The sequence below is a fragment of the Manis javanica genome, chromosome 2 (genome assembly GCF_040802235.1).
Source record: "Manis javanica isolate MJ-LG chromosome 2, MJ_LKY, whole genome shotgun sequence".
Classification (NCBI taxonomy): domain Eukaryota; kingdom Metazoa; phylum Chordata; class Mammalia; order Pholidota; family Manidae; genus Manis; species Manis javanica.
This window is the reverse complement of record NC_133157.1, coordinates 107,923,184-108,196,140: the sequence shown is the minus strand read 5'-3', so window position 1 is coordinate 108,196,140 and position 272,957 is coordinate 107,923,184. Positions and strand designations below refer to the sequence as shown.

Below are 272,957 nucleotides of genomic sequence, written 5' to 3'. Positions count from 1 at the left end.
ACATGATGACTGAATCTTGGTGTTGGAAGGGTCCAACAATGTTTGAAGAAAATGTGTCAAGAAATAAGAGGTTATGCAAGACCTAGCCCGAGTCTCTGGGAGGCCATAAAATCAAGAGATCCTTTACTGAAAGCACCAATGGGATCCACGTTTTTACAGGATCCATTTACCAATCGTAAAACCCACAATGTGAACATCAAAATGCTCCTTGACATTTCAAAAAACATTGCTAGCTAGCAAGAAGACCAGGTTGGCTAAGGCCTCAGAGAACACAGGTGATCAAAGGACGGCCATAAGGATACACTATGGCAGAGAACCACATACAAGCAGGTGTGTAATTCTAGTGGTAAACAGCTGCAAACAAACCCAATTGTGAAGCCCTCTAGAGTGAAGGGGGCAGGCTTCAGTACAAGGAAACAGAATCACAACCAGCCAGGGCCTTGAGCTGGCTGCAGTGATGTGCTACAGCCATATCAGGGCCCTTCTTCAGCCACACCATGTCACTGTGAAATAAAGAGTGCTGGGGAGAGTGGGTAAGGCTAGTGCGGGTACCTATCCTTTTGCTTGTGGGAGAAACCCTCCCTACTATGAGGGGAGCTCTTCTAGGGAGTTGAGTAGATCCTTTCTGTTTTGCTTCTATCTAAATGGGGAAATTTTCTACCCATGAGCTAAAGCAGCATATCTGCAAATGCTCATTAAATAATGCATATATAGAACATTCCTGATGATGTATGTATAAGCCATGGAACCTTTTAGAAAACATAGAATGCCTGATAATGACTTTCTGAAATTATCTAAGTATTTTCTCACATTTATTAATTGGAAGGAATAGGGCATATTAGTTACGTCACAGTTTAATATATACAAATTTTTACACTAATAAAATATAATACATATTAATTTATAGTCTATGGCTTTATGCTTTATAATTTTAATTTCCTCACAGGTATTTTAAGAGCCCAATAATATACTGTGAATTTTTAAATTTAACATGAAGACAACTGGCAGGGTATTCTATGATAAAATCAGTAAATGATAGTTTTTCTGACAACTATTTTAAAAAATGAAATGACTACAGATTCAAACAGGAAATTCACTTCATTTTCAAATTTCAGGAACCTGAGGCAGGAATTTTTGTCAATCTTTCATTGATTACTTACACTGGTATGTATTTTGCTTTGTATTTCAATAAAGTAAAAATGCCATAAGAATATCTTACAAAAATGCACCTACTGTCTTGCCAATGGGTTTCAGCCCCGGGCAAGTTCACTATGGATTCAATGTGACCAAAGAAATGACAGTGGAACGTTCTTGGGGGTGAAAGGATTACACCCAACTTTATTTCCATGGTGGCAGGTCAATCATGAGAACCCTGTCCACTCAGGGTGAGTCTACACGCAGCAAGCTGGTCTCTGCCTCAGTGCTGTCACCACCCAGCCTCTGCTCTGCCCTCCTGCAGCCGTGTTACTGTGTCACCCAGAGCACTGGGCAGAGCTCTTTATATAGAGTCAATAATGATGTATTGCCCACACGTGTGTAGTAAGCTAGCCAACCAGAGCCAGGTGAGAATCCTGGCCACAGGAACTTCACTTTATTCACACCTCCTTACCAGCCCTTGAGCCATTTCTGTATGATGTTCCTCCCAATATTCTGAAGCATGTGGTTGGACAGTTCAGTAAGGTAAGAAATGTTCTTACAGCTTAGCTTGGAAGTGGGAGAAGAAAATTAAAATGAGTTGTTATTAACTTGTTTTTTTCTGTTGGGTCAGTATTTTGCAAGATAGGGGCAGGATTTTACCTATTTAACTCACTGTGTTGAGAGGGAAGGTAACATAGGTTAATAAAATTCACACATAAATAATTCACACTTCCTTCTCCCTCACTCCCTTTGTACTGTCTTTTTAGTGTTCTTGAGGAGTAAATAGCATGTCAGTATGTAAAATCCTCCTAATACAGACAATTTATATTGATAAGTAACTTTTGGTAATTTTTCTGGTGTGTTTTAGTCTCACTCATCTGGGAACACTGCAACAATCTTATAAAAAAAAATGGTCCCTTAGTCACATTTAAATATTTTTTGCAAAATCCATGCACTTCACTGGGGATGCTTTCAGACAGTTGTTTGGAGTTTATTGACTTATTCTATGAAGAGTTTTAAAAAATGAAGCTGCCATATTTTTTAGAAGACTGCAGATTATAAATTGTAAGGTAGAAACGTCAATTTGCTAGAAGTGGGCACAGCCCACAGGACTGACTACTGATAGCAAAGAATCAGAGCATGACAGCATTCCCATCCCTGATGGCCAGGAAGGTGACCCTAAGCTATCAAGAACCGCTTAACCTGTGCTCAGATTTGATTTAAGAAAATAGTGTCTTTGGGAGTAGAATTCCATAGTGGCTATGAGCACAAGCTCTGGAGTAGGGCTGCCTAGATTTCCCATTTACCAGCTGTAATATCTTAAGCAAAGTCTTTACTTCTCTAAATCTTAGTATGATTTCTCATAAAGTAGGGATAATAAAAGTACCTATTTTATAGGGTTATTTAAAGATTAAATGAGATGTTATGTGCTACAAAATTTTAGCTTAATCCCAGGCATATACTAAAGCACACAAATAAAACACAACACACATACAAAAAAACCCAAAAAGTTGTTTTTAAGAAATAAAACATGGAAATGGTTAATGCTGATTTTTAAAAATTAACAAAAATGAATGGGGGCCAATTTAATTTTAATAGTTATAATGCTATATAAAGGAGGTGGTACTACTGTTTGTATTCTGTATTTCTACTAATAATGAACAAAACTAATATTGTTACTGCTTTTAGAGTAGGTCCTACAGCTAAAAATGTCTAGTTTTAGGTACTCATGTGAAAGGTAACAATATCCACTAATAGCCTTCAGTTCTCTGAAGTCTTTCCATGATCTCCAACAGGCTGGTGGACCCTCAAGCACCATAATCAGTGGGCAGTAGGTGTTACATTGCTGAAGTCACCTCAGGATACAATTCTGTGTATCAGGCCTATGTTCTGACTTCCTCTTTCTAAAAAATATTCAACCTCTTTTCTTTTTTCTAACTGCTAAGTAAGAAACTGATGAGCTAATTTGATCAGCAAGGAGGGGGAGTAGGGAGCTAAATGCATCATCTGTAGACAGAGTCATCAGCTCTTGAAAATAAGTAATTGACATTATTTCTTGCAATTTCGTTTCATAGTCTAATCTTTTAGGCTCGTGAGTGAGATATTCTAGTTTTATTGGATTTGCTCTGAAAATGAACACTAACCCAAACTGGGTTCAAAATAAGTCACTAAAGTAAATCAGTGGGATTTGTGGAAATTAGTAAAGATAAAATAAAGGCAGTACCACATTTCACATACTCTTATAAATGTGCCTTTGGGAATATTTGCTTCAATATTCTTTGTTTCCTTAAAGGGTACAAGAGCACTATAAACAAATGGGGAAGCAAGGCATTACCCTAGTATAATATAACTGGGGACAGAGATAGGAGGTAACGAAAACACTCCAGGCCAAACAAAATACTTAAACCCAATGTACCTGTAGGCTATTCCATTTTTTAGAAATATATACTAGGGTTTTATTGTCCACTTGATGTGTATTATCATTCTATTAGGAAGGTCTTTTTGTAGTTTTAAGTATTTGTTAAATGCCTACATGTAATCAGCATTATGTTAAGCATCGGGGGAGAGACGAAAAAGAGTAAGATAAAGTTCTTCAAGGTACTTTATAATCTACCTGGAGAGACCAGATGAAACACTTCAATGTGCTGGACTTCATGAAAAACCTTTTTTTTTCCTAAGAAGGAATAAGTGAATACAGTCAGAGGTATGCAGAGAGGGCTTCAATAGAGGAAGTACAAGTGAAAAGAGCTGTTCTTTGAAGAAAGAGCAATAATGGAAGGGGAAAGAAAGAGGGAATAGTAGCAATGGCCAAGGAGGAGAGTGGGAGTTCCCCATACTGCGAACTCACCCACTCTCCAGGGTCTTCCTTGGGGGGTCAGTCATCTTGTATAATTAATTTCTTCATCTCCATTGACTCTTTCCTCTCAACACACAAACATCCACTATCAAATTCAGTGACCTTTTTTAGTTCTCACTGATAGCTTCTAAAAATCTTCTCTTGATTTGTTGATTCTTTACTTTCCTCATTTTTCTTCTGTCCCTTTAACATCTCCTCAATTCCCTTTTTCTGCCTGTTCTGCTGTTATGTTCACTCATTTGTAAATATGTAGTGATATCTGTTCAGCACCAGGCACTAGAGAAATAAATGAATGAATGTATAGTTTCTGCCTTCAATAACTTTTGTGTGTTACAGAAATATAAACTGATAATTAAAATGTGGCAAGTACACCAGTAGGGGTTTAACAGAGTGCTATGAGAAGAAAAGTACCTGACTCCTCCTGGGATAAGACAGTAGGGGTGTCCCAGAGAACGTTTCTTAAAAGAGATGATACCTCAGCTGAGTCTTAAAAGGTGAGCAAGAGTTGGCAAGCAAATAGTGGTGCATGGACAGTAGACAGGCATTCTGGGAAGTAGAAACAGCACAGGCAAGAGAAAGAAATGGTCTGGCATGCACCCTTTGAGGTTATTGAAACAAAACCTTAGGATAGAGATTTGTAGGGAAGGAAGCTGGAGAAGTGGTTAGGACTTGAGTTACAAAAGGCCCTCTTTGCCTTGTTAAGGAGCTTGTCTTTAATTTTGTAGGTAGTGGAGAGATTTACTCTAGTAAAAGAGGGACACCACTTTGCTTTTATGTATATGAATGGATCTCCATTACCTTTGCTCATGTTCACTACTACTTTTATTGCATCTCCACAACATAAAAAGGTAATGTATTTCTAAAAAGACTGCCTTTTACTTCCAATCATTAGCAAATTTAGGCTCATTATGCTACAGGTATATTGGACCTCTTTCACATTTCCTCAGATATATTATTGCTTTTCAGTAGAAATACTCCAGCTTGGAAAAGAAAAGCTGACATTTTTCTGTGCTTTACTTTTCAAGGTTCTGCCACAGGATAGCAAAGCTCCGCAACTTTTTGTCACAAGTGGCGGACTTAAAAAGATTCAAGAGATAAAAGCTGAACCTGTATCTGTCCTTCAGGAATACATTAATAGTATTAACAACTGTTACCCAGAGGAAATAGTAAGGTGGGGAAAATGACTTTAAGAAGTTCAAAACTATAATGTAGTTTCTCTGTTTTCAAATCTAATTTTATATCCACTGTGTCAAAATGTGGACTTTGAAATACTATTTAAGATCAATGTATGTCTTTACTCTCTTCATCTCTTTTGTCCCTCAAATTAAATGTTCTGAGTGACACACACATTTCCAAATCAAACTAGAATGTCATTTGAGACATTTTTATACTAATTTAAACATGCTTACTAAAGAGTACCCAAATACAGAGGACAATTAAATGAACAATCTTTAATGTGAACCTGATTTAGAAAGGGCCTATAGATCCTGATTTTCATAGTTCTCAGCATTTTTTTTCTGCCTTAAGCCTCAAATTTATATTAATTGGAGTATTACAAAAAAGACATGCTGAGTGGCAAAAGAAAGTTATTATCTACATTCAAAAAAAGTTAAGTAATATTTATGATATGCAAGTGCCTCATAGCAAGGTAGCAGAAGCTGTTTTCAAGATTAATTTTTAAAAATGAGATTGATTTACAGAGTATTAAACCTAAGCATCAGTCCTAAAGGAGGACTATACCACCAAACCCAAAATAAAAAGCAGTTACCAAGAAAAGAAAGAATGATTTAAACGACTGAATCTTGAAAACTGCCCACACAACATACAGAATTAAAGGTCCTATTCATCTTTTCTAATCTTATTTCTTATTTTCTCTAATTAACATTAGGGAATAAAAATTCCAATGTTTAAAACTTATAATTATATAAACTATTCTTCCTATTTATTACCAGTGATTTTTAACACATATGGTAACATTGATTTTAAAAGCACAAAAATAATTTTAAGATTAAAATTTGTTTTCTATTCACATATTCTGCAGTAAATTCTTTACAGATAAAAAGTTTATACACTTTTGGGAGATTTATGAGTAGTTCTTGGCCAAAGGTGTTCCAATAAGTTATATTTGAGAATAGTAATATATATGATACATCACAGTATTATATCATGTGTATCTAATATATATAATACACAAATAAAATACCAAAATTATGTAACATAAAATATATGTGAAACCACTCGATCAAGGAAGTATGAAAATCTTTTATCAAGAAAATAAATTTTTATATATGGAACAATTGTCCCATCAGGAAGAATGCTATTTTATGTAAGTTTAAAATAACTTTCAATGCAATTTTCTAACTAACTTATAGAAAAATGAAAAAAAAAAGCAAACTGAAGGGTCCCCCAAATGGAATGACTTATTAGAATTAACCAATGGTAAGGCACTTTCTTCAACAGAAGTCTTCTTTTGACTCCGTTCTAAGATTACAGAGTACCAGGGGAAACAAAAAACTGTCACATTATAATTTAATCTGGAGCCTTATCAAAATATCATTGTAAAGTTTTAACTTCTTACATTCTATGATCTGAGATTTCATTTTAAAATTGGCTTATTGTCATGAAGAATTTTGGTTAGCTGGCTTCTTCAATTTCTGATAGTTTTCAAAGCATTAGTTCTACAGGACGTACAGGTGTTTTATAGAAATCTTTATAACATTGTCTATGAAAACAGACAAACATGGTTTTATTTTTGTATCATATAGTTCTCAAGAATTACTTTAGAAATAATTATTCCTTGTAAGACAGATTATCAATGGGTATATTCTTTTAACTGTTATTAGACTAAACATTTATAAATCATTTATAAAAGTTCTTCAATGTGAATTATACTCTCAGAAATTTTTTTTAGTGGTGACCAGATCTGATTAAAATGTACACTGAGAATAATCTGTAGGATAATCAGAATGCAGAAGTTGATCAGTAATGATAGACTGTGTATTCTAATTCATGAAAAAATCTATCAGCTATGATCACTAAAGCAACATCAGTCACTTAACACAATAAACACAAAGTCTCTGTAATAAAATACTATCACTGGACCCAGGCATCTTGCTTTGAAAATACCCATGTATACTTAAATGTTTTGCTATTCATTTAGCACAGTTTTGTGAGTTGGTGTTCTCTTCCTTGATAGTCTCTGCACAAATCATTACTGGAGCATAATTATTCAGGGTGTAATTGAGTTTTCACTCCTAGAATTATTTCAGATAAATATCTTATATTGAATCTTTTGTGCCTACTGTGCTGAATCTTTTCACAACTGTCTAATAGAAAATTTTCTTTTTCAGGTACTATTCCCCTGAATATTCAGATACACTTCTGCAGAGAGTGGATAGCTATCAACCACTTACTAAGAAAAGATGCTTTTTATGAATGATAGTTAAAGCTCTTTTTAAATATATGAACTAAGAACATTCCAGATTTATTCAATGTGAAATAACTTTGGATAATATTTCTAAATGTATTTAATACTTTAAATATTAGTGGCTTGAATATATGAAGAAGTAATTCATGGTCATTTGCATAGGATTTCCTCTAAAGGTAGATTTTAAAAAGACAAGGAAGAGTTTTAAGGCACCACTTGTTATTGTTTTATTAAAACTGCACACACACACACAAACACATACACACCTTCAACTAGAGACAAAAGATGGTGTTCAAAAACCGTTATTTGGGCCAATTCTCAAAGACATAGGTGAGGAAAACTGGCCTTGCAAATTCCACAGTAGGGTACAGAAGGGAAACAGCTGAAAGAGAAAACTGATGACAGAAGTACAATGCACTGAAAGAGACTCTGATGCTGGTTCTGTAACTACATTAATGAAACACATGGAACTATGGATAACCTTTCAAGTTTTCCTAAGAAATTAGGAAGCTCTCATGTTCATTACAGGTTTTTGAAGCTCTTTCTCCTCCTACCTAACCTGTTTCTTACCTCTCATGGGGCAGAAGAGGGTAGAAATCCCTAAGCACTGTACTACTGCAGACATGTTTCCATTTTCACTGAAAGGTTTCATTGTCTAGCTCTGCCTATGAATAAAGGAGAAAACAGGAAGGTAAAATGGTCCTCAGTGTTCCCTTGTCCTAGCTTTAAGGAATAATTTATTATATCAGGCTCAGACTTCACATGCATTTTCATTAAGGGAACTGAAAAAGGGTGAGAGGGAGTTTCAATAAAATTTTAAATAACATCATTACAATTGTCCTTTTCATTTTTCCTGTCTAGTGTGTTTCTGATCTTGAGGAATATGTGATTACACTTAGCAGTGTTGTTAGTTGGCATGCGTGTGTCTTTTGATCTAAAGGGATATTCCTTACAGTGATCTCCCCTGGAGGCCTGGAGAGGAGGCAAATAACCAGAGTCCCTAGGCCACCAGTATTTCCAAGCTGGCTGGCTTTCAGGTTTCCTTCTTGGACTCTTTTTTTTTCCCCCTCAAAAGGAAATTACACTTTTTGGGGGGGGGGGTGTTTTCTGGATTTATCACTGTTATCATTTCCTAACAGTGCATAGCTTTGCTGCATGTTTTCAAACTTCATCATTCCCAAGATTTTCCCATTTCTTTTGGCCTTATATAAGCCTAGGATTACTTGCAATTTGACTTTTTAATACTTTCTTGGGCCTATTTTTTTTGTCTCCTTGTAGTAATTTCTTTGATTTATTGCAAAAGAAAATGTAATGTTTATTTTAAATTTTGTAGCTTTTCTTTCCTTCCTGCCTGCCCAACTTCACCTTTAAGCAATCTGAAAAAACAAAAGGTAACTTTCATCTTTCTTCATTAATACCATTTTTTATAGATGACCATGTTGGCAATGACAAACTACTGAGATAAAACCTTGTCACATGTTATGAGAATGGTGAATTTTCTGTTACTTATTTCTTGTCACTGTATGTTGTACTTGAAGTTTTACACTTCATACATCATTTCATATTTATCAAATAGTATTAAACTAAGAAAGAAAGATGTAGTGTTTAGAGGGGTGCTACAATTTGATCATGGGCAATCTGAGAAATCCATGCTATGAAATGTTTCTTGACATGAAACATTTAAAACTAAGTGAAGCCTTTTATTTTTGAAAAGTCTGAGACTTAAAATTTTTTTTTCTATTTATGCTAGATCAAAAATAGTATCTCTCATTGATGGCATTCTTTGATATCTGCACCCCTGGTTTGAATTTTGTCAATTCTAATTCTCTTGAGCAGACCAACCCCTGTCTCACTGTCCCCCCACCCAGCCCCTACAGTTTAAATTCAGCTATCATTAGGATATCTCATTTAGCTTATATGAACAACTATTTTTGGGACTTCAGTTACTGGTTGACCCCTATTATTCATTCAGTTCACCTACTGTGGAAATAGGTGCATATCAGTAGTGCCTGAAAAGACATGTTGAAAATATCTGTTAATAAGGGTAATAATACTTACTTAACTTACTTATAAGATGCTCATGAACTGGCAGCAGGTGGAATGAGAGCAGCAAGGCTCTCTGTGGCCCCATCTCTTCAAGTACCAAGGCCTGAGTTCTCTGAAATATTGTTTCATGCAGAAAAGCATGGATTCTAGACCCAGTCATAATGTCACTACTACTATACCCTAATCCAGTGGCCTTTGGCAAGTTACTAATGGTACCCTATTCATAGGCTCCCAAGGATTACATAAGGATGACTGAGTCTAGGGCCTGGCACATAGTAAGTATGCCCACCACTAGTTTATATGCTATCTTTGTGTAAGTAGAAAAAGATGCACAGTCCTCAAGACACTACTTCCATCTGGCAGAAATTGTTGTGGTATTTGTTTTTGTTAGAGCGAGACACTTTACTGCCATCTGCTGGAACATTCTCTTACTAAATACGCAAATCCATGACTTCTGATGTGAACCTGCCCCCTTAGATGTGCAAGGGCCCTTGTGTAGTACACAACTTGCACAGCTGTGCACATAAGTGCCAGGTAGAACATATATGATACTTTCTTCATTTTTGTAAGTGGGGTTAGGAAGACAATCCCAGATAAACAATGCTATTGTACAAAGTAATCCATTTTAAAAAATCAAGGAGTCAAAAGTTAATCTCTATAAAAAAGAATCAGAATTTTGTTACAAAGCCTGGAAACATTTGGGCTTACTGCTTGCCTTACTTCCTACATCCCCAACAGAAGTATGTTTATTGTAGAACATACAATAAAACCTGCAATTTAAGTTAGCAGAGATACTAATTAAGCCATTACTCTTGCATTTATTAACACTGAGACCAAATTAGGGGACATACATTACATATGTAAAAGCAAAGCAAGTTTTAGAATAATCCATATAGCATTTTAATCTTGATTTTAAAAATTGGGTCAAGAATATTAAATAATTGCAAGATGGCATTCTCTAGAAAGCGATTCTTTTGGGGCTCCATTCACCTTTCTTCATCCTGGACCCTGGGCTGGGATATGATGGTGACCCTTTCTTTTAGCCAAATAGTCCTTGTTGAAGGGATCATTATTTTACCTTTTTATAAATAAAGGGAAAAATACCACTCATTTTCGTACCTAGCAGTACAATCATGAAGAAGATTGACTACAGTTGGTTAGAGGAGAGTGTATTGACAATGGAAAGCCTCCCTCAGGATACAGGATTTATCACATTGGCAAGCACTTCTGGTGCTACGATGGCTCTTGGAAGCTTGGAAAAAGCAACAGTTGACCCTAAGTGAAGTAGAAATGCCACAACTACTATGGAAGAAAACGAAACTTGGAAGAAGAGGCAGCCTGGAAGAAATCAGACAGCTTTGAAGGGTAGGCATGCTGGAGTGCATACCCTACACAGGGATGGAAAAACACTAGCTGACTCTAAGAGAAGGCTGAAGATCACACCACTTACCAGAGTGATGAGGAATGCATTGTTAAGAAGGTAAGAATGTCTGAATATCTTGGTGGTAGCATCTTCTCTATGCCAAGGTTGATTGGAGAAGAAGTTGTTATATAACTGGGTTCCTGAACAGGGATGACAGGATCCTGAAATAATGGAGGCCAGGTGACAGGACTTAACAGTCAGAAGCAAGGTGGTGCAACTATTGCAATGAGTTGCAAAATTGTTGTGGCATCCAGGGAACCAATCCATAGAGAGCTATGAAGATAGTTAATAGAACTCAGAATAGTTATAGAATAGTTAATACTTAATGTTCTCAAAGGCAAGATAGATGGGCAGTCAATAAGGGTATAAATTTTATAAAACAAAAAATAAAGAATGCATGTTTAGGAGGCAAAGAGCAGCTTAGTGATTGCCACTTGCGTTGTTTCCAGACATAGGTCAACTCTGAGATATGGAATGCCCTGACTGAAGAAGCTGGTGGTCTATGACAATGGAGCCCGGAACACCTCCATAAGTGTATTCGGTAGTTATTTCCCATGTACTTCAGAATATTGAATACTGTTCCAACACTTTTACGGGGTGACAGCTCTGCAGCAGGTCTAGGCAGCAGTGGCAAGCAGCCCTGCCATAACACTCAGCAGACCCTGTGGTATCAGAGGGATCTGAGATGGGAAAGGATGCCATGTACAGTTAATAGTAATCCCAAAAGATGACAGCATAGACTCCCAGGATTCTGGAGCAAGGAGGTCATACCATCTGTAGTAAAGAACTATACACCATTTGAAAAGAAGGTCTTTCAGACTAATGGGCCTTGACTGAGATGGAACATCTGACCATCAGACATCAAGTAACTGCAATCAGAGATCATCAAGGTTAGGTTCTTTCAGATCTGCATATCATGATTTGGGTGGGCCGCAACAGCAATCCATCATCAAAGAAAAGTGGCAGATACAGTATTGGGCATAAGCAGGAGGGTCAGAGGACAGAAGTTGCACCAGTTGGTGGCCCAGGTTTTCATTATTGTGCTGGTGTTCCCAACTATCTCAGCTTGCAACTATGGCTGCATGGGGGTGTCCCAATAGCTGGCAGAAGAGGAAAATGGCCAACCTTCATTCACAGATGGGTTGGCTCAGCATAAGAGTGCAAGCCAAAAAGAGATGCTGCTGTACTGCAACCCAAGTTAGGAAGACCCTGAAAGAGAGTGGTGAAGGGAAATCTTCCCTGGGGGCAAAGTTCCTGGTGATGCACCTAGTCATCTGCTTTGTGTAGAGGGAAGAGTAGTAGCTCAAGGTAAGAATATACACAGGCTCAGGGACAGCAGTTTTGGGGAGGCAGTTTAGTCAGAGTTCGGAAGAAGAAATACTGGAATATCATGGATAAGGTGTGGATACAAAGTGTGAAGAATTCTGTGTCCTATATTAATGCACACCAAAGCATCCACTACCAGAAAGGCACTAGACAGTGTTCATGACTCAGCCATGGACATCAGCCAGCCTCTCTCACTGGCTACTGTAGTGCTGACACAATGGGCACATGAATGAAGTAGCCATGGTGATGAGGATGATAGCTATGAATTGGCCCAGCAACATGGACTTCAACTTACCAAAGTGGATCCAGCTACTACTTCTGCCAAATGTCCAAACTGTCCATTACAGAAACCAATGCTGACTCCCCAATATAGCACCATTACACAAGGAGACCAACCAACCATCTGGAGGTTAAGTTGACTACACTGGAACTCTTCTCCTCTGGAAGAGGCAGAAAATTGTATTGATTATAGGGTTGTTACATATTCTGAGTTTTCCTTTGGTATCCACAGGGCTTCAGCTGCCACTGCAATCTGAGGACTTAAGAATGCTTGATCCACTGACACAAGATCCCATACAAACCTCCTTAGACCAAAGAGTCCTCTGCTCCTAACCCATACTGCACCACTGGCATAATAAAATGGTGGAATGATCTCTTAAAGACATAGCTGAGGCTCCAGCTTGGAGATGATATGCCTCAAGGTTGAGATGTTACCCTAAATCAATAACTATTATATGGTGCTGTAAGGTAGGATACATGGGTCCAGGAACCACAGGAGAAATAGGTAATGCCCTGTTGTCATTGCCAGTGGTACACTTTGAGAGTTTGTGCTTCCTCTCCCCAAAACTTTAGATTCCGTGGATGAAGATGTCTTCTTCCCAGAAGAGTAATACTTCATCAGAGGATACAGAGTCCCATTGTGTTTACACTACAGCTGCCAGTCACTTCAGTCTCCTTATGCCAAGAGTCCAGTAGGAAAGGAGTCATCTTGCTGTCAGATATCATTGACACTGATTATCAGAAGGTAGGGAGGGCTCTGTTACACAGTGCAGGGAGGGAAGAATGATTGGCACCTGGATGATCCAATGGGGTTCTTTTGATACTCCCATGTCCAGTTTTAACAGTAGACAAGAACAGAAGCAATGGTCTGGGATAGGCATGGTGACCAGGGCCAAGACTCTCAGTCAGTGATGAGAATCTGAGTCATCCTACCAGGTGATATGCCTAGACCAGCATGGGTGCTGGCTAAGGAGGAGGCAAATCTGGAATGGGTGACTAAGAAGGGAATAAAGAATCAATTACTTCAGACTTGAGATATGTTGTAGTTGTAGTTAATTCTCATTTTCCCACTGTCTTGCCAATGGGTTTCAGCCCCAGGCAAGTTTGCTATGGATTCAGCGACCAAAGAAATTGAGAGCAAAACGTTCTTTGGGGTGAAAGGGTTTATTGCTATGGGCAATAAACACTAGCGTCTCTGCCTCCGCCCAGAGCAATGGGCCGAGCTCTCTATATACTGCAATAATAGCTTATTGCCTAAGGGTGTGGAAGCGGCAGCCCAGCAACAGGCCAGTTACATCATCAGGTGGTTTAAGCTCAGTGAGGATCCTGGCCACAGGAACCCCAACTTCCCCACACCCACTAACCTTCTTGTAAGTTTTCCCAGCAATAAAAGCCAACCAGAATCCTGAAGTTGTTGGTTACTAGGTAGATGAACTTACTATATGAAGCAGTATCTTATGAGCAGCACAAGGGGTAAACTGTAACAGATACTCTAGTACTACACCCATATCTCCTCTTCAGGGCCAAGGGCCCATGCTCCCATCCTTCAGCTGCTGCTATTTTCTAGCCACATGTTTTACATCCTTACCACAGATAAGAACTGAATTAAATCCTCAATCCACAACCAGAATGAGCCTTAATAATTTGCTAAATCTTAAAATTAACACTTTAAGTTGAATAAAAAAAGATAAAGAACATTTAGGCAACTAGTAGTTCAAATTGGAAGAAAACCAAACCAGCACATCAAATTTTCTCATATCTAAACCCAAACCAAAGTTCCAGACACTTTGCACATACAACCCTGGTTAGCCTCTATGTGGTCTTAGCAGCCCTTGCTAATTAGAAGCTCCTGACTTTCCTCTGGTAGCTTAGCTGATAAATGCCTTCCAAAGTGTGCTCCCACCTATGGTTAGGGGCAATGGCTAGAATTTTTTAAAATTAACTAGTACTCAGTTACTTATTTGGTTCAAATAGGGAAGAAAATCATCAGTTATTTTTCAAAAAGTAATTCCACACCCACCCAAGAAGTGTGGAATTATACAAATAAATGGCACCTGGCTGTGGTTACTTTTGAGGCTTCATGAGCTCTCATCTAATACAGCCTAATGAACTCTGAACACAGGAAGTGAAATCTTAAACTCATCAACAATGAGATTGCCTCACAGCTGAGGCAAAATCCTTGGGCTTCTCATCCAAGAGTGGCAGGGGTAGGGTGGGGGAGTTAATAACCAATATTCATTTGAAAAATTATTCGTAGAAGCTGTGGGGAAGTTGGGGTTCCTATGGCCAGGATCCTCAATGAACTTAAACCACTTGATGATGAAACTGGCCTGTTGCTAGGCTACTGCTTCCACAACTATAGGCAATAAGCTATTATTGCACTACATAGCGAGCTTGGCCCAGTGCTCTTGACGGAGGCAGAGATGCTAGTGCTCACCCTACAGCCGGGAGAACAAGCTGGGTAATGAACCCTTTCACCCCAAAGAAACATTCTACTATCATTTCTTTGGTCACACTGAATCCATAGCGAACTTGCTGGGAGCTGAAACCCATTGGTGAGGCAGAAGCCCTCAGACTGTTCCTCACACTGTAGATCTAAGTCTGGGTTTTCGTGCCATGAGGGAAGAAAGCATTCATCTTTGCATGAAGCATATCACTTAGCAGAGTTTGCTGGGCATTTAACAGATGGATAAATAATTACTGAATGAATGAATTAGGGTGCAGAGTTCCTTGAGCCAATCTGGCTGTTACCACCTCCTGAGGGAACTTTGGTCAGAACACTTTGAAAGTAGCTGACCCAAGCAAGAATAGGCTCTTGTCAAGCTCTACTCTGTCAGGGCTGGTGCTACTTTGCTTACAGTGGGCTTTGGAAACTGGCTGTGCTGTCAGCCATAGCCACTCAAGGTAGCAGTGCCTGAAGTAGTTCTTAGACTTTTAAGATGATAGCAAAAATGACAAGTTTCAAAGGAACGAGCCCACATGGTAATAGGATTTTTCAGTTTATTAAACTGCTTGCACTTAAACATATTTTGTGTATGTGTGTGTGTGTGTGTGTGGTGTATCAGACTCTCCCAGGAACTTTGGATTTAACACAGAGAGACAGTGGTTGGGAATTGGTAGCTGAGTCGTTAATGGTAGTCCTTTGGAGGAACTAGTGGATTTCAGCCTCTGAGGTCCTGGGAACTGCCTTGAGTTCTCCCTAAGGAAGGTGTGGTCATTCCACTCTCCCTTGGATTCCATGAGAGATAGCCAAGTATCCTTCCAGTCAGTTCACATTTTTATTTTAGTCCTCTCCAGTTGGTTTCTGTTATTTGCAAACAGAAGAAAAGCATTTTAGAGGAAACCAGTGTTTCTCAGTTGGACACTGGAAGAATGGTACCACAGAAGGAAGTAGCAGATGTGGGAAGGAAAGTGAGTGGAATCGACATGAAGGCTCTAACGATCGCCCTCCTGCCAAGAGTCAGCTACAGGCAAGAGGCTGATGGCTGGACTGTTGACTGGAGCTCCAAGAGGGCTGTATGGGACCACACTGAGTAAGGCTGGATTTTAAATATTCATTTCAAAAGTTGAATGCTTTCTCTTCCTCTCTTCTCTTCCCCTAGGGTTCCTGCTCTAACCACTTGTTTGTAGTCTCTTTCCCACAGCTTTTCTTTGCCTTCCAAGGTGCTAACTGCCAACAAGTGGGTCGCACAGTCTTCTGTTTGATTCCAGGATATTTCTCTGAGTTACTAATCATTTCACTGAGACCCACGAAGAAACTCAAACAATGACTTAATCCTTGCCCTGTTCTCCATCTTCCTGAGTATCTCACTGTGAGAAGGTTGAGGGCGAATCCTGCCTTATGGTTCAAGCCATCTAACTTACATGAGTTTATTGGATGCCACTGGGAAGGAAAGGTTAAATCTGGAAAGGGAAGATAGTTTTGAATTTAAGAGAATTATAACAAATCTGTGTGGAAGGAGGGAAAGAGGAGGAATTAGGACCATTTATTTGTAGCATGACTTACTGATAGTTAAGCACAGTGGTTTGCTCTGTTTTGTGCCACTCGAGGGTTATTTAATTAAATTCATGACCTAGGATGCTAACCAGCCCCACATCTAAAATAATTGCTCCTCTGTTGGTGAGATGTAAAGCCGGGATTGATTTTCCCCTGGCCGATAGCTCTCTTTTCTGAGTCATGAATGTCATCTTCGCTCTCCTCCCCACGTAATTTAATCTCTGTATTTAATCCCTATTTAGTAGTACACTTCGCTAAACAGATGTCTGAGTAATTAAAATCCCACATGGGCACACTCGTCAGTGAGTTACATCTATTTAATAGTCAGCTTAGAAACTCTTCACCCTTGGTTTTCTCCCATCCTGGTTTCATATGTCACTGGCCTTTAGCAGGCTTTAAATACAGAGCTCAAACCTGCTGTGTTTGTTTTCTTGCATTCAGAGAGCCTCTCTTTTTATTTCTGACTGCATTTTCCTCACAAGTCCTGATCTCTTCTTTCTCTTTCAACTCACCTGGATTTTCTGCAGTTTTCCACCAGCATTCAAATTCTCATTGGCTGAATCATCCTATATTTCATTCATGCCAGCACCAGCAATTAAAAAAATAAACAAACAGAACAATGTTATTAGAACCATGGATTGAGTGCCTTTAATTTTTTGCCCTTGAAGCATAGCCAAATATTTCAGTATGATCCCTTTTTCTTTCTTTCTTTTTTTTTTTTTTAACTATTTGAGATCGAATACTGGAAACCTGTTTGGTTGCTACAGGTCACTGAAGGATTTTGATGGCCAGGAATTACAGAAGGAAAGAATGTGTGTTTGGAGTAGGAAACGGACATTAAGAAGGATTTAGACATGGAATTTACTCACTTTTGAGAGAGGATTTAGATGGAAATTTATTTATGCAATATTTATACTTAAAGAGACAATGTTCTTATGATAAAATCTTAGGATACTAATATAACATTACATAAAACTTGAGGTTAATACTGTAATTTACAGTAGGTAAGAGAATTTCCCTTGCTGTTGATACTGCATATAGACTTTAAGAACATTTTGAAATGAGTATACAATATACATATTTTTTCTGATGTCAACTCAGACTTGAATAAAATAAGACAAATAATCCTCTTGCTATATGCAAAAGGATTATTTATTTTCCTACTTTTAAATTGAGTTCCAGTGCATTTAACATGGATTATTGGATGAAAGTAAATTTCTCAAAACATGCATGTTTCTTGTAAAGTTCATTGGTATTCACAGTATTGTGGAATAAAAAAAGTGATAAAAAAGCAGGCAACAAGTTCAGAAGTTAACACTGTTTACATAAGCAAATTCTAAAAGTACTCATATAAACTTCATTATCATGATTGCATTTTAAAATGAGGTAGAAATGCTATTGTGCAAAGGGAGTTTCATTTTGGTGATTAAGACACAACTTGTTATCTAAACTAACAAAGACCAGATAAATAAACAGAAATTAACAACAGGATTCTCAGAGAGACAGACATGGAGTAGAAGCTAGTATTTCAGGAAGCCAGACAGGCTCAAGATGATGAGAATGCTGTGGATGTGATTTCTTTCACTGTTAGACCTGACCGCTTGTGAGCTAATTTCATTCTCACCATGCTCAAGATAACCTGCCCTTGCCTGTTCCCAGTTCCCTTCCTCTCCATGCAACTTGTGTGTAATCTACTTATTCTCTCCTTGTAAGGCTTGTTTTTCTCCAGTCATTCCTTATCACATGTCCATCCATGCTCTGCTGTCAGCTTCTTTCAAATCATTAAAAAAAAGATTACTAAATCTAATAAACCACTTCTGGTTTCCCACTGCCTTACTGTAACTGGGGAGAATATTTCCTGAACTTGCAAAGTTGTGAGGGTCAAATGAGCTCCTATGGATGAAAGGGCTTCTTACTTGGTTACATGTGGACAAGGAGCTTAGGCTCCAGCTCCAACTGCCTGGCTCAAAAATAAAGCTTCTACAACTTTGTGAACTTCAGCAAGCTACTTAATTTTTCTGTGTGTCTGTTTCCTAATGTGGAAAATGGATCATAAAGTACCTACACCCTGGGATTGTTTAGTGATGGTTACATGTGACAATTCATGCATATTATGAGGTCAGAACATACTGAGAACAGTCCTGTTTTAAGCCTGGGACCTGTGGGACTTGTCTTCCTTTAGGCACTGTGGAAAGCTAGGCTATATCCTGTAAGTGTGCCTGAGGCAGCTAAGGATGGGGCAGATTATAAGAATCCTGGCAGAGCACAGGTATTTGAAGATCACCAGGTACTTGCAACAATTCCTACTCTAAATTGGCTTTTCCTCTAAAGACTTTATTGTGAATGATTTGTTTGTATTGACATACCAGTTTGCTGTCTATTTGTCCAAGTCACAAAAATACATCCTTCCTAATCTGGAGAATGGGGATAGTAAGAGCTATCTACCCTGAGTTTTAGTGGGATAAATCAAGTGAGCCTCTTCCAGAGACAGGAAGCACAAAATTCCAGGGGTGCTTCTGAAAAAGGAACCAGAGAAAATAGCATTTGTAATTCAAAGACTGTCACTTTGTACACATGAAATGAGGTAGAAACAAACAAAATATACAAACAAAAAATCTAGCATTCTAAAAATGGGTGATTCTTCTAAGTGAACTCTGTTCTTCACAGTGGCTCTCTCTGTACCCCTAATCCAACAATGCTGCTGTTGCCCAAAAAGTGTTGAGATGTCTTCTTTGAAAAAGGCTTTTAAGAATCTTGGTGCAGGTACTAATTCTGCCACTTTATGGTATTTATGACAAGTATCTTTCTAATTCTTTACTTATTTGTTATTGTTTGTGATTTTTAACATACAGATGTTCTAAATGCTTACGCAGATACATCTCTGTATCTTCTATTGTCTTGTTTTCCCCACCCAAAAATCACTAAGTATTCACTTATATTTTCTTTTCTTTTACAGTTTTATTTTCAAATTTGTCTCCTAATCTATCTGGGCTGTATTTCAGTATATAGTAAAAAGTGAGCATCTAGTCCATTTTTTTCCTTCCAAATGGCCAGTTTTGCTAGTACTGGTTATTGAACACTTTGTGTCCTCCTCCTCATTGGTTATGCTTCATATATTGCTAAGTTGAATTTTCTTTCAGGGCTATCTTTTCTGAAGTAATAATCTCTTTGTCACTTTTTTATCAGGAGTTCAAAATCACTGTAATTACTGTGCCTTTATAACATGCATTAACATCTGATACATGAGTCTCCTGTTATTACTCTCTCTTTTCAGAAGTGTTCTGGCTCCTCTTTTGTTTTTCTCTCCAAGTGGATATCATTTTTTTCAACTTAAGAAAAAAATCCTATTAGAATTTTGAATTGTTTATGTTGACATATCAGTTTTGCAAATAAAGATATTGATACATTTACCTAGGAGCTAACAGATTTCTGCATCTATTCAAATCTTTTTGCTTTCATATTTTTTCTTTTTGTATAGATCCCTTCTGATATTATTTACAGGTGAATAGGATCTTCAAGGAAATACATATTTCCCAACAGATTTTTGCTAGATCACTGGAAAAGTTACTGATTTTTAAGTTATTTTATAAATAGCTTTTCAATCAAGTCTCTCAAGTTTTCTAGACAAAAGCATCATCTGCAAATAAAGGCAATTTTTTCTCTGCTTTTCAATATTTTACCTATTGTTTGTCTTACTACATAATTATTTCAGCATAATTTTAAAGAATAGCATTGATAGTAGGCATCTTTACACCTGATTTTAATGACAATGCCTCTCCTGTCATATCATTAGGTATGGAAATTTAAAAACACATACAAAAGTAGATTGAATAGAAAAATGAACTCTCAAATGCCTGTCACCTAGCCTCAACAATTATATTTTTGCATACACTTTTACTGAGATTATAAATTAATCCAGCCTTTTCAGTTGCTAATTTGGAAATAGCTATCCAGAAATGGATCTAGCAATTCCACTGCTAGGCATTAATCCTATAGGTACACCAGCACCAATAAGAAAGATATTCAAGGATGCTTACTTGACTGTATATAATTGCAGAAAACTAAAAAAGATAAAATGTTCCCCAAAAGGTGAGTGAAAAATTATACTGCATTTATATACTGCTGCTCAGCTGTTAAGAAAAATCTTGGTAGATCTATGTGCTGAGTTGTGAAGATGTCCAAGGTACTTTATACAATGAAAAAAACAAATGCAGAACAATACATATAGTATGATTCTATTTTGTTTTTTCTAAAGGGGATAGTTATATGCTTTTATATGCATGGAAAATTTCTGGAAGGATATATAAGAAACTGTTATTAGAGATTACTGTTGGGAGAAAGAATGAGGAATGGTAATGGGAGGTTGAGGAATTAACTTTACACTTTCTCCTCTTCCTTAGTTTGGTTGTCTTATCATTAGTATTAGTATTTTTATAAAACTTTATTATATGATGTTGGCTATTGGCTTAATATTTACTAAGAAGTTTTTTTAAATTAGTTGTTTTAATCAGGAATAGGAGTTAAATTTTTATCATTTATTAAAATGATCTTTTTTTTCTTATATGGCCTAAATGTATGATTTGTAATTATTGTCCTATTATTAAGATATCCTGCAATTTCTAGGATAAAATCTATCTGATCATGTTAAAACTTACTTCATTGAATTTCATTTGCTGGTGTTTCAGGAGGGAAATTATGGCATTGGATTTCTCATGATTTTATATTTTTTGAATGTTCTTTTTGTGTCATTTTTTATAGATTTTTATAGTAATATTTGCTTCATAAAATGAATTAAATTTTAATATCTTTATGCATTTAAAAGGGAAGTATATGTACTTCAAAATTTGTAAGACTTTGCCTATAAAAATCTCTTGGGGCTGTAACTTTTTTGATTTCTTCTCTGGTTTCAATCTACTTAATTTTTTTCTACTTCTTGATTTAATTTGGGTAATTGATGTTTTTCCAGAAAAAACACAGCTAACTACAGTGTTCCCATCTAATTCAAAAAACATTTTCCATATCTTTCTCCTTTATATTTATATTTTCTCTTTTTTATTAGATTTGCCACATATTTTTCTTCCTTTTTCCAAAGAATTACTGTTAAAATTTATCAATGATTGTTTTTTGTTTGTTTTCTAATTCATTGATTTCTGCTTCAATTTTTCCTTTATTTTCCTCCTTTCAGAGTTTTTTTTTTAGTTTACTCACTTTACTTATTTTTACTCTGTCTTGCCCAATTCTTCCCTGCTTAACAATGTTACTAAAGATGTATTGGCTTCGAATAACTTTTGAGTATTTCTAAAAATTAAATCTATTCTCAGAGAAAGAAGATTTACTCTCACTGATGATGTCATTTAAAAGAATGTGATTCAGTTTCTTGTGGCAAATTTCTAAAGAATTCTAAAAATGTTTGAATAATGGCGATATAACTGAAACAAACATATGACCTGTCCTTAAGGAGCCAACACTATGTGTATGTATAAAGCCTGTACATATGCTGAAACCTTATCTGCTCTCATATATTTGGAAAAAATTAAAAGCTATATGACTTAAAGAAAAGCGTTCACATTTGCTTAATGGGAAGTCTTTTGATACTGCATCTGTGACCCAAGATATTTAAACTTTTTTCTTTTTGCAAAAATGTATGTACATACATGTACAGCCTAGCTTCATATTTGCTTATGATTGAAATTAACCCGATAAAATGTGCATTTTTCAAATGTGAAGATTAAAAATTGCTCACATAAGATGACAAAGTTTTTTCCGCCCATATCAAATCACTATGCTAATGCAGGTGAAGGCAGAACATGTTTTTAAAAACAATTTTTTAATGCTCTGATTGGCTAGATTAGAAGTAATAAGAATGAGTAATAAACAGTACTGTGCTCATAGAAAGGTAGATTTGTAGGTGTGACTTTTGCCAACATAGGTAGAAGATCATCAGATTCATGGGTTTGTAGATTATGTAACAGTCTTTAAGTGGCCAGGAAAGGGAGGATTTTGTGGTCAAGAAAGTGGAAATGTCCTATTTACCATATGACCCTGGCCAGTCCCATCTCAAATTACTGTTGATCAAATTACAGATGGCTGGCAACCCTGGTGGGAGGGAAGAGAAAGGTCTGACAAAGCTGAAATAAACAGAAGGCTGTTATTATTAAAAATACAAATTTACTTGAGTCTCCCATATGTAAAATAATGCAAAGAGAAACTGTTTTGCCAAGCATTCTGGACTAGAAAAAGTTGTTTTAAAAGACTTTAACATATCCCTGATAATAAGATTTTAAGAGATAGAACAGGGCTTTATGAATGAACCAAAAAACCAAACCCCCTCCACTCCACAGACTTAACAACTTTATAATCACGATTGAAAGCATTTTCTTTATTTTGCATCCCTGTGCATCTCAAGTTTTTTAAGCTTCCAAATGTTTAAAACATATCAGTACTTATGCTCTAGGAATTTACTCAAGAGGAGATACTACTAGGAACCAATAAATGGAAAACCAAACTTTTATCTCTACCAACTTCAGACAGAGGCATGTATATATAAATCTATATATTTTGTACTAGTCTCAAATGGTTGCCTTTTAACATTGCATTTTAGGACTAATGGGACAGTAAATCAGAGCCAAAATAATCCAAATTTTGTTACTGTGGCTGTGAAATTCTCATTAAGGCACAGACCTAAAGCCCAAATGCTGCTAAAGGATTACTAGAAAGCAGAGCCTGAGGCCAAATTTAAGTACTAAGATTTTATTAGAAGGTATAATCCCAGGGCAGCAAGGGTGAGGGGAAATGTAAAGAAAAGCAAATGTAAGGTGGTGCATCACTGAGCTTAGGACAACTTCACAAGAAAGCAAGCTGCTCAGTCTCAAAGGACAGGTTGCAGACAGACCATGCAGCACCATCATGTTTAAAGACCACCTATGCAGAAAAAAGGGGAGGAGTTTATACGAGGGCTCTTTCTTGCTCTGTGCTCTCTTTGGTACAGATTTGTCTCATGGGGCTCTAACACCCCCACTTTTCTGGACATGCCACCTGATTCCTTCAGACAATTGCCAGGGAAGCGAGAACATGCTGAACTTCAGAGTTTTTCACCCCACTCTGGGACTGGTGAGAGGACTCAGAGCCTCCTGCCATCAAAGCCCTGGTGTGAGGGCGGCAGCGCTGAAGCCTGACCCTCCCTCAGGGGGAGGCTGTCCTAAAAGGAAGCCACTGCAACAGAGGCCAGGCCTCTGCCCTGAGCAAGAGGTTAAGATGGGGGTGGTGGGAGCAGAGCACATCTGAGAAGGTGCATCAGCTGGGTCTGGTATAGTGTACCCTTCCAGGACCCGAGCCATCCCTAGTGCCTGGGGTCCATTGACTCTTAGGGGAGGAGGAGAAGCCACTCAGGAGATGCCACACATTTAGGTATCAGATTTTCTACAATCTTTTTCCCACCAACCTGTCCCGATTCCTCCATGGCTTAACTCTCCTCTCCTTGAGGTGTAATTCGAATACAATAAAATTCACCCATTTGCAGACTACAGGGCGATGAATCTCGGCAACTGCACGTGTCCTGTAACCACCACCTGTACCTCTTTGCATCCAGCCTCCAGCCACCTTCGCCCCTCCCCAGGCAACTGCTTTCGGTTACCAGGTGGGCCTCTTCCAGAATTCACATAAATGGAATCAGACTATGATCTTTTGGGTTAACCTCTTTCCCCACAGCATGTGCTTTTAGGTCCATTCATGTTGCTGCATGAGTTAATACTGTGTTCCTTTTACTCCTCACTATTTTGGAGAACTTAGTATGTATACGGAATGCTGGGCATTGTTACCTGCTTTCTCTCACTTGGAATCCGCACAACCATCCCGCTTCACAGCAGAGGAGCCCGAGGCTCGGGCGCCGGGGGGTGGTGGTTGGGAAGGGGCCAGTGGGCGACTCCCGTCAGTCGGTCGGCCTGGCTGCTACGCACGCCAGTGTCCGGAACCCGACCGACCCCCGGCAACTGTTACCAAGCTTGAGGGGGCGGCCGGGGCCTGGCCACTCACAGACTGCGGCCAAACAGCCTGGGCTGTGGACACACCACCCCCTTCAGGCGCAGGACCTGCCGGGGCACGCTCGACGCCGGAGCCGCGGACCCGCGGCAGTCGGGGCCCAGTCGCCCGCCTCCGGGCCTGCAGGCTCTGGCCGGGCAGAAGCAGGGCCACGCCGACCCAGAGGAGCCGCGAGCTGCCCGCGCTGCTGGGGCGCTGAAGGCCTGTGGCAGCTACCGCCGCCGCCCCTCCTGCGGAGGCGTCACCGCGCGGCTGTGCGTGCCGGAATTTCACCACGCGTTTCCCTCCGCGCACAGACGGCGCTACTTCCCGCCGAGGCCGCGGGGCCCTAGGAGCCGCGCCGGGGGTGCGGGACCAGAGCCCCAGGTGCCCTGCGCTGCCTCTTCCGCGCGAGGGAGGCTGGTAGGCGCGCAGTCTGCACGTCGGCCCAGCCGCTTCCCGAGGAGCCGCCGCGGGTGGGAGTTGTTTTCTCCTCCTCCCCACCCCCCTCCTTGTTACTAATGACATTTGGAGGCTTCATGCTAAGGACGCGGTGGCAACAAAGATGTTGGCGTTTTGCGCCGTGGCGTGGAGCCCCTCCCGCCGCTATTGTCTGGCTGCCTGATGGGGAGCAGCAGCTCGATTTTTCTTGTTCCCAGAGTGGTTATTCGGGGACAGCAGAGGGACTTACAAGGAGGCTTTGTCTGCGCAAAAAAGAGCTGTTGCGACACGGCCTCTCCTGAATGGCCGCTGGGGACCGCACCGGGAACCACTGGCAAGTGTTTCCATATCAGTTGAGAAAGGAAAAAATCTGCGTTTGTCCCTCAATACATTTTCATTCAAATTTGAGGCTTAGTGTCTGCAGTAGTTGAGAACTACCAGTCGCTTGAACTTACTCCATTCTCCTTTATATTTTATTCTGCAGCTACTCTAAAATCTTATGTGTAATCAAGTTCTCTTTGGGTCCTTATAACATCTTTTCCTCTCTCAGAAATAACTGAATTAGAAAACGAGGTGGGCGATGCTCACAGAGACTTGATAGCCTGGGATATTTGGCTGCTGCATCCACCCTGGTCCCTGAGGTAAAACCTGAGGGTGAGGAGGGGGAAGGAGGAAAGGGCAGTTCGGGGTTGTTAGTTTGAGATCCCTTAAGTCTATGATTTTTAGGAATATCCAATGAAAGTGCCTGGTCAGAGAAAATGGGAGGCAACTGAACCTAAGAAAGGGGCTTTGATTCCGCTGAGAGGGCGTGTATGGTTTGATGACAGACTACTTGCAGTGGCAGAAAAAAGGAAAGTAGAATTTTTTTTATATAGCACCTGAAGTAAAGTTTGGGTTTAGAGCTTGTTACTGCTTATCTCCCATACTCCTTTATTTCTTTTCATAGCATATATTACCACCTGATAATGTTGCCTATTTTACATATTTTTTTTATTGGCCTCTTTTCCTTCTTAACACAAACCTGTAAGAATTGAGAGTGTTTGTTCACGGCTGTTTCATGGAGCCTAGCACAGGACCTGGCAAAGTATTTGGGGCTTTGTAAATATTTACTGAATCAGTGAATAAAAACCAAACAGGGCACATTATATAAATTAGGCTTTGCGAGAGAAGCCTAAAAGCCACATGACAGTAGGAATTTTACCTCTTCAAACCTGCTCTTTGCAATTGGAACAATAATTGGTAAGGAATAGCCAAGAGATAGTCACACCACCGTTCCGTTTTCTAAAGAAGAATAATGAAAGAAATAAGCTCTCACTTCTAGGATGCTTTCCATTTCATGCTAGGGACTGAGTATTCTCTGAGTTGATCTCACCAAACATCTATTAGGAAAATGGAAGACTTTCTTACTATTCCTATGTGACCCCCCAGACATACACTCACCTCCATCTGGGAGTTTAGGTAGCCTGTCTGATGAGCAAGATGTGGAGCTTTGGACTTTCAGAATACCTACAACATGGACATCCATGTTCCTGAAATATTTTTCTGTCCTGGAGTCTCTATGTCATGGACAGTACTTGGAGACACATCTGGGGAATGTGTTTCACATGAAAATTACCTGGCTAACTCCTTCTATTGCTTGAGTGCCTTTTCAAAAATGGTCCCACAGGATGCCGGTTCATGTCTTGAAGAAAGTGAAAATGGAGTGCTTACTTTGAGAATGAAAAAGATCAGAATAAGTAGCTCTCTTACGGAATTAGTCCTCTCTCAACCTCCATTTCTTTGGAGCTTTTTGTTAGGGAAGGGCCACACCTTAGCTGGAAGATTTATAACACCTGTCAGTATACCTGACAGGCTGGAAAGTTGGGAAGTTCTTCATAAAAAATAAGTTTACGATCTCATACATCAATGCCTCAATTATCTGATAATCCTAGCATCCTGGCATGCAAAACTGGAGTTATCCTAGGAGATCGTTCATTCATTCAACAAGTATATTTTTAGAGCATCTATTACATGTCAGGAATTGTTCTAGATCCTGTACATAGAACAGTGAAAAAATACAAAAATCCCTCCCCTGTTTTATATTTTTCCACTTCCAGACTCCTACCATCCTTTCACTACACCTGTTTTCTTTTTTCTTTCCTTATTTTTACCTTTCATTTGCCACCTACTTCACTACTTTTTTCAAAATTCATGTCTATTTCTTGCCCCTCAGTTCATCCAAACTGTGAACATACCAAATAAAAACATGATGAAATAAAATTTAAAAATCAAATCCTCTTAAAAACCTGACTTTTTATTTAAAAGAATCCATTTCTCAAATGTTCTTATATTATAATTAAAAAAATTTTTTAATGATTTTCCTGGTTTTCAGCTGGGTATTGTGTAAGTGAAGATAATTACTATCCAGTTAGCTTTCACCCTTCCATGAGGCTGTTTCCTTCACCCAGACTTTGCTTGACCATACCATTTTATAGTAGTATACAGTAAAACATAATGTGGAGAAAGTAATATTAAGCAAATCAAACAAAATTTAAAAATAGAGTTGTTGTTTTCCCAGATTTTTTTTTGAGTAATTGAATGTTAGCTTAGAGACTCAGAATATAAATGTACAATAAGCAAATCTCTCACCTCTCATAACAAAAAGCCATAAGGCACAAATAGTGTTAACCTTGTTTTCCTGGTGATGAGCAAATGTATCTTGCATATTTAACGCTGCAACAGCACCCTGACATATGGAAGGCATGCAAACATTGCAGAGGACCTGTCAGAGTATGGAAATGAAAAGTACTTTGGAATAACTTTTCCCTCTGTTTTTGCAGTTTATCTTCTTTCTGCCAGCCCATGAGATATTTCTATTTTACATGGAGAAAATCAGGTGCAGGAAGCTTTAAACTAACCCAGAATTACACAGCTCATTAGGTATGAAGTGAGGGCTCTTGGCTCCCAAATGCTGAATTCTTTTCTCTAGAACATGCTGTAACTCAAATGCCAGAACACTGGATCTGATTGGAAGAGGGGAAGAATTCGGGATTTTTTTTAACCCTGTAGAAATGAAATTTAACAAAACATGCTATCATTTTCAAATCCATGTAGGTAATAGGGCTATCATGTAGTTAGGAAAAATTAAGATGCAATTTATATCAGAGGCAAGAATATGAAAGAGAGTAAGACAGCATGGATGGACCTCGAAGGCATTATGCTAAGTGAAATAAGTCAGACAAAGACACATACTGTATGATCTCCCTTCAATGCAGAATCTAAAAAAAAACAAAAACAAAAAAACCCCACACAAGTTCATAGATACAGAGAATAGACTAGTTTGGTTGTTGCCAGAGTTTGGAAGGTGGTGGGGTGTAGGGAGTGGCTGATATGGGTGGAAGGGCCAAAAGATACAAACTCTCAGTTATAAAATAAATAAGTCATGAGAATGTAACATACAGGATATCACTATAGTAGTAATACTGTATTGCATATTTGAAAGTTGTTAAGACAATAAATCTTAAAAGTTCTCATCATAAAAAAAAATATATGTGGTAATGGATATTAACTAGACTTACTGTGATGATCATTTCACAGTGTATACAAATATCAAATCATTATGTTGTCCAACTGAAACTAATATGATTTATGTCATATATACTATATATATATCATTTATAGTATATATATATCATTTCAGCCCAACTGAAACTAATATGATGTATGTCATATATACTATATATATATATCATATATACTATGATGTAGTAAGAGACATAGAAAAGATTGAAGATAAAGCATTTATATAGTTAACTAACAGTCCTAGAGCCTGCAAGAAATTCTGATGGACCTTAAAGCAGGTCAGAAGCCTCATTGTTTTAGTTAACTACCGCTGTGTTATAAGCCATCCCCAAATTTAATGGCTTCAACAAAGACCATTTTATTTGCTCATGATTCTTTGGGTTAGGAGGTCAGGCAGGGCTCAGTGAGGGTGGCTCTCCTGTGCTCCATGCTGTCTTGACTGGGGTCCCTCAGCTGGTGCTGGAGGACCCAAAGTGCCCTTACCCACATGTCTGGGCCCTGGTGCTGTAATGGAATGAGCACCTTGACTCTCCTCCACATGGCCTCTTTTGCTCTCCACTGGTCTCACACAGTTCAGCAGTCTAGCTCATGCATTTTTACATGGTGGCTCTCTCCCAAGGGGTGAAAGGGAGTAAACTGCACTACTTCTACTGTATTCTGCTGATCAAAGCAAGTCAGAGGCAGGCATGGATTCAAGAGGTTGGGAAAGAGATTGCAGTCTTGATGGGAGAATGGTAAAGGCACATTGCAAAGGGAGGTGATTATGCTGAGTGAAAGAAGCCAGACACAAAAGAGTAAATTACGTATGATTCCATTTACATAAAATTCTAGAAAAGGCAAACTCATCAAGAGTGACAGAAAGCAGATCACTGGTTACTCGGGGCTGGAGCATGGGGATTGGCAACAACAGGGCATGAGACAACTTTCTTGGAATGACAGACATGTCCTGTACCTTGGTTGTGGTGGTGTGGACACAAGTGTATACATTTACCAAAATGTGTGCATTTTATTATAATCATTAGGTAAATTATACAAAAAAAAAGTAGGAAATAGGAGGTAGGAGGGACTGTCGTGACCATCTTCAGAAATGATCTACTGCACATAACAACTTAGACCCGAAAGAGTCTTTGAAAATCACCTGACCAAGTGTCTTCATTTTACAGAGAATGAAAGTGAGACCCAGAAAGAGGAACTTGCCAAAGGATACTGTTCTGGTTCGTGACAAAACCGGGATTGGAACCCAGGCTCCTGAGCACAGTCTTCCTGTCACTTCTCCAACTCCTCTAAGAAGATTAGAGAAAAGGCTGTCCTGGGCCTGTGTCCCACTGGGACTCACTTAGATGTGAGCATGCTGGGAATGAGGGCTGAGCCACGCAGCGGTCAATATCCCTTTGCCCACTAGAAGTTTCCAGGGGTTTCCGCTGGTCAGTATAAAAAGGAGGGAGACTTCTGTGCTCCATTCCTACTTCTGAGGGACTATGGACAAATTCCTGTAACTGCTTCATAAATTGGTCTCTGTAATAAAGGTGAATCAAGCAATGTTTATAAATAGAATTGAATACTGCAGGGGGGCTGGTAAAAGAAGAACAGCCATGCCACAAGCACCTGCAGCGGTACCTTTGGATTTCCTAAGAGTGTCTTCCTGGGAAAGAACAAGAAGAGTATGGAATTATTGATATTGGTATTATTAAGTTAATAAACCCATTAAGTGCTCCATAGAGTAGAACAGAATCGAAAAATAATAAATAACATGGTAACCCATAATAGTATGTGAACATCAGAACACATGTAGGGAATTTGAAAAAGTGAATACAGTCCATCCTCTATCTTCAGTATACTGTCTTTGCTCAGAAAAAAATGACTTTGAACCTTGTACAATGTCTCTCACATTTATCAGATGTATTCACCTCCTTTGGATGCCAAAGAACCTTAAAAAAAAAATATCTATGAGAGATGGCAGAATCCTGTGGGCTGAAATGATTGGTGACTGGTACAACAATGAATAACAGCAACCTGCTAATCTCAGCATTTACCCAGAGAACAAGGACTCGAACTGGATGGAATATGAACTTTTTGCTAACACAAAGTCATTTGGAAATTAGTTAACCAAACACTAAAAAAAAATGAATGATTTGGCAGAGGAAGGTTTTTCAAAAGAACATAATTTTAGATTTCTGAAGCTTGGGTTTTTCTAAATTTCCAGTTTTGAGTTGTTATTTCCCATTTTTCTAATACCTACATCTTAAATATTATTATACATTAAAAATTATGTAAGCATTTCATTAAATGAGGGGCCATGGGTTCGCATTTTGAAGTTGTGGTTTCTGCCTCAAAGCAGATGAGTGGGAGGAGCTTGTTCTTTCACAAATTTGAACGGCAGTTGTAGAAATGCAATTGAACTGGCCTAACACTAATGGCAGGTGGAAAGGGAGGCATTTATGGAAATAATTCAAGCCAAAGAAATCTGTTCTTGTTTGGATTAGCCCATCTGTGTAGTGCTTTGGTCCTGAATGGATTTCTTTAGTTTAATTTGGGTTAAACAAGGCAATACAATATAGGATGCAAGGGAATCAGCTGGAGGCTCTTGTAGAGTTTCAACTCAGCAGTCCTACAAAATTCAGCTTGATCTAAGTCAGACATTCTTAACTAAGACCTTTACAAAGGTTACAATTCCACCCCAAAACCGCCAAGTTTTGAAATATCTAGACTACCGAACATATAGTATGATTCATAACCTTTATAGCCTTTACTCAAGTACGTGTCCATTTGGTAAGCTTTCTTTCAAAAGCACCGGGAACCATGTGCAGATCACCAGTATTACCTCAGGAACTCAGGAACCCTGCCTGACAGCAAACTCTGAGGGCGGTGAAGCAAGACCCATCCCCATGTCTCCATGACCACACACATTGCTCTCCAGTCCTTTTTCCTACCCAGGCATCTTCTCATATTTGCAGAATGAGATTCTGCAGGGAGGGATGAGAGGAGTGTGTCAAGGGGCCCGAGAAAATGACAAGAATAAACTTCACTTGCCTGACCATCTTACCAAAGGCTGTCTCTGAAGATGTGTGTTAAATATCATGCCAATCATTCACATGCCAAAAGTCTCAGCCACAGGATAGACCTGCTGGGCACTGCCCAAAGCTTGGTCATGAGTGTTCAGATCCCCTGAGTATTCCTTCTCTGCTACTCTTGGAATCTTCTCCATATTCTGCTTCTGCAGCCCTTAGCAAGACAATCAACTCTAAAAGCCACAAACTTCTCTACAGACTGAGGAGGTTGGAAGTAATCAGCAAGTCTTCCTGGAGTAGACATCAAGGAGAGGGAGTTAAAGATATTTTTATCCAGTTCAGGAACACTGCCATCAATGTTCCTAGCTTAGGCAGATAAATCTTTGAGCTGTATTTACTTTCTTGTACAGTTTTCTGCCTTCATGTGCTCATCTTTTGGATTGAACATTGCCTTCCTTTCTTCTCTTCCCATGTACTCATCTTTCAAAACCTAGTTCAAAAGTCACCTCCCAAAGAAGCCTCCCTTGGGAAGCTAGTTTACCACCTCCCAGGGCTCCCTTCATAGCTATTTTACAATGTTTTTTTAAACACTGAACACGTTGATTATAATCCTACTTTGCATGCCTTTCCTTCACTCCTATCAAAACTCTTGAGGCATCTTTGTTTCCATAGTAACCAGCAGTCCCATAGTAGGTGTTCAGACACATAGTAGGTGTTTGCTCAAGTAAAACTTGAGTAAATAAAAGGAGAGGAAAGCCAAAGAAACATTTAAAAATTCGTAAGTACAGATCAAGCTTCCAACTACTAGTTAACAGAAAATAGAGTACAGAAGATGTTAAATGCCATGCTCGGATGCAATCAGCAAAATCCTGAGAGAGGAAATTCTTTAGGACAAACAACCCAGTTTCTTGACAAATAAATTGAAAGTTGGGGGGAAAAAAGAGAGTTGCAGGAGGACCAATAGTCTAAAAGAGACTTAGAAGACCTATCAGTTATTTGCAAAGCATGGACTTTATTTGGTTTTTGATTTTTAAAAAATATTAAATTATGACATGTATAAGACTATGGAAATTTGAACATGGATATCTGATGACTTTAAGGAACAATTGTTAATTCTTTTAGAAATATGATCATGGGGTTATGTTTACTTTGAAAAGAGAGCAGTCATTATATTTTAGAGATAAGTACTGAAATGTGTTTAGGTGACATTATATAGTGGCTAGAATATGATGCAAAATACTCTGGGAGGGAGGAAGTGGATGATATGTGAATGGGGCAGGGTTGGCCTTGGAGTCGGTGGTTTTTGAGGCTGTGATGGACATGGAAAAATCACCATATGCATGTTTTTATGTATGCTTGAAATCTTTATTGCATTGCTTAAAAACAAAAATTTCTAAAGATTTTGAATGTTGAATGTTCTTCATTTATGTTTTATGGCACAGTAACTATTTAATAACAAATTTATGCAATTACTCCTCACCTTAATGTGAAAAAACTTAAAATTTTTATGTATACATACATGTAATTGTATTATGTATTTGTGCTATAATATTTTCCAAAGGAACATCTGATTTTTTTTAAAAAAGTAGAGCCAATTAGAAAATAGAGTTTATTTAGAAATTCATTTTCTTAGCCAATTTTTAGGAACACATCTGTTTATTCAAAGTGATATATAGTTGGATCTATCAACTAGTAAGCTATGGTATTTTAATATTATTACCAGTTGCCGACAGTTCTTAGGTGGAAAGCAAATTTGGAAGAATGGCTTGTAAGCATAATCACTAACAACATCAGCAATAAGTATATTTTGAAGTTTGTTCACTTCCACAAAGTCCAAAGTTCTATAAGTTAAACAGAATTTCCAAGGGTGCTTATCGGTGTGGTTAAACAGGTCATGGTTATACCCACATGGGCAGACTTCTGAAAAAGAAACCAGACTTCATTAAATCAGTTTATGCAATACAGATTACTTAGAAAGGACATTTTATTATCTGTATCTTCAACTTAACATTGTTTCTGAGGTTTTGATGATAAATATCTTCTAAAACTTGAAGATCCTGTATCAAAACTTGTATTTCCTTTTGTCAGACTTGCCTAAAGACACCTGAAGATGAGGGGTCACCCTGCTCCCCACCCCCACTCCCGGAACTCTCACCCTGCAGTTTATGGACACTGAATCAGCCAGCCTCAGAAATTATGGTTGCCCTTGAATGTGCGATTTTAATGAACATAGCAATGTTATATGGAAAGGTTTAATTTAACATATTTTCAGTTTAGTTAAGAATATTTCAGTTTTAAATGTATCGAGATTTTTTTAAGGTGTGTATGTGAGTTTCCCATTATAATTGAAAAGTAGGGTTGGAGAATAAGAACCAACCTTTATTGAATGCCTACTGTACCAGCTCCCATGCTACATATTTTTCAGATGTTTCATTTACTCCTCCCAATATGCAGTCAAGAAGAATTTTACTATTTCCACTTTGCATATGGAAAAGCAAGGCTCAGAGAAGATAACAAACGTGTCCAAGGTCACACAGCTTGTAAGAAGGGGAGCAGGGAGTGAAGAGTTGGTTACCCTGGTTTATGCTCTTTCCCTTGTGCCCTGTTTGATTAGTTCCTCTTCAGGATTGAGAGCCCCTCAAGGGCAGTCATTCATTAGTCTTTGAGGCCCCTTATTGCTCTTTAATACAAGTGGATATTATAAATATTTGTCAGATAATCTCAGCAAATCATTCAAGTGTCAATACAGCGATGACCTCCTTAGACCAGGAGTTGAAAGTTCTTCGCCCACATTTTCCAGCTCACCTTTGGAACTGACTATGTATGATTATCCAAAAACTACTTAAGAAAAATGTTTGAGAACACATCTCAAGGATTAAAACTACATTTTTAAAAGATTGGGAAAAGGGACAATGCCAAAGATTAGGGTCAAGACTGAGCAAAATTGAGATTTAAATTAGGAAAATGACAAATCAACCATAAAGGGCTTCACCATGTAGTCTTGCTTCAGAACAAGTGGAGAAATTAACCACCCATGGAAGAAAATTCCTAGAACTCTGGGATCAGGTTAAAACATGTGATGGTTCTGGAAGAAAGAGTTTTTAATGATAAAAATACAAGAAGAACCCCACTCCCTGAACTCCCTTCCACAGCTCTCAGCTTCCCCTCATCGTGAAGGAGTGTGTCCATGTGGCCTCACCCATGGTGCCAGTGCCACCTCATCAGAGATGAGGCACTGACTCCAAATGCCATGTGATTTGACAAGTGTGGTGGTTTATTTTATGTGTCAGATTGGATTATGGGGTGTCCAGATGTTTTGGCTAAACATTATTCTGCTCTGTAAGGGTGTTTCCGGATGTGATTAGCATTTGTATCGGTAGACTGAGAAAAGCAGATGGACCTCTCCAGTATGAGGGGCCTCATCTAATCCATTAAAGGCTTGAATGAAACAAAAAGGTAGGGTAAGAGAATTCTTGTGTGCTTGACTGTCTTTGAGCTGGGACACTGGTCTTCTCCTGCCTTCAGTCTTAGACTTGGACTGCAACTACACCACTAGTTTTCCTGGGCCTCCAGTTTGCAGTCAGTACATCTTGGACTTTCTAGCTCCCTAATAGTGTGAGCCAACTAAGTATCTCCCTTTCTGTATATATCCTATTGGTTCTGTTTCTCTGGAGATCCTAGACTAATATAACAGGTGAGATGTTAAATAATAACTAATAACATTATCTACTATTTATTACGTGCCCAGTGTCTACCAGTGGGTATGAAATGTTTTATGCAAGTGATCTAACTTAATCCTCACAGAACCAAATGAAGAAACTAAGGCTCAGGAATTTATAATTTTGTAGCTAGAAGTTTCAAAACTGGGTCTGTCAAACTCTAAATCCCAGACATGTTCTCACAGGCATTATGTTACGTAAAGATGGCTAGTAGTGTCAGGAAGTAGATTTGTGTTTTAATAATCTCTTGTGGCAAAAGATTATAAACATTCAGAGTTTCTGAGGGGCTGGATCCTAGAAAGACATAGAGAAAATGAAAGCAACAGACAGGCCCAGGAATTGAGTCCTGGCCAAAGATCTCCAAGTTTCTTGGTCAGAAATTCAGTATTTAGCATGCGGAGTACAAAGCCAAGAAGTTAACTGACTTTAAGACGAAAGTCTGAATTTTCAATGAAAGGAAACTCACCTTCAGAGAAGTGCAAACTGAGTAGGCAAAACAATTGGAAATTTTCTCTGCTGTTTCTAGCCCCTGCTCCTCTACATCTAGACTGTAGCACCTCCCTGCCTTGGTTCCTCCTTGACCCAGTTTGTTGTGCCCAGCACGCTGCCAGGGTCACCCTTCCAAAGCATTGACGTTACTGTAGGCTCTTTAAGGCAGCTCCTAGGTTCCTAACAAGGCTCCAACATAGGAGCTGCTAAACAAATATTTCTGAATTGTTCCAGGTATCAGAGTGGGTGTTGTCAAGGGAGCACCCTGAATGAGAGGTAGTGCATCTTCATGATCTTCTCTTTTTCCCATTACCTAAGGAGCTTGGCCATGGATTGTGGGGAAACAGTAGCTACTGTCACACCATGCCAGTCCCTTCCCCATTTCTCCTGCAGATCTGGCCTGGAATGAGGACAGGCTTAGCTCTCCCCAGAATCATAATTTATAAGGTCCTTTATTTTTTTCTTAGAATGTTCATTGGGAGAAAGGCTACCATGAGAAAGGTATATATTATCAAAGGTTGGTGAGGATGTGGAGCAACTGGAATGATCACACTCTGCTGGTGGGACTATAATCTAGTGCAACTGCTTTGTAAAACTGAATATCTGCTAAAGTTAACACGTGTTTATATCCTACACCCTAAGGCCCAGCAACTTCACTCCTAGGCATATAGCCAACAGAAAGGTGTACAAGTATACTAGAATCCTCATAGTAGCACTATTCACATTATCCTCAAACTAGAAACAATGAAAATGTCTATCCGCAGTAGAATGGATAAGTAAGCTGCGGCCTATTTATACAAGGGGATACAACACACATGAAGAAACCACAACTACGTTACATGCAGCAGTCGGCATGAATTGCTCATGTTGGGCAAAAAAACCAGACACAAGAGATTCCATTTCTGTATGATTCCATTTCTATAAATGTGGGATGTTTACATGAAAATATGAAAGCATTTTCTAAAGATGAACTAGATAAACTTGGTGTTAGAAATCAGGACTGTGGTTCTGCGGGGATAAGACTGAGCATGATGGGGTCCTGGGGTGCTGGTAATGCTCTGCTTCTTGATACAGTTGCTCATGACATGGATTTACACACTTTTAAAAAACTCATCAAGTCATGTGCCTACAATTGGTCCACTTTTCTGTAGGTGTGTTATACATCAGTATAATTTACCAAAAAATGTGTAGTGACTTCTTTGAAACTACTGTATTGAAGTCTTTAAAGAACATCAATTAACTCTGATATCGTTTCTTTACTAGGAGAAGTGAACTAAATTCTGGAATCTTGTAACATTTATGACATACAAATATGATATTTTATGTGTTATTAGAAGTTATTAGTCTCAAAACTTTTCTGTAAAATAGTTTTCTATTTAGAAAGAAGACCATTTGCTAGCATTTTTATAAGAAGCATTGAGTTTCACATAGCCTGAAGTTGCTTTTACAATGTCTCCTTCATTAGAACAAAACAGATTGCCACTTTCCTAAGGAACAATAAATAGGTTAATTTATCAAGGCTAATACTGATCATTGCTAATCCACCAGTTTGCTGATAAAATAAGACATGGGAAATCGAAGAATTCCTGCCATCAGAGTGAAACTATAGTACAAAACTTCTCAAAACCATGAGTAAACTGATATTCAAAAGTGTTCCCTGACACTGTGGGCCTAGGGAAGCCAACACACATTTGGACATTCATACTGACATGAGGTGCATAACAGCTGCTCAAAGGTTCCGTGACTCTAATGTAATACAGGACCAGTAGTAATGCTTTCAATTCAGACCATTGCATGTTAAAATCAATATGCTAAGCATTAAGTGAAAAGTGGTTAAATGCTATAGTAATTTAAAAAATAGAGATAGCACTCAAATCCAACCCATTGAAATGCTCCTCCTTTCCCACTGAGTTGAATGATGAATCTGCTTCAGAGGCTGATTTATTTATTTGCTATCCCTGCACTTACATCCCCCTCCTTGGACATTCTGTTGAGTAGAAAAGTCAGCTTAAATCTCAAGGTCCCAAGACAACTTTTCAGAAGAAGTCCCCTTTTAGCTCCATGTTTCTGAAAGTACCCTCAGTGTGTTCCTTCTTCAATAGGGTCTTATAAAGTGGTAATAGTAGTAGTAGTAGGGGTGGTAATAACAAGGATGACAACCATAACAGTAAAATCTAACATTTACATAATGCTTTCTGTGTCCTAGAAATTGTATTAGTCCATTTGGGCTTCTGTAACAGATTGCCATAGACTGGGCAGCTTAAACAACAAACATTTATTTCTCACAGATCTACCATCTAGAAATCCAAGATCAAAGCGGTGGCAGCTCTGGTGTCTGGGTGGTCCCTTCCTGGTGTGCAGATGGCTGACCTCTCTTTGTGTCTTCATATGGTGGGTAGCAGGGAGAGGGAAGCAACTCTCTTGTGTCTCTTACCAGGACACTAATCCCACTCATGAGGGTTCCACCCTCATGACCTAATTATCTCCTTAAGACCCGCCTCCTAATACCATCACATTGGAGGTTTGGATTTCAACATATGAATTTTGGGGGGGACACAAACATTATTCAGTCCATAATAGAACTGCTGTAGGTGTTTCTACATATAAACTACTTAATTCTGCCAACAACACAGTGAGGCAGCTACTAAACTGATCCTCATCTTCCGTTTTACAGGGGAGAAAAGTGGTGCACAGAGAGGTGAAGGGATTTATCCAAGTTTATGCAGCTAATTGGGGAAGGAGCCAGGAATCTGGTTCTGTATAGTGGATCTCAAACTTGATTGCACTTTGCATTTACCTGGAGAGCTTCTTAAACTCTGGTGCCTGGGTCTCACGTGCAGTGGCCCCACCTTACCGCCAGCCCCAATTCCAGATTCTTATTTAATTGGTCAGGGTTTTTTTAATGCTTCTTGGGCGGTTCTAATGAGCTGCCAGGGTTGAAGCCTCCGGTCTGGGGCCTGCTACCTTAGTAAATGATGATGGCATCATACCATGAGATCTATGTTCCTATGACTTTCCCCATTGAGCATAAACTGGTTAAAGGAACATTCAGTGGAAGGTGAAGTTTTGTCTATGAAATATTGACAACCCTTGGGCATTTAGCTAGCCACGGGGTTTTAGGCAAGTGCCTCAGGACTTAGTGTTTTCATGTGCAAAGTAGAGGGTTTGAACTGAATGATTTCCTGGTTCCTTCCAGTGTGATGAACCTGTGAAATCAATATACTAAACCCTTGACTATCCATGAGAGGATGATCCACAGAAAATGCTTAATCTGAGGACTAGCTTCTTTCAGTCACCCTTATCAATTGGTGTATGCCCAAGGAATGCACATCAATTTTATTTTTTGGCATAAGCAGAACATAATGAGGAAGGAAAGAGTCATGTGTTTGCGTGTGTGTACATGTGAAAACCATTCAAAAGATAAATTCAATGATTTGGAGGGATATCTGCTGTTTTGGATTATCCACATCACTGCCCCCCTCCAATAGTGTTGATAATTGAAAGTTGCCTGTAGTCTGATTGCTGACAACGAAGGATCCATGTTGCCAAGGAAGCTGTGGCTGGATGCCAAGTAACGACATGATTAATTATCCTTTTCTTTGTGCTGCCCCTGCTCCCCATACTCCTCCCTCCCCAGAGTGGCATCCAATTAGAGGAGAAGGGACAAGAAGAGGACATCCCCCTGATGAACAGTCCCTATTTCCTAGAGTGAAAACACATCAGGGCAACTTTTCATCCCTCCTCAGGTCTTTGCTCACAGCCCTTGTTGACTTTACTGAAGACAGTAATTAAATCAAGGAGGCTCTGTCTAGTGACGCTAGCTTTCCGCATGGAAGGTTTAGGCAAAATGCTCTCTTTTTCAATCTGATGCATATGGAGGTTGTCTGAGGTTGCACTTCAGGCTCCAAAACATGAACAAACTACTGTGGCCAAGAGGCTAAAGCTTACCTCCGTGGCTTTATGCTGATTGGGCTTAAACAAGTAGTTATACTCCATATTTTAGTTTGAAAAGTCATACAGAATTCTGACAGCCTTTTCTAAACCAGTTTTAAATGATTGGCTTTCACAAGGGTATGGGCATTGGACTTGAGACTGCAGGGCAGATGCATGGCAGAGAGTGTGGGCTCTGGGCTGCACCTGCTAAAAAATGGCTGGCAATGGACAGGAGCCCATGTGGATTTCTCACAGTTCTGCCGTCTGATATCAGGGCTGATATCAGGGCTGAGGGCTACTTTGCACCGTGACAATTTGTGGACCCCAAAGACTTTCCCTGTCCACAACTCAGTCAGGGGCCTCAGCTTAGGGTCCACCAGTCCCTGAGAGGCCACATCCTGTTTTTTTCTGGGGGTGCCACTAGGGCCAGCTCTGCTCTGTTCTGCTGGGGCTTCCAGTGCTGGCCCTCCAGAGCTGGCCTCTGGGATGTGTCACCTTAGATCTGGGAACCTGGGGTTGCCCAGGAAGAGGGTGGGCAAGGTTCTCACCACCAGAACCTATCTTGCCCGCAGAGTTTGGCTTTCTGTGGAAGAGCCTGACCTCAGATGTCTGCTCCACCTGCAATCTGACTAGCTCAACTGGTGGTGCTGATTTCCCTGAGAAATCCGATTTTATGTAAATTTCAAACAAATCTTTTAAGAGTATGGTGCAATCCTGGAGGCAGCTGGAGGGAGAGAAATTCTCTTTCAGAATGTGAGCTTTGAAGTGGATTCCTGCAGCTATGTTGTTCTGAGCTTTTCATGAATACAGTTGTAAATTGATTTGGGAGTTTGTCATAAAGGGCTGGAAAACACAGCTTTCCTGTGTGGGGTGGCTCAGTGGAACCACTATTTCAAAACCATTGGTTTATATGTCAATTCTATTTCAATTTAAAGAAAAGTGGTGAAAAGTGGTAATAAATAAACATAAATAAACAAATAAAACCATTGGCACTCCCTACAGAGCCCTGTCCAATGAGTTCATTCTAGACACTTTCTGAGGTCAGTAAAAAGAAGATGAGCCAGTGTTTCTGTTAGTAAAAAAGGTGAGTTCTCAGATACTTGGACACTGGTTTAGGCATAGATTTGTTCTTAAATCACATAAATGGATTACTCTAGCATCCAGGCTATATGGATACTTGATTTCACTATCCATACATGTCTACAGATATAATTTATTAACTTGTTTTAATGTCTTCTTTCCAAAGAACAATTTAGTCTTTAAAAAACACATTTGTTTTTAAATAATAATAAAGCTTTAAAAAGAACTTCAGTCTCTTCTAAAATTATCTTGCTGGTCTGCACATTCCACAGATTTACTGGGGTTTAAATGTCAAATTGATATTCTCTTTATTTAGTGACTCAGTTACTTTATGACTTTACCTATTGCCCTAAAAATAGTTGAAAAATATGGAGACCTATTAAATTGTCCTAGTCATCACAGGAATGTAAACTGAAACTAGAAGATAAAGATTTTTCACCCATCAAATAATCATATTGGCAAGGAAATCAATACCGCCCCATATAGCTGGTATGACATCTAGGAACATATCCTGGTACAGAATTACTTTTAAATAGGAGGAAAGCTTTTTCAGCATTAGTCTAATTTATAATAATAAAAAAAGTTGAAAGCAAAGTATCTGATTTCAAAGGAATGGTTAAATGATTGCCCTTCCTGCAATTAAAAATGGCTCTAGAAAAATGGCTTTGAAAGAGAAAATGCCTCAAATATGTGCATTAGTTTCACACACACCAGAAAAACAAAAACAAAATAAATGACGATCATTAAAATAAAGGTTTCTCCTTGTGATTTAAGAAAAACTTTCAATGATATTTTGTTAAAATCCCTACATAAAACTCTATAAAAGTGACCTGAGGGTGAATAAAGCTTTAAATAATTATACCAAAAATAAAAAAATAAAGAAATAAATAAACGTGACCTGAGGTAGAAAATTTTCCAAAAAAAAGGAAAAAAAAAGACTCCAGTGAAGAGCATTGAATATGTTTAATGAAAAAGCAGGCTATTACATATGGATATGGACAATGACAACTATTTTATTCATTTATTTATTTATTCCATTTACTTATTTATTTTAATTAAGGTATTATTGATATACAATCTTATGAAGGTCTCACATGAGCAACATTATGGTTACTATATTCACCCACATTATAGAGTCCCCCCCACCCCATTGCAGTCACTATCCATTAGCATAGTAAGATGCTATAGAGTGACTATTTGTCTTCTATGTGCTATACTGCCTTCTCTGTGACTCCCTTAATCACCTTCTCCCTCCCTCCCTCCCTACTCACCCTCCCTTACCTCTTACCTTTGGTAAATGCTAGTCCCTTTTTTTGTTTTATTAAGGTATCATTGATATACACTTTTATGAAGGTTTTGCAAGAAAAACAATGAGGCTATTACATTCACCCTTATTATCAAGTCCCCCCCCAATACCCCATTGCAGTCACTGTCCATCAGTGTAGTAAAATGCCACAGAGTCCCTATTTGTCTTCTCTAAGCTACACTGTCTTCCCTGTGACCACACACGTGACCCCCCATGCACCAATCATGATACCCTACAATCCCCTTCTCCCTTCTTCCCCACCCGCCCTCCCCAACCCCTCCCCTGTGGTAACCACTAGTCCCTACTTGGAGTCTGTGAGACTGCTGCTATCTTGTTCCTTCACTTTTGCTTCATTGTGATACTCCACAAATGAGGGAAATCATGTGGTATTTGTCTTTCTCTGCTTGACTTATTTCACTGAGCATAGTACCCTCTTCATTGAGCATAACACCCTCTAGCTCCATCCATGTTGCAAATGGTAGGATTTGTTTCTTTCTTATTGCTGAATAGTATTCCATTGTGTATGTGTACCACATCGTCTTTATCCATTCATCTACTGATAGACACTTAGGTTGCTTCCATATCTTGGCTATTGTAAACAGTGCTGCAATAAACATAGGGGTGCACATGTCTTTTTGAATCTGAGAAGTTGCTTTCTTTGGGTAAATTCTTAGGGGTGTAATTCCCAGGTCAAATGGTATTTCTATTTTTAGTTTTTTGAGGAACCTCCATATTGCTTTCCACAATAGTTGAACTAGTTTACATTCCCACCAGCAGTGTAGGAAGGTTCCCCTTTCTCTGCATCCTCACCAGCATTTGTTGTTCTTAGTCTTTTCTATGTTGGCCATCCTAACTGGTGTGAGGTGATATCTCACTGTGGTTTTAATTTGCATTTCCCTGATAATTAGCTGTGTGGAGCATCTTTTCATGTGCCTGTTGACCATCTGAATTTCTTCTTTGGAGAAGTGTCTGTTCATATCCTCCACCTATTTTTTAATAGGGTTGTTTGCTTTTTGGGTGTTGAGGCATGTGAGTTCTTTATATATTTTGGATGTTAACCCCTTGTCAGATATGTCATTTACAAATATATTCCTCCATACTGTAGGATGCCTTTTTGTTCTGCTGATGGTGTCCTTTGCTGTACAGAAGCTTTTCAGCTTGATGTAGACCCATTTGTTCATTTTTAATTTTGTTTCTCTTGCCCGAGGAGAAGCATTCAGGAAAAAGTTGCTCATGTTTATATTCAAGAGATTTTTGCCTGTATTTTCTTCTAAGAGTTTTATGGTTTCATGAGTTACATTCAGATCTTTGATCCATTTCGAGTTTACTTTTGTGTATAGGGTTACACAATAATCTAGTTTCATTTTCTTGCATGTAGTTGTCCAGTTTTGCCAACAGCAGTTGTTGAAGAGGCTGTCATTTCCCCATTGTATATCCATAGTTCCTTTATCATATATTAATTGACCGTATATGCTTGGGTTTATATCTGGGCTCTCTAGTCTATTCCATTGATCTATGGGTCTGTTCTTGTGCCAGTACCAAATTGTCTTGATTACTATGGCTTTGTTCTAGAGCTTGAAGTTGGGGAGGATAATCCCCCCCACTTTATTCTTTCTTCTCAGGATTGCTTTGGTTACTTAAGGTCTTTTGTGGTTCCATATGAATTTTAGAACTATTTGTTGTAGTTTGTTGAAGAATGCTGTTGGTATTTTGACAGCTATTGCATTGAATCTGTAGATTGCTTTAGGCAGGATGGCCATTTTGACAATATTAATTCTTCCTGTCTATGACCAAGGGATGTGTTTCTATTTATTGGTATCTTCTTTAATTTCCCTCATGAGTGTCCTGTAGTTTTTAGATTATAGGTCTTTCACTTCCTTGGTTAGGTTTATTCCTAGGTATTTTATTCTTTTTCATGCAATTGTGAATGGAATTGTTTTCTGATTTCTCTTTCTGCTAGTTCATCATTAGTGTATAGGAATGCAACAGATTTCTGTGTATTAATTTTGTATCCTTCAACTTTACTGAATTCAGTTATTAGTTCTAGTAGTTTAGGGGTGGATTCTTTAAGTTCTTTTATGTACAATATCACATCATGTGCAAAAAGTGACAGTTTCACTTCTTCCTTACCAACCTGAATGCCTTTAATTTCTTTGTGTTGTCTAATTGCCTTGGCTAGGACCTCCAGTACTATGTTGAATAAAAGTGGGGAGAGTGGGCATCTTTGTCTTGTTCCCGATCTTAAAGGAAAAGCTTTCAGCTCTTCACTGTTAAGTATGATGTTGGCTGTGGGTTTGTCATATATGGCCTTTATTATGTTGAGGTACTTTCCCTCTATACCCATTTTGTTGAGAGTTTTTATCATGAATGGATGTTGAATTTTATCAAATGCTTTTTCAGCATCTATGGAGGTGATCAAGTGATTTTAGTCCTTCTTTTTGTTGATGTGATAGATGATGTTGATGGATTTTTTGAATATTGTACCATTGGTCTGGAATGAATCCTACTTGATCATGATTGATGTTTTTGATGTATTTTTGAATTCAGTTTGCTAATTTTTTTGCATAGTTTTGCATATATGTTCATCAGAGATATTGGTATGTAATTTTCTTTTTTTGTGGTATCTTTGCCTGGTTTTGGTATTAGAGTGATGCTGGCCTCATAGAATGAGTTTGGAAGTACTCCCTCCTCTTCTACTTTCTCAAAAACTTTAAGGAGGATGGGTATTAGGTCTTCTCTAAATGTTTGATTAAATTCAGCAGTGAAGCCATCTGGTATAGGGATTTTGTTCTTAGGTAGTTTTTTGATTACCAGTTCAATTTCATTGCTGGTAATTGGTCTGTTCAGATTTTGTTTCTTCCTGGGTTAGTCTTGGAAGGTTGTATTTTTCCAGAGAGTTGTTCATTTCTTCTAGGTTATCCAACTCGTTAGCATATAATTTTTCACAGTATTCTCTAACAATTCTTTGTATTTTGTGGTGTCCATAGTGATTTTTTCCTCTCATATTTGATGCTGATTATGTGTGTGCACTTTTTTTCTTGATAAGTCTGCATAGGGGTTTATCTGTTTTGTTTATTTTCTTGAAGATCCAGCTCCTGGTTTCATTGATTCTTTCTATGGTTTTATTCTTCTCAATTTTATTTATTTCTGCTTTGATCTTTATTATGTCCTTCCTTCTCCTGACTTTGGGCCTCGTTTGTTCTTCTTTTTCTAGTTTCACTAACTGTGAGTTTAGACTGTTCATTTGGGATTGTTCTTCTTTCTTGAGGTTAAGCCTGTATTGCAATATACTTTCCTCTTAGAATGGCCTTTGCTGCATCCCACAGATTTTGCAATGTTGGGTTGTTATTTTCATTTGTCTCCATATATTGCTTGATTTCTGTTTTTATTTGGTCATTGGCCCATTGACTATTTAGGAGCATGTTGTTAAGCCTCCAGGTGATTGTGGGATTTTTTTTCTTTCTATAGTTTATTTCTAGTTTCATACCTTTGTGGTATGAGATGCTGGTTGGTACAATTTCAATCCTTCTGAATTTACTGAAGCTCTTTTTGTGGCCTTGTATGTGATCTATTCTGGACAATGTTCCATGTGGCCTTGAGAAGAATATGTATCCTACTGCTTTTGGGTGTAGTGTTCTGTAGATGTCTGTTAGGTCCATCTGTTCTAACGTGTTGTTCAGTGCCTCTGTTCTCCTTGCTTATCTTCTGTCTTTCTGGTTGATCTGTCCTTTGGAGTGAGTAGTGTGCTGAAGCCCCCTAAATTGAATGTATTGCATTCTACTTCCCCCTTTAATTCTGTTAGTATTTGTTTCACATATGTAGGTGATACTGTGTTGGGTGCATAGATATTTATAATAGTTATATCCTCTTGTTGGACTGACCCCTTTATCATTATGTAATGTCCTTCTTTGGCTCTTGTTACTCTCTTTGTTTTGAAGTCTATTTTGTCTGATACAAGTACTGAAACTCTTGCTTTTTTCTCCTTATTACTTGTATGAAATATCTTTTTCCATCCCTTCACTTTTTGTCTGTGTCTGTCTTTGGGTTTGAAGTGAGTCTCTTGTAGGCAGCATATAGTTGGGTGTTTTTTTTTTTTTTTGGTATCATTAATCTACAATTACATGAGGAACATTATATTTACTAGACTCCCCCCTTCACCAAGTCCCCCCCACAAACCCCATTACAGTCACTGTCCATCAGCATAGTAAGATGCTGTAGAGTCACTACTTGTCTTCTCTGTGTTGCATAGCCCTCCCCATGCCTCCCCCAACATAATATATGCTAATCTTAATGACCCCTTTCTTTTTTCCCCCCCTTATCTCTCCCTTCCCACCCATCCTCTCCAGTCCCTTTCCCTTTGGTAACTGTTAGTCCATTCTTGGGTTCTTTGATTCTGCTGCTGTTTTGTTCCTTCAGTTTCTTCTTTGTTCTTTTACTCCACATATGAGTGAAATCATTTGGTACATGTCTTTCTCTGCCTGGCTTATTTCACTGAGCATAATACCCTCTAGCTCTATAGATGTTGTTGCGGGTCTTGTTTTTTTATCCATTCTGTAATTCTATGCTTTTTGATTGGTGCACTCAGTCCATTTACATTTAGGATGATTATCATTAGATATGTACTTATTTCCATTGCAGGCTTTAGATTCCTGGTTACCAAAGGTTCAAGGGTAGCTTCTTTACTGTCTAGTCTAACTTAACTTGCTTAGTACACTATTTCAAATACAATCTAAAGGTTCTTTTTTTCCTCCTGTCTTTTTCTTCCACCTCCACTCTTTATATATTATGTGTTATATTCTGTACTCTTTGTGTATGCCTTATCTGCCTTTGTGGGTAGTCAATTTAATTTTGCATTTGCTTAGTAATTAATTGATCTGCTTCCTTTATTGTGGTTTTATTTTCTCTGGTAACAGCTATTTAGCCTTAGGAGCACTTCCGTCTATAGCAGTACCTCCAAAATACACTGTAGAGATCATTTGTGGGAGTCAAATTTCCTCAACTTTTGCTTATCTGAAAATTAGTGGCAACTATTTTAAAAAAAAACAAAAACCTATGTATAAAATGTATGGGAGAAAACTGCCATCCTTGAATGACTGTTCAGCACCTTAAGACACAGCCCCAGAATTTAAGGCCATTCCTGGTTAGGACCAAGCTGCACTCCCCTCCCACACTGCTCTGCTCCCTCAGACCAGCATGCTCTCCAGTGCATCCTGCCTCCAGGCCTTTGCTTAAAAATGGTAAAAAGAGAAACCCAAGGAGAGAATGTAATCAAGAGTGCCCTTCAGAGCACAGGTGACAGACGTGTGTTTAAAGAAGTGAAGAACCATTTCAGTAGGGGAAAGCCACTTCACGGAGCAGGTGCCACATGCCAGACGTCAGGTGTGTACAGGGCTGGGTTTTCTTTCAAGAGCGCAGTGTGAACCATGCAGATTGTTCTCTTGCCTTGTCCCCACAGACTCCAGCCACATGCCAGCGTGAAGGGGACTGAGTCAGAATAACAGCAACAGTAACATCAACCACAGCAACATCAAGGAAAGAGGTGCTGGTTTCCTGGGCACCTGACCAAGGATAGGCCCAGGACTAGACTTTCCCATGGGTGGATTGGTTTTGTCCTGAGGCTATTCTGATTTCAGAGGTACTATTATGATCACCCCCACTTGACAGTGGAAAAAACTGAGGCTCAGTGATTTGCCCTGGGCCACAAAGCTAGAGAGAAGAGTATCTGAGACCCAAATCTCAAGTCTGTCTGACTTCAGAACCCTTGCTTATTATAATGAGAGTGAGTAAACAGGAAGGTTTAAAAAACGAGCTGCTTCACTAACAATTCCACGGACCACAGAGAGCAACAAAGGTAGTTTCAGTGGCCATGGAAATGGAAGCTTACTTAACCCAGAGCCTCAGTAGCCCTGTGTGGACTGAGGCAGGCCCTGCAGCACCCCGCTTCCTCCAACTCCTGGCTATAGGTGACAGCCTGATGGGAGTTGGGGCAGATGAGAAAACCACCACCGACATGAGAACCAAGAGAGACAGTTTCCACTCTGCCTGACCATTGTTTCCTCCCCAAATCCTGCAAGTGTTTGGGAGGCATCTGGGAACCTAAGGAGAAGCCTGGAGTTCCCGCTGAGTAAGTGACACTGTGTCCTGGGGAAATATGGGATCGTGACCATTGATTGGGCACTGTTTTTACTCCCAAACTGGTGAGCCTGGGGAAGCCTAGAGCTTACATTTCCAGTGTGTACATAGTCTGTTTGTATCTGTGGAGGTATTTTCTGACTTTGAGTTGAAGCTTCTTTTAACCAGTCTTCATATAGGATTTTGCAATGTGTTACAAGAATTTCAATGTTTTGTCTGTTTTTTATGATGGCAAATATTGGTTAAGAGATAGGGATCTTCCTCACAGAGCTTGGTAATCCCACAGGACCCTCTCTTGAACAAATCCTTAGGAATGGGGAAGAAGATCCACTACCAATTTTAAATCATTGGGCAGAGTAAGTTCATGGTGTGTTAGTTCCTTTGTGTAATACTGACACATCTTCAATTTAGTGGATTTGAGATCCATCTAGACCATTATTTGTCATTTGACTGCTTGGCCATCAAGTAGATTGCTTTACGATCTGATTTGGTTGTTATAGATCACCAAAGTAACCTGACAGAGACCACAAGACAAATAGTTCTTGACATCTTCTCATTGGGTTGCTGCTCTAGGACTTACAGTGGCTCCCCATTGCCCTTTGGGTTCATGCAAGCCTTTGGCCCGCACTCTTACTCATTTCCTTCATGCAGCTCCTTGCTGTGTGCCCAGCCTTTCATGCCTCAGCTCCAGTCTGCTCAGGGGCCTCCACCCGGTGGGGAGCTGATGAGGAGAAATAGGTTTCCCATTGCCAGCATGCTGTGGTAACTAAATGAAGACATGCTCAATCAATTTATAATTAACATACCATTCAATGGCCTGACAAGTATCATGCATTCTGAAAACCAAAGTCAGGATTTGGAATTACTGTTTTCAAGACTGAAAAGGAAAAAAAAAAGGCTTTAAATAAGGACTGTTTACATGTGTCAGCATTTCTACCTGAAATAATGAAAAGCAGAGAACAGAAGCAGCCTCACAAAAAACAGCCTGTTCAAAACCACTGAGATATATTAAAATACATACCAACACAGACATTCTATTGCTTTAAAGATGTTTTGAATCCCTGATGCCAAGCAGGATGCTGGGGGCTTCTTGCAGCCAGCACCAAGTGTTGGGAAACATAAAAAAAAAAAGAACTCTCCATGGTGTCTCAGCCAAAATAAACATTTCATTACTCCCATAATAAAGACAACTTCTTGACTGAGTAGATGAAATGTCAGGTATCTAACTTTCCAGGTTGTACTATGTAGGCAATTTTCAGAGACACTTAATAATAGTGTGCATGATAAAGTATTGAATTCGATTGGCTGGAGGGAGATTGGAGGAAAAAGACAGTGCAGTTAGTTAATGTAATAGGTGCTGTCAGAGAATTTGATGGATGACTAAACCCAGGGACTAGTGTGTAATGTGTGCTAGGTACTTACAAGCCTAGAAACATAAAATTAAACTATTGCTGAAAATGTGGGGAGACTGCCTTCAGGGGATATGCTAAAAAAAATGTATCAGTCTGGTTTGTGGAATTTTTGAAAAAGAGGAAAGGAAGGAAGGGAGGGAGGGAAGAAGTCACCGTATGGAATCATTTAAAGAAAGTCTTCTGAAGTCAGGGGCGTGGACCTAAGGATGCCCTGAGATCTCTGGCCATTTAATCATTTTCTTGTGATTCTAACAACACATAGTGGGCCTCTCTGGAAACAGAGTCCTATGTGCAAGAAGTTGGGATTGAGCTCTGTTTCTTGTCATTGATCAGTTATACATGCTGGAAAAGGGCATAAAAGGAAACAAATAGATGTTTGTTGATGGTCTGTCTCTTGGTTTGTAAACCAATGGTCCTCACCTGGACTATGCAGACTTCACATGAAATTCAGTTGATAGAATGAGACTCTGAATATAGGGGGATTCTTCCAGGAGTCTGCACCAGAGGGCCCTCATCCCCGAATCTTCTGGACTCAAAACTGTGTTGTAGTCTACACCTCCCAGTCCCTGATTGTAGATAGCAGGTGGAGGCTCTTTGAGAGGGTTGAGGGGGCTGGCAGTGTCTTCCGAATGGGTTTCTCTCTCCGATATTTGCATCATCTCCTGGAGAAAACTTACTGCCATTTTCATTCTACAATCATTTAATGTGGTGAAGAGTTGCTGTAGCAACACAGTTACTGCATCAAGTTGACATAAATTCATGCTTGCCTGATTTGAAAAGAAAAACTGGACATTCAATCTCCAACAGAGAATTTATATGTAGGAACAGATAATAGCTACAAACCCTGTCTTATTATTATTTTTTAAGGTTTTAATATGGGTTCGAACATATGCAAAAGTAGAGACAAGTCTCATGAAACTTCACGTGTCTTATCACCAGCTTCCACAGTTATCAGCACAGGGCCAATCTTGTTTCATTTCTACACTCCCTCCTTCTCCAGCCCCCACCGTATTTATAAGCAAATCTCAGCTATCATATCATTTCATCAACAAACACTTCAGTATGAATTTCTAAAAGATCAGGACTCTTTTAACAAGTGATTCTCACATGAATAATAAAAGAGTCAAGGAAGATTTCAGAATTCAAATTCTGCCTTTCTCCCAAACCGAATTAGTTCAATTGCATTTATGCCCTTTTACCAACATTTCTACTTCAGATACTATTTATAGTTTGACTTTAAAATATAATGACACTGTAGCAAGCAAAGTTTCAAGTACTTTACATGTATTATTTCATTTAATCCTCAGACTAACCCTGTGAGGTAGAAATATTATTATCTCATTTTACAGATGAGGAAAACGTACCACTGGGAGGTCAGTAACTTGGACAATGAGCATGTACATTGGTTTAGCTCCTAATCGGGGCTAATCTTAGACTGAAATGGCTGCATATTTACCTTAGAGGTGGCAGCTGATCAAGCAGTTCCTGCTTTGCATTCCTGTACCTATTCTTAAGACCTGACATAAATAAAACCTTATTGAACAGAAACAGATGGTTCTAAGAAGCATGCTAGGTGATGAAGACTTTTCCTTACGATGACCACCTATCTTTATTCTTACAAATGTATTTTCAACTGTTAAATATATTCTATTAAATCCTGAGCAATATTCTTCAGTGGAATCTTTTGGAACTTTTTATCCCTAAAAAGCAGTGCCCTGAGGTAGCCACCATGCTGGATGATGTTGCTCAACCACTTACTGCCTGGAGGATGCAGGGAAAGTAGCTGTACCTCAGCTCCTGGTAGGTACCCTTGCTCCTTCAAAACCTTGCCACACTGCACTGCAATTTATCTCCTTACTGGTCTGTTTTCTCAGAGGCTCCCTGAGGCCAGAAGCCAATCTGTCATATGTTGGTTTGGCTGTTTATTCTTTTTCCATAACTGAGCACTGAAATTGGCACATAGTAACTACACAGTAAATAAGCTTTTCCAGATATTACATTAAAATTCTCTTGAGTTCTCTTAATTTATCTTTGAAATCAAGCAAATAATGATGAATCTGGCAGTGCCTAACATTCATAATAGATAAAAGCAGCCACATAATCCAGAGAAAATACAAAATTTTAAATCAAGGGGAAAGACAGTCCTGTTTGATTTTCCACTATGTCTGCCCATATTGAACTATTCGATGTACAATTTTCCAATTCCTTTATAGACACAGTTTTTGGAGTTTATCTTGGAAACAATTAGCCATATATTTTCTGGAGCTTACAATTAATATTTTAATACTCAAGATTCTTAAGTTGAATTATTATTTCTAATAGTTATTTTAGGTTTGTAAAGAGAGACAAATATACACAGAAAAAGAACTGAAAAGGCACAATTAAAGTCAATATTAATAGAATGTTCAAGTATTTTCCAGTTATCCCAAAATAACTTCCTCACACTTAATAATACAATAAGAAGATCATCCAATTTTCTGAGACAAATACTTGCTCTATTGTTCCCACATGTACTTAGCAGATCAGATGTCATGTTGAGGTTTAGAAAATACAATTACTGTACACAAGTGGCTAATAACAATATTAAGCATTGTTATTTTGACTATTTTGTAGCATTGACTTGACACTTGTCCTTCTTATACAACCTTTTGCTTCCTTCTGTATTTTATTCCGAGTGACAGCAAATATTGAAAGTATCTCACATGATATATAGCGGGATTATATTGGAAATTATTTTAAAAATATATATAATGTGTAATCTATATTGTTCAAGTTGTTTCCTAAGAAATAGAAGTAGTCCTAGGCAAGCACTCCATAAAAAATCAGAACTCTGGTAATCTGCTCTGTCCTTTTTTGCTTAGTATAAAAATATAAGAAACAATTTAACATTTAACATATATATTACTTTTGACTTATTTTCTGCATTTTAAAGAAAGATTCTTTAAAGAGTATTTTTGATACTGGTTAGGTGTGTTGGTTCAGCTCATAATTAAGGGATCTGAAATTCCAGTTCAGCTAACTGACTTCTTTGCCACCATTGAGAAGTTGCTTAATTTGGTGTGGCTTGCTTTAACCTGTCAAAATGAGATAATACATGAGTGTTTCACATGGGGGTGTTTTAAAAGATGATGAAACATCACTATAATAAATGCTTAGGAAATACAGACACGTGTCTGTGCAATGACTCAGTGTCAACAAATATTTGATAAATATTTACTACCTAAAAAGCAGTCATGGATGTTATTCCAGGTTCTTGGACTCTTTACTTCCTAACCCCATATCCCTTGATTCACTCTGGGGTTCTTTTTAACTTGAGGAAAATAACTGCATAACTGAAAAATATATATAGTAAGTACACAAGAAAGGTTTGGAACTATTGAAGTCACAGTGACAGGCTTATAAGTGAATGGAGGAGAAGCCTGTCTGCTGCCCCCTCACAGGCCCTGAAGGGTGTATCAATGCCAAAGAGCGTGAGAAGAAAATGCAACCCTCCCCCCTGGCTCCCCTTTACCTGAGGTGCTCTCCTGAGCTGTCCCATGCTCGAAAGGCTCTGGCTCTCCATGCGCAGCAGCAGCATTCCCACAAAGCACAATCTCTCACTGCCCTTTGTCCCCAGATCTCCTCTTAAAAATGAAGAAACAGTTTTTAAAACTGCTAAGCTATCCCCAAAATTGCTCATCCCTCAATTTGTGTGGTTTCTCAAGGAGTGAGACTTCTAGACTTCTCCATTGAGAAGAAAATGTTCTAGAATAGAGAACAATCAGTGGCTTAAATTGTGCCCTAAAGATTAATGAACTAAATGATCAACAACTCATTAAGATAACATTAGGTTAATAGCTCTTTAACATCCTTTGGAACCGACAGACTTGTTAGAATTGAAAGGTTGTGGGAAAATTTTTAGTAATTGTGTTCCCATGGGAGAAACTATGCAAATTAATATGCAATATTTGTGACATTTCACGTATTTCAAAGTTTTAAATTTATTTCAAAGATGTAATGTTTTCTACACAAAAGTGGATTATATTAAGTGTGTGCAATTGTTGAAACTCAAAAACTATAACTTGAGGCCCCACACTTCACTGTATGTAACTTATAATTCAATTTAAACAAATCCTTAAACTCTGAAGGTCATCAAAAACAGAGTCTAAGAAAATGTCATTGTTTAAGGAGACATGTGGACTAGACTAAATGTAATGTGATATCCTAGATGGGATCTAAGAAAGAAAAAGGAAAATTAAGAATGAATTAAGTATGGAATTTAGTTAATTATAATGTATCACTATTGGTTCATTAGTTGTGAAAAACATACCACATTAATGTTAAGACGCTAACAACGGGAAACTAGGGGCTGGGTAGGAGTGTAAAACTCTACAAGCCTAAAACTTCTCTGCAAGCCTAAAACTATTCCAAAAATTACAAAGCTTATTTTAAAGAATAAAAAATGCAGGATGGGGGAGGGTGTGGATAATATGGCAATTACCCAAGACACTATTGGAAGGTAAAAAATATGAAAGTGAAAATATCAGTATTATATTAAATATTATTTTAAGAGAAGCCAATAGATATTACATGGTCTATTTCAAGCATGACGTGTAAATTAGCCATAGAGAACAAGTGTTTTTATCTACATTAGTATCAAATAGATTCCCCTTTTATCAGATTTACTTTCCCGTGATATAACTGAAGGTTGTCACCATTACTACATTGTTTTCTTAGCTGGGCTAACGTTAAAAAGGGTTGTATACAAGGTATGGCAATGGACTGAATAAACAGTATAGGTTTTATTTTCTACGTAGTATATTCCTCATGGTAAACTATGTAGTGCCATCGCTCTGTCCTGTTTAACTCCACCACCCATGAGTTAGACACATTCTTTGTAAGGATAAACAGGAACGTTCATTCCGTGCCTGTCAAAGCGTTTGAGTGTGTGTATATACAGAGATGTGTAAAGAACCTCGCTTACAAGTCAACTATGTCTCTTTGCTTAAGAAGCTCTTTATGCTCTAATCCATCATCATCATCATCAAATCCTGTTGATCCCCTTTTTATAAACAGGGAGTCTTCCTCATCAGGTGTTGGAGCACTTGGAGCGGCTCGCAAGGGTCGAGCACCAGTGTGAAGCAGTGGCTGGAGCCGCCACATCTGGGCCTGGGCGTCAGAACAGGGTACCCCCGGGCAGCTCCACGACGACAAATGCCTCTTTTTTCGGTTAATAGTTCTGGGACAGGGGCTGATGAAGGGGCCCGTAGCTCACGCAGACTGGGGTGATGATGAGGGAGGCCAGGAGTAGGAAGACGCTGGCTGTGGCCTCCGCCACAGCGAACAGTTCAGGCGCGGCGCAGCCTTCCCTGGCCGGGACTCGCGGGTGCGCGGGGCTCCGCGTTGCCATGGGAACCACGGCTGGCCCCCAGCGAAACCTGGAGTTTACGATGCAAGAAGCCACCCGCGCGGACGCCCCCCGCCCGGCCCCGAGCAGTGCTCGGAGGTTCCGCAACCAGACCACGGCGCGTGCACATCGCAAACGCCCGGGGCGCCGCCAGGGCCGAGAGTGCGTTCGCCCGCGGGGAGCCGGTGTGGAACCCGCCGCGCAGTCCCTGCTTCCCCGCTGCCTCGGCGCGGCCCTAGGGAGCCCCTCCGCGCGCGGAGGCTTCGCCGGAGCCGCAACGCGGTGCGAGCGGGGAACCGCGGACCAGAGAGAGGCCCGACGTGGGCGTCTCGGCAGAACCGCTGGGGAGGCCGCGTTTAGTCCCTCGGCTTTGCGCCCTGCAGCCTCTTAAAGGGGAAGGAGCGGGCATTAAAGACTACCCCGAGTCCTAATTATTGCCGCGTTTTCTCAACACGCCGTCTATCTCAGGAGCTAGAAACACTGCAGGAAGGCAATATTTGGACAATTAATAGACGTTACCAGGGCTTCCGAAACGCCCGCTGCGCCGGCGTCGCTGGGCCGCCTTCGGGACGGACAGCGGTTCCCGCAGGACACGTCCGCTCTACGGCCCGACTCTCACGGCTCACGTAATTTCAAGAATCGCAGAAGGCGGGCGATCCCCATTTTACCCACCGAACTTACTCCTGCCGCGTTACCGGCGAAGCCCGGCTCCGGAGACACCGGGCTCTGTGCTTGGGCCTGAAAAATCCGCCTCCAGGGAGTGAAGTCTTGCCGCTCCGGGCTGTAAATATTAATAAACTGAGCCGCTCGGGCATAATTATCTTCCTTTAATTGCAACTCAATCGAAAATTCAGCCTGCTGCTACTCACGAGCCCTCACTAACTCAGGATCGCTGGGTTCCGGTGTCTGAAGACTCCCTTGGCTCCGAGTCATTTTTTAATCCGCTGCCCAACATGGAAACCATATGCTGCACCTTCCCGCGTGTTAACAGTCGTCCTCGGTCGCCTGCCTCCTCCGCCGTCTTGTGTCCCCTCTGTCTCTCCCGGCACTAAAGAACCCCGCTTCTATTCCCCCCCACCACTCGACCTCATGCTACTCAAGCCGTGATCTGAGGGATCTGGCACCTAGGGGCGGCCACTGGAGCGGTGGGACTCACCCTGACTGTGCCCGAAGGCCAGGGCGAGGCGTGCAGGTCGCAGCAGGGCCTCAGTTGCGCTGCCACCCGGCGGCTCCACCGGCGCCATCCAGTCAGCAGGCCCGGCGTCCCTCCCTGCGTTGGGGACCCGGGCGGCCCTCTGCCCCGCCAGCCCGTTTCTTCCCCGAGGGCTCCTCGCTGGGCCCCTTGCTGCCACGCTTGGTAGGGAAGGACACCAGGCTGCTCGTGGGCTCAGCGCGCTCTCCCCGCGCCGGAGGCGGGGGAGGGGTCCGGGGCTGGTGTGGTGCCCCACGCTTTGTCGCGACGCGCCGCCAAAAGCTGAGAGCCAGGGTATCGGCGCGACGCCGAGACGCCCAGCCCGCGCCGGCAGCACCCACTGCCCAGGCCTTCCCGGCAGGCGGGCGCCGGGAGTCACTTGCGAAGGCTGGGGTGCCGGCTTCCGCCTCCTGGGCCGCGTACTTCGGCAGCGGCAGGCCCACACTCCCGCCGCGCCTCGGCTGGGGTTCCCTGGCTTAAGGGGCCTTAAGAAGGCCGTTCGGAACCCAGGCGCGCGGGCGGGAGCCCAGCGGCGCTCATCCTGGGAAAGCGGCGGAGGCCCGGAGCCCTTTCGGGAGGACACAACGAGAAGGCCCTGTTCTGCCTCAGAGAAGTCTGCAGACTTTGCTCAGGTTTCTAAGGCACCATCGCAGGCTAAGGCACCATCTTGCCCACTTATTTCTGTTGGAGTTTTGTGCTAACAACAGCTGCTCAAGACAGAAAGGTGCTGTCCACTCCCTAGGGATTATGATGATCATTTAGAAATATTAATATACATTTGCTTGATACATTCCCATTAAAACTGCATGGAGAGGAAAATTCAGAATGCAAAATAAGGATTTAGGTAAACGCCGACAGCAGTTAAGGTAGAACCCATAATATTTCAGGTGAAAAATGCGGACCCATCTGGAAGGCACGATTAAAATCTGCACTAGAATCTGAAGTATCAGTTATCAGTCTACGGTGGTCATTGAGTTTCATGACAAAGAGAAATCCATCTCAAAGGTCAGATGCTTGGATTGTTAGCTATGAGAATTGTGGGCAGTTTCTGCAGGTTACTTCAGAGGCTAGATCAGCTTTTTTGCTAACCAAAGTGTCCTCTAAAATTAGCATAGGCTCAAGGCTCTGGCTGCAAATGGTTAGCTAAAGCCCAGGGTTGGGGGGACCCATTTTGGTAGCCAGGGCAGGAGGTCAGTGCTCCCACTGTCAGCACTGTGGCATTGCTTCTTCCCCTCTTTGCTCCCACCATCCAGCACCCGTGTCACCTTGTCTGGGAAAGTAAGCTGTAGTCAGTGGCCTGGGAGGAGGTGATGATGAGGACATGACAGCAAGACAAAGGGACGTGGCCACAGTGGGCATTTGGACAGGCATGGGTTTTGTTTATTGTTATTCCTGTACGCAGCAGGTGTTGAGAAAGTGTTAAAAGACCCAGAGCTAAGTGAAGACATTGTGGGCTTCGACTTCTCTAAAGGGAAATTTAGCTTGAGCTGCCTGGTTTAGAATCAGGCCTAGAGCCTACATGGAGTAACGTGTCTTATACCACTTTTCTTTCTGCCGTGGTGGGTGAAGGCCAGCAGTGGTGGGAGGTGGGCAGATACAAAGGCCTCCTGTCCTGTCCCTTAGAGCACAGGAAGGCATCTGGAAATCAGCTAGTGGGAGTATTTCTCTGATTGTCTTGGAAACTCTTTCACCTCAACCAAGAAGAGTTTCACAGGGCTAAGATAGGCGTTTAGAAATTGTTCCTTGTTAATGACAGTCTTGGGATCTCTTTATTGCTCTCTATCTTATACACCACTGTCCCCCACTACCCAAACACATAATCTATCCTTTTGGTATTTTGTATTAAACTTTTTAGCTTAAGATCCAAATCATGCACCAACTTGTCTTTCTGACACCCCATGCACAACTTTAAGTCCTCCTGGCAGTTAAAGTCTGGAAGCTGTTTTTGAATTCTGCTAGTTCAGCCTTACCCGGCTCCTTCCCAGATGATGCAATACTAGACAGGGCCCAGAAAGCTGCTGGGTCTGTCACCAGCTGGCTGAGTCTGGCCTCAAGGAGCCAGACTGGACCAAACAAGAGCTCTGTTGAGTGATCTTCCCTCAACCCCTGGAGCTGTGACAGAAATCACGCATAATACCTTCCCTTTTTATAGGGCTTTAGAGCTGACAAAATTCTTCCTAGTTCCTTACAACAGCTTATTATTATCTGCATTTATAGATGAAGAAACTGAAGCCTGAGAGGTTAAGTGATTAGGTCAAGGCTGCACGGAGAGACTGGGGGTCTTAGGAATCTGTCCTTAGGCTATTGCTACCATTGCTACCACAAAGTCACTTTAAAGTCATCGGGAGACACTGTGAACTGGTGTTTTAGCCTGGAATTCACATTGCATCTCTGCTCTGTTTGGCAGGAGAACTCAACACATCTCTTAGTGGTAGAGAGACTCATGGGTGCCCAGCAAGAAGCTGGGTGCAATCCAGGCAGTCTGCCAAAGACACATGGGAGCCAGGCCTTTCCACAGCACAAGGCCTTCCAGCTGGAAGATGTTACCCAAGTAAGTGGAGGCCCCTCTTTGCAAATATCTAAGGAGGACAGGGGATTTCTCCCTTGTGGTGATGGGTCTGCTGTTTGTCCTCTTCCTTCCCTTCCCCCCTTCCCTGACTCACTGGACACAGACCCAGGCAGCTGGCCTTGATTAGCAGTGCAGGCCATGGACTGGGACAGGTTGTTTTTCTCAGAAGCTTCATGGTGTGACATTTATTAGCACTAGACATTCAACAATCTCAGGCCTGTAATGCCTCCTGAATTTTATGTAACTTAGACACCCAGACACACCCACCACTCATGGTGTTGAAAGCCAGCTCTAATCTGCAGTTCTTACCTGGTTAGGTCTTGAAAAAATGAGCCTTGGATCTTAAAGAATTGAATATAGTCTTTCTCTCTTTTGCATGGAATTGTGTATTGGCTCCTCAGAGTTGTTCATGTCCTTAACCTGATGGCATAGAAAATATTGGAATGACATAAGAAGGTGTATCAAAAGAGAAAAGATAGCATCTTTAATGGGTAGGGCTGGGGCTAACACGCATTTGAGGATTTAAAGATTGTTGTAAACAACTTATAAATGTATGAAAATTAGTGCTCAATCGCTAATCACCAAAGCAGTGAGTCTGATTGGTAAGAATAGCTGGCACTTATGAGCACTCGCTATCTGCCCGCACTGTGCTAAGCATTGGCAGGTATTGACTCATGTCATCCTCATGGTAACTCTATGGGGTTGTGACTATGGCTATACCCATTTAAGGTGAGAAAATGGAGGCATACAAATGTTCTGTAACAGTGGTGGTAAGTAACAGAGTCAAGATTTGACTAAATATGGATCACCTGTGAATTAGCATGAGTCATCAACAAACAGGTTAGATCAAATTTGTGCTTACTATTACCAAGTGGTTTAGTTTGGAAAGTAAGTCTTCACTAGCTCAGCAAGAACACATTTCCAGTTTTTTACCTCCTTTCCCCCTTCCTCCTCCCCTACCCCCACATTAGACCTGTGAATGATCCTAGAGGAAGATAGCAAGTGATTGCTGTTAGCTCCCCATGTAGCCTATGTCCCGCACAGCTCCAAATCCAGCTGAGCCAAAGTGTATGAAGAAATACCTGCGCCTAGTCATTCAACATTCAATGTGCCTTAGATCAACGACAATAGTGCCTTTGACACAAATGCATGTATGTAATTCCACAAGCATACTAACTCATGGCTTCTCAGTTTAGATGTTTCCTCTTCACACTTAGAGCTTTATCTCTAATTGTGTAATGAGAGACAGTACCTTTATTAAAAAGATCCTGGGCTAGGCTGGACTACCTCAGATATAACTGAGCACTCTCTGTGCCTTCCTAAGGAGGAGGGCGTAACCGTGTAGCCTTCACTACCCAGACACTTTCTTATAAGGGGAATTCCTTTATTACAGACTTGTACTACTTGGTCATACTTCAACTTGTGTCGTTAAATTGTTCTTATCCTGTTCCCCCAAATCTGAGTTTGGAAACTCTACTATCCACTGGCCTGCAGCCTGGCACCAAGTGGCTTTTCTGCTTCTTCTTCTGTCCTAACAATCCACTTTGTTTTTGTGTGACATTCAGACAAGAGACCGAATACAGGATGTCGAAGTAATTTCCCCAGCAAGGGGATGGATGGTGTTATAGGAATTTCAGACCTCTTTTTTCTCTTCCTTTTTTTTTCTGTCTTTGGCAAGACAGAATGTGGGATGGTCACATGCAGGGTTCTGCATATGAGTAGGAGAATCAAGGAAGGTTCACTGTGCACACACCTTTTGCTGTTGCATCCACTTCCATCAGCTCTTTTAGGGATGCTTCCAGCCTTCTGATCTCCTCCCCTTTTCTACAGGGATGCAATCAGAGTGAGGTGAATGAGGGCTTTGCCTCGGGCACAAAATTTAAGGGGGTGCCAAAACAATCAGTCATCAAGATAAATATTTTAGTGCAATATTTTAAAAAATCAAAACAACAACAAAAAGCTCCATGAACGAATAATCAAAGCTTTAAGTAAAAACAGTAATACTGCCATTCCTTTTGCCTCATTCAGTATGGCTCTTCATGGCACTGCTTTCTCATTTCTCTTTCTCTTAAATCAGAGGAAATGAGAGAGGAGGCAGGGATAAAGTGGACTAAAATCAACGTAATAAACTAGAGAAACTGAACGTGAACAAAATGAAACCAAAACTAAAAAAATCACTGAAAATATGAGAGTGGGAATGAGAGGGAGTGCCTAGATTAATATTTAAACAACTTTGTATCAATAGCAATTAAAGATCTTCATAGAGAACTATTTGATGCTCAAGTTTTCAGTAGTTAATTCAAAACCTTGCTATAGCTGAAAGCATTTTTATACATGTGTGTATTTCCCCTAGTACTCCAAGCATATATAGTAGCAATACTGTGTTTTTAGACTGCTTATTTATTTCTCAAAGTACTTGGTTTTTGCATATTATTTCATTTATTTGTCTCATCGTTAGAGTTAGGTAAGGCATGTTATCCTTTTGCAGAATTTGAGTTGCGATTGGGAGAAAAAAGGGCAAGTTGTTTTCTGAATGCCAGGAAGTGAACAAGGTGCTTTCCATGTGTTTCTTTATTTCCCAGATAGCCCTGGGTTGTAGATATGACCCTTTTTATATTAGCTCCTTATAGATAAAAAACTGGAGTACTAGAGGACTGGCTAATTAGCTAGTAGTAGTCTCATGGCATTTTATTTCCTACAAAAAATATTGTATCATTGTTCCCACGCTTTTGGTTGTTAGTAAAACGGAAGGCCAGTTGGACTAAGAAGTTATATTCTAGCTCCAAAATATATTTTATGCTTTTTTATCTGATCAAAGTAACTCCAAGATTTTCTCTTTGCTTCTTCTGAATAGTGTAAATGTACCTAAAGAAGAGGGTACATTTAGAAGCCACTCAACTTCTAACGTGTTAGTTTGATAGAAGTAGAGGGTCTCTTAAGAAGGAAATATTTTGAATAAAGTAGATGGAAATGTTTGGTCAGGAAAGTGCTTCAATTTTTTTTTCTTTGCTACAAAGTACATTTGGCTTATTAAATATGCTGACTAAATGCTAAAGTGTGGAATCATTCTGGTGTGGCCTGATTTTAGTACACTACTTAATTTTATATAGAGAAATGTTTATATTTATTAAATATAATAAATATTAAAATAGTGTTAAATCAACCATAAGCCCCCAACCCTTATACAACTGTTTTAATTTTTGGGTAATACAGTCACATGAATAGTTTCAATGAGAGTAAGCATATTATTTTTTATTTTACTTAATATATTATTGTACAAACATGTTTTCTAGAGACTTCATAGTAAGGAAATGGCTGTGCAAATCATTTTACTGATTTACCACAATATATTAACCCATGACTCTGAACTGAAAAATTGTTTCAATTTTATTTTTGGCCTTTAATTGGTAATGATACTGTAGTTTGCTAATTATTAAGCACTTACTCTATGCCAGGCACTATGATAGGCACTTAAAAAATATATATGATTTCACTTAAGAAGCTTTAGAAGGTAGGTTTTATTAATTTCATCTTACAGACTTGGCAACTGAGACTGGAGTTGTGGGGGCAGATGCAGAAGGGGTTGAGCTGGGCTGGGAGTGAGCTCAGCCTACCCTGCCCCTGTGGACTCTCAATCACTGAGAAAATCCAAGCTGCTCTGCCCTACCTTTAGCTCTTCACTGATCAATTTCCAGGGAAGAAAAAAATCTTTATGGCTCTTCCTATGCCCAGCTATATTGCTTTCAGACAGGTTTATAATCCTTCTAGCAATGAAAAAGAGAACTAGTCTCACCATGATAACATTTTATTTGCACTTAAAAAAAAATGTTTGCCTTTAAAAAAAACACTGGATGTTGTTATCACTGAAGGAGATGCCCCCTGGGCAGGTGCACCACTCAGCTGGGGATTGTTCTAATGTATATTTATTTCATGACAAATGAGGACAGATAAAATTTTTAGGCATTTGTTATTCTCTTTCTTCTTACATGTGAACTGTAGTTTATGTACTTTGCCCATTTATCTATTGTTGTCAATGTTTGTCTTATGAATTTGACTGTCTTTATATTTTATACATAATGATCTTTGTCTTTCATAGGTGATTCAAACACCGTCCTAGTCTGTGACTGACCTTGTAATGTTTTGTACATTTAAAAGGATAGTTTCATGACTTAAATGATCAGTTTCACAATTCTGACAGACTAGTGGTGATTTTATTATACAGTATTATTTATCAAAACTAAGTGAAGTTGATCATTCGAAGTTAATTAATGGTGAAGTTCCTCAACTCTAACAAGTCAAGCTCTAGTTTGGTGGAATAGGGAACATATTTCTGCTATTTTCTCTCATTGATGCCAGGGACACATACGTAGAATCATGTAACTAAGCTTATGTAGTCTTTATGTTTTGCTTTAAAAAACATACCTTACATTTATTTTAACAGAAACTGGCATCTAATAGGCATCTCTAATTGTTGTGTTCTTAGCTGTAAAAACATTTTAAAGTGAAGAATATAAACACTATTTCATTCAGGACAGCCTAAGAAAACTGAAAGAGTAGATTATGTTGTTAACTCAGATTTAATCTTCACTTCCCTCATCCTGTACTTTCCCAAAATGGAAAAGAAAAATTTCTGTCATCTTACTAGGTAGTCTGCCAGACAGCCTCTAGGGACTACACGTGACTATTCTCCCCTAATTATAAAGGTTTTCTGAGGTGGAAATACCATATACATCAGAGTTATTTTTTCCTGAAGTATAATCTCTGTATGCCATAAAGTTGTACACTTTAGGATATGCACGCCACTCACACATACGGACACACAGACACACAATGGGATCCTTTAAACTCATTCATGAAGGTTTTGTTTCTTTTAATCTGCCCATGGGTGGTTACCAAGGGCCAGGAACACATCCATTAGGCGGAGAGAAGTGGCGCGGTTAGGTGTTTCTCTCCTCAACGAAGTCTCCACTCCCTCTCTGCCTGCCACGTGCAATGCCTTGTGTTGTAAAGGGCCCACCCCTGGTTTCTTCCCAATTCTCCAGGGTCAGACAATCCTTCACTTTTTCCTTTTTTCATGGAGGAGAATATGTCTTTGGCCATCTTGAACATTTCTTTGCTGCAGCTATGCCAAGAACAAATCTAAGTATAAAAAGAAGTCAGGAAAAGGAAACACGTACAGACCAGCACCAGCTCTTTGTGAAGTGTGGGGCAGTCATGGCCCTGTTGCCTCAATGCCCACTGTTAGCATTTGCCCAGCCACTCTTCCTTTCCAGATGAGGTACTGGAAGCAGACCGTTCATTTCTCTCAGAGGCCATCAGCTTGTACCAAAGCTCTGCCCCCTGAATGGGTTATGTACTCTTAGAGCATCTGAGGGACTTGCTGAGGGGAAGTTCAAAAACAAGTGAGTTGGAACAGGTTTTATTTTACTTCCAATAGATGCTAAAAAGTTACTCAAAGCACGGTAGCTTCAGAAAACAGGATATCCTTGAACCATGAGGTTAATTTGACCCATGAGGTGTCCAGAATACCAGGGAATCAGTCCTGAGACAGGCTTACTGGCAATGTTAGTGTTCTCTCTCCTTCCTCCCCAACTACCCCTCATATTCTGATATGCTGCGCTCTATGATCTGTTTGTCCTTTGGCCTTCCTTCTGCAATGCTGACATCTTTACAGCTGACAACTTTACAGATACTTTCTGAACTGTGCCAACAAGCTGAATGTATGCTCAGGGCTTGAAATGTCTCTTTACAAATTTCAATATTCACATAGAAAAGCAGCTTACAAAACTCTTTTGAGAAAAAGGAATCAGAATCTGTGTCCTCTCCTGGGTGGTGCTTCATCCTTGTTAAGAAAGCCAATTTATTTTAAACAAATTTATTGTTTACATTTTAAAAATTCACCTGATATTCTCCCTACATGAAGGGAATCACTTACTGTAAAGACCCAGAAAATCCTCCTGGCAGAAGAAAAGGGAAATACCTCATAACTTTTCAAGTTTGAATTCAGCAGCCACTGTTTGTTACATCAAAATACCTGTTGTACTCTCTTAATTACATGTTAGCTTCCCACATTTATGGAATACCTCATCAGCCATTCTCGGCCATTTTTGTAGAAGACTAGAACTATTCACTTATCTTCTCTGAGGTCAAGAAGATAAGAGCATTTTCTGTCACAGGTTTTCTTCAAAACAATCAAGTTCAAGTGTCACTGGAATATAAAACGAATGCCACATTGATTTAATAGTAACTTTTAAATGATGTAGAAGGACCTGTGCTTAATTAATTCAGTCATTCACTCAGTAAACCCTTATTACATGCCTGTCACATGCCCCCACTGGAAGCACCAGTTCCTGTCACTCCTTGCTAAACCAGAGGACTCAAACCATGTCAACATGACTGCCATTTATATGGAACACAGGGAGCCCTGTGCTTAGGGCTCTGCACACATAATCTTATTTAACCTTCTGAACAGTCTGTCCAGATAGGTCTCATTACCCTCATTTTACACATTAAGAAGCTGGGCTGACCATGGCTTCTCTGTTTCTCAGGCTGGTAACAGTGGAGCAGGGGTTGGCCTCATGTGGCCTAACCCCAAGTTTGGGCCTGGAATTACTTTAGGTCCCTGACAAGTTATCCTGCAAAAGAATATTGAGAATGGAATGAAGTTAAGAGGGTTGACACTGAGGAAATCATGGCATGTGTGAACTAAAGTCATTTTATGGCTTTCCTGTCAGTTTGATTACGGCTGCTGATTTATTTTTAGATCATACTATTGTACCCCACTGCTGCCTATCATTTACAAATCCATCACTCCTTAATTTAAAACTGTGCTAAATGTATTTTTCTAGGCCTCTAGTCATCAGTCCTTACTGGTCTATAACACCTTGCAGCTCTGCAGGGCTTAGGTGGGCTTAGGTAAACCCAGCATACCTCCTGCAAGGAGCCCCCCCTGATCACTCAGGACATGCATCTTTCTCTTGTCTGGGGCTTCCAGCTGCCTCCACCTTTCACTGCACACTGCTCCTCAACTATTTTCCTCTTCACAGCCAGGGCAGGGCCTCTCTCATATGGTTCTTTTGAATCTTCTCTGGTGCTTTGCTTGTGGTATGTACCTAATAAATATTTGCTAAATGTAGGAACACCACTTACTATTTTTGAACAATCACAGAGGTGAAAAGGCCGGATGGTTTCACAATGTATTAAGTTCTCTGAGAATAGCAAAACCTTGGCAGGTGGAAACCGAAAATCACTGTCAGTTTGTTAATCCCCTAAAGAGGCCAGCTTGAAAAAAAATGAAGTCCACGGTTCATAAAGCCCAGACAAATGTTCCATATGGAAAGTAAATTAGCAAATCCACTGTCAAATTCCAAATGGTGAGAAAGCATGGAAAGTCACAGTTTAACTTTCTTAACAAACCAGTCTGTGAAGGCCAGGTGACAGGGTTTGTCAGAGAACCAAGTCACTTTGGGAACAGATCGTCCTCTGACGCACAGCGTTCATTCCTGGGCCCATCCCTAGGACTGGGGGAAGGGTGAAATCTCACAAAACCATTTGTCATTTGACTGTACGGAAGTTTCCCTCTGACTTTAAGGGTATTTTGAAGCTGCACAGATTCCCACCTATAAAAGGGCATGCTTGTGAGGGGGTCTTTTATGGGAAGTCAAATATATTTGAAGATCTACTCCAATTACATCATTTCATGTAATCGGGGGTTTTGCTCATGGTAGACATATTATGAGTCAGATAGGGCAGACCCAGCTCATTTCTTTGTCATAAAGACTTCCCAAATCTGGCCCTGGCTGCCAAGTGTTCCATTATTTGCTCAATGTAATGGGGAAGTAAAAATTGCCACACTAAAAATAGGAAAAAATATTCTGATAGGCTGATAGAACAATGATGAGATAAGGAAAACAGTATGCTTGTGGAATGAAATGCTGAGTGGAATAAATGAACTCGCTCACAAGCCATCTGTTAACAAAAACCATTTACTGAGCACCTACTGTTTGCCAGCTGCTGTGTTAGGTGGTGGAGAAGCAACATGAAGCTGGCACAGCTGCTGTTCCTCTACCTCGGTGGAGCAGGCCGTGCCCTGTGTCTCGCCAAGACCTGTGACAGAGTTAGGCATCCTGCGGTCCTCGGGGAGTTCCCTGAACTCAGTTCTGGAAGAACGACTTCATTGAGTCCTCGATTCAAGATGTCTCACACTGAAACATCACATGCAAATAGAATATTAATCCTTTTATTTTCGAGGAAATGGCACCTGGCGTCTCTGAGCAGCCTTGTTTCCTAAGCATAGCCCTACATTTTGTTTTTCTTGCATAAATGAAACCTCTGGTTACCATGGCTCACAAGTGAAATTTAAACAGGACAAAACTCCCAGCTTCAAAACAAAACCTTATGTTTTACCAATGGGTTTCAGCCCTGGGCAAGTTCACTATGGATTCAACATGACCAAAGAAATTGATGGCAAAATGTTCTTGGGGTGAAAGGGTTATACCCAAGTTTATTTCCAGGTGGCAGGTCAGTCACTAGAATCCCATTCACTCAGAGCGGTTCTGCATGCAGCAAGCCAGTCTCTGCCTCTGGGCCCCTCTGCCCACACAGCCGTCCCACACAGCCATCCGCTGGGGTCCTGTGGGCCCCTCTGTCCACACAGCCATCCTCTGGGCCTCTCTGCCTGCACAGCTGTCCTACACAGCTGTCCTCCAGGTCTCTGTCCTCGGCGCTGCCACCACTCCAGCCTCTGCTCTCCTTTAGCCTTGCAGCCCTGCCACCATGTCATGCCCAAAGCACTGGGTGGAGCTCTTTATATAGAGTCAGCAGCCATGTATTTTATCCACACCTTATTAATACAAAGGAAAGCAGGGTGTAATAAAAGGAATTAGAGGTATTAGAAGCAGGCAGATTGAGGCTCAAATCCTTGCCTTAGCTGTGTGACATAGATGACTTTCTCAGCTTGACACATGGTATGGATAAAATGAGAGTTCCTGTGGCCAGGATTCTCACCTGGCCCTGGTTGACTAGCTCACTGCACACCTGAGGGCAATACATGGCTGTTAAAAAGAGCTCCGCCCAGTGCTCTGGGCGTGACATGGTGGCAGGGCTGCAAGGTTGCAGGAGAGCAGAACAGAGGCTAGAGTGGTGGCAGTGCCGAGGACAGAGGCCCAGAGGCAGAGACTGGCTTGCTGCATGCAGACCCGCTCTGAGTGAACAGGATTTTAGTGACTGACCTGCCACTGTGAGAATAAAGTTGGGTATAACCCTTTCACCCCAGGAACGTTTTGCTGTCATTTTCTTTGGTCACACTGAATCCATAGCAAACTTGCCTGGGGCTGAAACCCATTGGCAAGACACATGGTAATTGGCAGCTAATACTATTGATGATTATAATATCAGTAATGGAGGCCCTTAATTCGGAAGAGCAACCACTCCTCAAAGGAAGAGAGAGACTCACACTGCTGTGATGGTGGATCTGGGAGCTCTCGGGAGGCAGCAACACTAGAGTGATCTGGAAGAATGGATTTCATGTAGGGATTAGATGATTGCATTCTCCTCTACCTCTGAGCCTGGGGTCATCCTGAAGTCACTAAGCCCACAGGGCTGGCAGCTGGGAAGAAAATCTGGATGCAAATGGAAAACGGAGATCAGCTGAACCCACAGGGGCAAACTGGAGCCTGCGTTTTCTCTTCTTAACCCCACCCTTGAATCACATGGAGGAGGAGCTGGCACCTTTTTTGTCTTGGTGCTGCATGCATGCCCCGTCCAGGCCTCAGAGAAGTTGAGGCAGGACAGCTGGTGGGAGCTGCTGGCCAGGTGCTGCTCCGCTCCCCAAGGTGAGGCAGCAGGTCATGAATGGGGCACTGTAGTGGCCCCTGGTGTCCTACACTGACCTTCGGAGGGTCATGGCTACTGCTTTGTTTCTGCTTCCCAAATCCAGAGCAAGGTCCTCCCATCCAATCCCTCCTGGAATCATGCTGGGAAGGGAGTTCTGGGGGACTGTGTCAGCTTAGCTAAGCTGACACAACAAACAGTCGCAGATGGGCAGGGTGCACTGTGGAACATTGCAGAGCAGGCTGTCCTCCTTTCTCTGGCTTCCTGTGTGTCCTCACCCTGCCTCTCCACACTTTCACCCTTCTCAGTAGAGTACTTACTATGTCCCAAGTACTATAGTGGGTTCATGGGAAAAACTGAGCTAAAGCAGATATGGTGCCTGCCTTCATGACTTTTATAGACTGATGGGTGGGAGACATTAATTAAATAGCCACACACGGATATATAAAATTTAAGCCACACCAGGAGCGGGAGTGGTACTCCTGAGCATGCATGAAAAGAGGATTTCACCTAATCTTATAAAAAAACACCTGACACTCGATGATTAAAGTATCACTTCTCTAAATCCTCCAGATTTATCTAGCAGTGCTGATGACACTGCTGGTTCTCTTGGACTCCTAAAGTCTGTCTCAGATGCCCGCTGTCACTGACACACAACCATCACAGTGGACCAGAATGAGGAGAGCTGCAAGGTGAATCAAGATCTGGAGAGATTTTTCTCATGGTGGTGTTATTGCCAGACAACTTAGCTCTTTAGGGATTTCTACTTATGTACTGACAGAAAGTCTGAGTCATAAAGGAGGGGGCTAGCAAGGAAAATCCAGGCAGCAACACCAAGATTCTTCCCCGAGGCTCCCATCAGACATCCTGTTGATTGGGTCACTTTTCGTCTGAAAGATCTGGTACAACGCAGATTACTGTGGAAATGTGACACCTCAGTTTCTAACTGGACAGTTTAAACATGCTCTAACTTTTTGTAAATGATGAACTGTTTTCCAAGGCAGCATACAAATCACGATGTAATGCATGCTGCACAAAGACAGGTCTATTTGTCTTGTTCCCCCTCTGTAGCACCTGGCATGTCCCTACCATGGGGTAAGTGCTCAGTAAGTGTCCTGGTCAGCTGCTTGAGCCAAATACTGTAGGCTGGGAGGCCTGTAAACAATGGAAATTCATTTCTCACCAGTTAGGAGGCTGGTAAGTCCAAGCTCAAGGCACCAGCTGGTCCAGGATCTGGTGAGGGCTCACTTCCTGGGTCATGGATGGCTGTCTGCTCTCTGTATCTTCACAAGGCAGAAGGGATGAGGGAGCTCTCTGGGGTCTCTTTTAAAAGGGCACTGACCCCATTCATGAGGGCTCCACCCTCATGACCGAATCACCTCCCCAAAGCCCCACCTCCTAATACTATCACATTGCGGGTTAGGTTTCAACATGAATTTTGGGGGGACACAAACATTCGGGCTATAGCAGTTAAGTATTAGTTGAATGAATAGATGAATCCAAATGACTGGCTGGGTGTCATGATCTACCTGGTGTGTTCAGGGTGCTCTACTGTATGTAGCAAGCATTTCCTCCACATCTGAGTCAGGACTGGCCTGAATCAAGGTGTTCCTTCAATGCCCTGACTGCTAACTTGGCTTTGCCCCCCAACTGCTCTGTAGTGATCTTTGGGTTCTCTATACATGGCTGGGGCAGCTGTCCAGCATTGACTCATGCCTCAATCACCACCTCTGTCTTTCATATGCCCCCAAATCCAACTTGTCTCTGGTTTTGTCCTGACACTCAGTTTGCACACCGCGTTCTGCTTCTTGGGTCTTGTTCTATCCCTGATCTTTCTCCCTCTGCCCATTCCCCACGTGACTGCAGTTGTCATACCTCCAGCATCTGAGGGCCAGCATGCCAGCTGAAGGCCCACAGGCTGAAACCACAGAAAGGCGAGTTCCATGATATTTATAGGGTGACCAACAGCATCATAGGTGCTGCCTGGGACGCCATCATAGACTTTCCAGGAGCGACCTTCTAGACCTACACCAACCAGGTAAAAAGCGAAGGGGCTAGGCCTACTTCTTGAAGTTCTTTTGAAATTAATTCTAACTTAATTTTTCTTGGTAACACTTGCTTAAAAAAAAAAAGAGAGACCTTTTCCGATTTCAAAAGTAAAACATGCTCACTGTAGATAATTTGGAAAACACAACATATAAAGACAGCACATTATCCATGACTTACTGTTAACACTTAGCTCCTGCTTCCATGCCACAAGGTAGGAGCCATGACTTGTGGTATATATGTCATATAAGCCACAGGGAGCACATCCTTCCTAATCAAGGGGACTATTCATCTTGTTTCCTTCAGACTGACCTGGAGCTGGGCACAATAATCTTGTTCCTAAGCCATCCTCCCTGTTGCCATCACACCCTCTTCCCAGAGCACAGATCTCATCTCACTCCCCTGCTCAGGCTGCTTTCCTTTGACTTGCTGTGCCTTCCAGTAAGTCTGTCCCCTTGGCACAACATATGAGCCTTCTTTCTTCTTTCTTGTAATTAGCTTTCTTGAGGTATTAATTTGCATACAATAAAATCCACTTATGCTACATGTAGAGCTTAATGAGTTTTGACAAGTGTGTTTATCTGTCAACTCACCATCACCACAATTAGGACATGCAGCAGTTTGCTCATGTCCCTTTGATATTCCTCCCCTCATGTCTCCAGTGCCTGGGAACTATTGACCTGCTTCATGTCACTGTAGTGTTTACCTTTTTTTTTTAGTCTAAATAACTTCTCTTTTTATTTGATAGACTCTCATAATAGTGTATATAGTGCTCTTTCTAATCAGTTCTGTATTTCCTTTTTTTAAATTTTGCTATCATTACTCGACAATTACATGAGGAACATTATGTTTACTAGACTCCCCTCATCACCAAGTTCCCCCCACACTCCCCATTGCAGTCATTGTCCATCAGCGTAGTAAGATGTTGTAGAATCACTACTTGTCTTCTCTGTGTTGTACAGCCCTCCCCGTGCCCCCCCTACATGATACATGCTAATCATAATGCCCCCTTTCTTTCCCCCCCACCCTTATCCCTCCCTTCCCACCCATCCTCCCCAGTCCCTTTAGCTTTGGTAACTGTTAGGCCATTCTTGGGTTCTGTGAATCTTCTGGTGTTTTGCTCCTTATCAGTTTTTCCTTTGCTCTTATATTCCATAGATGAGTGAATCGTTTGATACTTGTCTTTCTCCGCCTGGCTTATTTCACTGAGCATAATACCCTCTAGCTCCATCCATGCTGTTGCAAATGGTAGGATTTGTTTTCTTCTTATGGCTGAATAATATTCCATTGTGTATATGTACCACATCTTCTTTATTCATTCATCTACTGATGGACACTTAGGTTGCTTCCATTTCTTGGCTACTGTGAATAGTGCTGCGATAAATGAAGGGGTGCATTTGTCTTTTTCAAACTGGGCTGCTGTGTTCTTAGGGTAAATTCCCAGGAGTGGAATTCCTGGGTCAAATGGTATTTCTATTTTGAGTTTTTTGAGGAACCTCCATACTGCTTTCCACAATGGTTGAACTAGTTTACATTCCCACCAGCAATGTAGGAGGGTTCCTCTTTCTCCACATCCTCACCAACATTTGTTGTTTTGGATGGTGGCAATCCTTACTGGTGTGAGGTGATATCTCATTGTGGTTTTAATTTGCATTTCTCTAATGAATAGTGAGGTGGAGCATCTTTTCATGTGTCTGTTGACCATCTGAATTTCTTATTTGGAGAACTGTCTGTTCAGCTCCTCTGACCATTTTTTAATTGGATTATTTCCATTTTGTTTGTTGAAGTGCGTGAGCTCTTTATATATTTTGGATGTCAACCCTTTATCCGATCTGTCATTTATAAATATATTCTCCCATACTGTAGGATACCGTTTTTGTTCTATTGGTGATGTCCTTTGCTGTACAGAAACTTTTCAGTTTGATGTAGTCCCACTTGTTCATTTTTGCTTTTGTTTCCCTTGCCCAGGGAGATATGTTCATGAAGAAGTTGCTCATGTTTATGTCCAAGAGATTTTTGCCTTTGTTTTTTTCTAAATTTTATGGTTTCATGACTTACATTCAGGTCTTTGATCCATTTTGAATTTACTTTTGTGTATGGGGTTACAGAATAATCCAGTTTCATTCTCTTACATGTAGCTGTCCAGTTTTGCCAGCACCATCTGTTGAAGAGACTGTCATTTCCCCATTGTATGTCCATGGCTCCTTTATCATATATTAATTGACCATATATGTTTGGGTTAATACCTGGACTCTCTATTCTATTCCACTGGTCTGTGGGTCTGTTCTTGTGCCAGTACCAAATTGTCTGGATTACTGTGGCTTTGTAGTAGAGCTTAAAGTTGGGAAGCGAGATTCCCCCCTGTTTTATCCTTCCTTCTCAGGATTGCTTTGGCTATTCAGGGTCTTTTGTGGTTCCATATGAATTTTAAAACTATTTGTTCCAGTTCATTGAAGAATGCTATTGGTATTTTGATAGGCACTGCATTGACTCTGTAGATTGCTTTAGACAGGATGGCCATTTTAACAATATTAATTCTTCTTAGACAAGAGCATGGGATGAGTTTCCATTTGTTAGTGTCGTCTTTAATTTCTCTTAAGAGGGTCTTGTAGTTTTGAGGGCATAGGTCTTTCACCTCCTTGGTTAGGTTTATTCCTAGGTATTTTATTCTTTTTGATGCAGTTGTGAATGGAATTGTTTTCCTGATTTCTCTTTCTATTAGTTCATCAGTAGTGTATAGGAAAGCAACAGATTTCTGTGTATTAATTTTGTATCCTGCAACTTTGCTGAATTCAGATTTAGATCTAGTAGTTTTGGAGTGGAGTCTTTAGGGTTTTTTATGTATAATACCATGTTATCTGCAAATAGTGACAGTTTGACTTCTTCTTTATCAATCTGGATGCCTTGTATTTCTTTCTTTTGTCTGATTGCCGTGGCTAGGACCTCCAGTACTATGTTGAATAACAGTGGGGAGAGTGGGCATCCCTGTCTGGTTCCTGATCTTAGAGGAAAAGCTTTCAGCTTCTCACTGTTAAGTATGATGTTGCTGTGGGTTTGTCATACGTGGCCTTTATTATGTTGAGTTACTTGCCCTGTATACCCTTTTTGTTAAGAGTTTTTATCATGAATGGATGTTGAATTTTGTTGAATGCTTTTTCAGCATCTATGGAGATGATTATGTGGTTTTTGTCATTCTTTTTGTTAATGTGGTAGATGATGTTGATGGATTTTCGAATGTTGTACCATCCTTGCATCCCTGGAATAAATCCTACTTGATCATGATGGATGATCTTTTTAATGTATTTTTGAATTCAGTTTGCTTATATTTTGTTGAGTGTTTTTGCATCTATATTTATCAGGGATACTGGTCTATAATTTTCTTTTTTTGTGGTTTCTTAGCTTGGCTTTGGTATTAGAGTGATGCTAGCCTCATAGAATGAGTTTGGAAGTATTCCCTCCTTTTCTATTTTTTCGAAAAGTTTAAGGAGAATGGGTATTATGTCTTCTCTATATGTCCATGGTGAATCCATCTTGCCCAGGGGTTTTGTTTTTGGGTAGTATTTTGATTACCGATTCAATTTCTTTTCTGGTGATTGGTATGTTTAGATTTTCTGTTTCTTCCTTGGTCAGTCTTGGAAGGTTGTATTTTTCTAGGAAGTTGCCCATTTCTTCTAGGTTTTCCAGCTTGTTAGCATATAGATTTTCATAGTATTCTCTAATAATTCTTTGTATTTTTGTGGGTCCATCGTGATTTTTCCTTTCTCATTTCTGGTCCTCTTGATGTGTGTAGATTCTCTTTTTCTCTTAATAAGTCTGGCTAGGGGCTTATCTATTTTGTTTATTTTTCAAAGAACTAGTTCTTGGTTTCATTGATTTTTTTCTATTGTTTTATTCTTCTCAATTTTATTTATTTCTTCTCTGATCTTTATTATGTCCCTCCTTCTGCTGACTTTGGGCCTCATTTGTTCTTCTTTTTCCAGTTTCAATAATTGTGACTTTAGGCTATTCATTTGAGATTGTTCTTCCTTCTTTAAATAGGCCTGGATTGCTATATACTTTCCTCTTAGAACTGCCTTCGCTGCATCCCACAGAAGTTGGGGCTTTGTGCTGTTGTTGTCATTTGTCTCCATATATTGCTTGATCTCTGTTTTAATTTGGTCATTGATCCATTGATTATTTAGGAGCATGTTGTTAGGCCTCCATGTGTTTGTGAGCCTATTTGTTTTCTTTGTACAATATATTTCTAGTTTTATGGCTTTGTGGTCTGAGAAGTTGGTTGGAGGAATTTCAACCTTTTTGAATTTACTGAGGCTCTTTTTGTGGCCTCCAGATTAATCCCCTAAGCTGCCTGAGCAGGGTTGCTGTCAGGGTAGCCCAGAGCCCTACGGGAGTGGCAGTGCACTGGGTGTGCTCTCCTCCAAGTCCGTTTCCTCTGCCTTTGCTGGGCAGCTGCACATTGGCGTCTGCCTCTGGGTCTGGCCTGGGCGGCTGTGTGCCGGGAGGAGATTCTGGGCAGTTGCTGTGGGCATGGCTGCTCCCCAGCTGCTCCGCTGCTGTGGTGGGTCTGCACCAGAGGGGGAACGACTGGCAGGCTATTTATCGCTGTGAGGGGTTTCAGTGCTGCACTGCCTCCCAAGGATCTGGGACACCTGAAGTTCCCCGGGTTTCCCAGCTGCTGGGCTGAGTGTGCCGGGACGCTTCTGTCCAGCTGTGATACCCCTGTCCCTTTAAGACTTTCAAAAATCACTTGCTTTTCTTTTGTCCCAGGGGGGCTGGCTCCAGGGATCCACTTGCAGATTTTACTTTTCCATTTCTCTAATATCCAGCACACCATGCAATATGTGTCTGTGCTCCCAGTGCAGATTACTAGAGCTGGTTATTCAACAGTCCTGGGCTTCCACTCCCTCCCTGATCTGACTCCTTTCCTCCAGCCAGGGAGCTGGGGTGGGGGGCACTCAGGTCCTGCCGGGCCATGGCTTGTATCTTACCCCCTTTGTGAGGTGCTGAGTTCTCGCAGATGTAGATGTAGCCTGGCTGTTGTACTGTATCCTCTGGTTTCTCTTTTAGGAATAGCTGTATTTGTTGTATTTTCAAAAATATATATGGTTTTGGGAAATTTGCACTGCCCTACTCACACCGTCATCTTGGCTCCTCTCATGTTTGCCTTTTTAAAAGAATTTCATATAAAAAGAATCAAGGAAGATATGGTATTTTGTATCTGTCTTCTTTTCTTTTGTCATAATGCTCTTTGTATTTGTCCAGGATGTTGTGTGTGTTGGCTGTTTTTCTTGTTCATGGTTAACTAGTATTCCACTGCATGGGCATATCACAGTTAGTTCACCATTCAACAGGTGATGGGCTTTTGGCTAATTTTCAGTTTTTCACTATTCTGAATCACTCAGATGAAACACTGTATCCATGCCTTTGTGTGATCTTCCAGACGGGATGCACTTCTCTGTGCCCTTGCCCCAACACCAATTGATGAAAGGCATTGTGTAACAAGTCTAGTTTTATTCTACTATACTAGTCATTCATCAGATAAGAATGAACATTGGCACTGAAAGGAAAGGAGCGACACATAGCAGCAATTCACCAGAGAGTTCCGCTTTATTAGGGGAAGGTGCTGGGTTATATAGGAAGGGGCATGAATTGATTGAGGTGTCACTTCTACAGCGCTGGTGGCTGTTGGCTAGGTGCTGGGATTGGGAGGGGGGCAAGAGGTGATTGGGCTTCAGGTGGCGCCGGTGGGAACTGAGGACCCCGAAGAGAAGCCATAAGTTTGCCATCTTACTGGTGGGGACCCTTCATTCCCCCCTTTCTCCTCTATGGGTTTGTGGACGTTGCTTTCTCTCTGGCTGCTTCCTGCTGAACAGGGGCGGAGAAGCGAGTGAGGGCTTGAGGATTGGGAGGAAAGGGTTGATAGGACTCCCCGCAGTAAGGACGAGTAGATGTGGACTTCTTCACGTTTGGAAATCAATGAAGGTTCCCTGTAACCATAGGTTGAGGACCTGTTGATTCCAATGGTGCCAAGAGGATATGGGTGTCAGGAGCCAGGCGTCTGCAGCCATTGTTTCCAGGAACAGTTTCCAGTGGAGAGAGGGGTCTATCTCAGCATGTGGTGAGGAGGTCATCTGAGGGTGAGGGATCTTCTGTGGCCAGAAGCTGGTAGTTCCTGAGTAAAAGCTGGTTGAAAGCTTGATTAGAGATTTTTCCGACTTGGGATTTGATGAACTTTATTATACAGGGTAAGAAGAGACAGGCGAGAAGAATGATTATTATGGGGCCTGCAATGGGCCAGAGCTAGGTGAGGAGGGGGTTTGTTAGTATTGAAGAGAATGGGTTGGAATTGGAAGCAGAGTGGAGGCTGGAGGCAAGGTCGGTGAGTTTGGTAATGTTAGTTTCTACAATGCCGGAATAGCAGCACTCTTCCCAGAGGAAGACGCAGGTGCCGCCCTTCTCGGCTGTAAGGAGATCTAGGGCCCGCCGGTTTTGAAGGGTGACTTTAGCTAGCGAAGTGACCTGTCTTTGGAGAGAGGCTAGAGAATCGGCAGTGGATGTCAGGGCTCTCTCAAGTTTGGCATTGAGATCTCTAATTGCCCATAGAGAGTGACCCAAGGCTTCTCCCGAAAACCCTGCCCCAATGGCTGAGGTGATCAAAGAGCTACTGACCATGATGGGAAGGAAAGCAGCTCTTTTTGTGCACGAGGGCAAGGGAGGTTGGAGCTCAAGGAATTCTGCCATGCTGTAAAGTGTTAACTGTGGGATTAGGGTGACGAGAATGCAGGGTGTATCGGAGTTGAGAGGCAGTGAGTTGAAAAGACTGCCATTACACCAAAAGAAGTGTCCCGGTTGCGTAAAAGTCTTAGAGCCGGAGGTAGGGGTGTAGATAGAGAGGCAGTGAAGTGCACTGGAGGGGGGGTGGAGTTGGGCCTACACAGTGGTGGATGGTGAGATTATCTGCGTATTCTGGTTCCCATAGGGGTATGTCTGCCAGGGGGCAGAGGAGTTGTCTTTCTGCATGGAAGGAGTAGTTGGAAATATTAAGGGGCACGGCGGCCAGCAGTGGGCGCTGTAGTGATGCACACAAGAAACAATTGGCTGTGTTAATGGTGTGGTTGAGAAAGATGGTGGTGTCCTGAATGAGCTGTAATGAAGAGTAGGAGAAATGGGAAGAGGGGTGGGGATAAGAAGACGAAGAGGCGCCGTCAAGAGTTTGGATAATGACTTTTTCAGAATGTCTGATATCTGATGCAACTTGAGAGATCTGGGAATGAGAGGGAACATACTTTTGAGAGATATGAAGGGTACTGTGGGGGGTCGAGGACCCCCCCCTTAGTAAACTGAGGCTGTGACTCTGGCAGCTCATCAAGAGTCCCAGGGATCTGGGATTGATAAGGAGAATGAGCCATTGGGATATTTCATGAAACGGTTGGAGGAGTAATACTGTGGGTACTGGAAGTTACTCATGTAGTGAATTGCACAAGACCAGTAGGGACATCTCTTGTAGGTGTCTGGCTATTGCCTGCAATAGGCTTGTTTTTGGTCATAGAGGAAGCAGAGGTAGGGAGAATAAGGGTAGCTGCTAGTGAACACTTCGGTGGAGGGAGGAAAGTGGAGGTATAAAGGCTCAGAGCAGCTTTTCAGAGGGCAGTCTGGTGTGGCAATGAGGGCAGTAACTTTTGTTTGATGCTGTGTGTAAGTCTCTCCGACTTTGAATCGCCATACAAAGGAGGCTGGGGTGGTGGGGAAGACAATAAGAATGAGGAAAAAAGCGAGAGAGCAGTAAAGGAGGAAAAAGTCATGATTCGGGTATGGATGGCAAAGGGGGTGAATGGGATTTTGGAGGAAAGAGGACAGTAAGGTGAGGAGTCTGGAGGGAGGGAGAGTCTGTAAACTTTTGTAGGTTAAGAGATCTTTTAGGTGATGTGGGGACAGAATGGTAAGGGGCGCCCTGAATGTCAGCTTATGAGCTTCTTTCTGCAAGAGCTGTCTAGCGGCTAATGCTCATAGGCAGGGGGCCCATCCCTGAACTGTGGGGTCTAATTGCTTGGAGAGATAAGCTACTGGGGCAAAGGATGGGCCATAATATTGGCTTAGGACTCCTAGAGCTTGACTGGACCTCTCATGAATGTATAATGAGAAGGGCTTCGACAAATCAGGAAGATGGAGAGCTGGGACTTCCACAAGGGCTTGACAGAGCTTAATGAAGGCGTGTCGGGGGAGGAGGATAATGGTTTTTTAAGGGTCTCTTGCTGAGGTCGTATAGGGGTTTTGCCAACAGGGAGCAGGGAGAAGTTAGGGATCTATGCTCTAAAATATCTAGCTAGGCTTAGAAAGGAAAGGATTTCTGTCTTGGTTTTGGGAATGGGCAGGTCAGAGAGGAGCTATTTTCTGTCTAAGGTAATGGACTTTCTTTGTTGAGATAGAAGGAATCTGAGGTAAGTGACAGAAGGGGAAGAGATTTGAGCTTTGATGGGGGATACTCGGTAACTTCTAGAAGCTAGAAGGTTAAGTAGGGAGGCAGTGTCAAGTTGAGACTGTTCCCATGAGAGACTGCAGAGTAGAAGATTGTCTATGTATTATAAGGTTGACTTGGAGTGATCATGATGAAACTGTTTGAGGTCCTGAGCTAGGACCTGTCTAAAAATATGGGGACTATCTCGGAAGCTTTGTGGCAAAACTGTCCAAGTGAGTTGTTTAGAATGTCTTGTGTATGGGTCCGTCCAGGTGAAGATGAAAAAATCATGGGAGCAGGGGTCTAGAGGGATAGAAAAATGGGCCTTTGAGATCTAGGACTGAGAAGTGGTATGCTGAGGCAGGGATCTGCGATAAAAGGCTGTATGGATTTGGAACTAAGGGATGGATAGGAACAACGGCCATGTTGATGAGGTGAAGGTCTTGGACAAGGCGGAAAGATCCGTTGGTTTTTTTAACAGCTAATATGGGGGTATTAAATGGGGAGTGAGTGGGTCTGAGGTAATTTATGTTTAAGAGATCTTGAATGATGGGTTGGAGGCCTATGAGGGCTCAAGTGGTTAGGGGGTATTGGGCCTGACAGATATACTGAGAGGGGTCACGTAATTTGATAGAGGAAGGGGGACATAGGGCCACAGAGGGGCTTGTAATGTCCCAAACTTTGGGATTTACAGGGTGTATGAGGGCAGAACCGGAGCTTTCATTGGGTAGAGGGGGGTTGTCGGCTATGAGGGCCATCAGAAAGGGAGTACTGGGGGCTGTGGGAGTGGATATAGTTATGGAAACGTGGAGAAGGGAAAGGTTGTCTCGTCCTTGTAAAGGGATGGGACACTGGGGCATAACTAGGAAGGAGTGGGAGAAAGGTATGGGACTGTCTAGGATTGTGCATAAAAGGGGGGGGTTTAATGGGAAAATCTGTTTACCTCCTACCCCGACTATAGGAGTGATGGCTGGCGTGGTAGGGCCCCGGTATTCTCACAAGACTGAGAAGGTGGCTCCTGTATCTAGGAGGAAGGAGATGGGGTGACCGTCTACTGTTAAAGTAACCCTGGGCTCCTGTTTGGTGATGGAAATGGTCGGGCGAGAAGCCCCCGGGCCCCGTCAATCTTCTTCTGCAAGCCCCAATACGGCGGGCTTAGGATGGGGGTTGTTCGTCCAGCCTCCCCTTCAGGTGGTTGGGCAATCAGACCCCCAGTGGCCCTTTTTGTGGCATCTGGGGCATGGGGTGGTAGGAGATCTGGGGGAGGGGCACGCCCTTGACCAATGTCCCTCTTTTCCGCACTTGAAACAAGCTCCTGGGGGGGGCTTGTCTGTAGAGGAGCGCCCAGGTTGTGGTTTTATCAGCTGGGCCAACATCTGGAAATTGGCCTGATCAGCCTTTTGTTTACCGCGTTCTTTCTCCTCCTCCTTCCGGTTATGGAATACTTTAAAGGCTACTGTTAGGATCTCAGTCTGTGGGGTAGCGGGGCCCTGTTCTAACTTTTGAGTTTAGCTTTAATGTCGGGGTAGCTTTGAGCTAGGAAGTATGTCATAAGGACATGTCTTCCTTTAGGTGTTTCTGGGTCTAGGCTGGTATACTGTAATAGGGCTTGAGTGAGTCTGTCTAAGAACTCGGAGGGGGTTTCGTCTCTCTTTTGAATTATGTCTTGGAGCTTTTGAAAATTGACTACTTTACGAGCTGCCTTTTTCAGACCTGCTATTAAGCAGGAGGCAAAAATATTTCGAGAGCAGAGACTCATGGCGATGTTATAATCTCAATGTGGGTCTTGTTCGGGGACAGCAGTGGGGCTAGGGGGTTAGGTGGGGTCAGTCCTGTGGGTTTCGGTAGCATGCGTTTGGGCGAAGTCCCAAACTCGTCTACGCTCTTCAGGGAGGAGAGTATTGGCCAGGAGCATGAAAATGTCATGATGCGTGAGGCTGTAAGACTGGAGGGTCCATTGAACCTCCCTGATGTATGTCGTGGGATCAGTGGAAAAGGACAAGATATGTTTTTGTGGACAGATAACTTCCAAGGACTGCACCGGTTGTTCTCTAGCTTGTGCTTCTTATGCTACGTTCAGACATGGGGGAAGGTGCTTTCCCATTCTCTCTACAAACATGTGAGAAGACAAAGGCGGTCCCTAACAGGGGAGAAACAGGTGATGAGGGCAAAGATGGAGGAGGCCCCTGGCACCTAGTTAACGGGGGGCTGAAAGGCTCAGGCTTAATCTGCGGGGGACGAAGGCGGAGGAGGTGAGATGGGGGAGGAGATGGTGGGGAAGGAAGGGAGAAGGGCTGTTGTAGGAGAAGAAGGGGAAGGGGGTGAACGGGAGGCTTCTGCGGAGGCGGCGGCTTGCAGGCTAGGAGAACTTGGGAGGGGGCAGGGGGAGGAGGAGGGGGAAAGCTTCGATATAGGGAATCTCCTTCCATTTTTTCAGGCGCTGGCAGTAGTTAAAAAGATCGCGAGTGATATTAGGATCAAGAGTTCCCCCTGCGGGCCATTGGTTGTTATTGTCTAGGGGGTATGTCGGCCAATCTTGGGAGCAATATTTACGGAGAAGTTTTGGTTTTATATCAGGCGTCAGGGAGAGGGTAGCCAGATGCTTAAGCAGGCATTCAAGAGGTGAACTTTCAGGGAGGGATGAGGAGGCTCTCATGGCTGAAGGACAGAGAAGGAGACAAACAGGGGAAGATGAACAGAGATCCTCGGACTGGAGGCAGACCACAAGAAGACAAAGGGCATCCCCGATGATCCTTGGTGGTCTGCGGAAACTCGTATACGAGTCGGAATTTCTTAGGAAGTGTGGGTCATCACCCAGACTTCCCTAAGAAGGCAGAGTGCCGGAGTCACGAGGTACCTAGCGCTAGGCGTTTTCGGCAGACGGAGCAGAAGGAGGAGGGGGGAAAGGGAGCGTTCTCATCCACAAAGGAGTCACCTTGTTTATGGCTGTTGGAGGGGGGTGCCTGAGAGTCTGCCGCAGCCATGAAAGCCTAAGGCAGGGATTTATGGCTGTCAGAGGAGGGGCCTGAGGGTCTGCAGCAGCCGTAAAGGCTTGAGGCGGGGATTTATGGCTGTCGGAGGAGGGGCCTGAGGGTCCGCCGCAGCCGTGAAGGCCTGAGGCGGGGAGAGTTCCCTCCTCATCCCCGAGCGTCAGGGCCTTGCCGGACGATCACGGTCAATGGCACTGCGATAGCTCGGGGAAGAGTGGCCCACTCCGGGGGGAAAACTTACCTAAAGGCCAGGGAGGAGTGGTGAGTGTGATGAGCCAGCGCCGGAAAAAGAGGACGAGGGCAAGCTGCTGCTGGTGTCGGGGGGAAGACGGGGCCCAGTTTGGGTGTCCCGTTTCCCAGGTTTCCGCACCAATGAAAGGAAAGGAGCGACACATAGCAGCAATTCACCGGAGAGTTCTGCTTTATTAGGGAAAGGTGCTGGGTTATATAGGAAGGGGCATGAATTGATTGAGGTGTCACTTCTACAGCGCTGGTGGCTGTTGGCTAGGTGCTGGGATTGGGAGGGGGGCGAGAGGTGATTGGGCTTCAGGTGGCGCCGGCGGGAACTGAGGACCCCGAAGAGAAGCCGGAAGTTAGCCATCTTACTGGTGGGGACCCTTCAGGCACAGTGCTTTAAAGTTTCCTGGACACAAGGAGTTCCTTGGTACCTGGGAAACACGACTCTCAGTGGGCATCTTGTGAAATCATGAGCATGATCTCCCAGCACTCTTTCCTCTCTAGGCTGGTCGCCAGACCCTTGAGGGGAGGACTTGCACCAAGTTCTGCTCAGCTCTCACAGACATCTTCCAAAATTGGGGCGAGCCACCTGGGGCTAGGCATGGGACTAGGGCAAGCATCATTTCAACTGAGAAGCCAAACAGTGTCCTCAGCCCCACTGCATTTTTAATCTGTCCCTGAGGGCACAGGCTTCCTCTCCAAACCCATCATATTTGCAGGAAATAGCCATCTTCACATATCACTATAGGAAGTCCCCACTGGACGGTCCCTATATTGTGCAGAATATTCTGTGAAGAGCCCCCCCTTAAGACCATGTGGGCTTTACTGCTGGTTCAGACAGCTGGACACAGCCTGCCACTGGGGTGAGTGGGGGACGCCAAGGAGGCACCATGCTTCTCTTATTCTGACAGTCAGCATCATTGTCTTTTGTTTACAAACTGGAAGCTAACAAAGCACTGTAAGTTCAAACACTTGGAGAGGATGCCAGTCCATGCAGGGGTTCAGAGTCCCTGCACAGACCCCTGCGGCTGGAGGGGCTTCAGCTGGTCCTTCTGATGGGGCCTGGTTAGTCCCCTGGGAGATGCTGCCGCTTCAGGCCTGGGCCGGTGTTTCCTGGCATGTCTGTCTCCTCTCTCTACGTCACTACCTCAACTTATTTCTTTCTCTTCTGGCCTCACGTGGAATGGAAAACAGCTGGGCCACCGCCTTCCTCCTAGGAGGTGATTATTGAGCTCCATCCTTTCGCATTTCCCTCTGTAGCTTGTAGCCCATTGTCACTCCCTGGGCATCCTAGGGGCCGCATCAGCATGAAAACTCATTACTTGCCTGCCTGGTTCTGCTGCCTCAGCTCCTTCCTGGAAGCAGGTGGCCTCTCCATGAAGAATATATTAAAAAAAGAAACAAACAAACAAATATTCTTGGTTTATTGTTAGACCAGCTTATTAGAGACACAGTCCTCATTATAGTTAAGTGTTTTCTAAACCTCACGAAGAAGCTTCATGTGTGGAAAGTAATTTTTCCTCAGTAGTTGTCAGAGGCAGTGACTGAAAAAGCATAAGGTGCCAGGTAAAGGAATTAGCTGATGAAGGGAAATATAAATACTGCTTAGTTAGGCATATGCAAACGTGTTTCCTCTCCCCAGAGGGGAAGATGCCCCAATGGTGGAGGTAGGGGTGCAAAGAGCTGCATTTAAGAGACCTGACCCTCCCACTGGGGCAGAGGTGAGCTGACTCGGGCAGGGCCAGTGGTGGGATCATGGCAACCACTGAACTCAGGAAGAAAGCAGCGGCATTAGTGGTACTGATGGACAGCACTGGGCCTGGCAGAAGAGTCTGAGGGCTTGAGGGCCAAGTAAGAGCATTCCTGAGTCTGGTCTCCAAATTACACATTACTTGCACTGACTTTGGTTTAATTACTATCACTTCCTTTGGGTCCCTGCCAAGTTTGGACCGAAAGAATATAGAAGCAGAGTGACAGGAGAGAGGAAAAGTGAGCAGACGTGAGGAGATGCACAAAAGGACTCAGACATTTGTAAAGTCAATGAAAAATTACTTGCTGAAATTAGACCAGGCCTGCAAGGGGCCTTAGGTCGCTGGGAAACACCAGTTTGTACCAGGTCATTTAGGTTGTTAAACCAACTGTCATTGGATAGTAAAGAAAGAACTGTTTAAATTGTGGCAGCTTGATAGAATTTTTAAAAACCTCTTTTGCAAGGTTGATTTTAACATAAATCTTGAGCAAGCATAACATGTAAAACACCACTCAGGGCCATTACAGTTATGTTACGGTTGTATTTTCTCTTGCCAGCGGGATTGCTCTCTTTGCTGGTGTTACATGTGCCTGCCAAAACCGTATAAAAAGAGGTCATGGAGGAAAGTTTCCAGTGCCAGCAGCCAATCCATTTCTTTCTCCAATCTGAAGGCTGACACAGGGCCCAGAGAACGGTAGGACGCTGAGGACGCTTGCAGGGAAATGAATTCATTCAGCACCAGCAGCCCCAGGCCTGTGGGAAGAGCGCAGAGACACCAATTCATCACAGCCAAAGCTGAATTTGCAGTGTTTTTTCAGTGATGTTTACCTTCTCATCTGTCAGGAGTTGTCTTTTGTCCACAGGAAAAAAAGCTGCTAAGAAACCAAACTGAATCAAACCATGCAGTTCATGATAATCAATAAGTACATGTTCGCTTTTCACACACATTGGTTCCAACACATCATCCTGTTTTCCTTTTAAAATGAGGAATTATAAAAAGGTCCATAGGAAAAACAACGATTGTCTATAGTAACAGCTTTGATGAAACCACATACAGGCGCACAGACACACATGCACAGACCCTTCCTGTGGCATTTATAGTAACACAAACCTGTCTGGAGCTGACAGTCATATTTTTATACTGTGACATGGGCCATATACTCAGGACAATCGAGATAGATAAGGATTCTGAAGTCCCCCGTGATTACAGCACATGAGAAAGGCTTTGTTTAGCTTGTGGCAGTGTTCACAGGACAATGGACTACGAGTGATATATGCAAATGTGTCCTTTTCCCATTACTGAAAGTGACCTTTATGATTAGATTGGAATAGCAACATCAATTCCTGGGTTAATATGACTTACTGGCCTAAAGGGAGGGAGCATGTTCTCCATGCAAGATTTAAAAACTAGGAATTAGACACATCAGATTCTAACCCCCACCATAGCCACCCAATTTTGTGTGATGCTGAGAAATCTTCCACCTTCACTGGCTTTGCCTGCTCTCTCTGGAAGTCAGTGGAAACCACCTTCCCAGGGAGGTTATGAGCTTTATTAAGGGTTCACACATAAAAGAAGACATGGTTTAAATATTATCACGACATACCAGGTGCCCTTTCAGATTATTCTAAGCCCCAGTACCTTGGGTGGATTCAGATTCAGCGACATACATGACAACAACAATATTTCTTAAATAGAGTTAAGGGTTATTTATTTATTTAGCAATTTTATTTTTTATTTTATTAAAGTGTCATTGATATACAATCTTATGATGGTTTCACATACATAACCCATATTATCAAGTCCTCACCCCCTCCATTGCAGTCACTGTCTATCAATGTAATAAGATGCTATAGAGTCATTACTTGTCTTCTCCATGCTATATTACCTTCCCTGTGACCCATCTATATTATGATTGTAAATTATGGTACCTCTTAATCCCTTTCTCCCTCTTCACCCACTTCCCTTTGGTAATCAATAGTCCCTTCTTGGTGTCTGTGAGTCTACTGCTATTCTATTCCTTCTGTTTTGCTTTGTTGTTATACTCCACAAATGAGTGAAATAATTTGGTACTTGTCTTTTTCCACCTGGCTTATTTCACTGAGCATAATACCCTCTAGCTCCATCCATGTTGTTGCAAATGGCAGGATTTCTTTTCTTTTTATGGCTGAATAATATTCCATTGTGTATATGTACCACATCTTCTTTATTCATTCATCTACTGATGGACAGTTAGGTTGCTTCCATATCTTGGCTATTGTAAATAGTGCTGCAATAAACATAGGGGTGCATCTGTCTTTTTGTATCAGGGATTCTATTTTCTTCAAGTAAATTCCTAGGAGTGGAATTCCTGGGTCAAATTGTATTTCCATTTTTAGTTTTTTGAGGAACCCCCATATTGCTTTTCACAATGGTTGAACCAATTTACATTCCCACTAACAGTGTAGGAGGGTTCCCCTTTCTCCGCATGCATCCTCGTCAGCATTTGTTGTTGTCTTTTGGATGTTGTCCCTCTTAACTGGTGTGAGGTGATATCTCATTGTGGTTTTAATTTGCATTTCTAAGGATTGTTCTTTATTGGCAAAACAGTCCTGTTGCCGCTAAAGACAGAAAACACATGAGAGGGCGGTTTTTCTGCAGGAGTGGTATGGTCTTGCCAAGCAAATGGCTCCCTCCTACCACCCCCTCCCCACCCCACCCTGGCATGTGAGGTCAAGCTCTTCCTCTTATCCTTGGGGCAGAATTGTAGCTCTAATTTAATTGCTCTTTCCATACTCATCATGGTTATTTATTTGCCCTGTGATAACACTGTTCATCTTTTAAATGCCTTAACATAACGTGACCAGCTTCTCCAAGTCACCATGTATTAAGAACCAGGGGAGAAAGACAGACTAACTCTAAGACAGATCTCCAAGCAAGCGTGTGCTGACAAGCGCTTGGGAGTCACTGACAGAGCAAGCGGAGATGAATGTGGATACGTTTTTTCAGTGCGGCTAGGGTTTCAAAGGAAAAAAGAAGTAGTGGTATCGTATAAAGAAAGGAAGCCTGGCTGCTTGTAGAAAGAAGAGACTCCAGACACTTTTCCTTAATTCAAAAAAAAATTGTAAAGACAGGGCGTGCTATGGCATGAACATTTATACAGGTTACAATTCCTCTTTGCAAATTAAGAGCCACTTTAAAGCTCTACTGAAGTGTGGCCACCATAGAAGTTGACATTCATCTTGTTAAAATATTGCTTTATGTGGAAGAGGCATTTGGCTAGGTTTCCCACCCATAAAGTTCAAATAGTTAAGTATTTAATTGCTTAGAAAGTAATTCTGTTATTTCAGATTTCATGCATAATGCATTCTTTTTCTTAATTTAAGGAATTATGGAGGGAAAGTGAGATCTGCTGGTAAGTTTATGTTCGCAAAAATCTTGACAAAAGTAACATCTGAGTTGCTGTGGTCAGAAAGAGGTTCTTAGCAGCAGATTGAGGCAAGCACCAGAGGGTGAAAATGTGAACCCCATGTGACAAATGAGGCGATCTCTGCCTTTGGTTCTGGGCATGAAACCACTGATAAAAACATGGCTTTTTAGAAGTAGGGCATAAATGGATACTTTGTTTCATTGACTCCTCTAATATTTCTCAGAAAGTTGTACATTTGAGGAAATGTGTCGGTCCTAAGTATTTAGTAATAAATGTGCACACCTGTGAGAAGTCTGGGGGAGACAGGGCATGCCTTTATTTCAGAATTTCTGTCATAGGTGACTAGCCAAGAAGGTGAGGGAGAAAAGGACAGTTGGATCAGAGGAGGCATTGGGTAAGAGACAAATTACAGGCACCACAGCCACCACAGAGCTTCCAGAATGTAATGCAGGTGTCAATAAAGATTTGTTTGGATGGATGACGGGGATGGACCAAGTGAAGGGTTTTGTGACCACAGGGAAAGGTCAGTCACTGCTTTTTCTTGCAGAATCCCCCTGCCTCGATGATTGGGAAATGGGGACTTCTGATAAGATTGATTAATATGCCTTAAATGAGCCACTTAATTTCAAAAAAGTGTTCAAAGGCCTTAATAACATTCACACCACATAGACTAATCCAAGCATGATTTATGTTATTCTTGGGTGAGTCCTAACACCCTTTAGGATATTGCAGTGCCTGGGCCTCATTTATCATTTCATAGTTCAGCAAAAGCATTCTGTGATTTTTTTGATTTTCAGATTATTTTGATTCTTGATAAATAGGAATTTATTTTACTTACACTTTTACTCATGCTTCTAGATCAGAGACATGCTATTATCTCATCGAGGCTTGAAATTTTGACAAGAGGATTTTGCAGTAGGGGCCATCAGCACTGACCTTTGTTGATGGGTTGACCTTTGCTAAGAGGGATTCTCCTCGTGAGCTGCTGGCAGCTCTGAGAAAGGGACCCTCAGGAAGTGAGAAGAATCCATTTATTTAAGCTGCAAGCAAAAAAAAAAAGAGGTTTTGAAATTTGTGTGGTTGAGTTTTTTTGTGACCTTGACTATATTTACAGTTTAATGGGATTGACATCTTTTTATCTTATGCTTTTTAAACTTCTTCATTGCTCTTAAAAATATTTTTAGAAATTTTTCATTTTCTCATTTTTAAAAAATGTAGTAAAACATCTAAGGATCACCTATTCACAACATCCAAGAAGTTGGGAATTGCTCCATAGGTCTCCCAAAGACACAGAGCACAGCAATCCACATGCTTCCCCTGAACGCCCATTCCAATAAAGCCGATTTTTCTGAGTTGCACAATAGATCCTCTGAAAAATACTTCAATAGGTGGTCTGCATGTATTTTGCCTATAGAGAAAAATCAGGATGGAAGTCATCTGACAGAGAGAAAGCTTTCAGTAAGATGGTGAGCAAGTAGCATGATGAGGCGGCAAGGTGAAGGTGAAGACACTCTCAGATACAATTCTGGTTCCAACATAAAACTGAGCAGAGCTGTGTGTACGACAGGTACTGCAAAGCTGTTTTCCTGTCACTGGAGGTGAGAGTCAGCGGTATCAACTGTCTGGGAGAACATTCTCATGGAAGGTTGGTATGTGGGGTGAGCACTCAGCTAAAGCTCGTTACTCACTGTTTCCTCGGCCTTTCCCCCAGAGCCTGGGCTCCTGAAGGGAAGGAGGTCCAGTTCTATCAAGTTTTAAGCTTCTCCTCACTACATTGATTTCTGTGACTGCCTGAAAAGACACCACTTTACAGGGCACGGTCTGATCCTGGTCGGTGACCCATTTGTCCCCGTCACCTTGGAGCCTGCCTTGTTGTCCCTACAAAACAAACATGGCCCCTGACCGAGGTTAAGACGCTGACCCAGCTATGACATTGCAGCAGATGGGGCCGACCTTCTCTGAGACATGGTATGAACATGTAAGAAGGGAAGTTTGAAGGGAAGAATGAACAAGAGGAAAGGACATTTTCTGATAATTTGGTGCACAAATAGGAAGGGATGGAAACTGTGGACGAAGATAGGACTTTGCTGTATCTCTTAACACCTCTACAGCCTCTGTGATATGGTACTCATCTCTCATGTTAGATGATTATATGGAAATAGATTCAGTTATTCCTTCTAATTAATAAATTAGGAATATCTGATGAATGCACACAGTCTTGAGTGATCTGGGGACATAAGTACCTACTATGTGCGAGTCCTAAACTAGTGCAGAACATGTTATCTCAGTTCACCACAGAAACAACTCTGTGAACTGCATATTTTATCTCCTTCCTATGGGGTGGGGGCGGGGGGACGGAAACTCAGAAGCCTGCCCAGGGGTCACGCTGCAGGGCTGGGATTCAGCGTCAGATCCGAATGATTTTAAAGTCTGTGCTCTTCTGATGGGATAGGAAAGAACGTCCTGGTTTACCACTTAGAAGTGCAGCATGTCAGGAAGACACACATCTACCCACAGGCAGCAAGCAGAGACCAGGTGCCCAGACCCTTCGTGTGGTGGCCCCCAGGGGATGGTGACGCCTTCTGGGTACCCTTTGTCCTGCAGCTGTGGCATGCTGCTACATCTCTCTCTCAGGCCAGCCCATAAGATCCTATAGTTCATTTACGTGCACATCATCCGTAGCTCACACAAAGCTTAGCACGTGGTAGGAGCCCAATACAATTTGTTGAATAAGAGATTATGAGGTAAATTCTGTGAACTGAAATTCTAGAGGTCTGCCTCTTCCATTCATCTGGAGACCTTGCTTCCTGGCAGGCTTTTCTCTGTCTCAGAGCTGGTTTACAGACGTCTGGGATGCCTGCTCTAACCGCCCGGCCCAGCCCGCCCACCAGCCTCTGTCTTCCTTGGCAGATTGTTGAGGTTGCTCCTACAAAAACATCAGGGCTTTTTTATGCTGGCTTGTGGCTGCTGCTGATTCACACACTTCAATTGTTTTTATCCCTGTGAGAATTCTGGGGAATAACAAATAAATGAAAATAAGTGAGAAAATACACATTAGAAAGGAGGGGGGAAAACATTCTATATTTTAAAAGTAAATTTATACATGCTGAATGGGCATTCAAAGAATGAGGAAGTGATTCCACATCTGGTCCCATCACTGACCCTTGAGATTCAATTCAGCCTCCAGAAGCCCAGCCCATCAGCACATAGGTGTTACCAGACTCACACAATCTGTTCAGGGGTTTTGAGAAGGTAGAGGTGAGGATTTAACTCAAGGTGAACCGACAACTTTCCCTGTCAACACAAGGGCTTTGAAGCTACTATGCATTACCCGATCTGCCTAACACTCAGGCAGCAGTATCTGGCCACACAGCCCCCATGAGGAAGCACAATGAACCGGGCCTGGGCAGCCCTTGGACTTCTCCATCCCACTGTTTTCTGTGAGTGCCCTTTGAAGCTGAAACCCTCAGCCCCTCCACTGCTCCAGAGGTGGCTCAGAGGCATCAAACCTCTGACCAGTCTGAGAACGAGTGCCTGTCTCTGCTTGGAGGAGGTTGCAGTGGGTGCAGGTAGAAATGGCCAATTCAGGTAGCTTCCCAGCTCCCCTGCCTGGAGCCTCACTCTGCCTTCTTTATTTTAATGGGAAGGAATTCCCAGACCAAGAGTGATACTGAGTGTCCCAGATGATGACAAAAAAAAGCCAGAAGCCTTTCCTGGATCTTGACACCATCACTCTGACCATGAGTTATGGTTTAATTTTTTCTTCCTTTTTTTTTGTATTTGCAAAAGGTACAAAAATGTAAAGGAAGTCTCTTTCCCATCTCTGTCTCCAAGTCATATACTTCCCTACCCAGGGGCAACCACTGTGCTGGTTTATGTTTTTCCCAGAGATAGTCTATAAGTGTGTATGTGTATAATATATGTAGTAAAAAATATATATCTATATATCTATCATCTACAAGTGTGTGTGTGTGTCTATATACACACACACATCTATATATATATATATAATTTAAGACATAAATAGAATTATACTCTATAAACTGTTGGGGACCATATTTTGTGTTTCGGTTTTCATTTGTCAGTTTATCTTGGACAGATCATTACAGAATCAGCACATTGAAGGCTTCCTCATTCTTTCTAAGTATCCTGTTTTTTGGCTAAACTCTCATTTATGTAGTGGTCCCCTTCTACCAGACATTTAAGCTGCTTTTCATTTTTGTCAGTGCACTGTTTCAACAAATGTGCAGACATTATTTCCCAGGTCTGAGTATTTATGCAGAATAAATTCCTGTCTGAGGGGCTGGTGGGTCAAAGTTCTCTACCACCATTCACAAACGTATAGGAACAGTGTGTGCTACCCTTCTGTCGCCCCTCCTGTCTACTCTGGGCCCTAACTGTAACCCAGTCACATGAAAACACTCAGAAGGGCTGTGCTATCTCAGTCCCCTCTATCTATTATGACTGAACAGCATGGCTGTTTCAATAAACTTCATTTATAAAATTCACGTGGTGCTGGATTCTGTTTGCTGACCCCTGCCCTAATCAACAAGAAGCAACCTTGTTCTTATATTACAAGCACAGAAAATGGGCAGGGAGCAGGGAGAAAGAAAAGTGTATTATAAAAAGTATTTTAAAAGGACACCATCAGTAGAACAAAAAGGCATCCTACAGTATGGGAGAATATATTCATAAATTATATATCTGATAAGGGGTTGACATCCAAAATATATAAAGGGCTCACACGCCTCAACAACCAAAAAGCAAATAATCCAATTAAAAAATGGGCAGAGGAGCTGAACAGACAGTTCTCCAAAGAAGAAATTCAGATGGCTAATAGGCACATGAAAAGATGCTCCACATCACTAATCATCAGGGAAATGCAAATTAAAACCGCAATAAGATATCACTTCATACCAGTGAGGATTGCCAACATCCAAAAGACAAGGAGCAACAAATGCTGGCCAGGATGTGGAGAAAGGGGAACCCTCCTACATTGCTGGTGGGAGTGTAAATTCATTCAACCGTTTTGGAAAGCAGTATGGAGGTTCCTCAAAAACTAAAAATAGAAATACTATTTGACCCAGGAATTCCACTGCTAGGAATTTGCCCTAAGAATGCAGGAGCCCAGATTCAAAAAGACATATGCACCCCTATGTTTATTGCAGCACTATTTACAATAGCCAAGAAATGGAAGCAACCTAAGTGTCCATCAGTAGATGAATGGATAAAGAAGATGTGGTACATATACACAATGGAATATTATTCGGCCATAAGAAGAAAACAAATCTTACCATTTGCAACAACATGGATGGAGCTAGAGGGTATTACGCTCAGTAAAATAAGCCAGGTGGAGAAAGACAAGTACCAAATGATTTCACTCATCTGTGGAGTATAACAACAAAGCAAAAACTGAAGGAACAAAACAGCAGCAGACTTATAGAACCCAAAAATGGACTAACAGTTACCAAAGGGAAAGGGACTGGGGAGGGTGGGATAAGGGAAATAGGGGCATTATGATTAGCACACCTAATGTATGGGGGGGCACGGGGAAGGCAGTATAGCACAAAGACAAATAGTGACTCTATAGCATCTTACTACACTGATGGACAGTGACTGTAATGGGGTATGTGAGGGGGACTTGATAATGGGGTGAATCTAGTAACTACAATGTTGCTCATGTGATTGTATATTAATGATACCATAACAAAAATAAACATATAAATAAAAAATAAAAAGTACTTAAAATTAATTATCAGTGTAGTGTGGGGGGATGGTGGTTAACCACTTAAGACAGTTGTTTTCAACCTGGCCCTTCATTAGAAGCACCTGGGAAACATTAAAATACTATAGATTTCCTTTCCAAGTTCCTCCTCGAGAGACTGCCATTCAGTAGGTCCAGAAATATTTTACATTCCCTAGTGGGGCTCCTTTATTTCAAAAGTCAAGTGACCACAATAAAAAGCTGCTGGAATAGGAGAAAATGACAGGAAAACAGAATAACACAGATTCCCATTAAGTGAACAGCGAGTAGAGCATCTGTTATAAATTCAGGGTGCTGCATGCCAGGCAGAGGGTTGCAAACACAGTTGAAGGGAGCTGAGAGAGAGATTTGACAAAGGAAGCGGGTGGTGAGGTCTCGGAGTTCCCGGAGAGTACTATCCATTGCTCATGTGTTCAACTTTCAACCAGGCGCTGCTGCAGAGAGCGGGGGTCCAGCCCTGGCCTTGCCGCGAACTATCACGTGGCCTCAGACGAGTTGCTCACCTCCGCTGGGCCAAGGCTTCCTCCTCAGTGGCCTCTTCCAGCTACAAGCATGGGAGTAAACACAGATGTATCGTAGTGGATTCTGAGAAATCCTAATCTTTTGTCCCTTCTCGTAAGATTAAACTGAACACAGGCATTGAAGAGTGAAAGAAAATTATGACAGTGGTATTTAACAGCCCTTTGGCAGGATTTTCAGAGAATCACAAAAACGAACTTCTGAAAGGCATCCAGTTTGGATGAAGAAGTGTCCACTCTACTCCTCGGGTCTTCTTTTATGAAGGAACTTCCGACAATCTTTTTTGGTAACTTCCAGACACTTCCCAGGTCCTCCGGGCCACTTCAACACACGCGCCTCTTCAAAATGCCAACCATTCAAAGATCCCATCCCGTCAGCGCGAGAAGGGGCTGCGCAAGGGCCGGCCAGGAACTCTGGGCCGAGGACGTTCCCTCCGGCCCTTCCCTTCACGGTCTCCACATAATGTGACTGGAGCTGAGCAAAATGCTACTTAAGAAGATGGTAAGAGAGGAAGAGACAGGGTGTTATTTTTGGAACTGGAAGAAAGTTTTTTATGTGCAGACACTAGGAACACCGATTTCATGCTAATTAAATATTCCAAGAAAAGCCGTGTTGGGGGGGGTACCTGGGCCTTTCAGAGTCCACGGATGTTAAAAACTCGAGTTTAATTCCTGTTCAACCTCTTAGCCTGGCCTTCTCTTCACCATCCCCCTTTGTTACATGCATTTACACATTGTGTACATCGCCATGTCATTATACACAGCTCCTAATCTCTTGCATTTGACCTTTGCCACTATTTCCAAAAGGGCTGCCTTGAAGATTGATGCTTCATACCAACTTTGTCCTATGAATTAGCAATAACCAGCTTTCTGGGACCAATGTGAATTCAATCCAGGTAATTAAATAACCAAAATGAAAAACAACTATCCACAAAGTAAACTGTATTAATGCTCTCTGTTGACCAGCCAGTTCTGCTGTAATGTGACATACATGTTCCTAAAAAAATCACTGCTCTGTGCAAAATCGCACAATAAAACCCAATTTATGGGAATTTTGAGACTAGGAGAACCCCACCCCCAAACTTCATCAGCGATACATTAAAAAAACAATAGTAATCTAATAAAAACAGTAGCACAGTTTTAAACATGTTAACTGGTCAGGAAATACATAAATACCACAATAAATGTGGCAGGTCTTAAGAGCTATCTGATGGGTGCCTGTGGTAGTGGGCGTCAGAAGGGCTGCCTCCTCAGATTATTGGAAGTGGAGGAAGGAGAGGGATTTGAAGTCAGATGGAGGGTTGTTAACTCCAGGTATGGACCAGTGTGACGCCTAACACATGCTGATCTGAGGAATGAGGTAGCTTGTAGATGCTTAAGGGGAGTGCATCTTGTGAATTCCTAGGTAGCATGGCTCAGCTGCGTGCAGTTTTCTGTGTGCATCTAATGTTCTTTGCAGACTGAAGTGCACACAGTAAATGGGAAAAGTGCAGTACGATAAAATCATTCCCTTGTATATTGATTGCATTAGAATATGCATTTTTTCGAAATAAGTGATATGGCTGAACTGACTGTGTCTGTCAACCTGGCATCTACAGCAAGGGATTGCTATAAAAAAAGTCTACCCATCAACTCTACCCATCAACAGTATCCCAATAAAGTTCCAAAAAACGCTTACACAGAACTGTGGTTGGTGAAAATTAAAAACAAAATGATACACTTTATAGGGTGTTGCTTGAAGAGATTCATTTCCTCTGCCTGTCCATCTTGCAGTAAGCCAATTTTATTGTGGAAGTTTGTATTATTTACTAATAAAATAATTCACAGGTTGAAGGTAAATATGTAAAGATTCAATTTCACTTTTGCCTCAAGTATCAGCTAAAGGTACTCTTAGTACCGGTATTTAAAATTCGTTTGCACAGAGAGAAACACATTCCAGAGAAGAGAGGAAACACCGATTCACCTTGCGAATAATCAAAGTGCTTTATTTTGTAAAGCCTGGCTCATGGCTGGGGTGTGCTGCCAGCACTAGGACAACGAGGCAAACTTCCTCACTCTGTCCAAATAGTTTTTCGACAGAAAAGAACAACAGAGACTGTTTAAAGACAAAAATAAAGACAAAAATAAAGACGTTTTGTAAACGTCTAAAAGCATACAGATTGGCCACGAAGGGAATAGTTACTCAAATATATGTACCTTCTCTTCAGTACAGGTCTCACTTTTGTAGTTGTGGGTCAAAGCAACCCAAGTATAACCTCAGAACACTGAAAATGGAACTCAATGCCAGAATGAAGAGGGTGGAGGAAACTCAGTTATAGTCTCGATTGATTTAAATGCATCAAATGCAGACTTGGACAACCACGTCACAGTGGTGGTAGATTACCTGCTTGGGATTACAATCTATGTGAAGTCAGTGGATGGTAGCAGAAAGGCGTTGCTGCTGGCTTCCAAAGATCCTGATTTGCTATCACCCGTGTTTCTGAAGTAAGCCCAAGTAACATTGGGCACAGTGTCAGTCTTAGTAAGCCCTGAAGTTACCAGAAGAAGCAGTATTCAGGGGGTATTTGTTGCATGATGAGTAATTATTGAAGGGTTGATTTTTTTCTTTCCTGAAATTGTCTACAAAAGTCATCCCATTTTTGACAAAGAATTTCAAAGGCACAGCTTTAGCACAGTGTGTAAATTGTTAACATACTCTAAGCAAGTCTAATATTTTAGCATGACGCCTCTCAGAAAATGCTGGGAAGTTGGTAAATACATGATCAATGTTGGAAATTTACAACGTGATTAAACACAATCAGCACAGTTTAGGGCAATGACCTTACATAAGCCAAATTTCAGTTAAGTATTTAAAAAACTGACCATTAGGTTGATAAATGTGCATCTGGAGGAAAAAAAACAATCCTTTTCCTTTTATTGTATAAGACTGCCTACAATGTACTTTGAATAAAACATTCACCCAAAAAACATGACTGCAGGATACACTTCAAAATAGGACAGACATTATTTCACCTACATTGTAAAATGACTTTACATGTAAACTTCAGACATCACATGCTGTACATTAAATTTTTAGATTCAAAAATGTCCCTGTTTTCCTAATAATGTAAACAGTGAAATAGAGGGTTTCAGTTAAAGGGATAATTCATAACAAAATACCACTGTTTAAACAGCAGTCAAACAGAAACACCTTCTAATTCAGATCTGCCCTCTGTAACGGGAGAATTGAGTTCTAATGCCGGCTCACCTGCCCACGGCAGGAGGTGCAGCTACCATTGCCCCAAACTATGCACTTTTCAGGTAAGCTTTATTTTTGTTTTGTAGCATTAAGTCCTACATTGCAACATAAGAGTGTAACAGTGAAGAAACTTCAGGCAAGAAAAGAGAAGTAAGTGGCTTTCCTGGACATATTTACTGAGGTGAAGTTAAGAGTCACCAGGGGCATCAGCTTTTTGCTGGAGGGGGGCCCTTTGTCCCTGGACACCGGCGTATTGACACCGTGTGGGGGCAGGATCCTGGACCAGGACCCCAGGGAAATGCCAGCACTCCTCCGACCAGGGCCAGGGCTCGCGATACAACTATTCAGGAGTGTCAGCGTGCATGGCAGATGTGTAACGTTCGCAGTTTTCTTTTAATCACCATCATTATTATTATCATCATTATTATTATCTTCATTATTATTATGAATACTGTCACATCTTTCAACTCCAAAAAATAAACTGATCCACAGTTTATTGTGTGATGCCAACAGGGTTGGTCTGACATGCATTTCCTTCTCCCCTCCCCCCTGCATGGGCTCATTCATTCATTCATTCATTCATTCATCCAACTGCCCATAGCAAGAATGAGGGCTGATGCCCAAACACACTCTGACCAAAGCCGGTCGGTTTTCACTGATTAATTAATTAATTAATAATTTGTTAAGATGCACACACATGCACCCTCTTTCTCTCACACACAAACACACACATATACATGTCAGAAATAGCTAGAATGATGCTGGGAAATATCAGGTAGCTGTTAAAGCAAGTAGCTCCAAATCAGTCGTCTTGGCCTGAAGGTGTAAATGGGGAGGTGTGCTCCACTGAGTTTTGTTTTTGTTTTTCCTACATGGAAGCCACCTCTGTCCTTCCCATGCTCATGTCCGTCCAAGGCCGCGTGGGAGGTTACGTCAAGATGTGGCCAATAAAGTCCAAAAAGCGCTTTGAATACTGTTCTGGGTTCACTGTTGAGATCTCCGCACCGGCCTGGGCAGATTTAAAGGAGAGGAACAATGATTTAATTGTTACCTAATGATTTTCAAATCTGTGCAGCCTCTGCTCCTTAAACATAACTAAACATATCTTGGATATCGCATCTGAATAACTGGGAACCTGTGAAAATGAAGCAGGGTATAGGAAAACAGATGCTGTTACCACACACAGTGATGGCTACACCTTAAAAACAAGAAAAATCAAACTAGGCATGTTTGCCCCAAATCTGTGTGGTCTACATTTGGAAGCCATGGGGACAATGCTGCTGTGTTTCAGGGGAGCAGACTGGAGGAGCCACCTAGAGATTGATTCAAATAGCAGCACTGACTAAAGGGACCTCCCACGACAATGACGTTAGGATGGTGCTCGTTCCAGGACTGACGTAAGCAGCTGATGCTCCAAGATGAGGGGGGCAGCAGCAGCAAGGTCCCCATCAGCTGGCCCAGCCTCTCTCCTGGCACTGCAAGCAGGTGGGACATCACGCAGCTGACTGCATCCCACCAGAGAGGCAGGGCTGGCTTTCCTCAGCACTGTGCACAGGGGTGCCTTTATTCCCCTCACAGAGACCTGCTTGGAGCAAGGAAGCCAGGCCCCTCACAGTGGCTCAACGGGGGAGTTCCTAGTATGAGAGGCACAGTGCAGGCAAGCAGGCATGGGGTAGTTCCTGGCCAGCCTCCCGAGCTGCAGAGGGAAAACCAGAACTGTACCAAGTCACTGGTGCTATTTTTAGACACCCTTGCTCACTGGGGAACCATACATGCCCTGTCTGGCTGAGCCGCTGGGATCTCCAGAGGAACCCAGCCCCTGATATCAGAGGTGGTTCCCGGCAGTGGCTCGACACAACTTTGCTTTGCTAAGGGTTATGGCTTGTTCCTGCAAACTGCACAGGACTTTTGGGCTTATGGTGTATTACAGAGCTGAGCCGGTGAGTTACAGGGACAGCAAGGCAGAGCAGAGCTGCTGAGGCAATCCCCCATTTCACCTGGTATATGATGATGTCACAGCAGGTTACGGAGGACGGGAGAGGCCAGAGCTTCTCCCAGTATTCAGCCTGTTCACCTCATGTGTCCCCCAGAAGTCCCCACCAGCGAGCCCTCACTGGGGATACAGATGCTCCTGTTTTCTCAAGGCCACCCAACTGAGGTGAGACAGGGATTCCCTCCTGCTCTGTCTTTGCAACACACCCATGGCTCTCACCCAGGGGTGAGCATCAGAGCTGCCCAGGGGCCCTTTGGAGACCCCTTCCCCAACCCTCCGAACAGAATGAGAATCAGGGAAGGGTATGTGTATCCCATAAGCCCTTTACAAAAGGTCCTCAGAAGGTGGTGGTCCCAGCCGCTGGGTGAGGGCTGTTGGGTGCCCTTATACTCATTTGGGATTCCTAATGCCAGCAGTGGGCTGAGTGAGGTCTTGTTTGGTGCTCTGCACACAGCAGGAATCCCACAAACAGTTGCTGATGATGTAACTGAAATATTTCTATGGCAAATGGAGTATGGTTTAGGCTGGTTCCATTGCTAGGACAACAGCCTGTTTGATTTTTAAATAGAGAAAAAGAACCTTTATTAATAGAGGTTGATGTTCTGGTGTCTTGGTTTGCTCTACACACTCTGCAGGGAAGGCATCTCTCCTTCCAGTATGAACAAGCCACAGGCTCTTCTCTGTGGGATGGGTTCTGTAGCTTTTTTAGCACACCCAGAAAGCCAGAATGGATCCCTATGACACAAGCACAAGGGACACTCCCAACTTGTAAAGTTCACCCAAGCAGGTGGAGTCACTGGGAGGGCAGGGGATGGTTTGGCACAAAGCAGGGGGGCGGGCTAGGTCCTGGGGAGCAATCCCATCTCCACCACTTCCCAGTGATGTGACCTGGCAAGTCACCGTGTAAGCCCTTTTCCTCAGTTTCTTCAACTGATAAACAGGGCTATGCTAGTATCCCTCACAGGTGTGTCACAAGGATCCAACATGTTGACCTTATGTCTAGAATAGTGATAATTCAGAGTAAGCACAATAAAGGTGAGGAATTTATATCATTACACTTTGATTTTGCACTCAACAGAGCTCTGGAATAGAAAATACAAGTCACTGTGCAAAATGAAATATAACTATATTGGGAGAGTCTGAAGCAGAGAATCGTGCTTCAGTTCGGAACATTTCGTATTAAAACTGTCTCCACTACTTTTATTTCGAAACATTTTTCAAACAAAAAAGAATTTGTATACTATTCTACTGATGCGTACATCTATTAATATCCCTGGTGTGTGAAGAGAAGGGCTGAGGCTGAGCGTAAGTGATCTGCCAGAGCCCTGAGATTCTCAGTCAGAGCAGGCGCAAGAGGCCGGCATCTGCGGGTTCTGCGTCTTGAATCAGAACGGGCACTCTGCAGGTGACAAGGACTGGAGTGTGCGAAGAGCTCAGTGGGAAGGAGTTGACCTGAGCTGGGCCTGGCCCTGTGAACAGCATCAACCCAGGAGGAGAGACAGAAACAAAGGGAAATACTCACACCATGTTTAACGGTTTTTGCGGCATGGGCAGCTTTCTTTTTTGCATCGTAATGAGTCAGGATGTCAATGATCGCCATGAAGTACACCTCCTTCCTAGGAGAGTCTGCAAAGGCATGAGAGCAGTGACTGTAGCACCAATGACAGTACCGGGAACAGCACAGGCCCGATGGAGGAAGACGCACTAGGAGGTGAGGGATTCATCAGGACGTGGATTCCACGAGAATGAAAAGGCACTGAAGTTACCCCTGAACTCCTGCACATCTCTGTCAAATAGCTGAACTCTCTGTCCCCGATTCTCTCAATTTACAAAGTAAAAAAAGAAAAAAAAAAGAATACAACCCCAGGATACTACCAGTGGATATCCAAGGACGAGATTGAGTGTTTTTATTTTTTGTTAATCTGCATTTTCTTTCATGACTCTAAACTGCTTTGGTGTAAAGAAAAATGCCATTTTTAAAATACTCTATAAAACAAGTAGAAGCAATTATGCTCTTTAATTCTTTTCTACCATTACATACAACTGCTCATAATTCTTATTGGATCTAGTGTCAGAACTGGATGAAGGTATGTATCATCTGCAATATCTATCTTCTACATATTTGTACAAATATGATGCTGTTTCAGTTATGAACAATGAGAAAGTACATTTGATGATCTAATTTTCTGTGTTAAACAATTCTGGTGAACGAAATAAAAAACACAATTCAAACTCTCTTGGCTAATATCCACAGGTTGTTTTTAAGAAGAATAATGATGAACTATAATTTTATTACTCAAAAAATAAGAGGCCTGCTTTTATTATATCTGTTTTTTTTTTAATGTATAAGTAGCTAAATTAGAATGTACTATTCCTTCAAATATTCTATCACCCAGATTTTGAGGATTCAGATTGATATCACTCCAGAGAATAGGGTCACAGACCCCTTAACAGGGGGAGCAGCAAATCAGAAAACTCACCCCATACCTTGGGCCAGCTTCAGCGCTCGTGAGAAGGTGGGCGCTGGGGGCGATGAGATGCCTGCCTGATAGAATATTCACATGAGGTCCAGAGTGGACCACAGATGTACCTAGCTCAAGATAGATTTGTGACGCTTTAGATCCACATAAAAGAGTGATAGCTGAGAAAAAATTTTTTATGAAACATTAGTTATATATGTTATCTGTATTTATATGTGTATGCATATGTGTGCTGTATGTAAAAAATAAAATAGCATGTGGTTTCATGCTTTTCCCTCAACATTATAAACTCTTGTCCCCACATCAGTTTATTGGAACTCTGGAGAATGAGTCTTGTGGGGCAGTCTACTTTTCACTGGGATTTTGGGGTTAACAGTGCAAAAAACCAAACCACTCTGAAAGAAAAAGAAAAAAATTAAACCATCTCAGAAAAAAAAAATAGGTAAGAAGAGATAGTAACTCAGCTTACTTTCATGGCATTTAATTCCATAGACATCAATGTTTGGGTCGAACTCCCCGGGAGCCAGGGGAGGCGAGCTGTTCAGCGTGTCTCCGGGACTGTCTGGGGGTGTCCCCACAGGGTGTGTGCCATCACTCTCGCCTTCCTCTTCCCCATCATTTGCCTCCCACTCCACCTCTTCCTGTTCGGCTCTCTCCACGTCGTGGATCCCCACCAGCAGGCTGTAGTCCATGAGCTTCAGCTGGGCAAGGAACTGGAGCATGGAGGCAACAGGGTCAGTTAATGCCTTAAACAAGACCCCAGATTCAAAGAAAACAAGCTTGAAAAATGCACACAGGGAGGCTCAACTGACAGTGCAGCGGTGGCAGAAGTGGGAAGAGGCTCTCCCTAAAAGGTGGCCACTAGCCTCCTTTATGATGTACCCACAGTCCCAGGAAGTTTTTCTGGCCACACTGCATTATTTTCAGTGGCTCAGGGTCAGCATTATTTTCCCTCAAATGTGGAGCTGCATGATGAGAGGCAGGAATTTATCACCCCGAGGCGGGACTTCACCAAAGAGCAAAGAGAACGCCTGGCAAGGAGGTACTGAAGGAGGGGAGAGAAGGTTTCTCCCAACAATTAAGTCTGGCTGATGGGAAACACAGGGACCTCCCAAGTAGCTTCTGGCACAGCCTTTCAGAATGGTTGATGGAAGCACTTTGAAATTCAGCACACTGGGCTGAGGAGATCATTATGCTGTCTATTACAAAGAAGCAAAGGCCCAAACGGCCCAACCACTCGGCAAGTGCCTGCGCCAACACTCTAGGGAGTAACGCAGTCCCTCTGTCCCACGCAGAGGCCTCCTGAAGGAAATGCGGAGGCCCCGGATGCGGAAGTGGCTCAATCCCCACAAGGCAGGGCAGCCCGGGCTCCCTGCTCTCCCCGTCTCTCCTGTTCCTGCCACAGCGGTCGTGTGAAGTAGGACCTGCCTAGGGCTTTGCCTACTCCTGCCTGCCAAGTTCTTGGACTTTTCACGCCGCTATTTTTCTTTTCTTCTTTTTCGGGAGGTACACCCAAGACACATGATCTTCAACACAATGTTCTAATTGTCTGTCAGAACATGGACGGCATTACTGAAGGTAAACGAGGCAGCCCATCTGCTGGCTGGGACTAAACGGCTCCCTGAGTCCCCGCTGCTGGCTCTGCACAGACTCCGAACCTGCTCTGCCCTGAGCCGCGGTCTGAGACGACACGGGACCCTGACTCTTGCAGCTGGCAGGCCTCAGGGCCACTCGTACGGGATTTAGGAAATGCCCTTACACAAAGGGCAGTCTTGAAGTTCTGGCTGAAAATGGAATGAAATCACTCCGTGGGGCCACTGAGCCATTTCTCCTCCTGAGCCCATCGAGAAGTGGCCTGGTCTCCGAGCTGGAGAGAAGCCATACTCCCTTCTGGACAAGGAGGGGAGGACCTCATTCCGGCTGTTCCCAAGGGCCTTCAGCCCCTCACCAACCAGGCCCCCTCCTGCCTGCTTCCCCCTTCCTTCAGGCCCATTTCCAGGTGGGCCCACCATGAGTCCCCAGAGGCCAGGCTTAATCTTCCCCATTTGTTGTGTGCTCAGAAAAAAGAAATCACACAAATCTTTATGCTTAGATACTTATGCAAGGTAGGAGAAAGCTAATACTTAAAAACTGAGAGATGCAAACCCTTTAACAAAAAAGAGTACTGCATTGTCAACAGATACACTAAAAAGTACTTACTATTACCAATCATCTGGGAAATGCAAATCAAAACCACAATGAGGTCCCACCTCTGACCCCTAGAATGGCTAGTATCACAAAAACAGGAGATAACAACGGTGGGAGAGGATGTGGAGAAAAGGGAACTCTCCTCACACGGTTGGTGGGAATGTAAACTGGTGCAGCCACTATGGAAAACTGGAATTTCCTCAAGAAATCAAAAATAGAACTTCCATATGATCCAGCCATTTCACTTCTGGGAATTTAGCTAAGGGAAACAAAATCTTTATCTTGAAGAGTTATCTGCACCTCCCATATTCACGGAAGAATTAATCACAAGAGCCAAGGTGTGAACTCACTGAAACAGAAAGTAGAGAAGAGGTTGCCGGGGACTGGGGGCGGGGGTGAAGGAAACAGGGAGAAGCTGGCCAAAGGATACAAACTTCCAGTTATAAGGTGAATAAGGTCTCAGGATCTTGTAACATGGTGACTATCCTGACAACACCGTGTTGTCTAAAGAGAATTTACTAAATGTAGAACTTAAACATTCTCACACACAGAAAGGGCAAGTATGTGAGAGGACGGCTGTGTTAACTCACTCGAGGGGGCCTCCTTTTACGATGGATATGCATATCAGATCATCATGATGTACATTTTAAAATCTTATAATTTTGTCAATTGTGCCTCAATAAAACTGGGGTAAAAAATAAAGGTGTTTTCTAGTTTTTTAAGAAACCAAACAGAGTGCTGATTCTTGTGCCTTGACAGTTCTCTGAGCCCCAGGGAGGGGTGGCGGCTGCCCCCAGCACCTTTCTCAGACTCCCCCTTTAAAGGGAACCACAGAACCAGCTTTCCACTTTCAGACTTTCTCTCTGGTGGCCAAAGACCGCTCATCCTGGCAGCTGTGGGCTCAGGGTGCCTCTGGCCAGCAATGTATTTGTGGGGTGTCTTCAGAGAGTAACACCCTAAAACCTCACACCTTGTACCGACGCAGAGCCAGTCACTGGCCTGGTCACCAGATCTCAGATACCTGCTCTGCTCCACACAGGCCCAGGGTGCAGAAGACAGCTGAGCACGCCGGGAGACAGAGACAGCAGGCCTGGCACGAGGCAGGCATTCAGATTCCCAAGCGAGACAGCAGAAAGGCTCAGAAAAACGGAAAGAACTTGCTCCAGGATTCAAGGCTAAAATGTCATGAATTCAGGATCCCATGTTCTTTATAGTGTATTATGCTGCCCCTGGAAGCTGCCTTAAGGCATCTTTCCCCAAATCTTGTTCTTTGCACACTAGTAAGGAAATGACTTAAACAAAATGGTTTCTGAGGAGGACTTCCCCAAGTTACTAAGTACTGCGACTCTCACAGAGAGGTATCGCCGGCAATATGCTGGGCACCCATCTGATCCCAAAGACCCATCATGTCCTCCTACCCCCAGGGGGTCTGAGCAGGATGGCCACTAGTGGCCCCACTGTGTCTCACCTGTGGTTCAAGGCGGCCTGGGGCCACCTCAGCCTCACTCCCAGAGAACAGGCTCAGTGCGTACCTCCTTCTTGCCCCCTCCCACACCCAGTACAAGGCCTGCCCCCATCCTTTATCTATGGTCTCTCTCTGGCTGCTTCCTCCACACCCAGTGCCCATCCTGGTTGCCCTCCAGAGGTCTGGGCACAGCTGGGGACACTGGACTGGCAGGTGCAACATCTGCCAGAGTCCATGTACATGTGGTGGGTGAAGGGTGGGTGGGTGTGCTCAGCCAGGCTGGGTCCCGCTCAGCTTGTACGGTGGCAGGGCCACGGCCCCATTCTCCCCATCTCTGCTCCCTCTGGGCCCTTGGAAGTCCCTGAGTACAGGCAAAGGTTGAACACCACCAAAACTTCCCACTCTGTTCCTCAGGGAAGGGAAGGTCTTCTCAAAACACAAATCTGACCTTGTCACTTCCCTGCTTAAGACCTTCTCAGTGGTGTCCCATTTCTTGCAGGGCCAAAACATATTGCTAACATGACCCAGGGGACCTGGACAGCTTGGCCTGCCACCTCTCAGGCACCTGGACAATGTTCCTGCATGCCTCTCACCTGCACCCAGTTACCCCCCACTTGGCCACCAGAGCTCAGCTGCAGGGCCCTTGCTCACAGAAGCCTTTTCTGACTCCTGCCCAGGCCACATTCCTAGAGCATGGGCATGTATGGCACTCATGCTTTTCCCTAATGACACCTGACTTAGTTGCACATTCATCTTGTCAGACTGTCTGGGTCCCTTCTGTGTTCCCCACACACAGCAGCCCCTGAGGACAGGCTCCAGCTGTTTCTGCCCCCCTCCCAGGAAGTATGGAGGTGCCAGGTATCCACTGAACAAGTGAGTGGGGTGCCTGTTTCTTCCTCAGTCCCCCTTAACTGACCTAACTTCCCCTAACCCCCTCCTCCAAGAAATAACCACCCAAACCAAATAAAAACAAAGAACAGAGCAACAATAAAAACCTTTGAGACTGCAAGAGACACACCTTTCAGAAGCAAGAAGCGTTTACAATAATCAATGGCTCTGCCGAACACAATCTCTTCAATGTGTAGGTGTACTGTTTGACCTTCAGATGGCTGACTTTCAAGTACACTTTCAAGTGTACTTTATGTACAGAGGTAAGGGGCTGCTTGTAATTAATGTGCAAGGTCAGAGGGCAAAGGGTGCCAAGTGAGCACTGCTGCTCAGCAGACGGAGCCTCCCTTCTACCTGTGCTGCTCACAGTGCCCAGCCCGCAGCACCTCTTGTAGGCCTGGGCCTCTGCTCTGTGGTCAGATCACTGCTCAAGCTTCTGTTCCACTCAGAAAACATTTGTTACCAGTAAACAAACATCAAGTTAGCTCCTGTCACTGCCCACTAAACCATCTGTGAAATGAAAACTCCATCTCTAGGTCCAAAGCTATCCTGGCATAACCTAGTAAGATCAAGGAAACCAACTGCAGTCCCCAGTGGGTATCATATAGACACTGGGTCTATGAGACTAAGGCAGGAACAGAAAAAAACAAGGACAGCACAGTGGTTCAGAGTATAGGCTTTGCTGAGAAGGGTGACCCTTTTTCTTCCTTAAAGTATCAAATAATCTTATTTAACTGAAGTATCATTGATATACAATTATCTTACATTGGTTTCAAGTACACAACACAGTGGTTCAACAGTTAACTGTATTATTAAATCCTCACCCCCTCTAGTGTGGTTACTACCGTAGAAAGATGCTACAGAACCACTGACTATATTCTCCATGCTGTACTACCATCCCTGTGACCAACTTATACTGTGATTGAGAATTTTTGTGCCCCTTTATACCACTCACCCTCCCCACCCTAACCCCAACCCCTCCCTGATGGTAACCACCAATCACTTCTCAGTGTCTATGAGTCTACTGCTATTTCGTTCATTTTGTTTTATTTTTATATTCCACAAATAAGTGAAATCATATGGTATTTGTCTTTGACTGGCTTATTTCACTTAGCATAATATCCTTTAGGTCCATCCATGTCATTACAAGTGGCGGGATTTCTTTTTTTTTTAATGGTTGAATAATATTCCATTGTGTGTATGTAACACATCTTTATCTATTCTATTGGTGGACACTTAGGTTGCTCCCATATCTTGGTTATTGTAAATATTACAGCAGTAGACATAGGGGTGCATATATCTTTTTGAATTGGGATTTTTTTTTCTTCGGGTAAATTACTAGAAGTGGAATTACTAGGTCATATGGTAGTTCTATTTTTAGTTTTTTGAGGCCCCTCCATACTGCTTTCCACAGAGGCTGTACCAATTTACATTCCTACCAACAGTGTAGGAGAGTTCCTATTTCTCCACATCCTTGCCAACACTTGTTATTTCTTGTCTTTTGGATAGTGGTCATTCTGACTGTTGTGAGGTGGTATCTCATTGTTGTTTTGGTTTTTCCTGATGATTAATATCAGATAATATTAAACATAAAAAGAGTATAGATTTTGGAGTCAGATGGGAGATCGAGTCTTACTTTTCTTGCTTACTAGCCCTGTGACAAGTAAGTCCACCTCTCCGAGCCTTGACAAGGAGTTCACCTCTCTGAGCCTCAGTTGTTCCAACTACAAAATGGAACAATACCACTCAACTCACAGGGGTGTGGGAAAGGATCGCGAAGACAACGTAGCTGAGGCAAGGAAAACAGCATCTTGCATGTAACCCTGGAAGTTGTTCTTCAGACCGTCCATGCTGTTATCATGATGGCAGAACTTTTTTCATCAAATATGCAACTGAAACACAGGAGCTGGGTTTAGGTCAGGTGGGCCGAGGGAGAACCCTGCGGAGAAGCTGTTGATTCACTAGCTCTTATCTCCACAAATCCTGTTATAAATCTCTTCTTAAGTAGAGTGAAATGACATGTGGCAGTAAGTTGGAGATTCCTGTTAGAATTCCTGTGGGTGCCTCAGAACTCCTGTGGGCTGGACACTCATGGGGCGGAGGCAAGAAAAGGGTCCCAGGAAATGCTGGGGAGTCTGCGCATATCTGCTCTGTTTTCTGCCCATCCTGTTAAACTTCCAACTTGAATTATTGAATTCTTTTTAAAGTACTAAGATTTCAAAGCATAAGGATTTAAAAATCTTTATAGTTTTTAGGTACCCTGCTTTTCCTTCTTTCCAGCTTCCTACTAATTACCTGCCAGACTTCTGATCAGACTGTTTTTCCCTCAGGATGCCCCACTGAATCTTATTCTTTCATCATTAACTCCTCATTATGCCAAATCTTTGAGCTAGTATCTTCCTTAATATCTTTATTGGACCTGTCACCAACCCTTACAGAAAGTTCTATAAAACTCTGTGGTGAAAGAGCCTTTAGTAAACCCCCTTCACAACAGATTTGAATTCGCTTTGTAAACTTTCTTAACACATTTTTTCTACTGAATCACCTCCTCCCAACATGTCTGTGACATAGAATTAAAATTCCAACCAGCCCTATTTAACAGTTTATCACTCGTTGGAAGTTGTAATAACCCGCCTTTGGAGCATTTATCAGAAAATAAAGTTTCAACTGTGCTCTCACAGACATTTTTCATTTGCTCTTTGTTTCAGGGCAGTTTAGGAGTATGGCCACTGACAGCCTCAAATCCCAGTCTGAATTTAATAGCTGGTCTTGAGCAAATGACATAGTGTCTGTGGACTCAGTTTTCTCATCCATAAACTGGGATAATAAGAGCACTCATCTTCAAGTAGTTGTAAGAATGGAAAGATGTGACAGCATGGCCTCTCTGTGCTCTGGAAATGCTGGATGCCAACCATCCTCACACCTCCTGCCACCTTCTTTCTTCCCACCCATTTTCAAGGTTGTGGGGCCATAAATGTGAGAATTGGGATGCTCTGTGATAGGGTGGCCCCCAGACACCAGAGAGTGAGCAGGCTCCCATTACGTGTCCTTCAGATCCCAGTGTGAGCCCGTGACAGGGAGCTCAGCGCCTGGCCTCCAGTCAGGATCAGAGTTGTTAAGAAGGTCAGAGGGCAAAAGTGTGTTTCACTCTCCACAGAGGGCCTTCTTTTGGAGAAAAAGGTGCACACATATTTAGTTATGTGCAAAGTTACCCTAACTAAAGTACTTTTTGTGGCATATAAATGGAACATGATTTCAACTGTAGAAAAAAAAAGCAGCTAGATTCTCAAATGACAATTCTTTTATCTACAAAAATAGATTTACTGAGCTGTAATAAGCTCATCTTTTACTTTAAGCATTAAGTAAAAAACACTTCCTGCCCCCTCCCCCATTAAAAAAACCCTGGACTCAAACAGGCCAACTTAGAAAGCACGGAACTGATGAAGAAACTAGTTCGGATTATAGCCTTATTATCAAGATCAGATATCAAGCTACTTCACCATAATTACCTGCTTAAAAATTTAATGATGTTTCTACATGAATTTCAAAACTAAAGACACTTTTGTCAGTCACTGAGAATTTTTTTTAAGAACACTTTATGCCCTGCCTCCATTTCAACAAAACAGCTACTTGCAAGAGCTGTGCATGGGATTAAACCATCCACTCCTCTAATCAATGACATTATTAGAGACAACAAAAGGGCTATGTGGATCCTTATGTAATTCAACTGTAAATTTGAACTGCTTCAGCTACCTTATCTCTGGAGTCTAAATATGGCAGTGATATACAGCCAACAGAAAAAAGATGAAAACAAATTTTTTTTTCCGGCAGATCACAGATAACCCCAAGGGCTGTTTAACATAATTGCTCAAACAACATTATTCTCAGGATCAAAGATCTGTTGATTAATGAATAAAAATCCAAAGAGAGTTTGTGTACCTATGGTACTTAGTTATGTTACATCAAGTTGACCCCAAAGTATGGGGGAAATGCTTAACTAATACGCGTTTGAATAATAACCAGTGATAACTGAGAAAAAATAAATTCTTGCTAATGAAAGACTGCTTTCATCATGTACCATATTTTCTCCAAACACCTACCTACTTTTTTGTAAAAGCAGACATTTGTTTCCTTCACAAATAACCAATATTTAGGTTAAATTGAAGCATGTACACCACGTGGAATAAAATAATGTAAAACATTCTATTAAAATAATTTATGACCTAAAAATGATTATGAACTAACTTGGTCAGTCTAAGTGTCTTGCAATGAAAGAGATGTTAGAAGATTAAAAAGGGAATTGCAATACTGCTTCTGCCCTCATGGGGATATAGTCTAATGCATGACATTCATCCTGAGGCTCAAGCCATTTTAGTTGTTGTTCACGACATTCCCACAAAGCCTCTCTCTAAGTGGCAGATGTGTACTGGTGTATGGGGAACTTTCTTTCAAAGTTAAAAAAAATGTACACATGCATACATTTGAATGAAAGTAACGCTCTGAAAAACTTAGTGTCTGTCTAAATTGGAATTCTCTTTGCACTATTTTCTAACCTAAGGAATTTCAAGAAATACCTTTTTTCCCGAATTTATTTCTGACAGGATTATACGAGAGTCCAATAGGAGAGCTGCAATGCCTTTACAATAAATGAAAGGATTGAAAAAGGTCTATTAATTTTAAACAATATTTAAAAAGAAAGCTCTTTCACTATAGACTAAAACCCCCTTTTCCACACAGTATTTTGTTCCTCACAACCATCCCCACGGCCCTGGAGTCCCAACCCGCCTTCGTGCAGTCCCCACGACATGTAAGGCCCGCCCCACAGGTCTAACGACACTAGTTCTAGAGAGGCCGTTAAGAATTCATTTCCCTTCACCCCAACTCTGGCTGCTGTAGGCAGTCATTCAATGGGCTTTAATTACGCACAGTCTATCCACACCTAGGATGCGGGAACCGGAGGGCTGGGGACCCCGCAGAAGACAGCAGGCACTTTCTTTGGTTTGTCATCTGAAGCGGCACACTTCTTTTTAAAACTAAATCACACGAGATTCACCTGTTCTTTCCTGATTCTGATAAAGTACAAGATCTATTTTGCTTTGGGTGTGGATTTAAATAGATGGTTTCAAAGGCTCCTAAAAACCAACTGTGCTGCCACTTGTACAGTGGGGCTGTCCTCTATATTGGTTTTTCTTACCTCAACATCCTTTTTCAGTTTTTCCAGGAACACCTTTTTGTTGTTGTCATCAATATAAATCTTTTGGCCCTCATTAATAAAATCGTTATCTTTCAAGGTTGGCAGTTCTTTGGCCTAAAACAAATGAGAGGAATGAGAAAGAAGCTTGAAAGAAGTCTAAAAAACACATACGCCCCCCAGTCCTGCGGAGGTTAAGCTTCCACTCCTGGAACCTGAGTTCGCCAGTTCCCTGCAGAGGTCTTACCCGGGGCAATGGAATGTGAGGTGCCTTGACTACCGCGAGGGGGCACCAGGGAGCCATGGCCGCTGGAAGCAGTCCCACCAGGAATGGAGGGTCAGACAGACTCCACATGAGGAGGCTTTTCCAACAGACTTGAAGGTTTTCATAGGAAGGAACTGGATTGCTTTCTCAGAATCACTTCCTTACAAGAAGTCTTCTAAGTATAGAATTCGTATTCTTGGACTTCTCTGTCAGAAACCCTCAATTTTCTTACTGGAACAACCCAACTCCACACCCCGCACACTTTTTGGGTAGACTTTGCTGGGTTCAGGTTACAAATAACATGTTATCTTGTCTCAGAAAAGCGCCATCCATAATCATATCTAGTTTCTGAGTCAGGGAGAATATGCAGCCAGAGGTGAGCCACCTGCCTGCCCTTCCAAGCCTTCCTGCTCACCACCACACCAGAAAGGAAACTGTTCTCATTTCAGCAATGTCAAAGGAAAATGTCTTCTTTCAACATAAAACATATTAACACGAGTTCTATCCTTTACAAGTGAACAAGAGTGTGGTGAGCTGGCACCTAAACTGTACTCTGGTGACTACCAAAACAAGGACCGCAAGAAGGAAAAAAGCCTGTGCAACCTGATGATATAGGTATATAATTTTAAATAGTGTGGAGTCCTCTACTCAGCCTCATGCAACCTGTATTCTGGGAGAGTTCAAGGCAATTAAACACCCCCAGGCCACCCCTTCAGCTAACCATAGCTTATTTCTTCCAGTTGAAAGGAATCTGAAATAATTTATTGCCTTTCTTAGTATAGTAGTGAATGCTTGAATGGTTCTCTTTTCACCAAATGTGAGCTAAGTGAAAAAAAAAAATCCAAGGAAAGAACATATTCTCCTTCCTGATCCCCACATTGACTCCTCTCTTATTCAGTGATTGAAACAACTCAGTGGGTGTATCTACTAAACCATCTTTTAAATGCCTAAGCTGCTCACTTTTTCTTATTTTAAGATACACATGCATAAACTATGCACATCTCTCTGTACATACACATACATGCACATGTATTAAAGATTCCAAGTGAGTAGCCTTGCCACTCATTTGAACTTTGAGAAAATGAACAATTTTGCGATTCTGAATTGATATAACTACTGCCAAAATAATTACCCTTACCAAGTAAGTCATAGCATAGCTCAGAAACCCAAAGGTTTAATTCAGTAAGCAGGTACAGGATGACTGTCACGTGTAGGAATGCAAAAGGCAGTAAGTTAATATTTCTATTCTGAAGGAGTTTGTAATTTAGTATCAGAGAAAGACTTGAAAACAACTAGGCAGAAACAGGCAGCAGGAATATGTAAGTGTACAGATGAACAATCTGATTCTTTGGGGGAGACTGATCCACTTTCGAACATTTTTATGTTCAGCCATAGTCTTGAGGAAATAAAGACACAATGCCATTCTTCACAAAAACTAAGGAGGGGGCTGGTAGAATAATCTCCTAAATTTGTCATTAATTGAAATAGTGAAATAAATGTAAAAGAAAATGCTGAATGTGAAGATAGCACATTAATGTGCAATGTTTGCATCGATGGACACTACATTCTTAGTTCTTCTTCTATTAGACTATACACAAGTTTCACAATAAATGAAGTGCAAGGATCTGAAGCTTTACAGACTCATACCGAAGGTGCTAAGAAGCGCTGCCCACACTCCCAACTGAAAGCGCCTTAGAACAAAGGATTGAAGCCAGATGTACCCACAGAAACAAAGATGGTGAGGGATGGTGATTCCCGAGTAGACGTGCTGGGCGTTTCTGTTCAAGTATGTTTTGGGGATGGTGGTGTGTGTGGGTGGGAGTGGCAGGATTAAAGTACATCTCTCAACTCCACAACTCATTTTATGTGTGTTAAGAAAAGGACAGAGGGACTTTTTGCTTTTGTGTGAGTGAGAGAAATCTGATGGCAGGGATGACAGACCACAGACAAGGCCGTAAACGACACATGAAACGTGTAATACGAGTCGCATTAGTGATGATGCCATTTCCGGTCACCCAGCGGAACGACCTCATGTGACAGCAAAGCATAGTCCTACCTTATACATCCCAGGCCTCCTGGGACTACGCTACTAAGCTTGTGAATTTCATAGGCACTAGGGATGTATTTAGACTGGGTCAAGTTTAAAAGGGGGCAACCAGATTGGTTAAAAGACTCAAGGGCTTAGTTAAAGTTTCAAGAGGTGAGGTGGCTCCTCCGCAGGGCGGCTGCTGGGGCCCAATCCTGGAGCACACACCCCTGCCAAGCCTGTGGTACGGCGGGTTGCCGACAGCACCAGGCTTTTGGAGATGTGGATCCTGAGGTTCCCTCCTGGCTCCACCCCTGGCCCAGAGCCCAGTTTCTGGACGCCTCCAGGCTGTTGCCTCGTGCTGACCGGCGTGGCAGCAGCTGTAGCCACTGTGTTGGTGAGCACTTTCTGGGCCTGAATTTATGTGACGCATCACTTCACTTACTCTTTGTAACAACCTTAAGCATTACTCTCATTTGACAGACAAGGAAACTGAGTTGAGAGAGATTTTGCAACCTGCCAGCCTGGTAAGCAAGGCTGGTAAGTGGAACTGGCAAGCCAGGCCTCACGCTGAGATGGGAACTCAGGCTGCCTGCCTCTTAGTCATTCAATCAAGGTAGAGTTTTTCTGAGAATTTGACCATAATCCATGTGACACATTTAAACAGCGATGGGCACCTGTTGTCTGGTCATCATCACTGCGAGCATTCAGTAAATTGTATGGATTTAAAATTGGCACCACAGGTTCAGAGACTGTATACAAAATATTTTCTTAAAACAAAAAAAGGAACTTGAATTGTTCTTTTCTACTAAGACCTAAACAACAAAGATGAAGTCACCTCACAATGATGACAATGATTCACTCTCAAGAAAACCCTGCTGCTCAGTTTTTTACACAATTTCAATATATCTCTCTGATAATGAGCAACATTACAAACACACCATTTCTTAAGAGAGAAAAACTATTATGCTATGAATTAATGAACTTAATAATCTCTGGGCATAACACTGCCCACAAAGGGAAGGTCCGCACAGCAGCATGGAAGTGACTGTGGGCAACGATGCATTACACCCTTCGCTTTGCTCCCCTGGAGTACTGTGCTTGGAGAGGTTTGAGAGCCTCAAACTTGCTGGCTCTGGTTCTTTAATGGAGGTCTTTCATACTCTTTCTAGTTCAATGCAGGACCAGCCAGAAGGTGTGGGAAACCACCAGAGCCAAAGACAGCCGTTCAGAAATGCTTAACCGTGGACTCTCTGAGGCTGGCTTCCAGTCAGCGGTCAGCCACCTTTCTGAAGTGGTAGTAGGTTAAGTCTTTATTTATTCACTCTGAATTAAGTGCTCCTGGCCAGCGTTGCGTAGATTGGGAGCCTCCAAGTGTGATGGGGGAACTGACAGTCCTTGCTGGGAGGCAAAGCCAGAAGGATGAGGCGGCAACCACAGAGCACTGAGCTTAGCCCCGCCCAAGGTTACCGAGGCCTGGGAACTTTCCCTCCCGCATGAGTGATTCTACCGGGGTGCGTTGAACCCCCAAATGGCATTCATCTCTACTAATGTGTGAATGCATAAACACAGCTAAAGGCATAAACAGAGGGACACTATTCCCCCTGCAACCCAGCTATCCTGCTTCTACTCTTTGGATAATATTAGCAGGATAAATATCCCTCACACTTTCCAGCTGGAAGATGCCAGACCGACCCAGGAAGATTCAGGATGGCTCACCTTTCTACTTAGGAAACAGACTGAAACATGAGGTTATGAGCAGAGACGGGATCCTGGCTGTCTGGGTTAAATCTCAGCACTTCCAATTATTAGCTGTGTGCTTTGAGCAAGTTACTTAACCTCTCTGTGACCTGGTTTATCATCTTTAAATGGGGATTAGCAAACAGCATTGGTGTGAGGATTACAGAGTTCATACATGTAAAAAGCTTAGGGCAGTGCCTGCCACATGGAGGGTTACATACAAACATTGCTATTCTTATTTGCTGGTCATGTTCTCAAGTACGGCTTGTGTTACCTAGAGACAAGCTCATCAGGGATCAATCCAGAGCAAGAGCTAAAAAAATATGTTGGCATATTTAACATTTTTATGCTAGCTGTGATGTTCTGAACCAGCTGCTTAATCTGTCCCTGAGTAAGTCTGTATTCTTCGATCATAAGAAGCTCACTATGTAACAATATTGGTCATGGTAAAAATAGTTTATGTGTAACTAAGACACCAATGAACATGGACATGAGCATCAACATACACATGAAACTGCAGCAGAGTCTGAAGGTAACCAAAAATGTGGATAGTATTTTGAATTTATAAATGCTTCTGAATATAGATAATTACTTATTATTCCCTAGGGATCGATAAAAGATTTAAGTTATCTCTAAGGTCAGATATGGCCAGGGATTTGAGATAAAAAAGGGAAAAAAATGCAGAACTAACAGCTACAAAGCTTAGAGATCTCATTTTTCGAAATAAACATGTGGGCAGCTTAACAGACAAAGACCTGGGAGCAAAAGCAGCAGTGAGAGAAAAATTACGGATCCCAGGAGGGCAGAGGAGGCCCAGGGTTCTGCTTCTTACCACCAAAATGGTTGAAAGAAAATAAAAAACACAGGCATCAGAATTTCCCTTCTAATATAAGAATATTTAGCACTTTCCATAGACTCTAAAATTCCAAATTACTAAACATTCTGCAGATTCTGTGAAAACAAAACCAAAAAATAAATCTTTGCCAAAGGGATTTAAGTTTTCTATTTGTTTCAAATGGAAGTTAACCTGTTTGTAATATATACATATATAGTTACTCATTTCACTGGACTTTGTGATTTGATGTATGATTGCTGTCATTTGCATGGAATTAAGTAATAATGGGTATTTTAAAGGTTAGGAAAGCCAGAAATTATATGGAAATCTTATTTTAGTGAAATTTCAAAAATTGAATTATCTTTTAGATGACTCAAAAAACATTGACCATTGACTATTTTAAATCTGTATGCATAGTCAAAAACATAAATTCAGATACACAGACTCCAAACTAAAATGATACTGGATTTTATCACTATTCTACAATTAAATTATACAGTCTGTTATATTTTAATTTTCCACTAATAAAAGGGAAATAGAAAATCCATGAACTTCAAATGCACAGAGCCAAAATTTATATAATACAGAGTCACATTTTTTTATTTTGGCCTGGATGGAAACCTTAAAAGGAAGATGAGATGTACTCCGGTTACACTTGAATTGTACAATGCAAAAAGGATTTTGGCACCAAAAAGGTTCGGTGCAGAGGATAATACATAGCATAGTGCTCTGTAATTATAGGACTTGTATTTCAGAAAGAAATGAATTTTGGTATGATGTGCTCACTTGGCAACCCATTTTTTAAAAAGTCTAATTGTAAGCCTTGATGTCAAAGATGGCTGCTTGGTGTCCCTTTGATGGGCCCCATCATGACACATGGAGCTGAATACACAACATAAGAAATATGTACTAATTGTTATTGCATGTTAGGGACTGCTTATGATCCTCATTTACTTGTAATTCCAAGCTCACCTAAATGAAAATAAATTTGCCAGAAAAGAATAAGCCCCTTTTCACCAGACTTCATAAAAATCAGGAGCCTGTGGGGCTGAAAATATACTCCAGAAATATTTTTGTAAAGGAGAGAATTTTAGGTAAACCATCTATTGGAGCTAGGATACAGATAATTCGATAGAGTAACATCCTATATGTGGTATCAATTTTGGTGTAATAAGAGATGCTAGAGATTTACAATAAAATCAGTTCTGCTTCTCAAAACATCCAAGCCACAAATCTGATACATGAGAAGGGGAATTAATGAATATGGGTGAAGTTCACACAGAAGTAGCAAAGATAACAGGTGTTTTCTCGCAAAAAGGACATTTAACAACATAAGCAGACTGTCTATACAAGTTCAGGATATGAGAAACGATCCAACAGGTCATCAGTAACTTGTACTTTTCCCAATGAGGATGTATACATCTGTGACCTGCATTTGGATGTGGGAGCTTCCTAATTTTTATTTTGAACCTGTTTGTCTAAGTGTAAATGTAGAAAAACAAAACACCTCAACATGTTTGTAAATCAGGGCTGCAATTAAGTACAAAACTGGATAAGCCCTGTCATAATTTTGCAATTCAGAACTGTAAAAGCTGGTAGAACCTAGCTGGTGGTGGTTTATTTTCCCTAAAAATTTGAAGCTAATATTGAAAAAGTGAAATTTATTCATTTTCTTTTTTTTTCTAAATTTTTCACAATGTTAAGCTCCAAGTGACAACGTCTGTGGTAACAGTTTGGTTTTCCTCCATTGGCTGTGAAAGAGAGTGAAGCTGCATGCTTTGTTCTGACTGGAAGATGCTGTTGTATGGATAAGCTAAGAAATGCCGAAGTCTGAACGCTCAAGCAGGTTGCCAAGCCCTTTGGTTTCTGGTTTAATAGTGACCTAGTGAACATCATAATTTGATCATTTTAGTAATTACACATCTGTAGCAGCTTGGCTTAAATTCAGGCCACGTGATAAATCTGGAAGTCTTCTCTCCATCTCAACTCTTTCTGGAGCTGACTAACAGTTGTCAGCTTCAGCAAAAATTCCCTCATTCCCACACTGCTCCTGTGTGCTTGGAGTACCCCGAGCTTAGTTTGCTGCAGTGAAATAACACTTAATCTAAGGCAACTGAGAGTTTACACACCACCATAGCCAGGCTGGCTTGAGGATCTAATGCTGTCACCTGGGAGAGGCTCCCAAGAGTCACTGCATGTTACCTTTTCTCTTTTTCACATGCCACTCCTACCAAATTCCAAATGAATCTTAAAAACTCACTTCCAAGGATAACCCCAATGGTTTACATTATAGGGTATTTAAGGCTTGCTTAGACATCTGCTGATATACTGTGATGATTCAGAACATTTTTTCCATTAATAATAGTAATCCCCTTAACCCAGATCTGGAACAGACAGGATTTTAGTGATTGTCAAGTCCAAGTTAAGTCTGCTGCTGAATTGCACCTCTGCGGGAAGAGAAGATTTCATTTGAAACCAGAGAGTCTCATAAACACTGAAGTTTGAGAACCAATGGTACAATCAAATATTTTAATTTTGCAAATAAGAACAAAGTGAAATGATTTATCTACAAACCCCGAACGTCCATTAATGCCAGGGCAGGAGTTGGGAATCAGATTCCCTAATGCCCTCCCTGCAAGGCCCTTATATAAAACATCTCTGGGCCACGAGGCACATGTTCCTGGTGCTGCCTTTAATTTATGCCTGATGAGAAACTATTTCCTGCACTTGGGGGCTGGGATAGGTGTTTCTAACACTGGCTGGCAAAGGGAAATACTTCACTTCCATTTGGGGAGAAAAATAATCTTACAGAAGAAGGTTAAAGCATTAGCTGAGTATAGGGCCTAAAAACCTTGGCAATCTCCCTTTAACTGATCATCAGCTGACAGTGGAAAATGAAGTGCTTTTTAAACTGACAGCCTAAGAAAGATTCCCAGGACATGCCCCTGTGCTTCTGTGCCTCATGTGCTGAGCCTGCCATCTTGGTTACCTTGCCTTTAGCCACACCCCCAAGAACCTGATAGAGGTAGTAATCAATTGTAATTTGTTATAGTTTAAAGACCACAAAAGAAAAGCTGAAAACTGGTTCAGGAAAGTAATTTTTGATGTGAGGGTATTAATGATTAATTCTCCTGAACCTTCAGTAATAGGTAAAATGTCAGAGTTGGTGACAGTCACTTAATTGCTAGTGCAATTCACAATGCCTAGGAATCGACAAGGTGGCTTTTTGTAGCCCATTATCGAAGTGTCAACAATGATTACTGCCAATAGAGTTACACAAATGCCAATTGTGGGGCAGCTGTTTTCTTTCAAATAGGTTCCAGGGAGAAGGTTATATGTTAAAAGGAATTTTCTTATTGTGACCCTATGACTCCATTACACAGGCTTTACTTTACCTAATAAAATCAGACATGAATTTTGAGAAGGACTGTGCAGAACGATGAACAAAATGCATATTTGTGTAAATCCCCAGGACTCTCTCTCTCAAGAACATGGGCTTTTTAGAGTCAGGTCAAATCCCCCAGAAATCAAGTGAGTCCAGTTATGTTTTCTTTTACTTCCTTGGCTTCCCTGCTGAGTAGCTTGCTTGCTGGCAGCATGCTAAGACTGTCATTTGTAAAAAGCAGGCTGCTCAGCTATAATTACTAATTTGATGTCACACTGGAATTGCAGCACAGCTGTGAAAAGATCGACCACCAGGGAGATTCGCATTTCTCTGTCTCATTTAGAGGCAGCTAAACTGCTGGAGCCATGAATGGAAGATGCCCTTCCATTAAAAAGGAAAGAATTAAAGAATAAAACAAGTCATAGCAGCTGTCAGAATCTGACAATGGTTTTAAAAAAAAATCCACTGTTCTGCTCTTTTTTAAAAATATAAGACATCTGTACCTGCGTGTTCTGATACTTGTTGCCATGAAAGTGATTCCATTATTGTTGCAATATAACTTCTTTATTTCCTTCAGTTCTATCTGTATTATTATGCTAATGCAAATCACACTAATTATGTGCCAAGCTGAAATGGAAGGGATGGAACTTGTCTGTACCCATGTCACTAAATATTTGACAATTTTAAAACTTGTCATCAACAAGTTAGAAGTATAGGAAATTAAAACAATTATGACTTAAATGAAAGGAAAACCAACAATTTGGATTACTAATTAAGCCAGGTCAATGGAGATTCTCTATGAAAACTGTACTCTGCACCATGACAATTATGTTGCAGAGAATATGGTCACACAATGACAGCAAGGAAAATAATATTCCTGTAAATCACTGATTTCACTTGTAAAAAGCTACAATGTAGAATATAAGTATTTTTAGCCTTTCTCAAATACTTCTTAGCTGAGGTTCATTTTAGCAGTGGTTGTTTTGACAATATTTACGGTTTTATTTGTGAAGACAGAGAATAGAGAATGCCTTTTGGAATAAGGTAAAAACTAAGCAACCAAAGTGGAGTAGTGGGTGTCATCATGGCCACAATTCTTACTCAGGGGTTGGCTTCTCATTATGATCCTAAAAAGTTAACATGGATCTTTAAACAGTCCAGGTATTTCTCCTAGAAACAATCCCAATAAAACTAAACCTCAGAGTTTCTCATGGACTAACACTTAAATACCTGTTTGAGTCTTGCGTACCTGGAGTTGAAGCTCAACACCCTCATGTTATGGTGAGAAAACTGGGGCTCAGAGAGGCAAAGAAACTACACGAGGTCACACCTGGCTAAGCAGTGGTAGAATGGGGTTAGGACGCTGCTGTGCAGCTGCCCCTTCGAGCCTGCACTGTATGTTACTGCACAGAGGGCTGTGTGCCAAGACTGTGATGCACCTGAAACATTTCTTTCAACCATACTTAGAACTAGAAACTGCTTTATTATTCAGTGAGACATAGGGATCGCTGACCTGAGTTAGAGAACTGCAGCTGAACACTGCTCAGTACCATGTGCTTCTTGCTGGTGCACAGGGGGAAGGGGAAGAACCAATGGTGGGGAACAAAAAAGAAGGTGTGACAATAAGAGGTACTCTTGCAGCCTGCTTGCAGCACTGCGTGCAGGCGTGTATCAGGGTACTCACCTTTTCTTTGTCACTAGCTTCTCTGGCCACTGTGGAGCCCTGCAACACAGATGTAATGAAATCATGCACATGAGCGGCATCTGGTTTCACATGTTTAAAATATGCAAACGTTCCAGGGAACACGCAGAACTAAATGAGCACCAACTTCACTTCGCAGCCTCACCCCAGCCTCACCCCGACCAAGCTCTGTCCCCGCCCTGATCACTCTTTGCCAGCTGTGAGCTGCTCCCTCTGCAGCCCCTCCTGTTGACCCATCCCCAATCCTTTCCCTGCTGTGTCATCTCTGCCGTCTTTTCCCTGGTTCTTGTCCTGCCACTGGGAATTTGAAAAACTATCATCCCTTGAATGATGACTTACTAAAACTCAGGATCAAAACCATGCTCCCCTTCCTGCCTCAACTGCCAGGAATGGTTGGTCACATGATCTTCAAAGGTGAAGTGGGTCCTCAGCTGGCCGCTGGGACACTAAATGCCTCTTTTCCCACATTACGTCTTCCAGATGTGGACATGTCCTAGCTCAGACTGCCTTCTTCACATCTGAGAGTATGGGGAATATGTTTCCCTCACTGACTAAGACCCTGTAGGTGCTTTGTCCCTTCACTTTGGAGAGCTTGCAGGCAAGCACGCATATATTTGCATCCCTTTCCCCAGGCCCTAGGCTGAGAACAGGGGTGTAATGTGGAAGAAAACACAGTTCTTGATCTCAGCCATTTCCACTCTACCGCACTGGGTTTCAAAATTCAGAGCCCTGGGGTTGTCTGAGATGACCCAAGTCCCCCTCGAATGCCAACAGGGGGGCCTTAGGGTAGAGTTCAAGAAAAGAAACCTTCCTTTGTTTGCAGAAGATTTTAATGCAAAAGAAAAGTTGAGAAACAAATGGCTAGTGATTCTGAACTATATCAATACAATGACTACTTACTCTTTGTGCTCCTCAGTGACCACCAGTGTCTCACACAGCGCTGCTCAGCACTGGCTGAATAAATGGCTGGACAAAGGCCACGACCAATCCACTGCTCTCCCATCCTCTCTCGCAATGGACAGCCAGACCACGACTGGGTCAGTGGAGCCATGTGTTTACCTGACCACCTCTTAATAGATATTTATTGCCCTGGAATACTAGCATTAGCCAATCATTAAGAGCGCTTATATGTGACTCAGGAAAAGTTAAAGTAGCTTCTAGATAGTCTTTTCTTAAATAAATCAAAATTCTTACTCTATGACCATCTTTCATTCAAGCAGCTCAGGCATTGATCAGGATGTGTGTAGCCTGTAACTCACAGAGGAGACTAAGACGAGGAGATGCCACATCTCCTTGGGGAAGGAGCCACATCAGGCTAGAGTTTCCTCCACTCAAATCTTATCTGCCTGGTGCTCAGCATTCCCAGGTCTAGATTCAAGAGGCCCTGCTGCCAGCCCAGGGAAAATGCTCAACCTTTCTTGGGGATGTGTCAGAGAACATGGAGGTGATCCACTAAATGAAGATGAGACTGTTCACAAAGGAAAACCTGTGGTCATGGGTCCAGCACCACAGCACGTACCCTCTGCACATTGAGCCCAGCAGCTATCACTTGCAATGGTCTATTTTCCTTCCTTTAGGGATTCTTGACTATGGACCACAAATACCTGTCTTTAGACACTGATCTCTATAAAATATGTTCCTAAATTAAAAAAAAAAAAAAGGTGGGGGGTGGTATTTGTAACATGTCAGCATTGCCCATGCTGCTGGGCAGAGTAAGAAACTATTTATTCCACTTTGCATCTTTAACCAAGTTTTTGGTCTGTGGGTTTTCCCTCCTATAATATCATTTGCCCTGCTTCTGATTCTCCCTAGGAGAGAAGCTTCATCTATACGTAAATGAAGGTCATTAGCTAGAAAAATCTCATCCAAGCTTAAATTAATTCAGAATAAAACAAAAATAGAAAAGTAAGGTTTATAAGTCAAGGCCAAGACTTTGAGTCATGACATGATGCCAGATGTCCTGGTTTCGTCATGATGCAAAGTATTGTCACGAAATGAATTTATTTATTCTATGAGCTAAAAAAGGGAGATGAAATTATGAAGCCCAAGGCAAATTAAAATCATAATATCCAGTCTATAATTTCCATCAAGGTCAGTCTACTAGGTGCCCACCTGAATGAAGCACTACATTAGGCATGTCAGGGGGATAAAAAATAGGGAGGGCGAGACACTTGCCTTTCAGATTCTTACTTACTCACTGATGGAATGGGTGAGACAACCAAACTTCATTGGTTTATTCCCTTACTCTGTGCATTATGCTGGACATGACATATGTTATCTCATTCAATCCTCACAACAATCCAGCAATTGTAGGTAAAATAACCCTGTCTCACAGGTGAAGAAACTGGGTCTCATAAAGGTTCAGCAACTTGCACACAGCTAACAAGTGATACACCAGGACATGCAGCTTCAGAGGTCACTCTGGCTTCTGACGTGGGACAGTCAGACCAGGGAAGAGCCCTGTGATATTCCACAGGGTATGCTAAGTAGCACTGGAAAGGCTTCTTGGCAGAGATGGAGCCCAAGAGCCCTGTAAAGGGGCTGGATTTCCAGCAGGGGCAACTGCAGGGAAAAAAATGGCTATGAGTTGGAAGCAGGACAGGGCAAGGCTGTACTGCCAACTCTTCAACAACATGGGTTTGAACTGTGGGGGTCCACCTATTTTTTTTTTTTCAGTAAATGTACTGGAAAAGTTTCTAGAGATTTGATAATTTGAAAAAAACATTCTTTTCTCTAGCTTACTTTATTGTAAGAATACAGTATATAATACATATATAAAATATGTGTGAATTGATTGTATTATCAGTAAGGCTTCCAGTCAACAGTAAGTTATCAGTGAAGTTTTTAGGGAGTCAAAAGTTTAAGATTTTTTTTTTGTGTGTAGGGGATCTGGTACCTTTAACCCTTATGTTTTTCAGGGGTCAGCTGTATTTGGGAAGTTTAATAGTTCATCTGAACTCCAGAGGACAGGAGCTAAGCCTAGACCATTCCTCCTCCCTTAGACGAGCAGTTCTCAAAGCATGGTTGGTAACCTGGGGCCCCAAGGTCCCTTCTGGGGTCTGCAAGGTCAAAACTATCTTTACAATAGTACTGAGCTATTATTTATTTGCTTTTTACGCTGTCTTGATATTTGCATGGATATGGCAAAAACGATGTTGGGTAAAAAATGTTGGCAGCTTAGCATAATCCCAGGAGCAACACCAAATGGTACTAGTAGAGTTTGTCATAAAACAGGAAAAAAAATATACATGTCCTTGATGAAGCAATGAAATTACTTTTATTGAATCTTGGTCATGGCACACACTTCTTTTCAATATTTTATGTGGAACTATGCATACAACACTTCTGTTTATAGAGAAGGGATGGTTTAAGAACAGTCATTTTTGTAATGCTTTGAGTTATGAGCTAAACTAGTCCCCTTTTTTTTCCTTTTTGAAAGAACTGGCAATCTATGTGAATTCAGATCTGGGCATTTGGCAGGTGTCTGTTAGAAGATGAACGTGGTGGCTGCTGTCAGTGTGTGTGCTGGGGGCACTGGGGGCTGTCACTTCAGGGAAAAAAACTGACAGGACTTGTTGCCAATGGTAAAATTTGAGCTTCCAAGTAGAAATTAGAATTTTTGAAAACTTGTATTCACTACACTGAGCTTGGCAGCTTCTCAATACTTGATGGCTTTTCTGATGAGACTGGTGGTAATATTAATGTAACTTCTTAATATTGTGCAATGAAATGTGTCAATATTTATAAGAGCAGCAACTCAGTGAACACTCCTCCCAAACGGCCAAAGCATGATGTGTTCAGACCAGTGCACAGAGACAGAACAATGGATTTTAATAAAAGAACCCAAAAAGTTTACTGATATGATTTCAGATTCCACACTCTAGCTAAGCTTTGAGAAATTACCACCTATCGGGTTTTGGTGTAGTATCAAAGAAGAATATCCACACATTTCTGAAAAAGTTATTAAAACACCCTCCCCCTTTCCCAACTACATATTTGTGTGAAGTCCGATTTTCTTCATACACTTTAGTCAAATAACATCTCAACAGACAAACAGCAGAATCAGATAGGACATCCCAATGGTCTCACATTAATTCAGACATTAAGCAGATTTGCAAAATTATAAAAAAATGCCACCTAGTTCACTACCTTTTTTGATTTTGTAGACAGTTATTTTTTATAAATATATACCAACATGTGATGGTTTTACTATTTTTAATGAATTAAATAAACATTAAAAAATTTCTCATTTTAATGTCTAACATTGTAAATTCAGTAATCATAATCTACATAAGCAAAAGCTCTTGGTCCTCTTTGTGAGAGTGTGAATGAGTCTAAGATCAAAAAATCTGAGATCCACTGATGAAGAACAAAGGAACATTTTTCAGATCCTTTTCCTGAAAAGGGTCAGTTGGTAAATTTTTAGGCTTTGTGGTCCAAACAGTCTATGTGGTTCACTCGACTGACATTATAGTGCAAAAGCAACTGCACATGGTACAGAAACAACAGGAACAGTGGTGTGCCAATAAAACTTTATTTACGAAAAGGATAAAATTGGATTTGCCATGGAGGCAGGTCCCAGTCTGCCACTTCCTAACATGGACATTCTCCCTCTAAATCAGTGATCATAGAAGTAGGATCACCTCACTCCACTCTTGATTTCCAGTGGCCACCTCTCACCCACTGTCTTTCAAATGATCTCTCAGGGTCTGTTCCCTCTGCCAGGAATGCCAGCTCATTCCCCGACCTCCTTCAAGTCTTCATCAATGTCATCTCCTCAGTGAAACTTTCCCTGATATCCTATGTAAAACTGTAAAACTGTATTCTTTCCCATTCTTTCCCATCTTTATTTCTATCCATAGCACTTATACTTCCTAATATACTATATGATTTATTTACTACTTTAACTATCTGTCTTTACCCACCAAAATATCAGCTCCTGAAAGTAAGTTTGGTCTGTCAGTTTATCACATTACTCCCAGTGTCTAAAAACTTTCTCTGGTACATAGCTGACATTAATAAATACCTGTTGAATAAATTAGTCATGACACCTCTAATATGAATAAGGTAAAGCCAGCAAGAGAGCCTTGCTTAAAATAAGTAAGTGCACTGCTAATGGCTTGGTGGCTTTATGCTCTGAACACCTCCCAAGCATTTAGCATGATCAACTATAACATTTATAATGTGGATGAGGAAGCTTAAGTATTTAAAATTAATCTCACCTTTAAGTCGTATTTCCTATATACAGATAAGCGGTGGCTGAACACATTTCTTGTAACAATCACATATATTTCAACTCCATCAACATTAAGCCGGTACATGCCCAAGAATTGGGGAAGAAGGGTGATCCCATGACATTCCACTACATACTGCGTAGGAGAAAAAAAAGTAAAAAATATTCAATGAAAAGATCTTCACATCTGACCTAATGAAATAAAAAGGGTTGCTCTCCCTTGCCTCTGAAGAAGGATGGCTGGATAGTCTTAGGCATATGAAGACTATAGGGATCCACACTGCATGAGCACAGAACAAAGAACATAATAGCACTGTGAGCAAGAAAGATGTGTGCATATACATCCTGGCACCTCTGCTAACCAGCTGTGGGATCTTGGGCAACTTACTGAACCATTCTCATTTTAGTTTCATTTTCTGGAAGATGAGCACCAAATTCCTACCATAAAGGAAGGTTATTATGAGAATTACAGATAATAGTATTTCAAAATACTTCAGATGATGCCCATGTATAGGCACACCTTAGAGATACTGTGTGAGTTTGGTTTCAGACCACCACAATAAAGCAAATATCAGAGTGAGATAGTTTTTTGGTTTCCAAGTGTATATAAAAGTTATGCTTAGATTAAACAAGATGGTGGCATGAGAAGTGAGGCAGAAACCTCTTCCCCAAACTACATATAACATGAAAATACAGCAAATACAACTAATCCTGAAAGAGCGACCAGAAAGAAGATTGCAACAGCTGGCCTACACCTGGGGAAGAGAGAAGACCTCATGAAAAAGGGTAAAATAGCAAAGCCACGATCTGGCAGGACCCAAGCCCTCCCCGCACCCCAGCTCACTGGTGGGAGGAAGAGAAATGGAGTGCGGAGGGAGTAGAAGCCCCAGGAGTGCTAAATACCCACCCCTGGAGATCTACTCTGGGAACATGAACCCACATTACATGGTGCTACAGAGATTAGAAGGGTTGGAAGGCAAAGACAGGTGGAATACTCAGAGAGACTGAGATTGGGAGTTTTCAGGAGCTTTATGTGCTCCGCTCCCCTGGCTGGCAACTCAGCGCTGAGGCCCCCCACTGCGATACGCAGCCTGCTGTTCCTTCCTCCTGACCAGAACTAGTTTGCAAACCTGCTGCCACAGCCATTGTGCCAGGCCAGCAAGAGGATGGCCCCGCCTAAGGCAGCTACAAGTACAAAGCACAGAGGCCCCTCCCAGTGCGCTTGGCCCACTGGCCGTGGCGTGGAGGCAGGCACTACAGCTGGGAAGCAGGAAAGAGTGCCCTTTCCTTCTGGCAGGCACTTGAGCTGCACACATGCAACCCCTGCCATCACTCCACGGGATGGAGGGCTTCAGAGAGTAGAGCTTCTGGGCACTAGAGGTACTGCTGACACAAAGTTATTATTTAATAGTAATCATTCAGAATATGAATGCTAAAAGAACCTAGTACAACCCAAAATCCCTGAAGCACCAGTTGTCATTTCAATATAATCTTCACAGCAACTTCACCAGGAGTAGATTCGATTTCAAGAAACCACATTTTGCTCATCCAACTCCTTATCCATAAAGTATTATCAGTAGCTTGCAGCAATTCAGTCACATCTTCAGGCTCCATTTCTAATTCCAGTTCTCTTGCTGTTTCCACCACGTCTGCAGTTACTTCCTCCACTCAAGTCTTGAACCTCTCAGAGTCCATGAGGGCTGGAACCCCCTTCTTTCAAACTCCTGTTAATGTTGATATTTTGACCTCTTCCCATGTTCGAATGTTCTTAATGGCACCTGGAATGTTGAATTCTTTCTGGGGGTTTTCAATGTACTTTGCTGAGATCTATCTGAGGAATCACTATCTATGGCAGCTATAGATTTAGCATAACTCTAAGTAAGGATCCTAGGCTTTTCAAAATGGTGAATGAGCACTAGCTTCAGCTTAAAGTCACCAGCTATATTAGCCTCTAACAAAAGAGTCAGTGTGCTTTGAAGCCAGGCATTGACTTCTCTTCTCTAGCTATCAAATATGCCTACATGGCATCTTCTTCCAATGGAAGGCTGGTTCATCTGCACTGAAATGTGCTGGTGCAGCCACTTTCATGAATTCTCTGAGCTGGACCTTCTGGATAACGTGCTGTAGCTTCTATGTCAGCACTTGCTGTTTCACTTTGCACTTTATGCTATGGAGGTGGCTTCCTTCCTTAAACCTCATGAACTGACCTCTGCTAGCTTCCAACTTTTCTTCTGTAGCCTCCCTACCTCTCTCAGCCTTCACAGAATTGAAGAGAGTTAGGGCCTTGCTCTGGATTAGGTTTTGGCTTAAGGCAATGTTGTGGCTGGTTTAGTGTTCTATCCAGATGATTAAAATTTTTGTCCATATCAGCAATAAGGCTGTTTTACTTTCTTGTCATTCACATACTCATTGGAGTAACATTATAAATTTCCTTTAAACAGTTTTCCTTTGTATTCCCAGCCTAGTTTTTTGGTGTATGAGGCCTAGCTCTCTGCCCACCTATGCTTTCAGCGTGCCGTCCTCACTGAGCTTAGTCATCTCTAGCTTTTGACTAAAGTGAGAGGTGTGATTCTTCCTTCCCTTTGAACACTCAGAAGCCACTGTAGGGTTAATAATTGGCCTAATTTCAACATTTCTGTGTCTCAGGGAATAGGGAGGCCCAGGAAAGGGAGACGGATTGGGAGCAGCCAGTCAGCAGCACACTAGAAACACACACTGCCTTTACTGATAAAGTTCACCATCATATAGGTGGTGTTCATAGTGCCCCAAAACAATTGCTATAGTAACATCAAAGGTTGTTGCTTGCAGATCACCCTAACAAATGTAATAATAATAATGGAAAAGTTTGAAATGCTATAAAATTACCAAATTATGACATAGAGACAGGAACTGAGCAAAGACTGTTGGAAAAATGGCACCAATAAAGACTTGCTTGACCCAGGTGGCCACAAACCTTCAATTTCTAAAACATGCAGTTATCTGTGCAGGGCAATAAAGCAAAGCACAATAAGGCAAAGTATGCCTGTACTGTGTGCTATACTCTTCACCCTTTTGCAAGGGACAATAATAGCAACAGCAATTATATTCACTCAAAACTCTGATAAGAAACTTTACTGTGATAACTGTGTGCTTTGTGCTCCAAAGGGACTCAAAGACATGCCCTGGCATCTACTCTGAGTCAGGCTCTGCAGAGGTATCTTGGAGGCCCACAGGACATGTACCCTGTCCTGAGGGACAAACACCAGTTTCAGTTTGGCTGCTCAACCCCACTTTGTCCTTTTCTGCTCAGATTATTCTCATCATGCTCCATCTTTTAAAACTTTTGCCAGTAGAAGTCTCTTTGATCAAAATCTCCATACGGAGCCACAGAACAGAGCAGATGCTAACCATTATTCATGTTGATGAATGTGTTAAAGAAACCTTTCGAATACTATACAGGAAATCACTGACAAGGTTTTCTTTTACCTCCAGGGAAAAACACCCATACAGATTACATTCTACAGCAACTCTACCTTTCTTTAAGATTAATACATTACTATATATTTAAAAATACATCAAATTTGATCTACTTCATCAGCAAGTTTCTACATGCACTTGTTCTCAAAGGCATGGCCCACCTGTGAGGCTTCTTTTGATGAAGACCTTGAAAAATATAGATTTAATAAACTTAAAACTCCTGAGTGCACAAATACACACAAACCCACAAACCATAGTGAAGTCTATCATTTTAGATTCCAGTTTTGACAAGCAGCAGTTGGTGCCAAAGGTTTAGAAAGCATTCATGGGTTAAAACTGCAGAACAGAAAATCCTACCCATTAACTGAATTTCTGGGTAAGGGCACCTGGAAAAAAGCACATGGTTTCACGTCTCTCCAGAAACATCTCACTGGGTCTCTGAACTCCAGGGTTTGGGGGGGGCGGCCCATACTCTAGCACTATGTGTCACTTCAGGTGGGAGTTACCCAGAGAGGCCTGAATGCTAATCCTCTCAGATTCTTCACCACCTGACCCAGGAATTGCTGTGCCTGAACTCTAACACTGTGGGCACATCTATGAGGATTCCCTATACCCCCACTGCTGGAGGTAATCCCATATCCAGGACCCTGGAGATTCACAGCCACAGCTTTAGCTGGCCTCTTAGCAGGACTCAGCCACAGCATGCTGTCTGCAGTCCTCCTGGTCCAGCCTACACTCACTAGCTGCATGACCTCAGGTGAATTATTCACCATCTCTGCATTTGGGGAAAGGAGGTAATGATAGTACTTAGCACACAGGGTTTTTGTTTAGAATGTAAAGACCAGGGAACTGGGACTGGAGGGCCTGCTGATGACTCAATCAGCAGTAAGACAAAACCCAGATACTGGGGCATAGGTGGGAAAGGAAGGAAGGAAGGGGCAGAGGAGGGGGACTTCCAAGAGTACCCAGTGTATTCCTAAAGTGCTCTCTGAGAAATGGGTTCTGTTCTCAGTGCATGATGGGAACTTCCAATTTCAAAGAATCTCCATAGAACACAGACTTTCCAAAAAAGGAGTAATGCTGCATTTGGGTATATCTGTGTATGTGGCCACAAGGCAGTCCTGCCCCACTGGAAGAGGACATACTGGACAAGGGGGCTCCCTCCCTGCCGTATTAGTATCTCCACGGCTCAGCAGGTATAGTGCCCTGTGCAGCCTGGTAGACACGCTTTTTGAAAAGCCAGGTGAGTCGGTAGACTTCTGTCCTCTGACACACTGAGGTCCCAAGGGAGAAAGGCCACAACGGACCAAACACTTGGAGACACTGGCCATCTGTGTGTGGATCAGAGATTCAGAGCACACACCGGACAAGAGAGACGATTTACGAAAGCATGGGCCATGTATGCACTGCCCTGAAGAGTATTCCTTTGGGTCACTCCTCAGTGCCCTTTCCCAGAGACACTCCTGCCTGCACCACAGTGCCGGCGGCTGAGCCTGCAATGCCCACCGGCTGGACTCTCTTGGTTACCTGAGCCAGCCCTTTCTCTCCCATCAGAGAAGCTTGGTCTGACACCAGGAGTGGCCATTTTCAATGTCTTCAGTTCCAAAATGACACTGAGCTCTCTCATCTGAGTAGGTACTGAATATTTACTCCCAAATTTTTAAGAAGTGAACTTGATCATCTTCAATTCTTATTGTGCTTACTACACAGAGCTAAAATAATCACAATTATTCTTTGGGTTGGTGTCCATATACTCAGCGTTAAACTCTATGCATTACCTCTGTTTGCACTTAAGAACATTGTTTTTATTAAGTATTTTTCACTTTTGTGTTTTTTCACCTTGTACTGTTGTTTACCATGCAGTGGTGTCTGGTTTTTTTGAGAGCATCATCAGAAACTTGTATTTGCTGGCAATGTTTTGTCTTTAACTTGCATTTCCAACACAAACAGTTTGTTTTAAAAAATCAGCTTGTAAATGATTTCATGGCGTCATCAATAAAACCAAATTTGACCTCTTCATCATCTCCCTTAGAAGTCTCCCTTTTTCCTGTATAACCCTGGGCTTATTAGAACCACAATAAAATGAGAGATTGATATGGTGCAATCAAAATTTTAAAAACAAAATAAAACAGCCACAAGATCTATTTCCTTTGCTCTTAGGTGCTCGAAAAGAATAACAAGTATTATGAATCCCCAATTTGTTGCTCTGCTCATGCAAAATAAAATGCCACTAAAAGAGTCACAGCTGACTGAAGGTTTCAGCAGAGAGGATTCTCAGTGATGCACTACATCGGATAAATATTTATATCTCCGCATGGTAGTTTGAACCTGGACTCTGGCTTTTGGAAATTGCTGTTATTATCATGTTTTACTCATTTTTTTTAGAAGCTTGAAGTGACAATTTAATACAGAATCAGATTAATACTTCAGTATAAAGTCTTGTTTCATTTAATATTTTTGAAAGGTTAAATCATCTGTAATCATTGTTGTGCCTCTGGCTATATTTATAGATTACTCCAGTAACATACGTTACATGGAAGAAAAGAAGAGAAAAGAAAGGAGAAAGCCTTAAATTAAGGGTTGCTTTGTTTTAAAGTGATTAATAAACAAAAAATCTAAACTTGAATTGATGTTTTTGGAAAACAGTCTACATGTTAGTTAATATAATTTATTTTGGTTTTAAATAGTTTTGAAGCCAAAAAAGAATGTATGGATGACATCATTTAAGCGAATATATGTGTGTGTGTGCGTGTGTGTGTGTATGTATATCACACACACACAAACTTTACTGCTTTTCTTAAACTTAATAAAATCAGGCTTAAAAGGAACAAACATTTCTTTATAGTGTTTACAAACATCCTTAGTATTAATATTGAGATAATGTAGAAATACTGGAATGAAAATTCTGTTTGTTGCTCTGTAATAAAGATCCATATATAACATCATTATTAAAGATGAAATGGCCTTGTATACTTTTATAAGTACAGATGGCATTTATTCACTAACTACAATTAAAAAGCAGAATGGCTGCTCTGATGTGGCCCTGAGGAGCTCTGGGAGGTCTGGGGCCTCTGTGCGAACCACACCCCACACCTTCAGGCAGCGTAGCTGGTATCCTAAAGGCGGGTTCCACACCACACCCATGATGGGAGCTGGGAGGCCAAATATTGAAGCAGGTGTGCTGGGAGCCAGGCCAGGAGCAGGTGAGGGGCCAGTGGAGCTGGGCAGGGGAGCAGAGAAGCCGGGAGGCGCCTGAGTCCAACAGAAACATGCTGTGCTCCCTGTTAGTCTTCTTTGGCAGAGACAAAACTCTCTGGAAAACATCTTCCCTAAGCTGGGCTCTTAGGCCTTCCAAAGACTAGGAATAAGCAGTGACTCACCAGACTATCGGACATGAGGGGAGGCGGCTGGGGCTGTGTGGAGACACGCTGCTCAGATTCCCTTCTGGGACAGCCTTGCTGCCCAGCTGTGGAGCGGGGTTAACAACATTCAGTCAGCAGCTCCTTCTGGCTCTTCCTTCCCGTCACTTTGGCCCAACAAGGGAGCTTCTGAGAGGAGGACAGCAGAGTGTCCCCCACTGGCTGGGCTGGGTGGGCCTGCCTGGCAGTTTGACTTCTCCCTCTATCCAACCCTAGTTTTGAATGCTCTACTGACATTGTTTAGCTAATCAGTTAATACTCATTATTTATAAGATCTGAGTTTGTTCTAGCCTGACAGAAATTTGAAGGAAACGGTATTTACACCAAAACATTATTTCCCAACTATAAGAAAGAGAAAACCAAATAAAGGATAAGAGACTTATAAAAGCTTGCCCTGGTTAATGTAAATTTTCCATTGGTCCAGGAGCTGATGTGTCCTTTCTTAGCACAGAGTGGAAATCTGGGTAGAATCTGGGCAGCAAATAAAGATTAAGGCAAGATGTTGGAGCTTGGGGGAAAACTCTAACTCCTTATGGTTTTAGTCTTCTTAATTCTGCAAGAATACCATGCTCTACCAGAAACCAGGCCCTTACTGGAGTGAAAGAGTTAAAGATTTCAACACTGGGATGTAGGAAATGGAGCATAAGAATGATACTGAAGTGTCTTATTCAAATATTATTTACATAATACTTATTATGTACTTAGGCACTGTTCTGAGCAGGTTATAAATATCAGTTTCCCTAATCAGCACATCATTGAATGAATGGCTTAGGATTATCCCAATTCTATGGATGGAGAAGCAGGTGTAGAGAGTCTAGCAGCTGGTCAAGGACAGAGCTGAGATCTGAAGGCAACAGCCAGCTCCGGAGTCCAAGCTCTAAACCACCTACCACACTGCACTGCTGCTCAGGTCAGCTCATCAGAAGTCAATTCCAGGAAGAATTTATTCAAATATTCAGCAGTACTTCACTTCTCCAGAGCTTGGCTTTGTGGTGACTAACCTGCCAGACTATAGCTGCAACTCTGGATACACTTCATTAAAACAACAACAAATGATGAAAGAAAGGAGAGGAAAACTGAGAAGTCAAAGGGCCCCTGAGTAGCCAAAGCTGTCAGGAAGCCCATCCACCTCACTCCACAGGAGATGCCCTCTGTGAAAGCCAGTCAGAGATGATGTGACCATGTCTCATGCTTTGTCCAGACTGGGCAGTTCGGAAGCACAGGCAATGAAGAGGTAAAAGCAACAAAGAGCAAGAAAGAAGAGTTGACAGTCACACTGAAGCAGGAGACAGAAATGTGCAAGACTAAACATAAATCCTAAAAGCAGTCTAGGCCTCCTTAAAGTAGACAGCAAAGGTCTGACATCCATCTCAAGTGCCTGTGAGGGCCATCACTGAGTAGAGAAGAGAGGAAAGCTTGGGAGGACCTCTTCTGGATTATGGATGGTGAGGCCCACATCTGATCATGTGGAATAGCTACAGCTGAGGATGTACAAGGCTGAGCTCCACATCATGTAATATTCATCAATGCCTTTATTGAAAGTGACCTATAAGAAGAGCAGCTTGAAGAACATTCAAATCCTGCCTGGAGGAAGCCAGCGGGCACAGCACTGGGGAGCCTGTGTGCACTGCACCTTCCCTCTGCACATTCGTGTGGACTAAATATAAATTACATGGTAGAAAGGCTTCAGCAGCTTATACTGACGATTTTCTTTTCAAGTTCTATGAAATTGTTTTTGTTGGCTGCAAGGGTGATGTTTATCATTTCATGTGTGCTCTCCTTAGAGACAACCCTGTCTGATCTGAGCACTGTGAACTGTTATACTCCTCCTGAACAACTGGTTCATTTGTTATCTTCAGGTACAGTGGACTAACTCCAATTTCCCTTTTCATTTTGGCTGCTAGAAAGCTAGGATCAAATTAGTGGCGCTCAATGTAGCAAGCATGAAGTTTTAGGCTCACTCCAGATTCCATCTTGTGTCTTCACCCTTTCCTTCCCTTTTCTATCTTCCCTTTATTTTCCACTTAGTCTGTCTTATATTTCAAGCTTTCTTGGAGGCCAGTTATATTCTTTGAATTAGGTGAAGAATAAATAAATGAACAAATGAATGAATGAATGAAATGTAAAGAAAACTGAGGTTCAGAGATTGCCTACTAATCAGTTGATAACAGCTAAGCTGTCTCCTGTATTTCAACTCGGTGTCTTTTAAATAAATTGTATTAATAATGCCAATTCTCAATTATTAAGACCCTTTAAATTATATTTAAAATACTATTTCTAAGAAGAAAAAGAAATATAGATGTTGGATAAATGAGACTTCTCTGGATAAAGAACAAATAAAATAACTATTTTGTACGAGTGGAATGAAAGGAAATCTTTACCACCATGAAAGCCCATGCAGCAATGTCAGTATACTTATTTTGATCCCCAATATACTTTATGTAATATTGATGATATGTCAACTCTGCAGGCTAGGTTACAATAACTACCCCAGAGAAAAGTTTAAACTGTGATACCTATTAAGTTTAAAAATTCTGAACTCAAAATTGTCATCAAGAAGTTGATATCTGAAATGGGTGTCACATTTTATTAGAATGGTATCATAGCCATGTATCAAAACATAACATGTTTTCATCAGCCATTGAGGTATTACTTTCCTCTGAATGTTCTGAGACCATTTAAAGAAAGAATAAAAAGAATGATTAAGTATAGCAATAAGTTCCAGAGGGGAAAAAATGCAACAGTAGACAGTTTAAAAGGTGCACAGTTAAAAGCTGCATCCTGTAATTTAGTCCATCAGAAACCATGCCTTAATGGGTTTTCACTATCAGGGACCTATTCTGGCACTTTAAAATGTCCTTTGTAATAGGGCAATAGCACAAGCACTGTAGAACAAATTTTAAAAAGAATAGATGGTATAAAAGATTTATTAGATGTTGAATGAATTTAAAGGCTAACGTTTTTAGAAAACAAATCAGGAGCAGTCCCAGAAACAGAATATAGCACCAAGATTTTTTATATACTTCACTGCAAGCAAAATGCAACTAATCACATTTACAAAGATTGAAAGAATAAGTAACTGCCAAGAAATAATCCATGATGTTAGAGCATAAAGCGTGACCAAAAAGTAGGGAAGCTGACTTTTCAACAGACATCTCAGAGCTCACAAATCTAAAGGAGAGCTGCCTTCAAATTAGTCACTTTTGAGAGGCTGATATTTAATAATACAATTGTTTCGACCATTTGAGAATCCTTTTTAAAGAGCCCAGGCATAAAGCAGAGAGTACACAAATATCCATTCCCTAAAAACAGAGAATTTTCTCAGCAGTGGAATGTGAGTAGGGGGGTGGGCCAGGACAGGAGGAGACCAGAGAAAGCAGGATAGGCGCTGGAAATGTAAACAGATAAATACTCAGAGATCAATACCAAACTTGTGGCATGGGCAAAAACCTGAAATGTTGTCAAATCTTAAATTGAGTGATTTAAATTCAGAAAGGTAACCACTGAAATTATCATACAGAAGAGTATTTAGATGAAAGGTGTTATATAAATAAATAATGATCTTCACAGTATAAGCATTCCTAAATGTTAACTGTTGGTAACCTTGCTGCAGTAACTTTAGAAAAACCCAGCTAGAGGGGTTCTCTTTTTTTTTGGTCAAATGTGTTTTTATCATTTCCTAACTACATATTTATCTTTGGCCTTGATGATTTGTCACAAATGTTAACCTTCTCAGAGTTTCAAGTGGAGACTGAGAGAAATTACCTGGTGGTATTTCTTCAGGATGTTGTGCATTTCAGCTACATCTTCACTTGTGATCGTCTTGATGATGTATCTTTTGTCGTAGGAAGTGTGGAAGCGCGCTCCGCTGCGAGCCTGGGAGTCATTGGGGACGGGTGCACTCCTTGTCAGGGAATTCTTCCGGTTGGGATAAGGCAGTTGGAGGAAAGAGAACCAGTTAAAGATGTGGCTTGGTGATTTCTGGATAATTTGTCGTCATCACAGGTTTTCAAAACCATTTGTGTTTGTAAGATATTGGTCAATCAGATGAGAACATTTTATATTCATTGTAACTCAAATCATTAATCTTTCAAATGAAATTAAAACAGCTTGGGTATGCACTGTGATTCTAATGTCCTTAAAGCCTGAGTTGGACAAGAACACAAATCTTCTGAATGAAGTGAAGTTCCAGTCATCAAAGAAAATTTTACACTTACTGAGTGTTTCCTTACACTCTGCCGAGCGTGAGGCACACAGTATTTCTTCCAGTTCTGATAAAAGCCCCAGAAGTTACTATTATTAATACCATCATCATTTGACAGATGAGGAGATGAGGACCAGAAAGGTTTAATAACTGGGCAAAGGTCACACAGCTAGGAATGGCAAGAGCTACAATTCCATGAACAGTGTTGCTGGCTCAGAACCCAAGTTCCCAACTGCAAACTACTCAAGTAGTAAATGATGCCGTCTGCGGTGTGTCTTGGGATCTGCATGGGCAGGTGTATTCTAAAACAGTTCCTCGGAAGATTCTGATTTAGTTCATCCTCCACCCCACTTCAGCCATGTTTGGGAACGACCGCTCTCCTGGAGGGCAGACAGGCAGTGCCGAGCAGGGGCTTTTCTAGCACCATTTCATTCCAACACCCGGCCCATGCCACTGACACCCTAGCTAGGTCAGTCTACTGTTCCCCACATGTGGCTCTTCTGTTTGAATGCCCTATTTTCTTAGTGCCTGGAGGAAGCCCTCCCTCCTCACCAACCATCTTACGCTGGTCACACAGACACTGAGATGAGCCAGCCCTGAGCTCTGGGAAGTCTGGTCTTCACTCTGCTAACTGACGTCTTCCCTGCCTGGCCCCACTGGGTTGTGTCTGAGGGTTTCAAAGGCAAAGAGGACACTTTCCCTTTCAACTTCCTCTACAAGCAAGCATTTAAAGGCTCCAGTGAACCCAACACTGTCTAGTAAGGGGACACAGATGTCTTTAGAGAGGCAGGTGATATCCCTGCCTCATGGATTTTCAATGAGAGAATTCCCTTTCTGTCTAGTATATTCAAGTCTCTTGATCTTTTCTTTCCTTTCTAGATGAACTCCAACAGGACTCAGCCATGTGAAGTGTGACCATACTGTAGGCACAGTGGCTGTGCAGGTCCTCTGCGTGGTGAGGGGAGTGGCCCGTGAGTGCATTCTCACCGCAGAGGATCGGCCCTGGCACCACGGCATGGTGCAGACAGCACATCTTGATCTGAATACAAGCAGGCACACCTGTCAAGTGCAGAGCCAATACTGCCAATTAACTGAATTTGCTTTCCTTAGCTTATTACAAACTGGAGAGAAGGGGAAAAAATCAGTGTAACTCCCACTGACTGTAAGTTGCTGGATTTGGCACTGTTACATTCTTCTTAAGACAACTGAAATTCATTAGATAGACTGAGAATGATAAAAATGATTTTCAGGATGAAAATGGCTATATTAGCAAGAGTTCAATTCTCAATTACATTTCTTTTTTCTTCTCAAAAACAAACAAACAAACAAGCAAACTCCTTTTCACTACCTCCAACGAAGAATAAAAAGAAAACCAAAGCAAATACCCCCCTTTTGGGGTTTTAAACACTAGCAAAGAAAAAGCAATCCTTGCTATTGACTAATAGTCTCACCTTTTCCTCCCAAACATTAATTTGAAAAAGTTATTCCAAATGAAAAATTTTTCTTTTCTTGGGGGGAAGGTGGGTATAATTAAAGACACCTGTATTCAGCAAAGGCCAGAATTACAACATCATATTCATAGATCACTTTATTAGGCATATTGGGTATAAAAGTAACGTTCCATCCTGGACCAATGGGATAAAATAAAATTGAAAACTACAAAGTCAGCATTTCTCAAACTTTAATGAGCAACTGAATCACCTGAGGATCATGTCAAAATGCAGATTTTGACACCTGCAGGTGTGGGTGGGCCACTTGAAGAGGCAGGTGCTGCCTACTACAACGGGTCTGCAGACCGCATGTGAGGATCTGAGCCTACTGAACTGAGGCTCGGATGTGCTCTGTCTGGCGCAGTGTGTGGGGCCTTGTCCATTTAGTGTGTCATGATTCCTCACTTGTCTGCATGGACACCTTTCCATTATCCTCTGTCCAACTCTGATTTGGTTAAAATGGGAAACTTTATAGTAAACAACAAGAATTAACTGCATTCACTGTATTAATTCATTAAAGAAATGTTTAGTAATACTATGCATAAAGCAACGAATAGGTTTATAAAGGGCTAGAAATGCACAGTCAAATAATGCAGTTTAACTCCATAGCTCAGACACTACCTCCTGTCAAATTCTTTGCCTTTCCCTTTATTTTCAAAGAAATTGATAATAATTTCCTACAGATTTTGCTTTAGGATAGTGGTCATGTCTTAATCCTGGGATAAATCACCTTATAAATTCTAATCTTGATTGTTTCTCAACTCAATTGTTCAATGATGACGTGAGCAGTCCTGACAATATCTATTTCCAGTGTGTGTAGGGACATTTTTTTTAAGGCTCTTAGTTTGCAAACACTTAGTGAAGTTAGGGACAGACACCTTGCCAAAATTTAGAATGTACCTTTTATGGTTACTATAACATTAAAATAATAAGAATCAAATTTATTGAAAGCCTTAGATCAGCAGGAAATCAGGAAGGTAAACACAATTTTACATGTAAAACACGATCCTTTGGGACAATCTTGAGGCCTGGAAAAATCCAACTCATTATTTCATATTTATTTTCACAGCAGTCCTGAGAGGCAGGAAAAGCCAGGTGCATTTTTCCACTTGAAAATAATGAAACAGTACAATGGAGTTGAGTAATATGCCTAAGGCTCCTACCTGAAGCTTCCTCTGAAGTAACCAAAAAGAACAATTTACAAAGACAAGACTAAACTTTTGCCATTACTGAACTTCATAATCAAAGACTTTTGTAGCCTTTGAAACAAGGTGGAAGTGTGTGTGTGTGTGTGTGTGTGTGTGTGTGTGTGTGTGTGTGTGTAAAGGCAGCACCATGTGATAGCAGCATGCTGGTTCGGGATCTAAAACATGCTCTGCCACTCATCAACCCTTGTATATGTCATTTAGCCTCTCTGGGCCTCAAGTTTCTGGGTCTGTAAAGTGATGGAGAATAAGGAGAGAGAGTAAGCAGAGTTAGAACTCTCCCTGAAACCTTTTATAACTCTAAATGTGTATTTGCTCTAAGAGGCGGCACACCCCGCTAGGAAATGCTGGGGTCAGGCCTCGGAAGGTGCGTCGGTGTGCCCCCCTCCAGCAGTACAGTCAGAGGAGGGGACAGCCATTAATGCAGCAGGGGCCAAATGATCTCGGACACCTGGGCCAATATTAAAGAGAAGATGACAGTAATTCCTAGCACAGCATGAAAATAACACTTTGCAGACTACAGATGTATGCAGGCAAACTTAGGCAAGAACCAGAAAACTGCTAAGGGAAGCAGGTCATGGCTCGGTACTGAAAGTAGTCACTGAGCAGCCTAAAAACAGCCTGCCGTCTAGCCCAACAGCATACTGACATTCCTCAGTGTGCCGTGCTGTCACAGAGGAAAATGAACCAGAGTACCATACAGGTGCTCAGACAGATCTGGGAGGCCAAGAGGAGGAGGGCCTGAGAGAAACACATCTTGGGACTGACCTTCAGGAGCCTCCAAAGGGAAACACATCTTGGGACTGACCTTCAGGAGCCTCCAAAGGGTCCCTCTATGAATAAATAAATCTCACAATCAACCATCAAATCTTCCAACCATCTAATTTTCCAACTACTCAGTTTTAAAGAAGAAAGCAGAGACCCACAGAGCAGAAATGACTTGTGTGCTTCAGTTCTTTAATGTCTGGAGGGACTCACAGGGGCCTCGCCCACAGCAGTCAGCCTCCATCCCTCCCGCCATTGCTGCCTCCCTGCCTTGGTTCAAGGGTCTGGTGGGCATTGCAAGGGGATCACTGATACAGATTTTTCCATGGTGACAGACACCTTCTCAGCCCAATTTAAAGCATGCATGAGCTGGCACAAACCCAAACCCATCTTTACAGCTTCAATTTGCCATGCAAAAATAAATCACCAGTTAACAGCCTCTGTGCTAATGCAGCCCAGAGTCCTTAATTTATGCTTTTTTTCATATGTGTACAAATCTATCTTGACTCATTTGAGGACTGTCCATTACTGCACTTTAACTGAGGGGGTAAGAGTAGGCGCCATCCTCTCTTGAGGCTGGAGCTGAGATGGATGTGCGTTTGAGGCGCTAGGCTGTAGGAGAGGAAAACTGTGTGGTAGAGCCCTGGGCTGAGAGTCAGACCATTTGAGTGATACAAAGACAGGGCAGAAAGATGCCTAGCACTTAGGGTTCCCCACTGGACCGTGGCGACAATGTCAATCCTAAGACTTCATCACATTTCCGACCACACGGCACAGTTAAGCACGTCTGTTTTAATTAATTCATGTGTTCTGAGAATTGCAGGGGGTTTTCATTCTCTTTTGATCACTGGGTTTTCTTGAGAAGACTATCCCATTCTCTGCCTTTCCCAGCTTAAAATTAAATGGGCTTTTGTGGCAAAGAATGCCAAGGCTGAAAGGCATAGTCTTTTACACTTGCTGAGTTTGGGGTTACTCTCCACAATACTAAACTGGAAAGAAAAAAACAAAAGGAAAATGGAGTTAAGACAGAATTTGGAAAAAAGGTCTAGCTGAAGGCATATTTAAAAAAAATTCTTTCTTATCTTAATCACCGAACTTAAAAGACCCAGTCTGAGATGAAGACCTGATCCACACAAAGGCCCCGAAAACCACACCTTCAGAGTTGGTTTAGTCATCACTGTCAAGATAATTCCCATTTTCAAGTAAAATTTTCACTCAGGAACCTTTACCTATTTGTCCTTTTGAGAAAGCTACCAGATAAAATTACCCAATAAATCTACCCAGAGTTTTGGAGAGATCTACTCTCACTGGAGAACAAATTCTTTGTCGTGGACAAAGCTTAGACTTATGTGTTACGTGTTCCATAACAAGGGACATTTTTTTTAATTGAAAATCTGGGATTCTGAACCTCTCAGTTCAACTGTGCAAATGTGCAAAACCAAGTGTTCTGTGGATACTTGGGGTCAAAGTCACAAAACAATAGAAAGGCAATCCAGGGCATTCAGTGCATGAAATCTTCCACTGGTCTTTTGAAAGGTCCTAGTTACACCACCCAAGTCCAGAAGCCATGAGAGGAGAATACATCCATAAACCCACTAAGTATATACCTACCAGAAGGCTCTGAACATCAAAACATCTGTTTAGGTCATTCACATTTTATTTAGTTTATTCGTATTTTCTCAGGCTCACTTTGCCATAAGCAGAGGCCTGATGGTCTTTCATTCCAAATAATACTAAGCTGAAGCCAGAAGACACACAGTGAAACATGGCATCCAACATGGAGCTTTAGAGGACACTGGGACTTTGGGCAAGTTATTTAAGTTTTTTGTATCTCATTTCTACATTTGTAGAAAGATAATGATGATGATACTTGCTTGGGAGTTGGATAATAGGACGTTTTTATAATAGTGCCTGGAATATAGCAGCATTCAATAAATGGTACCTATTATTATAAACAGCAAATTTCACCTTAGAAGATATTTAGAGATGCAGATCAGTATTAACAAATTATTCTGTAAGTTGGTAAGCTAAAAAGTTCTTCCCCTTTGTACTTGATTCCTTTTTTTCCAACTTTGGCCAAGCCTCTGGTTTGTACCCAGTGAAAATTGAGAGCCACATACTTGCCATACACTTTTACAGGTTATTTTTGACAGCACTCAGTAATAACCACCTATATTTTAATAAGAGAATTGAAAACATTTCACAAAAAAGTTTCAAGTTGAAAATTCCTAACCCATGAGGGTCTCCCTTCTATACTTGGCCCCTGCTCACCATCCTCCAGCCAAAAGGGAAAGGGATGATAGAGGGTGGGGCAATTCTCTAAAGGAAGCAGAAAGCACAGGGGAAGCAGTCCAGAGAGGCAAGTGATCTTTCCTGGGAAGGAGCAGGAAAGTAGGCTGACTGAAGATGCCAACAAGGTTGAAGGCATAGACAGGGACCGTCAGGGAAGCCTGAGAGGCAGGCCTCTGTTACCTTAAGGGTGAGCAGGTGTGGGCTGGAAACAAGGCCTTGTGGAGAGAGATGGAGGTCTAGAAACCGTGGTACTGAGCCTGGGAACTCATCTATGTAACCCGGTGGGCTACCACAAAACCCATAATCCCATTCAATGCAGAACCTTAGAAAACTAAATTCAACATTTACAACATACACACAGTAGACATGTGGGAACCGTGTCTTGTTACCCCCACTGCCCACGACACTCACACGGCCTTTCTTTACCACCTTTCTTTTCATGGCTTTGGGTCTCAGCATGTATGGCAGAAACAGAATGAGGCAGAAGTCAAGTGCAATGAGACCCCAAATAAACACCCGCCCGACCTCTTACTCTTGTTGTCTGAGTATCTGCAAAGTAAGGTGGACTTAACCATCTCTGGGTTTCCTTTTTGCTCTACTAATCAGTGTTCAGTAATGAGTAGTTGTTGCTGTCCTAAGTTTGCAGAGACTTAGGAAATGGACAATGATTTGCTATTAGTTTAGGGGGGGTTTCTAATATTAGAAATCTAAAAAAAAAAGTAAACAAACTGAAAAAGACATGCTGTATCATTGGCTACCCTTTCTTCTACACATTTGATGGTATTACAAGTACTTAAATTCACTTGCTCTAAATAGAAATACTATTATCGTAACTTCTTACCATACAGAAACAGGCAACCTCAAATCAATGGTGGAGGGGGGAAAAAAGGCTCATACTGAGTATAAACTAATCTTTAACTCCAAACTTTCTTCCTTTAACAGCTTTACTGACATGGTAATTCACATGCCATACAATTTACCTGTTTAAAGAGCACAGTTAACAGGTTTTTCGTACATTTACAATGTTAAAGTAACCACCACTGCAGTGACTTCCATGACCGCAGAAAGAAACCCGTGCCAACAGCAGTATCCCCATTGAGGGACCACGAATTGACTTATGTCTTATAGATCTGCCTACTGTGGGCATTTCATATAAATACAATCACACACACATGGGCATCTGTGACTGGCCCAAACATCCTTCCTGCAAGTCTCCTGAGCACATGCGTCACCCTGGGGTGACCCCTTGTGCTGGCTGTGGACCCTGGGCTGTCTCTAGGCAAGTGAGGTGACACTGTGGGTGGGGTCTACTCAGCCCAGTGCTGTGCACATTCCAGCCAGCAAACATCGCTTCTCAGGATCATCCTAGGCTTGCTGGGGAGTTGGAGATAAAATGAACTGCTTGACAAAAATTGAAGTTCCAAACTGGGGAGGATGGGTGGGCAGGGAGGGATAAGGGGGGGGGAAGAAGAAGGAGGGTATTAAGATTAGCATGCATGGGGGGGAGGGAGAAAGGGGAGGGTGGGCTGCACAACACAGAGAGGACAAGTAGTGACTCTACCACATTTTGCTAAGCTGATGGACAGTAACCATAATGTGGTTGTTAGGGGGGACCTGATATAGGGGAGAGCATAGTAAACATAGTATTCTTCAGGTAAGTGTAGATTAAAAATTTAAAAAAAAAAAAGAAAGAAAGAAAGAAAAGGGGGATTACTCCTTAACAGGATAAAACTATTGGTAAATCAAAGATCAACGCATGCTTTAAATATCCTTAATGTTGATCACTTAAAGGGTGTCAGATGATCAGCTATGGAGGTACTCTTTTCTGATAATATTCCTTTCTCTTAATTAAAAAAAAAAAAAAAAAAGCAGTTACTGTGTGCTGACCTCCAATGAGTTCTGCACAGTGGTATAGAGGGCATGTCAAAGTGTGGGCAAAGGGTCTGTTTGTTTCTATGCAGAAGATCAAGGCCTAGCTTGGATACCCAGAAAATGAACTAAGATACGATATGAGGAGGAGCTTCCGGCATCAGCACTCTCTGGAGGACTCGTGCCGGGGGATGATCATCAAAAAGCCTCCACAGGGATCCGGACGATGCTGCGGTTGTGGCTGCATCCAGCCCACCGTCTCCTGGACTTGCCATAAGAAGGAGGAGGGAGATGTCTAGGCTGGCATGTGCATACAGTGAGACAACGAATTTGACTGGATCTGTACTGTTGGAACTCAACCAGGAGTTGGGAGGGGTGCAAGTTGTAGCACCCCAAAATCTCATGACTATAGACTATCTATGGTTAAAAGAACATATGGGATGTGAACAGATCCCAGAAATGGGCTGCTTTAATTTGTCTGATGGTTCAAGTACAGTTGGACAATATCCATCATATCATAGATAAATTTTCACAAATGCCTAGGGTGCCTAAATGGTTTTCTTGGCTTCACTGGAGATGGCTGGTAATTATAGATTTGCTTTGTTTATGTCACCGTATTCCTATTATGTTAATATGTGTGTGCAAATTAGTTAGTAGTTTAAAACCTATACATACTTAAGGTACTATACAAGAAGATATGTCAAAGAAATAATCAATCCTCCCAAGTTTCCTTCATATGCTACATCTATAGCTTTTCTTCTTCCTTCCTAATTACAAACCTTAAATAGAATTCGTGCCTCATATCGAATTTACCGAGTATCATAATTCCTCCAGGTGGTAAAGATACCTAGAGACAAGTGCTGGGCATAGAAGCCACAGGGCATAAATCTGCAAAGAAGTAAAAAGCTAACCTTTGCAAACAATATGGCTTCTCTCTCACTTACCAACTTTACATTTCCCTGTATGGCCCCGGAAGATGACTGGTTAGCCAGAGACGGGTAAGATTCCTCAAGGGAGGAACAACCTAAGACAGGCACAGTCGCAGGGGGGCCATCAGGTGAGAATTTGGGGGTCAACAGAGGTGAGGCTCAGAACCTCACCCCCCCTGCTTTGAGAGAAATCTTCTGCATCCGTGGATGTCTTGCTGCCCTTGTCTAGCCTGGATTAATACTTAGTCCATAGGCACACACCTGATCATCTGATCATCTATATTTGCCTTCTTACAGCACTAAACTATGTTTTCTACCTTTATCTTGCATCTACCTACCACTTCAGCATTTTATTAAAAATAAAAATAATAATAATAATAGGAGAAATGTGGGATCAACATATAAATCAAGTACAAAAATCAAATGAATATTCATATTTGACCTGATGGTTTATAGGTCATATTGCATGATCAAAACCGAAAGTTTCTGTGATGACTGCCCTTGTACTGTTCACCATGTAAGAATTTATTCACTCTGTAAGAATTCGTTCACCATGTAAGAACTTGTTCGTTATGCTTCAGAAGATTGGAGACTGACGAGAATTAGGCTTGAGATGGATTAATGATTGTACATTGAGCATTGACCCCCCTATACTGAATTTTATTGTTGTTAACAACCAGTTGATCAATAAATATGAGAGATGCCCTCTCAAAAAAAAAAAAAAAAAAAAAAAAAAAAATTGAAGTTCCAAGGTAAAACTATTAGATAAGAGTGCAGGTAAAACAATGACAATTTAGTCCATTTTTGCTTGGCTATCTCATGCCACTTGGAAGGCAAACGTATCTTTCACCACTTCCACTTTCCATAGCCAAACCATAATAATCTCACAATACCCTGTATCTCAAACCTCAACAGCTGTGTTTGAAGCTCTGGTGCCGGTCAGGCCTTGACAGGAAATGAAGGAAGATAATGAGAGATGAAGCTAACTCCTCAATGGCCTTCTTACATTTATAATTGGAAATTTATTGTCATTTCCCTTAAAGGGATTAATCATACTATCTTTCCTTCCCACGCCCCTGAACGTCTTCTCTGAAGATGTTTACTTCCGCAGCGGGAAGTCTAGGATTAGCAGGGCCTCCAGAAGGGTAGAGAAAATGTAAAGGTCAATTTAATTAGCTCAGTCTTACCACCAATCTTCTACACCTCTCATAAGGTCATGATTTAGTAACCATTATGGTCCCCTGAATTTCTTAACTACCCAAGCATTTGAACATTTAATTCTCTTGAAGTACCCATGTAGTCTTATATACATTTGCAGGTTTTCTTCCCTGAGTTTGTATTTCTGCTAAAAATCACATATTGAAGTTTTTGTCTTTAGTCAACAGAAAGGTCACTTAAAATCAATTCTGCCGTGCTCAGATGTGTTAAAGCCACTACCTTTCAAAGGCAATGTGTCAATGGTGTATACAAAAAATCTCAGTGACAGTCATCTACTCATGTTGACATAGTAATACATTCAGAGATCAGATGGGTAGAAGGGCCTCAGAGAATGTTTTTGTCCTTCTTTCTAATTTCATAGATGAGAAAATCTGAGACCCTCCAGGGGTAAGGGACAGATGAAATTACAGCACCAGTCACTGAAGACCCAAGACTCAAACCAGCCTCAACCCAGGAAAACGTTCTTTTCCCTAACCCAGACTACCTGTTCCATGGACTTGAAACCTGGAAGCCAACCCCTGCCCTGCTGACAGCTCAGGATCATGATTACATGCCTCAAATCACAGCCCGGGAGCCTGGAGCGACCGCGTATAAGAGGCTGCTTTCCGGTTTGCGTTTGACACATCTGAGAGAGCACAGATGGTTCTCTGACCTCGTCAGAGGTAAAGACCAACATGCTATCTCGAACATCATCATCAAGGGTTTACTAAATGCCCACTGTGTTCAAAGCCCTGTGTTAGCTCTCGGGGAATTTCAAAGAAAGTCTGAGCTGTGATCCCAGGTGTAGAATAGCTTCCATAAGCACAGGCACAAGCCACAGTGCAATTTAACACTTATCAATAATGAAAGAACTTTTTAGAAAAGAAGAACACAAAAATGAAATGGTAACGACCAGCAGGGAAAGCAGCAGAGTTGCAGCAACTTCACAGAGTTCCAGGAGATTGCCTTTAAAAATCTCAGGTTGGTACTTGAGGGCAATTAATGCACAGACCTGTGCCTGAGGCTCATAATAAACAAGCAAATATCCAGGAGGGGAGCTCCTGGGGCCAGGCTTCTAACTGTGAGCTCTTGGTTAAAATCACAAGTCAAAACCCAAAGTGGGTTCAGGTGCAGGAAACGCAGGCAAACAGGGAGCTGCATTCTCAGGGTGGGGACAGTGTGGTGGGGGCAGTAATTGGTTCAGCTCAGAGAAAGAAACAGAGAAAGCACAAGAGATCTCTGATGATGCCAGTGGGTGGTGAGGGAGCTTTCCAAAGTCGATCAAAAGACTTGTCCAATCTGGCAGGCGCTCCTTTGGTTTTCAGCCCAGGTGGAGTTTCCGACCCATGTTCATTGTGAGGCTGACCAGTGAGGCCAAGGACGGTGAGGAGAGACTGACTGGGTGAGCTGAGCAAATCTAGGGAGCAGCAACCAGTTACAAAAGAACACAAGAGCTCAGAAGGCTCAAGGCATATGCTAATTCAGGACAGTGACACTGCCGGAGGACCGTCAAGAGACAAGCTCCTGAACACCATGCAGGACACCCAGCTGCACGACCACTGGCATGTCAAGGTCACCTCCACATTCTGTAAGCTAAAAACTCACCTCTGTCTTCCTTTGTCTGCTCCCCTGGGACAGGCTCCCCCCACCTCCCCCATCTCAGGCCCCAGCCCCTCTGCCCCTGCCCTCTGCTCCTGCGGGCCATCAGCCGCTGATCCTGTCAGTTTTCTCTTTCTCTGTCTTGTGAAGCTGTTCTCTGCTTGACCCCATTGGTACCAAGCACCCTGCTTCATCCTCTTTTTCCCTTGTTGGGATATTTCAGAGCCTCCTAATTTCTTTACCTCCCATGTATGCATTCTATGCACAACTGCCTCAATTACCTTTAGAAAATCCAGATGGCACCACATCACTCCCTGGGACAACACCCACAGGGCTGCTCTCAGGCTGAAGAATCCAGTATCCTCAGGCCAGTTTCCAGCTTCCCCCCTTTCCCATCTTTGTCTCCACAAGCCCACTGCAGCCCAGTGGCTTCATGTTTGCTGAGCTCTCAGGCCCCGAAGGCTCCCCCCTCTTGGTGTGCCCCCACCCTGCCCTCTCTTCCACAAATATTTCTTAAGTTCCTGCCCAGAGCCAGGCTGGGGCTGAACTCTGAGCCTGCAGCCCAATAAACAAGCCGAACTCAGTCCTGGCCCTCTGGACAGTTTAAATTATATTTGAGAAATCTACATTTGAAAAGATGGTGACAGACTTTATATTCTAGAGTCAAGACTAGAATTTTTCCCCTAAGTTTGGTATACTCTGAAGGTCTTAACACTTTAGAATTTTATTTTTAAACTTCAAGCAAGAACATTAAAAGTTTAAAACATTAGCTTTTAAAATTATTTTAAAATTAGAATTCTCTGTTTCAAACACAAAGAAGAAAATACATCAATGTGAATAATGAGGGATTCTAATTCAGGAGACGTGATAGGGGAAAAGTAAACCTGGTATTATCTTCCACAAAGAACAAGAAGGCTCCACTTCAATTACGTGCTGTGTTTAGGCTTAACTGCTTCATCTCCATCCTGCACAACCTTTCCTTGTCTGGTGGGCAGGCCTCGCCCACAGCTCAGAAACTTTAACTGAAGCCTCCGGCTGACTTCCCAGGCCTGTCATAAGAGAATTCTGGTACTCTGAGGAATCAAAATGTCAGTGTTTCTGTAAACTCAATAGCATCTAATACCTAACCTGGCATGCAATAATTTTAAAAAAAGGAACTCATTTACCCTTTCTTCTTTTCTGCATTCCCTCCAATGTCTACAGAGCCTGGCATGCAGTAGGTGTAGGAAGCACACACTGGATTGATAATTGCATGAAATCAGTGACCTGAGGGGGATCAGGGCTCAAAGTGGCCGTGGCAAAGGCAGAAACAGAATTGCAGCAATAGTAATGGGGTGCCTCACAGAACCATTCATTTAAAAGACATCTTAGAAGTATGGTAATGGGGAGTCCCACTGGCCAACACTGATCAGAAGAACACAATTCAATTCTGAGCATCTTACAAACCAATGAAGTAACTTTAAGTAGCACTAATAAATTGGACAAAGTTCTGAATCTAGAAGCCCTAGCCATATACAAACATAGAGATTTATATATGTATGTTAGGTGATACTGTTATTAATGGTGAATATTCTAGAACTGTTGCTTGATTGTCTTTAACAGTAAGAAAAAGAAACTTTATTTTCAAAAGATATTCAAGAAGTCAAATATTTAGAGCAGGAATGCTTTTCAGTTCCTTCCAAGAAGTTTAGTTTGCTGACAGAGGTTAACTATGTTGGCTAATTACTATGTATGGCTAATTACTTTTATCAGATTGATCAATATTGACTCTTGGGTGCAGCAAAAAGGCAGGTTGAGCCCATTTATCTATTTGATCTCATGTGAAGATTTGAACAGCAAATGACCCAGACAGCGGCGCTCCTCCTCCACCTTGATTCAAGGCTGCTCACCTGCTGAGGGAGCCTTGGGAAGAACACGCCTGGCCAAGGAGAAGCAGAGCGGCCTCTGTAAGGCCTGGTCCCCGGGAGCGAACCAGCGTCTCCAGGCGAGACCCCAGGGCGTGGATCCTATTTTTCAAACCCAGATTGAAAAACAGTATTCAGTTTGCTTCTGCATGTGTCAACGATTTGGTCTGGCTGTGACTGAGTGAAATGTCTGGGCAGTGGTGAGCCGATGTGCCCCCCAGCCGCCATCATGGCCCCTTGGGCCTGGCCTGCTCCCACTGCCGGCTGTCACAGGGGCCCAGAGCCGCTGCACCGTGCAGGAGGCCTCAAGGCAGGACCCTACAGCCAGAGTTGGCACAACTTCCTTTTCTCCAAACCAAGTAGCCAACAAAGCAGGTTGAGCCCCAAATTTACAATCTTGTCTTCAGTTGAAACTCAGGGACTCTACCCCTGCTGACAGTTTTTTAAGAGGTACAGACACTGGGAAAGGAACATAGGATTGGTGAAGGAAACAGTGTATCTCTGGTTTGCTAAAGATACTTTGAACACCCACTTTTTTTTTTTAATAGAAATTCAGTTGCCAAAGAGAAAGCAGCAATTTAAATGCCAAAAGCACCAGGCATAGCTGAGAAAAGAGTGGTGTTCAAATGATTAATTATACTCACACTGGCTCTCCTCTATCTTGATCTCTCATGTTTAGAGCTTAACAGACTTGCCAATTAGTTATGTGTGAATCATCCCCCACTTGCCAAATCTGCCTTCAAAGTTGGTACTCGGCAATTTGCACCTACTTAAGCATCAACTTACATGGTTTGGTTTTTAGGGGGGAAAGGCTCATGTCTTAGTATTTTAGTGACTAAACTGGTCATTTTGGGACATTTAAAAACCTCTTATCTGCTACAGCACAGAATTCAGGAGGTAACAGGTCCATTTTAGATGTCATTTAACCAGGCTGATTAGGAGAACTACAAGGACTTCATTTTGGTAATGAATTGAAGAATCTAACAAGATCCTGTAGCACAGGCCTTCAAAAGTCAGTCTCTGTAAAGAACAATATACCTGTTTAAAAAAAAGGGGAAGGGGGACAACTAGAGGACACTTGAGTTCATCATGAGAGAGGCAGGCAGAGATTTTCTTAGGACATCCAAGTTTTCAGCTGTTCATTCCTTTAAAGTACTGAGTTTATTTTCACATGGCCTCTTTCAATGTAATACACAGTTCTTAAATGATGGAGAATGCTTCCTTTTTACACAAACTATTTTTACTATTTCAAAATTTACACTTTAAAAGTGACTTTCTTTTCCAGCAGTCAATTCCAAGTTTAACTTTGATCTCATGAAGCCCAAATCTGAGCATTGCCCCCACTGCAGTTTTTAAAAGCAAACTGGGTGTCTCCCCACCCTGTACTACTGCTCCCCAGCCCTCCGTGGAAACCCCAGCCCCGGTCCACAGTGGAGGGAATGTCCAGCAGCGTCACTAACATTGCTTTTTCAAAACATGGTAGTTTGGAGGCTTCCCAGGCCTGAGTGAGCATGTGAGAAATTCCTGGAAACTTTCAACAACGGGGCAGGGCAGGGTGGGAAGGCCCACAAAACTTTAGGACAGTACTAAGTAAGCTCCCAGGGTGGCAATATGGCACTTAAGGTAGGGCAAATTAAGATTTCTGATTTGGGGCAAATGAGAAAGAATGTTTCCTAAATTTGAAAAGATTTAAAATAAGTCAGTGAGCTCACAGTAAAATGAACAGACCATTGTCCACAGCCTTAAAGAGGCCCTTGCATCTCCTATCTTAGATCTCTGCCCTTAAAAAAACCCTTGACTTTTATGAATCAGCCTGTGTATGTGAAAACCAGATGGCCCATGTCAAGTCCTTTCTTAGGAGACATGGCTGTGGGTCAGCAGCTATGTCAGCACCACAACATCAACTTTAAGTCAAAATGGAGAAGCAGGGGAGAAAAGCACGGGAGCACACCATCACACAGTGAGTACCGAGAACAGGGGAAGGCAAGCCGGGGCCGGCTCCTGGTGGCGACACAGGATCGCTGTACCCATGCTGTGCCGTGGTGCACAAAGTGGCCATTGACAAAAATGCAGCGGGCCACAGTCCGGTTGACTGATTTGAAAAGCAGCAAATCAGCAAAAACAAAAATAAGTTTGAGACTCTTAAGTAGCCTCTACAAACATAGGAAATGCAAATTTAACACACACAAACACTCTTGCACAGGCTGGTGACACAGTCAGTGGCAGACTTCAAAAGGAGGCTCTGCCAGCAGACTCTTTACCTCGAGATGAGAGTATTACCTGAAACGCTCACCTGCTTGCTGTCTTCCCGAAGAATAATGTCTCTTCCTACCAACTACTGAAATCCTATTGTGTAGAGGTCCCTAACTGAAAGAATTCTTTATTTCAGTAAGAACACTGAAAAATTCTTTCATAAAATGAAAATTACTATTATATAATTACTTATAATGACAAAAATGTAAATCCCATTTTACAGAGAAAAAAACTATCTTAAAACAGGATCGTGTAAATCCTCTTTTACACAAACAGTGCTGAAACGCATCTGAAGCAAATGTTACGAGAGCAACTCACCTGGAAATCTTGATCATCAATCCCAAACCTCTCCCGCAGGTTCCGGAAGACCATCGGGCAGTATTCCTTAAACTTGAAATGGCTCGGCATGTTTTCTCTGAAACAGTCATATTGCGGAATAAAGCTCAGATGCATGAAGAGGAATCCAGCCTCGTGTCTGCCACCACCTAGTTCTACACGTAGCCGGAGAAGCGCTCGGAAGGAGCTCCCAACCCCCAGCAGCACAGACCTACTTCCCAGAACTGCCTGCAGCCCACAGAAGGCCTGGGACAGACTGAGGTCCTCGGTCTCCTCTCACCACCTCGGGGCACTGGGGTTATGCCATCTGTTGGATCCTGAACGCTCATTACAGCTGCTTCCCCGGGGAAGAAGAGGTGAAAAGGGAAGGGGCCACACAGAGGGAAGGGGTGACAGGAGAGCAAAGGATGTGCAGGGTCAGGAGGGCAACAGAGGCTCCCACACTTGTCCTCAATTACTGGCTGATTAAAGTCACAAAATGACTATCTCTCATTCCTTGAACAGACCTATTTTATGTTTTATATAAATACCACATTCTAAATTCACATAGAAAAGGGCCCCTCAAAAGGTCAACCTCTAAACAGTATTATGATTAGAATCAACACACCAGTTTCACATTAGAACAATAGCCCCCCCATTAAGAAATTTTGTAATTGATCCTCATGTGGGAGAGTTTTCTTTGAGGCTCATTCTACTCATTCAGAATGGCTTTCTCCTTTGTGTATGTGTACACACGCACACACACACACACAATGTCTACTCTGGTACTCCATGTATGTATCAGTTTTCAGTCACCTGCCTATGAGCCGCTTGAGGGCAGGGCCATTAGGAAGGACTGGCTAATACCTAAGGTGCTTCATGGTGATGTCTAAAATGACACTCAAATGAAGGAGAAATATTCTCAATGCCCAACATGGCATTCAATTACAAGTCATAAAAAAGCACCTTAATTCTTTATTATTCTATGAAGCAGTCATTTCTGTTCATAAAGTAATCATGATCAGAATTACATGTGAGATAGCTGAGCTCCATAGCTGCTAAAAAATCCAAACAATTTACAGCTTCAAATATTTAAATTGTAATCAGAATATCACTCTTAACATGTAAGATATTCGTACAGAACAATATACCATATGGCAGAAGGGTATCACCCAAGAGGGCCTGCTGCTGCTTTTCTGAAAATGACAGATGGTTATGTTTATCACAGGATTAACTTCATCAGCAAAACTTTACTCCCACCCATTGGAAAATAATGTGACTATAGAAACTCACAAAAATTATACTCCTGGCAGCCACATCAGTTCTATAAAAGGTTGTACTTGGACTTACTTGTTAAAAAGGTGATTGTCCACCTTTATCTTTGAATAGGCTTTGAAGTCATCTGGCATCAACATAACAGGGATTTGAACATGGCTCAGTTCATTGATCTAGAAAAATATGAAATAAATGGCACAGGTTATTACTATAGAGGTGTGAAGTGCTTGATCTGAACATGTGTCTCATGCAGAAAACCCAGTCGACACGAGAATGTCCGGCTCACCTTCCTCCCCACTCCTATCCTGAATCATCTCCCTCATCAGACGTCACCGCTACCTCCCAGTTCACATCCAGCTCCAACTCCAGCCACTCATCTCTGCTACAAGGCCTGGGGGCCCCCGCGACCGTGGTGACACAGGAGGATTCTGGGCAGTGACCCCTCATGGCCCCCCCTCCTCTATCTTCCCACTCCTGTCCAGAGCCTCAACCCTCGGATGACATATCTAGGACAACCTCCCTCTGTAAAGAAAATATTGTCTGAGAAAGAAGGCTTTTTAATTTTTGATATACATATTTGTTGAATTAATGGATATGACTATTTCTTTACAGTTTTGGCAACACTGCCACTCACGTAGTCTTTACCTTTCTTATAAGAACTAAATTCAAAACTAAATATTGGGGTAGGGCGTAAGTTTGCCGAAAGAGGAACCTTCACGAAGGAAAAGGGGGAGGTACAGGGTCCTGGGACTAAATGAGAGGGAGATGAGTTGGGAAGGTGTCCAGAACTAAAGCAGACATGGTTACAGAGAAGGATGGGGCTGAATCAAGTTCTGTTTACATTCCAGTGAATGGTAGGGACAGCTTTCAGCGCATTACTTTGAACTTTCTCTTGATTAATTATTTTTGTATCTCAGTTCCCAGACCATACCTCTCTTGTTACTAATAACAAAAACTACTTTAAAGATTTATACTTCCTGCAAATGGAAGATACTTGGAAGGGTTCTCAGTTACAAAAACAAAACAGAAAACCAAAATATTAGGTCCTTGATAATGCAGAGTTGTTAACACTTGGCTGGTTAGAGGTGAAGGTAGAGGAAATCTTCAAGATGCCTTCCTTGCCCTGTAGGGCACAAAGTGACCATCAAGCAAGCATCAGTGGAAGAGTGGCTTTGAAGATGAATACCAATTTCAACACTTTGTTGGGTCAGAGAAGGCTGGGGAGCTCAACTACAGATTCAGCATTAAACTAGGACCCTTGAGTGAAGCAAAACTGGTCTCACTACCTGGTGGAAGTAATGCAAATGGTATCTGCAGGAAAGCATCCCCATCACAGACCTCTAGGATTCCCACAGATCAGGTTCAACCAGATATGAACTCACAAAGATTGCAAGGGTAGGAGTCAGCAGGAACAAGAATCGATTATTATTTTCAAAACTTCAGCTATTAAAACGATCAGCTACAGAACAGAAAACAAAAATGATATGGAAAATGTATGAAGTAAAAGATGAACCAGAAAAATGAGTAAACTATGAGACTTACAAAAATGACCAGTCAGATTTTTAAGAGTCGAACAGAATTTTCAAAAAAGGAAAGCTATAATTGTTGAGCTAAAAACAAAAAAGATTCCATGGGGACAGAATCTCCACATTCAGGACCCTTCTGGGCTGCGCCCTATGTACCTCTTTTCACCTGGCTGTTCAGCTCTAACCTTCATAAAATTCTTTATAAAGACTCTTGATTTTTACTCTGAGTGATGCAGGAGCTGTTGCAGGGTTCTGGATGGTGGAGTGATGATATCGCTTAAATTAGGGTTTAAAAAGATTATTGGGTTTAGGGGTGGGCACAAGTACACAAGTAGGGAGCCAAGTTGTGAGGATTTGCAGGGACAGCCTGTTCTGATGGGGAGGACAGGAGCGTCTCTAGGGAAAAGGTGTCAGATTCTGGGTGTATCTTGAAAGTAGAGTCAATGTGATTTCCTCAAGTCTGCAGGTTGGGTATGAAACAACAGCCCAGATGGACTCTGAGGCCTTGGCCTGAGCAATTAGGAGGACAGAGATGCCATCAACGACAGTGCGGGAGACTCCTCACTGGGTCGCTGTCTATCATTTTTGGTTCTGAATCGTGTCAAAGAATTGCCTGTCACAAAAATTAAGTGCTTTAATAATTTTTTTAAAACTATGGTGAAATGAAAATCGTATGTGTAAACTATCATATTTATTTATAAATTGTGGGCATGTATGTTGGGCACTGCACAAATTCTCAAACCTTACAATCAGATTGGATACTACCACCTTTATTTCCTGATCTACTTCGATTTTCACATAGTACTGCTCTTTTTTTTCACAGTTGCTGAGAACCTAGCTTCCCAAAGATACGTCATTGAAAGGAATGCAGTAGTATAGTCTAAGTTGAAATTGTGAACTCCCTCAAGCTACTGGTTTGCGTGGTGTCTTACAGATGTTGAGTGTTACCATGTTTCCCTTGAAAATTTAAAATACCCTGTGGCACTCCTAGTGAACTACTGCAATGTCTTGGGGCATCCTGGCACAGTTTGGGAAGCACAGATAAAAACAGCAGCAGATGTTTAAGACAGCAAATGATATAATCTAATTATAGAATAGGATAATCAGAATAATCCCTTCAAATGCATTGTTATGGATTATAACCTACAAAAGCACTTTGCATTCATCCCTAACAGTCTTAATCAGAGCCACTAGTTAACCCTTAACCTGTAAAAACTGATGCTCTCTATCACCTTTCCATGCAAATAGTTTTTTGGGGATTACTTGATATCAACTGCATTTGTGTGAGACCAAATAAAAATTCTGTTCCTTATCAAAGTACTGCAGTAAGATAGTCAGACATCACTTTTAGCCTGTTCTGTATCAGTAACTCTCCATCATGTTATGCCCCATAAAAAAATGTATGGAAATTGCTATTTAATAAAAACACTCGACTGATTTAAAATCATATGGTCTGCCATTCAGTTTACCCAGGTATCTTACAATATTAAATGATTTGTACAGTATGTTTGTGAAAAAAAATCAGTGCAGAAACCGGGTCCATGATGGGATGGGGCTGCACACAGGTCGAGGAGGACTGGACTAGGCTACTGTGGATTCCGTGACAGGATGGAAGCCTGGCAAAGGGAGAAGAGAGCAGAGATGAAGGGTGGAGATTCCGGTGATACTAAGGTGGCAAAGACACGGGCTTGCACAGCAGGCCAGACCATGATGCCATTCACTGAGACAGCACATTTTAAGAGAAGAGTTCAGTTTTGAACTTGTCAGATTTGACGTGCTCTTGAGACATCTGAAGTGTTATGTCAGCGAGGCAGGTGGGCACTGGATCTGGAGTTCTCGGAGGAGGCAGGAGCAGCAGACAGAAACACATGTGCCTGCGTGTAAGGCACTGACTCTTCTTGGGAGTGAATGGGATGCCCTCAAGATGGGAGAGGAAGGGAGGGCAGGACAGCCTAGAAGCAGTCTGAAAACATCAGCAGCCGAGGGCCTACAGAGGAGAAGAAAACTTCAAGATAGGAAATGACACACAAGTTTACCTCATGGACATGAAGGGGGGTGAGTCCAGGACAAAATGGGACATACAGTGCTGAACACTTTGGAGTAGTCAAGTGGGATGACAACTGGGAAGTATCACTGGATCGAGCAACACAGAGGCCTCTGATGACAGTAGAGGAGGGGCTTTGATGGAACGCAGTGATGGAAACCAGACTGGAGCAAGCTGAGGACAGAGGGCGAGGTGAGGGAACGCAGGTACCGAGTTTGGCAAGTTTCTAGTAAGTGTGAAATTGAGGGAGGAGAGTGATGGAGGAGGAGGAGGGATGGAGGAAGGGACATTCTTTCCATAGCAGGAGAAGGTGGGAGGGGACGGTTGTGGAAATGGTACAGGGGAGGCAGCTCCTCTAACAACAGGAGGCAAAAGGGGCAGGAGCTATGCAGAAGTGGCAGCACCTGCCTCAGGGAAGACAGCAGTTTCTGTCCTCTGTCCCCTGGCTCCTGTTTCCTCTGGGAGGAATGGTGGCCATATGCTGGGAGTTGAGAGGCAGGCTGAGGGGTGCAAAGGCTTAGAACACAGAGAACTTGAAAAAAATGGCTGTAGAATGTAGGAAAACAAGTTTGAGGGGAGAAATATGCCTAGGAGTCCAGTTCCTGTCCATTGTGATTAACTTGCAGAGAACCAAGCAAGGTCCAGGAGGGACATGCACCAGAGCTCAACCCCGGGTGCAGATGCAGAGACAGAGGATGGCTTGGATCCTTCAGGTTTGAAGTGCTTGCTAGTCAAGTATGACATAAAACACCATGTGTGACATAAAGAGCAGTGGAGTTCCAGGATAATCACTTGGAAATAGAAAGTAGGAACAAAACATTCTCCCTGACCACAAAGAGTTTTGCTATGTCTTTGTAGGGGCAGCACACACACATACAGAGTCAGCACCGGGCACCCACTGTAACAGGTCTTCCAGGAGGGAGTGAAGCCTACACGGCTCTTGACAGAGAGATGTGACTAGTGTTTCATTTGAATGTCTGGAAAATGCGTACATTTAGTTATTTCAACAAGTCGCAAATTTACAAATTAGCATGCCCCAGAAGTAGGGAGTGTTTGGTTCTTGTTATTATAGAAGAAAAGAGATGAGAAATCAGAGATGATTGCACTTATACCTCACTTTATACAAACACATCAGATGATGAAATCAAAAGAGAACCTTAGAGATCCTATCACCTAATCTCTCATTTTGCAGATTACGATATATTCCGGTATAACTACACCTCTATAGTCCAGCAGTAGTTTGATACAAAGTCATCAGACAGGTACTTAACAGCATTCTCTCTCTCTTCTGGACTGCCTTTCATGTACGATGGCTTCACAATTCCTCTTCCCAAAAAACTCCCTCCCCACAAACGTCTTGGTCAGGTGAGTAGCTAGATGTAAAGGCCTGTGAACAAACACTTCATGACCCAAAGGATCTACCATTTAACAACAGCTTTCAGTCAGTAAACAATCTTTTCAATGGTGTGCCCATGAGCCGCTCTTAGTTTTTTCTCTAAGCACGTTTTATTCTGTTGTATATGGGGGCTCACCCACATGCAACATTCATCACTCATTCATCAGTTTTACAAAATGTATTCATTCGAACGAAGGCTGCCTGAGAACCAAGACTGTTTATTGTCCTGGAGAACTCTCTCTTTTAGCCTATTACCCTGACATCACACAAACCAAAATAAATCCTTGTCTCTAGTTATCTTATTGAGTTAATACAGGTACTGACAATGAGCCATCATCTTCAATAGGTTGTATTAATCCTATTTTTTAATTTCTGTACTCCATGTATGGCTATTGGTTGTGAACTTTCAGATTTCAGGATAAAATTCTTGGGTTTCAAAGTCTTCAGTCTGAGAAAACTTGAATTTACTCATTTGTCATTCTCCCTGGGCCGATCACTATATATGGCCCACCCTGAAACTGGTAGCAAAACCATTAGTGGTTACCACCATTGGTTTACATCTGCTATTACCAGTATTTTAACAAAGAATTTATACTTTTTTCTTTCTTTATAGATACTTACATAGGAAATATGTTATAGTTATTTATGTCTTACATGTATTTTAAATAGTATATGTATTAAATATACATATATGTATATATGTATCATGTGTATATATGTAATATGTATGTATATTTGTACATACATATGCTACCTACATTATATATGCTACACAATATCCACAAAAGGAAATAAAACAATTTGTGTTAATTATTACTATTTTGAAGGAAAGAGTAACACACACATTACAGGAATAAGCACACATTATGAAATCAAAAAGTTTTTAATTTATGGAGATTAAAAGGTTTTGGAGTTTACTAAAATTAGGTTAGCTAAACAATACACTGAAGGCACTAGTTGTATCACTAAGGCTATGTTTAAGGTTCCTTCAGGTTGCAAATACTTAAACTCTAACAATAAAAGTACAATACCCCATTATACTTGTTGAGTACTTACTAGCTGCCAAACCACTTTGGGAAACATGTTTTCATTGTCTATTTGCATTGACAGTCCTATTCATGCTCCTATAAAGCTCATGAGCATCAAAGCTTATTATTAACAGCTCTATGCAGAGGCTGTAGATTGGGTCTCCTGGTGTGTCTTAGGAAGGGCCTCTCATTTCTGCTTATGCTGTCTCAGTCACCCCCAAAACAGACAGGTGTGGACCAGCTCTGCATTTCTGCTTTGACATTGGGCCAGTGTGGACAACACAGGGCCTAACATAACACATGAAATAAAGAAGCCTTGCTGTCAGCATCAACAGAAGCTAGGGCAAAACGGGCTCAAGAGGGTTAGGATGAAGCACCCAAATGTTCTTGCTTGTGTTGTAATTCAAGAGTCTGGGAGGGTATTAGCTGACAGGGTGGGGACGCAGAGAGGGGGACGGGGAGAGCTGCGAGGTCTAGGCTCTCCTTTGCCTTAACTCACTTCAATACTAGGCATTAACCTTGCTCCTAATACTTGGTGGACACCTGGCTTCATCACAAACAACACTGGGCATGGTATCTGACTTTCAAGTCAGACACAGTATGTCTGACTTTACAACAGAATGACGTAGGTACTATTATTATCCCCATTTTCCAGAGAAGGAAATTGAGGCTTGGTGAGATTAGATAAACTAATTCACATTAAGTCTTCCTTAAACAGGCAACTCACTTGAGTTATCTCAAATTTAATATTCAGGGAGAGGGGCCTGGCTGACCCTAAGATCCTCTAGAGCCCCTGATTTCTTAAGACTCACCTGAAATTTAAGTCTTCATGTTAAAAACTTCTAAAGGATTTCCCCCACCGTTGTTTTAAGGGAGCAATTAAATAGATATTTAGGATAAATGACTGAATACATGTTTAATTGAATATGCACCGTGCTCTACTACAATTACATTTGCTCTGACTTCAGTAAGTATAATCTAAATTTGGGAAGATCTATCTCACTGAAAAGTTATCGTTCCTCCGGCACGCTTTGTCATTTGAAGAAACAGAAAATAAATAGTCCTCAAAGCACCATTAAATCTTAGTGAATCATAAACAATATTCTTGAAGGATACAAAATAGATTATGCTGTCTCAGTCACCCCCAAAACAGACAGGTGTGGACCAGCTCTGCATTTCTAAATTTGGGAAGATCTTTCCAAATTTAGAAAATAAATAATTCCAAAGCAATTATTTATTAAAGCAAATTGTTGAGTTTCCTTTATGAGAAAGATTAACACACAGTACAGTAAACCTGATGTGAACTACTCCTTTTAAAATAGTGTACGATCCAACTTAATAAAGGTATTTTGATTCCTATCCTCAGCAAAACATTCAAATTTCTATCCCATTCAAGTTACTGCCAACACTCTAAGAACAGGTTTGTTTTTTGTGGGTTAGATCTGATTACAAAGATTGTAGCACTGAATTCACACTGGCAAGAAAACAAGAGTTTGCAATTAAGCTGCAAAAATAAATAGCTACTGGCCAAGGAATAAAGAAGTAAGACACAGCTGGTAATGGTTCTGAAATTAAGGCATACAGAGACATCCCCACAAGCCATTTCACACTGCAACATTTACAAAGTAAATTTCACTCACTTATATAATTTTTGAGTCAAGCAAAGAATGTTCATAAATTGTGGGGCATTATTAATGACACTTAATTCAGATATATTCATCCTAAATACTATGTTCCCAGACTAGTATATAATTAGTAATTGGTTTTCATTCCATCAGAATACACAAAAAGGACCAAAAAAAGACAACCTCTCACATGTAGACACTAGGGCATTTAATCTGATTATAATAGACAATTCCTACAAATGATGCCATGTTGCGATGAGATTGGAGGCCTCCCCAGGTGACACTGCAGGGTTTGAGGCCTGCCGCTGGGAGCTGGCAGGGACTTTTCACGGCAGCCAGTCCATCCGACACTGGGGCAAAACCAGAGATAGCAAGAGTCGGAATTACCCTAAAAGGCGTTATCCCTTCTCAAAATCTCAAGACACAGACTGAAAAGGACTTACTTTATCTCCTGAACATCATCCTAGCCACTTATATAAAATATGAGTGCACATTTTAAAACATAATTCGATAATACAAATAAAGTGGGTAGGCTGCAAGGTGATAAACCTGAGCAAGACATGCACAAAGGATTCCAGACTAGTAAGGACCCAGCAGGAAAAAGAACTGTATGTGCACCTTGATGGGACTATTGTTTGGGATACTATCTGAACTTGGATTAATTTCTTAGGGAAATCAAACAACAAATGTCAAACCAGAGTCCCAGGCTTTACAAGTTTGTCAACAGCTCCTGGCTTCCACAATGAAAAAAAGTGAAACAAACTCACGATTAACATTAACAATCTCCTTTCCCCCTCCTCTGTATTCCTTCATATCAATGTCTGAAAATAGAGACTTTCCCCTTACTGGACTCATTCCTAAAAGAGCAAAATTCCTTTGTGACTCTATGGGTGATAAGCATAGGATCCTTCTACCAAATAATTTACTTTGAACATTTCCGCCGTTGGGTTCACTGGCCTTAGGAAGTGAATGGGCAGAAAACTAAAATTACAGCTCCCAGGAGGTCAGAGTTGAGGGTATTCCCAGAGCTACCTCAGCTGAAAGCTCTGTCACCTTCAGTCCCTGTTTTCACCAACAGCACAGTCATTTAAGTGTGAATTAGAACTTTCTGGTCCTCCCCCACCAAAGGTACACAATATGATTTCAGGCATATTTCTACAAAAATATTTTCCTGAAAGGTCATCAAGCTTGTACATGTCCCTCCCCTTGCCCCACTCCAGAACCATCTGGGCTCACTCTTTCCGGAGGGTGGGCAGCAGGAGCTTGAGGAGGAGCAGGGAAGCTAAGAGACTAAGAACTTTGAGGGTTATGATAATAAACATTAACAGATTTGATAGACTGACTACTTTCCATAGAACTGTCCAAATTAGGTGGGTATAGTACCTCTGACCACCCCTTCCAAATACCTGGGGGGTAGACATTCTAAAAAAATTCTGTTACATTTATTTATTTGTAAAATGTGAATACCACCATCGATTTATATACTACAGTCCATACTTTATGATTACAGTAGCAATCATAACATTCTTAGAATGAAGAATATCATAAAGGCACCATTTTCCCTTACTTTCCTTTATTAATTTATCTTAGTAAGTTTGAGTAGGGTTGGCGGGGTGAGATGGGAATTACTTAAAATTTTTAAATCTGGTTTTTACTACCTACTTGTAATTTCTTTTTCCATATTTTTAAAAACCCATTGTCTAGAGCATCAGTTCTCATTTGGAAATAATTTTAATGAATATACATTGACATAATTAAGAATTTTAAAAATCAAAGTCCCAATATGACTCAAGCACACAGCCCACACTTGGAGTGGTATATGGCAGAGCTCTCATTAAATTTACACTGCAAACTGAATAGCAATTACAAAGTTCTGAAGTTTCCACGGGGCAGGCAGAACAAATATAGTCAATTATAGAGGCAGGAAAAAATGGGCAGCTGAAAATATTGGTTAAATGTATTTTTATTTATCTTGAGGCAAGAGGTCAATTTTCTATAGCTGCTCCATCACTGTTCATGAAAACAATTTTGAAAAATTAATGTATTTGTATTTGCAGAAAACAAAATAAAATCCAAGTATATTTTAATTAAAGCCTTCTTTTGAAATGACCCAAATAAAACTGTCCTGACAGCAAAGCTGAGTAGAGATGTGAATCAAACCACAAAGGTCTGCCATTCCAGCATCTATAAGCTCAAAAGCCCAAATTAATACACTTAAGGGTATTTTTCTGTTGAACAAGGATCATGAAGTCAATCTTTTGATTAATGGATACTTGACTAAAATTAAAATGTCATCAGAGATATTTAAACTCTTGCTTAGAATCTTACTTTAATTTATAACACAGACACACACTCTACTGTACACCATCTGTCAACTTGCTATCACAAGCTCAATCAGACTTCTGATGAGTGTTGCTCACTGGCTGGCCCACTGCCAACTTATCCAGAAGGATAAAGTCATGTTCAAAGTTTACCTCTCATAAACCAAAGAATCTGATAAGAAACTACTGAAAATTAAGGTCAAACACTTACAGGCCTTTACAGAGGTAGCACTGGCATTTAAAATTTCAGGAAAATTTTTGCCAATGAAAACAAGATCTTACAACGTGAATGTGGTCCATTCAAAAAGGACCCAGAAGTGAGCAAATTGCTTCAGCTCTCTCAACCTCGCTTTATACTTTCAAAAATACATTTGAGAAGATAAGAGACTGCAAATGATATGTCGGTTGGCCTAGGCAGTAATTTAGAAAATGCTGGAATTAATTACCAATTATTTTCAGACTCAAGATAATTTACATACAGATTTGGATTTCTGGCTTCTTTGAAAGTGGGGAGCTCTGGCATGCTGCCCCGCATTGCTCATCTAGCGCTGAGTACCAATGGGCATGCAAACTCTAGCTGGGCACTGGTCCCACAACTCCCCATAGGCTTCAGTCTAGATGACTTTGCTCATTCCAGGGGTTCAGCCACCACCAATGGGCTCCAGTACCTGCTGGAGGGAAACAGTCCCAAAAAATAAAAATGAATCACAACTTTCCACCGAGCTTCTCTTAATTCATACAAGAAACAGATGACCGCATGAAGTGTTTGTTTATTTGTGTGTAGGGGGCAGGGACAAAGGCAGGAAGAGAGGACACAGCTCCATTATTATAATCAAGGACACTGCATGATCTTGGTCCTTCACTGAAATTGACACCCAGACATAACTGGGATGCTACACTGAGCGATATGCCTGCAGCTGCCATTCAACCTGTCTCCAGAAGGGCAGCAAGGCTGACACACAGGAAAGTGGGATGAGAGACACAAGAACCATGTGGAGATGACATTATCTGAATCCCTGGACCCAGTGGATCTGAAGGCCAGCCCATCCCAGATTCACAAACCAGTCAACTCTTTAAGTTGGTGGAAATTAGGTCTCTGCCACTTGAGGTTGAAGACATTCAAACACAATGTTCAAATACTTAGCGGCGGTGACACCATCAGAACTTCACTTATCCGGGAGCATGAATACTAGCAATGACACAGCAATCCAAGAAACTGATCTTGAAAGTTTCCAGTGAACATTTTTACTTTTTATAGTCAGGTATATCACATGCCAAAATAATTTAATATTTCCTGGTATCTTTCTAAATATTCATCCTGCACTGAGGGCACCCTAAAAGCATGTCCCCTAAGTGGACTGGGAAAGAGAAGTTTCCACAAGGCATTGGAAGATGCAATGCTGATGCAATTTCGGCAGGAGGCCCTAGCTCTCACCCACCTTGGGGAGAGATGGGTTTGCTCTGTGAGACGGGTCCCGCAGCACACCCAGAGAGGACCACATCAGCTGATAAAGTAAGCAATGAGAGAGACAGCCAGGCATTTCCAAAACCAGTCACACACACATGATCAATGAACCCGACAGAACGACAGAGAAGGGGATGGGCATGTATAGTTCAGCATTTTTTTTAAATAGATGGGATTTCTACAGCAGACTTCATAGTTGGAACCTATATTAAGATTCCAAAAGGGAAGCACTTAATTCCTGATTCTGTCAGGGTTGGACTTTTGTTTTTCTTTCCGTGAACAGAACAGAGGGCAGCTTGTTTTACTGCAGCAGGAAGAACAATATGAGGAAGGTTACCATTACGCAGTTCATATAGCTTTCCCGGATTCCCGTCTTAGGTGATGAATTGCCTGTGCATTTTTATCTCCTTCCCTTCCAGAAACCCTGCTAAAATGATAATAAAGGAAGTTAGAGATGGAAAAAACAACTGTGGCAAAGAAAACTGGAGAGCAGACAACAGAAGAGAAGAAATTTCAAAGAATTTTTAAAAGAGGGTGGCTAATAAAAAAGGAGAGAAAGCTGCTGCCTAAAATGCCTGTGGCCACTTTGTCCTTCCAGACAGAGAGGCCAGGCGCCAGAGGTCAGGCAGCAGAAAGTGTGGTGTCTGTTGCCAACCACCGCACCCCACGGCAGGCAGGGGATTGACTCCTCAGAGAAGGGCACCCATGAGGCCTCAGAACTGGGAACACCAGGCACAGAGCAGTGCAGGCCGGGCAGAGGCTGAGTGGAAATCTCCATGCTCACCCCTGGGGCCCAGCTGCCACGCTTGGCTCGGCTATCACACTTGCAGCCGTGGCCACTCCTGAGGGAACTGTATGACTCCTCTTGGCAGAAGAAACTCCACCAGTGGATAGAAAGGCTGGCCTGTTCCCAACCACCTTCCCCTGAAAAGCCCCCCAAACAGCAAGCATTGTCGCCCATGTACCCAGAACTTGTGATCTGTTTTCTAATGTTTCAATTTGAAATTTGAATGGAGAGCAATGAACCACCAGATGTGCGATGAAAGCCTCTAACATGAGAAGAAAGGCTGAAATAAATCTGTAATTTTTTCAGTGACATTTAACATCACACACTACTGAATAACACACTATTGAGTACTATTTACAAAGTACTCAAAATAACTGAGACATCATGAGGTAAATACTATTATTTCAACCAAAAGCTGTGTATATTTTTAACCAACGAGGATGAGAGGAGAAAATAAAAGGCATGGGAGAGCTATGAGCTTCATCTACAATGGCCAAAGGTCAACAGGTAAGATATACAACTGAGAAACTCATAAACAAAATATAAGTGTATTACCTAGAGACACAGAGATTAAAATACCAGGGTTACTGTTATGTATATCTGAATGCTAACATGGAAAGTAAGAAATTGTATGAAGAGAAAAAAGCAAGATATTTTTACTATGTGCTTATTTGTATTTTTGAAAAGGGTTACATACTCATATATTTGAATATTAAACTTACAGAAAGCACATAAAAGCTGGAGAAGCAGATCTGGGGTGGGGGGGTAAAGGTCTTTACACATTATTTTCATAATAACAATGAGGGAAAAACACAGCATTCATGAAACATCTCACTCAGCTGCACAGCATATAACCCTAACTCAATGGACCCCAACCAGAGGGTGTGTGCTACCCAGCAAGGAGGTAGAGTTTCTATTTATTTTATATGTAAGAAAAGGAACCCTTGCAAAATGTATTCTACATATGGCCTCATCATTCATGAGCTGTCTGCTGTAAGGAAGACAACCTGAAGAAAAAGTGGGAACCCCACAACCGGAGGGGCTGACAGTGGGATATCATGCCCTGGAACCTACAGTGATGGATTGCAGTTTGCACATGCCCGGCAGAGGGGACTTACACAGCCTACCGTCTAGTTTTAACAAAGTTAATTACCCCTCACAAAACAAACACGTGCTTAAAAGGGTGCCTGAAAAGAGACGACCTAAAGCTAATACAGAAAACACAAGCACTGGTTAGCAAGAATACAGCAGAGCTCACAGAGGGCTGAGCATCTATCTCTTCAACGCATTATGAGGCCAAAGCGTTGTTGATTTAATTGGATATGACAAGAATAGCCCCAAAACAATTGGAATTATTGAGAAAACTACTGAAGATGTGTACTCCCATCCACTTTGGTTAAGTGATAGATGTGTACTTCCCTAAGCATACATCGTGCCTTTGCGATATTAGCTGAAGACAGTGTAGGGCAATCAGAAAGGGCAAGTCATTCAGAAGCTAAGCACTCAAACTGAACACAAACATCTATAGGTTTTCCAGTGATGTTGAACTCATGTAACACAAAACTACCAAATTAAGTACTCCAAAAAAGTTTACTAATTTAATGATTAATATACAGAAGCTTTTTTCTAGGTTCCTTTAATAGCAAGACACTAAAAGCCACATTCCACTCTTTGTTCCTACCAAGGTGGGGGAAAAAAAGGCCAAAAGTACATGAAAAACCACTATGGTGCCAAATTCAAATGCATTCCTTGTCAGCAAACACTGTTAGCGAATACAAAGAAAATAATGGCCAATACTTGAAGACTGAAGGATTAGAATAAATTGCACAGCCTAGGAGATATGCTCCAGATGCATCAAAGTGAGGATGTTTCTAAGAAATTTTCTGCTTCTGGTATTTGCTAAGTTATTTCATATAGTCAAAGAACTCCTGTGTGTGGTTGAGAGGGAAGTGGAGCCCAAGTACTTTAAGAAGACATGGAATTTCAGGATGAGTCATGAACTGTTCCTTTACAAAAAGAAGAGTGCCCCCAATTTGTGGACCTTTGCGAGTGTCAGAGGTGCCTGTCAGGAGTGTGCTTCCTAGCAGCAAAGAAATAAACATACTTCAAGCTTCCTTTCAAAGTAAAAGTGAGACTCAACATGGAGCAAGAAAATAACTACTTTTCAAGAGAAACTGATGCTTTGAAAAGAGGATTCTAAAAACAGATGTTTGGGAATGTTTCCACCGTTTTGTGATCTTGTTGCCAAAAACAATGTAACTGTGTCACCTATGAAAACCATTAGATCAGCACACTCAAAAACTTGGAAATTGACTATTCTTGCCTATTCGAAATCCTGCCAGAGAGTTTCAGCCCATCTGTTAAAACTTTAAGAACATAATACCTCTAATATGTTTTGAAGTTTTTAAGAAAAAGGAAATTTAACATCTGGAAGTCAACTAAAACCTTTGTCAACTAAAACTGGTAGGACGGGCTGAAACAAGGAGTCCAGCAATTTACTAAAAATGGCCAGTGATACACTCCTTCCATTTGTATTTATACATCCTTGCAAGTACATTTTTCAGCAATGAAAGCTATTAAAACCAAGAATCAAAATACACAGAACCTCAGATTTAGATGCAGGCTTTAAAAAATCAATTATCAAAACAAAATGTTAAAAAAGTATATAAATTAATTGTACTGCTCTCACTAAAAAATTATTTTTAATGAGGGCAAAGATTTTTCACACTATTAAAATTACTTAAAAAGTTTAGTCCTACCCTCTTTAGTTTTTAGATAAGCTGTAAAATGTATGATACATTAATATTTGCACATGAATCTAAGGTATAAATAAGTACATGTGTTAACATCCTTAAGATTTCACACACATGATGCATGAACAAGAGTATGTGCAGTCTATTGTTCTACAGAAGATTTTTCAAAACAACGTCTTTACCCATCCTGTTGGTAACAGGACTATTTGGCTGTGTTTTTTTGGAGAATAATAAGCCCCCCGATATTTCTGGCACAATCCTCTCCTCCTTTTGTCCACCTTCCACCATACACACCCAGACCAGCAGGCTCAGCCTGCTCTGAGCATTTACTAAAAGCACTGCTGAGAAAGAAATGTGAACCCATTACATTCTTGCTGGCCAGAGGCAGCATACACATGACATCCACACTTAGCCAAAGCAATGTCACATTTTTAAAACTGCCAGAAAAATGTTCACGTACACCTGATTTTTCCTTCATAATAATGAGGTAGGATTATTCTCACTGAAAATCAGAAATAAAATCTCATAATTCAGCAGAGGGGATAAACAGCCTGCCCTAGGTCTTAGAGGACAAGGTAGAGTTAGATTCTGTACCGCTAAGCTCTCTGCTTGTGCCCATATCATACACATTTCTGACACTGGACCCTTTAGCCCTGAAGGGGATGGCCCATGGAAGGGGATGGCATTGCAGCCACTGCTCAAGCCCAACAGTTTACAAGGAAGCAGGGGTCCGTCCAGCTGAGTGGCCGTCCAGGCTTGTGAGAGGCTGCACTCTGTAACCACAAGCAGGAGAGGTAGCATGCAAGGAATCTGCGAAAACCTTGAAAGTTGGAGACAAAAATTTGCATTACATGACTGAATAGGATTAACAGTACTTTTGGTATCTAAATCTCAGTCTTCTAGGTTAATTTCTCCTCCCCTCATTTCTAAAATACATTCTGTTCAAAAACTTGAGAATAAGGCGCTTCTGAGCTCACAACTTTTCTATCTGATATGCAGAATTAGTCATGTTTTTCTCACAAGTTACATTCTTTAGCCTAAAAGACTATTTCAAGCATGTGTGAATGCATTTTTCTAAAAACTGAAGGCCAACAGGCAGCTCAAGTTTTCTCTAAAAAAGAAATAACTGTTTAGCAAACAATAGTCCAAAGTTATTTTATTCAGAACAAGATGATATTTTTTCTAAGGCATACTGGACTGCATTTCCTACATAATTTTCTTTTGTCACTGAAAATGTTTCTGAAAGTTGAGAATAAGCTCAACTTAGGTTTCAGTTTAGGTTTTATCGTACTTACACTTCCATCACACTGAACTGCAGAAAATCACTTTTTCATACAGATAAGAATTTACATTTTGATGTAAAGCACAGGGGTATGGCATAAAAATAATCATTAGTTCAGCTAATTTCTTTTTCAGGGCTGAAAATAGGATACTTTTAACCCTTTACTTAGATGCATATATACTCACAAGTAAATGTCCTAAAGTATTTTGAAAATAATAAAATTAACATTTATTAAATTTGGTTTTAAAAAAAAGTCACCATTTCATAATTCATTAATTTTCAAAAACATGTCATGCTAATTAATATCTATCTCCTATCCCCAAATACTCCTAATTCACAGACTGTCAAAAAAAATAAAAATGCTACTGTTTTCATTATTTTAGAAAAAAGAGCACTTGCCATCACATGAGTTCTGCAAAAATAATTCTATTCTCTGCTTTCTTTACCTCATCCCACTACATTCTGTATATTCTACCAACTATAAAAATAGATAACAAAAAAAAAAACATGCAGGGAATTAGATGACAGAGAATCTTAATTTCTAATTAGATCAACTGACATTAATTTCTTACTCTCCATATGCCATGAACATGAATTAAGGATGCAATACACCAGCTTCAATCCAGGAGGTTCACACTGGATTTTAAACCTGGGAACTTCTAGAAGGTTAGAAAGAGGACTGTTTTTTTAGCTGTTACAAAAGATCCAATTTCAGTCATTTTTTTTCTGAATCATGTGAGGCTGACAGTTTTCATTAAGAAAAAATAGACTGCAGTTGGGCACTTAAACTAGTCCCTGCCCGAGCACTACAAATACATTCCTCAGAATGACACAGGACTGTGGTCTCTCTGAGGTAAGGCATGAGGTATTAGGATGCACATCTTATTATGAGGTGAGTGATACTGATCTTAACTAGTGCATTAGTTTCTTTAATATTTTCTCATTAGTGTTTGTCTTACATTAACTCCAAAAGTCAACTTCTGCCTTCAGATGTATTTGTTGCCTCTGATCCTGAAAGCTAACGGGTCATATGCTTGCCTTTGGAAGACATGATTTATGAATCAACTCTCAGATGCATACTTGTGAAGGAGAAGTGTGATTTAGATGACTCCAAATTCATGCTTGTCAATTGAATAAGTCAATTACTGGTAATTAAATTTTTCTCTCTCTAAACCTATTCAAGTTAAAATCAAGGGAATGTAGCATGAAGTTCTACAGGAATCATGACTTTTTAAAACTCTAGCAGAGGAAAATAAAAACTGTTTCATTAATAATGATCTTTTTCCCATGCTCTCTTTATTCCCCCCCCCTTTGTCATATGTTATCACATGTACCTTAGGAGACGCCAAAGGATTGGATGTATCTATGTCCCTCAGGGGTTGGAAGCACACTTTTGGCCATGGTTAAGTCATTGCTGCCTGACTGAAATGTTCAATGACAAGAAGCAGGAACCACTTATACCTTGGAGAGTGAAAGACAGCTTTATGGATGCTCACTGGTACCAACTGAAACTAAAATCAAAAGTAAAAACAAAAACAAAACTCTCCATGGTAGAACTTTAATACGAAGGCAACCGAAAGCTATTGCAATACTTCTTCCTTCTCATCGAGTATGTGAAATCGAAGAAATATTTTAAATATTTCTGCATTTGTTAAACCAAAATCTAATATTAAGAAAGATAAGGGAAGTCACTGAAAACCTTGCTATGATAATGTCGCAAAGTTTGCTTTTTGTTGATGTCATCTAATGAAGAGCTTCTGGGCACTACAGGGCGCCACATACAAATATGAATTGTCAGAGGAACTGTCAGGCCACAATCTCACAAACACCAGAAAAAGGCCCAAATGAGACTGAACTCACCAAGCTTCCTGAGAGTTCAAAATAAAAATCATAAACATGCTCATAGAGGTACAGAAAAATATTCAAGAACTTAGGGGCAAATTTAGGACATAGATTCAATCATTAAGAAATTACATATCTGAAATGAAACAGATTAGATGAAGTACAAGAGACAGTAAATGGATTAGAAACTAGAGAAGAGGAATACAAAGAAGCTGATGCACAGAGAGAAAAAAGGATCTCTAAGAATGAAAGAATATTGAAAGAACCGTGAGACCAATCCAAACAGAACAATATTTGCATTATTGGGGTATCAGAAGAAGAGGACAGAGGAAAAGGGATAGAAGGTGTCTTTGAGGAGGTAATTGCTAGAAACTTTCCCAATCTGGGGAAGGAGATAGTCCCTCAGTCCACTGAGGTGCACAGATCTCCCAAAACAAGGGACCCAAGGAAGACAACACAAAGACATATAATAATAAAAATGGCAAAGATCAAGGGTAAGGACAGATTTTTAAAAGCAGCTGTTGAGAGAGAAAAAAGATCACATACAAAGGAAAACCCATCAGGCTATCATCAAACTTCTTAGCAGAAACCTTACAGGCCAGAAGAGAGTGGTAATGATATATTCAACGCAATGAAACAGAAGGGCCTACAACCAAGAATACTCTACCAACAAGATTATCATTTAAATTTGAAGGAGAGATTAAACAATTTCCAGATAAACAAAAGCTGAAAGAATTTACCTTCCATAAATCACCTCTATAGTGTATTTTGGAGAGACTGCTATAGATGGAAGTGTTACTAAGGGAAATAGCTACTGCCAGGGGAAATAAAACCACAGTAAAGAAAGTAGAACAATTACTTACTAAGCAGATGCAAAATCAAATCAACTACACCAAAGTCAATCAAGGGATAGACAAAGAGTACAGAATATGATACCGAATATATAAAGAATGGAGGAGGAAGAAAAATGAGGAGGAAAAAAAACCTTTAGGTTGTGTTTGTAATAGCACACTAAGTGAGCTAAGTGAGTTAAATTAGACTGTTAGATAGTAATGAAATTATCCTTGAACCTTTGGTAACCACGGATCTAAAGCCTGCAACATACCTATCAATAATCACCCTAAATGTAAATGGTCTGACTGCCCCAATCAAAAGACACAGAGTCACTGAATGAATAAAAAAACAAGACCTATCTATATGCTGCCTACAAGAGACTCACTTCAAACCCAAAGACATACACAGACCAAATGTAAAGGGATGGAAAAAGATATTTTATGCAACTAATAGGGAGAAAAAAGCATGAGTTGCAGTAGTTGTATCAGACAAAATTGACTTCAAAACAAAGAAAGTAACAAGAGACAAAGAAGGATATTACATAATGATAAAGGGGTCAATCCAAGAAGAAGATATAACTATTATAAATATCTATGCACCCAACACAGGATCACCTACATATGTGAAACAAATACTAACAGAATTAAAGGGAAAAACAGAATGTTAATGCATTCATTTTACAAGACTTCAACACACCATTCACTCCAAAGGACAGATCAACCAGACAGAAAATAAGTAAGGAGACAGAGGCACTGAACAACGTATTAGAACAGATGAACCTAACGGACATCTACAGAACACTCCATCCAAAACAAGATACACATTCTTCTCAAGTGCACATGGAACATTTTGAAAAATAGATCATCTAGGCTACAAAAAGAGCCTCAGTGAATTCAAAAAGATTGAAACTGTACCAACCAGCTTCTCAGACCACAAAGGTATGAAACTAGAAATAAATTATACAAAGAAAACAGAAAAGCCCACAAACACATGGAGGCTTAATAACATGCTTGTAAATAATCAATAGATCAATGATCACATAAAAACAGAAATCAAGCAATATATGGAGACAAATGACAACAATGATTCAACACTGCAAAATCTGTGGGATGCAGTGAAAGCTGTGCTAAGAGGGAAGTCAGCATATATTACAATACAGGCCTACCTCAGGAAAGAAGAATGAGCCCATATGAACAGTCTAAACTCACAATTAATGAAACTAGAAAAAGAAGAAATGAGGCCAAAAGTCAGTAGGAGGGACATAATAAAGATTAGAGCAGAAATAAATAAAATCAAGAAGAATAAAATAGAAAGAAATCAATGAAAGCAAGAGCTGGTTCTTTGAGAAAATAAACAAAATTGATAAACCCCTAGTCAGATTTATCAAGAAAAAAAGAGAGTCTACACACATAAACAGAATCAGAAATGAGAAAGGAAAAATCACCAAAGACACCACAGAAATACAAAGATTATGAGAGAATATTATGAAAAATTATATGCTAACAAACTGGATAACCTAGAAGAAATGGACAACTTTCTAGAAAAATATAACCTTCCAAGACTGACCCAGGAAGAAAGAGAAAATCTTAACAGACCAATTACCAGCAATGAAATTGAACTGGTAATCAAAAGACTACCTAAGAACAAAATTCCTGGACCAGATGGCTTCACCACTGAATTTTATCAAACATTGAGTGAAGACCTAAAACCCATCCCCCTTAATGTTTTCCAAAAAGTAGAAGAGGAGGGAATACTCCCAAACTCATTCCATGAGGCCAACATCACTCTAATACCAAAACCAAGCAAAGACACCACAAAAAAAAAAAAGAAAATTACAGACCAATATCCCTGATGAACATATATGCAAAAATGCTCAACAAAATATTAGCAAACTGAATTCAAAAATACATAAAAAAGATCATTAAACTCGATCAAGTAGGATTTATTACAGGGATGAAAGGGTGGTACAACATTCAAAAATCAATCAACATCATCTACCACATCAACAAAAAGAAGGACAAAAACCACATGATCATCTCCATAGATGCTTAAAAAACATTTGACAAAGTTCAACATCCATTCATGATAAAAACTCTCAACAAAATGGGTATAGAGGGCAAATACTTCAACATAATAAAGACCATATATGACAAAACCACAGCCAACATCATACTTAACAGCAAAAAACTGAAAGCTATTTCTTTAAGATCAGGAACAACACAAGGATGCCCACTCTGACCACTTTTATTCAACATAGTTCTGGGGGTCTTAGTCATGACAATCAGACAACACGAAGAAATAAAAGGCATGCAGATTGGCAAGGAAGAAGTGAAAGTGTTCCTGTTTGCAGATGACATGATATTGTACATAAAAACCCTAAAGAATCCACTCCAAAACTACTAGATCTAATATCTGAATTCAGAAAAGTTGCAGGATATAAAATTAAAACACAGAAATCTGTTGCATTCCTTTACATTAATGATGAACTAGCAGAAAGAGAAATCAGGAAAATAATTCCATTCACAATTGCATCGAAAAGAATGAAATACCTAGGAATAAACCTAACCAAGGAGGTGAAAGACCTATTCCCTGAAAACTACAGGACACTCATGAGGGAAATTAAAGAAGATACCAATCATTGGAAACACATCCTGTGCTCATGGATAGGAAGAATTAATTTTGTCAAAATGGCCATCCTGCCTAAAGCAATCTACAGATTCAATGCAATCCCTATCAAAATACCAACAGCATTCTTCAATGAACTAGAGCAAATAGTTCTAAATTCATATGGAACCACAAAAGACCCCAAGCAGCCAAAGCAATCCTGAGAAGGAAGAATAAAGGAGGGGGGGATTAGGCTCCCCGACTTCAAGCTCTACTACAAAGCCACAGTAATTAATCAAGACAATTTGGTGCTGGCACAAGAACAGACCCATAGACCAATGGAACAGACTAGAGAGTCCAGATATAAACCCAAGCATATATGGTCAATTAAAATATGATAAAGGAGCCCTGGATATACAGTGAGGAAATGACAGCCTCTTCAACAACTGGTGTTGGCAAAACTGGACAACTACATTCAAGAGAATGAAACTGGATTATTGTCTAACCCCATACACAAAAGTAAACTCAAAATGGATCAAGGACCTGAATGTAAGTCATGAAACCATAAAACTCTTAGAAGAAAACAGGCAAAAATCTCTTGAATATAAACAACTTTTTCCTGAACGCATCTCCTCAGGCAAGGGAAACAAAATTAAAAATGAAACAAATGGGACTACATCAAGCTAAAAAGCTTCTGTACAGCAAAGGACAGCATTAGCAGAACAAAAAGGCATCCTACAGTATGGGAGAATATATTTGTAAATGACATATCCGACAAGGGGTTAACATCCAAAATACATAAAGAAGTCACACGCCTCAACACCCAAAAAGCAAATAACCCTATTAAAAAATGAGCAGAGGATATGAACAGACATGTCTCCAAGAAGATACTCAGATGGCCAACAGGTACATGAAAAGATGCTCCACATCATTAATTATCAGGGAAATACAAATTAAAACCACAATGATACGTCACCTCACACCAGTTAGGATGGCCAACATAGAAAAGACTAGGAACAAATGCTGGTGAGGATGCAGAGAAAGGGGAACCCTTCTACATTGCTGGTGGGAATGTAAACTAGCATTGTGGAAAGCAATATGGAGGTTCCTCAAAAAACTATAAATAGAAATACCATTTGACCCAGGAACTCCAGTCCTAGGAACTTACCCAAGGAAAACAACTTCTCAGATTAAAAAAGACATATGCACCCCTATGTTTATCGCAGCACTATTTACAATAGTCAAGATATGGAAGCAACCTACGTGTCCATAAGTAGATGAATGGATAAAGAAGATGTGGTACATATACACAATGGAATACTATTCAGCCATAAGAAAGAAATAAATCCTACCATTTGCAACAACATGGATGGAGCTAGAGGGTATTATGCTCAATGAAATAAGTCAGGCAGAGAAAGACAAATACCAAATGATTTCCCTCATTTGTGGAGTATCACAACAAAGCAAAACTGAAGGAGCAAGATAGCAGCAGACTCACAGACTCTAAGAAGGGGATAGTGGTTACCAAAGGGGTGGGGTGGCAGAGGGTGGGTGGGGAGGGAGGGAGAAGGGGATTGTGGGGTATCATGATTGGTGCACATGGTGTGTGTGTGTGGTATCACAGGGAAGACAGTGTAGCTCAGAGAAGACAAGTAGTGTCTCTGTGGCATCTTCCTACACTGATGGACAGTGACTGCAATGGGGTATGGGGAAGGATTCAATAATAAGGGTGAGTGTAATAGCCACATTATTTTTCTTGTGAAACCTTCATAACAGTGTATATCAATGACATCTTAATTTAAAAAAGCTTAAAAAATATTTTTAAAAAAGAAAGTTACAAGTTAAAATAAAAGAGTGACTTTACCGTTAAATCTAGTAAAGATGCATCCTGACATTCATTTTAATTTCTCAGAAACCAGAAGCTACAATGCAAATAATTAAATTCCTATTCACCAAGTTAGCAAAGTTTGGACTGATAGAATTCAAGAAGATATATTGAAAGATTATTTTACTGATATTAAATAAATGAAATAAAGTACTCTCCAAACACCACCTAGTTCTACCAGCTGAGCAATTCTTGAGGAAGATGTTTGCTTTAGCACAGTTACACAGATTTTAGATTTACAAAGAATGTTCATATCCATTATTTGAATCATCTTTATATGTGAACCTCTGTCATCATCCAAAGGCCGAAAAATCACAGAAAATATGGTACCCTAAATGCTTCAAGGATTGCTGTATACTAAGAAAACAGTAATTGTTCATGCTAAAAAAAACGATGAACAACTTCTCTTCCATACAATCTGCTGACACCCAAAAAAACAGAACAGACTGTTTATCAGAGACTCAGGTCAGGAACGCTTCAGGATGTATTCAGTTTTAATACACAAGCATGATTAAACTCACCATCTCTAAATATGCACTACTGAAAGCCTGAAAAGTGAAAGAAAAAGAAAAAGAAGCCATTTGTCACAAGTATGCTTTGATTTACTTGCATGCAGTTAGAATGCATTCTTCAAAAATGTGGATGCAAAAAGGGAGCCCTAGACCAGCGACCACTCTAGGACCAGGCCAGAAATATCTCAACCTGCACATTGAGCTGCGGAGGACGACAATTTTTCTTTCAAGGAAAGCAATCTATCGGTTGAGATTTTATTTATCTGTCTGAATATTTGTGTCCCCCAAAATCCCTATTTTGAAATCTTAACACCTAAAGATAATGATAGTAGGTGATGGGGCCTTAGGGAGGTGACTAGGCTCTAAGAGGGAGCCCTCAGGAATGGGTTAGTGCCCTAGTAAGAGAGCCTGTTGAGAGTCTAAAAGGTGATTGTGGTGGTATCTTAATCTTGAACTTGCCAGCCCCTAGATCTGTGAAAAATAAACTTGTTCTATATAAACTACACCCTCTGTGGTATTGATACAGCATCCTGAATGGACTAAGAGAGATGTTTTCCCCCAAAGTCTGACCCTTCGGTTTAGACCGCAGATATGATACACTCAACTTAGTACACAGGGTCCACCTGACTTAAAAAAAGCTTACTCACTAGAGTAGGCTTCCAACAGCAGACCACATAATGAACAGAGTATTTAAGATAGACAGCCTTCTTGTTTGACATGAAGCTGTTAACCATGCCATTTATTCTACCCAATTTCTTATTTTAATAATGACTAACGTTGCCCCTGATTACCACAATAAGTTTAATTATGTGGTTTTTATTCTTTCCTCTAACTCTATGGCACAGGAACACTAAAACTGAGAGTCCAGCCAGTGTTTGTTGTATATTGTGATGTTAAAAAGAATGTTTAAAATCAAAGCTTTTTGGCATTCAGAATATATTACATGTAGCTCCTTATATGTTAAAATACAGAATTACCAAATGACTGCCAAAAATGTCACTGGGTAGAAATGGTCTTTATACCAGGAAATGGAGATCTGACAATGAAAACTGCGTTCCCTTGTAAATGTTGAGACCACCAAGTCAGTGGCTTCTGAAGCTGCTTGCTGTATTTGTTCACTTTGCAGCCGTGACTAGTGCTGTTTTTAAGAATTAGCAAATGTATGATTATCAGCAAAACATCAGAATGAGCTACAGAGGATAGCAAAATCTCAAGCTGCGACAATAAATTCATGTTCTACAAGCCCTGGTTTCAGGAACCATAACTCCCACCTCATGCTCAGGCAGGATGTGCAAATTTGACACATCCTCCATCACTTACTGCAGGGACCTTCCCTTGTGATCTGTCCCAGTTCACCCAGCAGACCCAGGAAAAGTTAACTTTACAGAGAGAGCTGTGAAGTGGAGAGAGCTGGTATCACTAAAACCAAGAGATCAGTTATCGTCAGTAATAGGATAAATCAACATCGTATGTCTTCTGATATGATACACCAAGATGGACAGAGCATCAATAATCTGGTTTTCTGATGTAAAATATGTAATTAGAATCTGATCATTAGCAAGCAAACCCTAATTGAGAACCACTCCACAAAATAACCAGTTGGTATTCCTTCATCAAAAGTGTAAAGATCCACAGAGATGTATGAAGACTGAGAAATGGTCCACATTAAAGGAGACTTACAGAGACATGGCAACCAAATACAACATGTGATCCTTGACCAGAAGGGAAACAAAACTGGGACAACGAGAGAAAATGTGATAAACTCATAGATTACATAAGGATATTGCATCAGGGTTAATTCTTGAGCTTCATAACTGTACTGTTGGTTATGTAAGATGCTAACATCTCGGTGAAGGGCATATGAGAACTCTTTCTGCAACACTTTCACGTGTCTGAAATTATTTTGAAATGAAAATAAAATAAATCAATCAGTAAGAATTGTGTTTCAAACAGCACATACACCCTGCTTCTCTCCCTAATAATCTGCCCCACCAAGTTAACTACCTTGGTTTTACCTGCAATTCAAACACCATACGTGTATCTTACATGTTTATTAACTGGAATTATGTCTATCATGTCTGTTGGGATAAGCTGTACGTATCATCCCTTCTATTTTGCAACCAAGAAACAAGTACATCAGGGGTAAGATAACACCTCTCTTAGCACCTAGCTCAGTGTTGAATGAATGAATGATCCCTAAGGCTTACTTGAAAATAAAAATTATGGGGGAAAAGGCAAGGGAAACCGGAAATATTCTTGACTGTTAAATTATCAAGTTCTATGAATAATTCTCTGTCAAGGGGAAAAAAATATAAGCCTTCCTTTTAGAAAGTAGTTGAGCTTGTGTTTTGCTTTGTAGTCTTTGGTTTTTCCATTTGTACAGTACCCTTTCATCCTCAGTCTTCAAGATTTCTAAACATTAACAATAACATCCTCAAGGCTAACAATTATTTAGGACTTACTATATGAGGTATCTGCTAATTGTTTTACAGTCTTTCTTATGGAATCATCTTGCCAACCCTGGACAAGACTATGATACTCCCCACTCCCTTACAGATAAGGAAACTGAGGCTCACAGCAGCTAAGAGATTGGCTCAAGGCCATAAGACCTCTACACAGTGCAGTCTTGGTTCTGTTCACCTGGTGTGCAGCTCAAACAGAACAGGGCTCTCAGCCATGGTGCTCAGCTGCCTGCCTCTTGTCTTATGTACACATAAGTAAATGAAAAGGACATAAATTTTAAAAAGGAAAAAACAAAAAAACCTGTTCAACTACTTAAAGTAACCAGAGGAAAACTGCTTGAGGGGCAGATGGCAACTATTCACTTTCTTAGTGTATGCAATTTAGTGCTCTTTTTATTTTACCCAGTCTCCCAGAGTAAAGAGTCTTCATGAAAACATCCCAGCTTTGCCTCATCTACAAGGAAGAGGGGGAAAACAGTGTTAACTTCATCATTAAGTGTAGGCTGGGGCTTCCGAGTGCTCCTTGGAGCCTGAAGCAGAGGGTGCAGGGGGAAGGCACCAGGAGCGGTGGAGAGGGGAGAGGGACTCTGGGTGAGAACCTGACAAGGGGAGGGGTCAGAGACACAGTGGGGCTGCTTCCTTCTCAACCGGGCTGTCATTCTTTGATACCACACCCAAAGCTGTTTATAATTTTATACCCTAAAAACACTTTATAGAGCTGGTAACCAAAGAAACGGGACAACAAATACCAAACACAGTAGTGTAATTTTGTTTTCTCAAATCCTTGCCCCAGTAAGGGGGCAAGTGGGCATAAAGCAGTGAGAGTCCACACGTAGATGAAAGTAGTATAAGTCTTCTACGTCATCTCAGAAGCAGTGTGAGGAGAGTGATTTCAAGTCGACGAGCCTGAGGGAGCAGTGAGCACATGCGGAATCTAAACAGTGCTGGGCACTTGGTGAGGACGCCTTTCTGCCATTGCTATCAATATGACTGCCACTCCAGAGCTGCCCCTCAGTAAATCTTTGCTTTCATTTAAAACGAAATGTGATTAAGTCAAAATATGGCTATCTGGCTCAGAGTCATGATGAGCCTGCGACCCAAGTGAGAAACTGCAGCTGACATTCCAGAGCAGACGCAGTACAGCTGCTGGAAGGCAACCCTAAGCTAGTTTGTCCGTCCACAAACTACAGCACAGACAGAAGAACTCCACCAAAGATGATAGGAAGACATGCCCGACCAGGACAGGCTTTTGTTCCAGAAGTGGTGTTACCCATTTTCCTTTATTACCATGAAAAGATAAGACAACTCTATATCACACCTCTTTGTTATGAGAAACTGTTACATCTTTCACCATATGTCACCTTCCTTTCCTATAGTTCTTGTTTACTGCTCATGATGATTTCCTTAGCAGGTGAAGATTTGGGGCACATTTAGACATTTGCTGACAATGCTGTTCAAACTTGTAGAGCTCTGTATACTTTTTTGTTTAGCTCTTCACAGTAGTATCATGTTCCACATACATTACTGCTAACTTGTTTGGCATTTACTCACTTGTTTCTTAGAAATAAATCACATCTGTAAAAGTCTGAATTGAGAAAACTAAGAGATGGTTATTCACATTATAAAAGGAGGCTGCTTTAAAGGACTCACTGGAGTATTTTTTCTAAGGCCCAATTTTCTCTATTTAGTAGATTTAGTAGAGTGCACTCCAGATTTTTAGAAAGTATAGATTTCTTCTTAATCTATGGAGAAACCATTTAGGAAACAGCACACACAACTATTATATAAAGCAAAAATCATCTCTAATTTCACTCAATACTTACTGGCCTGCACTAAGCTGTCTCCCTTAACTGTCTAGTCTTTGTTCTCTTTCGAAAGCCACCTCCAAAGCTGCCCCACCCTGAAATTTCCAATTTGTGTAAAATCGAAGCCCTCCATAGAAGATAAGTGCTACTTTTACTTGAGATTTTAAGTAATATATGCAATATATATTCCATATTTACCTACATAAATTCCATATTATACATGTATCCATATTTTGAGAGATCTATATAGTGAAGGGAGACTGAGATGAGGGTGGTTCAAAACCAAGTGAAGGAAACAGACACGGGTAAAATGAGTGAGAAGTGCCAGTAGCCTTGGGGGCAGAACGGATGAGTAAGTGACCCAGGGGATTTTCAGGGTAGTGAGAATACTTTGTATGACACTATAATGGTGGATACATGTCATTATACTTTTGTTAAAGCCCATGAAATGTACAACACAGAGTGAACCCCAATGTAAACTATGGACTCTGGGTGGTAATAGGGTGTCAATGTAGGTTCATTCATTGTAACAAATGTCTCACCTGGGGCAGGGGGTTAATGGGGAAGGGAGAGGAGGTGGCATGTGGGAACTCTGTATTTTCTCACAATATTATTCTGAACCTCAAACGTCTCTAAAATATAAAGTCTATTAATTTAAAAAGAGTGCTAGCAGCATGAACTGCAGCAATAATAATGAGAAGAGACTGTTAATCATTGAGTTGGTCTGAAGAGATATTGAGCCAGACCCCAACGGGTTTGGGAAACTACTTGGGTTTGGATTAGAGCATACGCCATTAACATGGGAAATGACAGTGACCTAGGACTTCAAGGGACCAAGCCAACAGGGCGTAGGTGCCAGGCTGAGAAGGCGGTTTCTGTTCTGTGGGCAGGGAGGAGTCACAGAAGGTTCCGAGCCTGGGGACTAAAAGATGAACACCAGCTACAGCTACAGATTCAGCTTCTCGCAGGGTGTAGTGTAATCTGAAGCCAGGGTGAAGCCCTGAGGCCGAGGGGAGCCTGGAGCACTGCGCTGGGGGGCAGGACGTGGTGGCTGGTACACAAGGGGGAGGGGCAAGGGAGGAGCTAAAGATGTATCAAAGGTGTTGAACCTTTGAGACTAGAATAGTGCCACCATAACTGAGAACAGGAAATACGGAAAGAGAACTAAATTTAGGGTACGTATAAGATGAATTATTTTGAGTGTGCACAGATTACTCATGTGGAGGTGTCTAACATGTAGTTGACAAATGTGCTTCTGAAACCAAAAAATATTTAGAAGCAATCTGCAAAGAGATCTTAAAGCTTTAGGAAGAGCTATAGTTACAGGAATTGATAATCTTGCAAAGGGATTCATGCAGAGTGAAAAAAGAAAAGAGCCAGAATCTTCAGGAAGAAGACTCACCAAGGGAGTTTGAAAAGGAGTATTTAGAGACAGAAGAACCAATAGGGAATCGGTAATGTTCCCTAGGGACATGCTCAGGAAAGCAGACGTTCGGATTTAATTATGCCCCTTCCCTTTGCACTGTGAGGAATTCATACTGTGAAGTAAAAACAACAGTTACTTTCAGAAAGTTTACAATCTAGGAGAGGGAATATAGATGTGTGCTTTCAATCTGAAGTACAGACTTCCAAAAATACAAATTCAGGATATAACTGTGTGGTAGACTCATTCAGTGGTCCCAGTGAATCACATCTCTCCTATATTACCTGCTCCCTCACTGACTCTGGTGGTGACGGTGAGGCTTGGCCAGTGAGACATCAGCAGATGAGACCAGACACAAGAGCTTGACAAGTGCCTGGGCCCTCGGCTGGTCGTTCCAGGGCATTGCTGCAGGATCAGCCTCAGCAGACCCCCAGACCTGTGGGATGGGCCTTCGGGTCCACTGGATCCCAGTGGATTCCCCAGGTGGCTGTGGCCATGAGTGGGACCAGAACTGCCCAGCAGAGCCTAGCTCAAATTGCATAATCATGAGCAAATTGTTTTTAAGTAACTAAGTTTTGGGGGAAAATAGCTGCTGCAGAACATCTTAAAGATGGGGGCAAAGTGCATATATATGGGGAGTCAAGGAAGAGCAAATACAGTTATAGGTTCAGAATGGAAGGGTATCTATGTGTCTGCCTATCTACAGCCCAATCTAGCCACAGAACCTTGAAAATAGCCCACAGAACCTGGGTTGGTTCCTCTGGCACTAACTATCTTTTCCAGATGGTTCTTTTTAAACTGTTATAGTCTCACCTGCCAAGTTCATCCATAATAGTCTACAGATATGGATTTCAGAATTTAAGAGCAGAAAACACCTACAGATGAACAAAAGATAGGGAAATTAAAATCAAAGAAGTGACTCATTCCTACAGCACCACCAGCTAAGTACCTTTAGCATCAAAACCAGTATCCAGGGGGCGGAGCCAGGATGGTGGCATGAGTAGAGCAGTGGAAATCTCCTACCAAAAACACATAGATCTATGAAAATATAACAAAGAAAACTCTTCCTAAAACTCTTCCTAAAACAGGGAGCACAGAGAGGACACAGGACAACATCCAGACCACATCCACACCTGCAAAAACCCAGCGCCTTGCGAAGGGGGTAAGATACAAGCCCTGGCCCGGTGGGACCCCAGCGCCCCTCCCCCCGGCTCCCAGCGAGTGGAAAGAAATTGGAGCGGTTTTTTTCTTTGGCGAGCGCTTTTTGGAAGCCTTAAAGGGACAGGGACCCTGGTGCTAGGGAGGCAAGACGGCGGGACCGGTGAGCGGGTGCCTAGGACCGGCACCTGAGGACAAAGAATATCGTGCGTTTTTCCCTGCGGGAACAATGGGCGGGTGCCTGAGACCGGCGCCTGAGAACGGAGGAAATTGCACGTTTTTCCTTTTTTTCTCTTTTTGGTGAGTGCTTTTTGGAAGCCTTAAAGGGACAGGGACCCCAATACCAGCAAAAGAGGGCAGCAAGACTGGCGAGCGGGTGCCTGAGGCTGGCACCTGGGGACACAGAAAATAGCGCATTTTTCCCAATACTAGGGAGGCAGGGCGGCGGGACCGGTGGGCGGGGGCCTGGGGCAGGCGCCTGAAGACAAAGAAAATCGCGTGTTTCTCCTGTTTATTTCTTTTTGGCAAGTGCTTTTCGGAGGCCTTAGGGGGACAGGGACCCCAGTGCCAGGGAGGAAAGGCGGAAGGTCCGGTGAGCAGGTGCCTGAGACTGGCACCTGGGGAAGGAGAGGGTCGCGCGTATCTCCCCTTTTTTTTGGTGAGTGTTCTTTGGAAGCCTTGGAGGGACGGGGACCCCAGTGCTAGGGAGGCAGGGCGGCAGGACCGGTGGGCGGGTGACTAGGACCGGCGCCTGAGGACAAACAATATCATGTGTTTTTCCCTTTTTTTTTTCTTGGCGGGTGCTTTTTGGAAGTCTTGAAGGGACAAGGACCCCGGTGGTAGGCAGGCAGGGCAGCACGACCACTGAGCGGGTGCCTGGGACCGGCACCTGAGGACAAAAAAAATCACGTGTTTTTTCCTTTTTTTTTTTTTTTTTTCTGTTTCCTCTCTCATTGTTGCTGTTGCTGTTTTGGTTTGGAGAGTGCTTTTTGGAAGTCTTAAAGGAGCAGGACAGGACACTTAGACCAGAGGCAGGGAATCTGGGGATCTCTGAGCACTCTAGCCCCCTGGGCAACAGGGAGCACAGAGGCCCCTTACGGAGATAAATAGCCTCCTGGCCGGTCCCCGTCAAACGGGGCTCCACAATTTTGGAGGAGCAGCCACAGCCAGCCAGGCCACGCTCAAGGCAACAGCGGAGATAAACTCCATAGCAAATGGACAGATAGAAGAAGCCCTGTCTGGGCACAGCTGACAAGCATAAGCCACTAGAGGTCGCTATTCTCCCAGGAGAGGAATGCCACAAACCAAAAAGAGGGAAGCTCTTCTAGCGGTCACACGTACCAGCTCTGCAAACTATCTCAATCACCATGAAAAGGCAAAACTATAGGCAAAGATCACAGAGACAACACCTGAGAAGGAGACAGACCTAACCAGTCCTCATGAAAAAGAATTCAAAATAAAAATCATGAACATACTGACAGAGATACAGAGAAAAATGCAAGAGCAATGGGATAAGATGCAGAGAAAAATGCAAGAGCAATGGGATGAAGTCCAGAGGGAAATCACAGATGTCAGGAAGGAGATCACAGAAGTGAAACAATCCCTGGAAGGATTTATAAGCAGAATGGATAAGATGCAAGAGGCCATTGAAGGAATAGAAGCCAGAGAACAGGAATGTATAGAAGCTGACATAGAGAGAGATAAAAGGATCTCCAGGAATGAAACAACACTAAGAGAACTATGTGACCAAGCCAAAAGGAATAATATTCGTATTATAGGGGTACAAGAAGAAGAAGAAAGAGGAAAAGGGATAGAAAGTCTCTTTGAAGAAATAATTGCTGAAAATTTCCCCAAACTGGGGGAGGAAATAATCGAACAGACCATGGAATTACACAGAACCCCAAAAGAAAGGATACAAGGAGGACAACACCAAAACACATAGTAATTAAAATGGCAAGGATCAAGGACAAGGAAAGAGTTTTAAAGGCAGCTAGAGAAAAAAAGGTCACCTATAAAGGAAAACCCATCACGCTAACATCAGACTTCTCGACAGAAACCGTACAGACCAGAAGAGAATGGCATGATATACTTAACGCAATGAAACAGAAGGGCCTTGAACCAAGGATACTGCATCCAGCACGACTATCATTTAAATATGATGGAGGGATTAAACAATTCCCAGACAAGCAAAAGCTGAGGGAATTTGCCTCCCACAAACCACCTCTACAGGGCATCCCACAGGGACTGCTCTAGTTGGGAGCACTCCTAAAAGGAGCACAGAACAAAACACACAACATATGAAGAAGGGAGGAGGAGGAATAAGAAGGGAGAGAAGAAAAGAATCTCCAGACAGTGTATATAACAGCTCAATAAGCGAGCTAAGTTAGGCAGTAAGATACTAAAGAAGCTAACCTTGAACCTTTGGTAACCACGAATCTAAAGCCTGCAATGGCAATAAGTACATATCTCTCAATAGTCACCCTAAATGTAAATGGACTTAATGCACCAATCAAAAGACACGGAGTAACAGAATGGATAAAAAAGCAAGACCCATCTATATGCTGCTTACAAGAAACTCACCTTAAACCCAAAGACAAGCACAGACTAAAAGTCAAGGGATGGAAAAACATATTTCAGGCAAACAACAGCAAGAAGAAAGCAGGCATTGCAGTACTAATATCAGACAAAATAGACGTCAAAACAAGGAAAGTAACAAGACATGAAGAAGGACACTACATAATGATAAAGGGCTCAGTCCAACAAGAGGATATAACCATTCTAAATATATATGCACCCAATACAGGAGCACCGATATATGTGAAACAAATAATAACAGAACTAAAGAGGGAAATAGACTGCAATGCTTTCATTTTAGGAGACTTCAACACACCACTAACCCCAAAGGATAGATCCACGGGGCAGAAAATAAGTAAGGACACACAGGCACTGAACAACACACTAGAACAGATGGACCTAATAGACATCTATAGAACTCTACATCCAAAAGCAACAGGATATACATTCTTCTCAAGTGCACATGGAACATTCTCCAGAATAGACCACATACTAGCTCACAAAAAGAGCCTCAGTAAATTCCAAAATATTGAAATTCTACCAACCAATTTTTCAGACCACAAAGGAATAAAACTAGAAATAAATTCTACAAAGAGAACAAAAAGGCTCACAAACACATGGAGGCTTAACAACATGCTACTAAATAATCAATGGATCAATGAACAAATCAAAATAGAGATCAAGGACTACATAGAAACAAATGACAACAACAACACAAAGCCCCAACTTCTGTGGGACGCAGCGAAACCAGTCTTAAGACGAAAGTATATAGCAACCCAGGCACACTTGAAGAAGGAAGAACAATCCCAAATGAATGGTCTAACATCACAATTATCGAAACTGGAAAAAGAAGAACAAATGAGGCCTAAGGTCAGCAGAAGGTGGGACATAATAAAGATCAGAGAAGAAATAAACAAAATTGAGAAGAGTAAAACAATAGCAAAAATCAACGAAACCAAGAGCTGGTTCTTTGAGAAAATAAACAAAATAGATAAGCCTCTAGCCAAACTTATTAAGAGAAAAAGAGAATCAACACAAATCAACATAATCAGAAATGAGAATGGAAAAATCACGACAGACTCCACAGAAATACAAAGAATTATTAAAGACTACTATGAAAACCTATATGCCAACAAGCTGGAAAACCTAGAAGAAATGGACAACTTCCTAGAAAAATACAACCTCCCAAGACTGACTAAGGAAGAAACACAAAGGTTAAACAAACCAATTACCAACAAAGAAATTGAAACGGTAATCAAAAAACTACCCAAGAACAAAACCCCGGGGCTGGACGGATTTACCTCGGAATTTTATCAGACACACAGAGAAGACATAATACCCATTCTCCTTAAAGTGTTCCAAAAAATAGAAGAAAAGGGAATACTCCCAAACTCATTCTATGAAGCCAACATCACCTAATACCAAAACCAGGCAAAGACCCCACCAAAAAAGAAAATTACAGACCAATATCCCTGATGAATGTAGATGCAAAAATACTCAATAAAATGTTAGCAAACAGAATTCAACAGTATATCAAAAGGATCATACACCATGACCAAGTGGGGTTCATCCCAGGGATGCAAGGATGGTACAACATTCGAAAATCCATCAACATCATCCACCACATCAACAAAAAGAAAGACAAAAACCACATGACCATCTCCATAGATGCTGAAAAAGCATTTGACAAAATTCAACATCCACTCATGATAAAAACTCTCAGCAAAATGGGAAGAGAGAGCAAGTACCTCAACATAATAAAGGCCATATATAATAAACCCACAGCCAGCATTATACTGAACAGCAAGAAGCTGAAAGCATGTCCTCTGAGATTGGGAACAAGACAGGGATGTCCACTCTCCCCACTGTTATTTAACATAGTACTGGAGGTCCTAGCCACGGCAATCAGACAAAACAAAGAAATACAAGGAATCCAGATTGGTAAAGAAGAAGTTAAACTGTCACTATTTGCAGATGATATGATACTGTACATAAAAAACCCTAAAGACTCCACTCCAAAACTACTAGAACTGATATCGGAATACAGCAAAGTTGCAGGATACAAAATTAACACACAGGAATCTGTGGTTTTCCTATACACTAACAATGAACCAATAGAAAGAGAAATCAGGAAAACAATTCCATTCACCATTGCATCAAAAAGAATAAAATACCTAGGAATAAACCTAACCAAAGAAGTGAAAGACTTATACTCTGAAAACTACAAGTCACTCTTAAGAGAAATTAAAGGGGACACTAATAAATGGAAACTCATCCCATGCTCATGGCTAGGAAGAATTAATATCGTCAAAATGGCCATCCTGCCCAAAGCAATATACAGATTTGATGCAATCTCTCTCAAATTACCAGCAACATTCTTCAATGAATTGGAACAAATAATTCAAAAATTCATATGGAAACACCAAAGATCCCGAATAGCCAAAGCAATCTGAGAAAGAAGAATAAAGTAGGAGGGATCTCACTCCGCAACTTCAAGCTCTACTACAAAGCCATAGTAATCAAGACAATTTGGTACTGGCACAAGAACAGAGCCATAGACCAGTGGAACAGATTAGAGACTCCAGACATTAACCCAAACATATATGGTCAATTAATATTTGATAAAGGAGCCATGGACATACAATGGCAAAATGACAGTCTCTTCAACAGATGGTGCTGGCAAAACTGGACAGCTACATGTAGGAGAATGAAACTGGACCATTGTCTAACCCCATATACAAAGGTAAACTCAAAGTGGGTCAAAGACCTGAATGTAAGTCATGAAACCATTAAACTCTTGGAAAAAAACATAGGGAAAAACCTCTTAGACATAAACATGAGTGACCTCTTCTTGAACATATCTCCCCGGGCAAGCAAAACAACAGCAAAAATGAGCAAGTGGAACTACATTAAGCTGAACAGCTTCTGTACAGCGAAAGACACCATCAATAGAACAAAAAGGTACCCTACAGTATGGGAGAATATATTTGAAAATGACAGATCCAATAAAGGCTTTACGTCCAGAATATATAAAGAGCTCACACGCCTCAACAAACAAAAAACAAAGAACCCAATTAAAAAATGGGCAGAGGAACTGAACAGACAGTTCTCTAAAAAAGAAATACAGATGGCCAACAGACACATGAAAAGATGCTCCACATCGCTAATTATCAGAGAAATGCAAATTAAAACTACAACGAGGTATCACCTCACACCAGTAAGGATAGCTGCCATCCAAAAGACAAACAACAACAAATGTTGGCGAGGCTGTGGAGAAAGGGGAACCCTCCTACACTGCTGGTGGGAATGTAAATTAGTACAACCATTGTGGAAAGCAGTATGGAGGTTCATCAAAATGCTCAAAACAGACCTACCATTTGACCCAGGAATTCCACTCCTAGGAATTTACCCTAAGAACACAGCAGTCAAGTTTGAGAAGACAGAGGCACCCCTATGTTTATCGCAGCACTATTTACAATAGCCAAGAATTGGAGGCAACCTAAACGTCCATCGGTAGATGAATGGATAAAGAAGATGTGGTACATATACACAATGGAATACTACTCAGCTATAAGAAGTGGAAAAATCCAACCATTTGCAGCAACATGGATGGAGCTGGAGAGTATTATGCTCAGTGAAATAAGCCAAGTGGATAAAGAGAAATACCAAATGATTTCACTCATCTGAGGAGTATAAGAACAAAGGAAAAACTGAAGGAACAAAACAGCAGCAGAATTACAGAACCCATAAATGGACTAACAGGTACCAAAGGGAAAGGAGGATGGGTGGGCAGGGAGGGATAAGGGGGGGGAACAAGAAGGGGGGTATTAAGATTAGCATGCATGGGGGGGGGAGGGAGAAAGGGGAGGGTGGGCTGTATAACACAGAGAGGACAAGTAGTGATTCTACAACATTTTACTAAGCTGAAGGACAGTAACCGTAATGTGGTTGTTGGTTGTTAGGGGGGACCTGATATAGGGGAGAGCACAGTAAACATAGTAATCTTCATGTAAGTGTAGATTAAAGATTAAAAAAAAAAAAGAAAGAAAGAAAGAAAGAAAGAAAATGGGGATTACTCCTTGATAGGATAAAACTATTGGTAAATCAAAGATCAACGCATGCTTTAAATATCCTTAATGTTGATCACTTAAAGGGTGTCAGATGATCAGCTATGGAGGTACTCTTTTCTGATAATATTCCTTTCTCTTAATAAAAAAGAAAAAAAAAGCAGTTCCTGTGTGTTGACCTCCAGTGAGTTCTCACAGTGGTATAGAGGGCATGTCAAAGTGTGGGCAAAGGGTCTGTTTGTTTCTATGCAGAAGATCAAAGCCTGGCTTGGATACCCAGAAAATGAACTAAGATACGATATGAGGAGGACCTTCTGGCATCAGCACTCTCTGGAGGACTTGTGCCAGGGGGATGATCATCAAAAAGCCTCCACAGGGATCTGGGCGATGCTGCGGTTGTGGCTGCATCCACCCCACCGTTTCCTGGACTTGCCATTGGAATGGGGAGGGAGATGTCTAGGCTGGCATGTGCATACAGTGAGACAACGAATTTGACCGGATCTGTACTGTTGGAACTCAACCAGGAGTTGGGAGGGGTGCAAGGTGTAGCACTCCAAAATCTTATGACTATAGACTATCTACAGTTAAAAGAACATATTGGATGTGAACAGATCCCAGAAATGGGCTGCTTTAATTTGTCTGATTTCTCTCAGACTGTTCAAGTACAGTTGGACAATATCCATTATATCATAGACAAATTTTCACAAATGCCTAGGGTGCCTAAATTGTTTTCTTGGCTTCACTGGAGATGGATGGTAATTATAGATTTGCTTTGTTTATGTCACTGTATTCCTATTATGTTAATAATGTGAGCGCAAATTAGTTGGTAGTTTACAACCTATACATGCTTAAGGTACTCTACAAGAAGATATGTCAAAGAAATAATCAATCCTCCCATGTTTTCTTCCATATGCTACCTCTATAGCTTTCCTTCTTCCTTCCTAATTACAACCCTTAAATAGAATTCGTGCCTCATATCAAATTTTCCGAGTATCATAATTCCTCCAGGTGGTAAAGATACCTCGAGACAAGTGCTGGGAATAGAAGCCACAGGGCATAAATCTGCAAAGAAGAAAAAAGCTGACCTTTTCAAACAATATGGCTTCTCTCTCACTTACCAACTTTACATTTCCCTGTATGGCCCCGGAAGATGACTGGTTAGCCAGAGACGGGTAAGATTCCTCAAGGGAGGAACAACCTAAGACAGGCACAGTCGCAGGGGGGCTATCAGGTGAGAAATTGGGGATCAACAGAGGTGAGGCTCAGAACCTCGTCCCCCCTGCTTTGAGAGAAATCTTCTGCATCCATGGATGTTTTATTGCCCTTGTCTAGCTTGGATTAACACATAGTCTACAGGCACACACCTGATCATCTACAATTGCTCTCTTACAACACTAAACTATGTTTTCTACCTTTATCTTGCATCTACCTACCACTTAAGCTTTTTATTAAAAATAAAAATAATAATAATAATAAAGGGAGAAATGTGGGATCAACATATAAATCAAGTATAAAAATCAAACAAATATTCATATTTGACCTGATTGTTTATAGTTCATAATGCGTGATCAAAACCGAAAGTTTCTGTGATGACTGCCCTTGTACTGTTCACCATGTAAGAACTTATTCACTATGTAAGAATTCATTCACCATGTAAGAACTTGCTCGTTATGCTTCAGAAGATTGGAGACTGACGAGAGTTAGGCTTGAGATGGATTAATGATTGTACATTGAGCATTGACCCCCCTCTACTGAATTTTATTGTTGTTAACAACCATTTGATCAATAAATATGAGAGATGCCCTCTCAAAAAAAAAAAAAACCAGTATCCAGAGCTGCTACCATGCAGCCAGATGTGCCCCAGGCTATCCAAACCTGCCAGGTCACCACATGCTCTGCCTAATCTAGCCTTTATGGGCTCTATTCACAGATTAAATGGCCTAAAGAAAGCCAGCCTTTCTCGAGTCCCAGGACACCTGGGGCAGGCACATTGCTTTTCCTTCTTTGTGCAGTATGGTGGTGCTGGATGAAGCAACACAGAGCACAGCAAGGGGCGTGCAGCCTGGGGGCTAAAAGGCTGGGACAACCACCCTGCCAAGAGCCAAGACCAGACTTCAGGCATCACCACCCAGCCTACCACAGGAACAGGCCGGCCACGGTAACACCCACGACATGCATTCCTTCAACATGCATCCTCGATGCACATCCAGTCCCAGGAAGTACAGTACAGTACTGGTTTACTGGGAGGGTTCCAATACACTGGGAAACAGACATTTCTGATTCAAAGAATGCCTGGAATGGATAATTTGAAAATAAGAGCAAAGACAGTTCTGTAATGATGTGTAAATGAACATCATCATGGAAAATTTGATCTCTGGAGATCCAGTGCCCTGCAATTTGGCTGGCTTAGTCTCTCATCACCTCTTCCCAAACAGTCCTGGGGACCAGAGCCTACAGTGGAACCTGCACTAATGTTCCCCAGTGGGGCTCCAGGAGGGCTGCGTTTTGGATAATGATCTGCATTTTGAGGCAGGTTTCATCTTCCTGGTTGACTGTCCTTGCTAAGAAAAAATTAATATAATAATAATTGAAAGCATTAGGTTCTGATTTAAAAAAACACCCCTATATGAAACAAAATTAGGGAAAGGACTTTAAAAGTGCATATCAAGTGAATCCATTTGTCTACCATGCTGTTCCTTTCCTTTGAATCTCCCTATTAAATTTCTATATGCATAGGGCCATGTGCTTTGGTTCATTTGACTGAAACTTCTAGCCTTTCGATAGCTCCTCTCCTCCCCTCTCCATAGAACCCGCGTTACTGAGTACTTGTCTTCAGTTACCCTTCCAGTATGTCTGAAAAGTACTTCATACCAAGTATGAGTTGGAAAGAACGGGCAGGAAGAGTCCAACGCAACTCCTGGTGTTCTTCCTTCCCTTTTCTTTTTTCTAGTTTCTCTTGATCCCCTCTAAATATTTTCTTAAATAAACATTTTAAATAGAAATCCCATAGGATCTTAAAGTTTAGTGAAGAGGGTCTAAAAAAACATTGAGCCTTGGAATTTTTATTACACTTTTTTCTAACACATGACAAGTAGTATGCTGAAGTAAGACTCTTTTTCTTGTAAATATCCACTTTTTAATTCTTCACATATTTCCCACACTATGTTTTTTAAAATATTTTTAAAAAAATTAAAGTCTGATTGCTAACACACACCCCCAGAGGTGTGCTGTGACTAGCAAGGTAGGTAAGTTGGAAGGTATATTCTGGAGGCCAGAGTCAGAAGCGCTAGCCTAGTTGAACCAGTAGCACAAAATCAAATTAGTTTGATTCTACTGACAGGGAAAACCATTACTCATGGTCAAAGACGTGGTCAGGGGCAGAGAGGGACAACAAACACCCTCAATACAGGGCATCCACCAACTTGAAGACATCAGAGAAAAAACATAAATTAGTCCATAAAATATGAGCACTAAAAATCTAATGAGCCCAAGAAAGGAGCCCAAGAAAGAACCCCGGAAGCACATTAAAGTAACTGTTAACTGTTAACATCAAGTACGCTAAGCAAAAAGTGCTCAGAGAAACCATATCTTGGCTTGGCAAAAACACCCTCCATGGCTCCCCGTTCGATTTATACTTAAGAGAAAAGCAAAGGGAGCTTAAAATGAATTAATATTTTCATTAACTGAAAGACACAAAACTAGTGTATTTCTCTTAATTTCTTCGTTTAAGAGTAAGGATTAAGAGCTTTAAAAAAAAAAGTTATGTATAGCCCCAACTTTTATCTGATGCAAACTGATGTGGAAGTGAGCAGGAAAAAACGTGGGTAATACACCCACGAACTTAAGTTGGTGAAAACAGAGAGCTTACACAATCACAGGAGAATACCCTACTCTAAAAGTTCTTTAAAATTAGGACACATTTTTTACAACCGAAAGATGTCTCTAATTGTCCTAACTAAGCCACCTGAATCGACTATTTGTTATAGCTAATCAAACGTAGTAGTCACAGCTGAAAACTACATATCTTTTTAAGTGATCTCTTCTATAAGGATGAAGGACTTTTATGAAGACTAACAAAACTGAAAAGTTGTATTTAATTCATAAAAGCAGGAACAATAGTCATGTAATGTTTTCATCTGCACAAATCCACAGTCCCTTCCTAAGAACACATAGAACTCTTGAAGGAAATTACTATGCTGAATTTCGTCTGACTTCCAGCTGTATTTCTACTTTCAAACTTAATTAAAACTGGCACTTTTACTAAGAAGAATCAAATTTCAATCAAATGAGTGTCTGAGTGTCGTCTTTTTTTTTTTAAGACAAGCAAAAGTCAGGATGTCCCAAGCAAAGGATTAACAGGGCTTTGATTAAAATTAAAAATCATGCGTTAAACAGGTGTTTTGAATTACCACTTTTATTAAAACAATCCTTTACATGAAGCTCACTGGATTTTTTATTAGTTCTAGAATATTTAAAGAAAATGTTTGTTTGTCTTAACATAATAGGGACTCATAAGTCATGGAAGAATAGTGACGTTATTACTTCTGGGAAATTCACTCCTTCAGCATCTCCTTTGGGAAACCAGGTATTTCAAAACCAAAAGGAAGGTTGGCAGCACCCTTTCTACAGACAGAAGAGCCCCTCCCAGTTACAGGGCGGGGCAAAATGAATAAGGAGATTCATCCCCTAGAACTGTCAGTTTATTTACCGACACAAGGTCTTTTTCATGGGAATGAGGCATTTGATGAAAAGGATTAAGGAGCAGCAAAATCGATGGGAAGGACAGCGGCTGTGGCAGTTTAAGTCCAGGGAAAGGAAATCCCGGGGCAAAATACCTCTAAAAGCTGAAATCAGTCAAAGGAGAAATAAAGTTTAAAACCCGTTTATTGCTTACAAAACTGCAGTCCACCCATCTCTGTCTTGCCTCAACAGCAGCAAAAGCGGCCCTCCCCCTCACCACTCAGGTACAGATAAGCCCTCCTTGCCAGGTAATTTACCCACTGATATGGAGATGAACTTCTTTTCTCCACCCCCAAGGAATGATGCAAATGCACTAAAGCCGTACATCTTTCCACCTCTGAACGCATATTGATATGCAGATGTACTAAAGCCAGGCGAGATATTCTGGCAATATTACAATTTTAACCACAGGCAGGAAGAAAGGCTGGCCAAGACCAGTCACTGCTCCACAGAGGACCCCAGGATGGATTAGGTTTATGCTCTATAATAGGCAGCGCTCACACTGACCTGGCCACCAGCCTGAGTATTTGCCTGTCCTCTTCATGGATTGTGCTGAGAGATAATTATGGGCACCTCGGAATACTCAGGCTTCTTGGTAGATCCAATTTATTTACCCTCTTATCCTGTGGGAAAAAGGAATCTAGACTCTCCACTAAGTTGCTTAAACATGGCTTGATGTTGTATTCCCTAATGCAAAGTGTAAATAAACTGCAGATGAAACATAGAAGCAGTTGTACTTAAATGAAAGAGAACAATATTAAATATTCTAGAAAAACATAGAGCAAAGATGTGAAGCCTAATGAGATCTACGGGAAAACTATCAAGCAAAAAAGCAACCCACATTTCCAAAACCCAAAAGATGGATTTGGGAAAAAAATACATAATTTAACACCTCTGTCTTATATGATCAAGTCATATCAGGTAGACAAATGCAATATATGCTTGTAGTGCAGCAGTGTTTCAAAAATTTACCATAAATCTTGATTGTAAATTGATTATATTTGATTATAATGCTTCAGACAGAAACAGCATTTACAATTTGGAGGCAGACCCCTTCATTTTATAGATGAAGAAATTGAAGCTCAAGGGCATTCATGGAAAAGTTAGGCAAAACCTGACTGCCCAGCCGGGGGGGGGGGGGGGCCTCTGCTTTTATTCACAGCTCGGTGTTATGGATAAAATGAAAGTTCCTGTGGCCAGGATTCTCACCTGGCCCTGGTTGGCTCACTCACTACACATGTGTAGGCAATATGTTGCTATTTATTGCTATTAAGAGCTCCACCCAGTGCTCTTGGGTTACACGGTGGCACAGCTGCAAGGCTGCAGGAGAGCAGAGAGGAGGCTGGAGCGGTGGCAGCACCGAGGACAGGCCCAGGGGATGGCTATGTAGGCAGAGTGGCCCCACAGGACGGCTGTGAGAGGCCCAGAAGCAGAGACTGGCTTGCCCCATGCAGACTCGTTCTGAGTGGACAGGATTCTAGTGACTGACCTGCCACCATGGAAATAAAGTTTGTATAACCCTTTCATCCCAAGAACATTCTACTGTCATTTTCTTTGGTCACACTGAATCCATAGTGAAGTTGCCCAGAGCCGAAACCCATTGGCAAGACACGTGGAAATGGCCCTGAGCTTACCAGAACCACTGTCCCCACAAACACAGTCTGTCTCAGAAAATGGGTCCTCAGGAGATCACTTTAAGATTCTGCTAACTTTGACGTAGGAAGGGAGTTTTTGTTTCTTTCAAGACACCTTGTATTTCTTTAACGTATACTCAACCTTCTCTTTTGAATGCTGCCTTGCTCACTTCCCATATCCCCTCCTGACCCCACCTGGCTTTCACAGGAGTAAGGATTCCATATACTGTGACCCTCTTCCCTGACCATCAGATGTCCACAAATGTAGCTGCAGAAAGAGCCACAAGAGAGAGAAGGAAAGGGGAGATGAAGATCTCCTTGGACTTCTGATTCTATTTTTACTTTAAAAAATAATTCAGATCATCTGACACTAAGTGTTTTTTCTTTCATAGCATACAAAAGAACTTAGATCAGTGCTACCAACTTGCATTTTGCTTCCAGGTACCCTGTAGGTGGCAGTTTTAAGTATACATATTTTTCTTACAAACAGCCTTGAGCTCTGAGGGACAGGAAGTGGATTAGTCTAGATGGCAAAAAACACCATCCTACCCATGTTGTAATTGTTTGGAATGCCATCTGTTTATCAGAGTAAATGCTACAATATATAATACACCGAGTTTCCAACTTATGAGGGGCACTTTTTCTTTACCTTTTGAATACAAGCAGGGCTTGGGAGCCAGGGTGGCTCTCTTGGGACCTCCAGTGAGGCGGGTTCCCTACGCCCGCCTGCAGAGTGAGCACTGACCCAAACTGTTAAGCAAGCTTATCTCGTTGGGTCACTCTCTGAGATAAGCCAGCTGTTACATTCTTTTCCTTAATTACTGTTTCTATTTATGTAGATTGAGTGGAGCTTCCACTCTTCTTACAGAGAACCAGGGAAAAAAAGACAAAACCACAATGAAAGCTGACTAGGCTATAACCCAAGAATGTTTACTCTCCTTAAATAAACAATATTGTTGACTTAAACTACAAAGTTTTTTTCCAACAAGGATTGCAACCCTCTTTCTAAGAGGCTTTACTGCTCTCTGGCAAAAGCAGAAGAGGAAATACAAGGCCTCATAACTCCAATTACTCTCTTCTCAGTGTCTCCTGAAATCTAAGAAGCCCATACTGAGGGCATATGCTTGTCCACAGGCCATTCAGGAGCACGTCACAGGGAAGAAAAATCACCTTCTAGGTCTTCCCAGATAATTTGGTATCTAAATAGTCTGTGTGTGTGTTTCCTGCTTTGTCTTAAAGGAGATGTGGCATAATTTTTTAAAGGGTTTTGGGCTACAGTTAAAGGCAGTGAGCAGATGAGAAAATGAAAGGAGCATTAAAAGGCATGAGTGAGAGATCGGATGGTTGAGGCATCGCATCTTAAACCCTGTCTGAGACCCATCTGATCTAAACAATGTGAAGGATAACAATAGAAACAAAAAAGACAATAATTCAGAATGTGCCCTCAACTACATGGAAAAAACCAGAGCAGAGTGATGGCTGACAGGGACCGCTAGTCCTCAAGACCAGCCATCTCATCTTCATTCAAGCAGCAGGGGAACTGCCTCCAAAACGTCACGGAGGAAAGCATTGTGGAGACTTTCAGCACATTGGGTCCATTGAGGAAGCAGGCAAATGAAGCTACAGTAAATGACCCAATGAAAATATGCTACCGACAAGTATATGTTAAGTGACTCTTTGGGATTTTATGTAATAAAATCTCCAGTTGTGTAGCAGGAGAATTCAGCCTTAGCCCTGGAAGCAAACGGCTGAGAACAAAACAAAAACAATGTGTGAAGAGAAATAGGAATTATGTTCCAAGAAAATCATTTAGAAGACAAAAATAACAAGAACATCTCAGCTGTATCTTCCCTCACAATCCTCATCTAAAAACTCTTCTGAATCCTTTCCTACATCTACTCATCCTTCAAGGCTGTTCAAATATCATTTGATCTCCTTCCTCCTAAAAGCCATCCTGTGATATTCCAGCTTGACAGATCTTCCTTCCAGTCTCTGGGCCTCTGGAGAACACTTAACAGATCATTCAGTGTGTTTATATGTATGGTTTTCTCTTTTATGCAAAGTTTTTAACTTAAAATATATTGAGTAAAGCAGAAAGAAAAAAATACCAAATAATGAGTGATATTATGTATAGAAAATACTCAGACAACAAAAAACTAGCCCTCATTTAAAATGAAGGCAAATCTCTATAATACATTCTCTTAACAGTCTGTTAGCTAATATTAAATGGCTCTTGCTACACTACTCTAACAGAGGACAAGTAATGTCAAGGAAATTGCTTCCATGGAACAGTTTCTTTTCTTTATCACTCTTATTCAAATTTTTATGAGTATCCTTGAAAATCTTTAACCACTTGTTCCAGTCAATGAACTCTTTCCCTCTTCTAAGTGTTTTCCCTGAGACTGAAAAACACATTAATATTTGTCTCTTTCCCATCGTTTCATACATGTCTCTGATTTTATGGGAGGGGACCATGAAACACTTTACTTTTTTTTAATGTAGTTTATCTCCACGAAGAACAGAAAATTGATTCACCACAATCAACATTAAAAAATTCCCTTGCTCTTGTGGTTTGAAACAAACACATCTTCTTCACATGCTTCACAGAACAAATATAATTGAATGTAACTATTTAAAACATATCCCAAGCCTCATGAACAAGAAGTGGCTTTGCCAAACCACAATGTCTTTGAGAGATCGATTTCGCCAATTTAAAGGCTGGAGACAATATAAATTTCTGAAATAAGAAAGAAGAGAGATGTTTGTGATCATAAGAATGCTGCCCAAAGCGTGGGAGCAGTAAGCATGTTGTTGATAGCAGTAACTTACCATCAAGAATTACTCATCTGACTTCACTCAAAATCCTGTTTTTTGTCAGAAAGCTCAAATAAAAATCATTTGCTGGGAGGAGCCAAGATGGCAGTGAGAGTAGGGCAGCAGAAATCTCTTCCCAAAACCATATATATTTTTGAAAATACAACTTTTCCTAAAAGAGAGACCAGTGGATACAGTACAACAGTCAGGATACATCTACATCTGTGAGAACCCAGCGCCTCGCGAAGGGGTAAGATACAAGCTGTGGCCCAGTGAGACCCGAGCATGCCCCCAACCCCAGCTCACAGGCGGGAGGAAAGGAGTCAGAGCAGGGAAAGAGTGGGAGCCCAGGACTGCTAATCAACCAGCCCTAGTAATCCACACCAGGAATACAGACACACATTGCATGGTGTGCTGGATATTAGAGAAACGGAAAAGCAAAATCTCTGAGCAGATCCCTGCAAATGGCTACCCTGGGACAAAGGAAAAGTGAGTGTTTTTTACAAGTCTTAAAGGGACAAGGGCCTCACAGTTGGAGGGAAGTGTCCGGGCACACTCAGCCCAGCAGGCTGGGAATCCTGAGAAAATTCAGGTGCCCCACCCCTCTGGGTGGCAAAGCAGCCCTGACGCCCCTCACGATGATAAGCAGCCTGACAGTCATTCCCCCAGCTGGCGTAGACCACAACACAGTGGCCCAATACCTAGAGAGTAGTCGCACGGGGCCGCGGTGGTGGGGGCAGAGAAGCCGGAGAGTGGCTGTGCGCAACTGCGGCAGCGGCGGAGCTACCAGGGAGCGGCCGCAACCCCAGCAGTCACCCAGAATCTCCTTCCAGTGTGCAGCCGCCTGGGCCAGACCCAAAGGCCACTGCTGGCGTGCAGCTGCCCAGCACAGGCAGAGGATATCAGGGCAAGGCACGAAGGGGCGCTGCTCTCACAGAGGAGCACACCCAGTGTACTGCCATCCCCCGCAGGGCTCTGGGCTACCCTGACAGCAACCCCGCCTAAGGCAGCTTAGGGGATTAAACCAGAAGCGGCTCCAGGAGTGCGGGTAACCAACACAGGCAGTGGAGAAGGGCAAGGTGACCAACAAGCAGGAAAGGACTTTGTTCTCCCAGCTGACACATGCACTACCTGCCTACAGCTACCGCTATCGCCATGAAAAGGCAGAAGAATTTGCTCCAAGCCGAAATTACACAGAGAACCCCTGAGAGAGGGCCTGGGGAGATAGATTTAAGCAAACTTCCTGTAAAAGAATTCAAAATAAAGGCCATAACCATGCTGATGGAACTGCAGAGAAATATGCAAGAGCTAAAGCAACAAGTAGGGAGGGAAAATACAGAAATAAAACAATCTCTGGAAGGACTTAAGAGCAGAATGGATGAGATGCAAGAGGCTGTTAATGGAATAGAAACCAGAGAACAGGAATACAGAGAAGCTGACACAGAGAGAGATAAAAGGATCTCCAGAAATGAAACAATATTAAGAGAACTGTGTGACCAATCCAAACGGAACAATATTCGCATTATAGGAGTACCAGAAGAAGAAGAGAGAGAAAAAGGGACAGAAAGAGTCTCTGAAGAAATAATTGCTGAAAACTTCCCCAAACTAGGGGAACAAATAGTCTCTCAGACCATGGAAGCCCACAGAACTCCCAACACAAGGGACGCAAAGAGTACAACACCAAGACATATAGTAATTAAAATGGCAAAGATCAAAGACAAAGACAGAATATTAAAGGCAGCCAGAGAGAGAAAAAAGGTCGCCTACAAAGGAAAACCCATCAGACTATCATCAGACTTCTCAAGAGAAACCTTACAGGCCAGAAGAGAATGCCATGATATATTTAACACAATGAAACAGAAGGGCCTTGAACCAAGAATACTGTATCCAGCACGATTATCATTTAAATATGAAGGAGGGATTAAACAATTTCCAGACAAGCAAAAGTTGAGGACAAAAGTTGAGGGAATTTGCCTCCCAAAAACCACCTCTACAGGATATTTTAAAGGGACTGCTCTAAATGGAAGCACTCCTAAGGCTAAATAGATGTCATCAGACAAAAACAATCACAGCAAAGAAAGCAGACCAACCAAATACTAACTAAAGGCAAAAAATAAAATCAACTACCCACAAAAGCAGTCAAAGGAAACACAAAAGAGTACAGAATAAAACATCTAACATATAAAGAATGGAGGAGGAGGAATAAGAAGAGAGAGAAATAAAGAATCATCAGACTGAGTTTATAACAGCTTAATAAGAGAGTAAAGTTAGACGGTTAGATAGAAAAGAAGCAACCACTGAACCTTGAACCTTTGGTAATGATGAATCTAAAGCCAGCAATGGCAATAAGTACATATCTTTCAATAATCACCCTAAATGTAAATTGACTGAATGCACCAATCAAAAGACACAGAGTGACAGAATGGATAAAAAAGCAAGACCCATCTATATGCTGCTTACAAGAGACTCACCTCAAACCCAAAGAGATGCACAGACTAAAAGTCAAGGGATGGAAAATGATATTTCATGCAAACAATAGCGAGAAAAAAGCAGGTGTTGCAGTACTTGTATCAGACAAAATAGACTTCAAAACAAAGAAAGTAACAAGAGACAAAGAAGGACATTACATAATGATAAAGGGGTCAGTCCAACAAGAGGATATAACCATTATAAATATATATGCACCCAATACAGGAGCACCAACATATGTGAAACAAATAGTAACAGAATTAAAGGAGGAAATAGAATGCAATGCATTCATCCTAGGAGACTTCAACACACCACTCACTCCAAAGGACAGACCCACCAGACAGAAAATAAGTAAGGACACAGAGGCACTGAATAATGCACTAGAACAGATGGACTTAACAGACATTGACAGAACTCTACACCCAAAAGAAGCAGGATACACATTCTTTAGACTACATACTAGGACACCAAAAGAGCCTCAGTAAATTAAAAAAGATTGAAATTCTACCAATCAACTTCTCAGACCACAAAGCCATAAAACTAGAAATACATTGTACAAAGAGAACAAAAAGGCTCACAAATACATGTACGCTTAACAACATGCTCCTAAATAATCAATGGATCAATGACCAAATTAAAACAGAAACCAAGCAATATATGGAGACAAATGACAACAACAGCACAAAGCCCCAACTTCTGTGGGACGCAGCAAAAGCAGTCTTAAAAGAGGAAAGTATATAGCAATCCAGGCATATTTAAAGAAGGAAGAACAATCCCAAATGAATAGTCTAAAGTCACAATTATTAAAATAGGAAAAAGAATAATAAATGAGGCCCAAAGTCAGCAGAAGGTACAACATAATAAAGATCAAAGAAATAAATAAAATTAAGAATAAAACAATAGAAAAAAATCAATGAAACTAAGAGCTAGTTCTTTGAAACAATAAAATAGATAAGCCCCTAGCCAGACTTGTTAAGCAAAAAAGAGCATCTAAACACATCGACAGAATCAGAAATGAGAAAGGAAAAATCACAATGGACCCAACAGAAATAGAAAAAATTATTAGAGAATACTATGAAAATCTATATGCCAACAAACTGGAAAACCTTGAAGAAATGGACAACTTCCTAGAAAAATACAACCTTCCAAGACTGACCAAGGAAGAAACAGAAAATCTAAACAGACCAATTACCAGCAAAAAAATTGAAGCAGTAATCAAAGAACTACCCAAGAACAAAACCCCTGGGCCAGATGGATTCACCGCCGAATTTTGTCAGACATATAGAGAAGATATAATAGCCATTCCAAAAAATAGAAAAGGAGGGAATACTTTCAAACTCATTCTATGAAGCCAGCATCACTCTAATACCAAAACCAGACAAAAGACCCCACCAAAAAAGAAAACTACAGACCAATATCCCTGATGAGCATAGATGCAAATACTCAACAAAATATTAGCAAACCAAATTCAAAAATACATCAAGAGGATCACACACCATGGTCAAGTGAGATTCATCTCAGGGACGCAAGGATGATACAACATTTGAAAATCCATCAATATCATCCACCACATCAACAAAAACAAGGGCAAAACCACATGATCATCTCCATAGTCACTGAAAAAGCATTCGACAAAATTCAACATTCATTCATGATAAAAACTCTCAACAAAATGGATATACAGGGCAAGTACCTCAACATAATAAAAGCCAGGTACGACAAACCCACAACCAACATCATACTGAACAGCGAGAAGCTGAAAGCTTTTCCTCTAAGATCGGAAACAAGACAGGGATGCCCACTCTCCCCACTGTTATTTAACATATTACTGGAGGTCCTAGCCACGGCAATCAGACAAAACAAAGAAATAAAAGGCATCCAGATTGGTAAAGAAAAGTCAAACTGTCACTATTTGCAGATGACATGATACTGTACATAAAAAACCCTAAAGACTCCATTCCAAAACTACTAAAACTTATATCTGAATTCAGCAAAGTTGCAGGATACAAAATAAATACACAGAAATCTGTTGCTTTCCTATATACTAACGATGAACTAATACAAAGAGAAATCAGGAAAACAATTCCATTCACAATTGCATCAAAAAGAATAAAATACCTGGGAATAAACCTAACCAAGGAAGTGAAAGACCTATACCCTCAAAATTACAAGACACTCTTGAGAGAAATTAAAGAGGACACTAACAAATGGAAACTCATCCTATCCTCTTGGCTAGGAATAATTAATATTGTCAAATTGCCTAAAGCAATCTACAGATTCAATGCAATGCCTATCAAAATACCAATAGCATTCTTCAATGAATTGGAACAAATAGTTCAAAAATTCATATGGAACCACAAAAGACCTCGAATAGCTAAAGCAATCCTGAGAAGGAAGAATAAAGCAGGGGGTATCTTGCTTCCCAACTTCAATGTCTACTACAAAGCCACAGTAATCCAGACAATTTAGTACTGGCACAAGGACAGACCCACAGACCAGTGGAACAGAATAGAGACTCCAGATGTTAACCCAAACATATATGGTCAATTAATATACTATAAAGGAGCCACGGGCATACAATGGGAAAATGACAGCCTCTTCAACAGCTTGTGTTGGCAAAACTGGACAGCTACATGTAAGAGAATGAAACTGGATTATTCTGTAACCTGATACACAAAAGTTAATTCAAAATGGATCAAAGACCTGAATGTAAGCCATGAAAACATAAAACTCTTAGAAAAAAACATAAGGCAAAAATCTCTTGGACATAAACATGAGCAACTTCTTCATGAACATATCTCCCTGGGAAAGGGAAACAAAAGCAAAAATGAACACGTGGGACTCATCAAACTGAAAAGTTTCTGTACAGCAAAGGACACCACCAGTAGAACAAAAAGGCATCCTACAATATGGGAGAATATATTCATAAATGACAGATCTGATAAAGGGTTGACATTCAAAATATATAAAGAGCTCATGATCCTCAACAAACAAAAAGCAAATAATCCAATCAACAAATGGTCAGAGGAAGTGAACCAACAATTTTCCAAAGAAGAAATTCAGATGGCCAACAGACACATAAAGAAAATATGCTCCACATCACTAGCCATCAGAGAAATGCAAATTAAAACCACAATGAGATATCACTTCACACTAGTAAGGATGGCCACCACCCAAAAGATAAACAAGAACAAATGTTGGCGAGGATGTGGAGAAAGGGGAACCCTCCTACACTGCTGGTGGGAATGTAAATTAGTTCAACCATTGTGGAAAGCAGTATGGAGATTCCTCAAAAAACTCAAAATAGAAATACCATTTGTCCCAGGCATTCCACTCCTAGGAATTTACCCTAAGAATGCATCATCCCATTTTGAAAATGACATATGCACTCCTATGTTTATCGCAGCACTATTTACAATAGCCAAGAAATGGAAGCAACCTAAGTGTCCATCAGTAGATGAATGGATAAAGAAGATGTGGTACATATACACAATGGAATATTATTCAGCCATAAGAAGAAAACAAATCCTACCATTTGCAACAACATGGATGGAGCTAGAGGGTATTATGCTCAGTGAAATAAGCCAGGCAAAGAAAGACAAGTGTCACATGATTTCACTCTTCTGTGGTGTATAAGAACAAAGAAAAAACTGAAGGAGCAAAACAGCAGCAGACTCACAGAACCCAAGAATGGACTAACAGTTACCAACGGGAAAGGGATGGGGAGGATGGGTGGGAAGGGAGGGGTAAGGGTGGGGAGAGAGAAAGGGGGATTACAAATAGCATGCATAATGTGGGGGGCGGGGCACAGGGAGGGCTGTACAACACAGAGAAGACAAGTAGTGATTCTACAGCATCTTACTAGGCTGATGGACAGTGACTGCAATGGGGTATGTGGGGGGAACTTGGTGATGGGGGGCTTTTAGTAAACATAATGTTCCTCATGTAATTGTAGATTAATGATACCAAAAAAAATCGTTTGCCAACAATACACAGTGGAACACGTTCACTCATGGTTGTAACTGGAGTTTAGCTATAGGCCATTCCACTTTTCAGAATAAAATCTTCTCCAGAATTTCCTGCAGATATAAGACTGAGCATGCATTTGTTTAATGGACTCTCTAGAAGGCTTTGCCAAATTTTAAATGTTCCATCATGCATTTATTTACCAGTTATCAAGAAATTTGTAAATAATTTAAAATTTTCCCGTATTCCACTATCAGATGGGTCTGTAAATTTTCTTCTTTGACTACAATTTTCCTGTTCAAAAAAAAGTTCCTTTAGTGAGTTCACATTTAAAAAATATTCACTTGGCTATCAAATGAATCATCTACATAAAGAGGGCATAGTGGCAGGAGCCACTACTGAATATGAGAATACCCGGAGCCAAAATACACGCCAAGTTGTCACTTCTCTTCAATGTAAGTGCTATGTTGCATTGGGTACAGGTGAACACAGGTGGCCATGGTATCATTAGTAAAAAGTTTACAAAGTGGCTCAACATAGCACTCTTTCATGAGGAAGTGAGCCATTTGAAGGCATGGGGAATGGAGCATAAAGACCGTACAGGGGCAAATGGCCAGTTTACCTGAACTCACCGCCCTCCTTGCCTCTGGGGTGTGACCAGGCCTATGGCTACTAACACAACAGGCAGGACAGATAAACAGGAAAAATCCTGTCTTGCAACCTCAAAGCCCTGCCTGAACTGACCCAACCCAACTCTGCAGCCATGTTACCTCTCACCCCTCACCCTGGCCTTCTGTCCTCTCCAGGGAGTCTTCAGGGTGTGTTTCCCCCACCTAGAATTCTCTGGCCCACCCCTGACCTGCTTCCCCAGGCAGACTCAACTCCACCTCCAAGACGAGGCTGAAATGCATCCTCCTTGAGAGGGCTTTGTGGCCCCCCAACCCCGTCTCCAGTTGAGAGGAAATCCCCTTATTACTACTTGCCAGCAGCATGTACATGTCTTTCTTAGCCTCATCACAGTCCTCACTGAGATATGTGCCATGTATTTAGTGCTTGTCCCCCCTTGACAGCAGACAGCAAACCCAGGAGGAGGGCATGACCCCAGGAGCAGCTCGACGGCAGCACTCACTCCCCACTGTCGCCGACATGCATGCCTCCCTGCACTGCTCAAGTGGCGAGGCTAAAAATTACATTTCTCAAACCCCCTTTCTGGTGGCCACCTGGATATAAAATCACAACCCCACCCTCTCATTCAACTACAGCTTTCTTAAGTGTTCACAAAGATTCTTCAAGCCGCTATTAATACCATGAATACATTTAATTCCTTATTATCTAAGTGCACTTTGGTAGGTTCAGTTTTCTGTACCTGGACCCTGACTCACAGGGCACTTGATATGAGTTGACTGACCACTTAATATTCATGAGCAAATTTATAACTGACACACATGTCAATTTTTAACTACCTACTCTGGCAACTGCCTAATAGACCACTGAACTGTGATATCTCGTGGGCTGATTCCTTGTGCAAAGCAATGTCCTAGAGTGATCAACACTGTGATTCTATTTCATGTACAAAATAACTAAAATCAGAAAGCTGAAATAACTGTGATAGAAGTCATCAAGCATATGGGTCCAAGGTTACATTTGGTTTTAAGATAGTCAAATGTGTATCAAAACTAAAACTTGAAAAACTATTGCTATGTGATAAACTGTCTTATACATCAGTCTATACTTAATATGTGTAACATCAGGAAATGGAAAAAGACATTTGTTCAGTGAACAATACACAAATAATTCTCAGTTGAAAATGCTGCTCCTCACTACTTCAATACTGTGCTGCAATGTTTATGAGAAAGGGCCACCCTGGGGGTATGACTCATATTGTAAATGAGTGAAGTTCCAGGCCATTCCAAGGACAGCTCTGAGAGGGGAAGTACTATTTAAAGAACAGAAAGAACAGATAAGGAAGAATGTATGGAAACAGAGGAAAATCCCACCCAGCATTGCCTCAGATATGGGGGGCATGAGATAAGGAAATGAAGGCAGGCAGAACAAGTTCTGCAAGGCCAAGCCACATCCTATTCTGTTCTACCCACCCAGTTATGTAAGGGAGCTCCAAAGACCCTGAGCTTTGCTGATGGAAAAAATTTCAGCTCAAAACTTCCGAACACTTCCAGCTTCTCTACATGGGCCAGCGGCACGGGGGAAGTGAACTGTTTGCATCAACAGGCTAATAACAAGTTCCATGCACCCATCTTCATCTTTCTCTTAATGATTCAATTCTGCAGAAACACACGGTGTATGATGGCCTTGCGACAAACAGAAGAGGAAGCCAGCTCCTGCCCATAAATAGCTTATAACTTGGTTGTTACAGAACTGCTGGGGTAAATTTGCATGAACAGCAGATGCCCCTCTGGTCAGCTTAAAGAATCAGGTCGTGACATGGTGAGTTCCCTAATGGCTCTAACAACCCAACACTCAGGAAGTTAGTGAAGACTTTGTGGAAGGTCTGCAATCTGAATAACAATCTGTAGGTGTATTAACACCAAGATGAAACAGCTAGCTTCCAAAGTGACCAGAGATTTTGTAGATGCAAGTTTGGGCGAGTGCAGTAGCCCGTGTGTGCTCCAGGGCACAGATTTAATAATAATGTGTAAGATAAAGGCACCCCCCAGCTAGGGCCTCTGGACAGTAAATAACTTTCTGCTGGGAAAGGTCATTTATATTTCCAATTTAATTTTGGAAAGCAGATGTTTCAGTAAATTTTTCAGGACATTTTAATCTCATAATTATTTTCAGAAATGCTATGGGAATGTTCCCGAAGGATGAATTGTATTTCCTCAAGGCCAGCCAGTCACTCATTCAGCACTTACTGAACTTTCCCCTAGGAGAAAAATTGACTCTTAAGGCAATGGAAAACACTTTCCAAGAATTTACAATGTGAGGAGGAAAAACAGTATAGGAAAACAGATACTTTAGTGGACAAAAGATTGAAATCATAGAGTATAAAAAACTGCAAATTAGAGAATCCTATTACCAACTATACCTGTGAAAGGCATTCTTGACATGATCTAAGAGTTCAGAATTTTAAAAAGTGGTGGGAGGAAAGGCGGCTAACCAGACTGAAATTACTAGTTTAGTTGTCTCTGAGACGTAAACTTCAAAGATAAGGTAAGTGTTAGAGAAAGGTGTTATCCCTATAATTCCCAAGAAAGGATCTGGTCCTCATGCTAAGAAGGGTCAAGTATGACTAAGAGACATGTGCCATAGGAAGTAAAATGGTCTGGGGCCATGCAGCCTGGTTATGGAATTCCAGGCGAGTCAAAACCTCTGAGCCCTCTCCTCGCACTCTGGCTTATACCATCCAGCTGTACGATAAGGTATCAAATGAGATACGCAGAGGGCTTTGGCATGAAAGGTTATGCCTGTGAATTTCAAATAAAAGGCTTCCAGAGCTTCTCCCAAGGAGGGATGGGGCATCACAGAAAACAGGTCAATGGAGGTTCTGGAGTACCACCAGGTGGGAAAATAACGATGTGGCCCAACTCCCAGCAGGCAGAGTTCTCCAACGAATGCAACAGGCACTGATGCGAGTTTCAGTATTGCTGCTCCTGTGTCCACAGACCGGGATGCAACTTCTGGGCTGGAGCCTTTTGCAGGAGTTGAAGGCTTTGTGACTTTCTGAACTGTAGTAATTCATGCTCTGCCTTTGCAGAAACCTGAAGCCCCTGGTTTCAAATGCTGTCTCTTGATTTAGTTAACAGCTGTGTGGTCTTGTTTTGAAAATACAGGTGAGTCTAAAGAACAAAGGCAACCACACATCATTTTGATGTATTTCCTTCTAGGCTTTTGGGCTCTTTAGTCTGCAGGCAGGTGAGCTCAGATAGTAAACTATTCTGTAGCCTCGTTTTCCTCATTTAAAATTCTCCAAACTGTTTCAGAGTAGGTGCTCAATAAATATTTACTGAACTATAAATGTGACTAAATGGCTGGGAAATAGTCTAACATGAATCTGTATTATAATTAACTTTTTTTTTTTAATGCTGTTGAACCCACTCCCCATTATCTCATCATATCCATGGTTCATCCAGGTCAAGAGTTTTGTTTCTCGGCTCCTGTACCAGGCTGTAGGTTGGGTCCACTATGTCACGCTGCCTGGTTCCACAGGAGCCTCACCGAGGGCTGAGATGGACACCACTGATTCTCACATTAGCATCCCTGCTGTCAGCCTCATTAGCACCTTGGGAGAGTCACACCAGGAATCCTACCCATCCTTAAGGGCCAAGTGCACATCCATCTGCTCTATGATACTTCAATGTGCCAATTCCTCCAGGCTGGCTTATGGCCTCCTATCAACTCTTACAGGACACTTAATGAAGTAATTATATAATCATCCCCTCGCTGTTTAAAGTCACGTCATTTTTTTTTCCCTCAGGTGAGTCCTCTCTCCCTATGATGGGCACCTGCTGTTCATGCATCTATATTCACTTCCTTCTGCTGACAGTGTCCCATGTTATTACCTGGGGCATCAGCCCTCTCAGACTCCCAGTTCAGCTCCAGAAGTGGAACAGGTGAACTGCACCTAAGAAATCAGCACCACTTCTTCCCCTGATACAGTGACTGCCTCAGGGACAAACACATGACCCAGTTTGGACCAGTGAGTCAGACCTAAGACTTACATTCGTTAATGGAAGACACACTTTTCTGCTAGATTCCATAAGGAAAAATGTAGAGCTGGGGTGCTGAGGCCATCTTGCTGCTCCAAGAGTGAAGAAAGCAAACAAAAAGAAAGTGGAGTTGAGATAAAAGCTCCAGTGTAGTGGTAAGTGCTGGGGGCCTCAAGACCGAACAGCTGAATTTTTATATACATGAGTAAGTCCCCTTCTTGATTAGGCCATTGAGTTATTTTCTGTCACTTAAAAAAATCAGTATAAAAAATTAAGTTCTAAGTGATTTGACACTTAGATCTTAAATTCCCTGAGCCTGACTAAGTGCCCTCTGGGTCCCAGTAGTACCGAGAACAGTGTTCAATGATTAGCATACACCTTGGGTCCAGAGCCAGGTTTTATGTTGCTGTGTATCTGTCCCAACACCCTACATTGTGACAGATACATCACACATCTGTTCGTTGCTTCTCAGAACTTAGGCCTCCCAATGAGACACTCTCATAAGCATCAACCCCATTACAGCTACTGGTTGGGCAGTGCAGTGTTTACTGTCCTCTGCATCCACCAGATGTCCAGGGAGAATAGCTGGGAATAACCTCAAATTTAATTTAGGGCAATGAGTGATATTTTTGTAATAAGGCACCAGTCTTCTGTCAAAACCTCCAAATTTCAAGGGACTAATATTTGCCTTTTCAAGGAACTTCTTAAATTTTACTTAATATTTTACTTTTGTGGGTCTATAACAATTCCTCCAAGAGAAATTTCAGATTTTTCTCTTCACCTGAAGGATTTCCAAAAGGATGTCTTTAATCTCTACACTCCAAAGCAAAGAAAAAGAACATGTGTCATTGAAAGAAAGACTATGTTGAGCAAGAAACAAAACTAAACTAAAACTAATTTAAATTCTACAGTGGAAAATGTTAAGCACTCTTATTCTATCTTTTTAAAATTGTGGTACAAATACTTAACATAAGATCCACCCTCAACTAATTCTTACAATAGTATCATGAACATAGGCAAAATGTTGTACAGCAGCTATCTAGCACTTAATCACCTTGCTATATGTTCCTAATGTAAGTTCTAAACAAATAAGCCCACTAAAGAAAACAAAGACCTGATGACACAGCTTGAATTTTGGAATTGTGTTCTCTATTATATGAGACTCTGAAAAGTTTAAAGCCCAGGCATAGGGTGAGAGAGAGGAAATGAGAATATTGTTGTTAATACTATTACTTTTAAAATGGGTGCAATCATGTTACATTTTTAGATTCAGTATTTTTTTTAGATGGATATAAGCTAGTGTTATTGCAAAATCATTTTCAAATGGACTTATAAATGGGATCTACCTATTTTTGGGGGAAGGGAGCTACAAACCCTACTGAGGTCACTCCTACAGAAATATGTGGCGCCAGAAGTTCAGACAGAAGAAATTTGATTTTTTCTGAGCAATCTGCTGTGAATAAAATACAAAAATACTTGACTCACTCCAATGGAAAATTGTTTTTCCTTTTTTTTAACTTGTTAATATCATTATTAATTCCTTAATCATCTTCTTCTCTTCATAGTCAAATTTCTTCAAAGTGAATTCTTACTGTTCCATCAAAGAAAATTATTTTCTGTAAACTTCTTTTGTTGATCTTTACAGAATCAGACTTTCAAGGGTTTGGTCTACTTTGAATATGTGGCAACAAAATGTCATGTCACAATGTAAACCATTTTAGAAAAATATTATCAATTAGAAAATGTAACAATTATTAAAAAAAAAAAAAGACTCAAAAGTGTTAAATGGTACATAAACTGCAGTGGAAGAGGTTTAGTCCTGGAAAGAACTGCTACACTTTGCAACATAGTACCATCTTTAACACTTGAACTACCTAGCACCAGAAGAGAAATATCCAATGGTACATTAATATTTTACGTACACATTGGAATCTGAGAACTTTTAAAAAGTTCTTTAAAAAAGAACTTTAAGAAAAGTTTAAAAAACACATTAAAAAAACCAAGAAGGATAATAGGTTTAAACTACCAAAAGATCAAAATATAGTGACAGTAAAAATAACTCAAATTCAAAGAACCACAATTAGAAGAAATTCCATACTTGTTTTACCAAAAACTTACATAGATGAGCAGCTTCTTTGACTAGAATTTTTTACAAAATCTCTATCTCATCAACTGACTGGGATTATACAGTTGCTATGTAGCAAAAGATCCCATATGAATGAGAATGAGGATGTCCCCCTTTTTAATTAACTCTAAGCCTCTATCCTAAACCCAGCAATATCCTAGGTCCCCTAATTACATTATCTCATGAAATCTGCAGAACAATTCCATTAGATCTAAATTTTTATCTCCATTTTAAAGAAGAGAAAACTAAGTTCAGAGAAAGATTAAATCATAAAACCAGTTCTGAAAAGTTAAATCACTCACCCAAAATCACAAATGAAACCCATTACTTTGGGCATCCTTCTGATAAGGGCTCCATAATGCCCCTAAGCAGATGTCCAGGCTCCCAGAGGCTGCTGGGAGCAGCTCCCCGCTGTGGAATGTGCACCAACCAGAATCAACGAGATCTCCCCTGCTGGCCAGACCAACCGCCACCCCTCTGGCCTCAGCTCCTAAGGAGGTTGAACTGGATGGGTCCTGGTTCCAACAGCTGAATTCAATTTAGAGATCCAGCTTTAACCAGGCTTCCATGAGTTTCTTTTTCTTTTCCTAAGCACCCAATATAGTCATAATACATGTTATAAAACAATTCAATTACCATAAGGACTATCTGGACAAAAGGCCTTCGTTTAATAGCCGTAAAGGGCACATCTATTTGGGATCTCTTTCTAGAGACTGTTCTCAGGGGATAAGACTGTGGTACAGTTGGTTCAGTGTAGTGTCACACATCTGGAGCATCTTTCCCTGCCAGCTCATACCCCTTAGAACCCTTGGTCCCTCCCAGCTACAAGGTACAGACATTGTGTCCTCAACCTATCATGCAAGCTTTGATGACTGGTTCTATGACTTTCTGCTTTTGCTAGATGTGATCTCCTTGAGGGCATGAATATCATCTTAACCTATCCCTATACTCCCATCTCCTACTCCTTGCTACAATGCTGGGCATGTAATTAGTGTTCAAGAACTGTTGACTTGAATATTGAATTCTTTTTTAAAAGCAGGCAGGAAAGCAGATGAGAATAAAGAATCTAGGTGACCTATGTGCTTTATGACTCATAGGATCCTGTTTAACACACACTGGTACATTTTGCACAAATACACTGTCTCATTTTGCATAAAAGACCTGTTCCTGAAAGGTAAGGAGGTTTAGAAATTGATTTATCTTGCTAATAATTTCCAAGAATCTTAACCTTGATTTCAAATGTAGCATTTCCTTACAGTTTGCTTTAATAATCTGTACATTCCGCATCTCCTAACAACAATCAATGCTTAAATACACTAGAGAGTGCCTCTGTAACTCAAGAAAACTTGCAAGATTTTTTTAAAAGCAAAATATGTGCCATGGAACCTGAACGCAACCTCAGTTCATCCACATGTTAAAGGCGTGAGTGTTTAACCTACATTTATTTATCCTTACAGTTGCAAACCACATGACAAAAACAAGTTATCTGCAAACACCTAAAATGAATCAGTTGTCCCATAAAAGATAGGTATTTATCACTAGATAATATGGGTGAATGTAGTAACCACATTGTTTTTCATGTGAAACCTTCATGTGTATCAATGACACCTTAGTAAAAAAAAAGAGAAAGGGATCCAGTAATAAAAAAAAAGATAGGTATTTATCCTCCAAATTCATCTTGTTTTTAATTCAGACCTGTGTATTAGGCTCTATCTGTATGAACGTTTTTAAGAACAAAGACAGGAAACGTCATGTATTCTGAAATCAGGCCATGGAACCCTGTCAGTCAAGTACACCCTCCTCCCTCCAAGCCCTAGCCCCAAAGTGGGCCAATCAAGGCTTCAAAGGAGGGGGCCATTTTAAGCGGAGTTAAAGGCAAAGGAAAGAGGGAGCAGACTGCGGAAGCAATTTTTCCTAATAATGCAAGAGCAAGGCTGACAATTTAAAGGAGGAAGCAGAAAAGCAGTGTGCCTGGACAGCAAAGGGATTCCGTGCCAGGCAAGGGAAATCCTACCGAGAGAGTAATGAGATCATTGTTGGACAGAAGCTCCAGGCTCACGGAATGCCCTTGAGACACTCAGCCATTCCCTCTCCTAGCTGCTCCCTTGCTGGGTTGCAAGCCGCTAGCCTATTGCCCTTCCTATTCTCAGTACTTCTTCTGTACCTCATTCTAAGTCAATGTTTTTTTATGTTTAAATAAAAGCATAAGCTCCTTGAGGGCAAGGAACTTGCTTTTTACCGATGTTCTTCCCCTTCACTGGATACCTGGTCCATGTAGTAGGTACCCAACAATACTCTTTGAATAAATGAGTCAGTCAATGACAGGTTATTTTCAGTTTTTAGAGAAGGGAGTTACAGATACTGGATGCAAACTCTAGGGTTGAAGACCAAGAGAAAAGAGGCTGAAAATGAGAAAACTAGTCACAGGAGGAAAAGCATAGACAAACACTGGGGGAAATCAGGAAAGGGAATGGGATGCAGCAGGAATCCTGTGAGATTCAGTCAGACACCAAAGTGGATCTCGTAATTTGTGAGAATAAAAATTCCTTAAGCGGTAGATATGACAACCTAGTTTATTGCAGATCCAAGTCTGAAAAGCGGGGTGCAAGACATGGTAAGAGGCAAACACAGGTAAGTACCCACCACTTATGCTGGAAAGGGCAAGGACATGCTCTCTAATCTCTACCTTCAATTTTGGGTTTGTTTTGCACCACTTCTTATTTATTACATTCTCTCCTTTCCTATTCCACTACATTTTCATTTTTAAAAATAGATTAAAATAATTTAATCTAGGCATCTACATTTTTCTATCAGACTGCATTTTTGTCTCAGTTATATCTCCCACCTTCTTACACTCCAATCCTTTCCTGTGTTCCCCTTTCCTAAATATAATTCAAGGAATTAAGAGCCTTTTGTAAGATCAGAAGAGTTTTCTCTTTGGTTTGGGTCCAGTCCAACATTTCAGTGAAATTGTGCTGAAGGCTGAAGAGGATTTCTGAAGTGTTCTGCTGGGAGGTTTCAAAAAGACCCCTCAATCTGATATTTGTGAGCATGCCAACAGATGCGACTGAAATCATTTTGCACATAATTAAGGGCTCTGGTTTTCAGTGTTCAGCTCTGCCCTTTAATGTGCAGGGCACATCATTGTTCATCTGGGGGAAGATACATTACTGAGCTAGATTAAAAACTCATTTGACAAGATGTGAAGTCAAGTAATGTAACAGGAACCTTTAGCCTGATGGCCACTTGAACAGCTTAGAAAAGCACAGCCCCATATAGGAAATGGAGGGATTAAATTAACTGTATCTAGACACAGGGAAGTGGGAAAATAGCTAAAAACCAATGGTGGGACATGTAAAGATAAACTGTCCCCATCGAATCTGACCACCTGACCAAGCTAGGCATCTGAAAAGCCTGGGCTGAGGGTAGAATGCACACATCTAGGTGGGTCTGGGACAAAGCAGCCCACGTGCAATTCTGTAACATCCAGAATGCGCTGAGGATGAGGAGAGAGAGGAGGCAGCTGGTAAACTCAAAACTTCTGGCATCAGTCTGGAACTACGAAGCATATTTTGCTAATCCTACCAACAGTCTGGTGACCACTGGTAGATCAATTCTTTGAGCTTCATGTCAGCAATAAATTGAGAGGATCCTGACAACTCTAGCTGGGTTTAAATCCTTGGCTTTCCAACTAACTAGCTGTGTGATTGATCTCAAAGGACATATTCCTGAGCCTATATTCCTTTTTGTGAAAGGGTCTGTTTATTGTGACTGTAACATAATAGTAGGTGTTTAGTATATATTTATTAAATTTAGTAAATAAAGGAATAATTAATTGACATAATGTATACAAAGAACTAGCACACAATTGGGGCTGACTAAATGCTCACTACTTTGACCCTCCTTTTCCCCTCTAACTTTGAAGAAACCCTTTGTGTGTATGTTCTATGTGGTTGTCTGTTTGGCTTTTTCTTAATGTATCATATGAACAAGGTAACTTTTTTCTAATTATAAAAGCAATATTTATTCATTGTAGAAAGTGAATATATTACATATTACATCTGTAAATTGAGAAGTGTATCTGTATGTTGACAACATACTTCATTACAGGCTTGAGGTTTATATCAGAATGCTAAGAAAAAGCAAATAAAACAAAACAGAAATCACTCCATCATCCAGGTTATCACTGTTTTGATATATATGCCTCCAGATTTTCTTCCATGCAATGCTCTATATTCTTTTACAAAAAATGGAATTCATACTACATATACTATTTTTCAAATTAATTCTTTACCAATTTTCCATATAAAATTACATCATAACTAGTATTAATAGGACTCAACTGTACAGCCAAACCGTAATTTAACAACCCTCTTACTATTGTGTATTTATAATCTTCCCCTTATTTTTAGCCATTTATAAACAAAACTGCATAATAAACATCACTGTAAATACATTTTTTAAAGACATTCCTATGCAATTAGCTAAATCATGATAAATTCCTACGAATGAAATTACTGAGTATGCATATTTTAAGGCATTGAATATATATATATATATATACACACACACACACACACACACTAAACTGTTAAGAAAGACCTTATATTCTTGTCAACAATGTATATTTGTTTTAATTTTACATGGATTATTATTGTGAACATTTTCATGTTCACTGGTTATTTATATTTCTTTATTTGTGATTTTTCTTGTTCATATTTTTCACCCATTTTCTACTGAATTTTTTCTTGATTATACACAAAACAGTATACTTTTATGCAAATTTTTTTCTCCATTTTTTCTCTTGATTTTACTTATGATAACCATTGATGAGAAGTTTTCATTATTATGTGGTTAAATCTGTCAATCCTTCCTTTTATGTTTTCAAGTTTGGTGTCCACATGTTCTTAAGCAAACATTCTACAATTCTGAAATGTTTTATTTTTTAATTTTTAATACTAATGAATGTTGTACAGATTTACCACAAAAATAACTGTTAGCTTCATGACACTAATACAAAATACTATCCCAGGGCCACAAATATTTTCATTCATAAATTAAGAAATGTATTTTCTATGTAGGCAGCACATTTCAATAAACATTTGAGGTTGCATCAGAATGCTAAAAACACAAAACTGAGTATTGGACATCATTGTTCTTTTGTTCCCCACTTTACTGAGTTTTATTTTTGTTCACATTATATAAGCATGAGATTCTTGGGGTAAAAAATCAAATAGAGAAAAATTAGGAAAAAGCTTGAAAAACATTACTGTAATACCAATACCTAAGATAACCACCATTAATACTATGAAAATTTATATGCACATCTTTATGCATATTTCAATAGTCATATAGACACATACATGCACGTGCACACACACAGTTTTAAACTTTCACATTACAATTGGCTTTATATCTGTATCATCATTTCACTTTTTTCCCCTAACTTCCCTGCTGCTCCCAACCTCAAAGCCATCATTGACAGGTTGGCTGGTATGTGTGATGATAAAAGCAACACAAAGAAACATTTTGTGTTTTTAAAATATGAAATCCTATTACACATGCTTCTCTCAACCTTCCTTTCCCTAAATTACTCAATTGGTCTGACTCCTACTCAATTGGTCTGACTCATTTTTAATAACTACTTAATATTCTAGAGTATGAATAGGCTATAATTTATTTGGCCATTCCACTACTGAAGGTCATTCACTTTGTTTCCACTGTTGACACGATGCATAATGGTGCAATAAATGTATTTGTACAAATAAAGAATCTTACTAATTAGTGTTTTTATTTCTAGGAGATAAGAGTATCAGGAGTGGACTATGGGATCAAGAACTGTATGTATATTTAAATTTGACAGCTATTTCCAGGTGGGTCTCCAGAAAGACTATACACCTGTAACATTCTCTACAATGTTTGAGACAGTTTCCTAATAAACTTGACCAAGTATGGGTTGACTTATCAAACCTTTATATTGAGGAAAAAAATTGAACACCCATTTAAATTATTATCCCCAAATTCCAACAATATTTATGCTTTTATTACCCTCTTTGCCTCCCAATAATCTCCTTATCTAATTATTAATGCTTCCTAAGGAAACACAGACAATATACTTTACAAATTTTTCATCATAAATTTCAAAATAAATATCTGAGAAATATAAAGAGCTATGATGACTTAAAATATACTGAATAGCTTACTGATTCTCAACCACAGTTTTTATGTTGGCTATGTAAACTACAGAGGGAAAAAGCTGTGTATGTACAAAAGTCACAAGAGAAACCAGGACATTCAAGGCCTCTGTCCCTGATTTACGAGCAAATAGCTTTTATGCAGCTGGAAGGCATGGTTTAGGAAGTTTATTTTGAAAATTTATCAATTTGAAATGATATAATCAATACTTAAGGAGAACCAAGCAGCAGTTCTAAAATTCTACTCCAAAGGCAACTTCAAACCCAAAGGTGAACACAGCCATGCTGTCAACACCTTGCAGCTGGCCTGTCATCAAACGCTTGCTCGAGCCTGCAGAAACCCCAGCTGCGGTTCTTCTCAAGTCCCGAAGTCCGTGCTGCACTGTTTCCGGCACCTACTTTTCTGCAGCCCCTGTAGAAACACAGCTTTTCAAGCAGTCACTTGCATGTGATAAACTCTACCCCCTCTGCTCCTAAAATACACGTTTTCATTACATTTGTAAGTTTACTATTTCTCTGCTGATAAGAGTAAGAGTAATATGCCTAGTCACCAAAATAACCAACACTTGTACCTCTGCAAGAATATGTATTATTGGCTGATGGCATTCTATGAGCTGTATGTGAAATAGGCAGGTGAACTTCTCTACTTGCTTTAGCAAAACTTATTTTTAAGTAAAATACAATGAAAATATTAACAATTATATCAAAGAAAAAGAAAAAATACTCATGTTTAACCCATATCTTTGTAAAAATAATAATGTGTTAACTAGCACAGAAACCCATCAGATTCAGAATAATATTTTCCACATCATGTAAATCACCTTATTTTACCATATAAGAGTGGGTACTAATTTTACATGATGCTTAAAAGAGCAATATCTTGATCAAGTAGCAAAGAAATTAAAATAACTGGTGTTCAATTACATTCCACTAAGTAGTCTTCAATTAATTTAATTTCTCATATAGGAAAAAGAAAGCAACCAGCAAATTTTAATGTGTGCATTCAAATATAGCATACTACTCTTGAACTACTGCATGAGTATTTCACAGAATACCAAAGTACAATTATGACAGCAATACATTAAGATCCCACCATAAACTCCTTGGCTTAGAATATGTTGGCTTTCATCCAAAGGATTAAAGTGGCAAAGTCACATCTATGTGGTTTTAATCATTCTTCAACAAACAAAGGATCATTTATAAAACTAAAGGTCATAAAAACAATCAACACCTAACAAATGAAATACTTCTCATGATACATTCCACAGACACACATTTTCACACCAAAATATTAATATGGGAGTAATTCTCTGTGAAAGTGAGTGCTTTACTTGTATTTCTTAAACTAGAAAATACGTGTGGCTTTCAAACAGCTTTCCCCAAAGACTGTTAATACCTGTAATAAAGAATATTTGAAAAAAGACTTTGGACAGCAATTTTAAAACCCCTGCAAAGTATTTTACAAGTAGGCAGTGCTTTCATGATTGATATGACTCTTCATGGAAAATCCTGAGGTGGTCAGTTAACTTTAAGTAGTATTTTTTCACCTGTCTTTAAAAATCTCTGCATAAAGATTCTCTAAAAGTGTCCCAGTGGGTGTTTTCATAACCACTATCACTAACTAAAGGACAATGGATTGATTTCAGAGTAAAAATAAGGCCTTTCCTGGCTTTTCTTTTTTTACTGTATGCCAGATGAACTAGATGCTTCTGGGTAGATTTCAATACAGTACACAGTAAACGTCCTTTGTTGGCTTACAAATTAGGCAGCTCCCAACTCAGAATGCATTTTCCTAGTATTCAGTGTTATAAGTAGAAGTTGGTTTTCTAAGCTAGTCCACAAAATTCTATGACCCACATATAAATGAAATACTATCACATGTATTTCAATGCAGAAACTACCAGAAAACAATTTCCTCTGCAATATCCATTCTATCATCAACAATAGACATTAAACAGAAACTAAACACTAATGGAAATTATATTAAGAAATACTTACTTCTCTTGAAATATGGTACTTGAAGCCAAGCCCAGTTGGGGCTCATTTTGTGAAAAACACACAATGAGCTCATTTAATAGCAAACTTGAGAGATGAATCTTCAGGTCTGGCTTCTGTTAACTCTATATCTGTTTTGTATGTTTCATTTTTAATAAAACACTCCTGGTTTCAATACCCACTTCTTTTGTTGCTAGTTAATAATAATAATACACTATTATTATATAGAAAATTATCAGTTTAAATTTGTTTAGGAAAAGCATGTGTGACTACAGACAAAGAGCATTTGAACATTTCTATGGAGCTTTCAAGAGCTCTAGAGACTGTGGACACTTTACTTAGCCCTCACTTCAAAATTTATGGTTTGGAAATTCTTCTTTAGGTGTTCCAAGTGCAAGCCATATGTTTTTCAAATAAATTCAGGAGGGATTTTTTGGCATACAAAGAAAAAGAGTAAAAAGGAAAGTAGGAGAGACTGAAGATAAAAAAGAAGGAAAGATACGTATGTACAAATATTAAAAAAAACAGCTGTCCAAGGTGGAAACCAAGCTATGAAATAAAAGAGGGAGGAGGAGAAGGACAACTCTGGCTGCTCTACAATTCATCTCCACTGAGTTAAGGGAAAGCAAGGCTCGTGAGAAAAGACCAAAACTGTGGACACAGCAGCTCAGACCTGGTATGCCTCTGGGAATGGCGGTTTGCATTCAGAGGGTACCAGGGTTATGAGATGGGTTTCAGCTCACAAAGTTCAGGTGCAGGTTCTGGGGCAGTGTGGGCTTCGAACACTAGGCACATTTGCTTTTAATATTTTTACCAAATAATCATCAATAGCAAAAAATAAGAATGTTTTTCTAATTTCTAATCTGTATATGTATTTATCTGTAGAAGCACAGTGTAAATGAATGAATGTGATCCGTTAGAGAAAGGGAGGTAGCACTAGCTACTACGAGAAGCAGAGCGTTTCATCTCAGTGTGATTTACTGGGGTCTCAGCAGTTAGCACATACAAATTACTGTCCAACATTACAATGACCTTCACTGCTTCTTAGTGCTGCCCTCAATGGCAGTCTGGTAACAGAGTAATCATTGCACCTAATTTAAAACTCATTTTGACAACTAAAAAGTTAAGATTGCACACCCATTCTTCAGATTCTACCTGATTAATTTCTCCCAGATATAAACATCTGTGCCCTTACCTCTTCTGCTGGGTGGCCTCTATAAAGTCCATGGGGTCACCTATTCATCCTCTTGTTCAACAATTATTTATTGCATATGTGCTGTGCATCAGGATCTATTCTAGGGACTAAATAATATAATTAACAATGTCATTTTTGTATTTTTTGCTCATCCATTATTTTCTTTTTCCATAATGAGAATATATTGTTTATATATTTTTAAAGCTAAATTAGTTAAGAATTCACTGTTGTACCTCTCCATGGCAGCTAAAAATGGTTCACTTCACACCATGGACATCTTTAAAAATACTTTTAAAAAAATACCTGGTATAACAAACTGGCATTTATCATTAATCCTTAAAATGCTTGATTATCTTTCTCCACTAAGAATTCTCACTAGGATAGTAACATTATTTTAACCTTTAATTTAAAAATTAATTTAAAATTTAATTTAAAAAAAAGGCAAAACAGTCCATTAGTTTTGCTCCTAATGTAAGTGTGACCCTGGAACTATTACTTGATCGTAATTATGGTCACAGCTGCAGTGAGCACAAAATCCCTGACATGAATGAACTCAGAGTGTGGAAAGCAGAGGGGAAAACGTCATGCTGGCATCATCATACTGGGTACCCAGTAACTGATGGCAGTCATGAGAATGCCTATTATGTGAAGCCCCTTGCAGAGTGGCCCACCAGGCACTGTGGTGCATACTGGTGTTTATAGCAATTTCTTAGAGAAGAGTTGGGGAAAACGTTTTATATGTACATGTGTATGTATATATATAATACATATATATGTATATTTATAGATATACATATGAAATAAAAATATTTGTTTATATTATGAAAATAGCTAATACTATTTTTTAATGTCCTTGGCAATAAACAATTGTAGAAAGAAATATGAATAAATAAAAATGCAAAGAAAGAAGGGAGAAGGTCTAGTGAACCTGAACTACTGGTCTTTTCTGGATGGAGACAATGCACTGATTAATTTTTAATGAGAGGTGACACGCACTGGCTACTTACTATGGTAAGCCACTATTCTAAGGCGTTTTACCTAAGCCACCCCACTCTATCCTCCTGATCATGCGATTAGGGCATGCAGCTGGAAGGTGGCAGACTGAATGTCAGGCACTACTAAAGATAAGCAGTGAACAAGAACTGCCAAGGGCCTGCCATGTGGAGTTTTGACACTGTAATTATAGGTGTGATGTAAGGAGTTTCACATAGGGTACAGGGTAGGGGGTGGGAGCAAATGGGTGCAACCAGATCTAAAAGGCCAGGCAGGCCTTGAGGAAATGTTACTTGAGACTTGAAAAAAAGGTAAATATGAAGAAACAATTCTCACCTTTAATAGTCTTAGTTTCCAGATTTAGTTAGAATCTACACAGCTACTCATGTACACACGTATGTACACAGCAACTGGCAGTCTAGGATTTCTCTCCAAGCACATTTTTCTAGCTAACTGTAAAGAAGTTACTCCTGTCTCATGAAGTAGGCAGGCCCATCACCATTAAGAAATATAAAAATGTTTAGACTAGCACCCACTGGGAAGAATAAATTATCAAAATAACTAATAACATGTTAATATGAAATAATTTCTTTAGACAACCAAGGTTTCAATGTATGTTAAAATTATTATAAAGTATGTAGCTATACTTTACATATATTCTCTAACAAACAAAAACCATCTTAGGTGTATCTTAATTTAGAGCAAAAGGTTCTTCCTCCAAAAAGACTCCTTGTAATTCTTATTATTTTAAGGGTAAAGACCAAAAATAGCCATTATTGTTAAAAAAGAAAAAGGTGCTTAACCACCTAATGCCCTTAAATCCACTACACCATAATAAATCAGTACCAGCACCAGAGATAAAGCTCCCCAACAGCTCTGCAGGGAAGGATGGGGCTAAAAAACACAGACTTCAATGGTGTGCCCCCTGAGCAGAGAGAGCATTGATTTACATCTGCCTCTGGGAATTACAAAATGGATGAAGAGAGGGAGCCAAGATGGCGGCGTGAGTAGGACAGTGGGCATCTCCTCCCAAAAACATATATTTTTAAAAATACAACAAATACAACTATCCCTAAAAGAGAGACCAGAAGACACAGGACAACAGCCAGACTACATCCACACCTGCGAGAACCCAGCACCTCACGAAGGGGATAAGATAAAAGCCCCGGCCCGGCGGGACCCTAGCACCCCACACCCCAGCTCCCGACGGTAGGAGAGGAGTCAGAGCGGGGAGGGAGACGGAGCCCAGGACTGCTAAACACCCAGCCCTAGCCATCCACACCCAGAGCGCAGACACACAGTGCAAGGAGTGTGGAAAACTAGCGAAACAGGACGGTAAAACCTGCGAGCGGGTCCCTGCAGCCGGTGCCCCTGGGACAAAGAAAAGCGAGTGCTTTTTGAAAGTCTTAAAGGGACAGGGACCCCACAGCTGGACAGAAGCATCCTGGGACACTTAGCCCAGCAGCAGGGAATCCCAGGGAACTCCAGGCGCCCTAACCCCCTGGGAAGCAGCGCAGCTCTGAGATCCCTCACGGTGATAAACAGCCCCCCACCGTTCCCCCTCTGGCACCCCGCCATAGCAGAGTAGCAGCCTGAGGCTGCCCATGCCCACAGCAAGGGAGTGTCCTCCATAGCAGCCAGGCAAGAAACAGAGACGCAGTCTAGGCACAACTGCCCCACACAAGCCACTAGGGGTCGCCGTTGTCCCAGTAAAGAAAGGCCAGGAGCAAGTGGAAAGGGTCTTGGTTCTTCCAGCTGACAGACGAGTCAACAGCACCCCACTGCATCTATCAACATGAAAAGGCAGAAAACTTTGATCCAGAACAGACTAACCCAGACATCTTCAACATTCTCCCCTGAGAAGGAATCTGGGGAGATAAATTTAACCAATCTTCCTGAAAAAGAATTCAAAATAAAAGTCATAACCATGTTGATGGACTTTCAGAGAAATATGCAAGAGCTAAGGAGGGAGAATACAGAAATAAAACAATCTTTGGAAGGACTTCAAAGCAGAATGGACGAGATGCAAGAGACCATTAATGGACTAGAAATCAGAGAAGAGGAATGCAGAGAAGCTGATACAGAGAGAGATAAAAGGATCTCCAGGAATGAAAGAATATTAAGAGAACTGTGTGACCAATCGAAACAGAACAATATTTGCATCATAGGAGTACCAGAAGAAGAAGAGAGAGAAAAAGGGATAGAAAGTGTCTTTGAAGAAATAATTGCTGAAAACTTTACCAAACTGGGAGAGGAAATAGTTGCTCAGACCACGGAAGCACACAGAACTCCCAACAGAAGGGACCCAAAGAGGTCAACACCAAGACACATAATAATTAAAATGGCAAAGATCAAGGACAAGGCCAGAGTATTAAAAGCAGCCAGAGAGTGAAAAAAGGTCACCTACAAAGGAAAACCCATCAGGCTATCATCAGACTTCTCAACAGAAACCTTACAGACCAGAAGAGAATGGCATAATATATTTAATGCAATGAAACAGAAGGGCCTTGAACCAAGCATACTATATCCAGCATGATTATCATTTAAATATGAAGGAGGGATTAAACAATTCCCAGACAAGCAAAAGTTGAGGGAATTTGCCTCCCACAAACCACCTCTACAGGGCATCTTACAGGGACTGCTCTAGATGGGAGCACTCCTAAAAACAGCACAGAACAAAACACCCAACATATGAAGAATAGAGGAGGAGGAATAAGAAGGGAGAGAAATAAAGAATCATCAGACTGTGTTTATAATAGCTCAATAAGTGAGGTAAGTTAGACAGTAAGATAGTAAAGAAGCTAACCTTGAACCTTTGGTAACCAAAGGCCTGCAATGGCAATAAGTGCATATTTTTCAATAATCACCCTAAATGTAAATGGAACTGAATGTACCAATCAAAAGACACAGAGTAACAGAATGGATAAAAAAGCAAGACCCATCCATATGCTGCTTACAAGAGACTCACCTCAAACCCAAAGACATGCACAGATTAAAAGTCAAGGGATGGAAAAAGATATTTCATGCAAACAACAGGAAGAAAAAAGCAGGTGTTGCAATACTAGTATCAGACAAAATAGACTTCAAAACAAAGAAAGTAACAAGAGATAAAGAAGGACATTACATAAAGATACAGGGCTCAGTCCAACAAGAGGATATAACCACTATAAATATATATGCACCCAATACAGGAGCACCAACATACCCGAAACAAAAACTAACAGAATTAAAGGAGGAAACAGAAGCAATGCATTCATTTTGGGAGACTTCAACACACCACTCACTCCAAAGGACAGATCCACCAAACAGAAAATAAGTAAGGACACAGAGGCACTGAACAACACACTAGAACAGATGGACCTAATAGACATCTATAGAACTCTACATCCAAAAGCAACAGCATGCACATTCTTCTCAAGTGCACATGGAACATTCTCCAGAATAGACCACATACTAGGCCACAAAAAGAGCCTCAGTAAATTCCAAAAGATTGAAATCCTACCAACCAACTTCTCAGACTACAAAGTTATAAAACTAGAAATAAATTGTACAAAGAAAGCAAAAAGGCTCACAAACACATGGAGGCTTAACAACATGCTCCTAAATAATCAATAGATCAATGACCAAATTAAAATGGAGATCCAGACTATATGGAAACAAATGACAACAACAACACAAAGCCCCAACTTCTGGGGGACACAGCAAAAGCAGTCTTAAGAGGAAAGTATATAGCAATCCAGGCATATTTAAAGAAGGAAGAACAATCCCAAATGAATAGTCTAATGTCACAATTATCAAAATTGGAAAAAGAAGAACAAATGAGGCCTAAGGTCAGCAGGAGGGATATAATAACGATCAGAGAAGAAATAAATAAAATTGAGAAGAATAAAACAATAGAAAAAAATCAATGAAACCAAGAGCTAGTTCTTCAAGAGAATAAACAAAATAGATAAGCCTCTAGCCAGACTTATTAAGAGAAAAAGATAATCAACACACATCAACAGAATGAGAAATGAGAAAGGAAAAATCAGGACGGACCCCACAGAAATACAAAGAATTATTAAAGACTACTATGAAAACCTATATGCTAACAAGCTGGAAAACCTAGGAAAAATGGACAACTTCCTAGAAAACTACAACCTTCCAAGACTGAGCCAGAAACAAACAGAAAATCTAAACAGTCCAATTACCAGCAATGAAATTGAAGCGGTAATAAAAAAATTTCCCAAGAAAAAAACCCCAGGCCAGATGGATTTACCTCAGAATTTTATCAGACATACAGAGAAGACATAATACCCATTCTCCTTAAAGTTTTCCAAAATATAGAAGAGGAGGGAATACTCCCAAACTCATTCTATGAAGCCATATCTATGAAGATAACTGCCAAACTCCAGACAGTTATCTGGCCCTCAGTGTCCTATAGGCTGGCAGGTTAATATGTCAATACCAAATACCAAAACCAGGCAAAGACCCCACCAAAAAAGAAACTACAGACCAATATCCCTGATGAACGTAGATGCAAAAATACTCAACAAAATATTAGCAAACCGAATTCAAAAATACATCAAAAGGATCATACACCATGACCAAGTGGGATTCATCCCAGGGACGCAAGGATGGTACAATATCCGAAAATCCATCAACATCATCCAGCACATCAACAAAAAGTACAAAAACCACATGATCATCTCCATAGATGCTGAAAAAGCATTCGACAAAATTCAACATCCATTCATGATAAAAACTCTTAATAAAATGGGTATACAGGGCAAGTAACTCAACATAATAAAGGCTACATATGACAAACCCACAGCAACATCATACTTAACAGTGAGAAGCTGAAAGCTTTTCCTCTAAGATCAGGAACCAGACAGGGATGCCCACTCTCCCCACTGTTATTCAACATAGTACTGGAGGCCCTAGCCACGGCAATCAGACAAAACAAAGAAATACAAAGAATCCAGATTGGTAAATAAGAAGTTAAACTGTCACTATTTGCAGATGACATGATATTGTACATAAAAAACCCTAAAGACTCCACTCCAAAACTACTAGAACTAATATCGGAATTCAGCAAAGTTGCAGGATACAAAATTAACACACAGAAATCTGTGGCTTTCCTACACACTAACAAAATGGATGAAGAGACTTATTATCCACAATGTTTAACCTTAAAAATATGCCCACTTCAGTTTCTTATATTTCACACCAACACAAGTGCCTGAAAATACAAAGCCTACGTGCCAAATGTGCGCCTGGGATGTGCAGGGACAGATCTAAGCTAAATGTGGGGGACAGATGCACATAAAGGGGATGGGACCTTGGGAGGGGCCAGAGAAGACAGAGATGAGCATGGAAGTCCACAGGAGGTGGACGCAGAGATAAATCCCAGGACAGATTAAAAAGAGCAGAAAGAGAACAGAGGCTTACACACCTAGGCCGACATGGAGATAAAGACCAAGAGAGGCAGAAAGAGAAGCATAGGAAGAATCTGGTAACTCTAACATGAGTCATACCAACCTTGATTTAGGACATCCTTGTTTAAAATGTTGCCAAACTCCAGACAGTTATCTGGCCCTCAGTGTCCTATAGGCTGGCAGGTTAATGTGTCAATTAACCAAGAAGCAGTGATGGAGATCAGAATATCCCCCCAGAATATGCCACTTTGACAGAAGAATATTTGTGTGCTGAAGGCATTTGAACTCCTGAAATCCCTGCCTATGAGTAGAACTTGCCGGAAAAACTCAACAGTCACAAACCTGGGAGCAACTATGATCTTCAATTCCTGGAGAGAAGTCAGCACCACACCCACAAGTTGTCACCAACTGTCTTATCTCCCAGCTACAACTCCTAAGGGCCCATACATAAACCTTTCCAGTCATTTGCTTTTCCAAAAGCACCCTCTCTCCTTCCCTTTCCCCTCCAAAATTAGGTCTACAGATCCCAAATTCTCACCACTCCTTCCAGTTACTCATCACTGGGTATACCCCCTGTGTCCACACACTGAACATTAAATAAGCTTGCCTTTGTTTTTTTCTCTCATTAATCTGTCATTCGTCAGCCTATTTACAGGGCCCCAGCCAATGAACCCAAGAAGGGTACAGATAAAAAAAAGTTAAACTTTTCTGCCCCTAAAGCAGCAATTTCAAAGTTTTCATGAAAATGAGCAAGCTCCTTAGCAGTCTTCCAGTGTTGAGACAGCTTCACCTTTAGGTGCAGAAATGGAGATGGAGCACCCTCGCTCCTGCCAGCCCATCTCCTGCTTCCTTCTGCAGCTGCCTCCTGGACCAGAGTCCTCTGAACACTCTGGGTCCTCTCCGACCTGCTGTGTGCATGCCTCTGGCCCGAACACCGCAAAGCCCCTGGTCCCCCAGGTGGCTTCTTCCCCACTGCTCGCCACCAAGGATGCTTTGTGTTCCTTCCCTTATGACCCCAATAGTCTATACTCATTATCCTGCTTATGTGGATGATGCTTCAACTAAACTGATTTCTTAAGGACAGGGAGGAGATTTTATTCCTTTTTGTTTGTCTGGAACTTAATGCAGGGCAATGCAATTAGTGTCTATTAATTAATTAAAATAGCCACAGCAGTTAAAGGTGAACCCAGCACTGGAAGCAGGCATCCTAGCTCTGCTCTGGAGTCTGGTGTCAAGGCAAAGTGGCATCCAATATGCAAAAAGAGGCTTCAAAAGGTGTAATAATTATTCTAACAGCATTTAAACGTATCACAAACACAATTCCGAAATTACCAGAACTACGTCTTCGGTTCCTATGGCACCTCACAGCAGACCCTTCTGATAAAAGGAAAAAAAATTCCACCGTTCATCTAATTGTGAACTATTATGTAGTAGGGAGATAGAAAGCACTGTTCCCCACCACTAACAAACTAGACCCTTAAGCTGGATGACTGACAGTCTTTGTAATTTCATCCAAGGGAGAACAATAATAGAGACTATTTTTATTCATACCAGTATTTAATTCTTTTTCCTCAGTAATACAGTGGATGGCACTAATTTCTATGGGTTAATTATATATTCCCTCAAACAGAAGAGGATTTTCTTTAGCTTTGTTTTATTGAACTCACAGAGCCATCCCAGAGGAGTATTATAGCCAAATGAAAAGTCATTTCACCAACTGAAAGACCAACTTATTTTCTGCAGAAATGTGCAGCACAAGCAAGGCTTCCTTATCCCACCTTCTTGGTTAGACACAGAACCTTTGTTTTTCTTCTGCTTTTTCCTGTTCCTAATATGGTGTCATATCTACATAGTGCATGCTGGCAACCTGACACTTAGCCAGGGACAGTGACTCTCACTTTCCTTAACAACTTAAACGGACACTGGCTTGCACATGGCCAGGATTTACAAAACATTAAGCAGCCTTGACATATGTATCAACACTATTCTCAAATAATGTTTCGTCTTGTATTACTTTTTTTTTGGTAAACCTTCCCTTCCAAAGCACTGTTTACATGCTTATCAGATGCCTCCCACGCTACAGTAGTCAGAGAGAAAGAAGAGACCTGGGAGCAGAAGAGGGGAGACTACTTGGGTTTACCACTCACAGCTTGTTCCTTCAGCCATCTAGTTATGCATTCAACAAATATTTCTTGTGCATCTACTTCATGCCAGTCACTATGTAAGGTACAGTTCTTTTCTCTCAGGCTCAGCCAACAATAGATGGAAATATCTTCTGATATGCAATTTCATAGTTATAGATTCCTTATAGCATCAAAAACATTTACTTGGACTACTAACCAGCTTTGTTTTATTAAGAAATTTCTAACTATACTTTTCATGGGCAGCTAAAAGATAGCCAAGATAACCATTAATCAAAGGTAACTTATTTAATCACCTTTAAGAGATACAGCTCAGGACTGTCATCACTGATATGTAATGTCTTTCTGGTCCTTTATTCTTATAATTTGAATTGTTTATTATTCACACAATGTTGATGGGTACATCAACTGAGTATTGGAAACAACATTAACACAAGAGTTGAGAAAGTGGCGAGCGAAATTCTTCTATCATGGCCACTATTACAATGAATATTACCTGACATCTTTGCTTTAACTCTTAGAAAGCGGTTGAGAAAAAAACAGTAGTAACAAAGCCTGATAAATAAGGCATTATAAGTAAGGGAAAGGGTCTTCTTAACAAGCAAGATGGTTTCCTTAAATGATCACTGCAGTACATTTCTTTTGACACTTGCACAAAGGGAGGTCATGTCCACTCTGCACAGTGTTCAGAGGAGAGAAACAAGGCCAGAAAGTGTTACAGGCTTACTAGAAACCTTGGTCATCATCTTTGGATGCTACTCATTTGACATTTCCTGACTTGGAAGAAGGAAACTGATTTACATTTTGATAAAATAATATAATGTACTGTACACAATCTATTATTTAAATATTTTGGCGACACTGGTTAATATTTATCAAGCACTATTCACAGGCAAATTACTGCCACCTCACAGCCACCACTCTGTCTCCATGGGAGCTCAGTTGGGCTTCTCTTCCTCATGTCTCTCCTGTTTTGCTCTCCACATCTAGAGGGTTTTCCAAATGGACTATTACATTGACAGGACAGGCTGAAAGGCTATGGTCCAAATAGTGTGTTTTCCTTTCATGAAAGTTTCTTCTACTTCATAAAACTCTCTACCAAGTTGCACTAAATAGCAAATAAAGTTCAGCATGCACCTAAATTAACCAAAACATATTCCCTTCTTTTAAGAACTAGCTCCAACTTTCTGCTAATGGTAAAAACAGAATTTTCCATGACTCCTTGCTCCCAACTGGCAGTGTGACCATCCCAAGATGTCAAGTACCAGTCAGTCCTGAATCAGAATCTACAGTCAACCTTCAAACTGATCACCTCACAGCCCTCTGCCTCACTACCTTAACAAAACAGCATTTAAGGTACATATTGCCAGATCAAGAGGGGCATTCTACAAATCTGCAGGTGAGAGGCAGGAGTTACATGGGTCGCATCTCTGCACCTCATCCATCATTTACATGCCCCACTGTGGAGCAACATGGGTAGGTGACTAACCACAGTGAATGTTTGGCCTCAGTGATGGGCTCAGGCAGAAGACTTTTTTGATAGTTGCCTACAATCCAGCTACTCATTGGTCCTACTTGTTGAAGAATCATACAGCAACAGAGAGCAAGAACTTGAAGGATTCATTTGTTCAATGAAAACTTACTTAACACCTACTTCACTACAGATACTGTTCTAGGAGCTTAGGACAAAGTGAACAAAGCAGAAAAATCTCCTGCCCTTAAGGAGCTTTTTAATGGGAGGAGACAATGAAAAATACCCAGAGAAAGTCAAACAGTACTAAGTGCTCTTGGGGGAAAAGGCTGAGCTAAGAGGGATGGGAAGTGCTGGGTGTTACCAGGTTGCTGTTTCGTATAAGAGACTCAGGCAGGACAGGCATCTCTGGAGAGACCTGAAGTAACCAAGATACCAAGCAGGTGAAGACTGTTATTGCCATATGCGTGGTAAAGACATTAACCAGAGTTTAGGACTGTACCTGGTAGAGGGTTAGTTTGACACAGGCCACACTGCCAATACTAGAAACAATTTTCTTGCAAATTTCTTGTATTTCTTTTTGATACTACAGTAGAGTATCAGAGTCATTTTTTTAAATGTGCATATAATCTATGAGTTTCACATCAAAATAGTTAAGAGGATTACAATATACATGTCTCGGGAAAGGGGAGGGGTTGGGTTTGCCTGGGTTGAGCATTCCCGCTGCAGTGTGTCTGGGGAGTCACCAGGGAGTTGCTGATTCCATGCTGAGCCCTATCCCTCCAAATGTTACACTACTGTGGGCAATCTGATGGAAACCTACCAGGAACTAAATAGTAACTACAAGTTGTAAAAGTGTTATAAAGGAAACAAATAAGGAGAAAGGGGGGCGCACTTTACACTTGCATAAGCCACATCTCAATTCAGACTAGCCACAGTTCAAGGAGGCTGGTGGCTGCCACATGGGACTGCACAGAGTGAGGAGACAGAATTGGCCCTAGATGATACATGTCGAAGATGAGTCATAGGTTCATGGGGGTTCAGTACACTCTTCACTCCAATTCTGAAATGTTTAAAGTTTCCATTAATAAAAAGTTAAAAGAAGAAAAAACCTAAAAAGCATCTAGCTGTCAGTTTCTCATAATTATTTACTTAGCTTAACTCATACTAAGCAATAATAGAGCCTAAAACCATAAAAAAAAATGTTTTAAATGAAGCTAAAACATAACTCAGAATCTTACTCAGTCACTAAGGTAGTAAAGTAACCTCTACCTAAGTCTAAATAATGACAACAATTTGAAGGTTGTTAAAAGGAGGCCATGGGTGTGCCAATGAAGAGTCAACAGCCACTAGGACTCTTAAAGGAATCCAAAAATACTAAAACACCCCCTGCCACTCTGGCTTTTGTAAACCAAAAGCTTACCATTAACTGTTAGGGGCCAGGATATCAGTTAAAGTGCCTATCAGTTTTTCATTCCTTTTAACCAGTGCAAATAAAGCTATTAAAATTATATTCAATTTTAATTGTTTGACTTTTATTTTTTAAATGTCTTTATTTTGTCATGTCTGCTTGAAAAATATCAGATGCACGAGGTTTAGGGCTGCCAATCCCTTTTGAACAATACATGAGATGACATGTTAGTTGCAGACCTTCAGCATAGAGCCAGCACAGGCTCCCTTTTCCCTGAGTGATCCCTTCAGTTTATACAGCAGCATCCTCTGGGTGTGTGTGGATCTTTATGTGGTGCCTTCTGTTTCAGCAATGCATGGCAAAAATCGCAAACAATAAATCCAAATGGCAGGCAGGGAACACTGGCATACTTTTCCTAGTGGCTATTTCCAAGCATTTCTGCATTTTGTTTGCTCTGTTGCTCTATGGAGAGCAGTCTGTTCTCCCACCTTAAAGAAGGTAAAGAAAGCAAGCTACAGAAGGAACAGCAGATCATGAGGGCTATCCTGTGCTCTGAGATGAATTTGCTGTGACAAGAAACTCTCTTACAGCAGATTCATCATTTTTTCCCTAATCATCCGACTAGAGTGTTCAAATTCCAATGTAGGATAAATCTTTGCAGCTTAGAATTTGAAGGAAGCATCCCATTCTATCCTAGGTAATCCTGCAGAATAAAGGCACCAGCACAACATAATAAATGTACAAGGACTTCTGCATTTGGTTGTGGCAGAAACAAAAAAACTAGAAATAAGACTTTATTCCCATTAACAGATAATAGTTAACTACATTAATGTGTATTTATACCACAGAACATTATGTAGCTATTTAAAAGAATATGCTCCATATGTATTGCCCTGGAAGGGCCTGCATTAAAAAAAAAAAAAAAAACAGAACACAAAACTGGGAGTATTAGCTACAGAATTAAAAAGAAATGAATAAAATAACATATTTTAAAATTCTCTAAAATCTTTGTGACCTTGTTTTCGGCAACCACATCTTAGATACAACGCCAAAGGCAGAGGCAACAACAGAAACAGGTACACCAGGACTGCAGCTGAACCGAAACGTTAATGCTGTGAGTGACGTGTCAGGAAAGTGAAAGAACCCAGAAAACAGAAGACAAGATTTGCAAATTATATCTCTGATAAGGGACTTGTATCCAGAAGTATTCTTGCAACACAATAAATAGACAAACTAATTAAAAAATGGGAAAAGTGTAAAATGAAAATAAAATGGCCAAAGATATAAAAATGGGCAATAAGCATATGAAAAGATGCTCAACATCATTAGCTGTCAGGACAATGTGAACCAAACCACAGTGACATACCACTGCACATCTATAAGAGCTATAATCTAAAGACAACAGCAAGTGTTAACAAGGATGCAGAGAAATTAGAAACCTCATACACTGGTGGTAGGAATGCAAAATCGTACAACTGCTTTGGAAAACAGTCGAACAATTCCTTAGAAAGTTGGACAGATAGTTCCCATATGACCCAAGAATTTCACTTCTAGGTGTATTCCCAAGAAAAATGAAAACATATGCCCACACAAAAACTTGTGCACAAATGTTCATAGCAGCATTATCTACAATAACCAAAAAGTGGAAACAACCCAAATATCCATCAATTTATTTATGAATAGATAAATATAATGTGGTCTATCTATCCATACACTGGACTATTGACCATAAAAAGAAATGAACTACTGCTACACGACAAAGCATAGGTAAGTCTTACAAACATTATGCTAAGTGGAAGAAGCTGGTCACAAAACACTATATATAAATCTACAGAGACAGGAAGTAGATTTGTGGTTGTTTGAGGGTGAGCATAAGGGTTGGGAGGGAAATGAGGTTAGTTTCTTTCAGAGGACAAGAAAATTTTCTAAAGTTAGATTGGGTAATAGTTATAGAATCCAGTGAATATACTAAAAAAACCTTATATTGTGCATTTTAAATGACATTTAAACTGTATGTTTCTTTGTTATGTGAATTATAGCTCAATAAAGCTGTTTTTAAAAAAAACTTCACTTAAAAATCTCTACCAGGCAAACCTGGAAATAGAAAACGAAGACCATGTCATAACTCTGAATTATGTGAATTTTTTATAATCTACTTAAATAGGCAGCTGACTGTTAAAAATTATGTTTTTGAAATACATTTTGTTAAAAACTACATCTTTGCTAATAGTTACCAAAGGGAAAGGGACTGGGGAGGATGGGTGGGAAGGGAGGACAAGGGTGGGGAAAAAGAAAGAGGACATTACAATCAGCACGATAGTGTGGTGGGGGCACGGGGAGGGCTGTGCAGCACAGAGAAGACAAGTAGTGATTCTACAACATCTTACTATGCTGATGGACAGTGACTATGAAGGGGTATGTGGGGGGGACTTGGTGAAGGGGGGAGCCTAGTAAACATAATGTTCTTCATGTAATTGTAGATTAATGATACCAAAGAACAAAAGTCAAAAACAAAAATTACATCTTTGAAATATATTTAATGATGCAATATTACACAAGTAGAGCAGAGTACAAAATTTTATAATATGTATAATTTTATAAAATGTAACGAAAAGGCTGGAACAGTGATTCTCTCTAGATGGCAGAACTATGAGTAATTTAAATACTGTGTAGAATTGTTTAGCCTTCTCTAAATTTTCTCCAATAAACATGTATTACTTCTATAACATATACATAACTATTTAATTTTTCAGATGAACTGCATGTACCAGGAACTCAGGCATGCAACTGAAGTATCATTTAACTACAGTGGTTTATTAACATCCTATATTAGAGAATATTTTTCTCTTTCATCTTTCATAGTGAAATGTCACATATATGCCCAAACTTTTTCAGTTTAGATTAAACTGCCTACCAAAACACAGTACTCCCAAAGCTTTGCAGCTTAAAACCACCATTATAACCCATTTTATTGGCTTATAATCATGAGGGTCAAGAATTCAAGTAGGGCTCAGCCATGCAGCTGCATTCCTGGGTCAGCTCAGCTATTCAAGATGACCCCACTTCTGGGTCTTAGTGTTGGCTGTCAGCTGGAGTGCCTGCCTTCTCTGCCACGTTGCTTGTCCTAGTCCAAGTTCAAGCTTCCTTTACCTGGCTGGCTGGCTGGCTATCAAGAGGGTGAGACAGAAGCTGCAAGGTGTCCACAGACCTAGACCTGGAAGTGCCACAACACGACAACACCCATATTCTATTGGTCAAAGTAAGTCAGACGGCCAGATCAGATTCCAGGGTAAGAAGATGACCCTACCGAGGAGATGCGCCATGTACATACAAGAATGTATGTACTGGGTTGAACCTATTTGCTGACAGTTTGGAGACATAACCAAAAGAAAATAATTTCCAGTAGAGTGAGCCCTTGGCTGTTGAGATAGATACATTATTAAAAAAATTTGTGTTTGGTGAAAGGCTGCTGTTTGGCCCCCATTTTCTACTGTCTTTATAAAATAAGAGATACATTCTACTGAGAAAAATATTGGCCCTTTCATTGGATAAAAATCACATTCCATTTGCCAAAACTTTACTACTTAAAAAAAAATCACAGAAAATGGGGGGAAACCCTAATTTCAGGTATTAGTACTATTTTGCTATCACAGGCACAGACAGTAAATATTCTAGGCTTTGTGGGGCTATACAGTCTCTGTCTCAACCAGTCAGTTCCGCTTGGCCACAGCACAAAAGCGGCTATAGGCAATATGCAAACAAATGAGTATGGCTGGGTTCCAATAAAACTTATTTATCAATGCTGAAATTTGAATTTTATATAACCTTCACAAGTCATGAAATAGTCCCGTTAACTTTTTTTTAACCATTCTCATGCATGTATGCAAGAAACATTCTTAGCTTGAGGGCCATAAAAAACAGGCAGTGAGCCAGATCTGGCAAACTGGCCAAAGTTTGTTAATTCCTGTGCTATCGCTAATTCAAAAGATATTTTTAAAATACCAAAAGAGGAAATACTCTGCTGAGTACCTTATACATAGATAAACACATATTCCCTATGTAAAATACTAAACCTTTGGCTCCTAAATTTTTCACTGTCTTCAAACTGCTATACTTAAAAGCCAATTTTACATTTATTTAACCTCTTTTTACTACCTCAACTACTAGTTTCTTAATTCTAACTTGTTCTGTTACTGAGAACTGTCAGGACATGTTCATTTCCTTTACCAAGAGGCAATAACAGCCTTCAAACCTCAACTATGCACACTTTGCCTTTATTTACTAGAAAATACCAGCAACCTTAAAAATTAGGGAACTCTTCTATTCTGATGGTTTTACTCCTAATGAAGGATTTTATTTAACTGATAAGATAAATTACTAGTGACCACATTATTAACAGTACCCACAAACCTAAAAAACATGCTGACAACTAGACACTTGTCAGTTTAGCTAAACACATACAAACAACACTATCAGGTGTGGTGGCAACAGCAGGAACAAGATGATAAGCATCTACAATAGGGCCTCTGAAATACTAAGAGTATCTGTTCTACATTCAACCTGCCTAATTTGTGAATTCCTCCAGACTGGAACTTGGGAGGGATAACTATAGCCTGACATCAGTTAGGATTAACATACCACACTGACCCTTGTTTGGAACACGTGGAATTCTCACGGCATCTGAAGAGACACAGATGGCCCGATCATCTTTAAATATGCATCATCTGCATCTGAGAATTCTCACATTGCTGATGACCCAGAAAACAGACAATGAGCAATCACCTACTACATTACCTGCAGCCCTTTTTCACACAAGACTGATCTTTTGGATCCTTTTCCTTTTTGCCTAGCAGAGGTCATCTCTGACACTAAAACAAAACAAAAAGCTTTTTTTTTTACATTATAGTACAGTACAAATAAAGATGAGGAAACTTTATATTGGATCAAGTGAATAAACCTACACTATTTAACCCTCTGTCTCTGACAAGGGGAGGATGTGATGACAGATTGCTCTCTGTACAATCTCAACTCTTCTGAGTTATGCTCATGTCGCCGAGTCCTAGGCTTTCCTTTAACATCTTAATAGCATTCAAATTTTGCATTTGTTAAGTCACTACTACAGTTTGCCATCATATTGTGAATGGCCAGAGACTGACTAGAAACACGGTCCATAGTGATCCTGAGTTTTATAATCATGGGACTGGGACAAGAACCTGGGCCCTAAGTCTCAGCTGGCCTGAAATACTGACCCACCCACCCCTCATGGTGTCAAGGTGGCTGTGGACAAAATGAAAGCTCCTGTGGCCAGGATTCTCACCTGGCCCTGCTTGGCTTTAGCTAGCTCACTACACATGTGTGGGCAATACGTTGCTATTGACTCTATATAAAGAGCTCCACCCAGTGCTCTCAGTGACAAGGTGGCACAGCTGCAAGGCTGCAGGAGAGCAGAGCAGAGGCTGGAGTGGTGGCAGCACCAAGGATGGAAGCCCAGAGGCAGAGACTGGCTTGCTGTGTGCAGACTTGCTCTGAATGGATGGGATTTTAGTGATTGACCTGCCACCGTGGAAATAAAGTTGGGTATAATCCTTTCGTCACACTGAATCCGTAGTAAACTTGCCCGGGGCTGAAACCCATTGGCAAGACAGTGGCCCTGTCACTTACTTTCTCTGAGCTGTTTCTTCACCTGCTGAATGTGAGCAAGACCGTAGCCCTTCTCTCAGTGCTGAGGGAGGTCAAGTCAATGACAAAGGTGCCAACTGCTTCATATAGGTGAGACAGAAGTTACTTCCTTTGATCATCTACTCTCCTCAAGCATTAGCAGCCCTCCTTCATTCAGTTCTGCAAGGGCTGATAAAGAAGGGGGTTTAGCTTGTTTTGTTTTGTAATCACAGCTTCACTTCTGAAAACTGAAGTCCTTTTTGATTTGAATTTCTTCTCCTGGTTTGGGGTCTTGTTAACTGTCCCTCAACACCTCCCAGCTCTCCCACAGCTTTCTGGCCGAACAGCCAATGAACACGCACGCTGCACGCATGTGCAACTCACAAGAGTAAGCGCTCAACAGAACTTCATTACACCTGTCCTGGAACTGCCTGGCATTTCCTTGCCCTGCTGGGAAGTCTGACTGATCCTGTTCTATAATAACAGCTTTGGAGCCCGGTATATTTTACACACAGTGTAGACTTTTGTTGTTCTAAATGCTTCCCCTCACATTTTTCTGCACGTAATTTAGTAGGCTGCCTCCCCACTCCAGTAGTTTCAGACAGGAGGCAAATCACCTTTCAGCCTATTTTCCCCATTGGTTTGCTGATTTACTATCTATAAATGCTTGATATCAAAATGTAAATGTAGGCCATTTCAAAGGTATTATGGACTGGGCCTTGTTTTATTAAAGACCAGGATCAACACCTGTAGCATTAACAGTGACTCAAAGCTTTTAAAGCTGATTGAAAAAAAAATTTTTTAAGTTTATTTTCCCATGCCTCCTGAAAAAGTCTACATCCAATGTGTTTTAGCATTATTCTTTGAACTGTACTTGTGTCACTGTACTCTTGTGTACTGTGGATGAAATGAAAGTTCCTGTGGCCAGGATTCTCACCTGGCCCTGGTTGGCTAGCTCCCTACACACGTGTGGGTAATATGTTGCTATCGACTCTATATGAGGAGCTCCACCCAGTGCTCTAGGCAACACAGTGGCTGGGCTGCAAGGCTACAGGAGAGCAGAGCAGGGGCTGGAGTGGTAGCAGCGCCGAAGACGGAGGCCCAGAGGCAGAGATCGGCTTGCTGCATGCAGACTCACTCTGAGTGGACGGGATTCTGGTGATAGAGCTGCCACTGTGCAGATAAAGTTGGGTATAACTCTTCCACTCCAAGAACATTCTACTGTCATTTCTTTGGTCACACTGAATCTACAGTGAAGCTGCCTGGGGCTGAAAAAATTGGCAAGACTTCTACATATGGCATAGTAAAAATAAAAAAAAATTTCACCTACTGGCTCTCCCTGTCCTCTTAAATTTCCTATCTCAAAAAAGCTGTTTCAATGAAACATAATTTATGTCTACCAGAAAACCTGAAGCCCCTCTGACAGAGGCTGTGGCATTCCTATTCCCATTAAGTTCCTTATATATATGCATTCCCAGAACCAGGAGCAGGACATCAGAATCAAAGTCTCTCCATCTCTAAACCATAATTATCAACTGTAATTAAATTTCAGAAGACAGACAAATCATTAAGAAGAAAATTTTCCTTGTGAGATTTTGGTCAGGACACAAAATCAAATTCTCAGGGTTAAGAAAGTTAAAAATTGCCTAACCCTATCAGCCACCTCGGTGCTGACGCCCCTGGAACCAGCAGTTGACACCTCCAGTCACTTACATTGGCAACTGAGCAATACTCAGTTACCAACTGTGTTCTTGGTCAACAGATACCAGGAATAATCATAGTACCTGTGCTATAGTTTTTTCCCTAAGAACTTTTTACATACAAATGTCAGTAAATTCAACGCTGCCGTACCCCACCTTCTCTCTCATTTCAATACTCATTCTTATGTTGGGGGGTGGGCTTACAGCTGGTGCATCAGGAATGCTGCCCAAGCCCTACTCTGCTTGTGACTGTTTATCCGTCTTGTCTACCACTGTGGAAAAAAAACTTTGAAACATGCTGACTTAGCACATACTAGGATAACTTCAGTAACAGGAAACTCATTATTCCCAAAGGCAGCTGCCTGCATCCTTGGACAACTTAAACTCCTAAATAGTTGTTCTTATCTACTTACTGAGGGAAATACAATCTTCCAATGGCTGACACATATTACATCTTAATTAAACCTCACAAATGAATTGAGAGGAAGGACTCTGAACCCCTGGGTTCCTTTCAGAGTCCTGAAAAGTGCTATCAGTAGGTGTCAAAACACCTATTTAATCCCTGTCAATTAGTCTAGATTGAGGAGCCAATCAATAATTGAAGAAAGCAAGCTCTCCTTTCTGTTTTAATCAGTGAATAAAGGATAGTACCAAGTAAGTTAGTAACATTTCGGTATTTTAAATTTGAAAATGAACACAGTTCATATTTTATTAGAGATGAGTAAAGGGCCCACCAAAAGGAAAATGAGGTATTTTTAATGAAGAAAATTTTCCAAATATATTAAGACTGTATTATGAACAGAAAAATTTGAAATTGAGAACATAACACAATAGTTAAAATTCAGTATCAATAGAAAACAGAATACCATACAGACTTCAAGTAAGGATTATATCTAATAAACCTGTACCCAGTCTCAGATATAAAGCTCAAAGTGGAGAACCACCTTACAGAATTCACTTGTATATTCATCAAACAATCTCGAAATGTAAACAACAAATACAGATGATGTACAGTGGGGAAACTGTAGTCTCTGAAAGCATGAAATGTTTTCTTCTCTGAAGGCTGCGGCATTCCTTTCCCATTAAGTTCCTTACATACATGCATTCCCAGAAACAAGAGCAAAAGATCCAGGTTTGATATATAACATCTTAAAATAATCAACTATAATCAAGAATTAGATTCAAGAAAGGAATCACTTAAAGATTTATCTATCTCTAACTTTAATGACACCCACCCATCCTTTTCTTCTTTCTTGGCAGGTTTTTCTTCTAGGAGGTTTCACGAACTGGGCTTGCTGGAACCCTTCAGGGGATCCCGGGGGGAGGGCCTGGCCTCGGAGCTCCCCATTCTTCCCTTTCTCCAGTGTTTCCACGCTGCCCCACCCAGAGCAAGTCTCCTGTACCTGCTTCTAACCCCGACTGAGTTGACTCCTGAGCTTTCAGGTAAGGACCCCACGCCCCACACCCGCATCTAAAAACATTAGCAAACAAATTGATCTGCAATGTCACTGATGCTTTAGATGAAACAGATGCATATATTTCTCCTTAACAACAACAAAGAAATCTACGGCTCCAATCTGCAAATGTAAACAACAAATACAGGTATTACCTTGGGAAAAGGGGAACCGCAGGAGCCCACCTAACAGAGAGTAATTATTGCCAGCGGGCCGTGCTGCTATAGGACCCTGCAGCAGCATCCCCAGCTGCTCACGCTTCTGTTAACAATGCTTTCTTGTCAAAAAAAGGCGCATCACTCTGGGTACATCACTGAGTAAGGCCAGAATTTGCTTATTACTCTTTCAAAACACTTGCGCTCTGCAGAAATACATTTTTCAAAATCTTATAATTGCTTATCCCCAAAAAATACACTCTAATTAAATATGTCTTTAAATTTGCATCCATCTTGACCTCAGCAGTACCTCAATAGCAGCAGCAGAGTAAGAACAAGAATAATAGCAGCCAACAGTGCCAGGCACTGTTTTAGGGGTGTTACGTGTATTAACTCATTTAAACCCTGAAACCACCATATTTGAGGGAGAGGGAGTAACCCTATGAGCTAGATGCTGATACTATCCCCACTGTACATATGAGAAAATTGAGGCACAGAGCGGTTAACTAACTTGCCCGAGGTCACACAGCTAAGAAGAGTAGGGGGATTTGAACCTGGTCAGTCTGGCTCCTAAGTCTGACTGAAATCAGGTACTTGCTGGACCACCTCCCCTAAGTCTGCAATACAGCATCAGGTCACATTTAAATCACTAGGGTTCCCCCTCCTTGGAAATCATTCAATTCCACTGATTTCTTTAAGACTATTTGCCATTTAAATAGCTTTTCCATGAATTGGCAGATTTAAGGAGAATTCTGAAGATTTTTCATTTTTCCCCTTGTGGAAGAGAGTGATTAAAAAAAACTAAAGTGTCTCCCTTTCAAGAGAATTTTTCTTCAGAGAGGACAAATATGGAAAAAGTGAGGGGAGGGAACCTGAACATTTATTCAGTGTACTATGCCTATCAATACTGTCAGATGCATCTATATTCCTTATCTCATTTTGTCCACATGGCAAGAAGTATCAACCCTATTTGATGAGATTATATGAGAAAACTGAGCTTGAAAAGATATACAGCTTGTCCAAGACAAATGCAAGGGCTAGAATTTGAAACAGTCTGGCTCCAATACCAACCCTTTTAAAAAATTTTGCAGTGCTACCTTGATTATATGTTATAGATACATTTCCTCTAAAACAAGAAAAAAATTAACAAAGGGATTCAATGCAACAGAAGAGTAGTGGGGTATAAATTGTTTGAGGGGCACTAGAGCAACTATATCTACCACCCCCTTGTCCAGCACTTGCTCCAGGCTAGACTACGGATGAAAACATCTTATTTATCCTCAAGCACACACTTCATGTGGTCCCCACCTAACACCCCGAGGGAAGATCCAGCACCTTAAGGGAGGCAGAAGAGGTGGTGGGTACCCACTTGACAAACAAGAAAACCTAATAGTTTCGGTAAAGCCTGAAGGAATGCCAGAAGCTCAACCAACACTGCTGTTGAGTATCTGTGCCAAGTGACAGCAACTGTGTACATGGGGTGCCCGCTCCACTGGGCTCTGGCAACACTCAAGATGGTGACCAGGAGCGAGCTGAGCCCAGAGCTCTTTGCTCCCCCAGCGGACCTGCCCTCCGCCCACCTACATCAGGTCTGTGCCCTCCTTTGTCCTTGTCACCCTACCTCCTGAGCACCCGCACTGTTTCCCAGAACCTTACAGGTAATAGACCCACTTTCCCAGGTAGCGGTTCTTTTCTCTTCGTGTTGTGTATGATGGGGCCCCAGATTTACTTGTACTCTCTTGCTCCTTCTCCTCTCAGGGTTCTTGATTCCCATCCCAGTATATTTCTTTGTATATGGATCACCATACAAGAAGACAGTAGAGATTTTTTTCCTCTCTCCAGAAGTTCTTATGAAACTTTGATTATAAGTTTTTAAAATTTTACTTCTCCTTTGTCATAATAAAAGCACCACTTGTGTAAAACAGAAATACTTTAACACTTGAGGGCATTCATTATTATGTATCCCTACCTGATTAGTGCTGGTCCATTTGGATGTCATTTCACACATTTTCTTGGTAAGCTCCTAACAAGGGACACCTGCTTGAAGTAAATGCTGGGCCCACAGGGCTTCAGTAAGTGACTCTCAAGAACACCCTTCAAAGCAACACAAATCTAGCTTTTCAAAAAAGAGCTTTCTTAATAACATGTCTAATAATGACAGGATAGGAAGAGCTGCTGAAGGCATTAGAGCCAGTATTGTAGATTGCTGGGTTCAGTCAATCTGGACCATCATCAGAAACCTATCAGTGTCTCAGACAGAGAAATGGTCTAAAATCTACACCAGATGATTTGAGGAATAGGATGGAGTAGGATATGCCTCTAAATAAACATATTACAGAAGCTGTAATTAGATTCTTCTATTGTAAGGGTGGGTGCTCGCTATGTCTTACCCTAAACATTGTCTTCCCTGCCGTACAGCTCAGAATTTGGGGGCTTCACCTGAATACTGTTGCTGAATGCTTCTGAGAAATACCCAGGTCCTGCCTGGGACCTTCACCTAGACTAGTCCACAAGTAAGGCTCTCATTTTACCTAATAAAACATGGTCTTCACTACTTACATATCAAGGTACCTGCAGCATGTCAACAATGTATAAAACATGTCCTTTGCACTCAATAATGACCTCCATTACTGTCACCAACCCAGAATGGAAAAATTGATTCTTGAAACAATCATTTATTCAAGCTTTATCTTGGTATAAAGCCAGATTAGAAGGCCATACACCTGAGCCATATAACTGAGTCCCCAACCTGTGTGGTATTTTGCCTTTGGCTGCCACAGAACTCAATGGTAAAGTTACACATATCCAATAATTTTAATTTTCTTATAGCTGTTAGGGTCATTCATTTTGTTTTTAGTCCCTGTGATACAATGAGTTATAAGAAATACTTATTTGGTCATTCATATGACCAAATACATATTCCCCAGATATACTTGGTCCTCATCCACAGTCCTCAAGACACATCAGAGTCTTAAAGGTGAAATCGCATCTTGTCATATTAATGAGACTTTTGGACCTCACTCAAGGGCAGGGGCTTGAGGCTGAACCAGCCAATGGCCACTAATTTAGTCAATCATGACTATGCAATGAAGCCCTCACAAAAACCCCCAAGAAGAGCTCATCTCTCTCTGGGATCCTGCTTCTCTGTCGGTGAGAGCTTCCATGCTTGGGGAACTGGAACATTCCCACGTACAACCAAGGCAGGCCCTAAGCACCACAGGATAGAAGCTGCTTTACTTGGGACCTTGCCCTATGTCTCTCATCATCTGGCTCTTAACTGGTATCCTTCACAGTATCCTAAGTATTTTCCTGAGTTCTGTGAGCTGCTCTAGCAAATTAATCAAACCTAAGGGGGAGGTTATAGGCACCTCCAATCTGCAGCCAGTAGGTCAGAAGCACAGGGAACTGGCTGAGGCTTGTGACCAGCAGGCCTCTGGAGTGGGAGGTGGAGGGCAGTCTCATAGGACGGAGCCCTTAACCTGGGGAATCTGGTGCTGTCTCCAGGCAGACAGCATCAGAGTTGAGTTGTCAGACACCCTGCTGGCGTTCAAGAATTGCTTGGTATCTGCGTGTGTGGGAAGACCCCATCCCTACACACACACACACACAGCAGAACTGAGTCCAGGAACCTGAAAGGAGTTAAAATTTTTATGCTGCTATATACTATTACTGTTCTGTGTAATAATATTATTGTTTTTGTCCTTATATATATTAAATAAACAAATAAATAAATGACAGTCCCCTTCACAGCAAATTTCCCTCAGAACCAGGAAGTGAAAATAAACCAGTATTTCCCTCCCATGAGACAAGGAGAGTACTAACAGAGCTGGCAAAGAAATTCAGACCAATGTTTTAAGCTCATATGTCATAGTGTCTGTCCTTAGAGGACTTTGCAAAATTTTATGGTAAATATATATTTCCCTCTTTTACTACTTTATATTTTTACCCTATTTGCTTTTTGTCTTATTTCAACTATCCTTCTTTCATTGTTAAACGTCTCAAAGGCTTTTGAATAGTAGACCGGTTACAGAGATTTCATCGTCATCCTTAAAGAGTCAAAGAGAGATTCTACATTACATCTTGATTCACTTAGAAGGCTACTTCTCAGGAACTGAGATTTTATTTATGAGTATTGTTCATGTTTCAGGAATACCTAGATGAAGCTTGTGTCTGTGATAAAAGGAAGGAAAAAAAAGAAAAATCAAGATGATTTCGAGACCATATGCTTGGGAAACCAGAGGACAGAGGAGAGAGATTTTAAAAGAAATAAGTCTTCAGGAAGTCAGCTACCAACAGATCTCTGCTCATTGGCATCTGGGCAGCTGCTGCTCATCTACACACTACCCAGAGATGAACTTGACATGGACAATAAGCCTAATACTGAGCAGGGTAACGTAATTCTAGTCCTGACTCTGCCCCTGAGTGCTATTTCTCTGTTTTCTCATCTAAATGAAGGGATTGGGGGGAAAAAAATCACAAGTACCATCTGGTTCTAACATTTTATAATTTTCAAGAAGGAATCTAAGAAATGAAGGGAACCTGATAAAGAGGTGTAAATCTGGAGTTGCTCCTTCATATACATACCATCTGTAGAAGCTTCTAGGGAGTGTGTGTATGGGGGACGAGCAATCAAGACAATCTGCTGGATGTAAGAAAAGCTATCAGGACATCTATTTATAATTATTTTTACCTTAAAAGTAAAATATGCAGCTCATGTCAACACCAGCACCTTCACTTAGGTTCAAATGTTAACCAAAACTTGTGCATAACTGATTGATGGTTTGAAAGTGAGCACTGCTAGCTAATAAATTTAGTCAATAATGCACTTTGTCCACCAGGAGTCATGTATCTTTGTAAGGTAACTTTTCAAAGCTACTACCAGAGTTTTAAAACCAAATAGCAAAGAAAACTGAATGGAGGACTAGACTTCCAAATTGTTTTATCACAAAGTGTTCACCAAGATTTTTAAAAACAATGACACAAATTCATCCACACAGCCTTCATTAAAAAAGAAAAAAAAACACATTATCAATGATAATTTTTAATGGGAGCAAGTTTTCTGCTATCAATATTTATCATTTGTGTAGCCTTTTAAAACTCTGTATATCATGAAACAAACAAAATAATGCAGTAGTGCACACATGAAATACCTAAATAAAAATTAATACATTGAAGGCATATGTTCAAATTTTTCATGATGAGACACATAATGGAAACTTGGACATCTATAGGGAAATTGGTGGTAATCACTCCAGTTTCTCTTTGTTTTTCCCCAGCTCACAAAAAGTAACCATTTTTTAGAATCAATTTATTACTTCAATGTTTCTCCCCATACAAACAATAATGCTCTTTATTCAAAGGATTTCCTTGATGATGGCTACCTGGAGAAAAAAGTCCTTTATATCAAGCAAATCTCTCTCTTTCACAAACAGAAATACACAAGTTATTTCTATCTCATCAAATTCAAAATGTGAAAGATTTCTTCCCACCCATCAAGAAAACATTGTTTTCCTAATAATAATGGTACTGCATGCTTACTATTAAGAAAAACAAATCAAACTGTAAACAGATGCAAGTAGAAAGCGAAAAGGCATCACTAATTCCTCCCCTACTCACAGAGACATGTGAAATGTTTAAACTACACCGGCTATGTCCTCATCCAGCATATCACAGCCACTTCTCCATGGCAGGTCACTGACCTCCATGAACATGTCTAACGGCTGCTAAGTATTTCATATACAGATACATCCTATTTTATTTAGCCCAATCATCCCATTAATGAATATTTCTGTTATTTCCAATTTGTTTACCGTTATAAAAGACCCATGTTTTGTTCTTGTTTTCTAAGGAAACAGGATAAAAGGGTCTCTCCAGAGTTGGTGTATCCAACATAAGTAAATGTTACGACTTAACTCACTATTTAGGACTATTCCACATGCCATCAGAATAGTCTTGTCTTCTTATAAATAACCAAACTGAAATGGATTCTTAAATGGACTCTTGTTCTGGAGACTCAGGTGTGGGTATATATTTGTTTCAAAATAGTATTTGGCCACTCTGGAAAACAGCCAATTCCATTGAAAATAGTACTCTGTACTGAAGGTTTTCTTATTTTTGCAGAAATTTTTCACACATGGAAACAAAACACTTTCATAAAAATAGGAAGAGTGTGTAAGGTTTATGTTCATAATTCTAAAAGTTCTTATTTTGAAATTAAAGAAAAAACTGCATTTAGTTTATTAATACTGGCTATGTTTTCACTTAACATACTTTCTCTGACTTAACAAAATTTGAGGTGGTTTCTTTAAAAGTACAATGTTTTCTGCTTTTTGTAGCAAACATTTTATTTTATTTTTTTCCAACCACTGCAGCTGTACAGTGTGGATAGCTGCTGCAGTCCTGTGTCTGCACAGTTTTTTCCTTGCTTGAATATGTCAACCAAGGATGTACTTAACCAATCTTTAACTGATGGAAACTTAGCCTGTCTCCAAGTTTTACTTTTTAAATCAACATTACAATGAATATCCATTTTTACATTTGTGGGAGGATACTTTTCCAAAAGGGAAATTGCATTCTACATCCATATGTAAAAAAACATTAATTTTTACCCATACCTCACACCATTCACGATTAGCTTGAAAGGGATCATACATCTGGGTGTCAAATCTAAATCTGTAGAACATCCAGATAATAACACAGGAGAAAATCTTTGTGACCCTAAGTCAGGCAAAGATTTTCTCAGATAAGACACTAAAAACATGAACCTTAAAAGAAAAACAATGATAAATTTGATTTAATAAAAATTAAAACTTCTCTTCCTATGACACTCAAGAAATGAAAAGACAAGCCACAGATTGGGAGAACAGCAAACATTTAATATTTTAAAATAATAGGAGTAATTCTCTATTAAGTAGTTATCCAAGTTAAATAAATTTTACCATCTTTTATAAAAACCCTTGATTTTCTACTTAATTCAAGCTTTAAAAAGTAAAAAAATCAATTGAAGGTCAGTTTTAAAATAAATATTTATCCAGGGGCTAATTTTAAAGCTTGCATCCATCTGAAATAGTAATTTAGGCCTCCTGAAAATTGGCAACTATAGTTATCACTGTCACAATAAAACATATCCACATGAAGTGGAAGTAACAGTTTATCTGGATGGCTTTGATATATAAGCATGACCTTTCCTTTCTTTCTAAGAGAGCTCTGCCTTGTTCCTTCAATTTGCTTCAATGTTCTCAGGAGTTCTTTTTCCTTGGCAAAACAAAAGTGTTACTTTTTATATTATGTTACTATATTTATTATAATTATTACATGTTATTATATTACAGTTTTACATATAGTTATTATATATTACTTGTATATGTTATATAGTTTAATATAACATACATATAGTTATTATATGTTATTACATTACAGTTTTTATGTTATGTTAAAGAGTTAAATATTAAAACAGGGAACTTTTTTATATTCTGAAAATACACAATATACTCACTCCCTTCTGCAGAAAGGAAAAATTTACATTGCTTTCTCCTTTCTGAATACTAGTAATCTAAATAGAAAGGAGCCTGGCACTCAGTTATCTTGCGAAGCTTCAACCTCCCTTACCTCGCCTTGCCAGGCTGCAGAATGTTTGTAAAGTCAGCACAGGTGACTAACATATTTACATCAGATAATGCTGAGCAGAGGGGATAGCACACAGAATCAAGCTCCAAGCCAGCGACAGCACTACAGAGGGGTGATAACGCTCAACCTTTAAAAAGAAACACACACAACTCTAATTATGGACTCCAGGGGATGCCACATTACATTTTCTGAACAGTTTCCTCTGCACCATACTTAGGTCAAGTCTAATGTGAAGTGACAGGGCTGGATAAGCAACTATAAATCCCTCTATTTGAAGAATTTTGCCTGCCAGTAAATGTTGCCAGGTTGGGTATATTAAAGGCTCCACAGGCAGGGCCATTTGCCGTCAGCCATAAACAGTGGACACCCAACTAACTGCTTCTGAGAACCAAGGACTCTGACAAATCACCAACTTCCAGGGGACCCGTACCACCACTGTCCTGCTTTATCTCAACCCCAACTTAGCCTCTGGACTTGTAGGAAAAACAAGAGTTGTTCTTGCAGCTTTTATTTTTTAAAAAGGAAATTACCAAGGTGTATGTTTCAGAGAACTTGAGGATTCTAAAGCAGAATGAAGAAGGAAATTGTGAGAAGTGGGTCAGCTGAAAACAGCTCTCCTTAGAGGACAGAAAGCCCATGTGGCAACTCTTCTGCCATCCCCCAGACTTGACCCTCTATGCTGCCCACATGTGTACCTCATATTGATCTGCCTAAAATTCCTCTGAACAGAGTTTTAAATGGGTTAAAAGCATCTCTTTAAAACAAATGTAAAGAAAAGCATTTCTTTTTATTCCGATCCTTTCTGTTCGACTTAGAAATATTCACAGCAGGAGCTGTAGTAAAGAAGCTCTCACCCTCACTGCTGGGACTGTAAACTGATACAGGCCCTTTCTGGAAGCAACTTGGCAACAGGTACCAAGAACCTTAACATATTCCTACTCTCTGACCAAGTATTCCCCAAAAGGGAATCTGTTCTAAGGAAATGATCCAAAGTAGGAAAATGTTTTACCTAGGGGGATGTTGACTGCAGCATCATTTATGGTAGCCAAAAATTGGAAACAATGTATAGACTATTAAAACTTCGTTAGACTTTTAAGCAGTCATTAAAAATTATTGTGAAGAATACATAATAATGAGGAAACATAGAGCATAAACTCAATTAGATTTTTAAAAAAAGATACTGGAGAAATACACACCAAAACATTAACACTGCTTCTGGATAGAAAGATTATAATAGTTCTTCACTGTATTTGTCTATAGTTTTCAAGTTTTTCATCAGATTTTCACAGAAAATATGCCATCTACATATTGTTATGTAAGTACAGGGGAGAAAGGTAGATAGATCTCCCTCTGTACTTACTAGAACTGAAATTCCACTGAAGCCATGAATGTATCTAGTTCACCCAAATAAATATAATAAGTTTCAGAGACTACAAAATAAAAATATTCACTATGGTCTATTTGCTGGATCAAATCTGCATTGGCATGTGTGAAGTCTGTGAATTTCTGATGCCAAAACTGCAAGAGGAAAGTAAGACAAAGGGATATGACAGTTTCTCCTCATCTTTTTCTTTTTTTTTTTTTTTTCATTTAAACTTAAATTTGCTCCTGTCCTCTACTTTGGCTCAACATGCAAAAAAAAAGCCAAAGCATTTGAACTTTTCATCTATGTGCAGACAGGATCTAATTTACAAATGGGTTGTGTTCCAAACGTTCATTTGTAAGCTGGCTGGGGCTGTTTCTAGGGGAAAGCATATTCCAAGTCCTGATGTAGTAAAAGCCTGAGATCTTGGGGCTACGAGGGAGCGGGTCAGTTGAAAGTTTCTTCTTAGGTTTCTGGGCACAGAAAGCTGGAACACATTTTTCAAAAAGATAAAGTTGATGAGTAAGGCAGTGAGACAGGTAATTTTGGAGCATGGAAACAGGCAGACTTTGTCAAAGATACATAAACACACCAGACACCAGGCGTGGGGGAGAGTGGAGAGCAGTGTGACCAGGCAGGAGTTGCATTACTAAGGAAACTCAACAGGGCCCATAAAGAAATTAAATTTCTGCTTGTTTAGATCAGTGTCTTCAAACTTTTCTAGGCTATACAGATGACTCAGTCAACAAGGTTTCTCTCACATTTATACCCAGCTATCCCTGGGAACAAAACAAAACAATGACAATGATTGTGTATTTGTTTGGGAGTGGGGAGATTCCAGTCTGGGACTCTAGTAGTGTGGAAAAAATTGTCAATACAAATGTTTGTACTATAAGTCAAGATATGAAAATATTTTAAATCTCTGAAATCTTTGAAATATTTTAAATTTTTGTGAATATCTGGTATTTTGGCTTCTATGTCTAACACGTAGTATACTGAAAAACTTTAAGTATACACACTAAAAACAGATTTTAGGCAGCCTGCTCAAAACCCATAGAGTTCTTATCACCAGACACTTAAAAAAATGAAATGCTAAAAAAATACATGTGTCAGTCTTCAAAATTGTTAAATTCCAATCAAATGAAGAGTAATTTCAGCTTTAAAAATACAATTGTGAAGATCACTCGATGGAAAGAATGTAAGGAAGACCAAGCTTCCAAGTTAAACAGATTAGGACAAAATGAACGTCGACTGGAGAGAACCATGAAATTAGTATTTCCAAGATCGAGTACCTGGCCACTTGAGCCAAGAAGAAGAACAAGGATGAAGGAACAAGGTGCCCAGCCCTGTTGTCCCGCCAGGTCTGCTGGCTCCAGCCAAGTTACTGTACTTGTATCCAGCTGCTGCCAGTTGGAGGCACTGAGCAGTGATGTGCTCCATGAAAATTGTGTACAATCAATGTCTGCATCAAATGCCATCAGTCCCAACTTACCAATCTTGTGTAAACTAATTTGCATAATAGAAAGCAACGTAGCAGAAAAGGCAGTGTAATTAGGCATTTTCTAAAGCAGATGGAAATCTGTAACGGAACTTTATAAACCCCGTATTCTTTCTTTTGTTCAGCCTTACCACCACATGAAAGCTTCCTTAAGGATACCAACACAAATTCTCAGACAGGAGTGAGCCCTGAGAAATTCTGGATGCATGACCAAGAAAAGCAGGGCAGCTGCTGGCACACAAGGCATCTCTGTGGCACATCAGAAAATGAGCTTCCTCTGTGCAGGCCAATTACAAAAAGGGTGCCTGTCTCTGGCTAATGCATCCCCTTGCCATGGTGTGCAGTCGGCAGTACTGACTTGAGCCCCCACCTGCCCCTTCCACCTAGGCACCTTTGTGCAGGTTATGTGGTATGCCATGCCACGGAGGGCATTCTGGGATTGATTTATATGGAATACCCTCCTCAAAGTGCAGGGTAGGGAAACAACACTGAAACATACTTACTATAATTACAAACAACACTAAGCTCTGAATGTTAGGGTATCTAGCAAATTGCAGGTAAGATTTTAATCCTAAATAACCAAGCCTAAGTAAATTAATGCATAATTTCAATTAATGGAAATTTCAATAGGAATGTGTGCAGAAGAATGAAAATGAATAAAACTGTAAAAATAGAAGATGGGGAGTACACTGACACCTGAAAAAAGATTCAGCTGCTCCCTGAAAATGACATGGGCCCTTTCTGCTTTGGGACAGGCTTCGTACTCCGCCTACAAGCCCTTTTCTCCAGTCTCTTCCCCAGGTTAATTACAATTCATTCTTCAAGATCCAGCCCAAATAGCACTACCCCTCCCCAGCAGGCTATTAATGCTTTGTTATCTGTAGCATCTGTGCATATAACCTGTGGGGAGAGGTTCCCCGTGCAGATTCCAAGGCTTGAGAGCTGTCACTGCCCCTCCACTCAGGTGCCACCCAGGAGCCCCGCCTGCACTACAGGAGCCCCTGTTCCCACAGCCACAGCAGGCTGGAGCTGATGGTCCACAACTCTTCTTTGAGCTCCCCCTTTCTCTCACTCTTAATCTGAAATTAGGGTGCAGAGTGGCTAACTGACATCTGAATATACCTGGATCTGGGGGCAAGTAAGCTTAGGAGCCTTGTAGGTCCACTTGTCCACTTGCACAGAGCAGCCAAGAAAAGGCAATATCCTTAGAGAAAAAGTTCATGAGAAGTGATGCAGACTGGAGAGAAAGTGAGGACACAACTGCTGTGGCTCCTGGTCCATCTGAGGTTCAGCTGAAGGTTCTGTGTTTTGTAAATTACCCAATAACCTTCACGGGTTTTTTACTTTAGCTAATCTGACTTGTGTGACTGTTATTTATAACCAAATGAACTGTAAATGAGTCACTTTTGTTAATTCACCACCTTGTTTACATAATTACATGCCTATCTTCCCTGTAAGACTGACCTTACAAGCAAAAACTGTCTTTTTCATACTTCTTCTCTAAGGCCTTAGAGAAAATACCTCATAAAACCCAAACCAATTATAGGTTATCTGTAGTAGAACTTCAGATATGAAAATGACACTTTTTACAAAATGAAATACTAGCTAAACCTGGACCGTTAAATCACATCCCAGGATTCTACTTAGATCAGTGACATCAAATGCTGAATTACCCATCAAATGCTGGATTTATTGATAAACTATAATAATTGTGCAAACTTCAAAGTTGGAAATATAATCATCTCCACATATTAGTATTCTAAGTGCAGATAATACAGACTCCTTTCGGCTAATAGTCCAAAAAATAAAAATACTGCAGTGCAAAGTCTGAATGGTAAGAAAACTACTTAGGTACACAAACTGGAACACCCAGAGTCACCCTCCACTCCTTCCTATCCATTCCCTCGTGTAGTTACCAAATCCGGCTGATTCTACTCCCTCTCTATCTGCAGGGCACCCTCTCTCTTTACTCCAACTTTATGGCCCTGGTTCAGGCCCCTGTTGCCTCTTACCCAGGACACAGCCATGTCTTCCTTAGACTCTCCACCCATCACACCAGGTGCCCCCAGCAGTCCCTCCTGGTGACTGTCACAGCACCACCAGCCACCAAGGGCTCTGACTCGCCACTCCCTGGCTCATTACCTTCCATTCCCTCTCTTAAGAAACTGGTGTGGATTTCCATTTCCCCTAATAGGGTAGAGCTAGGCTACTCAGATCAACTCTGCCACTACAAACAACAAAACATCCTGAACAAAAAAAAATAAAATGTTAAACTTCTTAAAGGCATCAAAGCATTGAGGAGGCAAGAGTTAGGCTGCCAAAATCTAAGTGAAAGCTGGATGCAAGAGCAGTCAGCAAGTCACAGAAGCCATGTGGGTTCTGAGGGCTTTCACGGCCTCCTGGGCTGACATAAACACAAGTCAGAGCCTGGAGCCCACCCACGGTGGGGGGTCTAACAGGAAACCCTTTCTCCATAAGAGTTACAACCCTCAGTGTCTAAGCCAAATCAAAAGGGCATCCCACCTCCCAGGGAACAGTAGTCTAAATTTCTATCTCCATGAGGTTCAAAAACTTCAAATTATCTAGAATTGGTTTAAAATAGTCTTGGCCTGTAGCACTTCTAGACACCTGGCAAAAAAACAAACAATCCTCTCTGGAGGGACACACTTTCACCCTAAGACTCAAAGAATCCTCCCCAAATGATTGTCCAAGGGAAATGAGCAATTCAAACCCAAAATCACCAAGCAGAATGGGAACGAGGCAGCAGGAGTAAGAACTCGCAGAGACAGAACACGGCAGAAAGATATACACAGAGACATGACATGCTGGGATACTCGTTATTCTTACAGTGTTTAAAGGATCTTAACTGTAACTTACAGCACACTTCTGAATACTAGAACTTTCATCAGAGGCATACCTGAAGCCATTAAAAGACCCTAACTACATGGAATTATCAGTGACATGGCAAGGCACTTTTCCACATACTAATGTCTCAGATTATTTAGAAATGCACTCAAAGCTTTCATACAATTCATTTGGTGGTTCTTCAGCCCTCTGACCTTCTATGGAAGAAAGGTTTACTCTCTGAACCTCCTCTGCTATGTTCACAAGGCAAAGTTCTTGCATGCTATCATGAACGTCAGTTCTTTTCTCTGGCATCAGTTGAGGTTATCCCACACCTCTTATCACTAACTTGCAGCAAATTTCCTCCCCATCCCCTGCCACTTCTAATGTACTGCACAACCTGCTCAGCAAAATGCTCTAAATACTGTGCTCAATCATAGGGAAAATGAAGTTTACATGTTATAAAAATTTAATGTGGGTGGGCTCACTGTACACCAGCTGAGCACTAATGGCCTACAGTTTACAGAGTCACAGCTCCACTCATTCATAATGTTTACTGGATGCCTAGTACACATACACACTGTTCTGGGATGGGGACACAGCAGTAAGAAAGACAGTCTCAGCTGCTGTGGAACTTAACATCCTAGTTGGGGAGGTAAAAAACAAACATGTAAAAAACTCAGTTTCTGATAGTGCAAAGTATCGCAGAGAAAATAATATGTGAGAGTGGAGGGTCTAATTTTACATGAGGAGGTCAGAGAGGCCATTGAATGAGGCAACTGGTTAGTTGAGAGACCAAAATGGGAGCCAGCTTTGCAAAGACCTGAGGGAAAAATATTCTAGATAAAGAAGAAAGTAAATGCAGAAGCTCTGTGGCTGCTCTGAGCTGGGTTGGCTCAGTTAAGGAACAAAAACCAGGGTGGCTCTAACAAAGTCACAGAGAGTGGTAAAGGGATGAGGGCAAGGAGGGAAACAGGCCATGCCAGTAAGACTGTGCAAGCCAGAGAAAAGACTTCGGAGTTTATTCACAATGCAATGGGAAGCCTCTGCAAGGTTTCCACTGAAAAAGTGATATGATATCATTTATGTTTCAGAAAACCATTTTGCCAGTGCTGTACAGAATTTGAGCTGAAACAGGGAAAGGTGGATACAGCTGACCTGCAGACTACCACACTGTCCTAGAGTAGGAGGATCTCTATGGGAAGACAGAAATAGCAGGTTCCGAACTCCGAATGGGAGTGTGATGACAAGAGAGGAATCAAGGTTGCTTTCTGCCCCTGGGCAAATGGTGGCCCGCTAATGGTGTAAGAGGAGGTGGGATAGATGGGGGAGGAAATCAAGAGTCCGCATCTGAGATGGCCTACTCCGTATTCAAGTGAAGGTATCTGATAAGAAACTGAACATGGAGCCTGGGAGGGAAGTGAGAGCTGAAGATGTAGAATTCTCAGTTATCACATGGAATGGCACCAAAAGCCACAACACTGAAAGAGATCACACAGAGACAAAATATATGCAGTTGCAGAAAAAGATGAGGAACAGAGCATGAGGTCCTTCCAACATTTAGAGATTAGATAATGGAGAGGAACCTCAGAAGGAGTGGCTGGTGAGGCAGAAGGAAAAGAAGACAAAACAAAAAATGGTGAACCTGCCTTTGAAAACATGAGCCTTGCTGGTGCTGCAGACAGAGCAGGATCTTCAGAGTGGAAAGGAGGAAGGAGGTGGAGTCAGCGGAGAGAGGGACAGCTGAAGAGGCAGACAGCAGAGTTAGGGCTTTCAACTGTCGCTATAAAAAGGAAAAGAGAAACAGAGTGGACACCCCGGTGCGAGATGTGATGTCAAAGGAGAGGTTTTGTTATGCTGCTGTGTTTTGTTTTCAAGTTGGGAGGTGCCAGAGCCGCGAACGGTGTCCAGTGGGAAGTGCTGCCATAAGGACACAGGCTGCATCCACACCATGTGGCCCAGCAGCCACTACCCACAGGTGGCCACAGAGCACTGGGCATGAGAAACTGAATCTTTAGATTTAGTTTGAATTAAATGAAATGTAAAGAGCCACATGTGACTGACAGCTTCCAGCCCAGACAGTGCATGTTAGTGAACAGCTAGCTAGTCAGGCAGGTAGCATGCTGCTGGGGAGGGGCAGGGGTGCAGGTAAAAGTAGAAGCTGATGGCTTCTATTTGTTCAAGGGCAATTGTAAAATTTCAGGGTTGAGTGCCACTTAAGATGTATGGTAAATTTTAAAGTGGCCCTTGTAGAACGCTTGTATGTTTTTCTCTGGTAAACATCAGCTAATCAACCCTTTAAAATCTGGTTTCAAACAAGTGTTTCAACAATCTCCTGACTTTCCCCATCATTTGCCACTGTGTTTTCAATCTTCTTGATTGCAAAACCTTTTTCCCCTGTACATATTTTCCCTTGTATATATACAGTGACCCCCTACCCCATCCAAAAAAAAAAAAAAAAGATGATGAGGAGGACAAAAACAAGCTCCTCTGGATGAAGCTGAGGTAGGGGCTAAATTCTCCCATTAGCATCTGGGGCATCTCCAAGGAAGCCCAGGGTTTGAAACCAAAGATTTATCCCAGCCAGTGCTTCTCAAACCAGAATGTGCTTAGAAATACCTGTCTTGTTAAAATGCATATCTGCTCTGACATTCTGCAGAGAAGCCTACAATTCTGCATGTCTAATGGGCTCCTGGGTGATGGTACTCTAATAATTTTTCATGTTTTATCATCATTTAAAAATATTTTCTAAAAGATAGTAATGATAGCTAAATAACTTTTTAAAATAACTTTTATTAATAACTTAACATGTGCCGGCAACTCTTTAGGAATCTTACAAGTACCAACTTGTTTAATTCATCTAATTCATATAACTATTCAACTTATTTAATTTATATAAAAAATCTCTGTAATAGGTGCTATTATTATCTCCATTTATAAGAACTGAGAGCAAGTCTAAAGGACTTGCTCCAAGTCACACAACCAACCCAGTGCAGACAGGTGGAACTAGGGAGACTACCTTTAAATGTAAAGGCTTATCTTTAGGTAGGTTACTGTTTTAAAACTCCCTCACTTGTCTGTCATGAATAAACTACATCTATGCTCTCTTCCTACATGCTTTGAATATAAGCAATGATTTTCTTGCTGTAAAGGAAAAACTATTTTCAGTTTTCTTCTATATTTAATACTACTACTCTGTCAAAGTACAGCTTTTAAGAATAAGGAAAGGAAAGAAATGAATTAATTCCCAAGACCACTCCCACCTGATTCTTGTGAGAGTTCTTTAACTAGGTGCCACAAACTCCCACGTGGTCCATGGATAGAATTCAGGGGATCCAAGAACTTGGTAGGATGTACCCTGTGTATTTTCATTTATTCATTCAAAAGCATTTTCCTTCACTGGACTGCTGTCAAAGGGGTCTGTGGCACAGAAAAGGAAATGTGGATAAAGGTAGACAGAGGTAAATAAAGTAGGAGGCATTTTAACAGTTCAAGAAAGGCAATAAATCTGATTAGGTTGGTAATGGTGAGAATGGGGAGAGAGGAAGTCAAGTGAAACACCTAGGTATTCCTAAATAAAATGGCATTTTTCACCTTTCTTTTGCCTCTAACCTTCTAATAAGGGAGGCTGCCTCTATTTCCACTCATTTGCTTCTTAAAACTTTAAGCTTGCACACAACATGTCCACACCAGTCGACCACTGTCTAGAAAGTACATCCCTGAACATCATACTCTTTGCAGCATCTAATTTGCTGGCCTTCCTGCTGAGCTTTCTCTTGCCTCCTTCCCTCAAATCCAAGTGTCCCCTCAGATCTATTTTATCCTCATTACTTCAACTACCAAGGCTGCATGGACAATTCTCAATTCTCCATCGGAGCCCTAACCTTGCTCCTGAGCTCTAATCCCACCTTCCAACAGGAGTGGCCATTGTCATGAAAGTATCTACTCACAATCACCTGCAAGTCAACACTTCTTAAGTCAAAAAAAATTGTTTCCTTTTCAACACATGATCCCTTCTAACTTTTCTAACTCTACCCTAGGGTCACCATTCTTCCATGGATTCCTCACATGCAGTCAGGAGACAAATCCTGAACATTTCTCCTTATTTCTAAAAATTCCTTCTACTGTCTTGCTACGCAGAGTGCAGCCCACGGACCAGTGACATCACCACCACCTCACAGTGTGATAAACACAGAATCTCAGGACTCACCGTAGACCTGGTGAGTCAGAATCTGCATTTTTTAAATGTCTCCAAGTGATTCATACATACATTAAACTTTGAGAAGAACCTGAGTGCTTATTAATATGCTACCAGCTTAAGTGCATCGGAATTTGATCATTTTCAGGTATCAATTACTGGATCTTTATTGTGTGCTGATTATAGCACAAGGCTTAAAATACATTATGTTGCTTAACCCTCAAAATACTCCTGTGAGATTATCATCATCATCATCACCTCCATTTTAGGAATGAGTAGATTGAAACTCAAAGGGATGAATCATCTGCTCAAAGAGCCCATAAATGATGGAGAGAGGATTTGAACCTAATCTGACCACAAACCATTTTGCCAAATTGCACCAGTTCCCTTAAATTCAAAAATTTGTATTTCAAAGGGTGTATTGGAAGAGTTCATTACTCTGGTTGACTGTATTTTCCAATCAGCTGCAGGTAGATTTTGTTTATGACAATTCTTGCTGAAAAATCTTCCTAAAGGCACAGCAGACAATCCTGCAATAGAAAGATATTTAAAATCCCTGTCTTGCCATGGGCATCGTTCTGAATTTGTAAGTTCACTGTAAGGTATCTGATAAATGGAGAAGGGAATGTATTCTGTTCTCAGGAAACAGTCCCAAATTTTAGGGGGTGTAAAACTATTTCCCTAATAATAAACTTGTCTTTGCTTGGCATATTCTTTCCCTCTAAAGTGAAGGAGAGGGAAAAAAAATAGTGTGATATTAGTTCTTGAAAGAACAGTTATTTGGGTTCCATTCAATGAGCTGCATCTAATGTCTGGCTCATTGTTATTTTAATAATCCTCACTATATCCTATTCAGTCAATATTTCAGTCACCCATTTCCTTTTAAACCTAGTTTCCTTCTCTTATCCTTTTCAGTGCTCAGATATAAACCCACTAACCTAAAAGACATCACTATTTCTCCAATACAGTATTTACCTATTTCAAGTCCCAGACATTGCAAGAATGTTAACAAAATCTATGGGTACTCTATCCAGAAAGCCACATGTTTGCCAAAACACACAAGCACCAAGATCAACCCCCAGCTCTATCACTAGGAGGCTGCCTCCCTTCTGGGCTCCCCAACTCTAAAGGCAAGAGCTGCCAACTTTTCATCCATGATGGACAGCAGCCAGACCAGTCTGGATCCTTCCATGAGATTTTTTATCAATGAATGGGAGACATAGAGTCCCTCTTTGGGGGCACCAAGTACAAAATCTGAAATTCAGGACCTAGTAGCTTCCTGACCTGTAGAGGAAACCAGGCAGCTAGGAGCAAGAAGCAAGCCAAAATGGACAGAAATGTCCCCAAAGCACTGGAGCACCTAATTGCAATTTTTCCTGAAGCCCAGTCCTATTCCTGATCTCCTGGATCACGCTTCCACAGGGACAGACCTCCAAAACCCTCCTAACATTATAAAGTTTTTGCCTAGGCTCATTTGCATTTCTATGGCTTGCAACCAAAAAACCTTAACATTAATAGTAGCTAATTCTAAATACTGTATCTGTTTTAAACAAGTTTTATGTCCTTATAATCTTTTCTCTACAGGACATCTTCCCTTAGATGTTTAAATAGGTTTTTAAACACTAATTTCTGAAGGGCCCACATTTCACTGAGCATAAAAATCTTTTGGAATATCTATTTAAAACAAGTCTTGGCTCATATAATTCTACATGCTCCACACACTATTAAAATACAATCTTAAGAAGCTAACTGCCTGATCATTTTTAGTTTAATTCCAAATGTAACAAGACAAAATTGCCTTCTTAAGTCATCTTTTCCTTTATGTATTCAATTATATTCTCTGCTTAAAATAAAAATTGGCAGTGATCCATTCACTGATGGGTACTCTAAGTTAGAAAGCAGTAACACATCAAATTAACCATAAAAAGTCAGGCTTATTCTTGTTATTGAGAATTACCACCATCATGGACTTGAAAATTTTTACTTAATTGCAAGTTTTTACATTTCAATCAAATAGACTTTGACCCAGTAGACTGCAAGGTCCAAGTACAATCAATCCAGCAAACTCTTAGTTCACACACCTCTTACAATCCCCCAATTTCCTTACCTCTAAGCATGGCCTTGAAAATTCCCTGAATGCCACTGCATTTACAAAGTTATTACAGTAATACAACATGATTATTCACAGTACATAATTTTGTTATATACTATTTCTATTCCTATTATAATGCTAGGAACCTGGTAGACTGTAAAAATAGTTAAATCTTTAAGTTAGGGGAAAAAAACTTAGAAATCATGCAGTCCAATCACCTTACTTCACAGATGCAAACATGGATGCAAAAACTAGTTAATATGCACAAGGTCAACAGAATGAGTGAAATTTGAAGACAGATAGATCCATTGGACTTTTTTTGCTACAGAATGTAGATTTGTCAATCCCCTTGTAAGATGCCTACAAGATAAAATCAATATGCAGTTCCCTTTTAATGTTCCAAATGTATGGTTATTTCTAAATGTCCTTAAGAGAAATTCAAATGAATTTTAAAAGCATGAAATTGCTATATCCATGCCAAATCTTTTCCCATAAATTCTGGTCACATTATAAATGTAAGGAAAGATTCTTGATTTGAATGATCTGTTCTTCTCTGCTATGCTTTCTCAAAAATGTCCCCATTCATATACAACACTATGCTTGTTCCTTCTTAATAATGCAGACATATTTATTCTCATACTACAGATTTTGGGGCATACAAGATCACATAAAAACACTGATCAAATATTAGACTTTAGCACCTAAAATCAAACCAACCAGAAACACATGGCATCTAAGTGCTTAGATTTCATCTTTATTTATATACACTTCTTTTTCCCAAAAATAATAAAGAAAATAGACATTTTGTGAAAGAAGTCTGGTTAAAAGACCTTTCTTATGTCAGCTCACAGCCCTCAAAATAAAGATATTTGGACAAAAGTATCAGGTGTATTTTTAGCAATCCTTTACACCGTGGCTGGCACTGCCTATATGCCTAACATATATATTGAATGAATAACATGGTTACATTATATACTATGGAAACTTGACTCCTCTGGATGACTACACTTAGAGTTGCTAACTTTTCTTGAAGGCAAAAGAAAATAACATGAAATACACTATCTACAAGTCACACATTTATTTTTATAAGCCTTAAATAGTTTCAGTATTTCCAATTAGCAAGAAACTATAAAACAAATGTAGCAATACAAAAAATAAGGTGGTAACATAAGTGGTTACAGTAAAACATTGCACAGTTGCAAATTTTCTAAAGTTAACTGGAATTCAAACTAATTCCCCAAAACTACTCTTTTTCAGCAGCATATTGTTGACATTACTAAGTTATCCACTCAGACATATTCTGACCAAAACACCAAAACTCCAAAGGCACCCAAAAATAGAGACCAACACTAGAGAGAGAAAGTAACCAACAACATGAATATTTTTAAAAGTTTAACAAAATTAGACATGACTCTAAACTGTAGACGTATTACACAGGAAAAAATTGTCTTTATTTACTGTAATAAAATTTAGAGGAGAGTTTTAGTGTAGTAATGTATGGTGTTGTAAAAGCTTACATTCCCAATTGCTGAAGCTGTCAGCGAGTTAAACTTAAACGGATAGGTCATTTGGCTGATAAAAATATTCATTTCCCAACTTTCCTAAAAACAGTCACTTCTTGTAAACAATCAATCCTGATACTGTTTCACCTTTTCTCCAGCTCAGCATGGGAAATAAAAATACAAATATGATGCCTGGGGACATTTTAAGCAACTTCATTAAGTTGAGAATGTTTTTAAAAAAAACCAACACGGTTTTCTGTCACGCCTAGCATGCTGAAAGGGCACACAGACATCCTTGGAACCACAAGTAAGGAAAGCAAGCTTACATTTCTCAGATGCTAAGTGGCTGCAGTGGGCTAAGGAATTCGCAGGCTCATTTAAACTTTCATGGCTCAACCAACAGCTCCTATCGTGTTTCCCGATCCTAAAGGGATTAAAACTGCAGGAGTTTCTAGCCGTACGATCAGCAGGACCTATTTCAGACCCTCAAACCGCAGTCCGCATAGCCCGCAGCTACGCACCCTCCACCATCTCTGGCTGTGTTAAGCTAACCTTTCCAAGCGTTCTCCCGCAACCTTTTAAACAAATCCCCAAGACCGGTGCTGTCAACTCGACACCGCCTTCCGAGCCCGCCGAGCCCCCTCCTGCTTTCACACCGGGGCCGCCCTTCCGCAGTCGGTGACTTCGGCCCGGTTCCCCGCGGTGGGGGAGGAGGTGTGGGGAGGAAGACGCCCCGAGCGGCTCTCCAGCCCGCGGGGCGGCAGGACGGCTGGAAGAGGGTTAGAGGAAGATGCTCGGCACCACTGCCGTATTTACATTTGCATTTTCTTTGCCAAAAAGATTCCTTGTGTCCGATAATGTCGCCTTTAAAGGAAAAAAGGACCTAAGCACGAAAGCCGCTGCCCGAATCTCCCCGATCTCCACTATTTTTACCCCTGTTCCCCGTGAGGAGGCTCAGGGCGCTCCTAGCCTCGGACAGGTACACCTGCCAGCCGGCGGGGAACCCGGCAGCCCCCGCCGCCCCCCGCAGAAGAGAGCGATCACCAGGGCTCCAGCCCCAGCCGCCCCCGCCGGGGCTCACAGCCCAGGCAGCGCTGTGCCCCGCACAAACTTCCCGGCCCCCGGGCTGCGGTGCCAGATGGGTGGCCCGACTGGAGGGTGGGGGCACACTGGTATGGGTCGTGGGGCTCAAATGCAGGTAGGTCCAAGGAGCGCCCCAGGTCCAGAGTGGATCCAAGGGGACCCGGGCGGCGCGGAAAGGCTGGCACGCCCCGCGGGGCTGGGGGCACCAAGGCGCCGCAGCCGGCGGGCAGCCCCGGAGGGCGAATAGCCGAAGGGCCGGGGGCCCGCTGGGGTTCCCCGCCCTGCAGCAGCTGCAGCAGAAGAACGAGGAAGAAGAGGAGGAGGAAAGGGACCGCGCGCCGCAGCCCGAGCCCTTACCGAGTGGTTTACCCCCCACATCAGGACGCTGAGCAGCGGATCGCTGGACCGAAAGAGCTTCACTTTCTGCGCTACGAAGTGCTTCTTCTTGGTCTTGGTCTTGCTTGCCAGGACGGAGGACCCCAGGTTGCCGGGGGTCGCCATGGCCGCCGCCTCCGTCCCCTCCACCGCCGCGCTCCGGAGGCCGGGGACCCGCCCTCTCTACACGCCGGCCCGGGAAAGCATACCCCCGGCGGCGGCCCGGCGCGCCGTGCCTGCTCTGCCCGCTCCGCCCGCTCGGCCCGCTCGGCCCGCTCGGCCCGCAGGAGAGGGAGGCTGCGCTCGGCTCGCACCCGGCCGGGATCCCGTGCCCGCCGCGCCTCCGCGCTCAGCCCGCGGCTGGACCCGGCGCCCGCGAGCGGCTTCCGCGTTGGGCGCTGGCGTCATGACGCAGAGGGCGGGCAGGCAGCTGCGGCGCCGCCAGGCGGGGCGCGGCCGCGGGACCGTTAAGCTGAGCCGCGCGCGCCGGGGATCCGGCTGCGGCAGGGGAGCGGACTCTGCTGGGCCCGCCGCCCCACGCGCGCAGGCGAGCTTCGGGTGGCGGCTGCCAGCAGGCTGAGGAGGCCACGGGGCGGGCGGCGCGGAGAGCGGGAGGACCCCGGGATTACCTGTCCTCCCCAGATTGAAAGAGGGAAGGGTGAGAGCGTGGGGAGAGCAGAGGAGGGGGTTCCCCAGAGGCGGTGGTCGGGCCAAGAAAGGAGGCCCAGGAGACCGCCACTTACCATTGCCGGGAGTCAGGAGAGCTCCTGAGACCTGAAATACTGCCTGCTGTCCAGGGCTTGCCTAGCACCCAGGCAAGAGACCTAGGCAGTGTCGGCCGCCTCTCAAAGTGGCCCTGAAATTAATTTATTAATCCCTTTGTGCTTTTTAACAATTGGGCCTTTCGGACCCCGCACTTGGGCCTTCCAAGTCATGCAGAAGGGAGACTCCCACCTCACACCCTGGTCTGTTATTTCCACCATCTAACTCACCTAGACAACAAGAGCCTTTGGTTTGGACAAGAATCATGCCCCAAACTGCACCCTCCAGTTCAATCCTGCACAATGTTAGTTACATCCCTTCCTTTTATTCATTCATTCCGCTCACCTTCGTCGATGGAAATTGTGTCTCTTGTCTTTACCCATACACACCTTGTTCGTGCTGGGGGGTACTTAACCCACTGCAGAAAGCTGCCATTTCCGAGTATGTCTAACAATGCACTGTCCTTAATATCTTACCCAATAACCATCATCCTGCTCTGTGTACTTACCCTGACTCAGCCCACTGGGCAAGCCATGTGTTATCTGTTGCAGTGGTTACTGTAAAGGAGTGCAGAGAGCATTAAGAGTCAGGAAAAAGAACTAATAAAACTTAGCTAAACCTTAACAGCAGACCATTCCGGAATAGTAAGAGATTCAATGTCTAAACTTAGAGAGAGACCAGATCAAAGGAAGAGAGAGCGAGAGGCCAGCCAAGGGCTATTTGAATCCTAGTTTACTAAATCCCCATGGTTTACAACCCTGATATCCACCCTGGCAGGGCCCTTGCTTATTTTTATACTGCTTCTCACTTTAGGTCCCTGTATCTTAAACCGGCTAATAGCCTTTGTTAGGGAAAGAGTGAGTGCTGTTCAGGTGCTAATGCTGAGACCGCAGTATCATTCACTCACACAGCAGGAAGAAACAAACATTCCATGATTGGAATGGTCAAAGGAAAGTGGGGAAATGTAGAATCTAAGCATTAGTAAGATTAGTAAATTAGCATAAGCATAGCCATCTTAGAAACCTAGAAACCATTTTCTGAGAGTGTGACTCAGAGGAAAAAAAAACAAAACAAAAAACCCTGGGCCTGGGTAAGGCCTTGAAAAACAAGTTAATCATGAGCACGGGGTGGTGGGCAGCTGTGACCCTTGGTCAGCTAACCTTGGTCAGTTAATCTTACATACCAAGCTTATCGTGCAGAACCTCCCTAACCATTGAGGAGTAGTCTTACCCTGCCCTTGCTTAACCCCAGGATATATGTCTTGCAAGAATAATGTATAGTTATAGAAAATTGCTATGAGTTAAGTGCTTTGAAATTGCTATATAAACCCTTGGCTCTGAGTGCTCGGGGTCCTTGTTGAGACCCGCTGCATCAGGCTGACTTGGACCTCAGCTAGCTGGCTGAATAAAGACTTTGCTTGAATTTACATCTCTATGCCTGTGTAGTTTGTTCTCTGGGAAAGCCTCGGAAGCCTGGACCCTAACAGTTACTCCACTCAAATATAGTGGCTACCTACTGTGTGCTGGGTAATCTACATGGTTCTGTGAGGGAGACCTTCTCTCTTGAGGATCTTGACTCTCATGAGTGACAGGTCATGTGGTCACCTTCATTCCTTTTTTTCTTTTGTTCTTTAAACATAGGGGTTACCCCAAAGTCCTTTGTTCTTTCCCTCTTCATAATATTGTCCAAAATGATATCTGCTTTCCCAGCATCAACAATCATCACTCTTAGTGGCTTAAAAAAAAAACAAATTTGTAGTGAGAACATAGTAGTGGTTACACAGTTCTCCCACTGATTTGAGCAAATCAGTTATCCTCTCTGAGCCTCAGGTTCTTTGTATTAACAGGGTAATCAGACACAAATGTCACTTCAGGCACCACTATAGGCCTGGGCAAACATTCCACATTAGTTAGCAACAGGCACTTTAAAAAAAAGTATCTACGACTGAAATGCATTTCTAAGGAGGAACATCTAAAACCAAGTTCAATATCTTTCCTCCATTTTTCCTATTATTTCTATTATTTCCTTGTTCTATTATATTGAAACTGGCATTCATACCAGTCAGTCATCCCAGCTAGAAGTGAACGTTTAAGATCTACTGTCTTAGCAACTCTTAAGTATATAATACAGTATTTTTAAGGGACAGAATTGTTCGTGATTTAACTTCCTTTGAGTGATATTTAATATAATGCCTTTCATGAACAGGTCATTAAATGATTTTGCCAATGAACTTTCACATTAACTTTATACTCAGGATGAGAGAGTGTGTGATACAGGAATTCTAGAGTCACAGAAATGACCTCAGAAACTACTAATTTAGTTCTCAAATTATATGAATTAAACAACTGACACTAGAGATATTTAAGTCATTTTCTGACTTGTTAGGAGACAATAAACTCTCTGAAGACAGGGTTCATCTTGTATCCTCCCAAGGAACCTAACATATGTCCTTTCCCATACACCTATGGCAAAATTTTGGTGAATAAATAAAAAGTAATTTCATCTCTACCAACAAAGTTACACATAAAGATTCCACAGCGAAATGCTTGTGCAAGGTTCCATACAGAAATAATTTATTGGGAAGTTAGGCTAGGTTAGACATAATATTGAGGGTTAGCTACTATGTGGATTTAGTAGCCTGAGAATCTCATCAGTTTTCCTTTAGAGTTTGTGTGATAATGAAACAATGGATACATCCTTGGTTACTAAGTCAGGCTACTTACATTGTGAAGGGTTGAAGCACCAAATACCAACATGCAACAGTAGTCTTGACCAGTGTCATGGCTAGAGAAAAGCAAGGGAGTTCCATCTCAGGAGGGACATGTTGTTGTGTCAGTCAAACACAGCTCCCACCCATTTGCATTTGACCTGTTGGGCTGTGTTCTCCAGGCTCCAAGGCCATCACAACTGCAAGAAATGCTGCAGCAGCTAAGGTCACCAAGAAGAAGGAAGGCAATGTCCAGATGATTGAAAGGCTCCTGAGACTGACTTGTCTCTGCTTGTTGTTACTGTGTTTTTTTTTTTACTTTCTTTTACTATAACCAACATTATTCACCATCCATGGAGAAAGTGTTGGATTGGCGAAGGCATGCAGTACTGGAAATGGAGGCTGAAAGAAGGTGGATACTCTGATTTTTAATTTCATTACCCTTTTCATCAAAGAACACTTCCTCAATTGAAAAATTCCAATTGGAATCAGTAACTTCCTTAGTGCTATTTGAAAGCTTTTATTCTTTTCATTGCTCTGTGAGATCAGAGCAAGATGTGGGACAAGTCCATTCAATCTTATGTAGTATCATCCAGAGCCTTGCAATCCTAAATGGTATTATTTTGGAAAAACATTGTGAAAGTACATATATACTCAACACCACCCAAAATGCCATAAATGAGATCCAAGAATTCAACTGTGACATGTGAGTTATTTTGGGTGGGGGGGGAGTGTTGATGTGTCACCCAGCTTGCCAACAGGGGGTTCTGAAGGTCTAGCTGTGCTCTCCCAAACCCTCCTGGGCTGGCTGTGGTTTGACGCCAGCTGGAAGGAGTTGTTTGCCCAACTAAATATTGATGGTGCTTCTTCTGGATTCTGCAGCAAGAGGGGACTTCCAGGACAGTGGCAGCAGTTCCAGGAATCTTAGTGGGCAGCTGTTTTCTTGGCCTGACTCGGGAGATTGGACTGGATGAAGTCTGGATATGGAGGAGTCAGCATGTAGGGTGACCACTTCCCAGCCTCCCTCACCTTCCCCTCCCCACCCCAAGCAGAGGATGAGAACTTTAGCAGCCCCTTTGGAAACTGTGTGGTGGACAAGGGTCAATCTTCAATGGCACTATATCTATATTACATATACCTTTATAATAGAAATAGAAATTTCCAACAATTGGGAGAGCAATTAACTGAATTACAATGAATCCAAATGACATACTATAATGTGATCAATAAAAATGGTGTTTTCACAGAAAATGTAAAGACATAAAATAATCGTGATGTTAAAAGAAGTGAAAAAATAGGATTCAAAATTATATATAGGTATGGTTTTAATAATAAAATGTGTATACATGCAAAAGACAAAAAATACATCATAGTGGGATGCAGCAGGAGTGCATTTTATCATAGAGTGATACAGCAGGGTGCAGTTTGGATGATAGATGATTTAAAAAATGTATTTCTGCAATTTACAAACTTCCTAAAATTTACATATATTATGCTCATAATTTTTAAAAAATGCAACCATCTTCTCTAGTTGAATAAATAACATAGTAATAGGATTTAACATACCATCCCAGTTCCTATAAAAGAACAGCCTTTTATGTTACTCCATGATATTTATAGTTATTGTATAATTTAGGCAGTGTGAACTAAGGCTGTGGTGGAACAGGCCATTTTCTTTTACATAGGGGGTGGAGAAGCGCCCCTGAGTTCACAAAGAATCCTTAAGAAAAAGGACTGCTACAAATATGAGGAAAGTAGAAATAGTGTTGTTTTATATGTTAGGCACCATACTCCTAGTGCTTAGGGCTATGACTTTTCTTTCTTTCCTTTAGAAAAAGTATGAGATGAGAAAAGAAACTGACTCTAAAAGAACACTATAAAATTAATATTAATAATAAACATTTTATTAACCATCTATAAAACATAATACAGTCAAATATATTCAATTGGTATAAAATGTCACTACACTCCCAATTAGTACATTAACTTTTATTGTACAAGTATACATAAAAATTGATAAAGAAGATAACAGCCAGTCAAAACCTAAATATGGTAGTCATAGCCAAAAATTCCAAGAGCAAAATTATAAAACTCTTTACTAATATGTATTTCAGCAAGAGAATTGTATTAAATGTTGCATATTAATTCATTTTAATATATTCCATATGATGAGGTTGCAAAGCCTGCAAAAATAAGAAGGCCCAGTACTTAAAGGAGCCTTTCCAGTGCTTTCAAAATTCTTTGTTGATCAACAATGTCTGAACAAATCCTTGTGAGTTTCCAAAGTCAGGGTTGAATGAAAAGACAGGAATCAGGAGATTTTAGCCTGAGCCTTTGTCCTGGTTAAGGGAGAAATCTGCAATGTCCAGAAGCAGGAAGCAAGGGGACCCCAGCTGTGTGGAGGCTGGTGAGCACCCTACTAAGGAAGAGAAAGCCCTACAAGGTGCCTGTGAATCTGTCCGGACTACTTTTTTATGGCTATGGCACTTGGTGGTTATTAAAGTGGTTGGTATTTTCCTCAATTATTTATTTTTTCATTGACAGTCCAGAAAAATGCATTCATGCAGGCAACTAATATTTCTTGATGGCACCTACTAAGTGCCCAGTACCATGCTAGATACTGTATATGATTTCTTTCCTTAAAGCATGTATGGTGTGTGAAGACACAGGGAAGAGAAGTAAGTAAGAAGATAATCCTATAATTAAAGGTTGTGCTAAGGGTTCTGCAGTAATAGAAAATAAAAGAGGCAGAATGCCAGGGAAAACCTCTCAAAGGAAAAG

General features: G+C 41.1%; 1 protein-coding gene and 1 long non-coding RNA gene across 3 annotated transcripts; both read right to left on the bottom strand.

The window, feature by feature from the left end:
- Positions 1-15,473: 15,473 nt before the first annotated feature.
- On the bottom strand, positions 15,474-25,470 carry LOC108396426 (uncharacterized). The gene is made up of 3 exons (XR_001852934.3): positions 24,310-25,470; positions 17,005-17,058; positions 15,474-15,799 (listed from the first exon to the last, which is right to left on the bottom strand). It is a non-coding gene; the product is annotated as an uncharacterized lncRNA (long non-coding RNA).
- Positions 25,471-95,698: 70,228 nt separating this feature from the next.
- PIP4K2A (phosphatidylinositol-5-phosphate 4-kinase type 2 alpha) lies at positions 95,699-267,096 on the bottom strand. Of its 2 annotated transcripts, XM_017659292.3 has the most exons (10): positions 266,690-267,095; positions 154,610-154,707; positions 153,263-153,359; positions 137,003-137,155; positions 126,352-126,498; positions 121,112-121,150; positions 111,180-111,293; positions 101,915-102,158; positions 100,488-100,591; positions 95,699-97,981 (listed from the first exon to the last, which is right to left on the bottom strand). In XM_017659292.3, the coding sequence occupies exons 1-10, from the start codon at positions 266,831-266,833 to the stop codon at positions 97,901-97,903; spliced, it is 1,221 nt and encodes a 406-aa protein (XP_017514781.1). In that variant the 5' UTR covers positions 266,834-267,095; the 3' UTR covers positions 95,699-97,900. The 2 variants fall into 2 exon arrangements, with proteins under 2 accessions (XP_017514781.1, XP_073085203.1); XM_073229102.1 differs by lacking the exon at positions 126,352-126,498 and having other exon boundaries at positions 266,690-267,096.
- Positions 267,097-272,957: the final 5,861 nt, after the last annotated feature.

Coding starts and splice junctions, on each gene's coding strand:
- PIP4K2A (XM_017659292.3), bottom strand. CDS start 266,833: ATGGCGACCCCCGGCAACCTGGGGTCCTCCGTCCTGGCAAGCAAGACC. Junction 154,708..266,689: donor TGTGGGGGGTAAACCACTCG/GTAAGGGCTCGG, acceptor ATATTTTTCTAG/ATCAATGAACTGAGCCATGT. Junction 97,982..100,487: donor CAAAAACCGTTAAACATGGT/GTGAGTATTTCC, acceptor AAATCTGCCCAG/GCCGGTGCGGAGATCTCAAC.